Source organism: Mytilus galloprovincialis, chromosome 1 (assembly GCF_965363235.1).
Source record: "Mytilus galloprovincialis chromosome 1, xbMytGall1.hap1.1, whole genome shotgun sequence".
In the NCBI taxonomy this organism is placed as follows: domain Eukaryota; kingdom Metazoa; phylum Mollusca; class Bivalvia; order Mytilida; family Mytilidae; genus Mytilus; species Mytilus galloprovincialis.
Window position 1 is genome coordinate 46834501 of NC_134838.1, and position 288358 is coordinate 47122858.

Here is a 288358-nt window from a genome sequence, read left to right on the forward strand (position 1 = left end):
ATCAAAACAGGACAAGAGAGTGATCTAGACTTGATGTTTATCCTCCCGTATTTAAAAGATGGCTGTGAACCACTATCCTACGATTTGTTCTTGGCACCACCAGCAGCCAAGAGTCACTGGATAAATAAAGAAAGATTTTTCTTGGACGACAATGGTATTTTAAAGAGTCATCCCAAAACAGAGGGAGCCAATACAACGCTGGTTGTACCCACTTCTTTAAGACAGACAGTAATGGAGCTCTGTCATGAACTGCCTAGTGCAGGACACCAAGGTGTATCAAGGACCATGTCAAAGATCAAGGACAAACAGCACTGGTATAACATGACCAAAGACATTAACTTGTTTGTACTTAGTTGTGATACTTGCAACAAGAACAAGAAAGCAAGCAGACATAGTAAATGTCCTCTGAACAAGTACCATGCTGGGTACCCTATGGAGAGAGTCCACATAAACTTCATGGTACCTTTGCCGAAAACGAAACAAATCAACGAACATATATTGATGATGACAGACCAATTCACCAAGTGGACAGAATGTATACCACTACCGTCACAAACGGATGAAGTGACTGCTCAGGCTGCCATTAATGAGGTTTTTTTACAAGATGTGGCTATCCGTTCCAGCTATTCTCAGATCAGGGACGTAACTTTGAGAGCGCACTCTTTAAAGCAGTATGTGATTTGCTGCAAATTCATAAGGCTAGAACGACCCCATATCGTCCTCAGTCCAATGGACAAGTTGAGAGACAGAATCGCAGTCTCATGGATGCAGTGAGATGCTTTGTTGATTCACACCAAGAAAACTGGGATCAACACATTGCTCAACTAGGGAGAGTCATGAGATCTAGTGTCAACAGGAGTAAAGGGTACACACCAAACAAGCTCATGTTAGGCAGGGAGACCAATCAGCCAGCAGACTTTATGTTCGGCAGTCAAAGCGAAAAGAAGTATGAGGGTGCTGATAGCTATGTTATAGACCTAGAAAAAGCTATCAAAAGTGCACATACCATTGCTCGTGATAAGCTTAAGACCTCCCAAGAGAAAATGAAAAGAGACTATGACCTTAGGGTATTAGAAAAATCGTACCAGCCAGGGGATCTGGTCCATGTTTTGGACACTGCTTAGATTAAGGGTAAATGTAAGAAATTGGGGCCACCGTGGAAAGGGCCGGGTATCATAATAAGTAAGGTTACCGGGTATGTGTACAAGGTAAAACTCCAACGGGTAGTTTTCAATACTAACCATGACAGACTCAAGCCATGTGGGGATAGGAAGATTCCTGCTTGGTTAGAAACATGTAGAGACCAATTTAAAAAAAAAGGTGTTGATGTCTTGGCAGGCAATAAGACCAAGCCTACTTCGCCTCAGTATTGTGTGTGTCGAGGCCCAGACACGGGTGAGACAATGGTCCAATGCGATTACTGTAGGGAATTCTTCTGTCCTACTCCACCCTCAAAAGATAAAAAGGGGGAGATAACGAGTAGGTTTCACATTGTGTAAATAGTCAGTTTAATTATTGTGTATTAGATAAGTAGATTGTCAGGTTAACTAATGTTTGTTTATTTTTTTTTCATATTTTTCAGAATGTCTTGATTCTGAATCTTTCAAGTCGTGCTCCAGCGAGGGCAGGGATGTGGAGAAAGGTTATAATGGTGATTCCCAGCCGGGAGTGGGCATTCAGCCATTTGATATATCCTGATTGGACCAAGCCACCCACAGGAGAAGGTTAGGATGAGAGAACCTGGCCAGGAAGGACCTGTGGATCCTACAGTATTGCTGGAGGCACCAGCAATGCTAGAAGTAAGTGTGTCAGGGGACAGGAGGTACCTGTTCGAATACAGGGTACTCCAGAGGAGACACAGGAGGAGGTGCCACGGGAACTGGTGGTCGAGGCTGTGGAGCAGTCAGCTCCAGTAGCAGCCAAGGTAAGTGTCTCAGGAGAACAGGAGGTACCTGTTCTGGTTGATGGTATGGAGACACTTGCCATCTCAGAAGAGACACTGGTTATTCCAGAGGAGACAGAAGTGCCAGAGGCGCAGGGGGAAGTGCCTGCAGCTCACAGGGAGGAGCAGTCAGCTTCAGTGCCTGCAAGCACAGACTCCATGAGTTTTAAGAGGGAGATACCTGCCGCATGGAAGGGACGGGAGTCTCAGGTTTGGACAGGTCCATACAGTGGTTTTAAGGAGAGGACCTGGAGGATGAGCGTCAGGGACATAGCTTGTCCAGTTCCTGGATGTCTAGTCATCACTAGGCACCTACGGGAGCATGCATGTATCCCCAATGATTGAGTCAAACTTTAGCAGGGACGTGATGGCGAACCAAGGATTCCACCGGTTCCGGGACCACATGGTAATACTGTTGACCAGATGGCTCATCGGCCGGGAAGATATCACCTCTGCCGAGTTCGTCTCCTGGCTACAGCAGAGAGCAGCCATCCCAAAGGGATGTAAGATTCAGGGCCTGAACATGCCACCCCTGCAAGGAGTTTGCCAAGAGCTCAATTGAGAGAGGTTGAGCGTGTACTCGCTACACCCCACCACCAGCCCTGTAGTGATCCTGTACTGGAGGGTCATCCTTGGTGTACTACGTTTTCTGAGTCCGGCGCATAGAGCCTGCGTCGCTCTGGACGAGTACCAGGGAAACAATGGTCCTTCATATGACGTGCTATGTCAGACGAACTGGAGATTCTGCCAGATGGCAGAGCCCGTCGTGGCTCAGTCCACAACCAGTATTCCAGTCCAGGAGCCTACTGTTCAGGCAAGCTCTGTTGCTGTCCTACCAGTAACCCCAGAAGTACAGTCAGCACCACAGGAGAGGGAAGAGAGGGTAACCCCAGAAGTGCAGTCAGCACCCCAGGAGAAGGAAGAAAGGGTCACTACACCAGTGGAGGAGCCAGTGGCAGTGGCAACCAACTCCCGTGAATCCTTGGTGGTTCTAGTGTTCCAAAATACTAAAAAGCTAGTCGCAGTGACGTCTGTTACTAGCGCAGTGGCCCAGGTCAGAGAGCTGTTTGACTTGGAAGACCAGGAGGGCGTGCTGACGTACCTGGGGGCCAAACTCACAAGGTCTGTGAGGATGGAGTTGCTGCCAGCCATGGCAGAACTCACTGTCACATTCAAATGAGCCACCAGGAAAGTGACTGTCACGGATTTTGGGTTTGGGCTTTAGCCTCCGCTTCCTGTCTGGAAGCCGTACTCCCCAGGACTTGAAAACCAGGCCAGTGTATAAATTGTAGAATAGTAGATAAGTGTTGGACATTTTTACATATCGCCATATTGAAGAACGGTATTGGTGTATACTTTGTTTTTTATGGTCATGGTTTTCACTTTTTGTTCCATGCTGGAACAGGTGCTTCAATATTAGGAGGATTTAGTAGAATAGAATGTAGTTTACTGTGGATTCATTTATTTTCGTGGGTATCAATTTTCGTGGTTTGATGAAAACTTGCATATTCGTGGATATGTAAATTCGTTGTTTTGACAAATTCTGCATTCATTCCTTTAGAAAATCAGTATTTCGTTGAACATTTAAATTCGTGGTTCCCCTGTACCCACGAAATCCACGAAAATTGGTATCCAACGAATATTAATGAATCCACAGTAGATTAATTGGAAATTCGAGGGGAGATTAATGAACTGACAGAAATAGAGGTCTTTGTACATTTTGATTATTTGAAGTAGCTTTAGTTTATTGTGTTTTTAAGATATATGCAATCAAGAATTAGGACAATTTTGAGGTGTAAATCCCAGTACAGGAATTGAGAAAAAAAATATTTTTTAGTTGTCCAAGGCAAATAGTTTAGTGATTTATTTTTATATGCCCTGTTTTTAGGGATAGGATAAAATTTAATTAAGAGACCCCACAGCCAGGGAACAGGGGGTGGATTTTAAATATAACCCAATCGTTGGTTAGGTCAATTAACTTAGGAGTTTTAAATTAATAGAAAGGGGCATCTTCAGTTGTCAGGCCTTTGTCGGAACTTATAGTTCCTCCTTTTTAGGAAAGAGGGGGTGTTGTATCTTTACCCTAAGCCCCGGGTTCTCCCTGCTAGGTGTAGACAACTGACACCATTCTCCCTGCCAGGAGTACGCAACAGACACCAATGGGCCTCTGGATGGATACAGCGGATGTCGGAGCCTGCGCACGCCTGCAACGCCCTCTTCAGCTTATGGTCAAGACACCAGACGTGACTTACGAAGACACAGATTTACAACGCCCGTGTAATTCCTTTTAATATATAAAGTCCAGGTCATGTCCTTTTAGGGGAAATAGTCTTTCCCAAGACGAACACCACATTATTCATTGTTGTGAAAATCTATGGATGGTACCAGCGAGATTCGGACCCTCAATCTTGGGATCTTAAGGCAGCGCTCTAACCAATTGAGCCAAAGAAGATCTTCCCTTACTCAACTAGTTAGACTACCTTAATATCTCCAGGTCTACAACACTCTTCCCCCTTTTTTTCTTTTTTCGGGCTGCGTACCATCCATCCGAGCAACTCACAGGTCCACTACTGTACAACCCCGAGACTCCTACTCAGAAACCCTCTGGCCAGTTCCCCAGATGCCACCTAGAATTGCCATGGTATCCTATGACCGGCTGGTCAAACCTCAAAACCATTTCTAACATCTCACTGCCAGGCAATATTCTATATACATTTTTGTACCAGTAGCTGATGCTCACAGCGCCATTGTTGTGAAAAACTATGGATGGTACCAGCGAGATTCGAACCCTCAATCTCGGGACCGTAAGGCAGTGCTCTAACCAATTTAGCCAAAGAAGATCTTCCCTTACTCAACTAGTTAGACTACCTTTATATCTCCGGGTCTACAACAGATTTCAACTGGTAAGACAATGTTTGCTACTGGTGACTATTTTACATTCTGGACACCAAGATGATGGTAGTCCACATACAGAAGAAGTTGCCATGATAGATGATGTCAAAGGAGGCCAATAGGGCACTTATATCTTGGGAACCTATAAGTTCAAGAATAATGACAGCAACATTTCGAACAAAGCATAAGCGAATAAGAGCACACTTTATACAGTACTATGCACCAACAAATAATGCCAATGAAAATGACAAGAACAATTTTTATAACACCTTAAATGGAATTCTACACCAGCAAAAAGACGAAGATCTAACAGTACTGATGGGAGATTTCAATGCCAACATAGGAAACAGCAATATGGGATATGAACAATCAATGGACTTAGTCAAATGAATGAAAATGGAGAAAGATTTGCAGAATTAATTGCAAACAATAAAGAGCCAGAGCCATTTTCCCGTGAATTCTTTTCATTCGATAAGATAGGTAAATCATTGTTTTAAATAGCCCGATAGATGCTAATTATAGTACATGAAAATACGTCACATCATCTATTTTCATACCTTGGACAGGTATTCCTACAAAACCAAGGCCAAGACTATTGATTTTTTTATATTGATATTATTTAATTGCTAACACCCTAAATGCGCATAAGGTACCATACCACGTTACTTGTCAAGAAGCCAAATAATATCGAACAAATTCAAATGGGATGCTGTTTTTTTCTCATTCTGAATATATGTATATCTGTATTTGTCCTGGACTGTAACGGTTTTATCGTCTATAAGATAAGATAATATATATTTTAACCGGAGAACATTTTACATCAGTTGGCCATAGAACACCTTGTGTTACTAACACATTTTATATGGACTTTTCTGACATTTTAACATATCGGCCCTTTGTTGTGATACACATGCAACAGCTTCTTGATGTTTTACCTAAAATCACGATTGGTGGTGTAATTGATTTGTTCTGTGGTGTTGTTTTATTTTCTGATGTTTGTGTTGTTTTGAAACTTGTATACTATGGCCTTATTTCAAGTTATGTGTATATTACACTCGCAACATTTAGGCTTCATTACTATAGAATTAAGTCTCGTTTTATTAGTTATGTACAGGTACCTTCATCAGTTTGACGACAGGTGTTCCTTGCATATATGTAATAAATATAAACACATGAATAGAAAGTAAGTCAAGGGTATGGACAGTCATATGAATGCACACGATAAGCGATACATTATTTTGTTCTTTGATAAAATGATATACTAGTAAACTATATAGACAAAAAGAACCAGAATGATTCTATGAATTAAGCAAACATCCGAAAAAATATGATAGAACCATTAAAATTTAAAATATAACTACACAAAAAAAAAAATGCAAAAGATATGAGCGAGATTCGAACCCTATCTTCAAAACAATCTTTTATTTGTAGTTCTATGCTTTACTGATGTAGCCACGGCGATGCTTGGTTCTAGAATTCTTATTAAGGAAATGTATCGGTACAATTTAGCGATGAAACATTTTTTTCATTAAAAAGTTGTTTTTGTGTTACACACTAAACCAATTTCATTTTTGAGGGGAAAAGTAGTATAAATTACAACAGTCACTGTGGGGTGGGGGGTGGGGGGAATTCCCTGTTTTTCCCACCTAAACACACCCTAAATTCCCTGAAATTGGACTTTCAACCTTTTTGAGGTTTAAATTAACTATTTATCACATATATCATAATACATGTAAATCGAGATATTGATCAAAAAGCATTTTTATTTTTTGTGTTTATAGTAAATTTTATTCTGTCGGCACTTTTTGAAACTGTCCCTTCTGTGAAAAAAATTCAGGGCAAATTGGCCCTACCTCTTTGTCATTGGAGGGAGTATATTTCCATACAAACACATCCACAAGGCAACATGGGTATCACCAGACTATATCACAGAAAACCAAATTGACTATCAACAACCCTACATTTGGAACATCATGGCTCATTATGGAATACCACAATCATTCAGAAACATCATCAGAAACTCTTATAACAATATGAAATTCAGAGTTATACATGAAGGCAAGCTCATCGTGAGTTTTGATGTCAAAACTGGAGCAAACCAAGACTGTATGCTATCACCTTTTCTTTTCCTCTTTGCAATAGACTACATCATGAAAGAAGCAACCGAAGGGAAAAGAAATGGAATCAAATGGACAATGTTGCAACAACTAGAAGACCTGCATTTTGCGGATGATAAAGCCTTTATATCCAGTACACAACAACAAATGCAATGAAAAAACAAACCTTCTCTCTTCAACATCTATAAAGCTTGGACTCAAACCAAACGAAGAAAAGACAAAAGTAATGAAGATCAATACCAAAAGTAAACAATCAATAAATATGAACAACACCAACATAGAAGAACTAGAGGAGTTTACTTATCTAGGAAGCATTGTCAACATAGAAGGAGGTACAGACGCTGATGGAAAGGCAAGAATCAACAAAGCCAAGGTCATCTTTAACATTCTAGGGAAAGTATGGAGTGCCAAGAACATCTCAAGAAGCACAAAAATGAAAATTTTCAAATCCAACGTAAAATCAGTGCTCTTGTATGGATCAGAGACATGGAGAACAACCAAAACAATGTTGACTCTAGAAGTTCATCAACTACTGCCTAAGAAGAATCATGAACATTAGATGGTTCGACAAAGTAAGAAATAAAGACCTATGGAAAAGAGCTTAACAAGAACCTATTAAACATCCAAATCAAGAAAAGAAAATGGGTATGGATATGCCACAGTACTGCGAAAACCAACAAGCAGCATTAAAAGGCAGGCACTTAAGTGGAACCCTCAAGGAAAAAGAAACAGAGGATGACAATAAAGCAGCAAGGACACAACTAGAACACTTTAGAAAAGCTGGCGCTAAATCGAGTTAGATGGAGGGAGTTCATCAATGGCCTATGCTCCCAAAGGAGCCAAGGGCATAAGTGAGTTAGTAAGTCATCAGGGATGTTCAATTCAAAAAAGGATATTCAAAATTGCCAGACTCATCTAAGGTTAACTTTTCCCGAGGGAGTTCAGCTTCTTCACAACTAAACAAATATTTAGATGACTTTTAAATTCAGCCTTACTGTAAATGTACCGGGTGAAAAAAAATCTGCTTCTTTGAAATTTTTACCAAGTTGAAATGGGGGATCCATCTTATAAAAGAGGAAGACCGAGTCTGAATACGGGTGCCGTTAACGTTACTTTTTCATGCTGTCATACACTAGTACATCAGATTCTATTCATTTTAAATTCTATTTTGATCAGGTTTAATGTATGAGGCTGTCCCAAGTCCCGAGCCTGAAATTCAGCGGTTTTCGTTTGTTTATGTGAATTCAAAACAGTGTGGCTGTGGCCATTGATTGACACATTAAATTCATCCATTGACTGGGACAATTTACGTGATCGTTTGTCTGTAACGTTCATAACATTTGGATTTTTATGAGTCAATATCTAGATAAAAATATTAGAACAAATATAATTTTGTTAAATGGCTGTACTGTTGGACTACTTTTCAAGTCTCGATCAATATTACTAACAAAATGTATCAGAAAGAACCTACAAAACAAATCAATAATTTAAACCACATAACTCTACAATGAAGGTATCATAATACCACGGGTGTCATTCGGTTTGATGAGAGAGATGATTGTGAAAGAATATCTAACGGCGGTCAAGTATTGAGAGACGATCGTGAAAGCTCTGGTAACGGATCGTGAAAGACATTTAATGTAAATTCTAGTTCAGTATCTTTGAAAAAAATTGCTTAATTTTCAAAACGCGCAATAAATCCAAACAAAACATTATGTCTGTCAAAACGGTTTAACTTCCTCAACATAACTGTGAAATAAGATAAAAAAAATATGTAGTACTTTATGAAAAAAGACAAAAGGCGCAATGCATGTCTATGAAATTAATTACAAATAACACGCTTTATGTACATATAATGGTCATATTTCAGTTTATCATGATGACTTTGTATTTGAAATTTCATTATTGGTGTATCTAATTGTACAGTAAAATTAAAGTATGTTCTTCCCTTAAAAGCATTAATTTGTATATGAAAACCTTGAATTTGTTGAATTTCCATCAAACTTAATCGTGAAAGATCAGGCAACCTGCTACGCATTATTTTGATTGTGAAAGATAATGCGTGACCAGACTTAATACTAGTAATCAGAAATCAGTATTTTTTTGCCATTTGATAAACCTGCAAATGGTTGAAGCCTGTAACTATTTTGATAAGGATAAACATTAAAACTATTATTTTTTTCTATTCAACACTTTATTTCGAAAGTTAAAAAGCAACAACTAAAAACGTGTCTAAATAAATGTGAACGATTCATCTCTCAGAATCGGTCAAGTGCAATTCAGGCAGACCGATACTATTTAGCCAATAATATGGATATTCAACGTTTAAACCAAAATAATATCCATCAAACAAAAAAAAAATACAGCAAAACAGCATGCATCTTTCATAAGTAATTTGAGATTGAACAATAACCAACATTTTGTGCAATAGTACTTTCTTAAGTTCTTTATATACAACGCAGATGTGGATTGATTTAACTATATACTACAGACTATAGAATACCAGAGCGCAAATGCTGTAATGTCTCGTCTGCTTTACTTAAGCCTCGGTCACACCTTACCGGATAGCTCGAACGGACGCCTAACGGATAACTTTTTTTCAATCCGTTAGACGTCCGTCCATATCCGTTGCATGTCCGTTAAGCGTCCGTTTTATCCGTTGCATGTCCGTTAAGCGTCCGTTTTATCCGTCGACGTCCGTTCTGTCCGGTAGAAAATTTTGAGCATGTTCAAAACTTTGAACGGACGTCTAACGGATAAAATGTCCGTTGAACGTCCGTTAGACGTCCGTTAGGCGGCCGTTTTGTACGGTACTCGTCCGTTTCGTTTCCGTTTTGTATCCGTTACGTGTCCGTTATACATCCGTTGGAGGTCTGACAGATAAATTCACCAACGGACTTCTAACGGACGTCTAACGGATAAAACGGATGAGAAACGGACTTCTAACGGACGTATAACGGACATAACGGATGATGAACGGATCTGAAACGGATAAAATTGATGGCAATTGAAAATTTCTCGTCAGAAATGCCAAAAATATTTCTTAAGGTTCATGAATTCTTATTATTCATAATCGATCTTAGAGTAAGGGCACATCTTCACAATCAATCAGCTGTTAAACTTATTCAGGTCAGACACTACCCTTTAGCGGCATTTTGAAGAACAAACAAAAACCAGTTACACAGAACTTTGACAAATAGATTTGCTTTCATTATATTGCATGTTTTTTCAGTTTTGTTTGGTAGGATTTGCATGATTTTTTATGTGATAGTCGGTTAAAAAGTTCATCAGAGCTCATGTTTTGTCTGTTATTATGTATATATATGCCGACTCGAAATAAAATCAACTTACTTAATTACTTAACTAGAACATTTTCAATATTAATGCGATTGACATGTATTATTATTGTCGCCTTTAATTTTTTCGTATATCTTGTTTATCCGTTTTATCCGGTACGCTTTCGTTAGGTGTCCGTTTTATGCGGTACTCGTCCGTTGGATGTACGTTCGACATCCGTTCTGTCCGTTACGTCTCCGTTTCTCGTCCGTTGCATATCCGTTGCATGTCCGTTATGCATTCGTTAGGCGTCCGTTTTAGTTGGTCAGTACATCAACGGACGCCCAACGGATAACAATTTTGTCAACGGACAACTTTTATTTTCATCCGTTAGGCGTCCGTTCGTCTTATCCGGTAAGGTGTGACCGAGGCTTTATAATAGTATATTTGTTGAACGTCTATAATATCAAGGGTTTTACTAGAAGTGTAAAATGCGCTTAAGATTGTCAATGATTCATAAAAAGAGTTCAAGGTCAGAATACCATGCCATACAGATCTCTACATATATCACCAAATAAATGTGTTCCGATCCTTACAGTGCCTTAGAAACTGACAAATGTAAAAGTTATGATTGACCAATTAATTCGGAACGTAAGGTAAAAAGTATATAAACCCTGACCGACAGCCAGACATAGACATCTTACTATCATTCAATATATCAAATTCAATTGACGTCATCATGGTCATTTATGAAACATATATACTTCTTAATTTCTTTGTCATTTTGGTATGTTGTAAAGCGTTGTCTCACAAGCAATCAATCATACCACATCTTTTTCTTCTGTTCTAAATAAAGCAAACAATACTATGAAATCCACATTAACCCAGGTCACACAGTAAATTAAAACCGTTATCAGAAAAAAAAGACACATTTGAAGGACAATTTCTAAACATGTTGGCTCCAGAATTGTAAGGTGAACTGTTAAACATATGGTGTGAATAACATCTTTAATAAAATTCCTGTAGATGTAATCATACGTTCAAGATAAACCATATGTTTATGTTTCAGTAATCTGTAGACTTTTAAAATTAGAAATTTTATTTATGATATCAAAATCCCTGTCGTAAAAGATGTTTTAATAAAGGCAACATTTAGGATTTCATATCAGAACGAGTATATCGAACCACATGAAAAATGTTAACTCCTTCAGAGGTTTCCAATCCAAATCACCTTTAAGGAATAAAAATAAACAAAAGTAGAGAAAAAATCTGAACTGTTGGTAACTATGCAGATACCATTGAGAAAATCTTAAACCAAGGTCAAAAATAGGGCATAGGTCACTGTTGTGTTCAGTTGGTATATATGATTGCATCTGAAGTTTAAAATCTCTCTTACACAAATATAAGAAGATGTGGTATGATTGTCAATGACACAACTCTTCACCAGGAAACAAATGACGTAGTAGTGAAACCCATAACATACAACAAGCTGTAAGATGCCCCAAAATGACAGACCTGAAACAATTCAAACGAGAATACTAATTGATATATCATGTACAAAAAAAATAACGGAAAACAAATAGGAAATTGTGTTATTTAAGCCTTGGTGTCCAGAATTAAAAAAAAATGAATTTAAAAGTCTATACTTTCTAATAGTAAAGAAGATTCGAATTGCATTTACCTGTATCAAATAATGTATCCACCTTAGGTATTGTGACCTGGATTGTTTGCAGGTCCGAGTACACAGTTATCGTCCCTTGATTTTCGTTTTTTCGTTGTTCATTATCGTCCCTTGATTTTCGAATATAGTCCCTAGTGTGGACAGTGTGTTACTTGTCATTTTTTCTATACCCCTTCCAAGTTTATTTATTTATGCTTTATGCCTCAAGTAGCAAGAAGGGGGATAAAACTACACTGTAAAATAATTTGATTCATGAATTATAATGTAAAGTAGTGATTTGGTCAAGTTGAAAAAGGTCAAACATTAACATTTCGGAAGCTGTCAAAAGATTTCAAGACCCCTTCACATAAAATTGTCCATATTTTGAGTTAGAGGTGATGAAGTTTTCTATAATTTTGATATAATTTGTCCCAAAAGTAGTACAACACACTAAAAATATTATGGAGAAAGCGCAGATGGGATTTTTTTTATTTCCATTTATTGTCTAAAAGAAATGCACTACGAAATAACTGTGTACTCGGACCTGCAGGAAGCAATAAAGGAATAAATCTTCAAAACGAGGACATTAATGTCAATATTTTCATTTAAAAAAAAAACATAAATACAAACTAGTATGTAAAAGTGATGTTTTCGTAATGTTATTTGTACGACCTTTCGTTTGATATACGACAAGCATACCTTCTGAAACTTTTCGCTTTTAACACTTAATGATCTCATCCTCCTACATTTTTGAGATCGGAAGTATGATATATGTAACACAGGGTAGATGAGCTTTCATTTGATATGCGACAACGCCATGTTCTAAAAAGTTTGATTTTTGCACTTAATAAGCCCATCCAACCAATTTTTGGAGGTTGGCAATTTGATATTTCAAAAGTACACATCATGACCTTTCATTTGATATACAACAACCCTATCGTAAAAGATAATTTATTTTTTGCACTCAATGACCCCATCCAAACAATTTTTTGGGGACGTCAATTTGAAATTTGAAGTGTACGCTTTATGTTCTGTCATTTGATATGCGACAACCTTACCATCTGAGAAATTTGAATTTTTGCACTAAATGACCCCACCCTTCCACCTGGGATGAAAAAGGTTTTAAATTTTTATTTTTAAGTAGAGTTTATTGAGACCTTCAATATGATATATCAGTTGACCCCATTTGACAAAGTGCCAAAAATGATGCAATATCAACGATATAAATAGAAGTTATGAAACTTACAAAGTCAATGCAAAACATTCCATTTCAAAATGATTTTTTGGTGTTCTTTTAAATGGAATGTTTTTGGTATTTGGTCAAACATATAACTGTGTTTACCTCTTCAATTTCTTAAACATTTTAAGTGGTAAGCTGTTGTTGATTCAGAAATATATGCCGCCGCTCGCAAAATTTCAAACTGCATTATCTCTAAAACGACAATATATATCTCAAATTTGTTAAATGGTAAATGATCTACAGTTAAAGGACAACATTATAGAAAAAGAATTGAGACAATTTCATAGTTCACTAAGGTCACAATTAATCATCAAACATATGATGCAATACCAAACTTGAGAACCGGAAGTCGTGGAGACATGGGACTACCACCATTCAACTCAGGACCACTTGACCTTTCAAATATCCCAGGTCAAGGTCAAATTATACTGTGAAGGTCAAGGTGAAATTTCATCATGACCTCACATTGACCTCAAATTGAAGGTCCTGAATTACTGATTATCTTTGCAGTTTATAGTAGATTGATATCTGTTACCTTTAAAAAAAAATACACAAAATACTGTACTTTTAAGAATCATCCTGTTGTAACTTTTAAACAGACAGTCGAACATGTTTGGGCTTAATGTATAAAATTTAGTACTTGTCGAGAGGAAAAATTTACACGCTGTATGTATGCAGCAAAGTCTTATCGTTTTCCTAATATGTAAGCTTGAAATTTGCAGAGAATTTTTTTTTGCACTCAGTGACCTTTGACCTTGGGTGCATGTTAAAAGTCACATGAATTAAAGATTATTGGTGAAGGTTCCAAGTCTCTACGACTTCTGGTTCTGGAAATACAATTTTTCTGAAATTGTGTACAATTTTTCAATCGAAATAACTCCTTATAAGGGTTAGTAACAAAATGATTGTATATGTTCATAAACATTGCCATCTGTTCCTGTACATGTTGCCGTTTTCAAATCGATTCTATCTCTTATACTTTTTGAGAAAAAAGCAAAGAAAAGAAATTGTTTTAAGGGGATATAACTCTCATAGGGGACAATGACATCCTATTCAGCCTCATATGGTAATTCATCATGATGAGTTGTACCTATTGTCCAAATAAGGTCATGATATCTTTAAAAACAACGGGGGGGGGCCATGTTGAATAAAATTAATTAAAGGGAGATTACTTCTAAAGGGGATGATGAAATCCTACACAGCCTCATCTGGTAATACATCATGATGAGATCTATCGATGGTCCATATTTGGTCTTGATGACATCAATAGAAACGGGGGGGAAGGCATTTAGAAAAAATGTTGGAAAAAAAACATTAGAAAAACAGTAAGGTATTTCCTCACGTTGGGGAAAGACCTTAATAAAAGTAAAGAATCGGCTGTGCACAACTGATAAAGATACAGTACCCTAGACATATCAAGAGTGACGTATGGCAAATGTCAGTTGATCAGAGTAATATGGGTCTGTTGATATTTACTTTCTACTTCTTCAGCTTCGGAGATCACTTGCTATTGTGTACTTTATTTATATTTATACATTACATTTGAGGTGAGTAATACATTTGTAAGCACTCAAGGATGTTGAAAGAATAAAACGTAAACAAAGCCATCGTCCTTCATGTTTATGTTTTAAAACATTTATAAAGCTTATTCAAACCTCTACCCAAAGTAATAATAACATGAAGATATTAAATTTTTAACACGTGCTGTTTTCAAGAATTTGTAAATTAATTAGAAAATTGTCTGTTTTGTAACCTTGGTATGTTGATCGTACATAGTGTCAAGATTGCTTTCTTAAAGACTAACAACACTTATTGTTGTTGTGTTTTTTTTTTTATTTTATTTGAACACACCTATATTTTTTCAATTTTTTTCATCTGAACTTGTGTACGTTTTTGCACACCCAAAGGCCATACTTAAATAGACACAGACATGGGTAGTAAGATCGTCATATCGAGGAGCGTTTAAAACAGTGATTTGGTCATGATAGTTTTGATAAGTTTGACATGACGGTGTTAAGTGTTTTTGATGACAATCAATGCAAAAATGTAAACATTCGGATATTTTGTAAAAGGAACTTCTGATCAATAATTCAAGCTAGTAAGACCATATAAGTACCTTTGTATAAAGTAAATATGTTAGTACATCACACAAGTTGTATCATATAGTTAATGATTTCACAGAGAACAAAGCTTGCATGTCAAAATTTAAAAGGTGCTTATTGGTTTAACGTGCATAAAAAAAGTTTTTATCTTTCTGTCTGTTACATCACATATTTCTTCGTGATATAATACTGCTGTCAATTATTCTAAAACAAACCTACTTTTGCACTCAATTCAAAATTACTGAAATATATGCGTCATGGTTTGGTTCATTTGTGTCATGGTTTAGTTCATGTTCTACATGGTTCAGATATGTAATTCTTATCGTGTATAATGAAGAGTTACTATCAAAATTGACAACAATTGTTTCATTTGAAACACAAAAGGAACGCACATACAATGTAGTAATAATATGTTATAAGCAGATGCAATATGATTGCCAATGAGACAACTATTCACCTAAGATCAAATGACGTAGATGTTAGCAACTACATGACTTTGTATATGTCATCAAGAGGCCTTCAACATTCAACAATGACCAAAACCATACTTCTTAGCAAGTTATAAAAGACTGCGACAAAATTCAATGTATAGGAATTTCAATAATCACCAGCCTAATTTCTGTTCAAAATAAATAGCAAAATATGATATACAGTTACAAACGATACTCACGGCATTACAGATACTTAACTTGAGACAGTATATACAAAATATTGCGGAGTTAAACATGTTTGCGTGCTCCCCAAACTCTTCTTCGCCTTAACCAAGGCAGACATGTAAGATTTACCAGATCGGTTTTAAAAATAAAATCAAGTTGATTTAATAGAGCTTTCTTACAAATTGACCAAAGGTACGTATGCTTGACGAATCATACGTAAGACTCGTTTTAGGGATCCTTTATTTTGACATATTTTAAAAATAATATTCGTGGAACTTCGGACAATCATCGTGCATGCAACGACACTTGTTGAATTGGATTTTTTTGAGATATATTTAGGATTTCGGGACGAACGATAGGTTAGAATATGATTATTTATACCACCATGTCGGAGGAGATAACACTACAAAATGTTCTAAATATACTGTAGTCAGACGAAAAAAATGCCCCTAAACGACTAAAAACCGACCCCTCCCCCACTCTTCAATATTACAATGTTGCACTGTCTAACCTAAGAAAATGTTTAAGCAAATACATTGTCTTCTTCCCTAACAGAAACACAAATACTTCCTTGATTCAAAATTTGCAACGCTCAAAATAATAAAATGAAAATGAAATAAAAAAAAGATGATCTTCGTACTATGCCATATGCTGGTGCTCGTTTCATAACTTTTGAACCATCGCCTCTCCCCTGGTAATATTCATTGCCCCCTATCCTAAATGTGTATATATGATACACCGGAGCAATGGAACGGTTATTTTAGCGTATAACTGCGTTTTGCCTATAGTCCTGAACATTCATGAAATATTAGCCACTGGACGATAAGTGACAATTTGGCATCTATCTTCCAAACATGACTTGTGTACTGTTAAATCGTCATTATAAAATCCACAATTTATATGTTGCAAAATTGTAGATTTATTTTCTTTATATACAAAGTCTTTTTTTCTAGATTTTTTCAACATTACTTTTTAAAAACATTGTAGCATCATTTTTAGCTAATCTCGGTATTCCATTTTAACAATTTGCTGAAAGTGTACTGTAACAGATAAAAATAAATGTGAATCTTGTCGTTAAATTTAGACTAACGTACTCCAATAATGTCATTGAAATGTTAATCGTGAAACTCGTGATTAAAAAAATTCCTGCGGAAATGTGTGTACTCGATGTTTACGTAAGTAACGTATCGGATGTAAGTGTATTTGACACTATTTTTCACTGTTTGATTATATTAAAATCGTGTATTATTTGCGATACTGCTATTTTTTTAAATAAACTTGATTTAGAAAAGAATGCTGTTTTACTGGATAAAACAAAGACTCTTTTAACTGTTATTGTAGAAATGAAATACGTACTCCCTTTACGTTCGTTCGTACCTTTCGTCTATTTGTAAGAAAGCTCTAATAGGACCTAGTTTCAAACCAATAACAAATTATAAAAAGTCATGATTCCAAGATAACTTCCTTTTCAATTTCAGGAAGGAATTCTGCTGCCAATATTGTGAGCTGTACAATTTAGACATATTTTCAATTCTAGGACACACCATACTAAATCATTACATAAAAAGTTAAATATTTGAAAGAATTGAGTGATACTATACACGATGCATTTTTACAATATTACTGCCATTGTATATAAAGAATATAACTTTCTAATGTATAATCACAAGATTAAAGTCCACAAATGTGTATTTAACTATTATACAATGTAGTTGCGATGAGTTATCACTGAAAGTGAAATAATTTCTGATGTAGAATTTTTGCAGGTGCGATGAATTTTCATTCTTATATTATATGATAATTCGACATGCAGCAACTCAAAATAGTCTTATAAAAATACTTTAATACAGATGATATTTAAAAAGGAAGCTGGTCGTAGATGATCACTTGAATATACACGCATATAACCAACTTATGGTTGATTTCGGACATTGTGAACTGTTCATCGATATTTTTCTGTACTCATTTTTTTTTTCGTCATAGTTCGTAAGTAAAACATCGAGAGCATATATAGTTATGAGAAATTCAAACATATCAAGGTGACTCGATTGTTGCTCGAGCTTTCTTTACTGTATATTATAAGATGTATATGCAATGGCATTACAAATAAAATTATTCAGCCATCCAGACGTCAAATGTAAAGCAATTGTTTGTGCGAGACGAAAACGTTACCACTCATCAATCAAATGAAGATCTTTATGTGACTTCTCTTTGATTTTCATAGATGCATCCATTAGAGCTATTTCCATAATGCTAGTAGTTAAACGGTTTTGATGGCTTGTTTGCTTTTTTAGTATAAATGTGTGCTCTATTTCAATAACAATGCCTAGGCAAACATGAATACAAACCAAGAAAGCAAGTCTTAAGTATGTGCTGTATATTTAGACCGAAATCGCAAACTGCTTTTCCGGTATCAATCATTTTATTTTCGGGGGGAGGGGGGAGTTATTTGTAATGACACATTAGTTTATATAACAACAGATTTCTTTTTGGAAAAATATATATATTAATATGTTATTGACGAAAATGAGTATAGTCTAATTTCAAAATTTTCCTAGGGGCGGAGGGAGGACCCAAACCCTCCTAGCAGGTTCGGATCAATACGTGAAAAAAATATATTTGTTTTTGATTGGCCCTGGTAAAAATTACAAGTTACTTTGCCTAGAAAAAAATACAGTTTATTTTGCATGGACAAAAATTAGAAGTAACTTTGGCTCAATGTAAAAAAAATCAAAAGCCCCCGCCTCCCATCAGAAAATCAAATAGTTGCTACTTTAGCTGTCCAAGATATATGTATACACTGACGGCGTGTCATACGAAAGGATATATTTTATCTTACATATAGATCTGGATTTGAACAAATTATCAGAGAATACAGAATTGACAATATAAAAAAGAAGATGTGGTATGATTTCCAATATGACACATCTCCACAAGAGACCAAAATGACAAAGAAATTAACAACTATAGGTAACCGTACGGTATTCAACAATGAGCAATAAATGCAATTTTTACGGCATTTATTGAGATATTACATCAGACTTTCACTCACAATGTATGCAATTATAATCAATCCTTCTGACTTCATAAATTATGTTAGAGAGTCGGCTAAATTACCTACCGAACTAGACTATTTACCGGATTTATTATTACATAAGCAACACGACGGGTCCCACATGTGAAGCAGGATCTGCTTACCCTTCCGGAGCACCTGAGATCACCCCTAGTTTTTTGGTGGGGTTCGTGTTGTTTATTCTTTAGTTTTCTATGTGGTGTCATGTGTGCTGTTGTTTGTTTGTCTTTTTCATTTTTAGCCATGGCGTTGTCAGTTTGTTTTAGATTTATGAGTTTGACTGTCCCTTTGGTATCTTTCGTCCCTCTTTTTCGACTTTATATGATGCAAATTATTTATAATCCTTCTGTGAAAATGCATCGCATATATGAAAAAGCCATGTATTTTACTTATAACTGTTTTATATCATTTTTTAACGAAACCACGATCCTGGCAAATGGAACACAAAACTTATACATGTAGACATTTCTTTCAGTGTGACAACAGAATCAATATTGAAACGTATAACGTGTTTCAACATATACTTTTAATAAGTAAAATAAAAATATCGAACTCCAAGGCATACTCAAAAAGAAGAAGTAAAAATATATACTAAATCAAACGTCATCAAGTAATATTGTTTCTTTTTCACAAAAAAAGACGCCATTTGAATCTCTCTTGAAACCTGAACTAAAAATGAAATAACTCGGTTTATGTAAAGAATATGTCGAAGACGTCATTTGACAAACGGTAACGACCCTAATGGTTGTCTTGTAACTACCTAATTAAAAGTGGAAAGACCTTTTGTTTTTCTTCTGATTATTCTTTTTTCTTCTTCTGCCGTCTGAGATGCTTTTTTGTTTTACAACATATAGAATGGATGTTTGGCAAATGATGTTGTACAGTAATGGGGGTTTCAAAACTCACCCTGTGTGACCGAACACTTATTCTTATAGGAGTAATCTCCCAGCGTCCCTTTTGTCTTGCTATCGATACATCTCTAAAACGGCCAAAGATTTTAACAAATTGTTTTCATCAAATTGTTCGTCTACTCTTAAGAATGATTTGGTTTATTTTGACTGGAGTGATCTGAAGACATCTTATGGGAGTTATTTCCCTTTGAAAATTTAAGATAGGCGATATCTTGGATGAATTCACACATTATGAAGCGTAGAGGCCTAAAATCTTTTAATATGAAGTCCTTTGTTCATTTGAAGGAAATTGAGGTCAAGGTCAAAGGTCAAGGTCATGTTCACAATTTTGAAATTTTTTTGAAAAAGAAACTAACAGTTAATGATATAATGTGATTGCCAAATAACTGTTTTCAATAAGGCGGAACTTCAACCCATTTAAGCCAAAGTGTTTTGGCCAACCCTTATAGGAGTTGTCTCCCCTTTTGTATTTGAAATCAATATTTCTCCACAACCATACAAGTGATTGACCTGAGGTCTTTTGAATTGAGATCACTGACCTATGACCTTGAAATTGAGGTCAAGGTCAAATTGTATTCTAAATTTTGACCTTTGCTAAAAATCCTTTCTTGTTCATTATAAGACAATAAAGTATTCTGTATATACTTATTAATCTTATTTTTGAATATCAGTTTGAAGTACCAAATTACATCAACAAGGAGTGACATTTTCTAACATCGTTTTTTAAATTTCATTCTTATTATCGAGGTGGAAAGACCTTCAATTGTTTTCTGAAGAATTGGTTTTTAATTCATATATGACATCATTATCAATGATAAAGATAGGAACGCGGTTGTTTTTTTTTGTTTTTTGTTTTTTTTTTTGTTTTTTTGTTTTTTTTTCAATTTAAAAGTAATTTTCTTTTTCGAATCTTTCGTTTATTTATTAAACATTCATAGGAAGCACTAAATGACCCTGTTCGGTTTTTATTTCACCCTGGTTTGTAGAAAAAGAGCGACAACAAAGAGTCGGAAGAGCAGTATTGAATTTATATCATAATTTCATTTTTTCTTTCTTCGTGAATACAATTATTAATTATAATGTTAAAGTTTAAATTCCCATGGCTTGGCTTTCAGTTAAAAAAAAAAACCAATAATTCCCTTTTGAATCATTGTTATTTTAGTTTCTTGACAGTTGCAGATCCAGAAATTTTCGTAAGGGGGAGCCACTGACTGCTTAAGAGGGGCCAAGTCATGCTTCAGTGGTTCATGATATGTTATACCCCAGTTTCTAAAGCGGGAGGTTTATAGTACATGTATTTGCCTTTTCTTTTATTCTTCCTTCCGTAAACCTTATGTTAAATTTCGCAGAATCTTTTCATTATTTGATTGATTTTGTATGCTTTCCTTAGCAAGGGTCGGTGTTACTTAAGTGGGACCTTAAAGTTTGTTCAATTTACCCTAGTTTTAGTAAACAGGTAAACATGTTCTTTTTAATTAAAAATTTATAACAAATGTGTTTTTAGTTGTTTTTGTATTTATTTCATGGTCTAGGACCAGTTAAACACAACAGGTACTGTTTGACGATGGAAGTTTTCAACAACCTTGACTATAAACTCTGGTAGCCTTCCTTCATTTGTTTTTATGTTCCCAGTCTAGGATTTAAAAAGCTGCACCCGTCAACATGTTTGTCACATATTTCGGTTATACTTTCTTAATCAGGTACTGACTAAATTAATTTTTGGTCAGCTGCTTCACAGTGATTATATACTAGGCAAAAAAAGAAACGTTACATTGGTTTTCAGTTTGAAAATATCACATATATTATTTTTGAATATTTTTAATTAAACTAGTAACCTAAATGATTAATCTATTAATCTGACGTCATTTTCTGATTTCAAACAAATAACCATTTTTTTCAAAAATTTACCTGTATAGAGACAGAATCGAGTTGTCCTTTTGGTCATTAATTGTGTCGAACACGATTGTTAACAAAAGGTCGCATTACAAAATAGAAAAAGTTACTCGTAAGTCAATGCCCCGTCTACGTCAAAATGAGATAGAACGAGCTATTGGGATGTTAGCAGCAGGAATGACTCAAGTGCAGGTTGCAAATCGTTTTAATGTCTCAAAAATGACTATTGTCTTACTTAAGACTCGTCTTAGAGCTACATGCACAACACATGATCGCCCCCGTAGTGGCAGGCCACGTGAAACGACGTGACGTCAAGACAGGCACATCCGCATCATTCATCCCCGGAATCGATTTGTAAACGCGTCACAAACTGCACGACAAACACACGGAAGACATAACAACAGAATATCTGTTCAAACAGTTCGTAACCGATTTCGTCAAGTTGGTCTAAGAGTTCGTCGTCCATTGAAGGGACCTATCCTTACGCAGCGTCCGAGGAGGGTGCTACTTCAATGGACTCCGGTACGGATTCGATGGAACAGGCAAATATGGTGATAGCTAGGTTCCTTTTACTGATGAATCTAAATTCAACTTAAAATTTAGTGACGGCAGAGCCAGGGTCTACCAGAGGCGCAATGAAGGATTGTTTGATGCTTGCGTGCAGGAAATAGATCGCTTTGGTGATGGTGGAATCATGGTATGGGTCGGAATAACCTACCAGGAACGCATCGACGCCCAGCTCCGAACAGCACTTTTGAAGGAATGGAACAACATCCCTCAAGACTTTATTCGACGTCTTGTTGATTCCATGCGACGGAGGTGTCCGGCGGTCATAAATGCAAGCGGTGGTATTGACATGTTAACCTGAATTCTGAACTCGTCCTGTTAAAATTGTCCGAAAATGTGCAATATTGTTTTCAATAGAGAAAACTTGTTATTGTTCTCTTCAAAATTATGTTAGCTAACTATCCCATTAACGTATTGTTATCAATTTTTTGTTATAAAAAATTTCAATGATCTTACAAGCATGTAACGTTTTTTTTTGCCCAGTATATATAGATGTACATGTATAGTCTGTAACGTGTTATATATATATAGCCATTTTTTATTTTTTTTTTTTTTAGTTTTCAGACATCAACTTCTTGTCTGCTCTCGCTTTGTTTTTCTTTAGTATTTTGAATGAACTGAATGTTTCGTCACATTCTTCTTAAGTACTATAACAAGGTTCAAACATAATTACAAAAATTCCAATAAAGCGTACTCTAGCAATACGAACAAGAATGTATAAATGTTCATACTATACCCCATTCGTTATACATCTTATCGCTTTTTTGAAATCTGCGCCAGTTGACCCGAAAATCTGCGTCTCTTGAACTATGGACGTCTTACAACAATAACTTTTACAGTACTTTTAAAAGAAGAATGAGACGAAACATTCAGTTCATTCAAAATACTGAAGAAGAAAAAAACAGTTGAAAAGGGCTTAACTCATTAGATCGATACAAAACAGATTTTTTTTTTTTACGAAAAACAGACAGACTGGATGTAACGGGGTATTTAAACATCCCCATAACAAACAAAAACAAACTAACTACAGATCTAGAAGAACTTGTAGTCACTAACAGCTAGTTCAAGCCAATAACAAAGAATGCAAAATCATGTTTCTAAGACTAAAATGTACTTTTTGCCAATAAAAAAGGTATGCTTTTCTGCAATAACATTTATCAACAGGATCTACATGTAGTTATTACATTTGTGCCGCTTAAATAGGAGACCTGTTCCTGTTTTGTAAAGAATTCAAGTTTATGCATGGCTAGAATTAAAAAGATTCATTTAGCTTAATTTCCAATTAATTAATGAATTCAACAACACTTACCATTACCTTGATGAAATTTTATCGTTAAATAATCAAATATTTGATTAATTTACTGCCGAAAATTATACCCAAGGAATATCACTAACTGTCTTTTTCTAGATTAAGTTATCTCAATTCACACGGGAATATCTACAAACAAATTTACGACAAAAGATACGATTTTTTCTTTCCCAATAATTTATTTCCTATTTTTGGCACGGATGCTTCTAACTCGTTTGCTTTGCACGCGTCTGTAGCGTTGTAATAGATTTCAATGACCGCAATATATGCATCACTGGTTGTAAGTAAACAAACAAAAATACTGAACTCAAAAAGGGAATTCCATAATCAAATGTCAAAATCAAAAGTTCAAACACATCAAACGAAAGGATAACAATTGTCATATTCCTGACTTTGAACAGGCATTTTCTTTTGTAGGTGAGTTTTATAGCTAGCTGAAGTAGTAACAAACAAGGTAAACTGATCGATTCTATAGATAAACTTACCCCGAAAAGTTATAAAAAGAAAACTGTAATAACATAATTATTTGAATATTGTTTTATCGTTACTTACATTGAGTTTGACTCTTATTTAACAAGAATGTGTCCATAGTACACGGATGCCCCACTCGTACTATCATCTTACATTTGCAGTCAAAATTTGGGACAATACTTTAATTTTGGCATTAAAATTAGAAAGATCATATCATAGGGAACATGTGTACTAAGTTTCAAGTTGATTGGACTTCAACTTCATCAAAAACTATAACCTGAAGCGGGGCAGACGGACGGACGGACGAACGGTACAACGAATGGACGGACGAACGCACAGACCAGAAAACATAATACTATCGTAGGTGGGGCATTACATCTAATCATTACAAAATAAGTATTGATATACATGTATTAACTCGTACGATCCTTTTATATTTATATTTTGGAATATCTCATGCTTTACACTAAATCAATTGGGATTGTACTGATTGACATTTTGTTTTGGATTCACATTTTTTTGTTGTTAGTTGTAGTTGGCTTAAGTTGAACTAGATTTCTAAAACTGCAAGGTTGAACACTATCAAATCAGTTCTTTCTTTCTTTCTTTCTGTCTTCATTAATTAGATTTGTTCGAACTGATCATTACAGTTTGTTCTTATGTTGTGCTGTTATATTATTTCCCAGTTTAAGATAATAACAATCAAAACCATGGAGTAAATAAAGACTCAAAAAACCATAGGACATTTACATCAACAGTTATAAATAATGAATAAGAAACAACACGAACTCCACTTAAAACCGGGAGTGAAATCAGGTGCTCCGGAAGGGTAAGAATTTCCTGCACCGTATATGGCACCCGTCGTGTTATTTCTTTGTTCAGTTCGGTAATAATTGAAGGTTATCATGACTGAGGAAGAATATCAGATATGATTTCTGACACACTTTTGTCATAATGGCCAATCAGCTCATGATGGCGACCGTAAATTTCTTTAAATAGGCAGGGGATCAAACATGTGTATTACGTCACATATTATATGTGCTTGTCCTAGGTCAGGAGTTGAAGTCATTTGTTTTCCTTTTCCCTGTTTGTGGCTTTATATCAAACTTGTTTTATTGTTTATTGTGTTAAATTATATGGCCGTTTGTTGAATTGTTTTAATTTCTCATGTTGGTGCTTTTTATAGCTGTCTAACCTAGTAAGGATGTTCTCGTTGTTTAACTCTTACGATACCTATACATTGTAGTTGCTAACATAAGTTTCTATTATTTCACCACCATGTCTTCTATCTTCTACTTTTTTTGTTTAATTGCCCACTTTTTATTTTCATTCCTGCTCCTCTTATTAATAAAAATAAAATTGAGAATGGAAATGGGGAAAGTGTCAAAGAGACATTAACCCGACCAAAGAGTAGAAAACAGCAGAGGGCCATCGAGATGGACACAGCGATAAATACCGCTCCCGGAAGTGGTACCTAAACAAAAATGTTTACTGTTGCAGTGATAATGGACGTCACACTAAACTCCGAAATATATGAATGAACTAAAATTAAAATTATACAAGACTAACAAAGGCCAGAAGCTCATGATTTTGGGACAGTCGCAAACATGCAGCGTTATGTGAGATATTAACCCTCCCCGATATCTCTATTCAAGGAAAAGGAAAACAAACTCACAGCTGAACTCAGTTTAAAAGAAGTTCCAGTCCGATGTCAAAATATGACGTAACAAAAGAAACTAAGCATAATCACAAGGATACATAAATTAACGAAGTACTATACCAGCAGTTACTGACATACCAGCTCCAGACATTAAAATATAAATTAATACATTTAAGCTGACATTGGTATATTGATGTATTTTTGTCTTACATGTACATTTTGAAATTCCCTGCCATAGTAAAAATTTTGCAAATCACATGGGCACGTTGAGTACATTTTGCAAATTCTGAATATGTATAAACAGATGTACAAATTACAATATTACTGGATATCGTGTCAATGGTTACAACGCAAGATGTCGAAATCTATACACATTGTATTTTGATAATGTTTATTCGTAAATTTCATTTATAAAAGTTTATTAAAGTGAAGTGATGATTCGATATCATAAAAATATACAAATATATAAAATAGCATATGAAATTAAAGTCGACATCAAACTATGATAAGATTATAATTATCATTGTTGCCATCTATTATAGAAAATAGAGGTGAATGCCTGCCTTTTGTAAAAGATCAGTCTTTTTCGGAAATTGGTGCCCCTTTAAGTTGATCATCAAGAGTTTTACAGGACTCGCAATGATTGTTCTTAGATATTTGTTGGTACACCGCAGTTTTAGAGATAACAATTTCGCCCATTAGACACGTCCTTTTAGCTGAAACTTAAAAACAGATTTCTCTTATCTCCCCTACTCGAAAAAAAAAAAAAAAAAATAATGTTTCTCGGAAATAAACATATGTTGGTTAATGAAGGGATTGTGTTGATAAAATATAAAGGACCTTACTATAAAGGGTTCCCTTAAACGTTGGTGTAAATAAACAGTCAATATTTGATTCATGACCGAAACGTTCAACGATGATTATGAATGACATAGTCATTAAATTCATATCCCTTCAAAAATAAATTGATGGAAGTAAGTATGTATATAATAAAAATGGTTATTATAGTTATGTAGAATCAATATCAGAAATGAAATAATCTTTCAGATCACCAGCTAGAAGTCCTTCAGTTTTCTTATACACATTCCAACACCAGACCATTTCGCCAGTAATTATATCTGGCTTCATGTGAAGAACGGCATTAAAATGAGTTTTATTTGTATTTTCTGTCTCTCTAAAGTGTCCATGTTGTCTTCCCCTTTTGTCAAGACCGATCTTAAAGAGAGTTGTCTTTTTATGAACAAACTGACCTGAAATATAAACAAAATATAATAATTAAAAACAAAATCTTAAAATAGGCTTCACCGACACTGTTATCAGTGACAATTCTATTTACGAAAAGTTCAAAAGCGTTTCTGATTTCAAATTGTTAATATCGTCATATGACAGCAACTTTAAGGTTAAAATATCTTTAGCCATTCGGCTGTATAAAATTTTAAATATGATATTCATTTAGCTCTTCATATGTACAGGTACATGTACACCTAAGAACGTTTCTAAAACTTTTTGAGGTGGACTGTTAAAAGATATATCATTTGACCATTTTTCGACCATTGAATTCAAAAATAGGAACGAATTATTAATTCAATAAATGGTATTCTTTACATCCGCACAAGATAAACGTCCGTCAGATACATCAATAGTCTGTTTTCAAGTCAACAAAAACAGTGACAACCAAATTGACTTGATCGTAGATCTGCTTTTTTTGTGATTGCTATAGACCAGGACTGAGGTCATCTGCTTATGAACAGTCCTGATCACGAGTGTAACCAATATCTTATTTTTCTATCTTTTGAAAGTCACATTAGAATATACATATACATAATATATAGATATAGAAAGATGTGGTGTGAGTGCCAATGAGACAACTCTCTATCCAAATAACAATTTTAAAAAAGTGAACCATTATAGGTCTATGTGCGGCCTTCAACACGGAGCCTTGGCTCACACCGAACAACAAGCTATAAAGGGCTCCAATATTTATTTATATACTTATTCCAATTAAATTTGTATATATATATATCTTTATTTTCGTAAACCAAAGTACAATGGTACAGAGATATATACAAATAAATTAACATACACAGTTTGAATTTTAAATACAAATATAAAATAGAGACATAAAGTGGTTACCCAGGAGATTCTAGGCATTTAATTATAATTCTTATAAACCTGCACAGATTGTTTAGTTCAGACGGGTTGTTGCTATTCATTAGACCTTGAAATTTTAAAATATTCGGTATGTTGACTCGAGAAACAAGACATTTTTTTAAAATACCCGTACAAAGCGGTCCTGATCCCAAACAAAATTAAAAGCGAAGCAGACCAAAAATTTGCAATGGAATATTTCTGGATGATTTTAGGCGGTTTTGTCAAAGTTAATACTTTACAGAACTCGTTTCCATGTTAAGTTTGCGTTGAAAAACTTGAAAAACAATATATAGAAATAACAATAGCAAATAAGGCCACACCATTTCTTTCCCCTTACTTATATTCCCTATCAAAAAATGTTCGTTGTTAGAATAAAGTACAAGAAAAACTGGCGAAACAAAACTAACCATAGTCGCTGCGTGTTTATGCACTTGTCCTGATTGATTCAGGGGCCTGTCGTTCAGCAGTTATCGTTTGTTGACGTGGGTCATTGGTATTCTCCCGTTTGGATATATAAATTAGATAGTTGGTTTTCCTGTTCGAATTGTGAACACTAAACATTTTGGCGTCCCTTATAGCTTGCTGTTTGGTCTGGATCAAAGTCATGTGTAAAGGCCGTACTTTGACCTGTGTTTGTTATTATCAGGTTGGGAACAAACTCCGTCAGAAAAGGGGTCATTTTACTGTTGTAGAAAAGGAAATAGAAATACCAAGGATTTGTCTAGTGCTACTATACAAAAACTTTGAAAACTTAGAATTTTTTACTCAAAAAGAGGAAAAATACATCATATTTTAAACAACTTTTCTAAAAGAGGGGTCCACTTATTTTGAATAATATTAAACTGTTAAAGTAAATGTGTTAACATGGTTTAGGTGCAGGAATATTACAAAATTAAAAATTATTGATCATGTTTTGACCATTTAATACCAAATAGATATATAGTTCTTTGGGAAAATATGAGCCCTTTTGTACTAAAAAGTGTTTTTTTACAAAATAATATATTATAACTAATATATTGACTCCTCTTAAATAGGATATTTATATTATTAAGGGGTTGTTCCCAACCTGAGTATGCCACTTAGATGAAGAATTGTCTCATTGTCAGTCACACATACATAGACCAGATTTAATTATACAATTATATTTCTTGGTGAACACGAATAAAATACTTCATAAATTAAAGAAATGTCAAAGTACAAGTGATAAATCAAGTTTTAATTTTGTCAAAACCTACTATTTTATGTTTACAAAAAAAAAATTATAATCGCTCGCCCTTACTTTTCAAGCTTCGCCTCAAAAATTTGCAAATTAAATATTTTTTTATTAAAATTTTCAAATCGCTCGCTCGCCCGAATTTTTGGAGTCCAAAAATCCGTAGAACAAGAAATTAAATTGGTGTGGCTTAACAAAAAACCTAAAGAAATTTGGGCTTTACTCACAGATTTAAAACCCAAAGCACAAAATGAAATTCCATCTACAATGAATTTTGACCAAAAAAAAATATGATAATATGCGAGATATAGTAAATCTTTCAACACATACTAAATACAACAGTAGGTCATAAATATGTTACAAATAACACGCAATTTCATATGGAACGCCATGACTGTCTTATGTTGATGATTAGCATTATATGCAGTGGTCACAACATTATATGCAGTGGTCACACCATTATATGCAGTGCTCACAACATTATATGCAGTGCTCACAACATTATATGTAGTGCTCACAACATTATATGCAGTGCTCACAACATTATACGCAGTGGTCCCAACATTATATGCAGTGGTCACAACATAATACGTTTTTTGTTGATGAAGGTGATGATCAGTGATGGTGATGATCAGTGATGTATGTGATGGTGGTGGTTCAGATTCGGTAAACTTCGGAATTTTTTTTATCGGAAATTACCGAATACAGTAATAATTGACAAAGCCCCGCAAACAAATTGAAACAGTTGTTGAAGTCATGTTATCAAGGCAATTCGATTTAAAACTTTATCAAAAAAAAAAAAAAAAAAAAAAAACGCCTGCTATTGTCTGCAAATTGGACAGACATAATTTTATTAATTTATGGGAAGTTCATTCTTAGGAAGTGATGAAACTTAGAGTTGAATGAATGAACTAGTTCTGTTCGTCGTAAGAAATGCACATGACATAATGTAAGTTAAAAAATGAAAAATTAGTTAATGAAAAATCAAAGGAAATGTTATGATAGATATCTCGAGTTCATTTCCTACTGAAGAACTTTAGAAAGGTGCCACTTTATAGTCAGAACTCAGTTTAAAAAAGCTTAAATACATTTTTATTAAAATAGTCAGCTTTCTATAAAACCTAAGTCCCATATAACGCTAGCTTATATATGTCATGATAGTCATTATTTGACATCGATTTTCAGAATTTTGCATGTTTACATGATTAATTAGGTCCGAGACCACAATTATTTCATGGTTTATTTCTTTTAGAACATAAATGAAAATTAAAAAAATCCCACCTGCGCTTTCTCAATGAATTTTTACAGTGTGTTGTACTACTTTTGGGACAAATTATATCAAAATTATAGAAAACTTCATCGGCTCTAACTCAAAATATGGACAATTTTATGTTTCGGGCGTCTTGGAATCTTTTGACATCTTTCGATGTGCTAATTTTTAACCTTTTTTCAACTGGATCAAATCACTACTTTCCTTTGAAGTTCTGGACCCAAATTTTTTTACAGTGTAATTTCACCCCCTACTTCCAATTTGATGCATAAAACATGGAGAAATAAATTTGGAAGGGGTATAAAAAATATTGGCAAGTAACCCAGTTGTCAACACTAGGGACTATATTCGTCCAACAACGGGAAATCAAGGGACGACAATTGTGGTCTCGGATCAGTATCTTATAACGGGTATGAAAAATGCAGTTTAAAGCATTTCATTATAGGTGTTTAACATAACTTTACATCAATTGTTCCAAATTTTTTACAAGCATTTTAGCACGTCAAGCAGTTTGTCTTCCAAAAATACATGTATGAGCAGCATCCTAATATAAAGATATAAACTTCCATAACAAAAAAATTACCCAGTTTAACATTTTCATTTATAGTTATCATCTCTTCGGAAAACGGAGTTTGTGGGATGGGAGTGGATAAAACGTTTACTGCGTATGTTCGTCAGTCTGTCATGTACGGTTAATATATATATATATACACACACGAGTCTAAATTGAAAACTACGTTTATACCTATGATTGCGTTGGATAAAAACCGCAATTTTTATACGTGTGCATGTAAAACAAATTTCGTTGTAGAAGGGTCTAAAAACAACACATACAACATTTTTCAAAAGACCAAAAAAGTGAAAAAGTATATTTAAACAAAACGCATTGACTAACAGGTCGAACAACTGATGTTCTTTAACCCTGCTGACTGCCATCGGCGATTGCCAAATAAAATTGATCACAAGATGTAACAAAATGGATCTTAATATAAATTTAATACTAACAGAAAAAAAAATTAACTTGTGGCCACGATGTTATGCCACAAACAAACGGTGTCAATATTTTTTTTAGTACACCAGATCCGGATTTCGACAATAAATGTCTCTTCAGTGATGTTAGGGATCGAAACGGTATTTGGAAGGCCATATAAAAATTACCCTCATTTTTAGGTAGACTCTTGAATTTTAAGAGTCAATTTAGGATGAACGGATCATATTAACCGGAGGGGAAAATATGATACAAGCCCAAACGAAAAAATATAAACGAGTCTAAATTGAAAACTACGTTCAAACCTATGATTGCGTTGGATATATATATATATTAAAAAGTGGTGTGTTTGCCAATGACACAACTCTTTACAAGAGACCAAATGACACAGAAATTAACAACTATAGGTCACAGTACGGCCTTCAACAATGAGCAAAGCCCATACCGCATGGTCAGCTATAAAAGAAGGCCCCGAAATGACAACCGTAAAACATTTCAAACGAGTAAACTATCAGCCTTATCATGTATTAACAAATGAACGAAAACAAACATGTATCACATCAACAAACGATATCCACTGAAATACAGGCTCATGCATGGGACAGACACACATACAGAATGTGGCGGGTTTAAACATGTGAGCGGGATCCCAACCCTCCCTCTAACCTGGGACAGTGGTGTAAAAGAACAACATAAGAACGAACTATAAAAATCAGTTGAAAAGGGCTTAACTCATCAGATTGATACAAATATAAATACATCTTTCAAAAAACAGAGTGTACGTGGCCGGGTACTTGTATATCCCAACAACAAAAATACACTAAGAATACAGATCTGAAAGTACTCGCAGGTACTGACAACTAGTTCAAAGCCACTAACAACTAATACAAAAAATCATGCAACTACGTTTTGCATTTAGGTAAAGATTGAAACAAAATGTGAGGAAAAAGAGAATGATTTACTATTATTAGATATTAACGATTGTCCATGACCAAAATTAATTCTGGTAAAGTTTTGGATTAAGATACAAAATCAAATCAACTACAAGTCATAGAATAATGATACCTTTTAGATCGCACATCTTTGATAACAAAGAACCTTGAAAAAAAGTTCGTCGCCTCGACCTATATTTTACGCACGAATGATTCTGATTAAAATTTGTGTTAATAAGGTCCAGATGATTGCAACAACACATAAAACAGGAATGCTATTTGTTACTGAGCACTTCTTTGATTTTATTGAATGTCCGCCCAAAAATTTTGACACCATAACAGAAGCACATAAAAAAACGACACTCGTTATTATGGCCATATATGATTGTAATATAAATATGTTAATGGAGAACTACTAGTATTTTTTTTTAATGTGAATTCTTCTCGTTGTTGTTATTGGAGTTCTAATTGTTCTCATATACAAGCTTGTCTATAGTTTGGGGATTTCTATTATTTTTGCTAACAAATGTATGTTTTTCCATATCCCATGTTAGGATCAGTGTCAGAGGTTGAAAATTTAATATCTGAATATTTTTCGTTTTCTGGAAACATTACTTTTGACGGTGGATCTTGATTGTTTCTGTGGGACTCCTTTCTCCTGTATATGGATCACTAACGTGGTAAAAATTTGAAATTGTCGAAACTTATTGAATTTTTATGTCTAGCATAGTCCGAATTATAAAAAGGAATACAAGTGCGATAAGGATTATACTAGATGCACTAATACTAACACCTAGTACAAATTTATCTAAAGAGCTTAAATGGTTAAATTTCAAATCTAAAATTTCATATCATAAACTTATTCTTGTTCATAAAATTGTCGACGATAAAGCACCTGATTACTAGTACTTAAAGGAACTCTGTTGTCCAATTGTTAACCTGCATAGTAGAAATCTAAGATCATTTTGCAAATAATAATTCAGCTGTTGTACGACCGAATACAAATTCAATGAAGAAATCTTTCGCATATAGCTCATTAATACTTTCGAATAAACTACCAAATGAATCAAAAAGGTGTGAAAATCTGGACACTATTCAACAAAAATGTGCAGATTTCTTCACTGTAAATGACTTATAACAACTCACTCATATATTCTAATGATTTAGTATTTTATGTATATAAATATAAGAATTTATTTTTCTCTTGTTCTACAGACAATGTATAGTTAGCTAAGCATGAAAAATGTGCATACATCTATCGTTATTCTCGTAAACCAAAGAACAATGGCACAGAGACAAATACACATAAATTAATATAGTATAAATTTTAAATACAAATGTAAAGTAGAGACATAAAGTGGTTACCCAGGAGATTCTAGGCATTTAATAATAATTCTAATAAATTTTCACAGTTTGTTTAGTTCAGACGGGTTGCTACAATTCATTAGACCTTGAAATTTTAAAATATTTGGTCTGTTTACAAAATTATGCTTTAGTAGCAATTGTCTACTATAGTCTATTAACGAACATTCTAAAATATAATGGAACCAGTCGCCAATATCACCAGAATTACGATTTTCTCTCTTAATGTTTTGCCATGTACCAATTTCGACAGGATTTTTTTGTGTTCAAGTTCTAAATCTACAAAAAGAAGCAATATTTTTGTCATCTAAAATATCAAAGTAGGTTCCGAAATTTATACATGATGATATTGCATCTACATAATATGTTTAAAATTGTAAGCTTTGTAATACTTGTACTGTTTGTTCTTAGTGAGGGCCTTAAGGTAGATTAGTGAATGTTTATTGAGTCACCCTCTTTAAATAATGTCATTACTTACTTACTTACTTACTTACATACTTACTTACTTACTTATACATACTTACTTACTTACTTACTTATAGAATTGGACTAAGATCTGTTTTGACGGTTACAATTATGATTTGAAGAATCTTACCTAAGATACCACCAGCCATATTCGATACTCCTTTTTCGTTATCGATGTACATGTTGAGGTAGCTTACATCACGTTCAGTATCGTCTTTCAAAGGTCGGCGGATTTCAATACTAACGTTATTCTCAAAACCAATATATACTGATCTTTCATGAAGTGCATTTCCATAAATGTGGATTTTACTTCCTTCAATTTCAAAGAGGCCTTCATCATTCCAGGATTTTGCATCTCCATTAAATGTTATTTTGTCTGGTTTTATATGAATTCGTGAAGCAGGTGCCAGTATAACAATTTCTCCAATGAATGTTTTAAACTCTCCATCTTTCTTTTTCATTGTTGATCTTACAATGCCAGCGTTAATGGTAATACCTGTTTAAAAAACGAAGACAAAGAGAAATAACGGACTGGAAGCGAGGGAATATTTTTTTCCTGTAAATCAACGTGATGTGTCGACCAAAAAAATCTTAATGCCGTGACCATGAAACCAAATGATGTGTCGACCATTAAACCAAATAATCATTATGTGTCGACCAAGAAACCAAAGTATTTGTCAACTAAAACGCTAAATGGTGTCGACCAAAAAACCACATGATATGTCGACCAATAAACCTCATGATGTGTCGACCAAAACAGCAATTGGTGTGTCGACCAAGAAAGTAAAAGATCTGTCTATCTGCAAAGGCAGAGAAAAGATTAAATTTACATACATGTACATATACTTCACCCCTGCAAATTTCATTTCTCTTTTCCCTCACAGCCCAATTCGTCAATCCACTATCTAAAATGATTATAAATGTATTATAGATGTTCGTTAGCAATTAAAATGTATGTGCATTGAGAAAAAGTGTAATATGGTTGTTGATTTGTTTATCTGCACCTTATCAAAACACTTTAAGTAATTGCCGCCGATTGACAATGCATACCTGCGATTGGATCTTTCAACATCCGGATAACATCTCCGTCACGTGTATCGACATCAAAGCATACCGGGAATTTTATACCATTAATCCTCAGCATAAAATGTGGATCTCCACCACCTGAAAATTAGGTTTTATATCAATCAAAATTTAACCAGAATCTACAAATTTCAAAGTAAGGCACAGGTACGGTCTACTTCCCATCTTGCATTACACCTGGAAATTGATTATGAATGTCGCTAGAAAATCATAACTTTATGATAAAAAAAACCCCGAACTTTCCGTATTTATTGAGAAATATTTAAGAGGTACATTGTCTGATTCAATTCAATAATTGAAAGTTTCTGATTTATCAAAAGTTTGTTACCTACGTCGAAACTTGTTGTCTTCATGCATGCCAGACATATACTTTGGGCGACAGTAATACTGCATTTGTATTAATAATTGCTATCTGATTTATAAATGCTTGTTCAAAACATGTACTGCCTTTATCGGTTTGTATGTTGGTTCATATTTTCACTGTGAACCATTATTACATTTTCTGCTTCTGATTAAAATTCAATCAAGACATAAAACAAATGAACTTCATATAGAAAAAAACCATCCATGTTCCAAAAGGGGGAGTAAACTGTCTTATCCATATCTGTCTGTCCGCATTTTTGTCCGTCCAATTTGATTTTCGTTGCATTTTCTCTAAATGCTAAAAATTGTCATTTAATTGCTGTCTCTTTGAAGATAAGGTCAAATCTCCTTTAGGCCACATCAATTTAATTTCTTGTTCTTCGGATTTTTGGACTTCAAAAATTGGGGCGAGCGAGCGATTTGAAAATTTTAATAAAAAAATATTTAATTTGCAAATTTTTTAGGCGAAGCTAGAAAAGTAAAGGCGAGCGACTACAATTTTCTTTTTGTAAACATAAAATAGTAGGTTTTGACAATATTAAAACTTGATTTATCACTTGCACTTTGACATTTCTTTAGTTTATGAAGTATTTTATTCGTGTTCACCAAGAAATAATTGTATAATTAAGTCTGGTCTATGTATGTGTGACTGACAATGAGACAATTCTCCATCTAAGTGACATACTCAGGTTGGCATAATGATATAAATATCATATTTAAGAGGTGTCAATATAAGTTATATAATATTTCTTTGTAAAAAAAAAAACACTTTTTAGTACAAAAGGGCTCATATTTTCCCAAAGAACTATATATCTATTTGGTATTAAATGGTCAAAAGATGGTCAATGATTTTGTAATATTCCTGCACTTAAACCATGTTAACACATTTACTTTCACAGTTTAATATTATTCAAAATAAGTGGACCCCTCTTTTAGAAAAGTAGTTTAAAATATGATGTATTTTTCCTCTTTATTTAATTTTGAGTAAAAAAAAATAATGTTTTCAAAGTTTTTGTATAGTAGCACTATACAAATCCTTGGTATCTCTATTTCCTTTTCTACAACAGTAAAATGACCCCTTTTCTGAGGGGGTTTGTTCCCAACCTGATAATAACAAACACAGGTCAAAGTACGGTCTATACACATGACTTTGATCCAGACCAAACAACAAGCTATAAGGGACCTCAAAATTATTAGTGTTCACAATTCGAACTGTAAAACCAACTATCTAATTTATATAACCAAACGGGAGAATACCAATGACCCACATCAACAAACGATAACTGCTGAACGACAGGCCCCTGAATCAATCAAGACAGGTCCATAAACATGCAGGGGCTATGGATAGTTTTGTTTCGCCAACATACAATATAATTGCAGTTGAAGGCACATCCTTCAGAAGTTCTTTGTATTTAAGTCTAACAACGAATATTTTTTGATAGGGAATATAAGTAAGGAGAAAAAAACCAATGTTTTGTTCTGTATAGATATTTCCGCTGTTATATATTTATATCGGAGCACTCCCACGTGGGATAAATTGCTTTCATACTAAAAACAAATATTCTCACAGATATTTGCACAGTGTGATGGGGTGTTTATAGGTTTAAAACTGTTATATACAGGTTATACTGTGATTTTAACAAAACAAATGTTGATATCTTTTTCTAATATTCTAAAACTAGAGGCTCTCAAGAGCCTGTATCGCTCACCTGACTTTACTTGGGTTTTTAAAATCATATAAAAAAAGATAAAATTTGGCTACAAAGTAACAACACATGGCCAGCACCTCAAAACGAACATTCAAGCTATGTTTGGTTTCATTCCATTCAGTGGTTCTCTAAAACAAGTATTTGTATGCATTCCCATAGGGTCCTATGTTAAACTAAGTCCCCCGCTGACGTCCATCTTGGATGATGGATTGGCTACAAAGTAACAACTCTTGGTCAGCATCTCCTAAGGAACATTCATGCTATGTTAGGTTTCATTCCATTCAGTGGTTCTCTAAAAGAAGTCATTTGTATGCATTCCCATAGGGCCCTATGTTAAACTAAGTCCCCCGCTGGCGTCCATCTTGGATGATGGATCGGCTACAAAGTAACAACACTTGATCAGAACCTCAAAAGGAACATTCATGCTATGTTTGATTTCATTCCATTCAGTGGTTCTCTAAAAGAAGTCATTTGTATGCATTTCCCATAGGGTCCTATGTTAAACTAAGTCCCCTGTTGACGTCCATCTTGGATGATGGATTGACTACACAGTAACAACACTTGATCAGCTCCTCATAAGGAACATTCATGCTATATTTGGTTTCATTCAATTAAGTGGTTCTCTAGAAGAAATCATTTGTATGCATTTCCCTAAGGGTCCTATGTTAAACTAAGTCCCCTGCTGGCGGCGATCTTGGATTATTGATCGGCTTCAAAGTTACAACACTTGGTCAGCACCTCATAAGGAACATTCATGCTATGTTTGGTTTCATTCCATTCAGTGGTTCTCTAAAAGAAGTCATTTGTATGCATTTCCCATAGGGTCCTATGTTAAACTAAGTCTCCTGTTGACGTCCATCTTGAATGATGGATTGGCTACAAAGTAGCAAAACTTGGTCAGCACTTCATAAGGTACATTCATGCTATGTTTGGTTTCATTACATTCAGTGGTTCTCTAAAAGAATTCATTTGTATGCATTTCTCATAAGGGTCCTATGTTAAACTAAGTCTCCCACTGGCGGCCATCTTGGATTATGGATCGGCTACAAAGTTACAACACTTGGTGAGCACCTCATAAGGAACATTCATCCTATGTTTGATTTCATTCCATTCAGTGGTTCTCTAAAAGAAGTCATTTGTATGCATTTCCCATAGGGTCCTATGTTAAACTAAGTCTCCTGTTGACGTCCATCTTGAATGATGGATTGGCTACAAAGTAGCAAAACTTGGTCAGCACTTCATAAGGTACATTCATGCTATGTTTGGTTTCATTACATTCAGTGGTTCTCTAAAAGAATTCATTTGTATGCATTTCTCATAAGGGTCCTATGTTAAACTAAGTCTCCCACTGGCGGCCATCTTGGATTATGGATCGGCTACAAAGTTACAACACTTGGTGAGCACCTCATAAGGAACATTCATCCTATGTTTGATTTCATTCCATTCAGTGGTTCTCTAAAAGAAGTCATTTGTATGCATTTCCAATAGGCTCCTATGTTAAACTAAGTACCCCCGCTGGCGGCCATCTTTGATGATGGATCGGCTACGAAGTAACAACACCTGATCAGCTCCTCATAAGGAACATTCATGCTATGTTTGGTTTCATTCAATTAAGTGGTTCTTTAGAAGAAGTCATTTGTATGCATTTCCTGAGGGTCCTATGTTAAACTAAGTCCCCTGCTGGCGGCCATCTAGGATTATTGATCGGCTTCAAAGTTACAACACTTGGTCAGCACCTCATAAGGAACATTCATGCTATGTTTGGTTTCATTCCATTCAGTGGTTCTCTAAAATAAGTCATTTGTATGCATTTCCCATAGGGTCCTCTGTTAAACTAAGTCCTCTGTTGACGGCCATCTTGGATGATTGATTGGCTACAAAGAAACAACACTTGGTCAGCCTCTCATAAGGAACATTCATGCCATGTTCGGTTTTATTCCATTCAGTGGTTCTCTAGAAGGAGTTCAAAATGTTAACGACGACGACAGACGACGACGGACGACGGACGTCAAGTGATGGGAAAAGCTCACTTGGCCCTTCGGGCCAATTGAGCTAAAAACGGTGCGGGAAATAGACATGATTACATTTCCGGATGCGGGAAGCGAGAATATAAAAAAAATTAAAAAAAACTGTTTTGAAAAAAAATAGGTGCGCGTGGGTCCGTCGAACAAGGAGATAAATTGGTGTGGCCTTGTCTATATAATAAAAAAAACTTAGAACTGTCAATACAGTAAAATTTGGAACGTACTCCTTCGAATTAGATCAAATGTTTAAGTCTACCATAAAAAATTAGATGGATCATACTCCATCATTTTTTTAATGCACTTACTATATTTAAAACATAGGAAGTTATTGTTTGTGATGAAAAAAATAATGAAAAAAATACTTTAATTGCTAAAAGAAGAAGGCAATTCACATTACCCGTATATAGAAATTGTAACGACACTACATCCCCTCAACAGTAAATTTGTTTTCCGCCTCAAACCACTTTTTATTTCAGAACCATGCTACATGCAGCTTTACACAGTTCTTTCAACTTTTTCCATTTCAATTGTAAACATACAGAGAAATCATAAAACATTGGCAACATAATTTATCGATTCACGTGACAGTTAAATATTTAGTTTGTAAGCAATGGTAATAAACTTTCCACTTCACATCATACAAACCTCCTCCTCCAGAACTATAACCTCTGCCTCCACCTCCACCTCCACCTCCACCTCCACCTCCTTTTCGTATTGGAATGGTTCTGTTCTTATTTGTCGACGCAGAGCTCGTTTGCTTCGCACTAGATACCTTACTAAGAGCAACTATTAAAAAAAATGTTTATGTGTTAAAACTAACTTACGGTCGTTTCCATTCTATCGTGGAGACATCTTTTATGAATTTTGTTTTTAAACTGATTCAGAGTAATTTTGAAAATTCAGAGATCCCTTGTATCCTATGAATGGAATCAAATGTTGTTACCCCCAAAATATGAAATAGCTAACAACAAAAAACCTCAAAGAAAATGTAATACATCTATTTTCATTAAAATAGGTTCTGATTTTGCACAAACAGAATGTGGTGGGGTTAAACATTAAGCGGGATCCAAACCTCTCCTAACCTGTGACAGTGGTATAACAGTACAACAAAAGAACGAACTATAAAAATCAGTTTAAAAAGACAACTTGAAATAGGAGGTTTAACTGGCTATTAAACCAGGTTTAACCCACCATTTTTGGAAAATACATTTTTGGTAAAAATACGTTTTTGATTCTATACCCAGTCAATAAAGACTATAACAATGTATTCCTGTCGTTCGTTTGTTGATAAAATAAAATTTTAAAACCAGACAGATAATATCTAAATTTCGGGTAGATGACTATAACATAAACTGAAAAGAAACAAAAATATACACATAGACCAAATTTAAGTTCATGTAAATTTTCAAATAAACTTGATGATGATTTTTTTTCTTGATTGTTAACTTTACTCAACTTTAAGAGATGGTTATATTCAAAAATCAATAATATAAAACCTGGTTATGCAAATTCATAACCACTATACAAGCTAAGACATGTTTTGAAACCTGAAACGTTTGACAGCAGTTTATGACTGTATAAAGCAACTTTGAAGTTGTGAAAACGAGATCGATGTCTATCAAAAGTTAGGATTATCTTATCTATGTTTTATGTTTGAATTTGAATTTTTTGATTATTGTGATTAAAGGGGTTCTAGCTACGAGATATATATAAAAAAAATAAAATAAAAAATATCTTGTTCAATCATTAATGAAAGTGAAATAGTGAAATAATATATCGCTTTTAGCCAGTGGTTCAATTAAAAAAAAAGCTAGGAAACATTGACAATGAATTATTCACTTGCCAGTGAACAATTTGACATCATTGCATCCGTATTCATGTGAACTTTAATTTAACACCTAAGTAAGGGATAGATAATACATGTATGGTGCGTGCTCAGTTATTTAAAGGAAACGAATGTCAACATTGTAAGTGAAATATAGATTCCTACACTGCAACAAGTGTATTACGATATTTCTCCAATTGAGACAGTTTAATTTTATTATTTAAGGCGCGCAAGGCTTGCCGAGCTTTTTAAATATTTAAATCTTAACTGTCGAGAGTGGAGAAATATCGTAATACACGAGCTATAGTGTTGAAACCTGTTTCTCTGATGATTTATATCCTTCTTTTTCAAACATATTCAGAAACTTGTGTTCTTTATATGCGACGTCATCATGCATGGTCACCTTTTTCATGACGTCATAATAGGAAAATTCAGAAGAAAACAAAACAGTTTGACGTTATAATCAAATTTCGACTAATCATTTGCTGAGAACAGATATTTCAGTAGTGTATTTTCTCACACCGATCAAGAAATATGAAAATAACACAAAAATTAGAGAAATAAAGGTAATTCATTTGATTGCCTGATTTGATCCCCGAAAAAATCATTCTTATAAGGGGAAAACGATGCTTAACATATGTTTTTAATCTATAAAATGAAATTAAAAAGACCTATCAAAAATAAATTGCACCTGTTCTATTTCAATCTATATTTAAGTTTGTTCTCGGAGATCTTCGGAGGTGTACTCGATATTATTTGATTGCATCTTAACTAAAATACACACGAAATGAAGCTATAGATTATCGAGCCCATACCTTTTAAATGGTTTATTGTAGACTGTTTATGATTTGGATGAATGTTTTTCATTGTTATAAATCAAATATGAGAATTTGAGTCAAATAAGGGACTGTGCAATATTTATCTGAAGGTGGGGCCGGGGCAAATACTTTTTTCATGCAATTAATGAGCGGGACGCAAAGTTTTTTTTTAACAAATATTTGGCGGGACACACACATTTTAAAAACCTTCATGTGTGCATAAAAAATTAACAGATTAAAACTATCTGAATGCAACATGTTTAAAGGTCTAAATATTCTTATCAAAACATATATTTGTGATTTCTTTAGGAAAAAGTAACTTGATAGAAAAAAAGCACGATTGAATCTAAATCAAAATAACTTAATACAGTGCTTCAATATATTTTTATGTGTTTATGCTTTAAATAATCATTTAAAAAAAATGACATTCTGATCAACAGAATATATAAAATATATATGTACATTGTACGTACAAAGAATTGTGAAATTAAATGAAGAAAAATAAATGTTTAGCACTTTAAAAAAATATTAAATTGCTTATACAAATGTAGTACATTATTATTAAGCATTGTCTATATAAATAAAATATCTGGAAAACTAAACAATGCTTTGTAATTTAAACATATGACATAACATATGGTAAATAAATGCTTAAACATAAAACAACTTCAATTGTATTTTAAATAAATCTTCAACATAATAAAATTAAATTCTTAAACATTAAAGGTATTACAACTTAATCTATGAAAAAGCTGAAGTATGTCCCTTGGGAGTATTAATTTCAAACAAAAGTCCTTGCAAACAGTAGAAAATGAAAAATTATATATGCCTGATATAATAAAAGATAGAGACTACAAAATCAAGCAATATTGAAATATTGTATGCATGAATTGTCAAGAATGTGAATAATTCTTTACACAGGAGATATAAATTCTATCTAAATTTGGCCTCGAGTGGGCCTCTTTTTTTCTTAGATGGACAATTGTAACACTGAAAATGCTTCTAGTATGACTTAATATTGCCTTATTCCATAAACAGGTCAAACTTAACCAGAACATTTCCCATTTTAATAGATTATAGCTAGAGAAATACCCAAGTGATACATTTAGGGAATTACACAGCAAAGAAGTAAATATCTCAGTTAAAAACATTTGTCGCGACTTGAATTCTGGTGTTTCCAATTAAACTCTATATTGCGAAAGATGAAAAGAAATACAAAAGAACTATGGTTTGGTGTATTTTAAACAATATAGTTAATATTGAACTCCTAACATGAAGTTTTATATAAGTACCCATCAATTTGACTTAAAATGATGAATCAGCACTTTTCTCAACACAATATTGTTTTCAGTGAATATTTTTCATTCTTTGTGATAAAAATCAAACGTTTTAATTAACAGCTTCAAAATAGTAGTTTCAAACATAATTGAAGTCTGATGCCCACTATCATTTCACACCAAATTTATGAAATTTCGGAAGTCTTTTCAAATAATTCTCAAGAAAATATTTTTATAGGTTTGGTTTCAAAGTTTATATTGTACATATACACACTGCAGTTATTCATAGATAAATACACAAAAATATATTGTACCCTTACATTCAATCACAGCGCTCCTAAGTTGACTTCCTTCACAAAAATAAAATCTTAATAATATTGAATTATATGCATTTGAGTTGAAATGTCATTTATATTTCCATATATGTGTTTCATTTTTTCCAGCGGGACAAGGAATTTTTTTCATTAATTGAAGCGAGGCAAGAACTTTTTTATAATAAATATTGGCGGGGCGTAATTTTTTTTTAAATATATTTGCTGTACACCGGCCCCACCCTCAGATAAATATTGCACAATCCCTTAGTGAACTCAAATTTGACAGCTAGTGCCTCTTTAATACTGTGTTCTATTTTATGTTTTTTGCTTGACCCTTATGGTTATATTTTGCGAATTAAATTATATAACCGAATATACATCGGAGTTCTATATTTTTGTTCATTATTCTCGATTCTTCATTTTTTTTTTGTTGCTCATTTAATTTTTTCTCTCTAATTCTTTGGCCCTTTATTCTGTATTTTTACCCATTATTTTCTATTCTGTAAACCCCTTCAAGAGCTCATATATAAGATAAACATACGTCTTGCATCTTCATTCTCTTCCAAGTCACCAAGATCTCGTTCATCTGGCTTTATTACAACCATAGAGGTCAATGGTGTGACGAACTTGTACTGAAAAAGGTCGATAGTTGTCAAAAAATGTATGATTGAAATATTTGTCAACGTCGGTAATGCTTTATATTGTAGGATCTATAATATACAGACCAGTTGAACAATATTTTGTGATCGTCATCACGGAGATAATACGATAACATTAAATTCTCTGAATTTCAGGAATTGTATCTGTGAATTTTGCTTTTTTTATTACTTTCAACACATTTCATATTTCATTATAGTTCTTTTAAAAGTTGAGAAACTGTACTCTTAGATTAATGATCGACTCGTTTTGGCTAATAACAAAACTAAAACCCATAAAGAGCATGCCCGCTCACCTATGTATATGTGCATCTCCAACATTTTAAACTAAAATAGAATTCATGACAAAAATAACTTTTTTGTTGATCTTGTATAATTGCTTGTAACTTTTTTCTGTTAAAAATTGCTCTACATCTTTTTTTCGCCTCAACACAAAAAAAAGGTAAAAAAAAAATCGCAACTTCATGGCAATCACTCTTATAAAGAGTCTTCTAACTATTATGGCAAATTTTACTTATTTTAGAACTTGTCTTGTTTATTATTTTTGCTATCTAAAGAGCGTTTCTATTTTTTTAGTTTTCAAGATAGTAGATAAAGACGCAAAAATTAATAAATAGTTATCAAAGGTACCAGGATTATAATTTAGTACCCCAGACGCGTGTTCTGTCTACATAAGACGCTCAGATCAAAATAGTTGTAAAGCCAAACAAGTACAAAATTGAAGATCATTGAGGACCAAAAATTCGAAAAAGTTGTCCCAAATACGGCTGACATCGTCATTAAATGGTAAAAAGTCAAACAAGGAGTCGCCCGACGATTTCGGTCATGTTGACTCATTCGTAGATATTGTTATTTGAAGTGTCAATCTGGTATAACATTTATATGAAAAAACACTACCAGATGGATAAAAATCGTCATTAAAGAGCAATATCGAATAACGATATCTGTAATAAGCCTTGTTTGTAGATGTTGTCTTGCTTGTAATTTGTGCTATTTAAGTTTCTGTCTATGTATTATAGGTTTCAAGATAATAAACAAACATGAACAAAATAGATAAATCTCGTCATATAAGGGAAATAACTCTTTTCAGACAGTTTTTGATGTAAAAAGACACTAGGTGGATGGATATCAACATTTTGAACATTTCTGTAATTCCATATTTTCCGTATTTATATCGGTTTCAAAGATAATAGCAAAACTTGTATTTTACATTTTATATGTTTTTGGCATTTATTTAGCACTTATCTTCATTTTATTTCCCATGTTTTAGAGTCATTTAATAGACCAACTATTTACCAGTTACCTTCAAAGACATGGCCAGAGCCCTGTCATTTAAATTCTTCTTTTCTAATTCATTAGTTTCACCGATGGCTTCTTCTAGAAGTTGTTTGATTGTCAAATATGCCCATATTCTTTCCGTGATTTTCTCAAAATCACCAGCTTTAGTCAATTCCGGATCACGTCTCTGAATATCCGACTTAAGCTCCAGTTCCACATTTCCATTCACCCCATTACCAGTAACCAATAGATTCAGCACTTGTATGTTGTCGTCGGATAGTTTGCCAGCAATAACTAATTCTTTTCCGTTAAAAAACGTATCAAAGTTCCTTTTTGTTGCATTTTCAGTAACATCTGTGTTTTTGTCAAGATATTTAAAAGAAACATTTTGTAATGCTGACGATGAAATTTCATCGTAGAACCCCTTTATCTGTAGCGATGCATCAGAATCTTCAAATATCTTCCTAGCAACGCCTTTATTTTTTACTGCAACTTTTTTTACAAACTCATAATCTGCATTGCTTCCAAAGGCAAGACTATAAATTGGCAACCCTTTGGTATTTTCCCTGTCGATATTATTAAGGACCGTTTCTCCGTTAGAGCCTAGCCCATCAGTAAGAAATACCACAATTTTCTTTCGACTTTCCGTAGTTTCTTTACTTGGAATAGAATTCAAAAACCTAATTCCTGACAACATTGCACCGTTGATATTCGTCCCTTCAGGAAAAAAAGAAAACGAAAACATCAAGTACAGTGTACAAAAGATATCTATCATAATGACTCACGATTAAATCACGGAAGAAATAATTTACTTTTCTTGTTCTATATGCATTACCTTTAAAGCATCCAAACCATATACTATAGTCTAGAAAGGAAAACATATTATCAATCCGAAAATATATATATATGCCTTATCAAACATGTAAGCAAATTTATTATATAGTTTGAGTATCTGGGTTCACCTCGGATGTGGGTTCTTGCTGATCTTTCGTCAATTTACTTTTTGTATTGCCTATTTGATTGGACGTTTGGTATTTTCTCCGTATTGATCTATAACCCTTTGCACAGCTTTTTCAACTTATTTTTAATTTTAAACTGAAATAGTTTTTTTTTCAAGTTTTAGTATGTTACATCTATGCAAGAAAAAAGTATCCAGATATTGTGCTCGACAATTTGCCAAAGAACTACACTACAAAGTGTAATGAAATTCATCACCAAATCTCGTTACAATGACATAAGTTACCATATCTAAGGTCAATTTTATTCCATCTATCAGTTTCGATGGGTAACTTATGGTTACCCGTTCGAAATCTACAATATGTGATTCTATCACTTAAAATATTCAGATGTTCCTCAAATTCAAAATTTACTTTATACAATTTGTAGGCAAAACCTTTTGATGAACAGTCAATATTAGCTCTCCATTTCTGTTGAAACTGATCAAATAACTTTTGTTTTAAACTAATACCCAACTATTTAGAATTAAACTTTCCTTGTGACAACCATTTATTACTATATCCACATTTATCTAATGTATCTTGAACGTATTTCAACTAATCTGACCTAAATTGCTTGTCAGAATTCTTCAAGAACTGTTACATGTATTTGAATGTATAATATTTAAGCAATCCTGTTACATGTACCATCCCCATTTACCATTTTTGACCAGAAATTAACCATACGCAGCTGTATATATAAAGACATGGGATAAATACCAAGTTCACCATAAATCATAAAATTAGGTGTCGACTTCTTAAGGTTTTGTAAAAGCTAACACAATTTTAAGTGCACTTTTTCTATAATATCAGTATTACTGAAACCCCAGATCTCACACCCATACAGGAGGATTGGCTTCACGATTTTATCAAATATATGATATTGTGATTTCACTCACAAATTGTGCAACTTCCCCTTTTTCAATACTTTATACATTGCTTTATTTGCTTTTCTAACTAAAATTTTCTTAGCACTCATAAAACAACCCTTCTTAAAACATTTAACCCAAGGTATGTGAATTCGTTTACTACCTCCAATGGATTGCCATCATATATAAAGTTAATATTTTTGGGTAATCTACCACCAGAAAAAATTATAATCTTAGTTTTACTTGTGTTAACTTTTAATTTCCAGGTACTGCAATATTCAAAGAATATATCTAATTGCAACTGTAGATCGGATACATTATCCGAAAATAACACTGTATCATCTGCGAACAATAACACAAACAGATTTAAGTAGATATCAAACTCATTCTCTTTTTCCTCAGTGATACAATTTAAACCACATACATTTTTTTCTTCAATAAACTTCTGAAGATTGTTCAAATACAATGAAAATAAAAAAAGGAGACATATTTTTACCCTGTCTTACACCGATATTGCATGAAAAGTATTCTGACATTTCACCATTATACACAATACGAGATTTAATACCAGTGTACATATTAAAGTTTTTATACATTTTACCGTTAATATCATTTACAAGTAATTCATGCCAAAGACCCTTTCTCGAAACAGTACCAAAGACTTTAGCAAAATCTACGGATGCACAGAATAGTTTCTTTTTCTTATTTTTCATGATACTAATAAGCATGAAGATAACAAATAAATTATCTGTAGTAGAATAACCTTCTCTGAAACCAGCTTCATTCTGACATAGTAAACAAAAATCATCAGAAAATTTATTCAAACGTGAATTCAAAATAGAATTAAATAATTTCCCAAAGCAGCTTATAACTGTTGCAGGCCTAAAATTGCTAGGATCATGTTTGTTACCTTTATTCTGAATAAAGGTTATTATATTTCCAAAAACCCAAATATCAGGAATGATTCCACTGTCAAATATAATATTAAAAAGTTTCACAAACACCTGTGACATAACACTAAAAGAGTGTTTTAAATATTCATTTACAATCATATCATCACCCGAGGATTTATTATTATTTTTTTAACTTTCTCAAAGATTTTTCAATTTCCTTTTCTGTAACAGGTGAGTTTAATATAACATTTTAATTTTTTACATTGTTCTTATTTTCTTAAACAATCTCCTCATCTACAGAATTTCCTAATTTTAAATTCTTTAAACATTGTTAAATAATCAAACAAAATATTAATAGGTACACATGGGTTGTTTCCCCTTTTACCACCGTTCAAAATTTTTCAGTATTCTTTCTGGTTAATCGATTTTAAGTTTTCTATCTTGTGTCTAATTTTCTTTCTATGGTTACGAATGCTCTTATCCATTGCTCGCTTATAACTCTTTTCTAGTTTCTTTGTTTCATTGACTTTGTCGTCAGCATGGTTTCGCTTAAGTTTTCGTCTACTAGACCGAAACCATGGTTTGGATTTTTTTTTATGTTTTGTGTACGCTTACGTCTTTTAGTAAATGTGCCGAATGTAGAATTTGCCGCATTTGTAAGTAAATGACATACATCCTCAACAACTTTATTTATAATTGAGTTTTCACTTGTATTTTCAACCATTTCCGTTAATTGAGCTAGTATTTCATTTACTTTAAGTCTATCACTGTTACTAATAAAGGTGTCTAATTGTTCATTTTCCCATCTCTTAATCTTCTCCTCATGCATGTCATCATCATGACTGACGTCGTTTTGTTTTTCATAACAAGTAATCTTTAACGATAGCGGATTATGAATATCCGAAAATAAAACGCTAGAATTTAATACCCAGCTTTTTGATTTTTTGGGGAAAAAAGAAAATTTGGGGAAGCAATATTGTAATCAAACACACTGGTGTTTTTACATGTAAAACTACCCAGACCTTTGTCTTCACACATTCTTCCATTTAGGATAAACATATTGTTATTCTTACAAAATTCAAGAAGCAAGTTACCAAAATTATTTTTTTTGTGATCCATACTTTTCCTTAATAAATTTATATTTAATTCATCTAAAGTACAAATACCCTCGTTTTCAATGTCTAACATTCCTGAAAATTCTTCAAAATTAACGACGTCAAAGTATGACTCTTCTGCAGTTCGAGCATTGAAATCTCCAAAAAGACATATAAACGATAATTCGTTAGTTTGATTAGCTAAAAACAATCGCGCGTCATTAAAAAATTGACCTGCATATCAAAATGAAATTTTACATTCGTAAGCACACGTGCTTCCACAAAAATGCACAGGGTAAACAAAACGAAAACAATTGATAAAACTTTTTTTTGTGGTCTTACTAATAACATAAAAAATGTGATAATGAGAAATAAATTTTTCTTTTAGTAATTTGATAGGGTTGTAAAAGTATTGATCGTGCACCCATTTTTAGAATGAAGCGCTTCAGCGCTTCATACAAAATGTGCTTCGGTCAACACTTTTACACCTCAATAAAATCGAAAAAAGAAGCATTCATTTCTTTGAGGGGGTACCAAACACTATACCCCAAAAAATTCCTGTCGTTTAATTTTTCTTATTTTTTTTCATTGATAAACTAGGCCAACTTAAACATCTTGTGAAAATTTTAAAAGATTTGAACCATAGGTTTAAAAGATTTGGCTACTCAAATATGGCATCTTTTACATACTAATATCGGCCAAAATTGGAAGTTTGTGAAATATGGGTATAGGGTTGAATTTGCATTTTTTTTTTAAATTTAATCCTAAAATGACAATGGCATAGCTAATAATGATAGCTCAGGTGAATATTAGTTAACTGATACCCCTTTCTAGCAAGTTTTTTTTATTCCGGATTAAAAATTTTGCCAGAACTTTAAAAGTGGGTATTAGAATCAGCCCAGAAAAGTGAATGCTGTGCTTCTAGTATTTGAAGAAGATTTTTTTTTTGAGAAAAAAAATTTGTCGTTTAGTTTTTTTTATAGAACTAAGCATTTTGAGTGCTATACTAGTCGGCTGTTCTTGCAAAAAAAATTTAAAATTTAACCGTTAAATATTTTGGTATTTAAGTTTAAATTACGCCCCACCCTCAAATTGGTTCATTAAATTAGAACAAAAACTATAAAAAAAGAACATAACGGCCATATTTTTTGTTCGTCTTTTAAACTAGGCCTTAGCTATTTGTCATGCAGACTTGGGGTAATTGTAATTGTAATCGTTAATCAGCTGTAATTGATTACAATTTTTTCAAGTAATCATTGTTATCATTAATCAGCCAAAAATCTGATTACATGTAATTTAATTTAATCAATTACTTTTAAAAATACCCTGTAATCCTGATTACTTTATGATTACATTCTGATTACAATGAAAAAAATCTTAAACTGTGTTTATGGTCAATAAATGGACCTTTTTGTTATTCTTATTTAATTACTAATAATATTTAACATGTTAAAATAGTTTGGTTTATTTTTTTTATAAAGCATGATATTTGGTTTGTATACTTCAGTAAAAAATAAACTGTTACAGCATTGAAAAGTCATCAATGGCCTTAGTAAAAGATATTGTACATATATTTACAATTTAAAAATTGACATATATATATTTGATAATAACTGTTATATTCAAGTAATACTTTTCTTTAACCCTTAATTATAATCTTTTGTTAATGTTGGGATTTTTTCAACTTTGAATTGACAGGTAGGAAACTAATTAAGGTTTCTTTTTATTGCAATTACCAATTGAGTATAGCTGTAGGACAATATATATGGTAAAAGATAAATCAGACATGTGATCATTTATCTAATTAGCACAAAATTAATTAAAAGTTGGACAAATATCTTGTTTAAAATTAGCAATTTGTTTTTTTTTGTATGTCTTTGGACTGGACATGTAAAATGCAATGATTTTTAGTACTTGTATTTTGTTTACAATTTGATTAACTTTATTTCATCCATATTTTAACTTCCATGAACTGCACCTTGAAACAAATATAAATTCAAGTCTAGAATAGGTCAGAAGACAAACAGCAAACTCTTTTTATAAAGCTATATTCAATTGAAGTAAAAATAATTCAGAGATCAATGATGATAAAGTGCAATGGGTCATAACCAGTGACACAATGTTCATGTGTGTATGAAGTGAACTTTTGTGGTTTATTAAATAGATGAAGTTTGAAGTTATCATTTTATAATATAGCAAACAAAATACTTTCTAAAAAATGCAGTTATATTTAACGTTTATTCATTCACATCATACAAAATGTATTTTTTTAAATTCATTGTAATCAGATGTAATCATGATTACTTTGCCAATGTAATCATTAATTTAATCAGACACTTTCAGAAATGATGTAATCATTAATTTAATTTAATCGTACAAATCACAAAGTAATTGTAATTTAATCAATTACATTGAAAGTAATTGGACCCATCTCTGTTGTCATGTGGATGTATCATCACAGGGTTAAGTGTCTTGCATAATGATGACCTTTGTGTGACCTTCAAATGTGACCTCAAGGTCAACTTTATGTTGTTTTTTTTCGTGAAAAATACAACCATGTAGGCCATAAATGCTTCACCTTTTGACCTATGCCTTACATCTTTGGCATGTGGATGTATCATCATGAGGTGGTGTGTCTTCTTAATTGTTTTACTTTCATGTGACTTTGAACTTTGACCTAAAGGATGACGATTGTGTTTTTTGGTAAGAAACACTTGTACGGGCAATGACTTTTATGTAGTTATCATGGTTATGAATTCATATTTATTTTTAAAAAAATCATATTACACAAGCTTTAATCGACCATACAACAATATATACACATTTTATGAAATGTCAACCCATTCCATGCACACGGAATACATAATGGACATGTAGTCACATAAAATTGTTTACAAAGGAATCGTTTCTATTAAAGTGCAGTGTACGTACTTAACTACTCAACAGACAGCAAAGTGAAACAGTTTCAAACAGTAGGAGGAGTTATGTCAAATAACTATATACCAATAATGGGACGGACGGAAGGACAGACGGACAGGGGTAAAAAAATACCCCCACCCCGACTTTCAGTTGCAGGGGCAAAAAAAGGATGTAACTGATTTTTGATTTGAGATACGAGCTGTTGAAATTAAAAGAATGACACGCCAAAAATACACATGATACATAGGAAAAAGGCGGAAGCTTTAAAGTTGGCAGATGCTTTACATGATCTAGATTTTCAATTTATTGGTCTACAGATTAAAAAATATACAATTAAAAACTTAACTACAAAACCAGTGGTGCAAAGAACCACGGCTCATGAGAGATAAAATAGAGCTGACTGTGAAAAATCCTTATTCTGTGAAATCAAGTTCGTTTAACATAGAAATTTTTTTATTATTTCTGCAGAGCTTATGAAAACTAGACACAACTGGTTTTAGTTAAAAGCACGGCAGTTAGGGGACGACCATTTAATATTCTAGGGGGGGGGGGGCAGGAGGATTTGTTTTTGTTCATTTTCTGCACTATTGAAGCAAGATTTTTCATTTTCATCAAAGCAAGGGACTGATTATTCATTTTCACAAGTTTATTTATACAATTTGTAAATGTTTTGTTTATTTATAAATAATACATGTATAGTCAAGTCATTATGTACCATTTAATCAGAATTAATCATCACCCTCTGTAGAAATGAATCTTTTATATTCCCAACTGTATATACATGTATTGCATACATACATAATATTAAATTTGGTTGTAAAAATTTTTTGAAGGGTTTTGGAGCCACTGAAGGCCCAAGAAGCTATAGAACAAATGATGCAACATCATGCTTTCTGGATGTTCCGAAAACCCCATTCATAATCTGAAAATGCAAGTTTTGTTTTTACAATTTTTTGACAATATTTTGGTCCCAAAGCAAAATGTATAAATTCAGTACAAGACTTAAGTTTCTACGGACAACATCAAAAGAACAATGTGGATGATTAAGCAAAAATGGAATTCACATAGTTAAGTCTGTGGCTGCTGTTTTTTTAAACTCATAATCAAATTCATAACAAAATTACTAGATAACAAAAGAAGTGCAACTCTAACAGAATCCAGAAGGGCAATCAATGAACAAAAGACAAATAAATAAAAAAACATTGATCCCAAAAAATCAGGGCTACGTCTGAGGGAAAACAGAACTTGCGTCTTGCAAGACACTCGCCGTGAACACAATTTAATATGGAGACAAGCGTTTGGTTTTGAAATTTCCTACATGAGGCTGATGCATTTGCCGCAATGAAGTTACGGCCCTGTTAAAAGTGAGGTCAGGTTTCCTGAGACAATATATCTCAAGTTAAATTAAACTAATTTTCAGACATTTCAAGTATATTTAAATAATATTTATACTTTTATTATTAAAAAAATTGGGAAGTGTTTCCCGATTTTTTTGGGGAAAAAAGATGAGTTTATGAAGAATTTAGTGCCATCTCATACTTTCGATTAGACCTGCTGAGTTATTTATTTTCAATACATTGCAAGTCAGATAATTTATTTTCAAACTACCACAAAACAAACCATTTAATTTTGTGATTATCAAGGCTGAGTTATTTATTTTCAAAATCCTCTTCCCCCCAGAATGTCAAATGGTCGTCCCCTTACATGTTTCACATTATTTTTTGGGCCCCTTATTATTATAGGGAATGATTACTCTATTCAGTAATAATTTTGAATTGAGACTTGAGAAGAAATTTTTTCACTTGTCACTTGCAATAACACCACACTTTCTTTTTTATATTTATCATAAAATTGCATTTTATCAAAAATTCGGAAAGATACACAAACAGGACAAAAGCACAACAAAAGAAAAATAACAAATTTTGCTATCCCTTCGAAATTTAAATTTGATAAAGCGAAAATACCATGTTCTATTTATATCATACATGTGTAATTTTAGTTTTAACTATGATTCTAAATATAGACTTTACTTTCCCTAAAATTGCGGACGGAATAGAAGACACCCGTTAATGTTCTACACCTGTCAGGATAAAGGTTGGAAAGATACTAGAAAGATATAGTTTTTTCTTATTCAGATAAATTAAGAAAGCAAAAATATGTGTAGTGTTTTTTGGACGGTACAATCGGAAGTTTTTTTTTTCTTGTTTGTCATTTTTAAAATTGTGTTTTTGACTTTGTTCCGTATCATGTAAATGATGCACTGGTGGTTTATTACCCCCCTCGGTATCTTCTAACTTTTTACATGAATATAAATCATGCAATAACATATTCAATTGCTCTTTAAAAAATATGACAGCAATTATAAAATTATAAATTGTTCGTACCTTTTTTTACATTGCTACGTGTATTACTAAGGCCATAGTGTATTTCATTAAAAAAAAGTATTGTGGAGACAATTAAGTTTTGATTTAATCAATTTGATACGAAGATCTACGAAAAGAAGCATTGTGTTATTGACCATAGATTCTTGTTTATTTGGTTAAAACTTTATTGTCGGAGGGAGCTACCATTTGAGAGGGGGTAGGAGGGGTCCTGATCCCGAAATTCCAAGGTCCCGAATTTAAATAAATTTAAATCCCGAAGTCCCAGAATTCGAAAAAAGAATTCTCGGATCCTTAAAGGATCAATCCCTAAATCCCGACCTTAAAACACCCTATCCCGGAGTCCCGATAAAGGTCCTATCCACTCTCATTTGAGGAGGGGGGGCTTGGATGAAATTAAAAAAACGGCAAGACAAACAAAGGCAGGATGAGTAATTTGGCATAACAAGCAGGATGACAATTTAAGTAAACTATTTCAGTAAACTAATGAAAATTGCAGGTCCGTAAAGAATGAAAAATAAAAAAATGCAGGACAATAATGATGATTACAACCATAAAAAAAATGCAGGACAAAATTTTAAATCCTAGCCCCCCCCCCCCCCTCTAAAATCAAATGGAAGGTTCCTTAGACTTTTGAATTTTTGTAAAGTAGCAATAATGTAAACATTATGATCATGATCTTTTAAAAGCTTTCATATTGCACATCATTCTAAAACGTAGGAATGAATCAGACTATGAGTAAGAGCTATCTTTTCTTAGGTGTTCTGTACCCCTTAAACACATAAAGTTGAATAATATTCACCATATTGTTATTCTTTTATATCCATATTTTCTTTATTATGAATGCACTACTTTGTGTAAATCATATTTTGATTCTCCTTTTTATTTATCGTTTGTTTTTATTGAGGTAAAATAATTGCCTTTTGGTATCTATTTTTTTCGGAGGTTGGTTGTTTTTTTCCGGGAACCTTGGATTTTTCCACAAATAAAAACTGACCCGCCACGATATAGCACTATAGTGCTGAAAATGGCGTTAAACACAAATCAAATAACCAATCAAATCTATAACAAAAAAATGGAGAAAGATTTTTTTTAAACTTTGTTTGACATTTATTCTTTACAATATGCTTACCTCCGTCTGCTTTCATATTTTCAACATGTTGAAGTGCTTTCTGTTTATTTTTGTTGCTAGCAGACAGTAATGTTTGCTGCCACAAAGAATTGCCACTGCTGAACAGCATTATGTTGAAACGATCACCTTCGAAAAGATCTTTCAAAATGCTATTCATGGCACTCTTTTGTTGTGCTATTTTAGTGCCCGACATAGATCCACTAACATCTAAGATGAATAAGACGTCTTTTGGTAAAGGATCCATACCTTCTGGTGCAAAGAAGTGTACAAAGTATCCGTCAACAACCTGTTAAAAAACGATTATAAGACGTGCTTATTGTGATGCATGTACGATGTGTTTTTAAAAAACCCATTTATCTAAAATATATGAAAATAATTTTGCAGATGTAGAAAGAAAACAAACCCATAAGCAAAATCATCAAGTAAAATCAATAGATGAGACTTTACAAAGCTTCCTTAAAAATGATTTACCTAAATGGTACAACAGTTGTTTTTTTTTTTTGGAGCAATTTGCATATACCATGTTTATTGAATCAGATGCGAAGTATATAGCAGCATTTCATGCAAGTCAATGGGTTGTTTATCAATAATTCCTATACAATATGGTAGCCATATACAACCTTTAATCCTCCATTTCTTCAAATGTTGACAAAAAACTTTTTATATATACCGGTGGGTGCGGTTAGGCCTTTTAAAAGCTCCCTTGGATTTGTAACTAGATAGTTAGATATGTTAAATATGAATATGTTAAAAACGCACTTAAAGCTGATACGGTCACACTATTTCATGTTTGCTGAAAGCAACAGAGAACAAATTAGAATTATTTCATTTACCATGACTTCACCAGCGTCAAATTTTCTCTCGACATCATACTCGACAACAAACAACCCTGATATTCCCTGGTCAGACATCTGTTTCTGGTCATCGGCTGTAGGGGCATAATGAATAGTAGCAGACGTTTGTGTTGGTCGCTCGATGATAGCCAAAGCGTTTTTCTCTTCTGTTAGAAATAAAACAAAAACTATATTAAAAACCTCTCTGAACAATTGAAGGTCTTTCCACCTCGATAATAAGAATGAAATTTAAAAAACATATATCTGTTGGTGCATTCGAAAAAGACCAGGTTTGAGGTTGTACTATGTGAATGTTTGCCCATCAGTCGGAGCCGTATACTTAAATATGTAAAAACTTAAAAGCATCCGTTTTAATGCCTTGCAACCGTTAACATTTGAGCAGTATAAAAATATAAATATATATAAGAAGATGTGGTATGAGTGCCATACTCATTGTGTCAAATATGGCCAACAAAGAGCCTTGGCTCATACCGAACAGCAAGCGTTTAAGGACACTAAAACGACTAGTGTTAAACCACTCAAACGGGAAAACCAACAGTCTAATCTATTTAAAAAACGAAAAACACTTAAAAACCGACAAGCTTACTGACTTAGGACAGGTTAAAAAACAGATGCAGCGGGTTTAAACATTGAAATGTCGCCCTTATCCGTAACAATAGTGTAGCATCACAACATAATAAGACACACTATAAAACATAAATTGAAATGGCTTAACTTTATCAAACGATATACTCACACATTAATTGAACATACACTAAACGAACAAATTTGACTCCGAATTAAGTTTAGTAGAATTTCATCATTAAAATGTCAATTTCTACACTTACCACTGACATAAATAATAATGTCTCTAACCAATTTTTCTATCATTCAACTAGTTACCTATAGTCCCCAAAATAATATCATTTCGCAACGGTGGCACTGAGACCTTAGTAATGTCTCTTGACTCATGAATATACACGTCAATCGTGAAATCCTCCACAATCTGGCCTGGGTCCACGTATACTATATGCTCATATTGTTCATGGACTCGCTCTAATAATTCTTGGTAAGTAAGATTAAAGGTAACTTTACTCTCGGCTGCTACGTTTACATCAACACTGAACCGGTTGGTGTGTCTTGGTCTGCAATAAAACGGAATGTTATTTGTAATAAAGGCTGGCGCAATATGTCATTTACTGACATTTTTCAATGATTCTATGCCGTTGTTCTTCTCCAAATATTACGTAAATTTCTAACGTGAGGGTACACAAAGTTGCACCTATTTTGTCTATATTATTCAGGACAAAACTTTTCATTCTGTATTTAATTTGTAGATGTGTTCTTATTTAATTGATTGTTTCATCAATTGCTTGTGGACGTTTCGTCCCCGAGGGTATCACCAGCCCAGGAGTCAACATTTCGGTGTTGACATGAATATCAATAATGTGGTCATACTTATAAATTTCCTGTTTACAAAACTTATAAATTTTTCGAAAAACTAAGGATTTTCTTATTCCAGACATGATAGATTACCTAAGCCGTATTTGGCACAACTTTTTTGAATTTTGGATCCTCAATGCTTTTCAACTTTATAATTGTTTGACTTTATAAATATTTCGATATGAGCGTCACTGATGACTCTTATGTAAACGAAACGCGCGTCTGGCGTACTAAATTATAATCCTGGTACCTTTGATAACTAATTAATTCTAAATCCATATTGAATAAAAACATTGCCGATTCACAATTCTTTAACTTGATGAACGAAACCAAATTACGTCTATCCTTAAATTCTCATATCCTTAAATTAAATAACCGATACTTTGTTTTATTTCTTCAATTATCTAGAACAATTTGACAATTTATAGTCCATATTTTATTCTATTTTTTAAGAAATTGATGCCTGTTACATATTTTAATTGCTAATTTTCAAAACAAGGTTTGTTTTTAGACGTCGCATATAAAAGTTTCCTTAGATTTTACTTTTGATAGTGATTATTTCTTCGTCGATATATACTGTGAACATTTTGTGTATATTTGAATATATTTAGCTATGATGAAAGACGATCGACCACCCACACTCACACATACAAACACGACAAAAACTGGACTTGCTTAGTCTCTAAGAAAACTTGTAAGATTTCCGCTGATAGTTTTGCTAAATGGGTGCAATTTTGGGTACTCAGTGCAATTTTGAAACTTTGACGTAAATTCGGCCATGCAATGTTGTGATTACTTATGATGATTGTTTGGTATGAATTAAATGATTTGATTTTTCTGCATCAAAACTACCTGCTCTTTATTTCTTCCATTTTATTCATAAACTAGCTTTATAAGTTTTGCATTTAATCATTTAAAAATTAAGTATTTTCGCTTTTAAGAATATCTAAGCGACATAACAGCTAATTAGTAACTGTTTAAAGTTTAAAAATCAGAATACCATTCTTTAAATAAATTCAATTATACCATCTAACAGGCCTTGCGGTCATAAAAATCAACCAATCAAAAAACTGGATTTGTTGTTTCAAGCACTAATTTTGTACTCCAAGTTCTGAGTATAGTTTTATGACCGAGGACCCTGGTATCTTTTACTTGAAACATCTAATAACTTATTGTGATCGTGTACTTACTTTTGTGCCACATGTCCTGCACTTTGACCCTTCTTCTTTGCTGTATCATATTTCTCTTTCGCTTTCGCTTTCTCGTTGATTTCTCCGGGATATACCTGTCCATCAATTTCCCTGAAAAATTTACAGCACCATCTATTAATATTCTAAAATAATTATAGTTAATTTTAAGATGAGGAAAAAAAAAGCAGTGTGACATTTTTTTAAAATTAATTTGATTTTTCTATTTTATTAACTAATTGTAGTTTACAAGAATTAAATATGCGCTCTTATGGATCGCTTTTGCAACGTTCTCATGAAACAGTTAAGGTTTTTTGCAGGTTAAAATTTGTTTAGTTATACATATCAATATCTATTGACTGCACCATTATATGCATACTGTTTTGGTCTAAAATGCAATCGAACCTAAAACTTAATACTAAGTGAAAGAGCTGAAATGGGCCGAAAGTATATCAAAACTTTAAACTTTGTCTTTTGAATTTATGTCTTCGTTACTTTTTAGCAACATCAAACTTTAGAACTTACATAACAAATTCTGTAATAAATGCTGCATCTGGAAGAGTGACTTCAAAATGAGCTTCAACTGAAGCTTTTGCACTATTAGCAACTTTGCTGGTAACTAAAGTTGTTGCAAATCGGAATTTCACATCAGATTTTATGTGCATATAATATATTCTAGGATTCTAAAAAACAAAATAATATACCATATGCATGAATATTCATTTTCCGAAGCGGTCACTATGATTTTCGTCAACGAAACGGTCAAATGAATTAAAAGTACTGTCATACAAAACATTATACAAATAATAAGATATAGGAAGATGTGGTGTGAGTGCCAATGAGACAACTCTCCATCCAAATAACAATTTAAAAAAAGTAAACCATTATAGGTCAATGTACGGCCTTCAACACGGAGCCTTGGCTCACACCGAACAACAAGCTAAAAAGGGCCCAAAAAAATACTAATGTTAAACCATTCAAACCGGAAAACCAACGGTCTAATCTATATAAAATAAAAAAAACGAGAAACAAGAAACACGTATAAATTACATAAACAAACTACAACTACTGTACATCAGACATCAAATAAACACATAACTGAACGAAGAGAAATCCGCTTGAGGTGTTTACATTCCTCTTTTAGGAAGAGCAATTATAGTATTCATAACCTGAAGCGATCACTGTTGTCGAAGGCCAACAGCCATGTCGTTATGTGCGTCCCCCTCCACAAGTTATTATTACATAGTAGTATAAAAACCAAAATGCTCTAAAATTAAAAGTTTGTACGAGATTGAAATTTGTCGGTCTGCCAGGCGAATATATTGCTCATATAAAATGTCACAGCTGGTAAAGTAGTATCCGCTGAGTCCGAATATTTCATTTGATTTTATGGTTTAAAATATTGAAGAAGAAATTATCTTCGCATTCATGAAAAATGAATGTAATTGATAAAAAGAAAATAAACAAAAATTTGTATTTCCTACGTTGTTTTTTCAAGCATAAACTTTATTATCTATTATATCCTTAAAGACGTAACAGAAACTGCATTTCACGTTACATAAATTTAAACCCATAAATACAAATAACTTGGAGTTATTTTCCAATGATAAAATGTTGACGCCGAAACAGTAGCAAAAGCTTAAGGACGGACATTAGAAGATTTAAGGACGTTGAATTTAAGACATTTGTCACCCTTTTCGAGTTGTGTGTCGTACCAGTCATTGGTGATTTATTTGTAGTATCGGGGAGGAAACTATCTCTAAATGAAAAGTCACTTAATATGCCATACAGCTGAAACAGAAGATAGGGAGGCGTGTTTTTTATTGAAAGGAACGAAGATAGCTTGATAGGAAAATAACGTCACACGTAACCAAGGGTAAAATATTTGGACATTTTGTTTCCAAAATGAAAACATATGTATATGATACGTAGACTTTATTGCAATACTTTACTTCTCTAAAAAGTAAAATAACAAAAATACTGAACTCCGAGGGAAATTCAAAACGGAAAGTCTCTAATCGAATTGCGAAATGAAAAGCTCAAACACATCAAACGAATGGATAACAGCTATTATTATCCTGACTTGTAGCCGGCATTTCCTGAAGTTCAAAATATTGGATTAAAGCTGGTTTTGTAACAAGCAAACCCTCTCAGTAGTATGACAATCGCATAAAAATCCATTATATTGACAACAATGTGTGAACAAAACGAAAATACATAATAGGTAAACAATGTCATAAAAAGGGGTGAAATAGTTAACACTGTGTTATACTAAATCACAATGAATACAAACAAATGTGTCACAAAGGAAACCCATAAAAGAATATAATCAAAACATATTTTGTTTTTGCTTGACACATTTATTTTTTGAAGCATGACCTTTCACCCGGACAAATAAAGTTCTTACCTGTGTTTCTGAATGTACAGTTTGCGTATTCAAAAAAGAAATCACTAAAAGTGAGTGAATAATCATTGTCCCGTCCATGTTCAGTCACTGTTGCTTAACAAATTTATAAGCACCTATAATACACGATTTATGTATCTGCAGGAAGCCAATGCCGACAACGTAATCAAAAACCCAAAACACTTAATTCTCGGTTGAAATCTGAAGGACGTCTCAAAATAACATTAACCTGTAGTTTTTCCAAGTGTATTTTTATCCTACTTTAATCGTGTTAATAGCTCAAAGATAACTTTATCTATAGAACAACGGAATTTGTTTACTAGTTACAACAAACGACTGTCAGTATTTTTAGGATATAGTACGCTGTGCGACCAATTCGGAATTATATTATTGTCCAAGAAAAATACTCATTACTCAATTTTTATCATGAACATAATTTTCATATGTTCTTTTTCCTGTAAAAAAGTAACTAACTTTTTACTTCCTCTTTTATAGATACTTAGTGAGCAAAGAATTGTGAGAAAAGTTACGCAAAATATAGATTTCTAAATCAAGAAAGCATCAGCCACAATACGTATATATATATATTTTTTTTGCTTGACATTGATTTTTTGAAGCATGACCTTTCACCCGGACAAATAAACTTCTTACCTGTGTTTCTGAATGTACAATTTGCGTATTCAAAAAAGAAATCACTAAAAGTGAGTGAATAATCATTGTCCCGTCCATGTTCAGTCACTGTTGCTTAACAAATTTATAAGCACCTATAATACACGATTTATGTATCTGCAGGAAGCCAATGCCGACAACGTAATCAAAAACACAAAACACTTAATTCTCGGTTGAAATCTGAAGGACGTCTCAAAATAATATTTACCTGCAGTTTTTCCAAGTGTATTATTATCATACTTTAATCGTGTTAATAGCTCAAAGATAACCTTATATATCGAAAAACGGACTTTGTTTACAAGTTACAACAAACGACAGTCAGTATTTTTAGGGTATTATACGCTTTGCGGCCAATTCGGAATATTATTGCCCAATAAAAATATTAATTATTCAATTTTTATCATGAACATAATTTTCATATGTTCTTTTTCCTGTGAAAAGGTAACTAACTTTTTACTTCCTCTTTTATAGATACTAAATAAGCGAATAACTATGAGAAAAACAAATTTTAAGGTAAACATGTTTAAAATGACCAAAACGCAAAAACAAGTGTTTGTACTTCAATTCAGATAGAAACCTTTAATGTGCCATAACTTCTAAGTAAGAAGAGACAGAATGCCGCTTTGTTTAGTATATTTTATTGTCGTAGTTTGAACATTTTGTTTTATATCTTTTTGTTAAAGTATCATATACAACCCATCTCAATTTGGCCGCATGTGTTTATCGAAACGAATGTACAAGTTTCAATAAACATATGATTCGTGACTGATTATCAAATGTTTTCCCTAAGTTCATCCTTTGTTATTATACAACACTGAATTTGTTTGCAGTATTTACAGATTTATGTCTTTTGTTGAAGTTTATGCAGATAATAATCTACACAGGAATTAGCATTACTCTTTACGTAAATACATTTATTGCAATCAGGGGTGAATGCTATTTCAGCTTTTGTTGGTTTTCCCTGATACATTAAATGGAATTCCCACAACTGATTTGTAGACAAGTGCTACTTAATATTAAAGTGTACTTGTACCTACGCTGAAGGTTCACTTTTCTGTATACGTGATGACAGTGATGAGAAATTATTGTTATTAATAAAGATTTTCTTCTAATGTAGCAGAAATTAGTGTTCCCACATCTTTGAACAAAATAGTAAATGAAAATTATACACTTTGTGAGGAACCCTTGTTAATTATCTAACATTTATTGAAAGGTCATTTACTATGATTTGATTTTCAACGTCGTCTGACGAAAAGATAACACTGGTATTGGCCTTTTTGCATGCCCTTTACATCAAAACATATGCTGAGAAATTAGAAAAATTGGAGGCATTATAAATATAAAGACAGCATTTTCAACGAAAAATTAAAGGATCTGACAAGAAGATATATTGTAGATTATTGATTTCAATTCTTCTTTGATAAACGATGAGCTGAATAAATAGAAAGACTGAGTGTTGATTTGCCTGGTGACTTTCATATTTTGATATATGCCATATATATGTTCTTATTTCAGTGCATGATTAAAAACTATTGGTGCTGCTTCAGGATTATGAAATTGTACATGATATCCTTTAGCCAGTTTAGTTAATTACTTTTCCTGTTTAGTCTATCTTTGTAAGATCTATCCTGTACCAAGACAGGAATATGACAGTTGTTATCCATTTTTGTTTGATTTTGCAATTTGATTAGGGACTTTCCTTTTTGAATTTTCCTAGGAGTTCAGTATTTATTGTGATTCTACTTTTGACGTAGCTCCGTACCTATACATCCCGTCGTCGTGCTTTTGTGCTATGGTAAGTTTTTATATTCATGTCTTCCGGGTTTGCTTATGTGCTTTGTTTATTTAATTTTATTGCTTTTCTTTGTTAACCTATTTGTTTGATATTATAGTGATTAAAATTATAACACAATGTTGACTGCTGTACCCCTGTGGTTTACAGTTTTACCTATTATGTCTGTTAGTTTTGTTCACACATCGTTGTCAATATAACGGATATCTATGCGCCTATCTTGCAAGTGAGAGGTTTAGCTTGCTATGAAACCTGATTTAATCTACCATTTTCTACATGTTTGTAACAAGTCATGAATAAGATATAAACATGGAAAAAGGTGTTACAACACCTTGATTTTTTAAACCTTGAAAAATCAGCGTCTTATTTTGGATAGAATATGATAAAACAAAAAAAAGAACTCTTTGTAATAATATATTGTATGTGTCCAACTGATGTTATGGTAAACATAAACAATGTTCTCATTTTATGTTTTTTCATGACTTTTATTTATTATGTTAAAAAAAAAAATAAAAAAATACGATATAATTTAGATTATATGTGTTTGAATAATGATATCGAAAATGAAAACTACTTATCCTCTATACATATTGTATATTGTATTTGTGTTGATAAGAGTAGTACATGTATATTAACCAATCAAAAAGAGAAATATGACACAAAACTAGATCATATGTTCTCAATTGATGATCATGATGATGTAGAAATAGAAAACAGTGTAATATGTAATTTATCTTATATGTATGTTTATTCACAAAATACCAACAAAAACATATGTCTGAAAGAAACAGATAATTTTAAAACAAGCATTAAACCAACAAAAAGAAAAAAACTTTTATTCACTAGTTAACAAAATGAAACGATCACTAGTTCTACTATCCACGTCATTAGGCTGCATTTGTTCAATTCGGTTCATCACCAAAATGCTTTTATTACACGTAAGCACTGATTGTACAAACAAATCTTCTATTTTCTGCAATTCAAACAAGGATAATCGGAAAATATACCAACCACTTCATATTCCTACGAAATTGCAAATATGGTACGCAACTACATGTAGTATATCACCATATACCGCATCACACACAGGAAGTACGAAACGAATTGCACTCATATATTTTTGCACCATACTATCAAGACACACATATTCCACAACCAGCTATGCTAATCATTTTGACGCAGTATATTCACTTGAAGTACAGATCCATATCTTATTAAAACACATGATACACACATGTACAGCAGCGTTAAGTGAACATTTAAAAATCTCCAAAGAATTCTACACAAAAAGATATCATTTCCAGGTTCAAATGTATGGAAAATTTAAGACGTCATCAAAAACTGTTGAGAATATATTTCATTTGATCACAGTTATAATGTTGTTGAGCACTCGAACACTCCATATTGAACAATTCAAATATCTGAAAATAGAAAAAGTAATTTCTGAAAATCAAGCTCCTATATACATACAGGCACAAGTACAAAACTGTATTATTGTAAAAAACACATATTATAATGATACATATATATTATATATACTCATGCATTACTACTATTTTACGTTTAGTCATAGTTGTATTGTATACAACAACTTAAAACAGTTTGTTATGATGTATATCTCTGTAGTAATCTTTGCTAATACATGTATAGTTCATTATTTAGATGAGTAATAATTTAAATATTTGCTCCTTGAACTGCCAAGGGCTAGGAAAAAAAGAAAAGCGAGACAGACTATATATTTGGTGTGAAAATCAAAAATGTGACATCTTGTTTATTCAAGAGTCCCATTTCACCGATAAAAACATAAATGTAATAAATAGTGAAACTAAATGTAAGATATACCATAGTTTTGGCAATTCCCTATCCAGAGGTGTTTCAATTTTAATTAAAGAAAACATAAATCACAAAATAATAAATGAAATTAAAGATGAGGAGGGCAGGTTTATTCTAATTAATGTAGAACTTGATAATAACATCTTCACTTTAGTTAATGTTTATGCACCAAATATACAAAGAAATAGAAATTCTTTCTTCAAAAAAATAAACAACTTAATTGAAAATAATAGATTAGGCATTTTAATACTTGGAGGGGATATAAATGAAAGTCTGACTGAAAACGACAGAAAAAGTACAAGTACACAAAAATTTAATAAACCTGTAAATAGTTTGAAACAATTAATAAAAAAACATAAGTTAGTTGATATATGGAGAGAAATTAACCCAAACAAAAGACAGTTCACCTGGAGAAGGAAAAATAACTTTAACATAGCAAGCAGAATAGATTATTTTCTTATTAGCTCTGATATAAGACCACATATTACAGCAGCAGATATTAGACCCGCTGCTATTTCTTACACTGATCATCAGGCAATTTCATTAAAGCTAAGACACAAAGCACACAGTAGAGGCCGAGGTTTCTTTAAAATTAATAACAGTATATTGAATGACACAAAATATCAAAATCTCATTAATAACTTAATTCAAACTTATAAACAAAAAATACTTACTACGGCTGTAGATCCTCGAGTTAAGTGGGACGTTTTTAAAGCTGAAGTAAGAGACATAACCATTAAATACTGTAGGCAAAAACAAGCTGAAAATAAAAATGAAATAATTAAATTAGAACTGTCATTAAAAAAATTGAACGAAAATGCAGAAAACTTACAGGATAATAATGTTCAAAATAGAATAAACAATGCTGAGAAAAAACTAGAGAACCTTTACATAAATGAAGCAAAGGGAGCTCAGGTTAGATCACGTGTAAAATGGACAGAAGAAGGAGAAACAAACACAAATTTTTTTATAGGCCTTGAAAAATCCAGACAAACTCATAAAAATATTTCTGCACTTACGAATGAAAAAGGAGAAATTATAACAGATTCATCTGAAATTTTAAAGTTAGAAAAAAACTTCTATGAAAATTTATATAAAAGTACAAATCCTAATGAAAATGAAATAAAAAATATATATAACAGAAACAAAAGTAGATAAAACTCTTTCTCATGAGGGAACTGAAAATCTAGAAGGGGAGCTTACCATAAAAGAATGTACAGAAGCTATTAAATCTATGAAATTAAATAAATCACCGGGCATCGACGGGATCAGTGTAGAATTTTATCGAACCTTCTGGACAAATTTAAAAGAAATTGTTGTTAAAGTTTTTAACACATGCTATCAAAAGGAAGAAATGAGCACACTACAAAAAATAGGAGTAGTCTCTTTATTATAGAAAAAGGGAAACCCACTTCTTTTAGACAACTATAGACCAATTACTTTACTCAATGTTGATACAAAGCTTATGGCATATTCTTTAGCACAACGTCTTAAACCAATACTAACTAAAATCATCCATAGTGACCAAAATGGTTACATAAAAAATAGATATATAGGTTTCAACATTCGTCAAATTCAAGACATAATAGACCATGCAGAATACTTTAATATTGAAGGAGCATTGCTCTTCATAGATTTTTCCAAGGCCTTTGACTCATTGGAATGGCCATTTATGTATGAAGCACTCAAGAAATTCGGCCTTCCAAATCCTTTTATCAAATGGGTTAAAACTCTGTACAAAGACATAACGGGTTGTATGTTAAACAATGGGTGGGTCTCATCACCATATAACATTAAACGCGGTATTAGACAAGACTGCCCGTTAAGTTCCCTGATTTTTGTTACTGCTGTAGAAATTTTGTCCTGCAGAATAAGACAAGACAACAACATCAAAGGTTTTCAAATTAAGCTAGATACTAAAACACACAGTTTAAAGATTTCTCAATTAGCTGACGACACAACACTTTTTCTAAAATCAAAAGATGAAGTACGTCACACTCTTAATATTATTGAAATCTTTGGAACGCTATCAGGTTTAAAATTAAATAGATCAAAAACTGAGGGCATTTGGTTAGGAAAATTAAAACATTGTAAAGATAAGTTTGAAAATATAACATGGAATAAAGGACCAATAAAAAGTCTAGGAGTTTATTTTGGAACAGATCGAGCTGAATGTGATAAGCTGAATACTGAAAAAATAATACAGAAATGTGACAAATTAATAAGTAATTGGAAAAAAAGAAATCTTACAATGATAGGTAAAATAACAGTTGTAAAATCTCTTCTTATACCTAACCTTACATATTTAGCTTCAGTCACAAACCTACCACATGAATTTATTCAACAGTTTAAAACTATTATCTACAATTTTATATGGAATGGTAAACGAGAAAAGGTCAAACGAACCACCCTTAGCAAAAATACTACTGAGGGAGGGCTTAAAATGACAGATATAGACAATTATATAACTGCACTACAAATAGCATGGATAAAAAGACTTACTGCAGATGATTTTGCTAACTGGAAAGTAATTCCGACATTTTACTTTAATAAATTTGGTGCTAATTTCATGCTACTTTACATGAATCTAGACAACATTTACTCAATACAAAACCTACATAAAACTTTACCAAAATTCTACTTAGAAATTGTAAAGTCTTGGTTCAAAGTACAAAATTTAAATAATACCAAACTCAATATGAATTTTAAAAACATTAGACAACAAATCTTATGGGGATACAAACTGATAAAATTTCAAGGAAAGTGTTTAGTTTTTTATAAATTGAATAAAAGAAGGTATTATATACGTTAACGATATAATAGACCAAAATGGTAATATCTCTCAAGAAATAATATCTAATAAAATATCCTCAGAATCCAATTTAATGTTTGAAATTTCAAAACTTAATTATGCCTTACCAAATAAATGGCTCAAGGTACTTAAATCAGAAAAATCAATAAAATCAAAAGTAAAAAATAAACTTAACCTTTGCATCAATACAAAAGAAAAAAATAAGATAATAATTTTACAAGTAATGGAAACAAAACAGATATACACACACATTAATAGTGGAAATGAAGACACGCCTCCAGGTTTCTTTAAATGGAAACGTGTCCTAAATTTAGATTCGTTAATTCCAATTAAATCAATGCTTAACTTTATATTTACTTATTTAAAAGATAACAGATTAAAAATATTTAAATGGAAATTGCTGCATCATATCCTTCCTTGCAAACAATTGCTTTTTCAATGGAAGATAAAAGAAGACAGTAAATGCGACTTATGTAATGTAACAGAAGATTATAAACATTTTTTCCTAGAATGTCGTTACTTTAAAACTTTTTGGGAAAAGATCAAAATACAATTAAATAAAGTTAAAATAGGTCATCATAAATATTATCCTAAACTACAGAAATCTCATTATAGGATATAAAATCGGTGATATCAATTATTATGATATAAATCTGTTGGTGACACTCATTACATTTTCTATCCACAAGTGCACTCACAGTTCAAATTATAAAACTACAAATTTTGATGTGTTTGCCCTGTTCAAAAAAGATTTTTTGAACTACTTAAATATTTCGACACTTTCAGGTGGTAAACATGGTAAAATTTTGAAAGAAATAAGCTTATACATATAATTATTATTCTCGCATATATGCTATATGCTAATTTATTCAGCAATACGTGTGTCTCTATATTAGTTAATCTTAAAACCACGTGTTGTAGACTTCGTCATGATCATGATCAGTGATAAAGATTAAACCCCTACTATTCTGACGCATCCTTCATTTAATATATCACATACTCATAAATAAATATACTTATATAATGTACTTCAATTCGTAACCAAGTATGTTCACCTACATAATTAATATACAACAAACTGCTTCGACTGTTAATTTGCCTCCATCGTGTAATCCTTGATCAATAGGTCATGACCAGGTCAACTAGCATATATACAGAGTCAAAGCGGTTCACGAATGTATTTTTTTCCGGAAAATAATTTCTGTAGTAATCTGTATAATCTGTATACACAATATTGTAACATGTAAATCTAACCATTTATTATTATTATTGATAATTTACTGAACAATCTCCCTGTTTGTTCAGTAAAACTAACGCTTCAGGGATGCCCTGTCAAATGCTGTAGACATGGTATTAATTATAACAGCAATAGTGCAATAAATCAGATTTTAGATAAAAAAAAAAAAAAAAGAATATGATAAAATATTTGTAAAATAAAATTGAAACATAGTTAATGATACCATTGGCATTAAAACGTATAAAAAAAGATGTATGAAAAAATGTTTTATCTAACCACAATTTTGATAACAAAATGAAATGCCTTTTACAACTTTTACTGTATTCGAACTTTACAATGTCAGACATTTCAAAATTAAGCATAAGATGATTGTCGACCTCATGGTTGATCGTTAAACGCCAACGAATTAGTACTTGGTGCAGCATTAACGTCTTATCGCACGATAACCAGTAGTAATGAGTCGATCTCGAACAGTTTTTGTTTAAAGTATCCTGTATTATGGCAACCACTTTCTTTTTGTATTGTTTGCAATGGGTTTCCTTCTGACCAACCTTCATTATGCTTGATTTTCCGTAGCAAATGTTATAGGGGGTCTTCTTGATCTCAGAAGGTCTTGAACTTCGTTTGTTGCCTGATTTTTGTTCTCAAAACGACTTATAGTGGAATGGTGATAACCAATAATACGTACAATTACCACAGCGACATACCTGCTTCTCTCATGCTGATAATCTGCCATATCGCTGCAGTTAAGAGTTTTGGAGGACCCATTTCAAGGTGTCAATCACATAACTTTCTAAACTTTTTTGTTTTAAATGTTGAAAACAATGAGGATAAAAACATCTGTGTTATTGTTTATTGTTAGTAGCTGCATGTGCAGATAAGAACTTATCGAGTCGCTATTTATTGATTTAACTCATGTGAGATTTAAATAATGTCTAACTAATTCTATTTTTAAATTAACAAATTTTTCACAAAAAAGACTGTTTTTTTTTCAATTTGAATTTTAATTCGGTGTTGCCTATATGTGTTTTTTTATAGTGTAACTGGAGTATAAGTGATATTCCATGCTTGTCATTCTAAATGTATTTGTAAATAATACATAGTTTCCGTTAAATAAAAAAGCCTTTAACCATTCACCGAACTCTCCTAAAGACTTTTACAAGATTTTTGAAAATCACGATTAACGTTGCTTTTAAAATTAGAAGCGCACATCTATGGTATGTAAGACAAATACATAAAGTTATTGCGTTGATATCTATGTTGTGTTAGAAATTGAATCCGTGGAAGAACCATTTTTCGGTTTCTTTGCGATGTTTTCATTGTCTGTCAGGGTTGCTTGATATGTGAAATTTCTCGTTTATGTGGCCTTTTTAACTCTTTTGGATTCGAGCGTCACTGATGAGTATTTTTGTAGACGAAACGCGCGTCTGGTATAAATACAAAATGTAATCCTGGTACATGTATCTATGATGAGTTTATTTATTCACATGGGATTTTTTTTCAAAACACCATAAAGATATTTGTATATTTGTCTTATCTATTCACATTTTTTTCCCCAGCTTAACGATAGGGACCACAAAATGAAAAGATAAAAAAAAAGTTGATGAATGAGAAAAAAGTAAAACCATATAAAAGTTATTAGAAAATGGAGTGTAAGTACGTACATAAATGGAGTTAGCAATAAATTTTAAAAATAAACAGCCATGGAAAAGCAATATAAGAAAGAAATAATCCCTTGAAGGCAAACGTTTGCGACGTCAAATTGTGACATATCGCAAAAAGATGCCTTTTTCGTCTTAATTGTATCGTACGGACTAATTTAACTTAAAACAAAGAGTAAAATGACAAAAAATACCGAACTACTTGGATAATTCTAAACGGAAAGTCCTTTAGAAAATGACAAAATCAAAAGCTCAAACACATCGAACGAATGGATAACAACTGGTATTCCTGACTTGGTAACTATTTCCTCTATATGTCGATTTCGTCTTGCTAATATTTTTAGTCTATATGCGTTTCTATTATCTGTAATAACTTTTCGGATATAAAGCAAAAACGCCAAAACAAAAACAGTGAAAACTGTAAGTCATATGAAACTTTAAATTAAAAAAAATGATGCATATGTTTTTTTTTATAACTGAATGGCTAGTTGTTAGTATAAAACTCAATATGTACATATACTTTTTTCTCAATAAAATTCTATAATTTGTTCAAATTTAGATGAAATGTAAACTTTTTAATTGTTTGCTACTAGTAAACAATTCGCCGATATGTTTTCCTTCTGCAGGTGAACTCAGCGTGATCTTTCTCGTAAAAATCCGGTGATCGTAACAAGCATGGATCTGTCATTTAAATAAACTATTATCTTAGTGTACATGTTATACACGAGATAAATATCCATGACTCTTTGTCGATTGTTTACTATAAATGTGACAATCTGTTACCTACGGTTTCAAAACACGAAAATTAATTAGCTGTCATATTTTCACATCATAACAGACCGAGAGAAAAAAAAATACGATTTTACGGTATGGATGCGTAAAGGTGATAAATCGTGCACAGAAGACTAAGTTGATGATATAAACATGCATTTGTTCAATAATTTGATAAACATTATTTTTTCACCAGTAACTCGTTTCATATTACTTATCAATTATTTCATAAATACAAAGATTTGGTTTGCCAGTTTATTCGCAACTTTTACATTTATTGGTCAGCAAACAAAAATTACATATCAGACTCTAGTTTGAAACAAAGATCGTCGATCTTTTCGCAAAATTCTATGTTTAAACAAAAAATATCAATATATTTGAAGTTGTTTTACGATGAATTTTAACAAAATGTAATGTCTTACTTTAAACAAGCGTATTGTTACCTGGCCAGGCTTGTAGTAGGGTGCCCAGTATCGAAAAAAGACTTCTAGTTAACGAGTTTAAGTTAACGGATAACACACGGCTACATTTATATGCAAACTATTGGAATATCATTATATTTTCCAATCATGAATGTCGGCGTAAGCTCCCGTAGTCACGTTTTCAAAATTTTGTGGTTTCTTAGGGTACCCAACGATATCTGATCGTACAGGCCATCTTCCACGAAAAATAAAATTATTGCTTTCTGTGTTATTTCTTCAACTAATACTTATCATTTAGCTTAAAAATTAAATTTATCTGAGAAAATTTATATAATCTAAGTATAAGTATTTCATGATTTTAGTTAGACTATTTGTTAGATGAAATTTACCACAATCATGACAATTTGAACGAAAGAAAGTATATTGGGTGTTACTTTCACTGGATGTTTACTCTGATTACATCAATAAGACATGGTTCATATGTGTGCCAAATATCTTACGTGTATTGTTAATCGTTGAGAAGAAAATAGCAATTTAAAACACAAATTTATTGATAATTCTGCCTTGATTAAAACACGCATTTTCTCGTGCCGTTTTGTAGGCTACACTATCAGGTCATTTACTAGGACAATTGTCACTAACTTCATTTCTCATTTTTGCTTGTTGTATGCAGTCAGGATTCTACTTCGTCAAAATTATCTCCCCATTACGCAAGTTAGTTTTCACAATAGTAGAAATGGAAGCCATTGTAGGGATGACACGCTGCCAAACTTGCTCTTGAAAACCGATAAATTTATCCGCATAGCACCATAATGATCCTCATACTGAACTTATAGATTGATATGTTCTCCGTCCGTGGTATTTTTTTTTCAAAAAAATCGGAGGTTATGCATTTTCCACATCCAACTTGATAGATACCCATGTGGTCGACTTGATATATAATTGTTCTGCTTAACTATTTAATAGATAAATTGAAACCTTATGCAAATGGCGTTTTTAAAATAGAACACTTTGTAATTTAGAAGAAAATTGTCATTTTATTTGTTTTTCTTTACTTTTAATTTTTTTGTTACTATAGCACATATTGCAGTAAGCATTTATCGCCTTCTCTAACAAAGAGTTTCGATTCTTTTGTTCTATTTCAACCGGGTTTCCGCCTGTATGGTTTATTTGTATATTTTGAATAGTCCAGTTATTTTGAAGATTGTTGTTCTGTTTAGGGAAATATTTTTTTTGTTGGTTTTTATAATTAGGTCTTCCCACAGAACTGTGGAAGACCTATTGTATTTGTTCTGATTATTATTATTATCATTTTTTCCGCCAAATTTTGTTCTACCGATAAATGTTTGTCTTAGTTTTTAATGTTCCATTGGTTTCTAACGCCTTTTTTGTTTGCAATTGTTTGTAAAATACATCGGTGCTGCACATAACCCTCTCCCTTGTTATGTTTTTGGAATGCTTATAGCCAATTGTTGCTCATTGAGTCATTTGTATATGAAGGAAGGTGTTTTACCTGTTTCTAATAGACGTTTTGTTTTCATAACTTTAGCCCCCCTTTTTTTCTCCGTTTGCAGTATTTTTTCTTCTGTAATGAAAAGCTATACACAGAGCTTTATATTCACCCGAATTCGACCGTTAATTTCGAAACAAGTCATTTATAAGATTAATACTCTTTCACACCCAATAACAGAAATTTTATATTTACCTAGAACACCTTACTATCAAAAGACATGAAAAAAACACATTTTGTTTTAGACAAATGATTAAAGTTAAGATCTTAAAAACATCTTTATATCTTACTTGTAACGAATTGAATACACAAATTTCAAATTTTGAAATTAAATAGGTCAAGGTCACTGTTGCTTAACAGTTGTTTGAAAATTTCAAATTTGCACCCTATATGCAAAAAAGTCAATCAAAGTCATTTTTGGCGATAAAAATATAAAATAAGTTCTAAATGTAGATGCAAATGATATTTTTCTATAAACTAGTTGTTTTTATTATGCTCCAAAAGCATATATGCATGAGAAACAAGCTATCTATATGTGACTGCACTTTTCTTGAATTTTTGCATTGACCTTTGACCCTGATTAAAAAAAAGAAATCGTGACCGAGGCAGACAACGACGACAACGGTGTTTCGATGAGGCTTGTTTTCCTCTTTCTAATGATATAAAATATAGCCGTGTGTTATTCCGTTAAGGCAAATCGATCAAATTTGTTTATTGGGCACCCTACTATTGGTGCAACTGCCACATATTTCATGAATCGAACATAAACTGATGGTGTCGCAAGAAAATTATTTGACAATTATTCGATATGAGGAATAAAATATTGCAAAAAAAAAATGAAAAGTTAATAGATAATTATACTTCATGGAGTTATTTCATATTACTGGATATTTGTAGCTGGTCAGTTTCCATGACAACAAAAACTTTTTTCAGATGATTTATTGGTCGTCACAACTATTGTTATACAATTATTTTCTTTAATGACGTTTTCACTGAAATTTCGTTAAAATGTGTGTATTAATAGTAGCATTGAGTTTTTGAGATATATATTGAAATTTCTAGTTTCAGTTTACACAAAAAGTTAAAGTTGAACAGAGAAGAGGTAATTAAAATATAATATTATGAAGTGTAATTTAATACTCAGTTGTCATTTTCTGAAGAAAGCTTTTAAAACACATTGTTGTTATTATTTTAATTGAATATAGTGTAGACCCAAAATCAAATGTCCAACCGTTTTGTTTAACAGATAACCTTACATGTAAAGTATACTATACTATCATGGCTCTCAGTCTAAAATAAGGCATTTTAAACCGAATTTTCTTGATAGTTTATTTTTTTTTTTTTTTTTAGAGCAAGGATTTCGCAGGACTTTTCATGATCATACATCAAAAAAGAGGTTCCTGCAAGCATTGTTTCTTTGATACGATTTATGTTATGTTTGTAAATATATGTTTACTATAATGGTTTACTTTTTTAAAATTGTTATTTGGATGGAGAGTTGTCTCATTGGCACTCACACCACATCTTCCTTTATCTATTTACTGCATAAGCAGAAAGAATCCCGATTATTTTAATTAATAGCATATCTCCTTCAGGTTACAAAAGCGCAATTATTCGTAATGCATTTTCCATAGGGTACCACTAGTGTTCCGTATTTTTTTCTCGACGACTATACAAACTAGGGAAAAACGGGAAGCAGTTCCTGTTACTAGAAATGCCAGTGTTGCATTACAACAAAAAAAATGTTTAGGGTCATGCGGCTCAAATTGACTTAAAATTCAGTCGAAAAAGATCGTCTACTTTTTTCGTTTAATGAAAAAGGCATATTTTTAATGGCTCCGACGTGCAGAAATGGAAGATATTTTCTATACTTCGTAAAGTGTGAATATGATTTTCGGCAATTTTTAAACCTAATTGGATAATCTTTCGATTAAATGTTATTCCAATCCTGTATCAACCAATCAGAAGCTGTATAGGATTCTACTTACAAATATACCTGTGTTTCTGAATATGCAATTTGCAGAAAAAAAAGGAACTCTAAAAGTATATAAAGAATTCCTGTCCCGTCCATGTTTGTTAGCAAGTTATAAACAAATAGAATGCACGAATGTATCTACAGCATCTGTACTGTCGCCTACGTACAAAAAATCCCAAACTAATATAACACTTGTTTCTCGGTTAAAATCTCTCAAGGACGTCGGTTTATAAATAGATCACTTATGAATATTGCACCTGCAGGTTTTCTTACTTGGTATTGTATCGGATATTTATATTAGAAATAAATAGGTATATCAGTTTATATCTCTAACAAAGGGACATGATTCATTTTACATTGTCCTAGTAAATCATACAACAGATGAATGTATTAGTGTTTAGTCAGAGCCAAATAATATGTCACAGTTTAAGATGAATAGCCTAACAAAGCATGTAGCTTCTACAGGACAGAACTGTAGCAGGTGTTGCCATTATTTAATTTAATTTTTTAGCTCACATGGTCGAATTGACATCTTTATACGTCCGTCGTTTGTTGTGGTCATGAACAATTGCAAAAAATCTTACTTTTTCAGAAAGTTTGGGGTTAATAATTTTAAATGGTTATAATGTTTTCTAATTTAATGAAGCTCGAAGGTACAAAAAAATCAGCAAAAATGGAAATTTTTTTTCATTACAAATTTTATTTATTACATTATTAGTTGTTCCTTTATGATATTGTACAAAAATCAACCAAAAAATTTGTTTTGGCCCAATATGACTTTTTAAATTGTTTATATCATTGAGAAAGCTCTACATTATCTCCCTTTGATAAAAACTTTTTTTTTTTGCATTAAAATTGAAATAACTTTTTTAACTTATCGATGACTCTATATATATATTTTTTTTATTATTTTCTTTCAAATAAACTGTACTTAAACAAACTTTTGTAAAATTTAAGCGATTTCTGTAATTTAGTTCTGTTTTTTATTTTGATATTACCTTTTTTTCTCCTATTAGAAACTAGAGGCTCTCAAGAGCCTGTGTCGCTCACCTTGGTCTATGTGCATATTAAACAATGGACACAGATAAATTCATGACATAATTGTGTTTTGGTGATGGTGATGTGTTTGTAGATCTTATTTTACTGAACATTCTTGTTGCTACAATTATCTCTATCTATAATGACTTGGCCCAGTAATTACAGTGGAAAATATTTTCTAAAAATTTACAAAATTTATGAAAATGCTAATAATTAACTATAAAGGGCAATGACTCCTTAAGGGGTCAATTGACTATTTTGGTCATGAAAACTTATTTGTAGATCTTGTTTTGCTGAACATTATTGCTGTTTACAGTTTATCTCTTTCTATAATAATATTCAAGATAATAACAAAAAAACGGCAAAATTTCCTTAAAATTACCAACTCAGGGCAGTAACCTAACAACGGGTTGTCCGATCCATGTGAAAATATTAGGGCAGATAGATCTTACCTGATAGACAATTTAACCCTGTCAGATTTTCTCTAAATGCTTCCGTTTTTGAGTTATAAGCCAAAAACTGCATTTTACCCCTATGTTCTATTTTTAGCCGTGGCAGCCATTTTGGTTTGATGGCCAGGTCACCGGACACATTTTTTTCAATTAGATACCCCAAAGATGATTGTGGCCAAGTTTGGATTAATTTGGCCTAGTAATTTCAGAGGAGAAGATTTTTGTAAAAGATTTCTAAGATTTACGAAAAATGGTTAAAAATTGACTATAAAGGGCAATAACTCCTAAAGGGGTCAACTGACCATTTCGGTCATGTTGACTTATTTGGAAATCTTACTTTGCTGAACATTATTGCTGTTTACAGTTTATCTCTATGTACAATAATATTCAAGATATTAACCAAAAACAGCAAAAATTCCTTAAAATTACCAACTCAGGGCAGTAACCTAACAACGGGTTGTCCGATCCATGTGAAAATATCAGGGCAGATAGATCTTGAGCTGATAGACAATTTAACCTTGTCAGATTTTCTTTAAATGTTTCCGTTTTTGAGTTATAAGCCAAAAACTGCATTTTACCCTATGTTCTATTTTTAGCCGTGGCAGCCATTTTGGTTGGATGGCCGGGTCACCAGACACATTTTTTTCAATTAGATACCCCCAAAGAAGATTGTGGCCAAGTTTGGATTAATTTGGCCTAGTAATTTCAGAGGAGAAGATTTTTGTAAAAGATTTCTAAGATTTACGAAAAATGGTTAAAAATTGACTATAAAGGGCAATCACTCCTAAAGATGTCAACTGACCATTTCGGTCATGTTCACTTATTTGTAAATCTTACTTTGCTGAACATTATTGATGTTTACAGTTTATCTCTATCTATAATAATATTCAAGATATTAACCAAAAACAGCAAAAATTCCCTAAAATTACCAATTCAGGGGCAGCAACCCAACAACAGGTTGTCGGATTCATCTGAAAATTCGAGGGCAGAAAGATTTTGACCTGATAAACAAATTTACTCCGTCAGATTTTCTCTAAATGCTTTGGTTTTTGAGTTATAAGCCAAAAACTGCATTTTACCCCTATATTCTATTTTCAGACATGGCAGCCATCTTGGTTGGTTGGCCGGGTACGCCACACATTTTTTTAAATTAGATACCCCAATGATGATTGTGGCCAAGTTTGGTTTAATTTGGCCTAGTAGTTTCAGAGGAGAAGATTTTTGTAAAAGATTACTAAGATTTATGAAAAAATGGTTAAAATTTGACTATAAAGTGCAAGAACTCCTAAAGGGGTCAACTGACCATTTTTGTTTGTGTTGACGTATTTGTAAATCTTACTTTGCTGAACATTATTGCTGTAAACAGTTTGTATCTATCTATAATAATATTCAAGATAATAACCAAAAACAGCAAAATTTCCTTAAAAATACTAATTTAGGGGCAGCAACCCAACAACAGGTTGTTCGATTCATCTGAAAATTTCAGGACAGATAGATCTTGACCTGATAAACACTTTTAACCCATGTCAGATTTGCTCTCAATGCTTTGGTTTTTGAGTTATAAGCCAAAAACTGCATTTTACCACTATGTTCTATTTTTAGCCATGGCGCCATCTTGGTTGGTTGGCCGGGTCACGCCACACATTTTTAAAAGTAGATACCCCAAAGATGATTGTGGCCAAGTTTGGATTAATTTTGCCCAGTAGTTTCAGAGGAGAAGATTTTTGTAAAAGATTTCTAAGATTTACGAAAAATGGTTAAAAATTGACTATAAATGTCAATAACTCCTAAAGAAAAAAAAATTAATTGACAAAGCAATTGCAAACAAGAATGTGTCCAAAGTACACGGATGCCCCACTCGCACTATCCTTTTCCATGTTCCATGGACCGTGAAATTGGGTAATTATCTAATTTGGCATTAAAATTAGAAAGATCATATCAGAAGCAACAAGTGTACTAAGTTTCAAGTTGATTGGACTTCAGCTTCATCAAAAACTACCTTGACCAAAAACTTTAACCTGAAACTCCCACTTTCATTTTCTATGTTCAGTGGACCGTGAAATTGGGGTCAAAAGTCTAATTTGGCTTCAAAATTAGAAAGATCATCTCATAAGCAACAAGTGTACTAAGTTTCAAGTTGATTGGACTTCAGCTTCATCAAAAACTACCTTGACCAAAAACTTTAACCTGAACGGACGAACGGAACCACAGACGGACGGACGAACGGAGCCACAGACCAGAAAACATAATGCCCCTCTACTATCGTAGGTGGGGCATAAAATTAAAAACACATGACATTGGTATGCTCAAACGGATTCGGAAACGATTTAAGAAAGAAAACCTACCGAATTTTTATATTGAAAGGTTTAAGTACGTTATTGACAAACTGGTTTTCTGAATTAAGTTTAGCGAAAAACAAAGATTGTCCCGACAAATAAAAATAAATGACCCACATCAGATGATTAGTCGGTGCATTACAAAATATTTTTGAATGACAGTTTAGAGCCAATTTATGTACATTGCCTATATGAATTGATACAGCAATTGGAAATTCCTTAAAATAGAACAATAATATTAACTCGTGCAGTCTCATGGAATATGTTTAGCTAACATTATGTGCCTTTTTCAGCGTACAGGTTTAAAGTCATTAACCTATTTATATAATATGTAAGATGCAAGCAATTATAACACTAGTTGGATTTCCCTTAAAACAGTAAATATCATGGAAATCCCACAATCACAACTGCATTGCAGACAAGTGCTACTTCAAATTAAAGTTACATGAAGGTCAGGAAGTATCTTCTCTGTATACGTTACGTACTACTAACCTCAGAGTTCACTTTCATTGATAGTTAAGACATTGAAATGATATTGAGTGACATAATACCAGACAGCTTCAGCCTCATTTGCTTTATTGGATGAAGACGGTTTTCTAGTTTGATTGAACTGAAATGATGGTACCGCTAGAATCTCCGACAAGTCCAATGATTTTTTAAAGATATATTCAAAAGTAGTATGTTGTTTTTCCGGTATTTCAAAACAGTATATCCGCACGCATTTTGAATATTTACAGAGTTGTCCAAATTATTTTCAAAAAAACCATGTGTTTAATATGTACAGTTATTATGGTTATCTGAAGTCGTTATTTACGCAGTGGCTGTTTACTCTTCATCCTAACATATGTGTCGGATACAGTATGGATATTTTCATATAAAAATTGGAAAATGTTTACCTAACACACTTATCAGTGACAACAAAGATATATAGACAAACATACAGCTATTTGATGGAATAAAAACTAACATGAATAAACAAATTTGCAAAAGATAAAAAAAAAATTAAAAAAAAAAGAACAAAACAGCACACAAAACGAAGCAAAATAAAATCTGAAAACTTCAACATCAGATGAGTTGCATTCATCTTTTAAGTTATCATGTATTTATATGAAAAATATGTGTCTTCAAAAAGACAAAACAAAATTTAGTGCATAATTGAGTAATCAACATATTTCCTATAATTTATATAGTGCTATATTTTCGAATCGGTGTGCCAAAAATAGTAGATTTTAAGGAGACATAACACTTTACAATATATGTTTGATAATAAATGTATTTCAGATAAATTGTGGGTATTACATCCAACGTTGTACAAAAGAAGAAAGACTCGCAAGTGGTCACTGAAGAGACAGACGTGCTACTTAAATAATAACTATAGGAGAACCCAATTTGTACACTTTAAATATGATAATCGGGTTTATCACATGAATGACACGGAAAGTAGTGTCATCTTAAAATTAAGAAGTTTAAGAGTTAGGCGATTATCACAAGATGACCAATATAACACACAGTGATATTCACGACGAGAATAATATTATAGACATTACAAAAATGTGCAAGTCGTCGAAATAATTTACTGGGAGACATCACAGAAATTTGTAGTGCTAGCTCATTTATTCATTTCTTCACAATTGAGATACAATGAATACATACAATTAATTAAATATCAGACAACAAACAGAATAAACGAAATAGGAACAGAACAAAAACAGTTTTTTACATATACAGACAAATATACAGTGGAGATCACTTCTAACCTCTTATTAGAACTGTCAGAATAATCTGTCATAGAACTGTTCTAACCTGTCCTAGAACAGTTCTACCTAGAACTGTTCTAAGTAGAACTGACTAAATCAGTTCTAGGTAGAACTGTCAGGATCGGTTCTAGGGTAGAACTGTCTAAAACTGTTCTAGTAGAACTGTCCAAATCAGTTCTAACAGTAGAACAGTCAGTCAGAAATAACTAAATCAGTCAGGACTGTAGAACAGTTCAAAATGACGTCACTTCAGAAAGGACACTTTATAATTTAGAAGAAAAAAATCAGTTCCAATTACTTTACTATATGATAGCAGATTTTCTATATTTTTTACTGATCAAACGTTATAGCATGTACAAATATCGAGGTGGATAGAATGGTTATCCAACTCATCGGCGAAATATTTTTATAAGATTGCATAATTATAAACATCGTGGTTTACATTACTTCGTTCTCCGTTTTTAACAGTCTCTTCCTAAAAATAACTAGACTGACGTTATGCACGGTATTCGGTCTATCTTTCATTTGACCATTTCTTGATGCATAAGTAGGACAAAAACAAAGCAATTCTACGTATTATCAAATACATGTAATTACTTGTCTTGGTTCGTCATTTTAATCGATATTAGATAAAACTTAATTTTAATATATTCAATTTTATGTATTATTACATAGTTAAACAATAAGTCCATTGTTCATAATGCCATTTTTGCCGTGTAAAACGTTACAACATTAACTAACCATACAAATATAAACGAAAAAAAAAATCAAAAACTACTAAATAGATTACGATGAAATTCAAAAAGGTGGAATATAATATGATCATATGCATGGTGTGCAACGGTTACGCATAGTTCTAGTGGCCATATTCAAAATTCCATACAGCTGTAAGATTTGTAAATTCGAGTATACAAAAATGAAAGCAAGCACTTCGATATTACAATATTTTCACATAAGTTATAGAAAAGGTTCACCACCTCTACATGCAAATGTAATTTTATTGAATTCTACGAACACATATTTATTTCTAACATAGCTTCTCTCATTTTTTTTCAGTATTTTCCGTGTCTCCCTTAAATGTTACCATAGAGCCATCGTTTAAATTTTTTCAGTACCATGCTAATTTAGGGTATTTCAAATTTGTGACGGACAAATGAATTATGAAAACAAATGTTACTCCTGAAATGCATTTTCTTTTGAAGATTTTTTTAAGCCTTCAATGTTAAGGAAACGATAAATTTTTCATCAATTTCCATTAAGTTGTCCATGTCTCTCCAAAATGTTACCACGTCCAAATTGAATGTTTTTTGCAAGGAACGTCAATGTAACGTATTATATATATTTAATTTTCCATAGACTAAAAGTTTATCATTTTTGTGTCTTAAGCATTTGACACGTTCTGTTTAATGATATATTTTTTGGAGAGAGTTTTCAAAAATGTATTCTAAAATGTAATAAATCAACAAGAAATTTGACTTCCATCAACGTTTTGTAAACCATGTGCTGATCTTAAAGGTGTCCAAGTTTTTGATAAATGATAAGTTTTCTATAATACCAAACCTTTCGACTTTGGGACCTATAGTAACAGATATTTTTCTGCTAGCACGAACGTTTGTTGCATACGCTAACAGTTATTTCCACGCATCCGAAAAACGGACGCATGTGAAAAATACTCATCCTATTTTAAGAACTGTAGATCACTTTTTAATCTTAATAAAATGAGCAATTTCAAACTGTCGTTTTCTTTCAAAAGCTGAGGATAAAATTGAAATTATTGATCAAGCAAAAAGAGGATAAATATAGTAGCTGTTGCTGCCATTGACCCGAACGAGAATTATTTTTCATTATAATCTTCTCGAAAGAAACATATTTGGGATGTTGGTAGAACGGATAGAAAGACCCGAAAATTATTTCAATAAGTTAAGAATATGAGGAAATAAATAAAATCGAGAATGGAAAGATTATTTGTCAAAAATATATAATCAGTTAGCAAATTAACCTGACGATATCGAGATATGGGTATTTAGTCGGATCTTAACACGTACTTGTGATTTGTTTAAAACCGGTTTTAACGAAGAAATGTCGAAATGTTAAGAACTTAATTAAATCTGTTTTGGGTAAGATGGTGCAAGCATACGATTTTTATTGCGTCTTACACTTTGAGAAGCGAATAATCTTTAGCTACTTTATTTAAATATTGTGTAAAAACGTTAATTATGAGCTATGAAAGTCAAGTGGCTCAAGCATTTTACTGAGGAAGTTTTAAAAAAAATGCAAAGAAATATTTTAACAGTGGGTTAGATTTCATTAGTCTTTACTATCTATAGATTAACAACTTTTGGTTATATTTATAATTTAGAATCATCATTGAAGGTGGAGCGCGATTGCACAGTTAATTAATTATATTGATGTGCCATTTGTATGCAAGAGTGACATTCCGTTGTATTATGTGCCAATTCGAAAAAGTTATGCGAGTATTGTCTCCCTTTAACAGGTTCATTATTTTATAATTAAGTTTAGGTTTCTGATACAAATTTGAATAGTTACAAAATGTATCAATTCAATATATTTCAGTTTTTGTTATTGGTGTATCAAAAACATTGATGTACGAATATAATTTCATAAATTTGAAACGTTTAAAATGATTACTTACCAATATAAAGAACCGTTCATCATTTTGGAAAAAGACTATGATTGAAAATCGTATTAATTATCTTCCCTTCACGATAGATTGATTGGGAAATGAACCAAAGTTCTCTACAGGTCATCACAGAGAGGGACTAGAAAGCAATTTTTAATTGTAGCTTATTTAACGTTAAAACAACTTTCCACTATAAACAAATGTTATTTTATACAAATATAAGGACATTGTTAGCTAAATCTACAAATTTTATTAGATATTATGAATTTTTATTACAATAGATTAATATGCTAAATCAGTCATGTTCACAGTCTATATTTTTTTTAAAATAAGTAGTCAAACATCAAAAAGCCATATGTATTAAAAATAGTGCACAGCTTTAACGTTTTGTACAGAAAACGGTTGAAATAAATGAAAATTACGTTGATTAACGTTACCATTACTAACCTAACACTGTGTGTAACGTCTCTGCATTTAATTCATGGAAATTTTATCGTAATTTACGTTGTTTGCCTTGGATTTGGACACAGGACGTTTACGCTTTTTTACCTGTAAAACGATAGGACATTTGCGCTTTAAATTTTGAATCACTTGTATTAAATTCACCGGACATTTGCGCTTTTTACCTATAGTTGTCCACCTGTAATTGTAATGAGAAGTAAATTACGTTAGATGAATTTAACTTATATTTGTCATTATTACGACACATGGTGCAAAATCCTTCAGTGCCCACTTTAATGAACAGTTCTACTTACTCATTCTGCTAAAAAAATCTTTTTGAAGAGTATCATTTAACAACAGTCAGCGAATTACATTACGATTTGTTATATTGATGAATAGGCACCCCAGAATTGAGAAACATGATTATTTATTTGAAATATGGTCGAAATACCAGTCAGAACAGATAACAAGACATTTTTTTCAGTCCTTGGGCTTCAGATATCTAACAAAAAATTACCTGTGATGAATGTACGTGTTTTCATGTCTTTAGAATGTTTACTTTTAGCTGTATACATTTTTTTTTAAATAAATCAATGCGCTAAGAAATGTGCTTTGCAATGATTTTTAAATTTTTACCTCTGCCAAGTCAAACGCGCCGTTGGATTTACATGAATTTCATGATTTAAGAATCTGTTTTGGCAAATGTTCAAACGAAACTTGTACGGTGGATGAATTATAGAATATTAATGAAAAAAGTGTTGTATAACGTAAAAAAAAACTACGTATGTACATTTGCATTATCACGTCAATTTAGCCAGACTTATCCATAACGATTATAAATGATATCTGGGAGTCGGGAACGTCAGAAAAATATATTCGATCTGAACATGAATGAAACATTTGCCCCTTGACGTTAGGCTACAAACAAAATCATTCATTTTTCTTTGCCTTCTTCAAATGATATTAACAGTATAGACCTACTATTCCAAGAAGAGAACTTCTGATACATGTACTTTTCATTTAAAAGTCTTAAATAACTTGTCTTTTTTTTTGTAAAAAAAACTTATGAAATATCTATGATTCTAATATAGTATTCATTTACATGTATTGGACTGGCGATCTCAGATCCCATTGTTATAGCTTTGAATGATTATCACGTGTTATGTATGTGTATACTTGTGTACAGAGAATTAGGTATAATGAACTATGTATATTTACTTCTTTCTATCTTGTTCACCATTGTAAATTATTATTTGTATCATTTATCTGCCTCTGGTTACAGTGTAAACTGTCTAGAGTGTTAATAAAGTTCATTTTAAAATAAAGTATATGAATCAGTCATGTGAGTGTTGGATGATGCCGTTAAATAGTTTTGTTTTAAAAAACAAACCGACTTAAAAAGTCACTTTAGTGACGGTTCATTATTATGGATACAGAGAGGGAATAATGGCACGCTAAATTGATGTGGACAAAATTTTTAGGTATGGTATACATTGTGTCCAAAGTTGGTGTCATCTTTATCATACGATCCGTCCTGACATAGAAATATTATTGGTTTACAATGAGGCCATATATATTTACATGATAAAGTGTCAATATGTTCAGATTTTGGTTGATGCGGTCAAATAATTTTGTTAAAACGACTCAGTCTGATATATCGAAACTACTGAAATTTGTTTACAATTCAATATTTTGAATAAAACGAGGACATGCTGGTACTGTAAATTGATGTTGAAATTTTTGTGTAGTCAATGTGTTCATTGGTGTTCCAATTTTGCTGTCATTTGAATTATATAAGCCATCGTGATATGTAACTATAGGTGATTTACTATGCGGCTAACTATATATGTTTATTGAGATTTACATAATAAAGTGCAAATATGGTCAGTTTTGGTTGATGCTGTCACATATGGTCAGTTTTGGTTGATGCTGTCACATATGGTCAGTTTTGGTTGATGCTGTCACATATGGTCAGTTTAGGTTGATGCTGTCAAATATAGTGAGTTTTGGTTGATGTGGACAAATAATTTTGTTGTATGAATCAGTCTGAGATATCAAAACTACTGAAATTAGTTTACAATTCAAAATTTTGAATAAAAAGAGGACATGCTGCCACTATAAACTGATGCGAGCATACTTTTGTAGTCATTGTTTTCCAATGTTGCTTTCATCTATATCAAACAATCCATCCTTATATAAAAATATAAGTGATTTACTTTGCGGCAATTAAGATTTACATCATGTGCATAATAAAGTCCAATATGGTCAGTTTTGGTTGATGCGGACAAATAATTTTGTAATAACTGGGCATGCGCTTGACAGCTATGGACGTGTAAAACATCTCTAACCACAAATGGGATATTATGCTGGATATCATAAAAGTTAGATGACGAAACTTGTTACATAGCTAACAGTCGGTATATGTAATGTAAAAACTTTGTAATACTTCACAAAATAATTTTAATAGAGAACTTTTTGAAGCGTCTAAAAATCAAAACAAAAGTAATAACAATGGCGACCTCCATGACCAGAGAAAGTGAACACAGTTCTGACCATTTGTTAACGAATACACAATCACAATCTTATATTAGTTCACCATCTCTGAATATCAACAAAAGGTCTAATCCTGCTAGTCCAGATAATCTCCCTGCAACCCAAAAACAAAATACACGACAGATTAGGCGTCGCAACTCGCAAGGTGACCTTCGAGATATTGAAAAAAAGACTCCAGCGACACGTGAAAACATTACAGATAAGGTCATTGAAGCACTCACTAGTCCAGATGTTCTTAATACTATCATTCCAGTATTGGCTGAAAAAATAAGCAAAACATTAACTCCTCTGATTGAAGAGCAGGTGAAAAAATGTATCGCAGCACACGTTGAACCTATTCAAAAGTCTATAGATGAACACGATTTTTCCATAAGGGACCACACAGTAAAAATATGCAAGCTAAGCATACGAATGGAACAAGTAGATAAACGGTTAAAAGATAATAATAAAATGTTGGACGTTTGGGATTCTGAACTGGATGCACTTCACAAAAAAACAAAGGATATGGAAAGTAGGTTAGAAAGCCAAGAGCAGTATTCTCGTAGGACCAGTCTCCGTTTTCACAACATCCAAGTACCAGTTGATGGACACGGAAAAATTCTTCACCCGGATACAGATGACAAAATCCTTAGTATTTGCAACGGCCAACTTGGCCTCAACTTGTCTATTGACGATATCAGTAGGAGTCACGTCATTGGTAAAGCTAAATATGGCAAGTGTCAAGTCATTGTTAGATTTATGTCAAACCGTACTAGAGACATGGGATATACAAACAAAAAATATTTGAAACACAATGAAGATGGTGTTTTCATCATTGAGAATCTTACCAAATTTCGAACAGACCTGACAAAAAAACTATCCCAGATGAAATATAAAAACCAAATACACGCGTACTGGACCGCAGACGGTCGCATATTTGTAAAATGGGCTGAAAATAGTCGAAGGGAACAGATAAATAGCTTTGAAGACATCTCTGACATTGAACGAGACATTACTTCACCAACCAACCAACAACAATCAGATGCTGAGAAATAAAATTAATAACTCACAATAATTTAAAAAATGGAGAGTAAACTTTTAGAACAAAACTAATAAATTGTGTTTCTGGTTTTCTTTTCTGGTTCCAGCTGTTGAAATAATTGAAATACAATGCATATTGACATTATTTTTTTTACTATTACATATCACAATCACTTGTTTCATAATATTATAATAGTAAAAAGATTGTATAATCCAACGAAAAATGTATGTATGTATGTTTTTTTCTTTTTTTTTAAACTTTTTAGGGTTTTTTTTTTTTTTTATTTCTTTTCGTATATGTTTCTGATTAATTTATCTAAATAATTGTATTCACCTACATATTACACCATTTATCTAAAACACTCTTTGTTTTTCTTTGTTAAATTGACTTCCGTTGTATCTTATTTCGTATATCAAAACATATAAAAAAAAAGCCAGGGCTTAAAAGTTCAAGTATTATGAAAAGCCTTTTCCCGTTTTTTAAACTAAACCATACAATGTAACAGTAAATATGTTGACTCCATGTTTTAAATGCCTTTTTCACACCTAAATGAAATCAATATTAATATAAATTATATTAATGAACCACAAAATAATCTAAAGTTAACTAATCAATTGTTTGTAAACTAGTTTTTCCGTGTTTATAAATGTACTAAGACTTCCTTTTCTTGTAAACCTTTAGATGCCTCCAGCTTTAAAGATCTATGTAAACAAACTGTTATATACCACACAAAAACATACAGTTTACTAATATATACTTGGGGTCTATTTCTTATTTATGATTATAAATACCTAATCATTAACAACTATATAATATTAAACATAATCGAAACATATTGATATATACATTTTTTTTAAACATAATCATCAAATTAAAAACTGCTTTAATACAAAAATATTAAGCAGTTATTAACTAAGTTATCGTTATGTAAATTAGGGTGCGTTCGAATAGAAAGTCCTAAACATTGGACACTTATTGAGAAGTCTAGAAATTTGAATAAAAAAGAATGTCAAAGAGGTAGTAAGTAAATAATGTATATAATATATATATAAATGTATTTTCGAATTTAGATATCTCGCTGCTATTGTATATTTATTCTTATTTTTACACTTTAAATTTTTTTTTTATTGGCTATTCTAAATGCTTCATAAAATATCTGTGATGTTTTCTGTTGTATTGATGTATTATTGATGTCACCCGTAGTATTTGTTATCCGTTGTGCATTGCTAAATTCAAAAATTTCCGCTTGATTTCCTAGCATTTCTAAAATATGAAAGCCTAGAGATAATAGCTATTTACTTAACTTTTTTTTTAAGTTTGTAAAGTTCTTTTATCATATTAATATACATGCAACAACATGTGAGTAGAACAATTTTTTTTTTTATTTTTTTTTTTTGCTATTCTAAAGTTTCAAGTATCAAAATATTCAATCATTTCCCATTTCAATTACAAATGATTTCTCTCATATTTCAAACCTTGTTTGTTTTGTTTTATATATTTTTATTTTTTTCGTCTTTTTTGGACTTTTCATCAGTAAAGTGTGATGATGTGTGTGGTGTATATATCTCGTTTTGCTGCCTGATTTTATGTAGTATGATTTCCATGTTAAAACCCAATGGGTAATTGTATAGAACAGTATAGGGCAGCTATCGGGTTATTTAACTTATGTAGTTGCACATTTGGACTCGGTAGTTTAAACTCACAAACAAGTGATAGCTCTATAATAGAAATATTACTTACCAAATTTCAGATGTTCGTTTCTCGTCGTCTCTTTGTCACTACTCCAGAGCTTAAATCCGAATATAAATATTGTTTTCCTGCTATTTGTTTTAAATTTCATCCTAATTATTGGAAATATTGAAACTAATCCAGGTCCTAGTTCAGATATTATTAATGAGTCTACCTCAAGTAAAAAAGAAACTGCCTCACTATTCATATGTAACATAAACATACGCAGTCTAAGACATAAGCTAAATTTTCTCCAAAACTTTGCTGATGAATTTGATATAGTAACTATAACTGAAACTCATTTAGATCCAAGTGTTAACTTTGACGATTTGCAACTTTGCTCATTTTCGAAGAATATAATCCGAAAGGATCGAAACAGTGCAGGCGGAGGTATTATAATCTAGCATATTAATCTATTGCAATAAAAAATCATAATATCTAATAAAATTTGTAGATATAGCTAACAAAGTCCTTATATTTGTATAAAGTAACATTCGTTTATAGTGGAAAATTGTTTTAACGTTGAATAAGCTACAATTAAAAATTGCTTGCTGGTCCCTCTCTGTGATTACCATTATATTACGCTGGTTCATTTCCCAATCAATCTGTCACCAAGGGAAGATAAATAAATCGATTTTCGTTCATAGTCTTTTTCAAAAATGATGAACGGTTCTTTATATTGGTATGTAATTATTTTAAACGTTTCAAATTTATGAAATTATATTCGTACATCAATATTTTTGATACACCAATAACAAAAACTGAAATATATTGAATTGATACATTTTGTAATTATTCAAAATTATATCAGAAACCTAAACTTAATTATAAAATATTGAACCTGTTAAGGGGAGAGAATACTCGCATAACTTTTTCGAATTGGCACATAATACAACGAAATGTCACTCTTGCATACAAATGGCACATCAATATAATTAATTATCTGCGAAATCGTCCCCCACCTTCAATGATGATTCTAAATTATAAATATAACCAAAAGTTGTTAATCTATAGATAGTTAAGACTAATGAAAGCTAAGCCAATGTAAAAATATTTCTTTGCAATTTTTTAAAACTTCCTCAGAAAAATACTCGAGCCACTTGACTTTCATAGCTCAAAATTAACGTTTTTACACAATATTTGAATAAAGTAGTTGAAGATTATTCGCTTCTCAAAGTGTAAGACCCAATAAAAATCGTATGCTTGCACCATCCTACCGAAATACGGATTTAATTAAGTCCTGAACATTTCGACATTTCTTCGTATATTTTGAACAAAACCGGTTTTAACCAAATCACAAGTACGTGTTAAGATCCGACTAAATACCTATTTTCCTATATGGTCAGGTAAAGTTGCTATATAATCTATGTAAAAGATGATATATCCATTGCACGAAAAGGTGAACTCGAAAACCATATTGATGAGACAATATGGGTCGAGATTAAAGGTAAAGGTCAATCATTTCTTCTTTGTTGTACATATAGACCTGAGTGGACGGACAATGACTATTGGACAAGACTTAATTATTCACTGGGATTAAGTTACCAGCTAAGCGAGAATATTGTTATAACAGGAGATTTGAACTCTGATTTATTTTCCATTCATAATAATAAATTATATGATACAATGAATCTTTTTAATCTAGAAAATGTAATAAATAAACCAACAAGGGTGACTGGACATAGTAGCACATTACTAGACCCGATTATAATCAGCGATACAATTAAATATTCTATTGCCGACGTTCTTAAATTACCGTCTGAAATAAGTGATCACGATGCTTCTGTAATATTTTTAGAATGTCCGATATTTGCAAAAAAATCATACAAAAGAGAAATTTGGTTGTACGATAAAGCAGATCTAAATAAATTTTCTTTAGACCTTGATTCTGTCAGTTGGGATGAACTTTTTTCTGATGTTGAGGATGTTGACGAGATGTGCAATACATTTACTCAAAAACTACTAGACATAGCCAGGCAAAACATCCCAACTCGACATGTTTATATACGAAACAATGACCGACCGTGGTTTGACAATGAATTAAGGAGAGAAATTCGTAAAAGAGACCGATCTCGTAAAAAAAGCCTTAAAAACTAAAAAAGATTGTGATATCAATAAATACAAAAAGCAGAGGAACAGAGTAAATAATATGAAAAAAGCTGCAAAAGAAAAATTTGAAAGAAGTTTGGATAATCTTATCTTAAAAAACGTGGCTAACCCTAAAACTTATTGGAAAATAATGAAAATGCTTATAAAATCAAATAAAGGTTCTGGTGATTTACCCCCACTTAATAATATTATTTACGATGAAAGCATGGAAGATGTAGCGTACGGAGACGACGAGAAATGTAATCTGCTAAATAAATATTTTAGTCTAGAGGAGGAAGGTGTTCCCATACCCGAAATTAAGCCAAGAACAAATATTTTTTTAAAAGCTTTGGTAATTAAAATAGATGAAATAGTCGATATAATTAAAACTTTAGATCCTAATAAGGCATCTGGTCCAGATGTCATAAGCCATAAAATGCTGAAAATGTGTCCTGAAAAAATAGAAATTCCCTTAAAAATAATATTTAATAAATCCCTACAACAATGCAAATTTCCCACCAGCTGGAAGATTGCTAATGTAATAGCATTGTTTAAAAAGGGAGATAGTTCGTTACCATCTAACTATAGGCCAATATCGCTTATAAGTTGTGTAGGGAAAATAATGGAGCGAGTTGTTTATAAACATGTCTTCAATCACCTACATAGAAATAAGTTAATATATGAATACCAGTCTGGTTTTCTGCCAAAATATTCGACAGTTCATCAGCTTTTAGAAATTTATAATTCTATATTAAATTCATTAGAAAATAAAGAAATTAGCTGTTTTGTTTTTTGTGACTTTTCTAGAGCATTCGATAAAGATTGGCACAAAGGATTGCTACATAAAATGAAGTCATACGGTGTTGACGGAAATTTATTAAATTGGTTTCAAAGTTACCTAAACAACAGACAACAGCGAGTTGTTATTAAACAATCTTCCTCTGAACTTTGCAGTATTTCAGCTGGTGTCCCACAGGGTTCTGTTTTGGGACCGCTGTTATTTATTATCTATATTAATGATATTGCTGAACACTTGATTTCTTTATGTAGATTATTTGCAGATGATACATCTCTGGGCTACTCTAGTCGTGACACGACACAAATACAATCAGTGATCAGTCACGACCTGAGTGAGCTCAGCGATTGGTCTAAGAAATGGCTGATGTCCTTTAACCCAGCAAAAACAGAAATAATGTTGTTTTCATACATTGAAACTCCAGAAATGAATTTCACTTTCAATGGTAAGAGGATTGAAGTTACAGACTTCCACAAACACTTGGGTGTTACATTTAGTAAAGATGCTAAATGGAACACCCATGTGGAAAATATCATAAAAAATGTATCTAAACATTTAAATGTACTTAGAAAATTAAAGTACAGGATAAGTAGGAGAAACTTCGAAAAGCTTTACTTGACTTTCATTAGACCGCTTCTCGAATATGCATGTGAAGTTTGGGATAATATGGGTGTGGGTTATTGTAAAAAATTAGAACAGCTGCAGCTTGAGGCAGCCAGAATTGTAACAGGTCTTCCTATTTTTACAAGTAATAGAATTATTTATGATGAGATTGGTTGGGAAACTCTAGCTGAACGAAGAGAAAGAAGGAAGTTACAATTATTTTATAATATTCAACATAATAATGCACCAGCCTATCTTTGCAATTCAATTCCACCAACAATCCAAAGTACAGCTGTTTATCCATTACGTAATGGGAATGATATAATATACCCTTTTTGTAGACTTTCATTCACCCAAGAGTCCTTCATACCTTCAACAATACGACTGTGGAATAACCTTAATGTGGTGACACGCAACATTGACTCTTTAGGTAAATTTAAAACTGAACTTAAAAATCTTAAATTGAATTCAAAAGCCCAAGTACCAAAACATTATGACTTTGGCAATCGTACTAAACTCAATATTATATTGACACAACTTAGGTGTTCAGCTTCTTTTTTGAACTATTGTCTTAACAGAGTCAACATTATTTCAGATCCGTCTTGTAGTTGTGGTGCTAAGTTCGAAGATTCACGTCACTTCTTTTTTTTATTGTCCTAATTATTCGAATATAAGAACCAAATTATTTAATAATCTACATTGGTTACCAGATAACTCTCTACTAAATTTGAACACCTTAACCTCCGGCGATAAGTCTTTAAGTAATGTTGAAAATGAAAGAATTGTAAAGAATGTATATGAATTTATTAAAGAGTCTAAGAGGTTTCTAATTGTGTAATGTAGAACATGATAAGTGCAAATACATGCATATAGTGTATAACGACTCACTTCATCACACACCATCTTTTCAGAGTTCAAATATTTTATATATATATATACATAATGTATTGTTTGTATGCATGCTTTGTAAATATTCTACTGTTATAAATTGTTATGGGAGAAGACTTTATAAGTTTGATTAACTTGTGTCTCATCTCTTTTGCACATTTACGCAAACAAAATATGTTTAAACTAAACTAAAAATTTTGTTTTACCAGTCAGTCTGAGGTATGAAAACTACTGATATTTGTTCATGATGCAATTTTTTGAACAACATGAGGCATGCTGTCACTATAAATTGGTGCAAACGAAATAAGGTAGCATTGTGTTCTAATATTTCTATCATTTGTATAATACAATCCATCCTTACATAAAAAATATTACAGATTTACTATGCGACTATAAGAGTTACATAAAAAAAGAGCAAATATGGTCAGTTTTGGTTGATGCAGTCAAATATGGTCAGTTTTGGTTGATGATGTCAAATACATACATGGTCAGTTTTGATTGATGCAGACAAATAATTTTGTTTCATGAGTCAGTCCGAGGTATGAAAACTACTGATATTTGGTTCTGATGCAATATTTTAAATAAAAATGGGAAATGCTGGCAATCCCAATTGATGTGGTCATTGATTTCCAATATTAGTCATTTGTATACTACAGTCCCTCTTGACCTAAAATTATAACTGAATTACTGAGCAGCTATATAGGATTTACATGAAAAAAAGCAAATATGGTCAGTTTTGGTTGATGCGGTCAAAAGATTTTATAACACAACTCAGTCTGAAGTATGAAAACTACTGATATTTGTTTACGATTTAATATTTTGAATAAAAAGAGGACATGCTGGCACTATAAATTGATGAGAACAACATTTTGTGGTCATTGTTTTCCAATATTGCTGTAACTTGTATATTACAGTCCCTCTTGACCTAAAATTATAACTGAATTACTGTGCAGTTATAAAGATTTGCAGAAAAAAGAGCAAACAATGTCAGTTTAGATGCGGTCAAAAGATTTTTGTTAAACAGGCCCGTCCGAGGTATGAAAAATACTCGTAAACAAATATCACATTTGTTTACGATTCAATATTTTGAATAAAAAGAGGACATGTTAGTACTATAAATTGAGTGCAAACAAAATTTTGAAGTCATTGTTTTCCAATATGATTGCTGTCATTTGTACAATACGTCCTTGCCTAAAAAATATAACTGGATTACTGCAGTGTGCGGCTAAATGTATATATATTTACATGATGAAGAGCAAATATGGTCAGTTTAAGTTTATTAATTTGAAAACATATTTATTTATATTAAAAATATAATAGTGGATTGGGAAACAAGTAATTACATTTGTTTAATGAGGTCAGATAATTTTGTTATACTAGCCATTCTAACTCCCGGAATGACAAATGTAAAACAATTCAAACAACAACCCCCCCCCCCCCCCCCCACCTAAATACTAACGGCCTAATTTATGTACAAAATTGAACGAAAAACAAATAATCTATGTGACACATCAACAAACAAAAAACCCCACTGATTTACAGACTTCTGACTTGGAACAGGCAGAATATGGCGGGGTTAAACATGTTATCTTTATTAAAATTCTGAAATAAAACCGGCAAAATAGCAAACTCTATATAATATTAATCGCTATTTTGCCGAAGCCTCATATTTAGACAAATAGTTCTTACTCAATAAATCTTATAAATCAATTATAGCCGTCGAATTTATAAATCAATTCTGCCGTAAAATTTATCAATCAATTCTGCCGTAAAATTTATTAATCAATTCTAGCCGTAGTTTAGTTTAGTTTAAACATATTTTATTGTTCCAAAAAGAGACAAATGGATTAGACACAAGTTTTTCAACTTAGTAACGTCTTCTCTAATATATATACATAAATATACACATGAATGAACATTACATAAATCTGACTTTAACCAATTATTATTTTAGCATTAAGATATAAAAATAAAATTACATATAAATTTTAAGAATCGAATCAATGGATATTTACCGCTTAGTATAACCAATCGAATGCGCCTATTTTCAGTAGAAATAAATGCAAACACACCGAACTGTGTAAATTAAATATGTTAGTGTACATGACAAGTGACTTTACTCATGTGCGTGTGAATTTGTTTAAATGTAAATTACACATTGAATTTCATAGTTTATAGTTGCGGATTAACAGAAAAACGGAAAAAATCTACACGCAATTGTAAGTATCAATTTTGTTTTATGCTTAAGGTTTATGAGCCCTTCTGTAGCAATTTTTGTACAAATTTTTCAAACTTCAATTGTATCAAAACTACAGATATAATGAATAATAGAGATAGGCCATTTAGTACATGTACCAAGGGGAAACTTGATTTAAAGCATAATTATTTACTGTTTCATTGCATTTACTAGAAAAAGAGTACTTTGTGGCAAATAAATCAAGATTCTTATAGAAAATCCACAGCCTTTAATACAGAGAATTTCGTTATAAAATTTGAAACATAGATTACTCACTTGCTTTTCTATGATGTGCTAGTGTTCATTTTCTACAAAATGTTCTAACAAATCTGTAAATTTCAAAATACCTCGTGATGAGTCACTAAAGTCGAGCGCACCCTAAAAGGTGTACTTGATTTGGTCAATATTTTTATTTGTTTTAACCAATAACTACATTAATAAACTTGTTTTTAGGAAATCAATGCTAGCACTGCATGCAATAATCCTATATCTATCAGTAATCAAATTGCCAAATGTGAGAGTACAAGGATAAAGGATGTGGATTTTCTATAAAATTTCCATATGTTTAACATTGAATAAACAGAAGGGTACATAATCCTTAAGGTTCATGTGGACCCTATGGCTAAAATGGCCGTATTTTCACCTCAAAATTTAATCTGAGTTCAGGCAAACCTGTGCATTTTGAGAAGTTTTAAGGCATAGCATGCCCTAGATAAATAGAATTCAAATGCATTGTATGATTTAGAAAATTCATAACTTAACTGAATTTTACCGTACACTTTTTTCGTCCCTGCAGAAGATGATAAAATTAACAAACAGTTGAGTTTACCTTGATATGGTCCACTCAGGTACACAGTTTAAATAACCAATTATTGTCAGGTATCTATTGTCCATCTCATGTCCATGTCAAACAAAACAGCTCACTTCAATAATTACCTGTGGGGAAGTTCTCAAACCTGTTTCCCAACTTAGTTTATTTTGGCACCTTCTGGAGGAATGAAAAAAAGTGAACGGCAAAATCCTGGTAATTTTTTAATTTTCTAAAACACAAAACATATTTGAAATTTATTTATCTAGGGCATGCTATGCCTGAAAATTTTTACAGATGCACAGGTTTGTCTGTACTCAGAGTAAATTTTGAGGTGAAAATACGGCCATTTTAGCCATAGGGTCCACATGAACCTTAAATCCATTGAAACGTTTCAGAATACAAAAGTCAATCATAAAGATCATTCGATTATCGTACCCAAAAGAGCATACATACATTGATCATGTTCTAGTAAGATCTGTTACAGAATAAGGTTGTCAAAGTTGAGAAAAACGCTTGGTACTTTTTATATACTTTTGTACAGATAGAAAAACACTATCATTTTCTTCAGAACTCAAAGACTCATCACCAGAGAGCAATAACTCAATTGTAATATTGACAGCAAAAGTATTTATTTCATTTATCATTAAAAGCCTTTGTGATGAAAAATTGTTACAATATAATAAATAATGTTTAGCATCTTCATTGATGAAGCCACATAAACAATTGACATCAACCATTTGATTTTCTTAGTACAAGATGTATTCCAAACGCTCATCATTTAGGAGTAACAGTGAAAACTTATCAACTTGCATTAAGCCTAAAAGTATGTTAGGGCTGAGTATTAATATTTTTTTACTGTACGTTAAGGCATAAAATTATTAAAAGCACGTGTATTCCCTCATATTTTTTTTATCTGCAATCATGTCGGCAGGTCAAAATATTAAACGTACAATTCTGAACAATCATTTTTAACTTTTAATCAGCTATTGCAGTTCTTATAAACTATAGGCCTTCAAATATTCGGCTGTTGGTGGTTCATGCGGAAATTCAAACCACAAATACACTTCGGAGTCCTGGGTTGAGATCAATATCGTAGCTGCTACGTAGATTTTGACTATTGAACGTGTAGCTATAGACTAGTTGCTACAAAGATATTGATAGCAGCTACGTAGCCGCTACGATATTGAACTCAACTCAGGATTTTTTAACGTGCTGTCTTGATTTTTTATCGATTACATAACAATTATATATTGCGGTATATCATTGATATTAGTTCTAAGTATTGGTACGAAATGAAAACTGAATCCATTGTGTCGCAATGAAAATTGTATTAACCTCGAAAGTAGGAATATTGTTGATATATATTTTACACTGCTACACGCGCTGAATTTAAGAGTAAAATAAAATACTAGTTTGTAGCCAGACTTAAGCTTGTAACCAGGATAATATGTCAGAGACTTAGGTAGAACTAAAGGTACTGTGTCAACTATCACACACAAACCCCACGGTATGCAGGTTGAACATTATGTGTATGTTATATGTTTATATTGTTTGAATGGCTACACGCTAATCATGGACTTCGTAGTGGACATAACTGTCCACCTTATTATCAGCTTGATTTCACCCAATAACAATATGACTTCTAAAAATCCAGGCTAAAAATAAAGCGTATGTTCTCAGGTACGGACCTGCGAATTCGCGGGAATAGTCTAGTCTAGATAACGACCTTCATAACCTATCAATATTAACTTTTAGATTATTTTGATTCCTTACTAATGCTCTTTCGACTTAATGTATCAATCTTAAATTGTAGATTTCAAAAAATCAGCTAGTAGGTACATCCTCAAAAAGTATTTACAATGTTTATCTTTTCAAAAGATGCAAAATCTAAAGAAGAAAAAAAACATCTATTTCATGTGATGTCCAATTTATTAAAAATGCCTTTCCTTAAAATCATTTATTTTGTAATTAAAAATGATTTGATACATTTCGTGCTTTTTATTTTCAACTGAGAATTATCATAACCAAGGCTGTGTTTCTTGTTTTAAAATGAAATCTCCACTTTTGAGAAATTTACATTGTTAATGAATTTAATCGCTTACATTAATTCAACTATTTGCCTCTGGTTAGTTTTATACATAATATTTTCAGTATATACTAGAACACACCCGCGAAATCGCGGGCATTCAGAGCGTAGTTTAAAATATCCGTATGTAAAGTGTTGTTGGAAGAATTTTGTTAAATACAGAATGACTGGAGAAGCAAAAGTATCATAAGTCATAGGTTATTGGGGACAGGAAAATGTTTATTTTTACCCTCCACCTTTATTTCCAAAGTTCCCAATTTTTGGTTTTCTATCAATTTCAATATGAACATACATTTAGTATGTTATCTTGAACATTTATTTAAGTAAGGAGCCTGTAATTCAGTGGTTGTCGTTTGTTTATGTGTTACATATTTGTTTTTCGTTCATTTTTTGTACATAAATAAGGCCGCTAGTTTTCTCGTTTTCATTGTTTTACATTGTCATTTCGGGGCCTTTTGAAGCTGAGTATGCAGTATGGGCTTTGCTCTTTGTTGAAGGCCGTACGGTAACCTATAATTGTTAATTTCTGTGTCATTTTGGTCTCTTGTGGAGAGTTGTCTCAACATGGCAATCATACCACATCCTCTTTTTTTTTGTAATCAATGAATTTTGTAAAAGATTTAATGACTGGAGAATTTCAGAAAAAGTATCAAAAGTTCACATGAATAATTTTAGGGCTTATCTGTATATTATGAACAGTCATTACTATATAAATAAAGCGTATTTACTTTCAGGGGCGGATGCAGGAATTTTCGAAAAGGGGGGTGCTAACCCAGGGCACCCAGGGCAAAGGGGGGGTGCAAAACATATGTCCCGATACAAATGCATTGATCGGCAAAAATAAAGGGGGGTGCGCACCCCCGGAACCCCCCCCCCCTGGATCCGCCACTGACTTTCAATTCTTAGTTTACTAATCGATCCATGGTGGTCATTGATATAGTATACAGACCCTCTCTATTTAATAAACTCTGTGACTGCCGTGGATAGTAAACTTGAAAAAGATAGCAGATAAAATTCTGAAAATACACTTTATTCGTAGTATATGTATGTTCAAAGTATACAGAAAAACGCAAACCGGAAGTCTAATCTGACTTAAAATTTCGTACAATGACGGGACAATACCCGGATGCCTTTTTTCTCGTTTTTCTCCTAAAATAACTCAATCTGAATAATCATATGAATGGATGACAAATGCGACTATGCACTGTACCTATAGGACACAGAGGCGTGTTGATTAATTTATTGTGGAAAGAAGAGAAGCGACACCAAAAATGAGGTCTTCTCGTTTAATTGTATAGATGACTGTCATTTCATTTTGTATTGTTTCGTTCGATTCGTTCCAATTTTCTTCCGTTTTGCACTCTACAGGTACCCCTCGCTTCACCCCTTTTAGTTTTTATCATTGGTGAAAACAACGTACTTCACAATTATATAATATAATATATTCATATAATAAAAGACACGTTTAAAACTCTTGACTTGCCTTGTTCGGTCCAAAAAGTTTTACCAATTTGAAACTTTAATCAAAATTCCCCCAAACTAATATCTGAAAACGTTTTTAAAATTTTGAGTTGATAAGTGTTACACGGATTGAAATTGCTTTATTTTACGCTGTATGTAAAAATTTTAAAAATTCTTCAGAAATACGTCATATAATATATGCATACAATAAAAGACACATTTAAAACTCTTGACTTGCCTTATTCTGTCTTATTTAAAACAGAGTTACGACCATCACAAATTTTCGTTACGACCATCCTCAACATTTTTGTTTTTTTAGTAACGACCATCATGCTCGAATTTTTGAATGACTATTTTACGAAAATTGGAATGTTTTAATGCATCAAATTTGGTTTCAATATCACCGAACCTCCGAATAGTATGTATGAGACAGGCGGTTTGACTCAAATGAACATTTTAATATCTCTTATATTTGACGGTAGATCTGACATAAAGTTTTTATTCAGGTCACCTAAGCAAATTATGTTATTATTTTCATCCAGGGCATTTTTCAACATTTGATCAAAATACTGCCAGAAATAAACTGAAGATTGCCGTTCCGACCTATAATTGATGTTTATCAATATTGATCGCAATTTAGTTTTTAACTCAAAGCACATACTCTCAAGTTGGCAATTCTCCAAATCATGTCGACGAGTTATGCGAACATAACTTTTATAATACATAATAATGCCACCCCATGAGAATTTCTATCTTTTCGAACTGGTATTTCAAAACCGGATATATATAAATCAGAATCTGTAATATTTGAGTCTAAATGGGTTTCTGTCAAGAAAACGACATCGTAATCTTCAATAATATCGACAATATAATTCAGTTTATTTCTAAGGCTTCTTATTTTACCATGGAAAATTGACAATGTTTTCTCAGATATTTCTGGTGTGCGCTCAGGGCCCGGGTTCGGTTCGATGTCACCACATATTAGCTACAACCATAAGAACAGTATGTACAATGCTCTACAATGAAAACATATTAGCAGAAGATCTGTATAAATTAAAAATACATAGTTTGAGTCTTGAAATATTCGTAAATAAAACGGCAAGTAATTCATACACTGAGAAAGATACAAATGCTTTTCTCAAACAGCCCAGACTTATCTTGTGATAACACAGTCCTATTGTCATTCTGTATGCTACGATGTCATTACCCATTGTCAAATACAAGAGAATACATGTAAATGACAATTAGAACTTGAAATAGGACTGCTTTGTAAAACATGATGCAAGATATAAACACATATAAATCGAATGATCATTCATGAAATTCAGGCAAATAAAAAATAAGGGAAAACAAAAATTTATGTACAAAAGGCAAAATTGGAACATCTTAAGAATGTTCGATGCAGTTGTAATGAAATCAGAGAGATCAATTTAGTTAAGATGAATTTAGTCTCGATGTCATTTGAGGTGGGGAAACAATTATAATTAAATAAATCAGAAAACAAAATGTGATTTTTTTAAAAACGGAAGCTCTTTTGTGAAGTGTTAGTAGACATGTTACGAAAAGGTATATTCACGACGCTGAGGTTGACAAATAACATTTTAAATGTGGGGACTGTATCAAAACACAAAATATATTACCTGTATACATTGAATAATAATAATTCAAAAACTGTATTAATCCTTTTGGAGGCAATTCGTATGGAACGAATATTCAATGACATTTGTACCATAAGAAATGTAGGAAATTGATATTAATAAATTCCATAATATTTTTTAATAAACTATAATGCAAAAAAATGGTGGGGGGAGGGACACGGTCATGTAAATGCAGCAGTAGATGTGGGGGGGGGGGGACGGAGTGTGTGAATTCTTCGGCTAGTCCTTAAAAGACCTTACAAATAATCAAAGTATTATAATCTGTTTTATACCTTCTCGTGAATATATATGTAACGGTTATTAGCTCACCTTTCCAAAAGGAAATGTGAGCTTTTGCCATCACTTGGCGTCCGTCGTCGTCCGTCCGTCGTCGTCCGTCCGTCGTCGTCCGTCCGTCGTAAACTATTTCAAACTATTTATACATGTTTTGTGTATTCATCAAAAGAGAACTGAAGCTTAAAAAATCTTATTACAACATTCCATAATGTCCATTTTTAGACATAACTGTATTAGTATGAAATAGAAAATTGAAACTTAAAAATAAGTGCTGAAATATATAAATAGTAGACGGTATTTATACAAATGAAGGCATCATTCGATTAGTATGTCGTTTTAGTAGAACTTATAAACACGGAAATGTTTACATTCAAACTTGAAAAATATTTATGTCATAATTCAATTATAGGAAACACTGCAAGCGTGATATACTCACTATAAACATAATAAATTGTGGTATAAACAACTACAACAGATGTTAGCAGCAGCAGGTGACCAAACGACCTTCAACAAGAAGCAAAACCCGTACCTTTTAGTCAGTAATTAAAAAACCATTACATGAACCGAAGTAATCAGTTCAATCAAAAAACCAACGGCCTGATTTATGTACTACACAATAAACGAAAAATATATGTACAACAAAACAAACATAAACAAAACAAAGTGATATACAGCGACGAATGACAACCACTGAATCGTAGGCTCTCGACTAGGGACAGACAGCCACAGAATGAGCATGTATTCGAGCGCTCTGCTCTCCAACTTACCTGAGCCATGTCCAGCGGTGTATCAGCAAAACATGGGAAAAATCAGTTGAATGACACAAAGCAAAAACAAAACTATATTATTAAAGACTACGAACTCAGAGTCACAATGAAACAGTACTCACAGTTACTAAGTGTAATGCTAATTCAAAGCTGATTACAATTAATAAATAATTCATGTTTACAAGAATAAATTTTATCGGTATACATTTGATGAAACTAAGGTAAGACAGATATAATTCATAAGAATAAAACATGAATTTGTACAGGACATAATACAGGTATCGACAAGATGTAGAACCGTAAGTGTCCATAATTTGATAGAACTTAGTATTCTATTCTCTCCATTTAATACTCAATCAATGTGAGTACCGATTAAACCTTATTAAATTGCTCAATTAAAAACCTTTCAGAAAAAGAGTGTTTCCAATGGATCGATAAGTTCACATGGATCGTATATAAGTTAACGGGCTTTATATACACCATCTCTTAAAGTAGCATATACTATTGTTTGTGTAGCCAAAACTTCTCAACCAAATCTTTGTACCTTTAAAATAATGTGTTTATAATGTTTCAAATTGGAAAATAGTAAAAAAGGTTTTCTTTTTCCAAAGATGAAAGGATTTGAAAAAGTAACTTGTCTTGAACATTTACGCAGATTAATAGAATTTATCATGGGACTACATGCAACCTGTTTGGAGTGCTGTTTATTATATGTCTTGTCTTGAGCGGCATTCCTGTAATAGCGGGCACATTTTGACTCTGGTATGCAAAATTTGTGCAGTTTTTATTTCCTTGTTCAAGTGAGCGATCATTATATAGACTTATATGTCCGCCTCCGGGTGCGGGATTTTATCGCTGTGTTGAAGACCCATTAGTGGCCTTAGGCTGTTTTCTTACTCTTTGGTCGGATTGTTGTCTCTTTGACACATTCGCCATTTCCATTTTCTATTTAATAATATATATTACATAGTTTAAACTTAGTTAATTCTTTTTATAGCAACAAGTGATTTATTTTTCTTATTTGGTCTAGATAATGAAGGGAGTATGTGCGTGCTAACAACTGGTTTATCTCCATTTCATTGTTTGTCTGTACCGATTCAGACTATCTTGACTGTTTATTTATAGCTTGTTTGTATATCTGCTATTACTCGGGTGAGTAAAACATTAGTGGTTGGTGTGTCTGATGTATAGTAACTGCCAAGTGTAATTTGGTGATATCTATTATCTGTTCATGTACATGTATGATATGTTTAACTTTGATTTCAAGGTTAATTCAGGCCAATATTGACAATTGTCCTTCAATTTATAAATTTTCTTTTCAGATGTTTGAAATACTCTTTTATATCTTCATTTACAGACAAGAACATCTTTCTGACTTCGTTATAAATATGTTCAAGAAATGTGCTGAACAATACTTAGTCTATTTTATTTTTTATTTAAAAAAAAATAAATCGGGTCAAAAAAAAAAGATAACTTCAAGGTTATTTTCTTTTTTTTTTTTTAGCTAACAAATGTGAAATGGCAGGCTTTATCTGGGTCAATGATCTGCTGTTTTGCTTTCAAATATACACAAATTCATATAGAAGCCATAATGAATCAAATCTAGCGTGTAGCAAAACAGAGGGAGGTAGACTAGCACGGATCAATACTATTGACAAACAGAATCATGTGAACATAACGATTTTATCATTAAACGGCGGTAAGTGCAATTTAAGCTCAACAAATGATTTGGCTTTAGTAAAAATAAAAAGGGTTTTAATTTCTATCACCAATTCGTAAGAGAGAGATTGGGTGTATGTGACCATCACAAAAAGTCAAGACATCTAAAAGTCAAAATACGGTCTCAAACTCTATACACGTCAATGATACATGCTTCATCTTTCCTCTATATAGTGGGAAAACACATTTTCAATAGATATTTTGTTCACGATTCACCGACAGAACAAGCATCACTTTTTAGTCGAAAAACTGGAACACTTTCTTTTTAATGAGGACCAAAGAACTTGAAAAGTGACAATATCGGCATACTGAAAACATACTCTAGCCTTTATGTAACCGTGTCAAAGGAAATTTAAAGTTTAGAACGGAATCGATTATATGTTGCTAAAGTATTTAAAAGGGAAAGATTTAAAAAGATAACTGAAGTCATGATATTAGATAACTCTCCATAAATGTGATGCATCCTCAACGCGTTTGCTCGATCTGTCTTCACGTGTTCCACGTACATGTTAAAAAAGTCGTTCATCAGTATTCATTTGAAAAAAATAACAGTAACAGAATGGACAGACAAACGGGTATGCCAATACATAATGATTCATTATAAAAGGACGCTCTTCGACACATGTTGACAATGAACAAATACTTCTAAAAAAAAGTATAAAAAAATACCAACCTCCAAGAAAATTCAAAAAGTCCATAAAAACTCACAAAATCAAATGTTTGACTTTTTCATCCAACAGAATGCATTAAAAGCAACTGTCATATTCATGATCTGTTACAGTACATGCATTTACGAAGAACATGGTAAATTAATTTATTTTCTATTACAGTATTTGACGGTTTTTGGATTGACGGGGATGATCTGGCACAAGAAGGTGTTTGGAAATATTCGGATGGATCTCCCATGACAACAACATTTTGGAATACAGCGCGCTCAGAACCAAGTAATAAGTTTGGCATTGAAAACTGCGCCTCTATGAGGAGCAGTTACGGGTACTTATGGAACGACAGATATTGCGAAGACGATATTAATTATATATGTGAAATCGTATAACATCATTTTATTTATAATATTGTAACAAACCTAGGGTTACTATAAATTGTTTAACCATCATTCAGGAGGAGTGGAATCGACGGCAGTGTGAAGAAACAGATTTGTAATAAACATAACAATAATATTTATTTCAACAGTATTTTGACTTCTTCTTTCAATATAATAAACATCAAATACACATTCATCATTCAACAGGTAAAGCAATAAATCGGGTGGTCAATATTAAAGGTAGTTGACGGTTCAAGAGATTGATTCAGAATGACATGTTTGTCTACAGGCTCCTATTTATGTCTTTTGGCACTTACTATGACGTTAGAGTAAACATCAAATCGTCCAATCAAAAGCAACGTTTCTTACGTCTTTTGGCTAGTAACGTTTTAGAAAGACGCACATATTTCGTTATTCTTAAATAAAGAAACAATATTAAGTTGTCCTCACTTTGTCCTTCTTGTCCGAATTATGTTTAAAAGCAAATGAAACTAAAAGGACATTTCTACATAATGCTATTTTTAAACGGACAGTAAATTCCTTTCTCGATACGGCGTATGAACTTGGGTGTAATTTACATAACCTTACGCATTAGATATAATGCTTAAATGAGATCAATGAAAACCCTGTTCTATCATAAATAAACACAATGTTAATGAAAAGGGAAGCACAAACATAATAAATACGCAATTTACCTGCATTGATAAAGTGTTAACTGATTAAACAAATAATAATATGAGATCGCAAAGTGAAAGTATAGAACGGTGTCATGGCATATGTAAACAAGTTGAATCTCAGGACGATATTTGTCAAAATAAATCACTATATGACGGGATAATCAAAGTATTTCATAGGTAAACATTACCAAAATATACATATAAAACTGACCCTTATCGCTTGCAAAGTACAAATAGTTTAAATCATGAGTATGAAAGTCAATGCATTTCAGTGTTTGTGCACTCCAAAGAAGTTGACCACCCGGCAATGTTCAAATAGATATATGTAATATACAATAAATAATAGGTTAAATAATAACAATTATCAGTCCAGATTTGTCACAATATACTAAAAATGTTAACCACTCAGAAATGTGTTATCAAAGAATTAAAAAGATTTAATAAAATCTTACCAAATATTTTATTAGTGTTATAAAATGATCATGAGAATGTATTATGGTACAACTTTTTACATTTGAGTCTTCCGTGATCACACACATTTATGTCCATGTAAATGTATACGAAAAACTCTACCGTTTGGTATATATATATATACATGTATATGTATATTTTAGCTCCAAGTTGAAGAACCTCTATACCACCCGAGATAACCCCAGGTTTTTAGTCAAGTTTGCGTCTTGTTCCGTCTTTAGTCTTTGTTGTGTTTGTGCATTGTTGTTTTTATTGGAGTCTTTTTTTTACCATGACGTTGTCAGTTTTGTGCTGACTTATAAGTTTGAACGTTCCATTAGTATATCCCGCAACCGTTTACATCTCTAGGCTGAAAGCCCCCCCCCCCCCCTCCCCCCAACATATAATTACGAAGCGAGTGAAATTTTTGGGTACAGCGAAATAAATGTGTTGTGGGTCATAACTACAGAGTAATCTTTGAAATTATAACAAGCCTCCTGCTGAAGTAATTTATCAAAACATTAAGTTATCACAAACGATTGCACGGTGTATATATGTGGCTACTCGTAATGTCGTCAATATCTGAAAATTTCGGTCTGTCACACATTATAAAGTAATATATTTTTTATTTATTTTTTCGAAAAGCTGCCTTGATACTGTATTAGAAGATTGTGACAGTATCATGATGAACAATATTGAATATCATTTAATAAGATAGAGGAATTTGTCTTTCTAAATACAACTTTCAATGAGAAAAAGGAATCTTACATTGAGACAACATTGAGCTAGAGAGACAGTGCATTGTATTTGAGAGAGGAAATCAAAAGTCTTAATATGGTGGATTGTAACTGGGTCAGATATCAATGCATTATCAACTCAAATTCAAAATGGATTGTACAAGGTTTTACATTGTATTACTAACATCATAATATTCCAAAATGACTTATTTTTTCGTAGTCTTGAGTTGCCTTTTACTTGTGAAATACTGATCTGACACACAATGTTTTTCTTTAATTGTGTATCTGTATTGTAGTTATTGCCGCTTCCAAGAGTTTGGAACTATATATGTCAAAGTATATAATTTATACTTGCATCAGTTTACTATTTTGATGCACCTTGTTTATTTTTGTTTGGAGTACACGTGATGCCAATTCATTCGAATCCAACGTTTAATTTGTTTGTAAATTTTTTAACGTAACCACCTGCCTTTGATATACTGTATTCATTTTTCATTGTTATCTTTTTTAACATATGATTGGATAATTTGTAACAATTATTCAAGCTTTTTACGCGAACAATATGTCTTAATCCCTGTCGAAAACAAGTGCAATGAAATGACTAATATTCTTATATTTATAAGAGTACTATTTATATGATATATCAGATATACATTGTAATTGATATATTTTAAAGTTTCATATGGATTTCGTTTTAGTTATAACCATGTAACGACATCTTTTTGCTGAAATAAGCTTTCCCATTGTGGAATTTCCTTTTCTGGGTTGATTATGTACCAGCACGTGTCTGTTAGATATGAAGATACAGACGTAGACTTCAATAACTTAAATTTTTTGACGGTAAACTGTTTTCCTTCATTCGGCTTCACAATCAACTCTAACCCAAAGCTTTTAATTTCCATTCCAACAAACCAACCTATAAAAATATATAAAAGAAGCATATTAAACTGAACAAACATTTTGGGGCGTAGTGAACACACTAGTAAAACTATTAACACTGAAACTACTGAACCTATTCAAACCAAACTTCATCTGATTGATTCCTAGGGTATCTAGAATAAAGTTTGTGTTTTAATTCCCATTTCATCAAAAAACATGGCTGCCATGGCTAAAAATAGAACATAGGGGTAAAATGCAGTTTTTAGCTTATAACTCAAAAACCAAAGCATTTAGAGCAAATCTGACAGTAGTAAAATTGTTTATCAGGTCAAGATCTATCTGCCCTGAAATTTTCAGATGAATCGGACAACCCGTTGTTAGGTTGTTGCCCCTGAATTGGTAATTTTAAGGAAATGTTGCTGTTTTTGGTTATTATCATGAATATTATTATAGATAGAGATAAACTGTAAACAGCAAAAATGTTCAGCAAAGTAAGATTTACAAATAAGTCAACATGACCGAAATGGTCAGTTGACCCCTTTAGGAGTTATGGACCTTTATAGTCAATTTTTAACCATTTTCTGTAAATCTTAGTTATCTTTTACAAAAATCTTCTCCTCTGAATCTACTGGGCCAAATTGAACCAAACTTGGCAACAATCATCATTAGGGTATCTAGTTTAAAAAGTGTGTCTTGTGACCCGGTTAATCAACCAAGATGGCCGCAATGGCTAAAAATAGAACATAGGGGTAAAATGCAGTTTTTAGCTTATAAATCAAAAACCAAAGCATTTAGAGCAAATCTGACAGAGTAAAATTGTTTATCAGGTCAAGATCTATCTGCCCTGAAATTTTCAGATGAATCGGACAACCCGTTGTTGGGTTGCCGCCCCTGAATTGGTAATTTTAAGGAAATTTTGCTGTTTTTGGTTATTATCTTGAATATTATTATAGATGTAGATAAACTGTAAACAGCAATAATGTAATGCTTGGGGTATACAATGTTTTTTTTTACACTTTCATCATAAATTATATTATGAACACGAGACAAACGAGACATTTCAGTGTGTCCACTCTTGTTTTTGCTTTTGAAGAAGATATGACAGAATCGAAGAACCATTTATATAAATTGAAAATTTGAAAAATTGATGGAAGATTTAAGCAAAAAATTTAAGGTGAGCGATTCAGGCTCTTGAGAGTCTCTTGTTTTTATATAGTTATGAAAAGCAAACAAAGGAGTGTATGTATTTTGATCCAGTTGTTTGCCACCTAAATTTTTATCTAACGGGGTATGTTTTAAAACACCTAAAATACGATTTTTATGCAATTTCAACTTGAAACTTGTTGCATAATAGTTTTAAAAAATTTACTCCAGGTCATATAGCGGCGAAGGCATGTATTTTCTTCCTTTATTTCCTTCCAACTTTGTCTTAATTTAAACAGTTTCAGCTCAATTTGTATTTTCTTTATAAGGGGTTTGTGATTGATTGATTGTTGGTTGCTTAACGTCCAGTGGCAAATAGTTCATGCATGTTTAGAACGATAAGGGGTTTGTGTAAAATATGACTCACTACTCACCGGTTGAACATCCCTGCAGAGTTTCAAAAGCATTGCATAATGACTTTGCATTTAAACCTTAACTCCACATTTTGCGGACATTGCATTCATACATAGGTGATTGTGGACAACAGAAATCATATAAGATTTATTCGAAGTGGTTCCATATATAGGACACCAAAATAATCCCCAACAGTATAATCTATTGCCTTTAATTGGACCATGTTTGGAGTTCGATTTCCCCCAGAATTTTGTCATCTTAGCGGGAAAAAAATTATCCATGTCGATCGCCCCTCTTTATCTGCTACAGGCGCCATCAACTTAGAGCTAAACCACGAGCAGAAAGAAGAAAATATTAAAAAAAATGAATATGCGTATATCAGAGTATCAGGTATATGTCGAACACGCTACAAGGCGCTTAAAAACTTTCAGAGTCATTGGAAGCTTATGGAGACACCAGACTGACGAATCAATCAGACTGTAGAGCTTTGTGCGGGATTAGTGGAGCGACAGGTTGAACTTAGTCAGGAACTGTAATACAACAAATAAAACTGACTAATATCTAACCAGCTTACTATGTTTATGTTATCAATCTGGAATCGAATGAACTTGTATAACTCTCAGCCCTCCCTTTTCTAGCCCGCCCATTCCTGCACGCGTACACCTTTCATGTCACGATAGGCTGGAGAGTGGCGGATCAAAGGGGAGGGGATCCGGGGGTTGGAACCCCTTTTTTTGGACGATCAATGCATTTCAATGGGTAATTATGGTTTGAGTCCCCCTTTTTTAAATGGCTGGATCCGCCCCTGCCAGCAATGATAACACAAAAGAAATTGTCATACAGGATGTTAAATAATGACACTCTAGATAAATGTGATTTGAAGTAACCAAGACGTGCAGAATTTAAATTTTACCTGTTTAAATCTATAATCAATGTTTTGAAACCGTCCCCAAATTTAAAGTCCAATTTGTCAACCTCAGCGTCGAGAATATACCTTTTCGTAACATGTCTAGTATAAGATAAATAGATGAATCTATCTTTTCATTTAATCAGTACAGGTAACCTATAAAAACGTTTGAAGAACGATCATTATTAAAGTTGTAGGAGCGTAACAAGTTCACGTGTATGTAAGTTATTTTAAATCACTCAAGTGTAAAGATTTGAGTTATAATTTCATGTCACATGTTTTAAATTGCAAATAAATGAAATCTAAATAAACAAACACAGACAGGTGATGCTTAACACGTGTAGCGAGAAAAGAAATATTCAGTACAGCAATACATAGAAAACGAGTATAATTATCTATACCAGACTAGTGTATATAATTAAATTGATAAAACAATTTAAGAATTGTGATATTTATACAAATGCAAGTCAACGGACATAAGACTATGATGTAAAGGGAATGTCTAATCCTCTTTCTGGTCATCACTTTCAAGGACTTCCCCACCAAGTGTATATATGTCCTGCCTAGAAATTACCACTTTTGGACGAGAATTCTCAGATTGTTTAGTCATTATGGACCCGTCATGTGTCCAAAACGAATTTATTTGACCTTTCTCACGCAATGTGTTAAGTCTGTACAGAAGATTGTATCTGTGTTTTGTAAGTTTTTCAGTAATGAAAGTTTTGTTTGTGTTGCATTTCAATTTGCGTTTATTGCTGAAAACCAACTGCCTTTGACGATACGACAGGAACCGTACATTGATGGAAATTTTCCCGTCTTTAATCTCACCTATGGGATGGGATCTGCCAATATCTCTCGTGTCTAACTTCAATTTCAATTGATTATGGCAAATACCAAGGATAAGGGAATCTGTGTCTATAGGCTTGATAATATCGCCTTTGTCGTCAGTTGGTGCAGGAACATTATGAAATCGTAAACTGGTTCTTCGAGAATACTGTTCCTGTTCCTCGACTCTGGCTTCGATCTTGTCTAATTTGCCGTAGAATTTATAAATCAATTCTAGCCGTAGAATTTGTAATCAATTCTAACCGTATAACTGTTCTAGAAGTAGAACTGACCAAATATTTGAAATATTTGGTCTATTCTAGGTAGAACTGTTTAAGTCTAGGTAGACCTGTCCAAATCAGTTCTAGTTAGAACTGACAAAATCAGTTCTACTGAATCTACTGGTCTACAAAATCAGTTCTACGTTAGAACTGACAAAATCAGTTCTAGGTTAGAACTGTTCTAGCTAGAACTGACTAAAAGGTGTCAGGCTGACAGTTCTACGTACTGTTCTAGAACAGTTCTCCTGACAGATTCTGACAGATATAATGAGAGGTTAGAAGTGATCTCCACTGTATACACTTTAATCTCTCAGCATTAAGGCCTTATGTAATTTCGAATGATGACATATCATGTATTGTCTAACCTGACACAACGTCCATATGTTGCTATGCACTGAACCACATGGGCGTGACATAGCCTCTCAAACTCCGAATGTTCGGCACTTAGATTTACTGGAATTCTTCCTAGTAAAATTTGATATATATCCTCATCACCATATTTACTAAGTTCGCAATAAAGTTGTAGCAAAAAAATCTCGATAATCATATTCCACCACAAATCCGCAGCTCCGTAGTGCAAATGCAGGAACAACATGCATGTATATATACATAGACATCATTAAAGTCATTTTTGCATGCGACGCACTTATTTCCTGATGAATTTGGTATATCAGCTAACAGTTTTGTAATAAAATATAAACTTCGTATTTCTGCAAACGATTGTGCTTTTTTCCAGAAGTTGGTCATAGAAACTGCTTTGCGAATATTTCTAAAACGTATAAAATTGTCATCTAATGCAATACGGTTTAACCAGTTGACTGACTGTTGTTCGTTAACTGTTTTGTGAACAATCGATTTCCATTGATTTTTTGATGGGAACCTACCAGTATCGATATATTCAGTAAGATATTGAATAAGTCCATATGTTCTTAGCATGTCAATAACATCAGGAATGTATCCATAGTGACGGCGGTGAGGGTCTATGAGGAATAAAAATAGTCGAACTAAAAATATTCTTTTTGAAAGACAATTATTGTTATCTAACATACACAGTTTTTGAAAAAAAAAAAAAAAACAGTTTTCTTTTGTGAATAAAACTCATAGTCGGTTGAATTCCAATAATGCTCTCACACATATCAGATTTGGTAGAAGTTTTTAAAGCTAACATGATTGTGTTTGACTATGAAGTGCTGAAAACAAGTTAGCGTCGTTATATCACGTGATTTGAGGTTACTCCATGTTTTGCAGCCATAAAGAACGCTTTGTAAGACTACAGTTTTGTATAATTTAATTAATACAGATGGATTGGTTGCTCTTGCCATTACTCCTTTCAATGCGAAGTAAGCGTTTTTGCCTTTCCTACACGCATTTATAGTTCTGTTTTTAAGTTTTGAATCGTAAATTAAGTTCAAAAGCTAAATGTGTATAGTTGTCAGATAATGGAATATTCTTATTTCCAATACACCAGTGGAATTAACATTGTTTTCTCTTGTATTTATGGAGAATTGCATAATACTTGATTTGTTTGCGTTAAAACAGAACCGCCAGTTTCTAGAGTACTCGGAACACACATCAAGCATGCGTTGAAGAGACAGTGGGGACGTGGCAATACATTATATGTCATCAGCAAGAGCAGGTGCACCACAATTAATACTGTATATACCTGTGTTTTGATTGCATTTTTCAATTTCACATATTAAATCATTAATAAAAATTAAATACAGTAACCCAGACAGCACGCTGTCTTGTCTTACACCTTCTAACACTGGAAAAACATTTGACTGGTGCTGGTTAACAACTATAGCACTTTTTGTGTTTGTATGAAAGTCATTGACTATTACCTATAATGCATTGTTCACACCTAGTTGAAACAACTTGTACATAAAACCAAGTCTCCAGACTGTGTCGAATGCCTTCCTACTATCAAGAAAAGCTACAAAAATCTTACTACAAAATTCAAGATTATGGAAAATTGTCTCGTGTAGATTAAAAGAGGCTGTTAGGCAACCGAGGTTCTTCTAAAATCCTTGTTGTTGATAGTTAAGGAAGTTTATATTGACCAATATAATTAGCAAACGGTTTTTTATAACATGCTCAAAGACCTTTGAAACACACGACAAAAGTGTAATCGGACTATAGCTGTCTGGAGATGTTTTATTGTTTCCTTTAAAAAGTGGTACTAGCAAACCGAACTTCCAGTCATAAGGTACACGACCTTTCTTCACTATGAGGTTAACAAATGAAGTAAGGCAACGGATAAGAACTTCTCTGCCGTATATCAAATGTTCATTTTGAATTTTGTCGTGTCCGCTGGCTTTTTTACGCATCAAGGATTTGACAATATTACGTACTTCACATTCGTTGATGACTCCACAAGGCATGTGTTTAAAATATCTGAATACGCACTGTCAATAAATTGTTTCTTTGACGTATCAAAAGTGTCAGTATTGTCCTTTGCGTAAAGGTTTGGAAAATAGTCCATAAAGGCATTAGCAATGCTTTCTGGATCATTACATTTTGTACATGTATCACCATTATGGATAATTTCCGGATAAATTCTTGATGTTAATGGTTTACATCTTTTTCTTCAATTCTTCGTCAATTTATCCCTTTCTGCACCCATTGTATAAAAAAATTTAATCAACGTGTGGTTCGTTTGATCTCAGTTCTTCATTGGTTAAAATCCAATTATGACGTCGAATTTTCTTGCTTTCCTCTGAATTTTCTATTGTGACGGCATGAAAAAAGGCGACCATGCCTGATGACGTCACATAGAAAGAACACATTTTATTCCGATCTTTTGAAAAGAAGGAATACGTTTGCCTGCACATTGTTTAAAAATCATAACAGAAAAAGATTCTACCACCAAATCTCGTGAAATACGATATGTATCCACTCTCGACAGTTAAATTTTAAATCGCTCGGCAAGTTTCGTGTTTAAAATTTGAAAATTTAACTGTCTCGAGTGGATAAATATCGTATCACACTCGATGCAGTGGTAGAAACCATGGGCGTAGCTAGGTATTCATTCGACTGTATGCACAAATCGGCAGGGATCTGGGGCCCGCATGAGGCCCCGGACAGGGCAAGGGCAGAGCCCTAGTAGGGGGTTCAGGGGGGCGAAGCCCCCCGACGGAAAACGGTTTTCAGCGTTTTTGCTGCAAAATTTTATGCACAAAAATATTAAACTTGCTGGTTGTTTAATCATGATAATTATGATATACATGATGAAAAGTTCGAAGAATTGTGAATAATTTACCATATTAAACATCTGACTGGCGAATTAAAGCAGTACAATCGGAAATATAAAAAAAAATTAGAATGCATTGCCCAGCGTAGATCAGCGTATCCCTTTAATTAAGCAGTACACCCTGTTTTGTATTTTATATTTATTCCGTTCTGATTGATATATACGTTTAACTTAATTAATAGAACATATTGACGATCCTTCATTAAAAAAATAGTCACGTAAACACTTATATTACTATATAATAAAACTATCCTTTTGGCTAGACATCAACCGTCAATCTTTTGAATCTTAAACCTTGAGCTCACCCTAGCCACACAAACACATACACACATAGTCGATGACTAATGCAAAAGTTCTGTTTTGTTCATACTATCGTGACAAAATTCAAGAAGTTCGTATTTCTTTATATCCTCTACTGTAAAAATCCCTATCTGCTTGTGAATTTTTGAATAATTGTGGTCATTTCACGTAGATCTGACTGAGAGAACTCAAAATTACTGGAAGCTTGTTAATTGATTGATTTTTAAATATCCAGTGTCAAATATTTATGCAAGTTCAGGACAAAAAAAACGTTTGTCAGTTAACTGCTAGAAGTCTGTTGTTATTTATGTATTATTGTCATTTTATTTATTTTCTTTTGTTACATCTTCTGACATCGGACTCGGACTTCTCTTGAGCTGAATTTTAATGTGCGTATTGTTATGCGTTTACTTTTCTGCATTGGCTAGAGGTATAGAGGGAGGGTTGAGATCTCATAAACATGTTTAACCCCGCCGCAATTTTGCGCCTGTCCAAAGTCAGGAGCCTCTGGCCTTTGTTAGTCTTGTATGATTTTTAATTTTATTTTCTTGTGTATAATTCGGAGCTAAGTATGACGTCCATTATCACTGTACTAGTATACATATTTATTAAGGGCCAGCTGAAGGACGCCTGCGGGTGCGGGAGTTTCTCGCTACAATGATAGAAGACCCGTTGGTGGCCTTCAGCTGTTGTCTGCTCTATGGTTGGGCTGTTGTCGCTTCGACACATTCCCCATTTCCTTTCTTAATTTTATTACAATAAATACAACAGGGAGCTAGGTCCCTCAAAGAGTGCCATTCTCTCTACAACTAGGCATCAGATTCAATGTCCCCATTCTGACCAGACGTGACTGCGTATTTATATATCCTGCACAGCCGAACAGACGACAAACATTGGCAAGTCGTGTGAAGACAACTTCACTGGTGTTTATCTATAAATAACGTTGTTTATTATTTTTTTTTATAAAAAACAATATTGTGAAAAAAAAATATATGTAGGCACGTGCCTAACGGCAACTATGCCCCTGGAATCTATATTTATTAGTTTCCAGAATAAACGGATATCGCACTTAATATTATATATATTAAAAAGAAAGATATTTTATAACTGACGAATTGAAAGGCATCTAAATATTTTTAGCATATTATTGTCTGCTTACTAGTATATGTATTCAAAATCTTATTTTACCCTATAAAAATGCAAGGTATATTTATCCTTTTTTAACAGTATTGCTGCACAAATATTTGTAATAGCGTACATGAATTGTTTCTCGTTTTTTTTTTATTTTTTATTTTGCAACAAAACCAGGTTCAACCCACCATTTTTTTCTTTAAAAATGTCCTGTACCAAGTCAGGAAAATGGCCATTGTTATATCATAGTTCGTTTCTGTGTGTGTAACATTTTTACGTTGTGTTTCCGCTGTATCGTTTGTTTTCTCCTATATTTGAGTGTCAATTTACATTACTATCAGACGTGGCACGGTACTTTTCTATCCCAAATTCATGTATTTGGTTTTGGTCATTCTCATCGGATTTTGTCTAATGCTTAGTCCGATGCTGTGTGTGTTACATTTTAATGTTGTGTCGTTGTTCTCCTCTTATATTTAATGTGTTTCCCTCAGTTTTAGTTTGTTACCCCGATTTTGTTTTTTGTCCATAGATTAACGATTTTTGAACAGCGGTATACTACTGTTGCCTTTGTTTTTAGTGTCATTGGTCATTCCAAGATGATCCGATACAGTTAAGTTGTTATGAAGATCAGCTGATAACGAAATTGTTTTTTTTCTCCTTCATTTTTTTTTTTCAAGAACACCTTAACTTAAAACGAACTGCATCTGTGTATTTCCGAATGTATAAATCATTCGAGTATAACTGGAACATTTACCACTGGGAGCGAATTTGACATATTTTTTTTTTTATTTCAGTCATATGTAAGAGCTGGATTTTTTTTACGCCTATTGGTACCAATAGGACTTTTGCAACTAATAGGAAATAAAAAAAAGTTCAGGTCAATACTGACCATAAAATTATTTCATATGGTACTAAATGGTCCTGAATTGTTAATCATATGAGTTACAAATCCTTAAAAATTATGTAGTTTGTCCCAAATGTTGAGTAATTGCTGTTGCTTCTGCGCGGTTATTACAGAGAGTAGCTATCTGTATATACATTTTGAAAGAAGGCCGAAAGATACCAGAGGGACAGTCAAACTCATAAATAGAAAATAAATTGACAATGTCATGGCTAAAAAAGAAAAAGACAGACAAAAAATAGTACACAAAATACTACTTAGAAATTTAAAGACTAAGCAACACGAATCCCACAAAATAACTGGTGCACTAACCATGCACTAACCATGATTACATTAATATCGCGAGGAATCATGAAAAACAGGTATTTCTATTACTCAACAAGTTTGAATACACTGTCTTAACAGCTATAATCATGAATGATATTGTTCTTGATACAAACGTGAATAACCAAATTCTATGACATTGGAAAACCTGTTTGTAAGAACATTTATAGGAAAAACCCTAACTGCGATTTCTTTGATGTTGTTAACCTGCTGAGTAATTAAAACCACAATTCTGAAGATGTAAAAAGAAGTTAAAGAAGTTTGTGTGTACCTACAACATTTGTCACTGCATGCATGTAATGGATGATGTCATGAATACATCAAACTTCCTACATGTATATGTATACTTTTTGTAAGAATGAGAAAATGCAGGTTTGGACCTATATGTAACATTTTCATTTCGTTTTTAATTCAGACACGATTTGTTTTGTTCCTCTATAAATACACATCAAACTTGATAATTAACAATTAAAATTTCAAATTTAATAACACATTATACAATGCTGAATATCGTAAATGGGCTTTTTGACCTCCTCCCCCTTTATGTGTGAGAAAGTTTAAAACAATTCAAATGAGAATAAATATCAGATGTCTGCATTCATAACAAGAATTTTTCTTCTTCACATGGTATATTTACAAAATTATCTTACCAATTTTTCGGCGAATACTTTAGAATGTAGAATGATACAACTCGTAACTGTCCAAAACACTACGGTCCCGATCATCGCAAAGATTTGTAAAAATATCACTAATGATGAAAACTTTGAAATTGAATAACTTTATGGTTTTTATATATTTCACAAGATATACACGGCCGACACTCGGCTAACCGAGAGATTGGTCGGTTAATCTATATTGAGTATGCGGCTATATGGGCGGTTGGTCTGTTAATCGGGTTGGTTATACGTCTGTTAAGAGTAAAACGCAATTTAATGTCAAACTCTGTTATATATACAGATTTTTAGAATATTAAAAGAACCAAATGAAAAAAAGAAAAGTGTGACAAAATGATATCTATCATAGAACATTTTCCACCTGTAAAAACAGTTTATAGTCTGCGTAGTTTTCAGCAAAACTAAAAGGCGTCGCGCAGGTATGTAGTATTTATGCTTATACGCACAGCAATTTTTTTAATAAAAGGCGAAACAAACAATTTTAGATATCATTTAAAGGACACAAAAAAGTACTCTGGTTGTAAAAAATAGATTGAAATTAGTAAATATTTCATAAATATAATATAACGTGAATAATACCACGTTTTAGTGAAAATTATGGGAATAAAGTCTGTTAATGGGTTTGACAATTAAAATTGTGTCAGTTTAGAGTTATTTAGCCACGACAATAGTTTTGCTACTTTTATATTTTTCCATTGAAAAAGTTAAAGGGGCACTATCTACGAGAGAGATTTTTTTTGTTCAATCAATAATGAAGGTGAAATAGTGAAGTAACAATTCGCTTTTTTTTTCAGCCAAAAAGGTTTAATTTTGTCAAATTACGCTAAGAAACATTGATAATTAGTTGTACGACTTTGCCCCCCGCAGAGCTATAGAAAAACAGTACATTAACGGGTGTTACACGGACTCTTTTTAGATGATACACGGACTCTTTTTAGTTGTTACACGGACACTTTTTATGAATAGAATCACTCGTGCATGAACAATGAGTTCATGGGCACTTTAACTTTCAATTAGATTTGAACCTTCTGGTTCACCGACATATTTCCTTTCTATTTTTTAATAAATAAATTTAGTGTTTTTACTGTCTTCTGATTGGTTAAAATCATTAGTTTTATTTTCAATGTTATCAATTTTGATGGCGACACGCCCACTCTGACGTTGTGTATTCATACGCCAACATGTGTGTACGTTGTTATTGGTAATTTAAATAATATAAAAAGTTCTTTGAGCCTTATTTTTGATAGAAATTTATTTATAATGAATGGCAATAATTTATTTTGATTTTATTGAACCATAAAACTAATTTTTGACTCTTCACATTTTACATAATCCGCTTCGCGGATTATTCAATGTGAAGAGTCAAAAATTAGTTTTATGGTTCAATAAATTCAAAATAGATAACAGCCATTCATTAAATAAAATATTTTCGTTATCATCAATATTTTTTTTAAAAACATTTCCAGTAAAATACTATTCATATCAGTATACTAATAGGCTCGTACATTTAACTTCTAAAAGGGGGGGTATGTTTTTCTCCTAATAAAAAAGATATTTTGATTCCAAATTTTATGAGAAAAAAATTACTATGGTCAAGCAGATAACAAATTAATAATCTGCATGATTCCTGATTTTTCGTATATATATATATATAGTGCTTATTTAAAATATATATATATATATATATTGGGTGATGGTGTTGTAAATGTAAATAGTTGATATATTTATAAAAGTACATACCCCTCCCCCTTTTTATGGAGCATGGATATGAATAGAAATTTTAGATAATGCTGAAAGTGAAGAAATGATGATACCGACGCTTATATTTCAATTAAAAAAGATAGAAAATATGTAAATAAGAATCAAATCTCCTCAAAAGATAAAATCCCTATCAACTCACCAATGCACGATTGATCCTATAAATAAAGAAGTGTTCGTGTAATACATGTCCAAATAAGCAGCAACTCTTGAAGAAAATCATTTAACTTATGTCAGGCCTCAATTTTGGACGGTTGGCTGCGATTGGTCATATAGTAACACGTGTTTAATTAATCGCGATCAACACTTGCAGAGACCGAGCATGCATGATTTTATTTTTTAAAGTATTTGTCTTAATATATACAATAACAGAACAAAAATCCTTTTTTTTTATAACATTTCACTCAATAACAAAGTAGAAAATTCATTCTTTTGATACATTTATATTGTTATTGAATTTAATTATAAGTTGAATTCTAATCTATAAGGGGCGGATCCAGTCATTTTAGGAAAGGAGTTCCCAACCCAGGAAAAAAGTGGGTTTCCACTATTTGTCCACATTCAAATGCATTGATGGTCCAAAAAAAAAGGGATTCCAACCCCCGGCACCCCTCCCCCACTGAATATTAAATTCATGTATTTGACAGCAAACGTGCGATTTTCACGAAATGTTTAAAGGGGGAATGGGGAAAAGAAATGGCACATCCTGCATTTTTTCATCAAAGTAAAGATCACAGCCTGTTTATTTCAAATCAATTAAGGCCCCCTCCCGCTTTTCGTTTCACCCATAAAATTAAACGTTAGCTTTCTTACCACTAAAATATTTCTTAAATATATAACATTTCAACGAAGTTGCATTTTAAAAAAGTCTCAAACTTGATAACATAAATCTTATACTCGAAATGGTTCTTTTGTTTTTATCAAATTATTAGATTCCTGATTTTTTTTTTCTGAAAAAAACTCCGTTGAAGGAAAATGAAAAAAATGTGTTTATTCTATAACTTACATTTACTGATTTGAGGCCCTTGAAGTTTCTCAAATATTCAGCTTCAAAATGTAATACTTCTTCCTTGAAACGTCGTACAAGTCAGATACAAAACAAAAATAACAATAAAACAGGCCGGAAACAACCTGCCGTATAGTTTTTCTGCACTTGTAGTCAGGTTGTTACCGGACTGTTTCTTTGTTACCTTTGTATTGTATCTAATACTTATTCACTTACAAGTGAATGAGTCGACCTCTTTAAATCCGTATTCATGTGAACTTCAATTTAACCCCTCGTTAGAGATTGACAACGCATGCATTGTACGTGTACTGGTTATTCAAAGGAAAAGAATGTCAACAATGAAAGTGAAACTACGGTAAATCATTTGATTACTAATTCGATGCACATAAAATCATTCTTATACGGTTAAAAGCAATGAGAAACATCTATCTTTAATCTATAAAATAAAATAAAACAGACCTATACACACGAAACGAACCTATATATTATCTACCCTCTGTAAACTGTTTAGTTTAGACTTTTGATAGTTTGGATAAATGTTTTACATTGTTATCAATCAAATATGAGAATTTGAGTCAAATCGGTGAACATAAAGTTGACAGCTAGTGTCCCTTTAAGAATGAGATGTTCTTGAGTAAGTAAAATGGCAATACGGTGCAACAGTATCCTTCTAGTAAGAGCATTTTTATTTTGACTTTCTTTGCATTTTATTGAAGGGTGTGTCACTTCAATATAGCGTGATATGGATTGGCCGCTGGAATATGCATACATTTATTATTAACGTTTTCAATCAGCCTTAATATTTGTGTCTGTTCAAATTAAAGTAGCACGTTCTAAAATCCGACTGAAGGTGTCTTTCTGATACAGCACTGGGTACAGAAGATATTTTTTTATTTCCTGTTATGGGCCCTAAAGAGCATAAACATTACAACATCAATAATTTTCATAATACAATACAAACAATAATATAAAAAAAGATTAATGAGAACCATTTAAGTTCTCAAAGAATATGTAGATAAAAAATCTATGATATGTGGTTTTTTTTTAAATACTAATGCATTTTAATGTAAGTGTGGTTGAAATAGGTAATAAACAAGCAACCCAAAAAGAAAAAAAGAAAAAAGTATACAAATATATATAAAAGAAGATGTGGTATGATAGTCAATGACACAACTGTCCACAAGAGACCAAAATGACACAGAAATAACAACTATAGGTCACCGTACGGCCTTCAACAATGAGCAAAGCTCATACCGCAAAGTCAGCTATAAAAGGCCCCGATATGACAATGAAAAACAATTCATACGAGAAAACTAATGGCCTTATTTATATAAAAAAAAATGAACGAAAAACAAATTGGTAACACATAAACAAACGACAACCACTGAATTACAGGCACCTGACTTGGGACAGGCACATACATAAATAATGTGGCTCGGGTTAAACATGTTAGCGGGATCCAAACCCTCCCTTAACCTGGGACAGTGGTATAGCAATACAACATAAGAATATATTTATAGTACACAATAAGTTGGAGTAATTGTTCAATATATACATATAACGTGTTGTCGTTCTCATATGCACATGATATTTGTCACTGGACGTTAAACCCTTATTCGTCAGCATCATCCAATTGTTTCTTTTCTTTTATTACTTGATCATATGTTGTTTACAAATCATTCTAAAGAAGTAAATGGAAAGGAGCGAATGTAGCTACATTTGGTTATTTTAAGTTTTAATTCATTTTATTCCGTTTAGTGTCTTTCTTCATAAGTGCAGAGGAGAACTGCAGTTGTCCGCATGAAAACTTCTAGCATTTGTCACCAATTTGAGTACATCGCAATCCGATACTGTTTCAACACCCAGGGGTGTTTCATGTCTGTATTCTTTTAAAACAATTGTTATTTTTCTCTCTTTTTTAGCAATGCACCACTCTCTACTGTCCTTATATATTATTTTATATTCTGCGTCTCCATCCAGATTCTCGTGTATACCATAAGGGTCCGGATTGGGGGTGTTGTTTATTTCTGTATTCTTTAATTTATTATGCCACTTTTCTCTACATTTTATTTATCTTACTCATTATTCTTTCTCTATTCTTTATATTCTAGCTTCCCAATATACTTTACTTACTGATGTTTAGTTACATTACGACGTTTATCTCTGATTTATATACTTGTTACTAATGTAGATGACTTGAACAAGATAGATGCGACCATTCTTGGGTGAAATTAATATTACTTTAATATTACACTTTTTGAAACCATTTTCATCAATTTTCATTTTCTATTGTCTAAATTGTTCATTGTTCATGTGTTGTTTCCGTATATTTTATGTTTCATTGTTCATGTGATGTTTCCGTATATTTTATGTTTCATTGTTCATGTGTTGTTTCCGTATATTTTATGTTTCATTGTTCATGTGTTGTTTCCGAATTTTGTAGCCGCTCGTCCTGAGCCTACCCATGATCCGACAACACCCCATATAATAGCAATAAAATTATATTTTTATTGCCATTCATAACTCTGAACAGACCAATTAACAGACCGAGTTTTATACATCCGACCCATTAACAGACCAGGTTTTAAATAAAAATTGATTAATGTCACCAAAATACAGATTTTCGTGAAGATTTTTCACACAATGATATGTTTATGTCTTTTTTCGATGTTCAAACTATTGCATGCAAGTAAATTCGACCAATTTGCCATTTTTTGTACATTTTGTGTGTGTAAAATGTGTATACATTTATTGATGAGTATCCCGCCTTTTCATTTTATAGAACGTTTATCGAAGCTAGAAAAAAAATTATTACACCACTGGATTCAGTACATTAAATTGTTTTGTCAGACATGAATATTTTTTATGATAAAAATATTTTTAAAAAGTTATACAATGAAACATACTGAACTTGCAATGATTTTCTCGATAACACCTGATTAACAGACTTTAGCCAACCCGATTAACAGACCAACCGCCGATATAGCCGCATACTCAATATAGATTAACCGACCAATCTCTCGGTTAGCCGAGTGTCGGCCGTGCTCTATACTTTTAGCCAATGTAGAGAAAAAAGAACTATCTTTAAAAAAGATATCCGACGTATTTAAATTTGAGTATATGTTTAAAGCTATCATTTTGATAACCGTTACAAATTGTTTTGTGAATATTCCGATTATGTTTAAATAAGTGATGTACAATTTAAATAACATTTTCTCTGTTTGTGTTCAGTACTCTCGGTCCTCGTATCGTTCTGTTTACATTAACCAAAACCCCGCAGAAATCTCACATGCGTAGGTGCGTTCTAAAAGTCATGTACGTTCGTACAACAAAGTTTACATTAAAAATTATATAATTGTCCCGAATAAACAGCTGCCATGGTTGCAAAGAGCTATTGGAGAAACAATTATTTAATAAAAATATAAATCTTTGTAAGTTCTAGTTCAAATATTTATAGTTTTTCACTTGCTTTCCATCACGATATAATTAATGAGACGTTTTTTCAAACACAACCAAATCACCCACCATGACAGCATTTTGTCCAATCACAGAAAGGATTTTCGAGCATGCATATTCTGTTGCCATAGTTAAGCGTCCTTAAGTTCAAAGGGCACAAACCGAAACTATACCGACTACGTCGGAAAAACGCACAGCAATACGCACTTTAAAACTCAGTATAAAAGACGTCCGAGTGAACATTAAAATGAAATTAACTTAATAGAGGACCGACTTTCACATATGATTTTTTTCTAATATTGCAATATTTGAGGAGTTAAAAGATTAACCAGGTTATTTCAGGGTTTTATCAACAGTTACGTGGTAAAAACTTGACGTCTTCCTCTCTAAATCAAATTTTTTACATAATTTTAAAGGTCTCGTCATCAATGTCGTTTGAATCACACAGACGGCAGACAATGTCTTCTTTCGGTAAACCCTGCAACCTTCTGGACTCAATCAGCAGATAATGACTACCACATATATATATTAGCACAATGTATAAATGAAATTATAAGGTAAAAATTCAAAATATTTATCAAATTGTAAATATTTTTAAAAAATTACGATAGCATACTTTTCTTCTTTATTTCTAGTTTTAGGCGATTCTGAATCAAAAGCAAAGCATATCTGTTGAAACTTGTCTTTGAGTTTTTACTTGAGTTCAATACTTTTTGACACCCGTTTATCAGCAAACAGTGCATTCCATGTATTAATTATTTGACATAAATCTCACTTATCAAAAATATTTATTCATGTATGGTATCCGTTTGATTTCTGTTACTTTATCGTTATGATATAAAATAAAAAGTGTGTATAAGACAACACAAATTTTACCTTCTTTTCAATTACGAAGTCTTTTCCAGAAATTTATAATTCGCAACTTTACATACACAGTTATAGTATGTCAACAAAGCACTGCATTCACTATGAAATTTGGAGTAGACTGTTTCAAATGTAATGTGTTGACACAGTTGTAAGGTGTATGACCTTTCTGCACTAACATCTTTAATTGAAACAAATTATTACCGACTGTTATCCAAATTTTCTAAAAGAAAAAAAAATAGAACAACAAATTGTATGTTATGTAAAGGAAATAAACCCGATAATTAACAGTCCATTCTGTCAAATATTGGTCACTGGTATATCATTTAGATCTAGTAATTATATATCAGTGACCTCTGTGGATAGTAAACTAGGAATTGATAGCAAATGGCAAATATAAGTTATTTCTTGTATATTTATGATCAAAACAAAAACGCCAAAATAGATTGAAATAAATAGGAAAAAACCAAATGACGGATTTTGGCAAAAAGGGGGAGGGTTAAAAACTATTGTCCTATCCCCAAGAGCCTATGAAGATAGAAGCGTGCAATCAATTTAAATTTATTTGACAGTTGTTCACCGGAATTTCTGCATGTTATATTTATATGTTTTCTGTCTATGAAGGTGTGTTTTCGAATGGCAATACCGCTCCTCTTCTTTTTATTTCGATTGCACCCTGATATCTTTTTTTTTTAGTTTGTCGGTTAAAATAAAATATTGATAAAATTTCGGATTCATATATTATAATATTAACTAGTTGTAAAGTTTCCATTTTCAGCTTTAAGAAGGTAAAGCCAATTTACCGTGTATTTAGTTCCCACAGGAAGCAATGAAGTTAATAACTCAAACTAATAGAATTTGAATATTTTAGAGTTAATGATATACCTTAAGATTTAACCACTATCTTTAAATGTTAATCGACTTAGTAGATCACTGTAAAAAGTTTAATACATTTTTGCAGTGTTTTACTTTGTATATTTGTTTGTAAATTTCAACTGCACAGGTTTCTTTGTGTATAAAAACAAAGAGTTAGTTGAATATTTAATCGGAGACATATAATACACAGATATAGATAGGCAACATCAGCTGTCGTAAGCGAACGACGCGGCCCGTGTGACTTTAACGAGAAGTCGCCGTATCGCCATTTTGTAAATGCTAACAGAGAATATTAATTGCAACTGACTTAAGATTTTTATTCTTGACTACATCATTTATTTCTAAACAGCCTTATGTAAATTTATATTTTGAATTCTTATATTATTTACTTTCTCTTATTCAAATTATAGCATGTCTTATGGTGGAAAATAGTGTGACAATTAACATTCGAATTCAATGTTTTAAAAGGGAAAGCTGGCTCACATACATTATGAAATAGAACACGGTCTTATTTCTAAGTTGACATTTTATCATTAGAAAAAGAACAATATTTGGCAGATGAAATAGCTTCCTAGGTCATACAGGATCATTCTACATAGAGGTTAATTTTTTTTTAAAGTTTCACATACTTTGATTAAATTTGCATTTCATTTTTTTTTAATAGCTGTCGGTCGTTTTGATTTTGGATATTTATAAATACAGATCTCTGTACTTAAGTTCCTGGGTAAAAGTGGTTCATCTTCGGAGAATGACTTATCACATGAATTACTTTTAAAGTCACACATGCTTAGTTCATAGAGTTTGAATGTTTATATAACAATATATTTCACCCACTTTGATATAATTTACAATAAAAATAGCCGTATTATTAACACTGTGCGGGACAAATTTGCCATTCCAGGATTGGCAAATCTGACTTTGTCGGTTTACAAGATATTAAAAATATTTTTTGCCCAAGTGATAGATAATCAAAAATATTAAATTTTCCCATATGTCCCAACATGTCACCGTTGTCACTGTTGTCACCACAGCTGATTAAAAGTACATTTCCCATGGGAAATTTAAAAATTCCCATGGGAAAAGTTAAAGTTTCCATGGGAAAAGTAAAAGTTCCCATGGGAAAAAGTACTTTTCCCATGGGAATTTAAAAGTTCCCATCGGAACTACAATTTCCCATGGGAACATTGGTAGATAGTTTCTTCCCAATTTCCCAAGGGAATTTTTCTTCCCATGGGAACTAATTTTTCTTCCCATGGGAACACCTTTTTCCCTTGGGAACATTTATTCTTCCCATGGGAACTAATAAAAATTCTTCCCATGGGAAGATACATTTTTCCCATGGGAACATTGTTTTTTTTTTGGTTTTTTTTTCAGAATTTGTAAAAAAGCTGTGAAATATCGCAATGGACTGACAGTCACTAGTAACAATGACTGGAACAGTTTAACCAGCATTCCACTTGATAAAAAGGTGTTATTTCAACAAATTAAAAGTATTTATATCATACTTTTACACTCAAAAGTCTTTTATTATCGTCGAATGATTGATAGAAATTCTACCGTTCAGCGGCTGATTTTACAATTTGAATCTCTCACCTTTGTGTTATGTCAATAGCATCGTGTATTTCATGTAATAGTGTTTGCTGAACTGTCAATTAATAGAGCCATGCTTTTGTATTTCAGAATTTAATCTAAGAATAAAAATTATAATTCTGTTTTAATCTATATGTATACATGGAGAATCACGAATCGTGTTTAAGATTGTTTCTAATTAAAACCCTATAATTTCATGAAATTGACATCATAATTATTATTAATGTACTTATTCTCTTTCGTCGACGTAACTCGATATGCGTGGTTTTCGCCACTAGAAAGATGTGCACTTATTTTTTTAAAGTTTATTTCATTCATTTTGTCAAATTTCCTAATCATGCTAATGCAATGTTGTTACTCGTCTACACAAAAATCTTTTATTTCTTTTCATTTTTGACAAACTTTTGAAAGTCTCGTTAGATTTTTCTTTTATGATCTCTCAGGTAAATATCAAAGAGAATCCAGAGTTTTCCATTTCCAAGGACGAATCAGGATTAAATATAATCTTTATGATATATTCACTTGTACTTTACTCGTATGCATTCTTCGTGTAATTTATAGTTTAAAGGAATTATTTGATGAGTTTAACTGTTGATCAACTTTAAAGATATTAGGGTTTGACTAACAGTAGTTCCGTAAAAATTTCCTTCTTTCTATAGTTAAAATGTTCTACAATTCATAATGTAATGGTACTCGTCACCAATGTTGTTTGTGTCACAGAGACGGCAGATTATGTTTTCTCTCTTTAAATCCTGTCACCTTCCAGATTCAATTGGCAAGTGATGACTGACTACCACATCTATATTTGCATAATATGAATTTAGTAAGGTAAATATGTCATTATGAAAATTAGTTTTCAAATTATTAATTCTTTTTAAAAATACGACAATTCTGTAATAACAGCAAAGCATTCTTGTTGAAACTGGTCTTTTGGGTTTTTGTTTAACACAATGACACCCGTTTATCTCAAACTGTGCATTATAATATTGAACATAATCATACCACAGATCAGACCGTAATATTATCAAAAACATTGTTCATATATGATATCCACTTAGTTTCTATTCCGTTATTAGCATAATCAGAATTTCGAAATATTTGTAATTTGCAAATTTGCAAATTTGTATTTTTTCCTCACTAGGTACGTGAAATAATGTATAAAATGTATTGAAAATTGTATTACGGGCATATTCTATACTCCTCTACTTCTAAGTTTGAATTAAGAGTCTAAACTTTTTCAAATATTGAAGACGCAACAAAATCTCTGTAAAGGCATTTGATTGGGTGTCAGTTAAAGGTAGGCGTGGTTTTCTGTTACTTTCCTCCAATCAACTGGCCACAAGTCGACAAACCTGTGTGAGCTGATGCGTGTAAACTGGCTATTGTAACGGCACGTCTCTTACATCGGAATCTGTCGTGCGTGACCAATGTTTATTGTATAATTTCTTGTCATGTGGTCAATTGATCGGACATACACGTTTTAAAGGTTGAAACTTAAACTTGCTTTTTGAAAGATTATCGACAGTGCCGATATACGGTGTAAAGTTTTTAAGTAAAAAACAAGACTTTTAATAATAAAAGAAGTATGCATATTAACAGAGAATATAATCAGGAACTATTATACTAGTAAAGTATTATAGTCCCAGATATAATACATGTTTTATATGGCTCAGATATAAACTATAACGTGTTCTGGAAAAAAAATAAGTGTCCGAGACTTTGAATTACCTAATAAGGGCATCTCGATCACATTCGACACAATATTATTGCATGAATGGTAAATCGCTGATTTATAATCGTAGAAGTGATTGCATGCATGGTGGCTGTCATAAGAAGAGACATCTATACGACTTCTGGTTTACGTTTACAATGTACACACTATACAAGTTTCTTTGACTGAATATCAATCATTTTTGGGCAGACTTGCTTTTTCTTTGTATTCGTAAAAATTATCATACGTTTCATTATATTTGAATGCTTCAAAAAAGCTTCAAAATACTATAAGCCTGTATTGTTACCCCCCCCCCCCCCCCTCAAAAGTTAAATGATTGTATATTTAATTTAAATAATTGTTTTATAACGTAATATCAATAAAGGTCAGCAAAACACAAATCTACCAAGGAGTGTCATTCACCGGGTTTAATTTCTTTTAGCGGTTTTGATCTTTTTATTTTGTTCAATAAATAATAGTAAAATTTACTTTCAGTATACATGTTTGACTTCATAAATAACACTTGAAAATAAATTTTGAACAACGAATTTATCACAATTTTGCTTTTGTCGTCTGCCCAACTAAGTTTGGTCTTTCAATATGCATGAGATACTTGTCACTGAACGTTGAAAAAACAGTAGCTATCCACCAATCCATCAGCAATTGCGATACCTTTGTTACATACCCGTCTTTTAGTCACATGCTTGGTATCGTATTCTTTGAACAAATTTCGTCCGATTTTGTCCTACATTTATATTGTTCTTGTCAAGTAATACATCCCCCCTAAACAAACAGGTTTAAAATGTTAAACTAAATCCTATAAAATCAATTTAAAACATTGGTTCTTTGAAACACATTTTTTTTAATTTAGGCGTGTCAACCTCTCGTCTAGTAGTGATTTCTGTTTGTATATTAAACATACAACAAAAGTTTATATTGGTATGGTAAGTTATTGTTTCATTTTACATGTTTACCATTGGTGACATCAAATAAAATGTTTTGCAGGTTGTACGTTAGCCATACGAAATTTAAATATCATATTCATATGCAAACTGAAGGATCTAAATTTTAAATTATGTATGTTTAAATCGTATAATGAATACGGAGCGCGGGTATTGCACAAAGTCATTAAGACTAGCCGAATTATAAATACTAGCATCCGTACTTGTATGATCACTTGATCCAAAATTAAGCCTGTCAGATGGAGAAAAAAAACGCTTTTGCTTAAGGACTACAGTTGAAAAAGTAACATTTACTACCAATCCATGCAAAATAGTAAGATGTATGTTCCTGAGCGTATAATGCACAAAGAAAGGGTTGTTATGTACTTTTAAACTAAGTAAGGTAGTATAGTTACCATACGCCTTCCTGTTACAGATACGATCGACGTGCACTACAGCAGAATTACGGTTTCAGTTACACACATATTAATTGGGCTAATTTGAAATCTCCTGCATAGTTTATTTCATTGGCAATGATATTCAAGAAAAGCTGTAAATCTTGAATATTCTGTTATATCTTTATGAAGCTTGATTGAGACGTAGATTCAATCAGATATATACCGATCATTGTTATCTTTTCTTCATTTTCACAAATGAATGTCGGGGATTCGGAATATGACCGTTTTACATGTATTCTCAGTTTATATTTAGTTTGAAGCATTACCGAACTAATACGACTTTCATCTTTAAAATTTACTTTGCATTAAATATCTAAATGAGATTACATAGGAATAACTTGTGGTGTATTCATGTATAACTAGTATGTAATAAGAAAAAGAGAAACGAACAGCTAGCAATATTTGATAAAGACGAAATTAATGATGGATTTTTAACGTCCAGTGACACATATTACAATGCATGTCGAAACAGAACTAGACATTGACAATAGGTATTAATAGAACCGTCGCTTTTCAAAAGAATTCACGCTTAGTTGCGATTTCACGTGCTATTTTACAAGGTTCGCATTTAAGTTATACATGTACAAAATAACTAACTATAAACAAAATTGTGATGATTTCTTTAACTGTTCTAGAATGTTCTGCATGCTGTTGAAACATAAATCTGTGATTTTTCTATATTCGTACTTTCGACGAAGCAAAGCAAGTTCGATCTATAGGTCATATACATACATACTGTATATGCATTTAACAATATTCAATCGTTGTACAAATTTATTATAGAACATGTAGAAAATCTGTCCGTTCCGATCAAATCTTAACTGAAGTACCATTGTGCACATATACGGAGGCTGGATTTAAATCAGATCTGTTCTGGCGGTTTTTGCCTTTTTTTCAAAATAAATACTTTAAATGTGACTATCTTTAGTTCCGAATCTTTCTATCTTTCTAAAACAACGATCGACCAATGCGTTCATTTTTGTGAATCAATATTTAGATGTTTTGAAATATCCATTATTATTGACAAGTAGTTCACACTTACATTTTTCAAATTTTACTGATGGAAAATATCTAAATAAATTGTTTATTTCTCAAATCTTTTGTTGGAATTAAATATCATTCATTGCACGAGAAATGTACTTCATAAACAACTGGTAGTATATAAAATTGACTACACGTATGAGTTTAGTAAATTATATAGTATATCAATGTACACATGATGTATATCATAAAAGAATTTTTTTCTTCAATAAAGTTCCAAATTACCGTCCGCGCGTACACTGCTCAGCAGGCGGTGCGGTGTGTAAATTTGCATTACGTGTAATAATAAGAGTTTGAAGCCCGACAGGAAATCGCTTGAATACCTGGAAGTGTCACCTCACAGTGCCCCTGGCAATAATTTCTTTAACCATGCTAATGGTCAAGTAAAGGAATCAAATACAGGTATTATATAAATGGTGTCTTCCTCGAATGCCAACATTTTATATGTTACCTATTCCTGGAACGCCAACAAAAATATTTCAATAGATGTTTATATAAGAACAATAGGTGTTTTCATAACTATTTAAATCATTTTATAAGTATTTAAATGTAAAAAATAATTAGAGAAATTGATAAAATTGCAACATTTTATCACTTTAGAAGAAAGTAGATTTTGAGGTTAAATTATCATGAATTTTCAAAAAATAATAAAGAAAATAAAAACATTTTTTAATACTTTTTATTAAAAAAAAATAATTTAGGAATGGAAAGGTTTATTAACATAAGACATGTTTAAAAAAAAATATTGGAAAAAAGTATCCAAGTCCAAAGACTTTGTGATGCAATAAATTTCGTTTTATTTTTAGAGAAGAGCATACTGGTTTAAGCAGTTACAGCAAAAAATGATTTCAAACAACTATACAAACATGAATGTGATTTAGCTACCTGGAATTTACCTTTCTGTTTAATTAGTATAATTGTTTTGATAAGCATGCACTTTTGTTGTGATAACTATTTGCACCTATTCCTCAAACGCCAACATAATTTTACGGGCGTATTGCATTTCCGCTAATTTTTCAAAGTCCCAATGCTACGTTTCCGCAAATTTAAAGTATACGTTTCCGCAATTTGCATTTATTACTTTTCCGGAAATTTACCTGGTAAATTATAAATAATTGAATATATTTTGACTTGAAAAATGTTGCTATGTCCTTATACAGAGACAGGCGAAAGCAGTTTCCAAAATTACCTAAATGTAGATTAGAAATTCACGAGACATTAAGACAAATAGATTTGAACACTAACAAAATTGAAACTTATTTTAACTTTTAACTAGTCAATGATTTTGATTCGGGAATCGTTATACTTTCATGTTTCACCAACTTGGTATGTCTATGTAATGAAATGACTGATATTTTCATAGATGGCACATTTAAATCCTGTCCGAAATTCCTCTACCAACTCAGTTGATGTAAAAATGGTAACTACATTCGTCTTGTATTTGCGTTACTTCCACTTAAATCCGAGGAATGTTACACGAAACTGTTGGATCGGCTTATTGATGTGTGCACTACCCGAAGAATAACTTCCCGAGGTAGTTTATAATGACTTTGAATGTGTAATGCATACTGCTGTTACGAAAACACGAATAGTGCCGAGTCTTTTCATGCCCACTTGAACGAGCAGTTTTACGCTAGCCATCCTAACATTTTTTGTTTGTTTTTATCGATGTGTTATTGAAACTGCAAACAACATCTTACATAAAGATGAGAACTCTAACTGTAAAAGCACCCGTTTGGAAATGTGAAAAGGAGAAGATGGACTTCTTTAAGTTCTTGAACAAAATACAAAACTTGTAAACGGTGAATGTACTACTGTGGACTTTGTGCGGCGTGTTGGCTACAAATATTCTGCTAGAACTGACTTATGAACTCATATCAAGATACTTCTGATTAGTGCTGACTTTTGAACATACGTTTTCATAGATTTAAATGATAAAATTTACTTGCATGTTATGATGACCTTTGACTTACTTAATATTTATTTTATATTATGGCTTTGCTTTCGATCAACAGGTATTCCTCAATTATTTGCGGAAAAGCAATAATTTATTTTTTCCGGAATAGTTACTTTTTTTCCGGAAAAGTAAGATATTTATTTGCGGAAACGTAAACTTTTTTTTCCGGAAACGTCATATTTTTTTTCCGGAAAAGTAATGCCAATTTGCGGAAACGTAAAACGCCGAATTTTACAGGTAAATTGACGGTAGATCAAAGGATGTTGGCATTCAAGGAATAAACCATATAAATACTCGGGCACAGGACGTTTGCGCTTTTTTACCTGTAAATCGATAGGACATTTGCGCTTCAAACACTATGGACATTTGCGCTTTAAATTTTGATTCACCTATATTAAATTGACCGGACATTTGCGCTTTTTACATATAGTCGTTTACCTGTAATTTTAGTGAGAAGTAAGCATTACGTAAATAAAATCAACTTATATTTGGCATTAGTTAGTTCACATTAACAAAGTCTTAGACAGAGTTTTAAGTTTTAGAGACTTTTAATTTATTTAAGCAAGGATTTGTATATCTAACTATACAAATCCTTGATTTAAGGTAAAAAATGCATATTCCTATATCTATATATGTCATGATGGATTTTCATATCGTTTTGATCAAACTCTCAAAAGTGAAGACCTTTCATGGAATTGTAACGTGACAAAGGGTAATGCTAGAATTAAAACGGACAATGGGAATACTAATATTTTAAGTCAGTAAAATGAACAAATTCACTCACAACCGGACGGAACATTTAATTGTTGCCGAAATTTTTTATACCAGCTTTATACCAGACCGAGTCATGCTGCCAGACCTAACCCCGGAAAAGAGGAGGGAAGTCATAAAAAAACAAATATTGCAAAAGCGCAAATGTCATATGTAAAAAGCGCAAATGTCCCTTAAAAAAAGCGCAAATGTCCTATGTTTTGAAGCGCAAGTGTTCAAATAAAAAAGCGCAAATGTCTTATGAAAAAGCGCAAATGTCCCGTGCCGAAATATTCGACATAAAAAGTTTTGTAAATGTATATTAGCCCCACATAAAAAAAAATTTAAGAACAAATTAGAAAATTGGAAACAATTTTCCGTGAAACACCACTAGTAAATTAGGGTTTCTAACTATATGTGAGATAACCCATAAAAGAAATTGCTCTCAATTATTCCCCAATATTTACTTGAAAACTTGAAATATGTATATAGAGAAATAAACTTGATCGTATAAACTTCGTTTTTATTATACTAATTATGGAATATGTATACATATGTCAGTCGTTAAGCTACATATTTCGAAATAGGCGGGGAATTGCTAGTATACAGAAGTAAGTCAAGAAAGTTAATTGTGTTATATATTTTACATAAAGAGACTGCCCTTGATTATCTCTGCGATTTAATGCTTACAATTATTGGTCATTACGAATTAGTAACAACTATGTAGTACCCCGCGTCATAGCCTAGATATAACCAATTTTTCCCCATCTACTTCTATTGAATGGAATTTTAAACCCCGACATATGGACTTCCTGAAATATGAAAACAGCCACCTTTCTTCTTTAGTTGAGGTGTTAAAAAAACTTAATATCATTCATGGTTCAGAAGTATGCAAATCTGTGTTAATATTAAACTAAATCCCGCATGCATGCTGTTGAGGATTGTATTTACAATTTTTTCGAGTGCCCATTTCAAAATGAAGCAAGATAAATATTGTTTTTGATTTCAAATATATAATATGCTATACCATTTGAGCTTATATTGGCTGCTCACAGACCAGGCTCAAGCTAGCAGCCACTCGCTAGCAGCCACTTCGCTAGCAGCCAGTTTTCAGATATGTCTAAAAACCCAAAAGTTGCATAAGATTCAAACGTACTAAAAATGTTTTTATTAAATATATAATCACAAAATAATTTGTTTTAATATATGATTGAGCAGCCAAAGACACTATTCAATGTTTTTTTTTAATTTTCATGTTATTTCCTGTTCATTAATTCAGAGATAATCCGTATACCAAACAGCGTGCTGCACGAATTACATTTTTAACAGTGCTTGTAGAATCGTAAATAGCTATGAAATTATTTAAATGCATGCAAAATTGTTGTTACATGGTATCGAATTTTCCCTAAGAAATTAATTTGTGATATTGTAAGAAATAGCTTTCCATAGTCTCGGCATCCTGTCAAGTAGTTCCTTAAATGTATCAATAGTTTTGCATCACAAGAATAGAAAATTGCACTCGTGCTTTGCTATTTTCTTTATCAGACAAATTTGTTTTTACAAAAGATTCTACTTTTGAACAAGCGGAATTCGCTCACATTTGATTATACAAAAGGTTTATTTGTTGTCCTTAATGTATGGTGTGCACGGAAAATAAAATTAGCAAGTTATAAAAGAAACCTACCTTTAGACCTATGGTGAAGTTGTCCCACCTGGGCCATTTGGCCCATTGGACCTTAGACCATTACCTATCATTTGCACCTAGTGGGTAAAAAAGTATTGCCGTAGGGAATTTTTGACAGACTTTTGAAAATTTGGGGTAGGCATGTTAGACCCTTTAGACCTAAGTTCGGACCTATGGTGAAGACAAACTATGAGTTGTCCCACCTGGACCTTTTGGCCCATTGGACCCTAGTCCATTACCTACCATTTCCACCTAGTGGCTAAAAAAGTATTGCCGTAGGGAATTTTTTACACTCTATAAAAAATGCGGGTAAGGCATTTTTTTCAAATCTAACTTTGGACCCATGGTCAGGACAAACCATGAGTTGTCCCACCTAAGCCTTTTGGCCCATTGGACCTTAGACTATTACCTATCATTTGCACCTAGTGGGTAAAAAAGTATTGCCGTAGGGAATTTTTGACAGACTTTTGAAAATTTGGGGTAGGCATGTTAGACCCTTTAGACCTAAGTTCGGACCTATGGTGAAGACAAACTATGAGTTGTCCCACCTGGACCTTTTGGCCCATTGGACCCTAGTCCATTACCTACCATTTCCACCTAGTGGCTAAAAAAGTATTGCCGTAGGGAATGTTTTACACTCTATAAAAAATGCGGGTAAGGCATTTTTTTCAAATCTAACTTTGGACCCATGGTCAGGACAAACCATGAGTTGTCCCACCTAAGCCTTTTGGCCCATTGGACCTTAGACCATTACCTATCATTTGCACCTAGTGGGTAAAAAAGTATTGCCGTAGGGAATTTTTGACAGACTTTTGAAAATTTGGGGTAGGCATGTTAGACCCTTTAGACCTAAGTTCGGACCTATGGTGAAGACAAACTATGAGTTGTCCCACCTGGACCTTTTGGCCCATTGGACCCTAGTCCATTACCTACCATTTCCACCTAGTGGCTAAAAAAGTATTGCCGTAGGGAATTTTTTACACTCTATAAAAAATGCGGGTAAGGCATTTTTTTCAAATCTAACTTTGGACCCATGGTCAGGACAAACCATGAGTTGTCCCACCTAAGCCTTTTGGCCCATTGGACCTTAGACCATTACCTATCATTTGCACCTAGTGGGTAAAAAAGTATTGCCGTAGGGAATTTTTGACAGACTTTTGAAAATTTGGGGTAGGCATGTTAGACCCTTTAGACCTAAGTTCGGACCTATGGTGAAGACAAACTATGAGTTGTCCCACCTGGACCTTTTGGCCCATTGGACCCTAGTCCATTACCTACCATTTCCACCTAGTGGCTAAAAAAGTATTGCCGTAGGGAATTTTTTACACTCTATAAAAAATGCGGGTAAGGCATTTTTTTCAAATCTAACTTTGGACCCATGGTCAGGACAAACCATGAGTTGTCCCACCTAAGTCTTTTGGCCCATTGGACCTTAGACCATTACCTATCATTTGCACCTAGTGGGTAAAAAAGTATTGCCGTAGGGAATTTTTGACAGACTTTTGAAAATTTGGGGTAGGCATGTTAGACCCTTTAGACCTAAGTTCGGACCTATGGTGAAGACAAACTATGAGTTGTCCCACCTGGACCTTTTGGCCCATTGGACCCTAGTCCATTACCTACCATTTCCACCTAGTGGCTAAAAAAGTATTGCCGTAGGGAATTTTTTACACTCTATAAAAAATGCGGGTAAGGCATTTTTTTCAAATCTAACTTTGGACCCATGGTCAGGACAAACCATGAGTTGTCCCACCTAAGCCTTTTGGCCCATTGGACCTTAGACCATTACCTATCATTTGCACCTAGTGGGTAAAAAAGTATTGCCGTAGGGAATTTTTGACAGACTTTTGAAAATTTGGGGTAGGCATGTTAGACCCTTTAGACCTAAGTTCGGACCTATGGTGAAGACAAACTATGAGTTGTCCCACCTGGACCTTTTGGCCCATTGGACCCTAGTCCATTACCTACCATTTCCACCTAGTGGCTAAAAAAGTATTGCCGTAGGGAATTTTTTACACTCTATAAAAAATGCGGGTAAGGCATTTTTTTCAAATCTAACTTTGGACCCATGGTCAGGACAAACCATGAGTTGTCCCACCTAAGCCTTTTGGCCCATTGGACCTTAGACTATTACCTATCATTTGCACCTAGTGGGTAAAAAAGTATTGCCGTAGGGAATTTTTGACAGACTTTTGAAAATTTGGGGTAGGCATGTTAGACCCTTTAGACCTAAGTTCGGACCTATGGTGAAGACAAACTATGAGTTGTCCCACCTGGACCTTTTGGCCCATTGGACCCTAGTCCATTACCTACCATTTCCACCTAGTGGCTAAAAAAGTATTGCCGTAGGGAATGTTTTACACTCTATAAAAAATGCGGGTAAGGCATTTTTTTCAAATCTAACTTTGGACCCATGGTCAGGACAAACCATGAGTTGTCCCACCTAAGCCTTTTGGCCCATTGGACCTTAGACCATTACCTATCATTTGCACCTAGTGGGTAAAAAAGTATTGCCGTAGGGAATTTTTGACAGACTTTTGAAAATTTGGGGTAGGCATGTTAGACCCTTTAGACCTAAGTTCGGACCTATGGTGAAGACAAACTATGAGTTGTCCCACCTGGACCTTTTGGCCCATTGGACCCTAGTCCATTACCTACCATTTCCACCTAGTGGCTAAAAAAGTATTGCCGTAGGGAATTTTTTACACTCTATAAAAAATGCGGGTAAGGCATTTTTTTCAAATCTAACTTTGGACCCATGGTCAGGACAAACCATGAGTTGTCCCACCTAAGCCTTTTGGCCCATTGGACCTTAGACCATTACCTATCATTTGCACCTAGTGGGTAAAAAAGTATTGCCGTAGGGAATTTTTGACAGACTTTTGAAAATTTGGGGTAGGCATGTTAGACCCTTTAGACCTAAGTTCGGACCTATGGTGAAGACAAACTATGAGTTGTCCCACCTGGACCTTTTGGCCCATTGGACCCTAGTCCATTACCTACCATTTCCACCTAGTGGCTAAAAAAGTATTGCCGTAGGGAATTTTTTACACTCTATAAAAAATGCGGGTAAGGCATTTTTTTCAAATCTAACTTTGGACCCATGGTCAGGACAAACCATGAGTTGTCCCACCTAAGTCTTTTGGCCCATTGGACCTTAGACCATTACCTATCATTTGCACCTAGTGGGTAAAAAAGTATTGCCGTAGGGAATTTTTGACAGACTTTTGAAAATTTGGGGTAGGCATGTTAGACCCTTTAGACCTAAGTTCGGACCTATGGTGAAGACAAACTATGAGTTGTCCCACCTGGACCTTTTGGCCCATTGGACCCTAGTCCATTACCTACCATTTCCACCTAGTGGCTAAAAAAGTATTGCCGTAGGGAATTTTTTACACTCTATAAAAAATGCGGGTAAGGCATTTTTTTCAAATCTAACTTTGGACCCATGGTCAGGACAAACCATGAGTTGTCCCACCTAAGCCTTTTGGCCCATTGGACCTTAGACCATTACCTATCATTTGCACCTAGTGGGTAAAAAAGTATTGCCGTAGGGAATTTTTGACAGACTTTTGAAAATTTGGGGTAGGCATGTTAGACCCTTTAGACCTAAGTTCGGACCTATGGTGAAGACAAACTATGAGTTGTCCCACCTGGACCTTTTGGCCCATTGGACCCTAGTCCATTACCTACCATTTCCACCTAGTGGCTAAAAAAGTATTGCCGTAGGGAATTTTTTACACTCTATAAAAAATGCGGGTAAGGCATTTTTTTCAAATCTAACTTTGGACCCATGGTCAGGACAAACCATGAGTTGTCCCACCTAAGTCTTTTGGCCCATTGGACCTTAGACCATTACCTATCATTTGCACCTAGTGGGTAAAAAAGTATTGCCGTAGGGAATTTTTGACAGACTTTTGAAAATTTGGGGTAGGCATGTTAGACCCTTTAGACCTAAGTTCGGACCTATGGTGAAGACAAACTATGAGTTGTCCCACCTGGACCTTTTGGCCCATTGGACCCTAGTCCATTACCTACCATTTCCACCTAGTGGCTAAAAAAGTATTGCCGTAGGGAATTTTTTACACTCTATAAAAAATGCAGGTAAGGCATTTTTTTCAAATCTAACTTTGGACCCATGGTCAGGACAAACCATGAGTTGTCCCACCTAAGCCTTTTGGCCCATTGGACCTTAGACCATTACCTATCATTTGCACCTAGTGGGTAAAAAAGTATTGCCGTAGGGAATTTTTGACAGACTTTTGAAAATTTGGGGTAGGCATGTTAGACCCTTTAGACCTAAGTTCGGACCTATGGTGAAGACAAACTATGAGTTGTCCCACCTGGACCTTTTGGCCCATTGGACCCTAGTCCATTACCTACCATTTCCACCTAGTGGCTAAAAAAGTATTGCCGTAGGGAATTTTTTACACTCTATAAAAAATGCGGGTAAGGCATTTTTTTCAAATCTAACTTTGGACCCATGGTCATGACAAACCATGAGTTGTCCCACCTAAGCCTTTTGGCCCATTGGACCTTAGACCATTACCTATCATTTGCACCTAGTGGGTAAAAAAGTATTGCCGTAGGGAATTTTTGACAGACTTTTGAAAATTTGGGGTAGGCATGTTAGACCCTTTAGACCTAAGTTCGGACCTATGGTGAAGACAAACTATGAGTTGTCCCACCTGGACCTTTTGGCCCATTGGACCCTAGTCCATTACCTACCATTTCCACCTAGTGGCTAAAAAAGTATTGCCGTAGGGAATTTTTTACACTCTATAAAAAATGCGGGTAAGGCATTTTTTTCAAATCTAACTTTGGACCCATGGTCAGGACAAACCATGAGTTGTCCCACCTAAGTCTTTTGGCCCATTGGACCTTAGACCATTACCTATCATTTGCACCTAGTGGGTAAAAAAGTATTGCCGTAGGGAATTTTTGACAGACTTTTGAAAATTTGGGGTAGGCATGTTAGACCCTTTAGACCTAAGTTCGGACCTATGGTGAAGACAAACTATGAGTTGTCCCACCTGGACCTTTTGGCCCATTGGACCCTAGTCCATTACCTACCATTTCCACCTAGTGGCTAAAAAAGTATTGCCGTAGGGAATTTTTTACACTCTATAAAAAATGCGGGTAAGGCATTTTTTTCAAATCTAACTTTGGACCCATGGTCAGGACAAACCATGAGTTGTCCCACCTAAGCCTTTTGGCCCATTGGACCTTAGACCATTACCTATCATTTGCACCTAGTGGGTAAAAAAGTATTGCCGTAGGGAATTTTTGACAGACTTTTGAAAATTTGGGGTAGGCATGTTAGACCCTTTAGACCTAAGTTCGGACCTATGGTGAAGACAAACTATGAGTTGTCCCACCTGGACCTTTTGGCCCATTGGACCCTAGTCCATTACCTACCATTTCCACCTAGTGGCTAAAAAAGTATTGCCGTAGGGAATTTTTTACACTCTATAAAAAATGCGGGTAAGGCATTTTTTTCAAATCTAACTTTGGACCCATGGTCAGGACAAACCATGAGTTGTCCCACCTAAGCCTTTTGGCCCATTGGACCTTAGACCATTACCTATCATTTGCACCTAGTGGGTAAAAAAGTATTGCCGTAGGGAATTTTTGACAGACTTTTGAAAATTTGGGGTAGGCATGTTAGACCCTTTAGACCTAAGTTCGGACCTATGGTGAAGACAAACTATGAGTTGTCCCACCTGGACCTTTTGGCCCATTGGACCCTAGTCCATTACCTACCATTTCCACCTAGTGGCTAAAAAAGTATTGCCGTAGGGAATTTTTTACACTCTATAAAAAATGCGGGTAAGGCATTTTTTTCAAATCTAACTTTGGACCCATGGTCAGGACAAACCATGAGTTGTCCCACCTAAGTCTTTTGGCCCATTGGACCTTAGACCATTACCTATCATTTGCACCTAGTGGGTAAAAAAGTATTGCCGTAGGGAATTTTTGACAGACTTTTGAAAATTTGGGGTAGGCATGTTAGACCCTTTAGACCTAAGTTCGGACCTATGGTGAAGACAAACTATGAGTTGTCCCACCTGGACCTTTTGGCCCATTGGACCCTAGTCCATTACCTACCATTTCCACCTAGTGGCTAAAAAAGTATTGCCGTAGGGAATTTTTTACACTCTATAAAAAATGCGGGTAAGGCATTTTTTTCAAATCTAACTTTGGACCCATGGTCAGGACAAACCATGAGTTGTCCCACCTAAGCCTTTTGGCCCATTGGACCTTAGACCATTACCTATCATTTGCACCTAGTGGGTAAAAAAGTATTGCCGTAGGGAATTTTTGACAGACTTTTGAAAATTTGGGGTAGGCATGTTAGACCCTTTAGACCTAAGTTCGGACCTATGGTGAAGACAAACTATGAGTTGTCCCACCTGGACCTTTTGGCCCATTGGACCCTAGTCCATTACCTACCATTTCCACCTAGTGGCTAAAAAAGTATTGCCGTAGGGAATTTTTTACACTCTATAAAAAATGCGGGTAAGGCATTTTTTTCAAATCTAACTTTGGACCCATGGTCAGGACAAACCATGAGTTGTCCCACCTAAGTCTTTTGGCCCATTGGACCTTAGACCATTACCTATCATTTGCACCTAGTGGGTAAAAAAGTATTGCCGTAGGGAATTTTTGACAGACTTTTGAAAATTTGGGGTAGGCATGTTAGACCCTTTAGACCTAAGTTCGGACCTATGGTGAAGACAAACTATGAGTTGTCCCACCTGGACCTTTTGGCCCATTGGACCCTAGTCCATTACCTACCATTTCCACCTAGTGGCTAAAAAAGTATTGCCGTAGGGAATTTTTTACACTCTATAAAAAATGCGGGTAAGGCATTTTTTTCAAATCTAACTTTGGACCCATGGTCAGGACAAACCATGAGTTGTCCCACCTAAGCCTTTTGGCCCATTGGACCTTAGACCATTACCTATCATTTGCACCTAGTGGGTAAAAAAGTATTGCCGTAGGGAATTTTTGACAGACTTTTGAAAATTTGGGGTAGGCATGTTAGACCCTTTAGACCTAAGTTCGGACCTATGGTGAAGACAAACTATGAGTTGTCCCACCTGGACCTTTTGGCCCATTGGACCCTAGTCCATTACCTACCATTTCCACCTAGTGGCTAAAAAAGTATTGCCGTAGGGAATTTTTTACACTCTATAAAAAATGCGGGTAAGGCATTTTTTTCAAATCTAACTTTGGACCCATGGTCAGGACAAACCATGAGTTGTCCCACCTAAGTCTTTTGGCCCATTGGACCTTAGACCATTACCTATCATTTGCACCTAGTGGGTAAAAAAGTATTGCCGTAGGGAATTTTTGACAGACTTTTGAAAATTTGGGGTAGGCATGTTAGACCCTTTAGACCTAAGTTCGGACCTATGGTGAAGACAAACTATGAGTTGTCCCACCTGGACCTTTTGGCCCATTGGACCCTAGTCCATTACCTACCATTTCCACCTAGTGGCTAAAAAAGTATTGCCGTAGGGAATTTTTTACACTCTTTAAAAAATGCGGGTAAGGCATTTTTTTCAAATCTAACTTTGGACCCATGGTCAGGACAAACCATGAGTTGTCCCACCTAAGCCTTTTGGCCCATTGGACCTTAGACCATTACCTATCATTTGCACCTAGTGGGTAAAAAAGTATTGCCGTAGGGAATTTTTGACAGACTTTTGAAAATTTGGGGTAGGCATGTTAGACCCTTTAGACCTAAGTTCGGACCTATGGTGAAGACAAACTATGAGTTGTCCCACCTGGACCTTTTGGCCCATTGGACCCTAGTCCATTACCTACCATTTCCACCTAGTGGCTAAAAAAGTATTGCCGTAGGGAATTTTTTACACTCTTTTAAAAATGCGGGTAAGGCATTTTTTTCAAATCTAACTTTGGACCCATGGTCAGGACAAACCATGAGTTGTCCCACCTAAGCCTTTTGGCCCATTGGACCTTAGACCATTACCTATCATTTGCACCTAGTGGGTAAAAAAGTATTGCCGTAGGGAATTTTTGACAGACTTTTGAAAATTTGGGGTAGGCATGTTAGACCCTTTAGACCTAAGTTCGGACCTATGGTGAAGACAAACTATGAGTTGTCCCACCTGGACCTTTTGGCCCATTGGACCCTAGTCCATTACCTACCATTTCCACCTAGTGGCTAAAAAAGTATTGCCGTAGGGAATTTTTTACACTCTTTTAAAAATGCGGGTAAGGCATTTTTTTCAAATCTAACTTTGGACCCATGGTCAGGACAAACCATGAGTTGTCCCACCTAAGCCTTTTGGCCCATTGGACCTTAGACCATTACCTATCATTTGCTTCTAGTGGGTAAAAAAGTATTGCCGTAGGGAATTTTTGACAGACTTTTGAAAATTTGGGGTAGGCATGTTAGACCCTTTAGACCTAAGTTCGGACCTATGGTGAAGACAAACTATGAGTTGTCCCACCTGGACCTTTTGGCCCATTGGACCCTAGTCCATTACCTACCATTTCCACCTAGTGGCTAAAAAAGTATTGCCGTAGGGAATTTTTTACACTCTTTTAAAAATGCGGGTAAGGCATTTTTTTCAAATCTAACTTTGGACCCATGGTCAGGACAAACCATGAGTTGTCCCACCTAAGCCTTTTGGCCCATTGGACCTTAGACCATTACCTATCATTTGCACCTAGTGGGTAAAAAAGTATTGCCGTAGGGAATTTTTGACAGACTTTTGAAAATTTGGGGTAGGCATGTTAAACCCTTTAGACCTAAGTTCGGACCTATGGTGAAGACAAACTATGAGTTGTCCCACCTGGACCTTTTGGCCCATTGGACCCTAGTCCATTACCTACCATTTCCACCTAGTGGCTAAAAAAGCATTGCCGTAGGGAATTTTTTACACTCTTTTAAAAATGCGGGTAAGGCATTTTTTTCAAATCTAACTTTGGACCCATGGTCAGGACAAACCATGAGTTGTCCCACCTAAGCCTTTTGGCCCATTGGACCTTAGACCATTACCTATCATTTGCACCTAGTGGGTAAAAAAGTATTGCCGTAGGGAATTTTTGACAGACTTTTGAAAATTTGGGGTAGGCATGTTAGACCCTTTAGACCTAAGTTCGGACCTATGGTGAAGACAAACTATGAGTTGTCCCACCTGGACCTTTTGGCCCATTGGACCCTAGTCCATTACCTACCATTTCCACCTAGTGGCTAAAAAAGTATTGCCGTAGGGAATTTTTTACACTCTTTTAAAAATGCGGGTAAGGCATTTTTTTCAAATCTAACTTTGGACCCATGGTCAGGACAAACCATGAGTTGTCCCATCTAAGCCTTTTGGCCCATTGGACCTTAGACCATTACCTATCATTTGCACCTATTGGCTAAAAAAAGCATTGCCGTAGGGATTTTTTAATACTCTTTTAAAAATTGGGGTAAGGGATTTTTTTTAAATCTAACTTTGGACCCATGGTGAGGACAAACCATGAATTGTCCCACCTTAACCTTTTGGCCCATTTAACCTTAGACCATTACCTATCATTTGCACCTTGTGGGTAAAAAAGTGTTGCCAAAGGAAATTTTTGACAGACTTTTGAAAATTTGGGGTAGGCATGTTTGACACTTAAGACCTAAGTTCGGACCTATGGTGAAGACAAACTATGAGTTGTCTCACCTGGACCTTTTGGCCCATTGGACCCTAGCCCATTACCTCGATTTCCACCGAATGGCTAAAAAAGTATTGCCGTAGGGATTATTTTACCCTCTTTTAAAAATTGGGGTAGGCATTTTTTTTAAATCTAACTTTTGTCCCATAGTGAAAACACACCATGAGGTGTCCCACCTGGGCCTTTTGGCCCATTGTACCTGAGAAAATTACCTATCATTTGCTTCTAGTGAGTAAAAAAAAAGTATTGCCGTAGGGAATTTTGACAGCTTTTAAAAGATACGGGTAGGCATTTTAGTCCACCGTCTGGGCAAAGATACCAATGGAACTATGCAAATTCAAAGCTATGGTATGAAAAAATCCAGGCGCACTGGGTATGATTAACACGACTTTCACTGACGGTAGGATTGACAGTGTTAAGATATGATTTTCAGGACCGAAAAAATTGTGTCTAAAAAATTGAATTGGGGATGGTGGTTGGGGTAACCTAAATTGATCTTTTTTATTGTTGGGATGAAGATATGGATCCAATATCGGACATGGAGTAAGTTGTTGAAAATGTCAAAGCCCTGAGACGTATTGCCAAAATGAACCATCTTTGATGATACTCCCGGTTTGGGAAAGATAAGTTGGATGAGTTGATTGAAACAGAAGAAACCAACTTTAAATATCAGCGTCAAGTCTTCAAGTCAATATTAACAAACACCGGCCGCTGGGAGGGTCACAGTACATTGACTTGCCGGAGCCAAGAAGGCTGTAAAACAATATGGAAAATAAAAGGATGAGGATTGTTTTAAGTGGGCCATACTTTCGGCCTTGCACCATGACGAGGTAGACCCAAAACATGCAGACATGGTAACACAGTACCACCGTGGCAGGAAGAGCTCAATCTGGAAAAAGATGTAGTTCTCGGTCAGCCTTAAGGGTATTGGTAAGTTTGAGAAGGTCAATTCAACCATGACAGTCAATGTATATAAATTAACGACAATGAAGTATACCCGCTGCGCATATCAGACGTTAGCGAAAAGCGGAAGAGAGACATCAACTTACTGTGATAAAAAAAGTCTTGGCTGTGCTACAGGTGCATGAACCAGTTCCCTTTAAAGAAGTCCTGGAGACCCACAAAGAGTGTTGCTTCAAGCACAAGGCGGTTAAGATCGAGATGCCCAAGCTAATTAAGGAAGGGACCTACCAGACCTTTGACAACACTCACTCGATAGGAGTCCCTTTCGTGGTGTTCGCGGAATTTTAGTGTTTAACCGAAAAGGTTGAAACCAGGAATGATAAACCACATACGAAAGCCTACCAAAAGCACATGCCTTCGTGATTCTGCTACCACATTAAGTGCTTTGATGACAGCGTGTATACTAAGGCACCGGTTCTGTATATCATGCAAAAGCCGGGAGAAGATGTGGCACAAGTCTTTGTTGAATGCCTTGAGAAAGAAATCAAGGCCATTTACACCTAAAACTATCTTATGAACCACTTTACCGGAAAATACAGGGGCGCAGCACATAACCAGTGTAACCTGAAGTACAAAATGCCAAAGTTTATACCTGTGTTTTTTAACAATCTGGCCGGGTATGATAGTCATCTGTTCATTAAGAACCTGGAATCGACAACGGGGCAGCTCACATGCATTCCCAATTCGGAGGAAAAGTAAATCTCGTTTAGGAAGACATTCCAGGTGATCGAGTACAAGATCAACGGCTGGGAAATGAAACCCCTCCACCAGAGTTTGAGGTTTGGACAGTCTCAAATTTATGAGTGCGAGCCTGAATAGCTTGGTAAACTCAAGTCTAACAGCAGTCTTCAAGAATACTCGGAAGGTATTTGGTAGAGGAACGTTTGATCCCGATTTGGGAGGCAGGCCAAGGTTACACCGAAGGATCCGAAATGGTATCAGGAGTGAAACATATCACAGACTCTATTGTTAAATTGCAGCCGTACCTTTATGAGCAGGCGAAAAATTCAAAGGAATGTAGGGGCACCGACTACAACATCGATGGAATGACGGTGAACTATGTAATTTGCAGTTTGAAGAACAAGGCACTTATGGTGGCGTTTGATTACTACACAGAAGAGGACATTGAAGTTGAATCACTTGTAATTGGCGGTATCGTGATTTACAAGGACAATGTGCCACCAGAACGAATTTCCCGGGTGCTCGCCGTTTGTTCACAGAGAATCAAGGAGGTCAAGTGATGTGAAATCACCTTCACCAGACACGGATGAAGGCTATGCTATACCAGTTGAAGTGCCGGTCATGGACAAAAGTTTACTCTTGCGACAGAGGGTGTACCCTGTTGATTATATGGATGGGTTCAAGCAACTGGAGAAAACCGAGCAAGACGAAAAAGCATTGATGGCAGCGTTCGATTCCGTGACAAGACAAGGTATTGAATTTGGATCGCTGGAGGTCAATGGCCGCACGATCAACAAGTACAATGAGCTCACCGGGTGCTCATAGAGAGTCAAGGAAGTCATGGATGAAGGTAATGATAAACCTATTGACGCGCCGGGAAGTCTCTTGATGAATGTTTACTCTTGCGAAAGGGTGTGTACCCTTATGACTATGTGGATGGGTTTGAAAAACTCCAGGAGACCGAGTTGCCAACCAGTGAAACATTCTACAATACCATCACCGGTGAGGGAGTAGGCCATGCAGACTATGAATTAATACGCGCAGCAAATGTGTGAAAAGAATGGATATCACAAGCATGAAAGAGTATCATGACTTGTATCTTAAAACGGATGTACTCTTACTGTGCGATGTGTTTGAGAACTTCAGAGATGTATATTTGAAGCATTAGGAACTTGATTCCGCGTGGTACCTTACCGTACCAATATTTGCCTATGATGCGACATAAAAAACTACCGTAACAGTTGTGAAACCTAAACTTATCTCGTACCTTGACATGCTTCTGATGATTGAAAAAGGGAATAACAGTCGCGACGCAGCGGTTTGTCAAAGTCAACAACCATTATGTCGAAGGATTCAATGCCGACAAGCCCACCAACCGATTGATGTATGCGGATGCCGATAACCTGTATGGATGAGATATGAGCACCTATCAACCGATCGGTGGCTTTGAATGGATTAACACCGACGAAATGCCACAATGACTACTCGCTGGCCCCGGAAACTGTACAGCTGAACAAAGTAAAGAAACTGTTGCCAAACCTCGGAGACAAACTGAGGTATTTTGTACACTACGTCAACCTAAAACAGTACATTGCGCTCAGACTCAAGCTCAGAAAACCACACGGTTATAAGTTTTAACCAGATCTTATGGCTGAGGATTTATATTGATCTAACCACCGCGCTCAGAGCCGCTGCCACCACTGACTTTGAAAAAGACTTTTTCAAGGTCATGAACAATGCGGTGTCGGAAAGACAATAGAAAATATCCGCAAGAGGGTTGACGTCCGAATGGTTACCAACGAGGAAAAAGTGATGAAGCTCGTCACCAAGCCCAATTTTGATCGCCGGGATAACTTCAGTGAGTATCTTGCAGCCATGCACATGCGTAAGACCAAATAGAATTTGACAAGCCAATTTACCTAGACATATCTAAGACCTTAATGGCGGACTATGTTTACAAGTACCTAAAGCCAACCTACCGTGACAAGACAACCATCTGTTACACCGACAGTATCGTTTACAATGTCGAACCTCCAGATGTCTACAAAGACATTAGGCAGCACTCCACAGTTAGAAAATAAAATTAAAAAAGAGCCACAAAATGTTTTATCATCTCCTATTCCTGGATTTCTAATACATTAACCTTACTGTTTGTGTTGTACATGTGCATATGTATGTAATCAGTATCTTCCATAGATTTGATTTTCAAAAGTTAAAAGGGTGAAAAATAATTCCTTTGATGTGTATCCATGGCAACATTCTGCATTTATTTACCATAAAATATTGCAAAAAGGGGGGTGAACATGTGACATATCCCCCCAAAATTTGGATCAAACTAGAATTTCAATGCCTTTGAGTGATACCTTTTTAGAAACTGTTGACATTCATCTTCCTAATATGATCAAATAAAAAATGGGTGTCTTTCGCCTCATTTTTTCGTAAAATCTAATCACAAAGTTCGTGCGAAAAAAAGTTGTAAAAAAAACATTACAATAATTGCCGGACCAATGTATGGTATGGATGGACATGCAAATACGGACTGTCACACAGAAAACAGCCTATATTACACACATTACATAATCTTGATAATCATATAAACCCTATACGAAGGCTATTTTACTACTCAGCTATCCAAAAATGAATTTTATTGCACATTAGCTCTCATATTTGAAAAATCCATAGGGGCCAAAATGAAAAACTACACACCTAACTGTGGAGTGCTATCTTAACGAACACAGGCTGCAGAATTCGGCACATCCAACTACCCAAGTGACCACACTTCCGGTATCAAATCAGGTCTGAACAGGAAAATTCTTGAAATGTTCAAGGATGAATGAGCCGGAGTCCCCATGACTGAGTCTTGGATTGCGGTCAAAGATATACTCGTTCAAGGTTGGCATGCGCGAAGCGAAGAGGGCTAAAGGGGTGAAGAAGTGCATCGTCAAAAACAACCTTTGAAGACTACAAGAGATGCCTTGATAAGCACACAGTGAGCAGTGACTATGAATAAACAATCAAAAGTCATAAGCATCAGATATATACACTTGAGTGTCACAAGAAAGCCCTATCAGCCAACGATGACAAGCGTCATATCATGCATGATGGAATTAGCACCCTTGCCCGTGGCCACTATTAAATCGTCAACCGTAAATAAATGAGCGGCATATGGGTGCATAATTTAGTTCTCCCCTACAAACCCCTTTCAAACACTCAGCTCGAGCAGGCTGTAACCACCACGCAGATTCAACACTGTCGGGGTGCGGTCATGTCTGATACACTACTACCCAAGGTCTGACACACCAAATGTGGAACCTTAACCACGACAGCTGGAAGGATCGTGCAACGCACTTGGCGTGTTGGTAAAAGCGCAGACCGACAAAGTATTACTTTGACTCTTATGGATTGCCAACGCCCGACGAGATGGTAGACTATTTGTAGCCTGAGATCCGTTTCAAAACGGATGAACTTGAGACGCGAGGGGATGTGGTATGTGGTCACTTTTGTCTGTATGTGTTGAAGATGCTGACAATGGGAAAATCGTGGAAAATGCAATCTTTTCGCTCTATAAATAAATGGATAAGTTCGGATCCCAATGCTGTGACAAAACGGTGGATGACCAAGCAGTTGAAAGATGGTATAAAAGACAACAATGAGCTAGAGGCTGAGCTAGAAGCAATCGTGAAATAGCTCTCGAGGACATGAAAAACACCTTGCCGGTATCGTGAAAAAAGTGGCAAAGTGTCTACCTTGCGGCACATGAACTAGTGATTAAAGGATGGTATATGCAAAGAACTATGTGGATCTAAGCATGGCGGTTCTAGAGAAAATCAATACCATCGAATTGAAGGTGAAGTCTTATCACACGAGGGACAGGAGACGGCGCGAATCGAATCCCTTATCTGAGGAGGACCTGCGCAACTATATGATAACACAGCAGTTTTTTTCCAGTCCTATGAACTAGCCTATTGCACATCCGCAGCTTTGACCCAGGAGTTGAACTCCGTGGGGTACCCCTCTACTTGACGTTAAGCTCTTTCATCCCTCCCCAGGTTCTTCTACGCAAGACATTTTCGATGCGGTAGATGTTTTGATCAGTCTTCTGAAGAACGGGCTCATAGATGGATACCTGAATGTCCTCACCGCTAAAATCCTCGAGGCGATAGACGGGCAGATTAGTGATCAACACTAGGGAAATGTTGAATACTTCCTCTGTCCAGCTGGGCGTGTATCCCTTCTCGAATATACATTTTTTTTGGTCGCCAGTAAGAAATCGCGGTGGTTTTATTGGAGGTATGCTGCCGTAAAGGTTCCAATACACCTTGTTTGCATGCTCCTTGTGACTTGCGGCGACGGGGGTCATCTTGATGGAGCGGTGCTTGATGGTATTGTACTGGCGAACATGATCGTCCAGGACATCGATATAGGTGCGCATGGATTTGGTTGAAAAGTATTTGAACATGTTGCAGTTCCAACGGTCGGTGGAGTTAGGCTCGATACGCTCTATACCATGCTTTTGAAGCAGCTGCTTTACATCCTTGTTGTCAAACTCAGTACCATTGTCTGTCCATAGTTTCTTTGGCACACGTAATTTTAATACCGTTTGGAAGGCATTCCGAACCGTCAACCCCTTCTTGTTCTTGAGTGGTGTCAGTCAGCCATTTTTGGAGAAGACATCGATAATACCCTGGTTGAATTTATTTTCCTTGTTGTCCCTGCAAAAAAACACTCATATCAACAAGGTCGGCCGCCCAGGTCTCATCCAAACCACACTACTACACCGCGTTTTTTAAACGTGCATCGAACTGGTTTGTGCACCTCCTCCGCTAAATCATCGGTCCAGCGAACTTTTATTTTCTAAATACTCAGACCAAATCGAGTTTTGGTATCGATGATTGGTCCGATGATACTGTGGTCCATGCGTTCGCGTGTGGGAGGGTTGGCAATGGTGTTAAGCGAGGCTAGCATAGCTTTGCCACAGATGGAGTAACGGGCGGTTTTATCCTTGTGCTGGACATAACAGAGATCGTGGTGATATGCAGCCTAGTAAACTCGATTAATGTGGTTTGACCAAGCTTTTCTGGGTGCACCAGGGAGCAGGCGCTGGCCCGGTAAAGTTGTGGCCGAGTAGATGCATTTCCATGGGTGATCGGTTGATTAGATTGTCTATGAACCCTGCACCAGTTGCAACAACACACTGAGACTTCATGGCACCGCATACCTTACAATTTCCAACTTTTCTCCGTCGCCCGTTCCTGGTCATTACCTCACTGGGGTTAACTATGTCCGTCTTCCTATGACATTTGAAGCAAAAGTTCATCGCTATTTTTTTAAAATAAATGAACGTCGAAGACATTTCCTACAGTGCCAACGCCCCCAACAGGAGCAATCGCTACCTCCTGCCGCAATCGGAAGGTATATCATTGGGAAGTCGGACTGTGGTAAGACAACGCTGTTGAACAACATAATCCTGTGCGATGGATGACTCGAGTACGATCAATTGTACGTCTTCGGGAAATCGCTTCACCAGCCCATCTACCGGCTGTTACAGCAAGCGCTGGGAACAGGCTTCACTAAGGAAGATATCCTAGACCTCGTACAGTGCAAAGGCAAGTCACCCTACTCGTTGATCGATGTGGTCAACGCCTTACCACCACCACGACACCCGAGTGGTATCGAAACTTTTTCTTTGAGCAAAGGAGCGATGACCTAAGCCCCGGAAACTCGACCAAAACTCACTGTGTTCGACGACTTGATGCTTAGCAAATGAAGACTACTACGTGAGTGGTCGCTACACAATGATTGTTTTTAATTGTGACAGAACTACTACTTCAAGTGCCCCGCCAGTCGATCCGGGAGAATGCCAACGTCCTATGCTTCTTCTAGCAGGATGCTAAGAATTTCGAACAAATCCGACGAGATCACTGCAACAATCTCACCAAGGAATAGTTTGACATTCAGTGTAAGCATTGCTGGTCAAAAACCTATGAATTTGTAACCATCGATATTAAAAGCACCAAGGCATATGGAAAATATTAGTGTTGTCAACGGTTAACCGGTTAACCGGTTAACCGGTCGAACGACCGAATACCGAATACCAAAATCGCTAACCGGTTAACCGGACTTTTTTTCAATTTTGGTAGATTTGATATAAATTTGTATTGAAATCATTAAATAGTTATGTTTTATTGTCGTGGTAATTAATTAGACAGATCATTATCAATTGTTCAGTATATTGATTGCTATTGTTAATCCTAAAAACATTAAATTAATTAGAACTTGTCTCTCAGCTCGGGGCAGGATCTTAAAGAAACATAATTAGTATACATGTTTTTTTAACAGTAACTTTAAATCAGTAATGCGATTAAATGTTAAGATTTACTTCATTGGTTCGTTTTTGATCTAATTTTGTGTAGACCTACATCTAAATGTGCAACCTCCGTCGTGCAATACTTAGACTTACTTTAAACGAAATGCTAAGTGAATGTACTCAATGTATACTCGATAGTAGTAACATGCTCAAAGAAACAAGCAAACAAAGCAAAGAAACAGGTCGTACGGTAACCTATAGTTATAAATTTCTGTGTCATTTTGGTCTCTGGTGGAGAATTGTCTCATTGACAATCATACCTCATCTTCTTTTTTATAATTAATCATTTCAAATTGAAACACTCCATATTATTTTCGGAGACAACAAGAGAAAAGGAAAGAATAATAGGTTTCAGACATATTCAATTCTACGAGATCAAGAAGTTTTTTTTTTTATTTTTCAATCTGAAGTTGGTACAGACGCTATTGTTGATACGATGTATTTCATTATTAAAAGTCAAACTTCGCCAGGAATCCTCAAAGACAACCTTATAATGCCAAAGGACAATATTCAATTCTAAAAGCGTAAATTTATGATTTGGATGAAAGGTTGTCAAATTGACACTCATACCACATCTTATATCTATGTGTAGGGTACTATTGATAAGGCTTTCAAACCCCAATTTAAACTATACCGGTTAACCGGTTAATCGGTCGAACGATTATCCGAGTAACCGGTTAGGCAAAAGTGTACGATTTGACAACACTAGAAAATATCGATGCAATTTGATGAGTTTTATAGGTATAGTATACGTATCGATAATGAATTGTTACAAAGATAACCCCTCGAAGTACAAGGATTCAGAGTTCCTAGAGTATTCATTGTCAGTGATTGAAAAGGAACTGGAGCTAGAGTTCGATCCCCAGCCTAAGAAATACGAATGGCCCTGCAAATGTAAATTTGAGTCAGCCCCGCGCAAGGTAGAAAGACTGTTTTACAAGTGTGGTTGGATTGTGTTTCATTATTTATGTCCCGATATGGATGAAAGTCTGTTGAATTGGCTATATACATAATGAAAGATCCCAACGCCGACAACAACCCAAATCCCCGCCAAGACTATTTTCGGTCATCAGTGCAATCACCGATACAAACCGCGAAAAGACGTAAAAAACTATATCTCAGACACTGGAATCTTCAGACGATGGGCATTCGACCCACGCTTGAATCATCGCATATAATCGATCGACCTGGGTAGACTTGGTATTCACACCAACACTATGGGGGCGTTCGAGGCAATCGGAAGCGTTCACACCTCCAGTTGTGCCAGCCCTTCCTCCTCCAACGCCCGAGTTTGCCGACCCTCTACCCATTGCACCATCTACAGACACCGTCCTCGGACCTCGAACTTAGCAGTATTTGCAGCTCAGTATGACTTCTTCCGCCGACCACACCCTTGGATTGCGATCTGAAAACGATGGTTTCTTCATCTGAAGTTCATCAGTTACTTTTGACGGCGCTGATATTTCCGTGGATGGTGTGAGGTACAAAGAAACCCTTGGCCTCTGGGAACTCATGGTGAAAAAGAAATCAGCTTCGTTCGACGCTGACGACCTTGACGACTTTGCAGAGATCCTGAAAAGTTCCGGTGCCATGTATTAAGGCAATTCCACCCTCTTGAAAACCGCGTAGGCGAACAAGAGTTACAAGGAAGGAAATCGTATCCCATATCTACCAGAGGGATAAGTATGGCAGTGGGCTGCCAGCCGTGTTTCGTCCTGCCAACTTCAAGCAGCTTCTCGATCGCTTGGAACTGTGTGCTGCAGCTTACCGAGCAGGAAATAATGGTGTGCGCAACGAAATTGTGTCGATTATTGATGCTATGAAAAAGGGTAGACATATCAGCATTGAGGAATATAAGGCGCTTCATCGTAGCATCCTATAAATAAATGTTGCAAATAAAAAAAGGTTACGCACGAAAGTGCGACTACGGTGGTGGAGGACTGTTTGACACAGTAGCCTTGAAAGGTGTTGAAAAAGGGGCCTCCTAAACCGTCGACCATGTGGTTGGTAAAGTGGTATAAACCATCTACGACTTCGTCAACGCTAACAATACATACATTATGTCTGACATCCTTACAATCACCGAAGGATTGACTTTCGATGAAAGTCTCCAGCGATTTATCAGGTTCATGAATACGAACCTCAAGCTGGTGCCAACCTGAATAATCAAGGTGAACTGATATCCTAATCAATATCGAAACCCAAGACTTATTACTCCATCCCGCTGAAAGTTATCTTTTGGTAGACGGGCAACTGCAAAAGAACGACGGTAGTGCATATGCTGATGCAGATCTAGTGTCTCTAATTCATAATTGAATCATGTATCTCTTCTCTCAGGCCAGCTAATCGAACATATCAATAACCCAGGCGTTGCCACTACCATGTTGGGAATTTTTATTTATCAGGACGATTTCTCCAAATCCCAAGGTCTCAACCAGCTGTGGTGCAAGGATTCATCTACCGAAGCCGAGAACGAAAACACAGGGTTCGCAGCACGTCATGGTAATATTATCCCCAAACCTGCCAACAAAGGAGCTTTTTCATTCACCATACCCCTGAGACATATTTTCGGCTTTTCAGACAACTACACCAAGATCGTATACGTATTAAAGCATGCATTGTCACCAGTGCGCGTGATTCAGACGCCGATGTCAACGATGTGGCAAAAAATATTCTGAGTCAGATCTCTTGGTTCGTTCTTCACATCACTCCATCAGACGAAAACAAGATGCGGCTGTATAAAACCATACAAAGTAAAAGTAAAATCGACTGTGGATTTCGCATGAGGCAGTGTGATTCTATCACCGTTCCCAAAAACACATAATTCAACTGGCGCCTATCTGCCACAAGTGGTACTTAAAAGCCTAGATATACCATCGTTGCCATCCAAACCGACAAAAGTGTGGATAAGACCCATGACGCCGCGTGTGCGATCACTGTCTATTGCGGAACATCCGTATTACTGTCAACCCTGAACTCTACCCAGACGTCGTATTTAATGCCGGTTTCACCCAAAATAGGGTTGCCAGAGTGTTCAAGGAGGCTGCAGACTTCAGAAAGAAATTCTACAACATGGTCGCCTTCCTCAGTAACGGCGGCGTCAACACCGATACCTATGATTTCACAGGCTTATAGCCGCTGTTTGTCAGTCCGAGCGGCTGAAAGAATCCACGGTGGACATCCAGATACGAGCCGAATTCGAGCGCTATGTTTCCGCCAACACCAAAGCATTTGCACTTGTAATATCCGACAGAGTTCTTTACTTCGAATCTGACGGACAGAAGATGAACGTCGTGTTTGAAGCCTGAAAATAATTGAACAACATTATTTTGCAGCAATTCGTAAGTAAAACCGATCCAAAGCAGGAGGTCTCGTTCATAGTATCCGAGAACCATAGCCAAATTCATACCCGCTTCAATCCACTAAAAATTTGAAAGGATTATAAGATGTCATTGGTAAATCATGAGACCTACTACGTATACTACATCCCCAACATTCACACAAGTGAGTAAATGGCATCAACGATGAAATACAGCGACAGCTGCGGCTCAACAAACACAAAGCCAAAATCATTATCGATGCAAATCGGAAAACCCTAAGAGCAACACTAACTCTCGCCAGGCACTACGAAGTAGATTTCAACTTTACAAATAGCCACAACAGCGTCTTGGGATTAGAACGGCAATTTTACACCCACGATAGGGCTATACAGAAGGGGAACACATTGTTAGTAGCATCAACATCATCAGCATAATAGCGGTATTATCTATTGGAGCTATGTTAATGGAAAGCAGTAATCCACCATCTACAGTTTCGTTCCCGGTGTCGATCCTGGTATGACGAACCCCCCCAAAAAAAACTGTTGTACTTACCAGTGACCCTGAAAACCATCAACCGCATGTGGACTTATCTCACCGATCAGGATAGTGACCCCATCAAACTCCGCGGCGAACACCTCACTATCCATTTTCATCTTCTAAGGGAATAAATAAATGACTTATCACGATAATGGTTTGAAATGTCAGGTAAATAAACTACACTATGCTGCCAAGAAAGGTTGTCAATTCTCCATTTGTTTGTCCCATGCAAACCTGTAATGCGAACACAAGATGTGGCTCACTTCTCGGCAGGTTCAAAAGATTACCAAGCTTCTCCAAAAAGGAACTGGTGTTATGAATCTGGAGCTGAGAACCACGCAGATAAAGGAAAACATGCAAAAAGTAGGTGGATACCTACCCATGTTCGTAGGGTTGGCAATGAGGGCATTTCACATGGTATCTAAAACCATTCTATCTGCCTTGGGTATTGGAGACTTGATTGCTTTGGGTGGTGTACCCGTCAACAAGGTATTGGGATCATGATTTTACCTGAAACGTGGTGGATGCATTTGAAATTTTAAGATATTTTAATTCTGGTATCTATGGTGAGTTTATTTGCACAGTGAATCCCAGTGGTAACGATATCTACCTCAAACCCCCTAACGCCCGGATCACCTATGGTGATGGACTTTACTTGAGGCGTGCACGTGGTCGGCAATTCAACGACGAAGCCGGTCTGATCTTAGGTGCTACCAGCACCTTCAAAGACACCCACTCCTCGGTATACTCATATAAATAAATGAATGATTTATATTCTGGGTACCGGCAACTAAAGATTTCTACCTCCTGAGCCTTATTCTCTCTCTGATCAGACATACCTTGGGATTATTATGTGGCTTTTTTTTTTTTTTCTTTCACAAAGGCACATTGATATGTAATAATTTAAGGTCAAATTAGCCAAATGCCCAGGTGTAAATGATACGTAATGGTCTAAGGTACAATGGGCCAAAAGGTTTGGGTAGGACAACTCATGGTTTGTCTTCACCATGGGTCCAAAGTTAGATTTAAAAATATGCCTTACCCCAATTTTTAAAAGAGTGTAAAAAATTCCCTACGGCAATACTTTTTTAGCCACTAGGTGGAAATCGTAGGTAATGGGCTAGGGTCCAATGGGAAAAAGGTCCAGGTGGGACAACTCATAGTTTGTCTTCACCATAGGTCCGAACTTAGGTCTTAAGGGTCAAATTTGCCTAACCCAAATTTTCAAAAGTCTGTCAAAAATTCCCTACGGCAATACTGTTTTACCCACTAGGTGCAAATGATAGGTAATGGTCTAAGGTCCAATGGGCCAAAAGGTTTGGGTGGGACAACTCATGGTTTGTCTTCACCATGGGTCCAAAGTTAGATTTAAAAAAAAATGGTTTACGCCAATTTTTAAAAGAGTGTAAAAAATTCCCTACGGCAATACTTTTTTAGCCACTAGGTGGAAATCGTAGGTAATGGGCTAGGGTCCAATGGGTCAAAAGGTCCAGGTGGGACAACTCATAGTTTGTCTTCACCATAGGTCCGAACTTAGGTCTTAAGGGTCAAATATGCCTACCCCAAATTTTCAAAAGTCTGTCAAAAATTCCCTACGGCAATACTTTTTTACCCACTTGGTGCAAATGATAGGTAATGGTCTAAGGTCCAATGGGCCAAAAGGTTTAGGTGGGACAACTCATGGTTTGTTCACACCATGGGTCCAAAGTTAGATTTAAAAAAAATGCTTTACGCCAATTTTTAAAAGAGTGTAAAGAGGGTCAAATGGCTCAGGTGGGAAAATTTCACCATAGGTCCAAAGGTAGGTTTCTTTTATAAATTACTAATTTATATTTTCCGTGCACACCATACATTAAGTACAACAAATAAACCTTTCGTATGATCAAATGTGATCGCATTCCGCTTGTTCAGAAGTAGAATCTTTTGTCAAAACAAATATATCTGACAAAAAAATATCAAAGCACGAGTGCAATTTTCTATTCTTGTAATGCAAAACTATTGATACTTTTTAGGAACTACTTGACAGGATGCCGAGACTATGGAAAGCTATTTCTTACAATATCACAAAATTGTTTTCTTTAGGAAAAGTCGATGTCATGTAACAACAATTTTGTCAGCATTTAAATAATTGCATAGCTATTTACTATTCTTCATACACTATTAAAAATTGCGCGCAGCACGCTGTTTGGTATATGAAAAGCGAATAAAGTAATGAACAGGAAATTACATGTAAATTAAAAAAAAAACATTAAATAGTGTCTTCGGCTGCTCACTCATATATAAAAACAGATTATTTTGTGATTACATGATTGATAAAAACATTTAAAGTACGTTTGAATCTTATGCAACTTTTGGGTTTATAGACATATCTGAAAACTGGCTGCTAGCAAAGTGGCTGCTAGCGAGTGGCTGCTAGCTTGAGCCTGGTTGCTCACAGTGACCTTTCAATGATTCATTGGGCGCACTACGTTTGCGCGCATTTGGGGATTAAAATGTTTTACGTTTGCGCGCAGCTTTTGATTACATTTGCGCGCATTTATCTTACAGGTAAACTCAGGTAAAAAAGGGTATATAATCATGATAATGAAATATGAATAATATAAAATTTTATTAACTTTGAAAATATATTTTAATCATATATTGTTCATATTGTATTCTAAGACAAAATATAAAGTGTGCATGATAAATTCTGTTATAACTTAAGGCATACATGTAACTTCATTGCGAATTTTTCAGGGTGCTCAAGTACCCCGAATAGTGATCTCTTTAAAATTCGTAAATAATTTATTGTAAGTTAGATTGTAAAGTTTTGTTAAGTAACGAACATTTGAAGTTTTTTTATAGCAAATCGGGGGAGAAATTCATTAGTATGTGATGAGTATAAAAATTTCCGGATTGATAGAATATAATGCAACCGACCTATCCTGCTTGTATCCAACTTCTACATCCTCGTGGGTGAGTAGGTGATTTAGTCTAACGGAAAGGGTACTTTTAATTAAAATAATTGAATAAATTCATAGATAAATAAGAGTTATTGCCTAAGCTTGCCTGAGTTTACCTGTCAAATAAATGCGCGCAATAGTAATGAAAAGCTGCGCGCAAACGTAATGATTTTTGCGCGCAAATGTAATGGTAATGCGCGCAAACGTAATGCACCGGATTCATTTTAGCAAAGTCAAACAATTTTTGAAACGTGCAATCTTATATCAGAATTACTTACACAAAGATTTAGAACTTCACGTACAAATAAATTTCTGAATGCCTACTTTTCACGCCAATTCAAATTACAAAAATATTGTATTGCATTTTCGTTTTTGTTTATAGTTTGTATTACATGTATTTCTATTTTGATTTTCGTTATTATCTTATGTATTTTGCGTTCAATCTCATATGCTACTTTTGAAAGTAAAATGTGTCTAAACAAAAAACAAAACAAAATCGAAGATAAGTCACACAACAAAATACTCAAAGTAACAAACTTGTACATTTGATACTTGTACATGTATGTCACAGAAATCACTAATTCATAACAATGTTAAGTTTTTTTTAAACAATACAACGGAGACTAATAATATGACCTCACTTTACTTTTTTCTGTTCTTGTAATTCATCTACACAAACTGTCTATAAATAATATAATACGAAAGGAATCAAAATATTGAAATAAAGACGTCCGTAGAAATACCACAAATGACCACCTCAATAATACGCACTATGGACTTAATGTGATGATACAGGTGCCACATGAAGCTATGTTATTTTTAAATTAAAAAAATAATTCCAAATTATAAAATCACATCTTTGGTATTTATGGAAAGCCACAGTGAACCCCCCGATTATTATTATTATTTTTTTTCCCCTTAGAAATACATAGATACAAATAAATCTTCGGCTTTGACAATCCCGCCGATTATTATAAATTCTACAATCTTCGGCTTTTCAAAATCTTCGGCTTTTCAAAATCGTCGGCTTTTCAAAATCATCGGCTTTTTCAAAATCTTCGGCTTTTCAAAATTTAGTACGGCTTTTCAAAATCTTCGGCTCTTTAAAAATCTACGGCTTTTTATAATCTTCGGCTTTTAAAAATCTTCGGCTTTTCAAAATCTTCCAAAATCTTCGGCTTTTCAAAATCTCCGGCTTTTTCAAAATCTCCGGCTTTTCAAAATCTACGGCTTTTCAAAATCTTCGGCTCTTTAAAAATCTACGGTTTTTTATAATCTTCGGCTTTTCAAAATCTTCGGCTTTTCAAAATCTTCGGCTTTTCAATATCTTCGGCTTTTCAAAATCTTCGGCTTTTCAAAATCTTCGGCTTTTCAAAATCTTCGGCTTTTCAATATCTTCGGCTTTTCAAAATCTTCGGCTTTTCAATATATTCGGCTTTTCAAAATCTTTGCCTTTTCAATATCTACGGCTTTAAATTTCAAAATCTACGGCTTTTCAAAATCTTCGGCTCTTTAAAAATCTACGGCTTTTTATAATCTTCGGCTTTTAAAATTTCACAGACGATTATTATCATAAAATGCAGACACGGAACGTGCGCGGAACAGAGAAATACATTCATTCGAAGCTCTCTAGATTTGCATATTTTGGCTCATTATATCAATAAACTTTGAGATATGTAGGTGTTTTTTTGACAAATTACTGGAAAACTTACACACGCAAGCACGTGCAGACTATATATAGTAAGTATGCATGTACATATTTTGTAAGTGTGTGCGTAAGCGAATTGATATTTTTTAAGCCCCCGTAACAAAATAGAGGTTGGGTGTATATATACTGTCCGTTCGTCTGTTCGTCCGTAATGAAATCCTTTCGATATTTACCATGTAGATGTTTTAACGACACGTGCCACACTCTATTGATCGTCATCTGTGTGTGATTTAACGAAATTCATGGTCATTCAACCAAAACCCGTTAATTAGGCACGTGTATACAGATTATAAATGAATATATTATCTCCTCATGTTATCGTGGTAAAAGTCATAGTGTTTTGTTTTATTGGAACTTGTATTTTGTACAAAAAAATAAAAAATAAAAAAAAATTGTGTCATTTCTAAGCACCGGGTAAAAAGTTAGTCAGCATTTAGTATCTATTTTCCAATAAGTTCAATAATACAAAAAAGAATATTTTGTATTCACAACACACACGCACAACTTATTTAAAACTTACTTGCCATTGCTTCATATTTAACTGGATACTCAGAGTTTTTATTGACATTTTGTAGAAAACCTGCATACTGTAATAACTTAATATAAATCCTGCATTTTCAACAAATTTTTATTTTTCTAGGAGCGGAAAACATGTTCCATACATAAGATATCTGTTTCATTGAGAAGAAAATTGTTCCCATAGGTAGACAAATTTTCCCATGAGAAGAAAAGTTGTTCCAATGGGAAGAAAAGTTGTTCCGATGGGAAGAAAAATTGTTCCCATGGGAAGAAAAATTGTTCCCATCGGAAGAAAAATTGTTCCCATCGGAAAAGTTAAATTCCCATGGGAACACTCTGTATTCTTCTTTTCCCATGGGAACTGTAAAGTTCTGATGGGAATTTTAAAATTCCCATGGGAAAAGTACTTTTTCCCATGGGAACTTTAACTTTTCCCATGGGAAGTTCGAGTATTCCCATGGGAATTTTTAAATTTCCCATGGGAAATGTACTTTTAACCAGCTGTGGTGACAACAGTGACAGAGGTGACATGTTGGGACATATGGGGAAATTTAATATTTTTGATTATCTATCAATTGGGCAAAAAATATTTTTGATATCTTGTAAACCGACAAAGTCAGATTTGCCAATCCTGGAATGGCAAATTTGTCCCGCACAGTGTTTATAGCTATCAGCGATGTCCCATTGCTTATTTATATTGACAGATCCCTGTACTTAAGTTCCTGATAAATAAATGTTCTTCATCAGAGAATAATTGTACTAAACACATGAATTTCTAAAGTAAGTCACATAGGCCTAGCCTATACAATATGAATTTTTAAATATTTCACCCACTTTGACGTAATTTATAATACTAAAAACAAGTTAGAATTAAGGCTTGCCTTATTGATTTGGTCATACAATTAAACGGAACCCTGTTCTGAACAAAGCACGTGTCAGTAGCGGTGTTATAGATTTCAATGACCGCAATATTTGTATCACTGGTAAAAAGTAAACAAACAAAATTACTGAATTCCGAGGAAAATTCAAAAAAGGAAGTCCATAATCAGATGGCAAAATCAAAAGCTCAAATTCATCAAACGAATTCGAATGGATAACAAGTGTCATATTCCTGTCTTTGAAAAGGCATTTCCTTATGTAGATAATGGGTTTTATAGCTAGCTAAAATATTGAGTTATATATTTTGAAATATCACATGCTTTACACTAAATCAATTAGAATTGTACTGATTGATATATTGTGTTGGATTCATGTTTTTCCCGTTAGTTGTAATAGGCTTTTAGCTAGATTTCTAAAGCTGCGAATACTCTAAATCAGTCCTTTCTGTCTTTAATATTTTGTTTCGATCAAACTGATCTTGACAGTCTGTTTTTATGTTGTACTGTTATACCATTTTCCCAGTTTAGACTGGAGTAGGGATCAAACATGTTTATTCCCGTCATATGCTGTGGTGTGCGCTTGTCCTAAGTCAGGAACTCGAAGTCATTGGTTTTTCCTTTCCCTGTTTGTCGCTTTATATCAAACATGTTTTATTGTTTATACTGCAACTGGTTGTGTTTATTTCCTAAATATAGTAACACAGCTATATTTTGTACAATGTCAATTTCATCATGAATAACCTTTTCTACAATCAGACGAGGTTCATCAAAGGATGATAATACGTTTGAAATTAAAGTTACAAGTTAAATAGCTACCAATGTATTGATTTAAGTTGCAGTATAAAATCAATATTAGGTCAATGTCAGAAAAATATAAACTTTTTTGTACTCGGCACAAAACTGGAGAAGGTATCGGTAGAACCTCGTCCTTCCCCAGTTTCTCAGCCTCATACAACAAAGTTTATATTTTTCTGACATTGACCATACACTGATATTTATTGTGTTTAAATATATGCGCGTTCGTCTTTTTTTTGTTGTTGAATTGTTTTAATTTAATGTTAGTGCTTTATATAGCTTTCTAAGCCGGTTTGAATATTCTCGTTGTTTATAAAACTCTTAGACTTTTAGTATGGAATACGGACAGCTTGTTTTGGTCTTGTTCTGTCATCCTCCAACATTCTGAACCATACAAAAGTACAGGCAAGACACAGCTGCTGTAAAGTTTGAGTTTGGTACGGATGGTATATTGACCAGATCTCCATACAGCCTGCAGATTGTAAAGAGCTGACCTTGCCTTTGATAGTCTTCTTTTGATGTCACATTCTGCGCCACCATTGGTAGTAACAGTGCTGCCAAGGTATGTGAAGGTATCAACATGTGGTAATGTTTTTCCATCCAGCAATACTGACCCTGGGTTGTCTAAGAAGTCTAGGAAGGATTCTGCGAATCTTTTGGCCACATAAAATTTCAAACGAGGACCTCTTCATCAGATGCCAACAACAAGATATAGCCACAACAATAATGAGAAGACGCTGGAGGTGGATTGGGCATGTCCTACGGAAAGACCAGGAGGATATCACAAAGACAGCACTCCATTGGACCCCAGAAGGTAAAAGAAAGAGAGGAAGACCCAAAATGACATGGAGAAGAACTGTAGAGGCAGAGGCTAGTAAATACCAACAGACATGGGGCACACTACAGAAAACTGCCAACGACAGACAAAAGTGGAAAATCTTCGTTACTGCCCTACACGCCAATGGCGTACAAGGGCAGTAAGTAAGTAAGTAAGTTATAAAACTCTTACGGTACCTATACATTGTAGTTGCTAACATTAGTTGCTGATATATTTTTCGATTATTTACCTCCGTGTCTTCTATCTTCGACTTTTTTCTTTTGATTGCCCACTCTTCATTTTCATTCCTGCTTTTCTTATTAATAAAAATTAAATTGAGAATGAAAATGACCATTGGGGAATGTGTCAAAGAGTCAAAAACAAAACAAAAGAGCAGAAAACAGCCGAATGCCACCAATGGGTGTTCAGCACAGCGAGAAAATCCCGCACACGGAGATGGTTCTCCGCTGGCCCCTAAACAAAAATGTGTACTGGTCCGAGAACACAATTAATTCGTAGTGCATTTCTTTTAGAACATAAATGAAAATTAAAAAAATCCCACCTGCGCTTTCTCAATGAAATTTTTACAGTGTGTTCTACTACTTTTGGGACAAATTTTATCAAAATTATAGAGAACTTCATCGGCTCTAACTAAAAATATGGACACTTTTATGTTTAGGGTGTCTTGAAATCTTTTGACAGCTTCCGAAGTGCTAATTTTTAACCTTTTCCAGCTGGATCAAATCACTACTTTCCTTTAAAATTCTGGACCCCAATTTTTTTACAGTGTAATTTCACCCCCCCCCCCCCCTACTTCCAATTTGAGGCATAAAACATGGAGAAATAAATTTGGAAGGGGTATGAAAAATATTGGCAGAAAACCCACTGTCAACACTAGGGACTATATTCGTGAACGACAATTGTGGTCCCGGACCTACTGTTCCAGTGATAATGGACATCATACTTTACTCCGAAGTATATAAATGAACTAAAATTAAAAACATACAAGACTAACAAAGGCCAAAGGCTCCTGACTTGGGACAGTCACAAACATGCGGCAGAGTTTAATATGTTTTGTGGGATATCAGCCCTCCCCGATACCACTAGCCAATGTAGAAGAAAACAAACTCACAGCAATTCGCACAGTAAAACCCATTCTAAAATAAGTTCCACTGAGTCCGATGTCAAAATAGACAAACAAAAGAAACTAAGCAAAATGACAATGATACATAAATTACAACGGACTACTAGCAGTTACTGACATGCCAGCTCCAGACATTAAAAACTAAATTAATAAAAGATTACATTCGTATATCGATGTATTTTTGTCTTAAATTTTGAAATTCCCTGCCATAGTAAAAATTATGCAAATCACAAAGGCACAATGATGTTTAAACAGATGTAAAAATTACATAATTACTGGAGATCGTGTCAGTGGTTACAACGCAACATGTCGAAATCTATACACTTGTATTTTGATAATGTTTATTCGTTAATGTCATTTATATATAAAAATGTATTAAAGTGAAGTGATGGATCGATATCATTAAAATATACAAATATATAAAATAGCATATGAAATTATAGTCGACATCAAACCATGATATAATAAGATAATTATTGTCAATGTTACTAATTATTATATAAAAATGCATATGGGCATATGTTACAGTTACAGGGGAGGTAATGACGTTGCTAACGTAAAATGTTATTTTTCGCGACGTCATAGTTATCAAAAGTACCAGGATTATAATTTCAAAATACGTCATACGCGCGTTTTGTCTACATAAGACTCATCAGTGACGCTCAGATCGAAATAGTTATAAAGCCAAACAAGTACAAAGTTGAAGAGGACCCGAAATTCCAAAAAGTTGTGCCAAATAAGGCTAAGGTGATCTATTCCTGGGATAAGAAAATCCTTAGTTTTTCGAAAAAATTTAAAGTTTTGTCAACAGGAAATTTATTTAAATGACCATATAATTGATATTCATGTCAACACCGAAGTGCTGACTACTGGACTGGTGCTACCCTGGGGGACGAAACGTCCACCAGCAGTGGCAACTGTCACATATCGGGAAAAGATACATTTTCGACTGATTTTTATCATTCAAACGGATTTAACTTTTAAACGAGTTCATGTTTAAAATAACATTCGGTTTTATTACGTATGAAGATTATTTGTACCAAATTTCATGAAAAAGTCAATGATGCAATTTTTTTTAATTTGATAATATACAGCAAAAAATGACATTTTTTTCTACATTCATGAACATTTTATAAACTTTAGTTATTTCTAAACAAAATATTTTATAAGTTTATAGAATACTTATATAAGGAGAACTTGTAAATAATTTAACAAAAAACAGCTTGTGTTTATCTTTTAAAACAAAAAAGTTGTGCATATCTGTCGAGAGGAATAATACTTCCACAAATCCGAATTTTAAGCAAAACCTGTTGGATATGCCCTTAAGTTGATCACCAAGAGTTTTACAGGACTCACAAGTGATTATTCTTAGATATTTGTTGGTACACCGCAGTTTTAGAGATAACAAATTTCGCCCATTAGACAGTCATTATTAACACGTCCTTTTAGCTTAAGAACAAATTGCCGATGAAACTTCTCTTATCTCCCCTACTCGAAGAAAATCCAAAATGTGAAGTTTCTCGGAAATAAACAAAAGCCAAGGAAAAGTTGGTTATTAAAGGAATTGTTGATAAATCTATATAAAACCTTACTAAAATGGGTTCCTTTAAACGCTTGTTGACAAACATAAAACGGCCAATATTTGGTTCATTACTGAAACGTTGTTCAGTGAATATGAATGACATTGTCATCAAAATCCTTCCCATCAAAAATGAATTGATGGAAGTTAGCATATTTGTATTTACAAAGATATAATATTGGTTATTATACAAATGTAATTATGTAGAAGCAATATCAGAAATAAAATAATGTTTCAGGTCACTAGCTAGAAGTCCTTCCGTTTTCTTGTAGACATTCCAACACAAGACCATTTCGCCAGTAATTATATCTGGCTTCTTGTGAAGAATGGCATTAAAATGAGTTTTATTCGTATTTTCTGTTTCTCTAAAGTGCCCATGTTGTCTTCCTCTTTTGTCCAGACTGATCTTAAAGAGAGTTGTCTTTTTATGAACAAACTCACCTGAAATGTAAACAAAATGTAATAATTAAAAACAAAACCTTAAAATATGCTTCAACGACACTGTTATCAGTGACAATTATTTTCACGAAAAGTTCAAAAGCGTCTATGACTTTAAATTGTTAATATTGTCATATTACACCAACTAAAAGGTTAAGTATCTTTAGCCATTCGGCAGTATAGAACTTTAAATATGATATTCATTTAGCTCTACATATGTAAAGAATGTATAAATACACTGCCACATCCAGTAAGAATATTGATATTACATCCGATGGCATTTTAAAGGTACACCTGAGAACGTTTCGAAAACTTTTTGAAACTTTTTGAGGTGGACTGTTAAAAGATAAAAAAATCTATCATCTGACAATTTTTCGACCTTTGATTTCGAAAATAAGAACGAATTATGAATTCAAAAATGGTATCCTTTACATCCTTATAAGATAAAAGTCCGTCAGACATCAATAGTTTTCAAGTCATTAAAAAGCAGTTGACAACCAAATTAACTTGATCCTAGATCTGCCCTTTTTGTGACTGCTATATACCAGGACTGCGGTCGTCTGTTTTTGAACAGTCCTGCTCATGATTTTAACCAAAATCTTATTTTTTTTCTATGTTATACATATACATTTATATTTATATGATATTATTATTCCAATTAAATTTGTATGTCGGTATGTTGAATCAAGAAACAAGACATTTTTTGAAATTTGCCATTAATCTGTACACAGCGGTCCAGATCTCAAAACAAAATTAAAAGTGAAGCAGACCAGACCAAAAATTAACAATAGAATATAACTTGATGATTATAGGCGGTCTTGTCAAAGTTAATACAGAACTCGTTTTCATGTTAACATTTGGTTGAAAATCTTGAACAACATAATATGTAGAATCGGACCAAGATCTTCTTTGACGGTTAAAATGATGATTTTAGGAATCTTACCTAAGATACCACCAGCCATATTCGATACTCCTTTTTCGTTATCGATGTACATGTTCAGGTAGCTTACATCACGTTCAGTACCGTCTTTCAAAGGTCGGCGGATTTCAATACTAACGTTATTCTCAAAACCTATATATACTGATCTTTCATGAAGTGCATTTCCATAAATGTGGATTTTACTTCCTTCCATTTCAAAGATGCCTTCATCAATCTAGGATTTTTCATCTCCGTTAAATGTTATTTTGTCTGGTTTTATATGAATTCGTGAAGCAGGTGCCAGTATAACAATTTCTCCAATGAATGTTTTAAACTCTCCATCTTTCTTTTTCATTGTTGATCTTACAATGCCAGCGTTTATGGTTATACCTGTTTAAAAAACGAAGAGAAATAAAGGACAGGAAGCGAAGGAATATTTGTGTCATGTAAATGTAAAAAGTGATGTATCGACCAAAAATAATCTTAATGCTGTGTCGACCATGAAACCACATGATGTGTCCACCAATAAACCACATGATGCGTCGACCAATATACCACATGATGTGTCGACCAAAACAGCAATTGGTTTGTCGACCAAGAAAGTAAATTAGATTATTTGTCGATCTGTAAAGAGAGAGAGAAGATAAAAGATACATACTCCACCCCTGCAAATTTCATTTCTCTTTTTTTCACACCCCAATTCGTCAATCCACGAATCTAAAACAGTTTATAAATGTATTATAGATGTTCGTTAGCAATTAAAATGTGTGTGCATTGAGAAAAAGTGTGATATGGTTGTTGGTTTGTTCATCCTGCACCTTATCAAAACACTTTAAGCAGTTGCTGCCAATTGACAATGCGTACCTGCGATTGGATCTTTTAACATCCGGATAACATCTCCGTCACGTGTATCGACATCAAAGCATATCGGGAATTCTATACCATTAATCTTCAACATAAAATGTGGATCTCCACCACCTGAAAATAATGTTTTATATCATTCAAAATTGAACTAGAATCTACAAGTTACATGTACAAAGTAAGACAAAGGTTTGTCTACTTCACAGCTTGGATGTCGCTAAATAATCTTAATTTTATGATAAATTATAATTGCACCTTTCCCTTAACGAACTTCCCATATTTATTGAGAAATATTTAAGAGGTACTGTATACATCTCCGATTCAATTCAATAATCGAAAGTTTCTGATTTGTCAAAAGTTTCACGAAAAAGGTGTCTTTCCTACCTAAAAACTTGTTGTCTTCAGACTTTGGGCGACAGTAATACTGCGTTTGTATTAATACTTGTTATCTGATTCACATATGCCTGGTCAAAACATGTACTGCCTTGATCTGTTGTTTTTTTTTTTTTTGGTTCATATTTTCACCGTGAACCATGTATTACATTTCCTGCTCCTGATTAAAATTCAGTCAATACCTAAGACAATGTCATATTGAAAAAAAAACCAACTGTTTTATCAATGTCTGTCTGTCCGTATTGATTTTCGTTGCATTTTCTTTAAAAACTAGAAATTGTCATTGAATTGTTGTCTCTTTGTAGAAAACCTCAAATCTCCTTTATTTTATATAATTTATCAATTTAATCTAGAATAGTAAAAATTGGAACGAACTCCTTCGAATCAGATCAAATGCTCAAGTCTACCATCAAATATAAGATGGATCATATTCCATTTTTTTTAATGCATTTACTATATTTAAATCATTGGTAATTATTGTTTGTGATGACAAAAATAACGAAACAAAAATACCTCAATTGTTAAAAGGAAAAAGAGAATTCACACTACCCGTTTATAAAAATTGTAAAGAATACACTACATTCTCTTAACAGTAAATTTGTTTTGCCGACTCAAACCAAAACTACACTTTTATTTCATAAACATGACAGATGCAGCTTTACACAGTTCTGTCAACTTTCCCATTTCAATTGTAAACATACAGACCATATAACATTGGCAACATCATTTATCGATTCACGTGACAGCTAGAAATGTTCGGAGTGACATACAATATTTAGATATAGGAAGATGAGGTGTGAGTGCCAATGAGACAACTCTCCATCCAAATAACAATTTATAAAAGTAAACCATTATAAGTCAATGTAAACAATGGTAATAAATTATCCACTTCAAATTATACAAACCTCCTCCTCCCGAACTATAACCTCCACCTCCACCTCCACCTCCACCTCCGCCCCCTCCTGGTTTTGGACTATTCCCTTTTCGTTTCATATTACCCGACGTAGAGCTGGTTTGTTTCGTACTAGATACCTTACTAAGAGCAACTATTTAAAAAAAAACATTACTTTCAATGTTTATGTGATAACTTAAAGTCGTTTCCATTCTAAACTGTAGATATCTCTTATGAATTTTGTTTTAAAACTGATTCAGAGTAATTTGGAGAATTCTGAGATCCCTTGTATCTTATGAATGGAATCAAATTTTGTTACCCTCAAAATATCAAATAGCTACATGTAACAACATCAAACTTACAGTTACATATGTTTTCCTTAAAATGTTTTCTAATTTAGCACAGTTATACCGCAATGAATAAAAAAAATGTTTACGTAAAGAAATCAGAAGACAAAATCTGCTTGTATCAATTACTAGAAAGTATTATTTTACAGCTAGTTATCATATCACACTGCAATTTAATTACCACTTCTTTGTTTTCCCTTTATAAAATTCTCTGCCAACTATTCAAATATAAAGGTGTACAAGCATATTGACAATCAAGATGTAATATATATTTATCGCGATTGATTAATTATATAAAAAAAATGTGGTATGATTGCCAATGAGACAACTATCCACAAGAGACCAAAATGACACAGACATTAACAACTATAGGTCACCGTACGGTCTTCAACAACGAGCAAAGCCCATACCGTATAGTCAGCTATAACAGGCCCCGATATGACAATGTAAAACAATTCAAATGAGAAATCACACGGCCTTATTTTTATATATATAAAAAAGAATTATGTTTGTTTTGTTATTTTTGTTGCTCAAACAATTTTGTAAAAGAAATGGACTACACACAACTGGCATATAAGTGGGAAGTTAAACTGGCTAAATAACCGTTAAACGAGGTTTAACCCGCCATTTTTGGAAAATATGTTTTTGTTATTATAACCAGCCAATAAAGACTATACCAATGTATTCCAGTCGTTTAAATAGTTTGTTGATATAATAAAATTTTAAAACAAGATAGATAATTTATATCTTAATGTGGTGTAGATGACTGACTATAACATCTATAATACTAAAATTACGAGGTCCAATTTGTCAGCCGTCATCACGTAAAAACGACGAATCAAAGAATTCAGCCTTATATATAACTAATATAGTACAAAGGTGTAGATTAAAAATTACACCACTCCAGGCCCTTTTGTTTTCCACGTAATTAATATTGCCAATAATTAAGAAGTTCCGGGTCGAGTCCGATACCGATACCAATAGTATATTCACCTGTTATCTATTACCTTATCTGTACGTTCCGCATCTAACAGGTGCACCACCAAACGGTGTATTTAGGATTATGCTATATACACGGATCATAATCACAGGGTTGACACTACTGAATTCAATCATTGTCAAATTGTTACCTATTGTAGTATTTTAATCAGTAAGACTTTCTAAGATAACAATACGAATACTAAAAATCTGAACTAAAAATAAGGTGTATATATATAGGAACCGGTTTCAATTTGTTAGCGGGCATGACATAAAACAGTGAATCAAATAATTCAACTTTATTTATAACTAATATAGGACAATGCTGTCGATTAAAAATTACTCCATTCCAAGACCTTTTGTTATCCAAATAATTAATATTACCAATAATTGATACGTTCCAGTTCGACGGGTTCAAACAGAAAGATTTGAAAACAGAGAAAACTGTCAGTGTATCTTATTATCGGCATGACTTTATCAGATAAAAAAATAATACTAAAATAAGGCTTGCGAATAGTTATATACTTTAATTCAGTCACGGACCCGCGATATCACGGGTGTGTTCTAGTAGACGTTAAAATGATAAAACAAAAACAAAATATACACATAGACTAAATTAAAGGTTATGAAAATTTTTAAATAAACTTGAGGATGATATTTTTTCTAGATTGTAAACTATATTCAACTTTAAGAGATCAGTTATATTCACAAATCAATAATATATAACCTGGTTATACATGTACAAATTCATAAAAACTAAACAAGCTAAGATAGTTTTTGAAACCTGAAACGTTTGACAGCAGTTTGCGACTGTATAAAGTTATCTTAAGAGTTGTGAAAACAAGGTCCATGTCTATCAAAAGTTACCTTTATCAAATCTATGTTTTATGTTTGAACTTGTACTTCTTGATTATTGTGTTTAAAGGGGACTAGCTACGAGATATATAAAAAATTTAATAATATGATATTTTTTTTGCTCAATCATTAATGAAAGTGAAATTATAGTGAAATAATATATCGCTTTTAGCAGCCAGTATGGTTCTATTTTGTCAAAATAAGCTAAGAAGCATTGACGACGAATTATTCACTTGCAAGTATTTATGTGAACTTCAACTAAACATCTAAGTTAGAGATAGATAATGCATGAATGGTGCGTGCTCAGTTATTTAAAGGAAAAGAATGTCAACATTGAAAGTGAAACAAAAAGTAAAATCACAAAAATTTAGAAAAAATCCCTTAATTGCACGATTCGATCCCCAAAATATCATTCTTATAAGGTAAAAACGTTGATCCACATATATCTTTAATCTTTAAAATGAAATTAAACAGACCTATGCAAATTTAATTGCACGTGTTTATATCTATCTAAATCTATATTTATCTATAATACTAAAATTACGAGGTCCAATTTGTCAGCCGTCATCACGTTTTTACGATGAATCAAAGAATTCAAGTTTATACATAACTAATATAGTACAATGGTGTTGATTAAAAATTACACCACTCCAGGCCCATTTTTTTCCCACGTAATTAATATTGCCAATAATTAAGAAGTTCCGGGTCGAGTCCGATACCGATACCAATAGTATATTCACCTGTTACCTTTTACCTTATCTGTACGTTCCGCATCTGACAGGCGCACCACCAAACCGGGTGTATTTAGGATTTTGCTATAATACATGGGTCATAATCACAGAGTTGACACTACTAAATTCAATCATTGTCACATTCTTTCCTATTGTAGTATTTTAATCAGTATGACTTTCTAAGATGTCAATACGAATACTAAAAATCTGGACTTAAAATAAGGCGTATAGGCACAGTTTTCAATTTTTTAACCGGCATGACGTAAAACAGCGGTTATTTATAACTTATATGGGACAATGCTGTCGATAAAAAAATACTCCATTCCAGGCCCTTTTGTTTTCCAAATAATTAATATTACCAAAAATTTCCAGGTCGACGGGTGCAAACAAAAAGTGTTTAAAAGCAGAGAAAACTGTGCATCTTATATCTTATATCTGTCAGAAATATTAAAGAATTGAATAACTTAGGTTTATTTTTAAAATCTGCAGAAAAACTTAGAATTTAATTGCAGTAAATAATATTTTTGTTCTCACTTTATTTAAGTGTTATATCATTATATCATTCTCCGCTCGTATTTCGTATTTTGTATTATGTATTATGTATTATATGTTCTTTCATGCACACCTTATATTTATATATATTATATATCTCTTGTAAAATTCTTATATTGGTGTAAAATTGTGTATATGTATCCTATAAGCTGTATTGCTTTCGGAATAAAGTATTATTATTATTATAATCGGCATGACTTTATCAGATGACAATATCAATACTAAAATAAGGCTTACGCATAGTTATATACTTTAATTCAGTCACGGACCCGCGATATCACGGGTGTGTTCTAGTGTTATATATAATCGGAAGTCTACTCGATATTATTCGATTGCGTCTAGACTAAAATACACACGAAACGAAGCTATACATTATCGCCCATGCCTTTTGAATGGTTTATTGTAGACTTTGCACTTTGTAATCGAGTGTTTGGTTTTGTCAGGTATTATGGACTCCCCTTTTTAATTTACATCGGAGTTCGGTATTTTTGTTCATTATTCTCGATTCTTCATTTTTTTAAGGCTCATTTAATTTTTTTTTCTCTAATTCTTTGGACCTTTATTCTGTATGTTTTACCCATTATTCTCTATACTGTAAACCCCATCAAGACCTCATATATAAAATCAACATACGTCTTGCATCTTCATTCTCTTCCAAGTCACCGAGATCTCGTTCATCTGGCTTTATTACAACCATAGAGGTCAATGGTGTAACGAACTTGTACTGAAAAAGGTCGATAGTTGTCAAAAAATTGTATGATTGAAACATTTGTCAACGTCGGTAATGCTTTTTGTTGTAGGATCTATTACATACAGACCAGTTGAACACTATTTTGTGATCGTCATCACGGATATAATACGAGAACATTAAATTCTCTGAATTTCAGGAATTGTATCTGTGAATTTTGCTTTTTTTTATTACTTTCAACACATTTCAGATTTCATTATAGTTCTTTTAAAAGTTGAGAAACTGTACTCTTAGATAAATGATCGACTCGTTTTGGCTAAAAACAAAACTAAAATCCAGAAAGAGCATGCGCGTTCATCTAGTATGTATATGTGCATCTCCAACATTTTGAACTAAAATAGAATTCATGACAAAAATAACTTTTTTTTGTTGATCTTGTATAATTGCTTGTAATTTTTTTCTGTTAAAATTTGCTCTACATCTTTTTTTCGCCTCAACACAAAAAAGGTAAAAAAAAAAATCGCAACTTCACGGCAATCACTCTTATAAAGAAAGAGTCTTCTAACGAGTATGGCAAAATTTTACTTATTTTAGAACTTTTCTTATAAAAAAGAAGATGTGGTATGATTGCCAATGAGACAACTATTCCACAAAAGACAAAAATGACACACACATTAACTTATTTATTATTTTTGCTATCTAAGGAACGTTTCTATTTTTTTAGTTTTCAAGATAATAGATAAAGACGCAACAATTAATAAATAGTTATCAAAGGTACTAGGATTATAATTTAGTACCCCAGACGCGCGTTCTGTCTACATAAGACACTCAGATCAAAATAGTTGTAAAGCCAAACAAGTACAAAGTTGTAGAGCATTGAGGACCAAATATTCCAAAAAGTTGTCCCAAATACGGCTAACATCGTCATTAAAAGGTTAGAACTCAAACAAGGAGTCGCCTGCCGATTTCGGTCATGTTGACTCATTCGTAGATTTTGTTATTTGAATTGTCAATCTAGTATAACAATTATATGAAAAAAAAAACACTACCAGATGAATAAAAATCGTCATTAAAGAGCAATATCGAATAACGATATATGTTATAAGCCTTGTTTGTAGATGTTGTCTTGTTTGTAATTTGTGCTACTAGTATTTAAGTTTCTGTCTATGTATTATAGTTTTCAAGATAATAGACAAACATGAACAAAATAGATAAATCTCGTCATGTAAGGGAAATAACTCTTTCAGTAGTCATCTGACAGTTTTTGATGTAAAAAGACACTAGGTGGATATCAACATTTTGAACATTTCTGTTATTCCATATTTTCCTTATTTATATCGGTTTCAAAGATAATAGCATAACGTGTATTTTACATTTTATATGTTTTTGGCATTTATTTAGCACTTATCTTCATTTTATTTCCCATGTTTTAGAGTCATTTAATAGACCAACTATTTACCAGTTACCTTCAAAGACATTGCCAGAGCCCTGTCATTTAAATTCTTCTTTTCTAATTCATTAGTTTCACCGATGGCTTCTTCTAGAAGTTGTTTGATTGTCAAATATGCCCATATTCTTTCCGTGATTTTCTCAAAGTCACCAGCTTTTGTCAATTCCGGATCACGACTCTGAATATCCGACTTAAGCTCCAGTTCCACATTTCCATTCACCCCATTACCAGTAACCAATAGATTCAGCACTTGTATGTTGTCGTCGGATAGTTTGCCAGCAATAACTAATTCTTTTCCGTTAAAAAACGAGTCAAAGTTCCTTTTTGTTGCATTTTCAGTAACATCTGTGTTTTCGTCAAGATATTTAAAAGACACATTTTGTAATGCTGACGATGAAATTTCATCGTAGAAGCCCTTTATCTGTAGCGATGCATCAGAATCTTCAAATATCTTCCTAGCAACGCCTTTATTTTTTACTGCAACTTTTTTTACAAATTCATAATCTGCATTGCTTCCAAAGGCAAGACTATAAATAGGCAACCCTTTGATATTTGTCCTGTCAATGTTATTAAGAACCACATCAACGCCGATTCTGCCTAGCCCATCAGTAAGAAATACCACAATTTTCTTTCGATTTCCCGTAGTTCCTTTACTTGGGATAGAATTCAAAAACTTTATTCCTGACAAAATAGCATGGTTGATATTCGTCCCTTCAAAAAAAAGGAAAAGAAAAACATCAAGTACAGTGTACAAATATATCTATCATAATGACTCACGATTAAGCTACGGAAAACAATTTACTTTTCTTGTTCTATATGCATTACCTTTAAAGCAATCAAAACATATAGTCTAGAAAGGAAAACACATTATCAATCCGAATATATATATCAAAAATGTAAGCAAAATTATTTTATAGTTTGAGTACCTTGGTTCACCCCGGTTGTGGACTGTTGTTGGCCTTTTCGCCGTTTTACTTTTTGTATTGCCTGATTGATTGGACGTTTTGTATCTTCTCCGTATTGATTGGTTAATAATTTCATTATATGTATGTTTTACGAGCATCCGTTAGTTTGATTGGCTAAAAACCAATCGCGCGTCATTAAAAAATTAACCTTAATATCAAAATGGAATGATACATTCGTAAACACACGTGCTTCCACAAAGAGTGCACATGTAAATAAAAGAAAACAACTGGATAGAAACTTTTTTTTCGTGGTCATAAAAAATGTGATAATAAGAAATATATTTTTAAATATTTCTTATACTAATATGATAGGTTTGTAAAAGTGTTGATCGTGCACATTTTTTTAGAATAACTCAAGCGCTTCATACAAAATATGCTTCTGTCAACTATTTAACACCTCAATAAGATTGAAAAAAAAGCATTTGTTTCTTAAAACAAAAAAAGTAAAATAACATCCACCATATCCTCATTCTTTTATATCCAGATTTTCTTTATATTTGCACTACTTTGTGTATATCATGTTTTGATTCGCCTTTTTTTTTTATTTGTTTACCTACATATTTTTATTTACCGTTTGTTTTTATTGAAGTAAAATAATTGTCTTTTGGTATCCTTTTTTCAAAATAAGATAATCACAGAATATTGTCGAGAACACAGAATTTCAGTTTTTACAAATGCTCGGTCTTTAAATATTTTCTGATTGATTGATTGTGTCGACAATATTTGACATTTATTAATATTAAAGAAGGAGAAACTACTACGCCTTTGATTATCCCACTATTTTCTTTCAATATGCCGTAAGGGTTATTCCCATATTAAATTTGTTGTACTTTATAATGACATTTTCATATATAGTAAGGGGCCTCGGTGCCAGATAAGTCAGCTGAGTAGTCGAATAGCCTTGAACACTGATATTGTGAGTTTGAATCCCGAACGTGGTTGGTGCATTCGACTCCAATCTTAATTGACTAGGATTGTCAGTTTTCCTACCTGAGGTCGATTACTTTCTCCAGGCATTGCGACTTTTGCCACGACTTAAAACTTACCGTTACGATATAACACTATAATGCTAAAAATCGCGTTTAATAAAATCTAATAACCAATAATATATAAAATCTATAAAAAAATGGAGAAATATGTTTTTTAAACTTTGTTTGGCATTAATTCTTTACAATATACTTACCTCCGCCTGTTCTCATATTTTCAACATATTGAAGTGCATTCTGTTTATTTTTGTTGTTAGCAGACATCAATATTTGCTGCCACAAATTAATGTCATCGTCGAAAAGCATTATGTTGAAACGATCACCTTCGAAAAGATCTTTCAAAATGCTATTCATTGCACTCTTTTGTTGTGCTACTTTAGTGCCGAACATAGATCCACTAACATCTAAGATGAATAAGACGTCTTTTGGTAATGGATCCAAACCTTCTGGTGCAAAGAAGTGTACAAAGTATCCGTCAACAACCTGTTAAAATACGATTATAAGACGTGCTTATTGTGATGAATGTACGATGTGTTTTTAAAAACTCATTTATCTAAAATATATGAAAATAGTTTTGCATATTTAGAAAGAAAACAAACACATAAGCAAAATCATTAAGTAAAATCAAAAGATGAGACTTTACAAAACTTCCTTAAAAATTATTTACCTAAATGGTTCAACAGTTTGTTTGGCAAGTCGATGGGTTGTTTATCAATAATTATTATACATTATGGTAGTCATATATAACCTTTAATCTTCATTTTCTTCAAATATTGACAAAAAAAAAATGATACAAAGCGGTGGGTGCGGTTAGGTTTTTTCAAAATAGCTCCTTTGGATTTGATGACTAGATAGTTGAAATGTTTTAAAAATATGAATATGTTAAAAACACATTGAAAGCTGATACGGTCACACTATTTCATGTTTTGTTGAAAGCAACCGAGAACAAATTAGATTTATCTTATTTACCATGACTTCACCAGCGTCAAATTTTCTCTGGACATCATACTGAACAACAAATAACCCCGATATTCCCTGGTCAGACATCTGTTTCTGGTCATCGGTGGTCGGAGCATAATGAATGGTGGCTGACTTTAATGTTGGTCGGTCAATAACAGCGAAAGCGTTTTTCTCTTCTGTTAGAAATAAAACAAAACAATATTATAATTTGAATTTGATTTATTGTTAGGGATTGACTATGAGGGAGACAAAGTGCGACCAGAAACATTTTAAATCAATTCATGATAGGTTTTTCAATGTTTGCGATAACGCTGCACGAACTTTTGTTTCCCTTTCATGTTAATTTTTTCAAACATTTGAAGCAACCATTAAAAAGACATACTGAGAAAACATAATTAACTGCTTATAATACTATGATGTCATTTGCTATTTCTAACATAATTATGTACATAATATTCTTATAAACCATTTATCTAAAAAACACCATTATCTTGAGGGAACGGGATATCTTTTTGTTGTGGGAACGACATATATCTTGAGGGACTACACAGTATGTTAAGGGAACAAAATATTGTTTTTTTTTTCTTCCATGGCCGCATTCTGCTATCCTATTAAGGTGTAATTAATAGATATAGCACTTATACTTTATAGCACACAAATACCGTCATTAATTTTCGATTTTTGTGTTTTTGTGTCTGAATAATCATGCACATCAGGTAAAAACTAAGGAGCCCTCAGGTATCTGTTGATGCATTCGCGACAAGCCAGATGAGAGGTTGTACTGTGTGAACGTTTGCCCATCAAAGGGGGCCGTATTCTTAATTCTGTAAACACTTAAAAATCGTTTATAATACCAAGCAATCGTCAACATGGGATCAGTATCAAAAACATAAAGACTCCAACTAACTCTAGTACACTTATCTTTAAATTGTCTTTTTTAATGTGTAAATTATAACCTTGTAATTCCTTTCTACACTTACTACTGACGTAAATAGTAATGTTGCTAACCATTTTTTTCTATCAATGAAATAGTTACCTATAGTCCCCGAAATAATATCATTTCGCAACGGTGGCACTGAGACTTTAGTTATGTCTCTTGACTCCTGAAGATACACGTCAATTTGGAAATCCTCCACAATCTGGCCTGGATCTACATATATTATATGCTCATATTGTTCATATACTCGCTCTAATAATTCTTGGTAAGTAAGGTTAAAGGTCACTATACTCTCAGCTGCTACGTTTACATCAACACTAAAACGATTGGTATGTCTTGGTCTGCAATGGAATGAAATGTTATTTGTAATATATGGCTTGCGCAATATGTTATTTACAGGAATTGTCTCCGAATATTACATAAATATCTATCGTGAAAGTTCATAAATTGCAGCTATTTTTGCAGGTTTTGTTTACCTACATTTATTTAAGTTCAAGACAAAAGTTTCCATTAAATAAATTAAATAAAAATAACCTGCTCTAAATTTCTTCTGTTTCATTCATAAACTAGATTTTTTAGTATTTTCGCTTTAAAGAAAATCTAACCGACGGAGAGTTGTCTCATTGGCAATCATACGACATCTTCCTTTTATATATATATATATATATATATATATACAACTCGTCTAAACATCAACCCAACAATGTTAGATCTGTAAATTTGCTTTCGCAAATTTTTGGTTCTTCCCTCGCCGGGATTCGAACCCATGCTACTGTGATATCGTGACACCAAATCGCCTGCACTGCAGCCGTCCCGCTAGACCACACGACCACCTGGGCTCTCAAAAAAAGAGCTTTCGCTGGCCATGTGTTACCTTTCCACGTCAGTTTTAATCTAGCGGCGTACTACAGTACAAGATATATAAGGCATGAAGAGGTTATTGTTACAGATCAGCTAAATTATCTATAGTAAAGGATCCTACATATATATATATATATATATATATATATATATATATATATATATATATATATATATATATATATATATATATATAAAAGCTAATTATTAACTGTTTAAAGTTTAAAAATCAGGATAAAATTCTTTAAATAAAATTGGTTTCTTTTAACAGGTCGGGACCACTACCTTATATGGAAATGCATGATTTATCATACTTATTACGCAATTTATTTTTACCTGGGTTTTTGACCAATCCACTAAATGAGTAACAATGCATGATGGACTACTGATGTGTTTACTATCAACCAAACACGCATGTTATTTACTGAAGTACAACACATTTTTTCGTGCAATGCGGGATTCCCAATTTCGCTTAGTTTTTCATTGTTTGTATCCACATTTATAGTTCGTAATATAAAGTAATCGTTCCATGCTCAGATTAACGAAGAAATGTTTCTATACGAAGAAATATTTAAAGTGTTTGAATTACCCGATATACAGCCATTAATATGTTTGATGATGACACGGAGATTTCAGGTATTCGTCCACCAGACAGTAGCGAAACAACAGTGAAAAACACAATTACTCATCAAACAAATAGTTTAGAGTTAGTCGTCGATAATAGCCGGTGCTAATATTCATGAGAGCATCAACTTTTGCATACTGGTAGAAAGTTAAAGAAAAACATATGATCCTTGAATTTTGTGTTCGTAAAAAGCCGAAGACTTAGAGTTAGTCAAATATCTGATGATATCTCTAAACTTTCTAAAACATTGACTGAAAACAACACATTTAGTAATTTCTTGCGTCCGAAGCGCTTTTCTGGATTTACCTTCATCTATGTTTTCACAAAATTCATTTTATGATAGTGTACCTTCTTTTATGATTAAAAAGTAATTTAAATCAAGGAAAAGAATGTGTTTATTCCCTTGTCTTTAAGAAACGAATGTTCATCAATCGGGGCCAAATATAGCCGAGTATACGGGATGTTTCTCATCGTTGAAGGCATTACAGATGCCTATCACTAATTAAATCCAATTCATTTGAGCTTAAATGGATAGTTGTCCCATTGGCAATCATACCGATTCTCATCTCATACCACATCTCCTTATTTTTGTATACAAACATCTTTCAGAAAGTTCGGTTTTTCAGTATAAAATATTTACTGACGTCTGTAGAACACAAAGTAATATTTTCATATTGAGTATTTGAAAGGTACAGAACATGGACAAAACCTATATCATCCATCATATTTCAACAAAACTGAACAAGACCTTTTTAGATTCTTATCTGACAATGTAAACAAAATAGGTATAATTGATTTTAGACATATTTCAGTATTTGGGACTTTCAAACTGTTCCTTTTGTTTTGCAGGCATTTTTGGTCTCTTCAAGTGGGTTTTTTTTAATAAATAAGGCCGTTAGTTTTCTAGTTTGAATTGTTTTCCTTTGTCATTTCGGGGCTTTTTATAGCTGACTATGCGGAATGGGAATGGGATATGCTCATTGTTGAAGACAGTACGCTGACCTATAGTTGTTAATGTCTGTGTCAGGCATTTTGGTTTCTTTTGGAGAGTTTCTCTTTGGCAATCAAACCACATCTTCTTTTTTTATAAGCTATTTACCGTCCCCGTTTTAAAAACACTGATTTTTAGCATACTGAATATTATGATGCTCTTACTTTTAGTTCAGGTCCTGATAAAAAATAGTTTACACATCCAGTATAGATAGATATGTTTTAATCAGTGCCAGTTTTCATGTTTTTCGAGGCAGAAATGTTGTTGGAATGACAATATACAGGTTTAAAAATGCTCAAAAATTGTTCATACTAGACAGTGGTCAATTTATCTAAAATTTCACTGTTTCACGCCATGAAATTATTGCACAAGTACAATGCATAACAATGAAAAAAACCTGTTCAACTACTTTTACAAGGCGAAAAAGATAGTCGAATCGTAAAGCCCGTAAACAATATTTTTTCAATCTGAGCATGCAAATTGAAGAGTATGTTATACATTTTACAATAAACATATTCGCAGATCAAAAACATTTATTTTGAGAGTCCCAGACACTACATTAGTGGACAGTTTTTCCAATAATTCCACGTGTTTTCAAGTTGTAGTCAACTCGTAGTATCCAACAATGCATTGTAGTTCATTGAGTCGATTGGTCAGTTTTTCAAGGCCGTATTGGCCTTGTGTTTGGGAAATTACTATGCAAATATATACTGACGTCAGGAAATCTAGAGTTCTCGACCTGTTTAATTTAAACATTTAATAACTTATTGTGTGCGTGTACTTACTTTTGTGCCACATGTCCGGCACTTTGACCCTTCTCCTTTGCTGTATCATATTTCTCTTTCGCTTTCGCTTTCTCGTTGATTTCTCCGGGATACACCTGTCCATCAATTTCCCTGAAAAAGTTACAGCACGATCTATTAATATTTAAAAATGATTATAGCTAATTTTCAGATGGTAAAAAAAGGTAGTGTGACATTTTTTCAATTTTATTGATTTTTCAATTTTATTTATTAATTAATTGTAATTGCAGTCTACACGAATTAAATTTGCGCTCTTATGAATCAGTTTTGCAACGTTCCCATGAAACATTTTAGGTTTTGTAGAAGATTCTTTTGTTAAGTTAACAGACAATTGAATATGTGATTCAAATATTTTGTTTCTGAAGCTGAAAGGTTACACACGTGACGGACAGATACATTAATGTCCTCGTTACTTTTTGTCAACATCAAAATTTTAAACTTACATAACAAATTCTGTAATAAATGCTGCATTTGGAAGAGTGACTTCAAAATGAGCTTCAACTGAAGCGTTTGCACTGTTGGCAACTTTGCTGATTACTAAAGTTGTTGCAAATCGGAATTTCACATCAGATTTTATGTGCATATAATATATTCTAGGATTCTGAAAAACAAAATAATATACCATATGCATGAATATTCATTTTTCTATGTAAAGCGGTCTTTACGATTTTCGTCAACGAAACGGTCAAATGAATTAAAGATACTGTCATACAAGACATTCTGCAAATAACTACATAACAGAACGAAGAGAAATTGACTTCTGTTGTTTTAATTTTAGTTTTAGGAAGAACAATTACAGTATTATTAACCCCAAGCGATAACTTATGTCGAAGGCTTACAGACATGTCGTTATGTGCGTCCCCTCCCCAAGTTTTTGTTACACAGTAGTAAAAACAAAAATACAAAATTAAAAACAAACTCTTCAAAATTAAAAGTTTGTTCGAGATTGAATTTTGTCGGTCTGCCAGACGAATATATAATAATTGCTCATTTGGTAGATGCAACATGTGTGTTTTCATTTAGATGTACATAAATTAATATCCGTTGAGTTCGAATATTTCATTTGATTTTATGATTCTAAATATTGAAGAAGAAATTATTTTCGCATTCACGTAATTAAATGTAATTGTTAAAACATGTAAAAAAAATGTTATTCCTACTTTGTTTACTTCAAGCATAGGCTGTATTATTTATTATATCGTTAGAGTCGTAACAGAAACTGCATTTCACATGACATATATTCTAGAACATATAACAAATATCATGGAATTATATTCCCGTGATAGAATGTTGACGCCGAATCATTAACAAAAGTTTTAAGACCGTTGAATTTAAGACAGGAAACCTGTTTTGAGTTGTATATCGTACCAGTCATTAACTATTGTGCCGGTGGTTGGGAATTTAATATATACCACTCCATAGAAGCTGTACAAAACTGTGATGTTATAATCTTGTTTGGAGACACAGATTTGCACCAGTTGTTTTTCATGAACACAAAACAATGATGGTTACAGCCGACTTTTTAAAACGATATAACTTTTACGTACACGATGGAAACGCCTTGTCGAAATGGACAATGATAGACTAACGAAAAGGAATAATAAAACATCCGGTAAAGTAAAACTTTCATCAGAAGAACATTTTTCACAAAGTGAACATGGACTTTTGCAACGCAAATTTGAATGTAATACTATGCAACATACAAGTATTCAAAACAAAAATTACGAAATACTGTGTAAACGATTGAACTTTTAAAAACTTTGCTCTTCCAAAGTTAAGGAATTACATTACGATTAAAAAAAAGTAAGAGACTGAACTTTATGTAAAAATGATTATCCAGAAATAAGAACGATCAGTTTTGGCACAATTTCGATGTGGTATACAACCTATGTGCATTAAATCCGGGCGATTTAGACATTAGGTTCCTGATTAACGTTTAAACGCTGCTTTGTTGAACAATTTTGCCTTTTTAAATTTTTTGGATTCCAGCGTCACTGGTGAGTCTTTGTAAACAATTTTTCCAGACCCGGTACATGCATTTTGTTAAGGTCAAAATGTTGGATCAAACCTGGTTTTGTAGCTAGCAAAACCTCTCACTAGTATGACAATCGCATACAAATTCATTATATTGACAACAATGTGTGAACAAAATAATCAGACATAATAGGTAGATAATGTCAAAAATAAGGGTAAAACAGTCAACATTATGTTATAATCTTAATTTCGATAAAAATTAACAAATATGTCACCAAGGAAACACAAAAAAAATATGAACAAAACACATTAGCAAAAATTAATGTCAAGAATATAAATTTACAGTATCACAATAACACCGAAACATTGACTTCTATAATAATTTGTTCTTGTCCTCAGCTTAAATACACATTTCCCTAAGACAATTCAGACCAAGTCGTGTATATGAAAGTATTTAGTTACGCATAATATGAATTTTATATCGAGAAAGCATCAGTCACAATACGTACCGCTTGACACATTAATTTTTTGAAGCATGACCTTTCACCCGTACAAATAAACTTCTTACCTGTGTTTCTGAATTTACAATCTGCATAATCAAAAAAGAAATCACTATAAGTGAATGAAGAAACATCGTCCCGTCCATGTTCAGTCACTGTTGGTTAACAAATTAATAAGCATCTATAAAACATGAATTATGTAGCTGCAGCATGCTAATGCCGACAACGTATTCAAAAACCCAAAACACTTAGTTCGCGGTAAGAATCTGAAAATACTGTGTTATACATGTTATACTAAAGCACAATAAAAACAAACAAATGTGTCACGAAGGAAACCCATAAAAGAATATAATCAAAAATTTTTTTTTAGCAAAAATTAATGTCAAGGATTTAAAAATTTACCGTAGCACAATAACACTGAAACAATGACTTCTATAATATTTTTTTCTTGTCCTCAGATAAAATACGCATATTCCTAAGACAATTCAGACCAAGTAATGTATATTCAAGTATTAAGTTACGCATACTATAGATTTTCAAATCAAGAAAGCATCAGCCACAATACGTAAATATTTGTTTTTGCTTAACACATTGATTTTTTGAAGCATGACCTTTCACCCGGACAAATAAACTTCTTACCTGTGTTTCTGAATGTACAATTTGCGTATTCAAAAAAGAAATCACTATAAGTGAATGAATAATCATTGTCCCGTCTATGTTCAGTCACTGTTGCTTAACAAATTAATTTTATAAGCACCTATAATACACGATTTATGTATCTGCAGGAAGCCAATGCCGACAACGTAATCAAAAACCCAAAACACTTAATTCTCGGTTGAAATCTGAAGGTCGTCTCAAAATAATATTAACCTGTAGTTTTTCCAAGTGTAGTATTATCATACTTTAATCGTGTTAATAGCTCAAAGGTAACTTTATAAATCGAACAACGGAATTTGTTTACTAGTTACAACACACGACAGTCAGTATTTTTAGGATATAGTACGCTGTGCGGCCAATTCGGAATATTATTGCCCAATTAAAATACTAATTACTCAATATTATCATGAACAAAATTTTCATATGTTCTTTTTCCTGTGAAAAGGTAACTCACGTTTTACTTCCTCTTTTATAGATACTAAGTAAGCGAAGAACTATGAGACAATCCTTCAAATTTTAAGGTAAACATGTTTAAAATGACCAAAACGCAAAAACAAGTGATTGTACTTTAATTCAGATAGAAACCTTTTATGTGCCATAACTTCTAAGTAAGAAGAGACAGAAGGCCACTTGGTTTAGTACATTTTATTTTCGTAGTTTGAACATTTTGTTTTATATCTTTTTGTTAAAGTATCATATACAACCCATCTCAATTTGTCCGCATGTGTTTATCGAAACGAATGTACAAGTTTCAATAATATATGATTCGTGACTGATTATCAAATGTTTTCCCTAAGTTCATCCTTTATTATTATACAACACTTAATTTGTTTGAAGTATTTACAGATTTATGTCTTTTGTTGAAGTTTATGTCGATAATAATCTATACAGGAATTAGCATTACTCTTTACGTACATACATTTATTGCTATCAGGGGTGAATTCTATTTCAGCTTTTGTTGGTTTTCCCCTGATACATTAAATGGAATTCCCACAACTGATTTGTAGACAAGTGCTACTTAATATTAAAGTGTACTTGTACCTACGCTGAAGGTCAAACATTTCACTTTTCTGTATACGTGATGACAGTGATGGGAAATTAGTATTATTAATAAAGCTTTTCTTCTAATGTAGCAGAAATGAGTGTTCCCACATCTTTGAACAAAATAGTGAATGAAAATTATACACTTTGTGAGGAAACTTTCTTAATTATCTAACATTTATTGGAAAGTTATTTATTATGATCTCAACGTCGTCTGACGAAAAGATAACACTGTTATTGGCCTTCATTTTGCATGCCCTTTCCATCAAAACATATGCTGTGAAATTAAAAAAAAATGGAGGCATTATAAATATAAAGACAGCATTTTCAACGAAAATTAAAGGATCTGACCAGAAGATATATTGTTGGTTATTGATTTCAATTCCGTTATGTGAAACGATGAGCTGAATAAATAGAAAGACTGGGTGCTGATTCGCATGGTGATTTTCATATTTTGGTATATGCCATATATATGTTATTATTTCAGTGCATGATTTAAAACTATGGGTGCTGCTTCAGGATTATTAAATTGCACATTATATCCTGTAGCCAATTTAGTTAATTTCTTTTCCTGATTAGTCTATTTTTGTAATATTTATCCTGTACCAAGTCAGGAATAGGACAGTTGTTATCCATTTTCGTTTGATTTTGCCATTTGATTAGGGACTTTCGTTTTTGAATTTTCCTCGGAGTTCAGTATTTTTTGGTTATTTTACTTTTGACGTAGCTCCGTACCTATACATCCCGTCGTCGTGCTTTTGTGCTATGGTAAGTTTTTGTATTCTTTCGGGTTTGCTTATGTGGTTTGTTTAATTTTATTGCTTTTCTTTGTTAACCTATTTGTTTGATTTTATAGCTATTAAAATTATAACACAATGTTGACTGATGTACCCCTGTGGTTTACAGTTTTACCTATTATATCTGTTAGTTTTGTTCACACATCGTTGTCAATGTAATGGATATGTATGCGACTGTCATACAAGTGAGAGTTCAGCTTGCTATAAAACCTGATTTAATCTACCATTTTCTACATAAGGAAATGTCTGTAACAAGTCATGAATAAGATAGATGTTAATCATTCGTTTGATGTGTTTGAGCTTTCGATTTTTACATTTGATAAAAGACATTCCGAATTTAATTTTCCTCAGAGGTCGGTATTTTTGTTATTGTACTTTTTTCAAGAATGATCTTTCAAAGTCAAAAAGGAATTTTTTGATGAAGGTACTTTATTACAAGATTACGCCTATGTGGTTTTTTTTTGTAGTGTAACTGGAGTATACGTGATATTGCATGCTTGTCATTCAAAATGTATTTGTAAATAGTATATAGTTTCCGTTAAATAAAACAGCCTTTTACCATATACCGTACTCCCCCTTAAGACTTTACAAGATTTTTGAAAATCACGATTAACTTTGCTTTAAAAATAAGAAGCGCACATCTATGACATGTAAGACAAATACATAAAGTTATTTGGTTGATATCTATGTTGTGTTGGAAATTGAATCCGAGGAAGAATCATTTTTCGGTTTCTTTGCGATGTTTTCATTGTCTCTTAAGGTTGCCAATATGTTGGTAAAAACGACATTTCTCGTTTATGTGGCCTTTTTAACTTTTTTGGATTCGAGCGTCACTGATGAGCGTCACTGATGAAGAAACGCGCGTCTGGCGTAAATGCAAAATTTAATCCTGGTATCTATGATGAGTTTATTTATTCACATGTTTTTTTTAAACACCATAAACATATTTGTATATTTATCTTATCTATTCACAATTTTTCCAGCTTAACTATAGGGACCACAAAAATGAGAAGAAAAAAAAGTTGATGAATGAGAATATTAAATAGTAAAACCATATCAAAGTCCATAGAAAATGGTGTGTAAGTACGTTCATTAATGGAGTTAGCAATAAATTTTAAAAAAATAAACAGCCATGGAAAAGCAATATAGGAAAGAAATAATCTCTTGAAGGCAAACTTTGCAACGTCAAAAGAAGATGCCCTTTTCGACATAATTTTATCGTACGGACTAATTTAACTTAAAACAAAGAGTAAAATGACAAAAATACCGAACTACTTGGATAATTTTAAACGGAAAATGACAAAATCAAAAGCTCAAACACATTGAACGAATGGATAACAACTGGTATTCCTGACTTGGTAACGGCATCTTCTAATGTAGAAAATGGTGGATTAAACCAGTTTTTTTTAACTAGCAAACCTCTCATTTGTATGAGTCTCATAAAGTTCCATCGTATTGACAATGATGCGTGAACAAAACGCAAAATAAATGGTGAAAATCGCTACTAAATGGTATTAACCCTATCAAGAAGTCGCCGGACTATTTCCTCCATATGTAGATTTTGTCTTGCTGATATTTTAAGTCTATATAAGTTTATATTTATCTGTAATAACTTTTCGGATATAAAGCAAAAACGCAAAAAACAAATGATGCATATGTTTTGTTTATAACTGGATGTCTAGTTGTTAGTATAAAACTTAATATGTACATATACTTCCCAATACAATTCTATAATTTGTCCACATTTAAATGAAATGTAAACTTTTTAATTGTTTGTTTCCAGTAAACAATCCGCAGATATGTTTTCCGTATGCAGGTGAACTCAGCGTGATCTTTCTCGTAAAAATCCGGTGATCGCAACACGCATGGATCTGTCATTTAAATAAACTATTATCTTATTGTACATTTTATACACGAGATGAATATCCATGACTCTTTGTTGATTGTTTACTATAAATGTGACAATCTGTAACCTACGGCTTCAAAACACGAAAATTAATTAGCTGTCATATTTTCACATCATAACAGACCGAGAGAAAAAAAAATACGATTATACGGTATGGATGCGTAAAAATTATAAATCGTGCACAGAAGACTAAGTTGATGATATATACATGCATTTGTTCAATAATTTGATAAACATTATATTTTCACCAGTAACTCGTTTCATATTACTTGAATTATTTCATAAATACAAAGATTTGGTTTGCCAGTTTATTTGTAACTATTACATTTATTGACCAGCAAACAAAAATTACATATTAGACTCTAGTTTGAAACAAAGATCGTCGATCTTTTAGCAAAATTCTATGTTTCAACCAAAAATATCAATATATTTGAAGTTGTTTTACGTTAAATGTCAACAAAATGTAATGTCTTTCTTTAAACGAACGTATTGTTTACCTTGTCAGACTTGTAGTAGGGTGCCCAGTATCGAAAATGACGTCTAGTTAACGAGTTTAAGTTAACAGATAACACACGGCTACATTTATATGCAAACTAATGGAAAATCATTATATTTTCCAATCATGAAAGTCGTCGTAAACTCCCGTGGTCACGTTTTTCAAAATTTTGTGGTTTCTTATGGTACACAAAGATACCTCATCGTACAGGCCATCTTCCACGAAAAATAAAATTATTGCTTTCTGTGTTACTTCTTCAATTGATACTTATCATTTAGCTTAAAAATTAAATTTATCATATAACAAAAACTGAGAAAATTTATATAATCTAAGTATAAGTATTTCATGATTTTAAAAGACTATTTTTTAGATGAAATTTACCACAATTTGAACGAAAGAAAGTATATTGGGTGTTACTTTCACGGGATGTCTACTCTGATTACACCAATAAGACATTGTTCATATGTGTGCCAAATATCTTACGTGTATTGTTAATCGTTGAGAAGAAAATAGCAATGTAAAACAAAAATTTAGTGATAATTCTGCCTTGATTAAAACACGCCTTTTCTTGTGCCGTTTTGTAGCCTACACTCTCAGGTTATTTACTAGGACAATTGTCACTAACTTCATTTCTCTGTTTTGCTTGTTGTATGGTCGATTTGTATGTTTTGAATAGTTCAGTTATTTTAAAGATCGTTGTATTGTTTTAGGAAATATTTTTTTTGTTGGTTTTTATAGTTAGGTCTTTCCACTTTTCTGTGAAAAGACCTATTGTATTTGTTCTGATTATTATATTTATTTTTTTCCGCCAAATTTTGTCCATTGATTTACGATTTTTGAACAGCGGTATACTACTGTTGCCTTTATTTGTTCTAGCGATAAATGTTTGTCTTAATTTTATAAGTTTTTAATGTTCCATTGGTTTCTAACGCCTTTTTTGTTTGCAATTGATTGTAAAATACATCGGTGCTGTACATAACCCTCTCCCTTGTTATATTTTTGGAATGCTTATAGCCAATTGTTGCTCATTGAGTCATTTGTATATGTAGGAGGGGTGTTTTACATGTTTTAAATAGACGTTTCGTTTTCAATACTTTAGCCCCCCCTTTTTTTCTCCGTTTGCAGTATTTTTTTCTTCTGTAAAGCAAAGCTAAACACAGAGCTTTATATTCACCCAAATTCGACCGTTAATTTCGAAACAAATCATTTATAAAATAATACTCTTTTAAACCCAATAACAGAAATTTTATATTTACCTAGAACACCTTACTATCAAAAGACATGAAAAACACATTTTGTTTTCGACAAATGATTAAAGTTAAGATCTTAAAAACATATTTAGATCTTACTTGTAACGAATTGAATACATACATTTCAAATTTAGAAATTGAAATACGTCAAGGGTACTGTTGCTTAACAGCTGTTTGAAAATTTCAAATTTGCACCCTATATGCAAAAAAGTCAATTTAAAGTCATTTTTGGCGATCAAAATATAAAATAAGTTCTAAATGTAGATGCAAATGATATTTTTCTATAAACTAGTTGTTTTTATTTTGCTCCAAAAGCATATATGTATGAGATACAGGCTATCTTAATGTAACTGTGCACTTTTCTTGAATTTATGCTTTACCTTTGACCCCGATTTACAAAAAAATCGTGACCACGGCAGACAACGACGACAACAGTATTTCGATGAGGCTTGTTTTTCTCTTTCTAATGATATAAAACATAGCCGTGTTTTATTCCGTGAAGGCAAATCGATCAAATTTGTTTATTGGGCACCCTACTATTGGTGCAACTGCCACATTTTTCATGAATCGAACATAAACTGAGGGTGTCGCAAGAAAATTATCTGACAATATTTCGATATGAGGAATAAAATATTTCAAAAAAATACCATTAAAAATTCAATTTGTAACATTACTTAAAAATGTAAGAGAATGTCATGTAGTGCTAGTTTAACAAAATTTCCAATAACATGACTTATTTATACAAATAAACATTGTTTCCATTGGGGTATATGCCCATGCTTTTCTAGCATGAAAGAAATAAACACCATTTTTCAAAACTAGATTTAATATCTTACATATACAATACTGTGCTGTAATTTTATAATTTGTACATACCAAATTTAAAGAAGATACATGTAAATCATATATATAAATATTATAAATTCAATATGAATTCCTGTCTTTCACGGAATGTAAATCTTGTCACCTAAGCTTCCAGATATCACCACTCTATTGAAAGAATATATGCTGTGGATCTTGATATTGGAGTAAAGCTAATTAATTATAAATCAATATTCGTTAAGACAAGACTTATACTTCGCGACGATCATTGTCACATTTATGGTTCTTGGAATTTTAACCATACTTTAAGCAACAAGATTTCACCTATTTGAAAATATTTCACCAATTTTGATTGTTTGAATATATACAATGTATTCGCATTATTTAAAACTACCATGGTTTCAAAAATTTAACAAGTTTTCCTTTACATCTCGACAAACAGTAACATAAAAAAAAATGGAGATTGATTGTTGTAGGGTAATAAGAAGCACACATTGATGTGTTATGAAAAAAAACTTTCTATTGATTGTTCTATGGTGTATGAGGTGATAATGTAAAATATGTATATTCATATCATATTTAAGATTGCTGTCTCGGTGATGTTGACTAAATCTCTCTCTGTATTCTTCTGTGTGCTTTTGAATAAAAACAAATGCTTCTCCAAACATGAGAACTTGCATTAGTAATGGCTACAAAAAGAAGTCAATACGTTGATAATAGGAACTGATGACGTAGTTCTAGCAGTCTTAACGCCATATTACATAGCATATTAATGACATTGCCATTGAACATACAATTCCAATACAATGAACTCATTTAACTCACTGAGATAAGGGTATTTCGAATAATAAACAATTTGATACTACATCCCTTGGATGGTGTAAACATCCCAAATAACGTGTATGGTGTAATGTTGTATGGCATATGGTGTAATGGTAGAAGGTGTGCGTTGCTATGGTGTGTGGTGTAAGGGGAATGGTGTAATGGTGTAATGGTGTAACGTGCGATCGGGAATGTGTGAATGAATGGCGTACGACGTTTGAAACTATGCAAAATATTGATAAGAACTGATTTTAATTTTATACATTAATTTACATATTGTGTTCAAAATTTCTTTTTCAAAAGAAAATAAATAATTTTGTAGTCGCACGCTTTTTTTTTAAATTAAATTGCGTTATGGTGTAATGTGTAAGGTTTATAGTGCAAAGGTATAACGTGTATTGTGTAATGGCATATGGTGTATTACGTAATGGTGTATGATGAATGGTGTAATGGTGTATGGTGTTAATGGGAAGTTCACTCCATCCAAGGACTTATGCATAACCAATATCAGAAATGAAATAATCTTTCAAATCACCATCTAAAAGTCCTTCAGTTTTCTTGTAGACATTCCAACACCAGACCATTTTGCCAGTAATTATATCTGGCTTCTTGTGTAGAATGGCATTAAAATGAGTTTTAGTCATATTTTCAGTCTCTCTAAAGTGGCCATGCTCTCTTCCTTTTTTGTCCTGACCAATCTTAAATAGTGTTGTCTTTTTATGAACAAACTGACCTGAAATATATAATACAAATGTTGATAAGCATGTCATCAACTATATTTACAATATAAAAACTAGGATGTGTCTTAGAGGAGAAGATACCTGAGTTCCAACTCAAAGATCAAAAATAACTTGACAACGCCATGACTAAAAAAGAAAAAGACAAACAGACAAACAATAGTACACGTGACACAACATAGACAACTAAAGAATAAACAACACGAACCCCATCAAAAACTAGGGGTGATCTCAGGTGCTCCGGAAAAGTAAGCAGATACCGCTCCACATGCGGTACCCATTGTGTTTTACTGTGGTTATTTTAAATGAACATGTAATAAACAAAAGTGTAATACAGTTACTGAATACATCCAGCATGTCCAGGCAAGTCAATATTTCTATATGAATACAAACCAGAAGTAACAAAAATATGGTCACTCATGCCCGTTCGACACAATATCAGTAAAATTTTGGCATGAAATCCTTACTCCATGCACGATCTATAAACTGGTATCTACTCGTTCATGAATTCGTAGGTTATCTTTTGCGTTACAGTAGAAGGTATAATGTTTTTCCACTTTGCATTCCAAATACAGTCATTTAAATCCAAAATAGACTGACTTGATTTTTAAATTCTTATGCTTATACAAATGCAACATTATATAAATAATTATATAGTTATTTTTTTTTCTTGCAATTCTGATATGGCATTCTTTAAATAGTCAATTGCAAAAGAGAAAAAAATGAATCCATGTGATTAAGTTTTAGCGATTAAATATACGACATGTTTGTTTCCATTGCAAATACTTTTAAATTCACGTTACCGATTTTATGACGTTGTTGATTTTATTTGCAACCGCGGATTTGACATAGTGGTTGTAACAAAGTCATTATCAAAGATACCAGGTTTATATATGTGTACGCCAGAAGCGCTTCGTCTACAAAAGACACCATCCTAGTGATGCTCAAATAAAATAATTCAAGGGCCAAGTAAAGTACATAGTTGAAGATCAGTGAGGGTATTAAGAGATTTTTTTTTAAATTATTAATATTTGCATAATAATGCCTGTTTAGCAATGGCTTTAATTATGTCATCCTGTTTGTAGAATTGTCTTCAACAGAAAGGAAAATTCAAATCGGAAAGACTTGTATCAAATGGCAAATTCAAAATATCAAACACATCCAACAAATGGAAAATAACTGTCATATTCCTGACTAGTTACATGCATTTCCTTATGTAGAAAATTGTGACTTAAATCTTTCACTTGTTTGACAGTCGCATAAAATTCCATTATATTGAAAACTGTGTGTGAACAAAACTAACGCACATAAAAGGTAAACAAAAAATTCAAAAATAGGGGAGTAACAGTCAACATTGTGTTATAGTCTTAATCATTATACAAACTTACAAATATGTCAACAAAGAAAAACAAAATGACATATAGACAAAGCACATAAGCAAAAACGAAAGACACGAATACAAAGAATGACCACAGCAGAACAACACATTGGCGGGGTGCATAGTTACCGAGCCGTGCAAAACGGATATTACACTAAACATGCTAAAGGTTAATAATTTTCAAAAACAAATAAAAGAACACTATAACACGTTTTTTAGATGATATACAAGGTCAGTACCTTGAATCTTTACTTAAAGACCATCATGTATTATTTTTGAAGTTATATGACATTTTTATGAACACGGTCTGGAAACCTTCACATGAACTTTTTTTAGAAAAAGGACGAGCGTACGTTCTTTTAATCCTAGTTCATCAACTTTCTGCTCAGACACTGGTGACGTTTTATAAATTCTAAGTAGCAGCTCTTAGCAAGAGTAGCTAAGTAGCAAGATCTTAAAGACCGAATGACTTAATAAACTGCCAGTCTATAAAAGGTTTGATAGACAATCAGGAAATTATCTATGTCTTCCTATGCCAATGATTTAAAATGCAATTGAATTATAGATATATGAATAGGTAACTTCTGCTTATCTGTAATTAAAATCTGATAAAATGTAACCTTACCTAAGATACCTCCGGCTATATTTGATATTCCCGTTTCTTTGTCAATGTACATGTTAAGGTGGTTAACAGCACGATCAGTCCCTTTCTTCATAAGTCGACGGATTTCAATAATGATGTCATTTCCAAAATCAATGTATACTGTTCTATCATGAAGTTCATTTCTGTTCACGTGTATTTTTATTCCTTCCATTTCAAAGACGCTTTCGTCATTCCAAGATAATGCAGCTCCATTAAATATAATGTCATCTGGTTTTATGTAAATGCGTGCTGCAGGGGCCAAGATGACAAGTTCTCCAACAAATGTTTTAAACTCTCCATTATGTTTTTTAGCTGTTGATCCAATAATTCCAGCATTAATAGTTATACCTGTTTTAAGAAATGAATATAAAGATTATTAAAGAAACTGAAAAATATTACCTGGAAATGTCAAATTGGTATTCACGATAATTGTCAGGCTAAACTGTTATCCTTTGTTTCGGGTTCATTGCGATTGCTGCAACGTATTTTATCAACAAACGTTGATCTTTTCAGGGAAAGGACCTCATCTTTATAGCGGTATGTTAAATTAAAGGAGTCTGCTAGATTTATTTACTTGAGAAGTTTCTGTATGAAGTCTGCCTTATATAGATATAGGCAAACATTAGCATGAAAAGAGGAACACAGAAATGCCGACTGTCAGTGGAGAATACATGAATCAAGGTATTTTATGGATCAGATATATATTACAGAACAGTAAAAAAGTTATCTGATTGACACTCTCCAAAAATAGATAGATTTTCAGTTAATTTACAGCTTGATTTACACTGTTGATACAATAGCTATAGATACTTTAGAAAAATGTTTAATCTTTTATAAGTAATGTTGGGCTTTTGGGTACTTTCAAGATACTTGTAGTACAAGGTTTTTATTTCAGAATCAAATCAACAACATTTCAGTTTACGAATCTAAATATTTATGCAGATAAAAGATGCATACGTTGAAATAATTACACTGAAGAACTAGGAACACTAGAAACCCTTTTTCATGATCTAATGCGTTTCATTGCACATGTTCTAGCATCCATGTATCTTTTAAATTAGCAAATGACAATGCGTACCTGCGATTGGATCTTTCAACATCCGGATGACATCTCCGTCACGTGCGTCGACATCAAAGCATATCGGGAATTCTATACCATTTATCCTCAGCATAAAATGTGGATCTCCTCCACCTGAAATGAAGAGTAAGATTAAAGAATAAAACACCAAGAATACATGGAAAATAAAAGATAAAGATTAATTTCAACATATGTTCTCAGATAAAATGTGATAGTTATCTACCAAACATATCCTACCGTAGTCTAAAATCGTTCATCTTGTCAGTTCGTTAGGTATTTGTGTTTGAACTTGACACAGGGGGAAACTCCGCATTGACGTCACTACGCTACTTCCGGCGTAGAAAAACAATGTTTTTTCTGCACTTTTGAATAAAAAAACATTTCTGAAGGTAAGTTTTCATTGTTGTTCTCAATTATTGCTAAAAAATGCCAAATTTCTAATGCCCGTTTCAATCCCGACTTCCGAATGTCTAAAAACATTCTAGAACTTCACAAAATCCCACTTCCGGCCTCCATTGCTTTGTGTACATTCCATTCAGCGTCATCAATCTTGTGGCAGGCAATACAGGTCAAGCAAATCGTATTTTTAGGAATTTTAAAATGACATGCTCCTTACGTCTTTCGCGATTTTCCCGCGAAAAAAGCCCAACCTAAATGAAAGGAAAACTAATTGAAAAAACGATGCCCATGCCATAATTTTGTACAGGAATATAGAGTAGGTTAATGAAAAATAATTTACATTTATTTTTCATAGAATTTTCTTTTTATTCCTTATAAAAAGATCGATATTCTGACCATCATGACTGTAGATAAATATTCATACAGAATTCCACTGATGTCAAAAGGGATGGCAAAAAAAGAGTTTTCCTGTTGAATAAAACCCAAAATTATTGCAAACTATTTTGAAGCAATATCCCACAAAGAAATAACGTAATTGCCGTAGACTGGAAAATCCCCTAATTGACAGTAGAGCAATTTGATTGGGTAGAACGAATTGACATCACGTGATTTTGACGCCATTGAAATTTAAATGTAAACAAACAAGGTCAGAAGGTTCAGTATGGGACAGCATCGTACATTTAGTTACTGACAAATAATTATGAGTTACCAAGCTTGACAATGCATGGTAATAAAAAATGAAAGCTAAGTGTACAGAAAAAATAAGAAAAAAATAGCCTTAGGATAACGACTTATCATTACACCTGGATATAGTTTAGAACGCCTGAAACTAGAGAATCATTGAGCCTGAACCGCAAATTTTATCACATTTTTAGCGTATATATCATCCAAATTCAAACCAAATTATGATATCATAATCAATTAAATTAAGTTGAGCCAGTTAGGATTGGACCTGGATGCACTCTGCTAAGGAACGGCAATAAAATCTGAAACTTTTGTGGAAATATATAATATTTATAGATAGTTTGTTTTGTTCACGTACACGTTCCAAATACACCGTTAGATTGCGCAAATGAAAGAATTCCATATAATATTAAATTTTTGAGAAAATCAAACAAAGATTAATTTGGGAACCCCATTTTTGTCAACTTGAAAACTGTGCCTAAAATCGAAATTCTAAATACACGTTTAGAATATCAAGAATCCATAAAAATTTGATTGTTGTAAAAAATCCAAATCAGTTAAATTTTGTACCCTCTAAATCGCAATGTGAATAAAATTGAAAACCGGGTCCAAAAATAAAAAAAAAGGTACACGGTTATAATCAGATTAAGAACGAACCAATTCAGTTTTTGTTGAAATCCAACAAAGTTTAATTTGGACCCTTTACACCTGAGTGAGGACAAATTTGAATCAGACCATTAAAATAAAAATCCAACTATACATGGTTATATTTGGCATATCAAAGAATCACCAATGTTGTTGAAATTAAACAATTTTTTTTTTACAAATTGGATCTCAACGAGGATCAATTTAAAAACGGTACTCAATATCCAAAATCTAAATACACGGTTAAATTCAGCATCGAAGTACTAAAGATCACCTACAATTCCAAAATTTGAACCAAGTCTCATTATCACTGTTAAAGAAATATGACGTTACGCACGGTATTGGTGTCACTTAGCGTTACACGACGTTCCTAATAAAACGACGATTTTGACGTTGTTCCACGGAAAGTTTCAAACGTTGAGCAAAGCGCATACCACATAATCTGCTATAAAAGGTCCCGAAATGACAATATAAAACAATTCAGATGAGAAACTAACTGCCTAATTTATGTCACAAAATGAATGAAAAAGTCTGTTTTGTATATTTTTTGGCATTTTTTATCTTCGAAATGTTTTAAAACTTTAAAACTTAGTTAGATACTATGAGTGAAACAAATGCAGGACAAATCTGAGGCTAACCTCTTTACTCTCAGACGAGCGTGCTTACAACATATCACATTGGCTGTCTTTGCTTATAACCTTCGATGTCTTATTTTCTTCTCTTTTTTACTATTTGTGTATTACCAGTTTCTTCTATTTCTTAAAATTATGCAATGTTCTCTCTGCCAGAAGAAGTCTCCTATCTTTGCTAGTAAAATTGTAAATATTTCGTTTCTTGTTTCTGTCTCTTATCCCCAATTTCACGTTTATATATGTTTGTTGTAATTTGGTAAATTCGCTCCCTCAATTTACGTTAAAGTTCAAATGCTTCTTGAGTTGTCTTTGATTATGTGAAAGATGAAGGTAGTATATCGACAGCTATTTTCCTTTTCATTATCTTATTTTATCAACACTTTAATCCTGGGACTATTATACTAACGTTAATATAATAGTCCAAGAATTTTTTATTTTTTTTTTAATTTTTCTTAAACAGTGACTTATACTTACATTATAATTCATATTATTTATTTTAACGTATAAGTAAGTCAACAATCTTAACATCAATCCCGATTTTATGGAAAATGTTAAAAATAGCATATTTTCAAAAAGCAATTTATACATAGTATTACAAAGTATTGTGAAGGTCCTTTTTACCATACGTCTAGTGGCATCAACCCCAAAATCAATCCCACCATTCTATTTTTGGTATGAAACCTTGTGGTACAATTTCATAGATATTCATTGATTTATATTCAAGTTATAATTGTCAGTAAACGAGAAAAAATTGTTTTCAACACCCATTTCTAAACAGTTTGGGCCACAACTCCAAAAATAAATCCTCACCTTTTGTATGAGATATGGAACCTTTTGGTACAGTGTCATATAGATCCGTACACTTATACGAAGGTTATTAAAACAAGAAAAAAATGATGTGTTGACCACTTTTTGGTCCCAAATTTCTATTTACAGTTCAGACAAAAACACCCAAAAGCAATTCAAACCTATTTTTGTGGTATGGAACCTTGTGTTTCAATTTTATAGTGATCCATACCCTAATAATCAAGTTACTGCCTGCACACCAATTTCTTTGGACAAGACGACTTCACTACGCTGACAATTTTATAGCATTAAAGGACCGCTCATTTTTGTTGTAAAAAAAGTATCCTCCTCTCAAAATCAAATTCTGGACTGCATAGTAGACATACGTACTTAGTATTTTTTTCAAAGCAAAATTTGTCCCCCTTAATTTAAAAGCATTTTTTTAAAAGAGGGACAAAAGATACAAGAGTGACAAAAAATACCAGAGGGACAATCAAACTCATAGATTGAAAATAAACGGACAACGCCATGGCAAAGAATTAAACATAAAAAAAGACAAACAGACAAATAATAGTACAGAAGACACAACAAAGAACACTAATGACTAAGCAACACGAACCCCACCAAAATTGGGGTTTTTGAACGTTTTTTAAAACTGATGGAAAATGATTGACCCCTTAGTAAAAAGGGCGCAATACAAGCTGTTTTTTGTTTTATTAAACTGTTCATGTGCAATTCGGTCAACATTTTAAGAATTATAATATATAACTCAGTTAACATTTTAGAACAACGTCAGATTAGCAACTTTATATAAAATTAAGAAGATGTGATACGATTGCCAAGGAGATCTCTCTCTACCAGAAACCAATTGACATGGAAGTTAACAACTATCGATCACCGTACAGTCTGCAACAAGGAGCAAAACCAATACCGCATAGTAAGCTATCAATTGCATATATACGTTTTACTGAACAGATTGTTATGTTATGAAATCAAACTCAACTTGCTCGTTCTGTCTCAAAACCAATGCAAAAGTATGACAATAAACAAACAAAGGAAAGTAATTTTATATGTACTAAATGTAAAAGGATTTTTTTATTACACCCCTTTTTACAATAATTTTTTTTCTATAAAATGTGTATAAAGGCTTTCAAATATTTCTTCTTGTTTTAAATGTACACACCTCCTCCTCCTCGACTGCCACCACCACCACCGCCACCACCTCCACCGCTTCCTCTTCTTTTACTATAAGCTATCCTACTCGTTGACGAAGAACCACCGGATGGTGTCCGACTAGATGTGCTACCTCCTGATGAATAACCTGCTGTTTTCGTATCAGTTCTAGTATCAGCAAGGGCAACTGTGCAAAACAAAAATAATTTCAAAATGTAAATGTTAAGAATAAGATATAGACGTTTTCAAGTTATCTTTGATCGAAATGATTCAGAATAAATTGAGTTACCCATTCTTTGCAAATTATGCTCAGTATTAATGTCGTAACAGTAAAACATGTATCTAAAACGACCAATGTTTCCCATTTCAACGGTTCTTGTTAGTTTGTATCATGTATGCGTTGTTTAGTGGTTCAGTTTGGCGTTTTTATACTTTATCTCACCGTTCTTGAAATATCATTGGCTAAAAGCAACCACGTAGAAAACGTGTATAACAAATATTATGTCATTTTGCATATTTTATTAATATGCAATCAGTGGGAGTGGTATATTTTAATACACAGCTAATTAGAAGTAGAGTTACATCACTTATTAAATAAATCGGTGTTATTCTCAAATTAACATACTTTTATTTTCAACATATCTACAGGGCAATTTGGAGTTTGGCATAATGATGATGAAAAACACTCGTCCAAATGTTGAAGACAGCATGTTGACCACTGGATGTGTCTTTAATTTGTTGTCGGGGTCTCAATTGCGTATGATTCTTAATTCCTTTGTATGTAATCAAAGTTCATGAAAAATGTATTGTTTTTTTCTCAACATCGATTTTCTTTTTCACCATTCTTTTTTTTTATGAATTTTGATTCGCAACAACCACTTGTTTGGGGTCACGTCGTACAAATAAAATGTCTTTTCGACAAAAGATTTTTTTTTTCATTTGATATAGAGGTAAGAAGATGTGGTATAATTGCCAATGAGAAAACTCACCACCTGAGACCAGAGTATAGATATATAATCTTAATTTAAAGTAAACCAAATTGTTTAATGGTTGAATATAAAAATAAGGTTCAACATACGTCCTGCGTCTTCGTTTTCTTCATAAGCTCCGAGATCTCGTTCGTCTGGTTTTGTAACAACCATAGAGGTCAAAGGTGTAACAAACTTGTACTGAAAATGTAAACAGTTCATATGCAAATCAGAATAACAGAGAGTCTAAAGACACCAACGGGGTATTTAAGCTTATAAAGTGAAAAGAAATAATGACAATGCTACATGTAGGCAAAAAAAAGGACAAATTAAAGTTTAAAAAAAACACAACTATTTTCTCTTAATATAAAAGTGGCTATGACTGAGCTCCATAAAACAGGTTAGATTATCAGACAAGGGCAATAACTCCTTTTAGGTGTCAATTGCCAAATCCGTCATCTTGTTTTATTTTTAGATGTTATTTTGTTTAAAAATATTGCCTTTTCTATCTACTATAAAAAAAAAGTTATGAACTCAAAAGTAAGATATAACCTATAAGAAGTCGTCTGAAGATTCTGTGTAAAGTGGTGCTCCTAGATTAGTATGTTCAGTGTATTTGTGTCTACTCCCAGGTCAGGAGCTTAAAATTCAGTAGTTGTCGATGGTTGCTGGCTGTCATTTGTGCTTTTAGTTTCAAGTTCGTGAACATATTTTAAGCTTATTGTTTTTCGTTTGAATTGTTTTCATGTTTTGTCATGTAGAGGTTTTTTATAGCTAACTTAAGGGTGTGGGTTTTGGTCCTTGTTGAAGTCCTATAGTTTTTAAAATTCAAGTCATTTGGAGTTCATTGGTGGATAGTTGTTTCATTGGCAATCATACAAAGTATCCTTTATATTTTATACAAAATGGTTGAATATCTAATAGAATAAAATTGTCTTTTAAGGGATGCTGCTATAATTTCTTTCATAAAAAATGTGAATTTCAGCATTATTGATTTATTTTGAGATATTGTCTTGATGGTCACCTTAGGTGACTACATTTGGTCTTAATCTATAATGGTTTTTATGACACTATCAAAATACCTGGAAATGGGAATTTAGAAGCATCAACAGCAAGGTATGCTAGCAAAACAATTTACTAAGAAGTGATGTTGTCTAAAACAAAGAAAGACCGCATGACTTTTTTGCTTTTTTTTTTTACTTCATTCAAATACTGAATTTAAATGTTCAGATACGTGTTACAGCTTTTCTGTAAAAGCATGCAAAATAAAACTTTGATCAACTTGCTTGATATGTTTGCAAACAATAGTTAGCGGAGTTTCGGTCTGTTTTATATATACTGGGATTTGATTGGACAATAAAAATTGACATGAAATAAAGTTTATGTTTTTTATCTGATCAAAGTCCAGTATATAGTAAACTGACTGAAACAGACTACCTATCTGTTGTATACAAACATCCAAACAAACATACAAAGCAAGTTGATCAAAGGTTTGCTTTGCATGCTTTTATAGAAGAGCTGTAATAAGAAGAAAAAAATTAAGTAGGAGGGAAATTCGAGATACCTTTTTTATATTATGTTTCCTAGTTTTCCACGAGTTATTAAATTAAATGCACTAAATTAATTACCTTCAATGACATCTCTAAAGCCTTGTCATTTAACTTTTTCTTTTCTGCTTCATTGTTTACACCGATCGCTTTTTCTAGAAGTTGTTTGATTGTTAAATATGCCCATATTCTTTCAGTGATTTTTTCAAGGTCACCAACTTTTGTCAATTCCGGTACTCGACTCTTAATATCCGATTCGAGTTCTAGTTCCACGTGACCATCTACCCCATTACCAGTAACTATTAGATTCAACACTTGCACGTTGTCGTCTGATAATTTTCCAGCAATGACAATTTCTTTTCCGTTGAAAAACGTATCAAAGTTCATTTTAGTTGCATTTACAGTGACATCTGTATTTTTGTCAAGATATTTAAAAGAAACATTTTGTAAAGCTGATGATGAAATTTCATTGTAAAAGCCTTTTATCTGCAAAGATGCGTCAGAGTCTTCAAAAATCTTGCGAGCAACACCTTTGTTTTTTACTGCAACCTTTTTCACAAATTCATAATCTGCGTCGTTCCCAAAGGCAAGACTGAAAACAGGCAATCCTTTGATATTTTTCTTGTCGATATTGTTAAGAATATTATCTCTATTTTGTTCACCTTTTGATGCTTGACCGTCAGTTAAAAAAACAAGTAATTTCATACGATTTCCTGAAGTTCCTTCGCTTGTTATGGAATTCAGAAACTCGATTCCTCTTAACATGGCAGTGTTAATGTCCGTCCCTAAAAAAAAAAGTCATCGGTTGGAGTATATTTGTTTTTTGTGCATACACGATTCAAGAATGTGTACTGTTTCAAAAATAAAAAGGTAGACCAGGTTTTTTTTCGGTAGATGAGTTCTTCGATGTACAATTAAAACCCCATCCCGTATAAGAGAAACATTGCAAAAAATAAAGACTATCCCATACAAATCATTATACTGAATAAACCAAAACGAAGAGGTACATACAATCTTCAAATATGTGTTCAAACTGTACTGAAAACACGATTATTTTTAAAGATGGGACTGACTTGAGTTAACTGAAGTTTGAAATATCAAAGAGACATAAGACTGCAAATCTGATAATTAGTGCATACATCATTTTAGTATAAGAAATTTTAAAAAGAACGATTTTTAGATACTTGTAACGAAGTTCAAGTCTTTTTTTTCACCAATGAGATAATTTCGGGGCTTTTTTAAGGTTGTTCAGCTTATTAGTTACGTTTGTTGTACCAGAAAAATCAAGTCAAATTTAAACGATAAGAGTGTCTTTTCTTTCAAATTATGTTGATGAAGCTTCAGGGTGACATTTTATCTCACTTGTTTTATTGTGTATTTAAAATATTTGCGGTTACTTTGATTCATCTCCTTATTTGGTATTAAAAAAAGGATTCGCTCTTTTATAAATGTTATACCATTTATACTATTTATTCTTTACATTAAACTTACATCCAGTCGCTTTCATTTTTCTTGCATAATCACGTGCTTTTTGTTTGTTCTCTGTGTTAGCTGACAATAATGTCTTCTGCCACAATTTTGCACGTGTACTGAACTCCATGATGTTGAATTGATCACCTTCGTGTAGGTCCTGCAATATGCTATCCATGGCATCTCTTTGTTGTTGGATTTTAGTGCCAGACATAGATGAACTTACATCTAAGATAAATAACACGTCTTTTGGTATAGGATCCATACCTTCTGGCGCAAAGAAATGTACAAAATACCCATCTACAACCTGTGAAAATATGATTTTCAATTGTGCGTTTTGTAAAACTTGTTGTAATAATTTAGAATTATTCATTTATTTTGATAACATTCTGTCAAATTAACTTCATGAATATCCCTATTAAATCTCAAAGATGCAATTGAAATTAAAAAAAATTAAAATTAAAAAAGGTGAAAAGACTGAAAAAGTTTCAACAACAAAAAAAATCATCATAAATCAAGGTTTCATTCAAATAGCAACAACAAGAAGTAATAAGATAAGCCTACAACACGGACACGAAAAAAAAACCAGAATATTACTAAATCTGCAACAGTGAAACGCAAATTCAACAGAATTTTAATGAAATTGCAATTCAAATAGTTATTCTTTTGATCGTTTGCGTATCCAATTAATCGAAAATCATATAGAGCATTACTATATATAATAATCATGGGGTCATAAATAAAACAAGCATGTGTCCTAAGTACACGGATGCCCCACTCGCACTATCATTTTCTATGTTCAGTGGACCATGAAATTGGGGTGAAAACTCTAATTTGGCATTTGAATTATAAAGATCATATCAGAGGGAACATGTGTACTAAGTTTCAAGTTGATTGGACTTCAACTTCAAAAACTACCTCGACCAAAAACTTTAACCAAATTTTTAACCTGAAGCGGGACGAACGGACGGACGGACGGACCAGAAAACATAATGCTCCTTTACTATTATAGGTGGGGAATAAAAACTATAACTGGAGTCTTATATAACGACAATTCAAGTATTTACAGAACGCAATTGAATTGATTATAGTTTTACCATGACTTCACCAGCGTCAAATTTTCTCTGGACATCATACTCGACAACAAACAAGCCTGATATTCCCTGGTCAGACATCTGTTTCTGGTCATCGGCTGAAGGGGCATAATGAATAGTGGCAGACTTCGATGTTGGTCGGTCAATGACAGCCAAAGCGTTTTTCCCTTCTGTGTAAGTAAGAAAATGGATTGATTCGGTTAAAAAAGTAAAGACACATTTATAGTATTTAACTAGAACACACCCGTGATATCGCGGGTCCGTGACTGAATTAAAGTATAGAATTGTGCAAGCCTTATTTTAGTATTAGTACTGTCATCTGATAAAGTCAGGCCGAATATAAGATACACAATTTTCTCTGCTTCCAAATCTTTCTGTTTGAACCCGTCGGACTGGAACTTATCAATTATTGGTAATATTAATTATTTGGAAAACAAAAGGTCCTTGAATGGAGTATTTTTTAATCAACAGCATTGTCCTATATTAGTTATAAATAAAGTTGAATTCTTTGATTCGCTATTTTACGTCATGCCCGCTTACAAATTGAAACTTATTTTAGTCCAGATTTTTAGTATTCGTATTGTTATCTTAGAAAGTCTTACGGATTAAAATACTACAATAGGTAACAATTTGACAATTTAGTAGTGTCAACCCTATGATTATGACCCGTGTATATAGCATATTATTCCTGAATACACCGTTTGGTGGTGCGCCTGTCAGATGCGGAACGTACAGATAAGGTAATAGGTAACAGGTGATAATACTATTGGTATCGGTATCGGACTCGACCGGAACTTCCTAATTATTGGCAATATTAATTACGTGGAAAACTAAAGGGCCTGGAGTGGTGTAATTTTTAATCTACACCTTTGTACTATATTAGTTGTATATAAAGTTGAATTCTTTGATTCGTCGTTTTTACGTGATGACGGCTGACAAATTGGACCTCGTAATTTTAGTATTATAGATATAGTTATTATATCCATCAAATTTATTTGCAATTTTGAATATTGCCTTAGAACAAATGTTAGAAACATTGGATGGTTGAAAGATAAAGGCCTATTTTCATGGTAATCCTGCTAGTTTCGTTAGGCTTTTAATCGCTAGGGAAACAGAAAGATCTGACAAATCTACTTTTAACGTACAAACGAAATACATATAAATATACCAAATAACTATGGTACTTCAAAAATGATATTGCTTTAGAGGTATAAATATGGCTGTATAGGTGACTATGTCATATCTTAAGCTTTAAAATGTCCTTTGTCTATTTCAAAAAACACGTTCAAAGCATTCTCTAAGAAATAAATATCATGATAGATCATTAAATTACTTTGGCACTCTTACTATTTTATATAGTACATGTCAGTACTATGCAAATGTACGAAAAAGGGATATTTTGGGTATACGACAACAAAAAACCAAATGATTGACACAAAAACCAAACTAAGTCTAATATTTTTCCTGTCAAAGCCTTAGAATCCGACTATACATTATGTCTTTTTCTCAATGTTGATGGCCGTGTGATTGTCTATAACTGTTTACATCCCCTTCATTTAAACGGAAATGGATATATACTTGTCTCATTGGAAATCATACCACATCTCTTTGTTTGTATTTCCACTGGAAATCCAACATATTATCATGAGCGTAACAAATGTAATCTTAATATATATGTATGTAATTATATACTTCACGACTGATATCTTATGCTTTATAATTCTTTACTATCTAAACCGTTGCGAAATATAATCTACCGACTTCAACCTTTAAAAAAACTGTTTACCATTGACATCGGAAATAATATCATTTCGGAGTGGAGGCACTGAGACCTTAGTAATGTCTCTTGACTCCTGAAGATACACGTCAATTCGGAAATCCTCCACAATCTGGCCTGGGTCTACATATATGATATGCTCATATTCCTCATATACACGCTCTAATAATTCTTGGTAAGTAAGGTTAAATGTCACTTTACTCTCGGCTGCTATGTTTACATCAACACTAAAACGATTGGTATGTCTAGGTCTGCAATGGAATGAAATGCAAATAAATTAATAAACAAATGATATTTTAATACCAATTACACAAAAATCTAATTCAAGCAGACTTTTTGGTCTTTTGTTTGGTTCCTGGTATTTGGCTATGGTTTTACATGTAAGTATGAAAATTGTCACAAAACATGCTCCGACAATTAATTCTATTACAAAACTCGTGGAAATACCTTTCATGCAATGTAACAATCAAATTAATGAAACTAGGTGGACATGTGTTATGACAAAAATGAATAATAATTGACAGAAAATATCTTGGTCATTCATTAAAAACTATCTAGTATACAAAAGTGTCCTATTCAATTCTACCATGTGTTTACTCTTGGCACCGTAATCCTAAATTTAGATAATTGAAATGAATATAATTTGTTAAATAGTACAGACACTCAATTAAAATTGAGAATGGAAAAGTGGAATGTGTCAAAGAGACAACAACCCGACCAAAGAGCAGAAAACAGCCGAAGGCCACCAATGGGTCTTCAATACATCCCCACCGGAGATAAAGGCAGAGGCTCCTGACTTAATTATGACAGGCGCAAAAACGGGGCGGGATTAAAAATGTCTTTTGATATCTCAATCTGCCTCCTATACCTCTTGTCAATTTAGAAAAAAAAAACACACACAATAAAACCCACAGTAAAACTCAGTTTAAGAGAATGTGCGAGTCAGATGTCAGAATTGGTAACAAAAGCAGCTAATCAAAATGACAATGATACATAAATTAACAAACTAAAGGACTATTAGAAGTCGAACGCAAGTGTTTTTGGATCCAATGCCTTAAAAAAATTTATACTGATTTTTTTTAAAAAGAACTTTTCAAAATTAGATACTTTATTCAAGGCATAATATAATGATATCTACACACAAGTAATATAAATAGTCATTTTAAGTGTGTACTTACTTCTGTGACACATGTCCAGCACTTTGACCCCTTTTCTTTGCTGTATCATATTTCTCTTTTGCTTTCGCTTTCTCGTTGATTTCTCCAGGATATGTCCGTCCATCGATTTCCCTGAAAATTAAGAGCAGTTTGTCATAGGAGAAAATACTAGTAAAAATAAAATATAATTGTTGATAATTATGTTTTCCTTCAGACTTAGTAAAAAGCCAATCTTAATTCATGATTATAAACCTGTCAAGTTATTCTATATTGCAACATATTTTCGTTTTTTTTTCAAAAATTAAAATTTTGGCTATACGTTAAGATTTTATATTTTGACGAGTAGGAGGAATTGCTTTAACGCCGAGTCGCACTTATTACATACTGGTCAATATGATATATATGTGGATTTTGTATTGCTAAGTATGTTTTCTTCTTTATTGTTTTTGTATATTGCTGTTATCCTTTTCTTTTGAGCCATAGCCTTGCCAGATTATTTTCGACATGAGTTTGAATGTTCCTTAAGTATCTTTCGCCTCTTCTCTCTAATCATTATAGAAGTTATAATTGCCTTTTATTTCTTGTCTCTAACTTTAGATATAATCTATTGTTCAAAAGGAAAACTTACATGATGAATTCTGTAATAAAAGCTGCATCGGGAAGGGTGACTTCAAAATGTGCTTCAATTGGAGTCTTCGCACTGTTAGCTACTTTGCTTGTTACTAAGGTTGTTGCAAATCGGAATTTTACATCAGATTCTATGTGCATATAATATATTCTAGGATTCTGAAGAAAAATTTTAATTACATAAATTCAAAAGCCATGCTTATCTGTTGTCAAAACGCTTGATTCTATCAACATATAATTAAAAAAAAAGAAGAGCAAAAACAAAAAAAAGTATGAAAATTGAAGACAAAACCTATCAAGATCAGCTTAACTGATTGGTTCCATTTTTTTTTTAAATGTTAATTAGTATAAATACAATCTAAATGTAGATACACATACAAGTCAAGTTATCACGAACCCGAAACTATTAATAAAAATTGGTCACCATTTTTTAGCCAAAAAAAACAACAACAACATGTACAATCGAATAAATATTAGAAAATGTGAAATGACAATGAAAGTTTTTTTCCGTAACTTAATAGGTATCAACATATAATTCGATTGTACTCTTTTTATTTTATTCTTTGGCTATAACTCAGATTTCTTTACTTTTCTCAAAGCGTCAAGTTCGGGTATCAGTTCTGTCACTTATTTAAATGTCTAATGTCTAATGTCTATTTAAATAACGTGAGCAAATTGAGGAAGCTTTGCACAATAAGTAGGTTTAAAAATGCATTTACCTTTTATTGGTATTATTTGAATATTTTAGCATATACAAAGATACTGACAGTAACATATTACAGGGTACTGAAAACAAAATCTGCTCTAAGACTTCCTTAAACCAGGGACTTTCTACACTAGACTGTCCCTGCTCAAACTTTGCATGTGCCTGTAATATGTCCATGTAGTATGTACAAATGTAACCATATATTCTTCTATATGTACAAATACATGATTCAGTGCTTTTAAAATTACGTAGCTTCAATCCTATATGTTGGGGGAGGGGGTCAAATGTGACATCTCCAAATGTATTTTTTGGACATGTTCCTTTATTCGTGATTGAAGAACTACTTACATGGTGTTTATCATATTACTAGAGCTGTGTACTGGTACACGCATGTGGTATGAATGACGATAAACATATTTGAAGTGCAGTACGTATTGACATTTTATAACAGTTATTATAGTCATTTTACCCAATGTCGTAAATCATAAACATGAAATTGTATTTATAATGAAAAGTTCATAGATAATTATACTTCATGGAGTTGTTTCATATTACTAAATATTTGTAGATGGTCAGTTTCCATGACAACGAAAACTTTTTTCAAATAATTTATTCGTCATCACAACTATATTGTTATTCATATTTTCTTTAAATGTGTTTTTCACTCAAATGTTATAAAAACTTGTTAAAATGTGTGTATTAATTATAGTTGAATTGAGTTTTTGAGATATATATTGCAAGTTCCAGTTTCAGGTTGCACAAAAAGTTAAATTTGAACAGAGAAGAGGTAATGAAAATATGATATTATGAAATGTAATTTAATACTCAGTTGTCATTTTCTGAAGAAAGCTTTTAAAACACATTGTTGTTATTCTTTAAATTTAATTTTTAAAATAGTGTAGACCCAAAATCAAATGTCCAACTGTTTTGTTTAACAGATAATCTTACATGTAAAGTATACTTATACTATCATGGCTCGGAGTCTAAAATAAGGCATTTTAAACCGAATTTTCTTGATAGTTTATTTTGCGTTTTTTTTTCGAGCTAGGATTTCGCAGGACTTTTCATGATCATACATCAAAAAAGAGGTTCCTGCAAGCATTTTTTCCTTTATACGATTTATGTTATGTTTGTAAATATATGTTTACTGCATAAGCAGAAAGCAATCCCGATTATTTTAACTAATAGAATATCTCCTTCAAATAATATCTAAATATTTAAAAAAAAAAAAAAAAAAACAAAAACATATTGAAATAAATGCGTTCATGTACAACTTTACAATCATGATAAACATGAAAACGAAAACTTTGTTTACATATTTTTCTTATCTGAAAAAGTCTAAAGGTTACCTTTCTCTTCTCAATGAGATGCGTCGTTTTGAATTACTATATTTACCTGCAGTGTTTCTGAATACCCAATTTGCATTATAAAGAAAGGAATCACTAAAAGTAAATTAAGAATTCCTGTCCCGTCCATGTTTGTTAGCAAGTTATAAACAAATAGAATCACTACAGCATCTGAACTGTCGCCTACGTACAAATAAATCCCAAACAAATAACACTTGTTGTAGGTTAAAATCTCTCAAGGACGTCGCTTTATAAATAGATCACTTATGAATATCGCACCTGCAGATTTTGTTACTGAGTGTATCGGATATTTATATCTGCATTTAATAGTTTATATCAGTTTATATCTCTAACAAAGGAACATAATTTATTTTACTTTAATTTGTCCTAGTTAAATCATACGACAGATGAATCTATTATTGTTAGCCAGAGCCGAGTAATAGGCCACAATTTAATAACTACGCATATTATAGCTTCTGCAGCACATAATTCAGTGTAACATGTATTATTTTTTTAAGAATGTTCTTTTAACCCTAACTCAAAAGTTGCAAAAATCTGTTAATATTTGGGGTTTCAACTGTAAAGTAGAAGGGGCTAGAACGGACTAAAATGGCCCCAGATTTACAAAATAATAAAAATTCTAACATAGCAGATTTTTCTCCATAATTTATTAGAATATGAGTCCATGATTAAAAAAATGTTTAATGATGTCACAACGGTAGGTGCTAATGACGTTATAATCGGGAAAGTAAGCAAAATATAGAAATTGGGATCTTTTACTCTATGTTTTGACCAACGCAACACGCTTGCACAGATAAGAAATTTTAACATGTTAACAAGCTCAGATAAAACAAATAATTTCGTATATTTGTACGTTATTTAACAATTTCGCAATTTTAGTTGTTGCGAAAAACAATGTGTCCCGACAAATAAAAATACACATCAGATGAATGGTCAGTGCTTTGATAAATATCTTCCCAAAACATAAGTATACAAATTATATTTCTGAGCCGTTTTATAAATTGTCCATTGCTTATATGGTACAGCAATTAGAAATTCTTTAAAATAGAACAATATTATTTAACATTAACTCGTGCAGTTTTATGTAATATGTGTAGATTACAGTATGTGCCTTTTTCAGCGTACAGGGTAAAGGTCATTAACCTATTTATATAATGTAAGATGCAAGCAATTATAACACTATTTGGATTTCCCCTTGAAACAGTAAATAACATAGAATTCCCACAATCACAACTGCATTGCAGACAAGTGCTACTTTAAACAAATAGTATACTGAAGGTCACGAAGTATCTTTTCTGTTTACGTTATGCATGCAATAACTTCAAAGTTCACCTTCTCAATCTGTTCTGGTACAATTTAAGTGTAACTAGGACATTAAAATGTAATAGATTTGATGTGACAGGCTATATACTAGACATGCTACATGTCGTTTCCTAATTATGTTTTTTTTTTCAACCTTGCCCCTTTAACAATTTTACTGCTATAACTAGAAAAATACCATATTATACTGACATCTGCAGGAGGAAGGGCAATCAGTAGACTTGCACTTATCAGTAAACATATAAATTAATAAGAAAGAAATAAAAGAAAGGGAATTGTAGCAAGTTTAGCTATATACTTGTATAACACCGGGTGGCTTCAGCTACTTGTAATTCCTCTTATAATAACAACATAAGGTTCTGTATATAGAAAAACACACAGCTCTGACAATATCAATCGGTAATTAAAAATTATAATTGGGAAAAAATATGTATTAACTGAAAAACAAATAACTGAATTTCGCATCTTTTATTTCTTATTTGCTAAAAAAATTAAAAAAATAATCAAACCAACAATACATGACGCACAACGAAAACAACATCAAATCTTAAAGTTCAACATCATATGAGCAACATCCGTTATTTTAAAAGAGAGATACCAGAGTGATATTCTAACTCATAGTTCGAAAATAAAGTGACAACACCATGGCTAAAAAAAAAAAAAACTTACAAACAATATAACACAAAACACAACATAGAAAAATAATCACTAAGCAACACGAACCCCACCAGATCCGGGGGTTATCTCAGGTGCTCCGGAAGGGTAAGCAGATCCTGCTCAACATATGGCAGCCGTCGTGTTGTTCATGTTATCACAAACCTAGCAAATAGTCTAATTCGGTAGGTCACACTAGGAAAGGGAACGAGACTGTAGTAACGACATTAGGAACATATCCGATATCATCTTTGGAACGGATATTATGTAACAGTCAACCAAATCGTGATGGTGTTCGAAAATTTACGAAGGGATGATTTCAACTGCACCATTTGGAACAGGTGGTTAAAAAGCTTCCTTGTGAACAGCAAGCGTCTATCAAGAAAATCATGATAGGAAATAAAATCACGGGAATGTCGTATTAATTTGGAGATATATTCTCCGTGTGCAAGCGCTGTTGGAATGTTGTTACATGGAAATGGAAAGTTCACAAGATATGGGACAGACTTAACTAATCTGTTTATCCTTTATAGAAAGATCGATGGGATAGATGCGTTCGACATAGTCACCAAATTTTGAATTATTTACTGAAAGAACAGCATCTATATAATAGCAGAAAGTAAAGTTAAAGGATATTGCTCACTTCTTTTCTTTCTTCCTAAGGAGTTTTTATATGAAGTTACTAGCCTCATAAGAATATAAGAACAAGTCGGCAAGAAGAGGGAAACAGTTAGTTCCCACGGGAATACCGATTGTTTGTTGAAAAACATGTTTTAAGTTGTGTATCATGAAAAAATATTTGTCTTCAAAATTGACAAAAAAACATTTTCTGCACACCCTTGAGTATGCAACATATTTAATATTATATAGAACTATATTTTCGAATTGGTGTGCAACATATAGTAAGAAACATACCGGTAGGATAATTAATGTATTTCAGGGTAATTATGGGAACACATCCCGAAGTTGTATACCAAAGAAGAAAGACTCGGAAGTGGTCATTGAAGACTTGCTACTTAAATAATTACTATAGAAGAAACCACTTTGTACACTTTAAAGATGATAATCGGGTTATCACATGAATGACACGGAAGGCTATTATCATCTTGAATTAAGAAGTTTATGAGTTAGGTGCTTATCACCGGACGACCAATATAACACACATATTTACGACGAGAATAATACAATCATTAAGTAATTGTGCAAGTCATCGAAATAATTTACTTTTTACTAATAGGAAATAAAACAGTTCAGGTCAATACTGGCAATAAATAATTCAGGTCAATACTGCATGCCAATAAAATTATTTCTTATGGACTTGACAAATAAATAGTCTTAAAAAAAGGAGATCGTATGAGATATCTGCGGTTTGAACCAACTGTTTCGTAATTGCTGTTGCCTCCAGCTGCTAATTACAGAGAACAGCTATCGGTAGATACATTAGAACTTTCACTTACCATGAGTACATTGATATCGCGAGGAATCATGAAAAGCAGGTATTTCTATTACGCAACAAGATTGATTACACTGTCTTAACAACTATGATGATGGTTGATGTATTTCTTGATAAAAATGTGAATAACCGAATTCTATGACATTGGAAAACCTGTTTGTAAGAAAATTTATAGGAAAAACCCTAACTGCAATTTCTTTGATGTAGTTAACCTGCTGAGTAAATAATCTATTTCTGAAGATGTAAAAATAAATTAAAGACGTTTTTGTGTACCATGGCATGTGTACCGATAACATTTGTCGCGGCATGGCTGCATGAAAGTGATGCTGTCATAAATAAACCAAACTTCCTATGTGTATTCATTTTGTAAGAATGAAAAAATGCTGGGATAAACTTAATAAAATTAAAATCCTGTTTTTATGATACTAAATAAAATGTAATTATAAGTGTTGAATGCTTCTTATATTTGTAACTTCATAGGGGTGTAAAAGCGTTGACCGTGCGCACATTTTTAGAATGAGGCGCTTCTGCGCTTCATACAAAATGTACTTCGGTTAACACTTTTACACCCCAATGAAGTTATAAAAAGAAGCATTCAATTCTTAAATAAATATACTCCAAACTTAATATTTCTAACAATTATTAAACAAGAAAAAATACAAATTAATTACACATTATACAAAGCTGAAGATCGTATGAGGGCTTCTAGGGTCCCCCTTTAATGAATGACAAAGTGTAAAACAATTCAAATGAGAAAAACATCAGCTGTCTTCTTTTATTACTTCAGAATTTTATTCCAAAGATAAACAAAATTATCTTACCAATTGTTCGGCGAATACTTTAGAGTGTACAATGATACAACTCGTAACTGTCCAAAACACTAAACTCCCGATCATCGCAAAGATTTGTGAAAATATCCCTAATGATGATAAATTCGAAGTTGGATAATTTTGATGGTGTTTATATATTTCACAATTTATAGTCTATTATTCGTGATAAATTGTTACCACGATCAGCCTTTATGTGTCATGGTAATTAGTAGATGTGATTTATCCATTGTCATGATTTTAAATGTTAAGATTATTATCATGCGTTTTAATCAATTACAATACATATTTAAATGACACCTTTAAAATTTATTAGTTTTGAACCGAGTGCCCTGTGCACCCAGCAAATATTATTTGTCAATTATTCGACGAGGAATCTAAATAAACATTCAATTTAATGTTTTCCCCATCGAATAATTTTCAACGAATGTATCTTTTACACGGCCGACACTCGGCTAACCGAGAGATTAGTCGGTTAATCTATATTGAGTATGCGGCTATATCGACGATTGGTCTGTTAATCGGGTTGGCTAAAGTCTGTTAATCAGGTGTTATCGAGAAAATCATTGAAACAGCATGTTTCATTGTATAAATTTTTAAATATATTTTTATAATAAAACTGATTCATGTCTAACAAAACAGTTCAATGTACTGAATCCAGTGGTGTAATTATTTTTGTTCGGGAGAGATCCGTTTAAGCCACAATTTTTTCTCCAATGCTACGTTCGCGCCAACTGTTTTAAAATTACATGGTATCATTTGCGCCAAAAATAAAACATACGATTGCGCCAATTAGAAGAAAAAATGACTTTTCTCCTCCAGTTCATAATAATTCCTGTTGAATGCTTCTGTTCCATTACTGGTACGTGTTCTACTCTATTCTACCATATAGTGACCGCCTTCAACAAATTAAAGATCACAGGAGGAAAATCACAACAAAACATAGATTGAAAAATGTACATTTAAAAAAAAAAATACGAAAAATTAAAAAATAAAATGTCTTGTATAATAAGATGTATTAATTGAGTTAATATTGATGCTTTGAAATTTGAGATTTGAAAGAGTCTACTGAAGTGCAATTTACAATGTTATTCGGTAGTTTGTTCCAGTCGGTAATAGTTCTTGAAAAATAGGATTCTTTTCTGTGCTGTGTTTTGAAGGATTGAATTTGGAAGCTGTTCGAATTAGAATGTCTATCTATGTCTTGTTGTAAGTATGGATCCCAAACAGAGCGGAAGATAGTTTCAGCCTATACGGATGGTGGGAACAAAGCACTGTGTCATCAACATATGTGGCTAAAACATAATCACCAAAGCTTCTATTTTCTTCTCTTTTGGCATATCCTGTAATACATATTCAGCAAAGCAATAAGTTTTCTTCTCTCTCTGTACATGGACTGTCTAATGCATTACAAGTCATTTCTCTCCAGATGCTCATTTTCATGGTGAACTATCTCCAACATAGTGATACTTTTTAAGCCAAAAATAAGAACAGGTAAATCGGCGCAAATGAGTTTCGAATATTGGCGCAATTGATACATTTGGAAAACAAAATTTGGCGCTAATGATACCCCTGAAAACAGTAATTGGCGCTAAAGGACTATTGCCTTTTGTTCTAGGTTTGATGTACGATCTATAAAATGAAAAGGCGGGTTACTCATCAATAAATTTATTCACATTTTATACACACAAAATGTACAGAAAATGACATGTTGGTTGAATTTACTTGTATGCAATATTTTGAACATCGAAAAAAGACAGGCAATATGTTTGTTAATCATATTGATATCATTGTGTAAAAAATCTACACGAAAATCTGTATTTTGGTGACATTAATCAATCTTTATTAAAAACTGGTCTGTTAATTGGTCGGTTGTATAAAACCCGGTTTGTTAACTGATCTGTTAAGAGTTATGAATAGCAATAAAAGTATAATTTGATTGCTATATGGGGTGTTATCGGATCAAATGGTAAGCTCAAGACGAGCGGCTACAATATACGGAAACAACACAAGAACAATGAAACATAAAATATACGGAAACAACACATGAACAATGAACAATTTAGGTAGCACTCCACAGTTGGAAAAAAAAATTAAAAATGAGCTACAAAATGTTTTATCATCTCCTATTCCTGGATTTCTAAAACATTAACCTAACTATTTGTGTTGTACATATGCATATATTTGTAATCAGTATCTTCCATAGATTTGTTTTTCAAAAGTTTAAAGGGTGAAAAATAATTTATTTTATGTGTATCCATGGCAACATTCTGCATTTATTTACCATAAAATATTGCAAAAAGAGGGGTGAACATGTCACATATACCCCCAAAATTTGGATCAAACTAGAATTTCAATGCCTTTGAGTGATACCTTTTTAGAAACTGTTTACATTAATCTTCCTAATGATCAAATACAAAATGGACGTCTTTCGCCTCATTTTGTCGTAAAATCTAATCACAAAGTTCGTGCGACAAAAAGTTGGAAAAAACATTACAATAATTGCCGGACCAATGTATAGTATGGACATACAAATACGGACTGTCATACAGAAAACAGCCTATATTACATACATTACATAATTTTGATGTTCATATAAACCCAATACAAAGGCTATTTTAATACTCAGCTATCCAAAAATTAATTTTATTGCACACTAGCTCTCATATTTGAAAAATCCACAGGGGCCAAAATGCGAAACTACACACCTAACTGTGGGATGCTACCTAAATTGATAAAAATGGTTTCAAAAAGTGTAATATTAATAAAAGTAATATTAATTTCATCCAAGAATGAGGGTCGCATATATCATATGGATTCTGGTTAATTGTCATGAATGACACCAATTTGTCATCTACATTGGTAACCAGTATAAAAATCAGAGATAAACGTCGTAATGTAACTAAACATCAGTAAGTAAAATATATTGGAAGCCAAAATATAAAGAATAGAGAAAGAATAATGAGTAAGAGAAATAAAATGTAGAAAAAAGTGATACAACAATTTAAAGAATACAAAAATAAACAACACCCCAAATCCGGCCCCTAATGGTATATACGAGAATCTGGATGGAGACGCAGAATATAGAATAATAGATAAGGACAGTAGAGATTGATGCATTGCTAAAAAAAAAAAAAGAGAAAAAAATAATCATTGTTTAAGAATACAGACATGAAACACCCCTGAATGTTGCAACAGTAACGGATTGCGATGTACTCATATTGGTGACCAATGCTAGAAGTTATCATGCGAACCAATGCTGTTCTCCTCTGCACTTATGTAGAAAGAAACTTAACGGAATAAAATGAATTAAAACTTAACATAACCATGATGTAGCTGGATTCGCTCCTTTCCATTTTGTAAACAACATATGATTAAGTAATAGAAGAAAAGAACCAATTGGATGATGCTAACGAATAAGGGTTTAACGTCTAGTAACAAATATCATGTGAATATGAGAACTACAACACGTTATTTGTACCCAGTGTTGTATTAGAAAGACACTTTCAGTCGGATTTGAGAACGTGCTCCTTTGAACAGACACAAAAATTAAGGCTGATTGAAAACGTTAATAATAAATTCATGCATTTTCCAGCGGCCAATCTATATCACGCTATATTGAAGTGACACACCCTTCAATAAAATGCAAAGAAAGTAAAAATAAGGAAAGAAGGATAATGTTGCACCGTATTGTCATTTTTTATTTACTCAAGAACATCTCATTCTTAACTATTTCAATGGGAAAATATAAAGGTAGCACAACTATTGTCGTGGCTCAATAACTCTTTACTGACACAATTTCAATTTTCCAACCCATTAACAGACTAAAACGTGGTATTATTCACGTTATATTACAATTATGAAATATTTACTTATGTCAATTTATGTTTTAGAACCAAAGTACTATTTTGTGTCCTTTAATTGATATCTAAATTTGTTTGTTTCACCTTTTATTAAAAAAAACAATGCTATGCGTTTAAGCATAAATACTACATACTTGCGCGACGCCTTTTAGTTAAACTGAAAAATGCGCAGACTATGAAATGTTTTTACAGATGGAAAATGTTCTATGATAGATATTATTTTGTCAGACACTTTTCCTTTTTGGATCTGGTTCTTATAATATGCCAAAATTCTGTATTTTAATAAAATTTAACATTAAATTGTGCGTTTTATTCTTAACAGACGTATAACCAACCCTAATAATAGACCAATCGCCCATATAGCCGCATACTAAAAATAGATTAACCGACCAATCTCTCGGTAAGCCGAGTGTCCGCTGTGTTTTAGTCTAAGTAAATAGTACATTGTCCACGCCATTTTACGATTGTATCTATAAATGTGTTGGAACAGTGATATGATTCTTTTGCTTACCGAAAAGAAATGTTGGTTTTTATTTTCGTTGTCAGACGGACAATTTGTTTTCATAGATATAAGAAGATGTGGTATGCGTGCCAATTAGACAAATCTCAATCCTAGTTCATCCATACAAATTTGTTGCCTTCATTTTGTCTTTCTGAACACCCATTTTCACCTTGTCTTGTGCAAAATAAAGACAACAGTAGTATACCGGTGTTTAAAAGTCATCAATCGATTGAGAGAAAACAAATCCGGCTTACAAACCAAAACTGAGAGAAACACATCAAATATAAGAGGGAAACAAAGATCAACAGGAACACTGAAGTGCAAAAAAACAAAACCGCCAAAACACACATTTATTTTAATAGTCTATGTTCTTACCAGGCAGAATAGTATTATTTTCAACAGTTTCCTAAATGTATCATTGTTCTGCTTCTCTCGTACTTTCCCGTTTACTTTAGTCCTCGGGATTATTCTAATGAGGGTTTTTTTAACATATTAATCATTGTTGGTTGCTTCACGTCCAATTAGGAAATCATTGATGGAAGCTATACTTTACTGTAGTTTTGAAATGGGTAGGCATTATATTCGTGGTTATTTTTGCCCGAGTGATAGTGAGGGCTAAAATAACACAAATGTAATGCCTACCCATGTTAAAAGTACAATAAACTTTAATACCTTGCATCAATTATTTCGATTCAGATTAGGACAATTAAGGTAATTTCTATGTCCGATGTGTATAAGTGTGAAGCGATTGTGTAGGCTTGGAAGTATTTAAAATTTAATTTATTCAAATAAATTAAACGCATGCCAATTTGATAAAATTCATTATTCTGCAGAAGTCAATATACGCATGTGTAAACAATTTTTATTGAATTTAGGGCATGGGTATATACATGTGACAATAAATACAATAGTTGGGTCCTATAATCAAGACTGTCTGCTACTGGAAATGAAGGTAAACTATATTGAATATTGACAGACATTTCCCTTGATACAGGCTACCTACGAGCCCCTCAAACAGTTGATACAAGGGTTCTTTACGTGTAAACAGTGTAGCACTTTTTAAACACGTGGCATTAGATGTAACGTTTTAATTTTGTCCGGAATTGGTTGACATTTACTTGAACATAGTGCACAGACAAACGGACGCCCATCTTCGGCAAGGGGTTTACTGCAGATCGGAAGAAGACCTTATTAATCATTTTTTTTTTATTCCCAAGACAGTTTTTTATGTTATGAAAAGAGACCGTTTCGTTTAAATTCTTGCTGATTACAATAGATTAATGGGATCCCAAACGTTTTGCCTATTAGTACAGCGGCTACAAGCATATTTCAGACGAGTTGTTCACATTCTGCTTCAAGCATGAAATTTGGCACAGACCTTCTTCAACTATTACTCTTTTAATTCAGTAGGGGAGGCATTTCAAAACAAATGGTCACTTCCGGTTAAATCCAAAATGGCGGACACATCTTAAATCAGCCCAATATCGAAGGTTAGTTTGTGAAAATGTGTTATTATCATGCTACTATCACAATATTTGGTGCAAACCTTTGTTATGTACTACTTTTTGATATATTATATAGAATAGATATCTTCAAAAACCCTACTTCCAGTAAAATCCATATAGTGGACATTGTACTAAAATAAGCGTATTTTTAGGTAAGGTAATTGAAATGTGTTTTAACGTATTGCTACTATCATTATATTGTGCAGGGACTTTACTCTTTGATGCTTCTTGTGGATACAATATATAGGAAATATGTCTTAAAAAAAACCCTTCTTCTCGTAATCTTCAATATGGCGGACATAGAAATATCATTTTTTTTTTTATTCTAATATTCAACTTATTTTTACAAAATGTAAAAAAAATGTTTTATGTGTTGATCATTAAACTTTTGGCTTTAAATTATCCTCAAAACCACTACTTCTCCGATATATTTTAATATTTTTGATACAAAGTTAAGCCTGACTTCCGGAGAAAAAAAATGGCGTAAATTATAGAGATGAGTCCTCAATCTGTATCCTCGATGTAGAGATTTGGATAGATTGATTAAAACAAAATAAAGTCACTAAAGTACTAAAACGTCTTTCGAATTACTAATATATGGCCAAATAATGTTTGTTCACAAGCACATAAAAAAGTGCACGATCAATCCAATTATCCACATTTACAACGACCTCGACATCATTTCTTATATCCACAATGTACAAGCTCCTGACAAGATGATGAGGCCTCAGAAAGAGTTTTTTAGAAGGGTTCGAACTTCCCATCGATCCTCTTTGTCCCTCCACAATCAATTAGCGTTTGAACTGTGTATCATATGAGCCAATTCCATGCTCGTCCCCCTAAACAACCGCCTTAGTATGTTGGTCGTTTTTCATGCTGGAAAAGACTTATATCAAATTGAGGGAATTACCTCAATTAGCCTTCCTTTTTACGCAAATACTTATTTTCTTCCTCCGTTAACCTTGATGAGATTGTGCATTCTTACAGTAACACCACGGTGATTAAGGCTTATCAATCCTCATTCTTAATGTAAAAGTCACATCTTCAAATGCCTTCAATGTCTCCAACTTTTCAAGCAAACATAGAACCGTATCACAACCCGTAAAGACGTGTGTTTGATCACTGATTGCCTCGTGCATTGCTTTTTCGCTATTATGTGACATAGGGACTAACTATCTATACCTTGCGTTTAGGAGTGGAAAAGTTCTAGATATATATATATCTTTCCATGACCTTTCAAATGCACTAGTAGACATTGAGCGATTACACGTTTGCTAGAAAAGGAAAAAAAGACTGCGTGGGAGACATGGATGGCGTCTGAAGATGTGACTTTAGCACATAGATATGGATTTGATACAGTACTGTCATTGATAGAACGATACATGGTTTTACTGTAAGATCGAACAAACTTATCAGATAAGAGGAAACAAAGCAAGAAAATCTGTTTTTGAAGAGGAAAGACTAATTGAGGCTCCATGTTTTATTCTTTCCAGCATGTAAAACGTGCAATATAACATGGCGTGTGTGAATGAGTAACACATTTTGAATTGGATCCTATTCTCACTAGTCCAGACACTTATGAATATCGAAGGGACAAACATGATCCATGGGAACTCTTTTGGACAACTCTTTGTTAGGCCTCTTCATTTGGTCAGGAGCTTGTACATTATTATGTAAGAAAGGTTGTCACCAGCTTTGTTAATGTGGAAAATCAGGTCTCCCGGTCACTGTTTTATGTGCTTGTGGTGGTGATTGTGAATAAACATTATTTGCGGCCATATATTAGTAACTATAAAGATGTTTTAGTATTTAAGTTACTTTATATTGCTTTAATAATCAATCTATCTAAAAATCTTCATAGAGGATACAGACTGAGAACTCATCCCTGAAATTTACACCATATGTTTATTTTTACCGGAAGTGTTAACTTTGTATCAAAACATTTTAAACACAATTGTGAATGAGTTGTTTGAAGATAAATTCAAGCAAAAAAAAAAACCCACTATTTTTACATTTTTAAAACAGTTGAATATTAAAATTAATATTTAATATTTATTTGTCTGCCATATTGGATATTACCGGAAGTCGGGTTTTTTAAGACATATATCCTATAGGTTGCATTTCTGTAAATATTGACAATGCAATTTCCCATAGGAACTCCTTTTACGGCTAAAACTGTACCACTTTTACTATGAAGTTTTGAAAAAAATCTCATCCTAGAATTGAAAGTTCATATGTACCACAATTTTGTTCAAAGGTCAAAATATAGGGCTGTGCGGCATATTTTCAACGTTTATATGCCCAGAACTTCTCAGTGTTTAAACTTACACTAATTTTCTTAACTACCCCTACCTCGAATGAAAGGTTACCACAGATTTCAATGTAAACAATATGCACGTGTTTATTTACTGGTAACATTCCCAAGTTCTGTCTCTGCGATATGGAACACAGAGAGCATAACTGGGAACCAGTATGTAAACAAAATGATTTTCTATGAATATTCAATTACTCCCCAAAAGAGGCGTATTTTGATAAACAGATGTATTTACAAAGTGCAACCTATATATTGTATTCATAAGAAGCATCAAAGAAATATTCCTGCACAATATAATGATAGAAGCAATACGTTAAAACACATTCCAAGTACCCTACCTAAAACGTACGCTTATTTAAGTACAATGTCCGCCATATTGGATTTTACCTGGATTTTGAAGATTTATAATTTATATAATATATCAAAAAGTGGTAAATAACATAGGTTTGTACCAAATATTATGATAGTAGCATGATAATAAAACCTTTTCACATACTAGCCTTTGATATTGGGCTGATTAAGTATGATGTCCGCCATTTTGGATTTAACCGGAAGTGAGACATTTTTTTTTCAAATACCTCGTTATCTGAATTAAAAGAGTTATAGTTGAGGAAGGTCTATGCCAAATTTCATGCTTGTAGCAGGATGTGCACATTTTTTCACAAAGCCGCCGTACTATGTAACTTAGACAGACATATCGCATTATTTTTTGTATTTTGCAAATATTCTATATTTTTGTACACTACAATTTATTTATAAGGCCACACCAATTTAATTTCTTGTTCTACGGATTGTTGGACTCAAAAATTTGGGGCGACCGAGCGATTTGAAAATTTTAATAAAAAAAATATTTAATTTGAAAATTTTTGAGGCGAAGCTTGAAAAGTAAAGGCGAGCGATTATATTTTTTTTTTTTTATTTTTTTTGTAAACATAAAATAGTAGGTTTTGACAATAATAAAACTTGATTTATAACTTGTACTTTGACATTTTTTTAATTTCTGAAGTATTTTTTCCCTGTTCACCAAGAAATAATTAAATCTGCCAGGACTGGTCTATGTATGTGTGACTGGCAATGAGACAATTCGCCATCTAAGTCATAATCAGTTTGGGGGCAACCCCTTAATGTTATAAATATCCCTTTTACATGTTTTATGAGGGATCAATGTAAGTTATAATATATTTGTTTGTACAAAAGGGCTCATATTTTCTCAAAGATCTATATATCTATCTAGTATTAAATGGTCAAAACATGTCCAAGAATTTTGTAATATTCCTGGACTTTAACCATGTTAAATTAACACATTTACTTTAACAGTTAAATATTATTCAAAATAAGTGGACCCCTCTTTTAGAAAAAGTTGTTTAAAATATGATGTAACTATCCTCTTTTTGAGTACAAAATTCTAAGTTTTCAAAGGTTTTGTATAGAAGAACTATACAAATCCTTGGTATTTCTATTTTCTTTTCTACATCAGTAAAATGACCCCTTCAGGCCCTTGTCTGAGTGAGGGTTGTTCTCAACCTGACAATAACAAAAACAGGTCAAAGTACGGCCTTTTACACAGGGCTTTGATACAGACCAAACAGCAAGCTGTAAAGGATCCCAAAATTATTAGCGTACACAATTCGAACAGGAAAACCAACGATCTAATTTATATATCCAAACGGGAAAATACCAATGAACAACATCAACAAACGATAACTGCTGAACGACAGACCCCTGAATCAATCAGGACAGGTGCATTAATATGCAGCGGCTATAGATAGTTTTGTTTTGCCAGCATACAATATAATTGCAGTTGAAGGCAAATCCTTCAGAAGTTCTTTGTACTTTATTCTAACAACGAACATTTTTGATAGGGAATATAAGTCAGGGGGAAAGAAACCAATGTTGATATATTTTTATAATATTTACAAAAAAAAACGGTGCGGGAAATAGACATGATTACATTTCCGGATGCGGGAAGCTGGAATATAAAAAAAATAAAAAAAATCTGTTTTGAAAAAATAGGTGCGGGCGGGTCCGTCGAACAAGGAATCAAATTGGTGTGGCCTAAGTATACAAGTAATCATTACATGAGGCAAAAAAATACATTGAAATATTGTATTTTATAAGTTTGAATTTGTTATTTTATTCTTTGGGTTGCTGTCTTACTGACATATACTCCAACTTTGATGTTGAATTGTAAAGATCTGATGAGCATAATTTATTCATATTCATTTAGATCTATAATTATTTCAAATTTTCTTGTTTCTAATTAGAATACTTATTATTATTTTACACCAAATTTTCATTTGTTTTGCAGGTTTTAGATAATATACATTTAACTGAGAAATGTAGCCAAGTATCACGAGAAGCCTATTATTGCTCACTTAGATATGATAAGATCACTTAAAATATTGTGAAGTTAACAGGTCGAGATACATAAATCATATTGAATTGAAGGAGGTCATTCATATATGAAACACATCAATTGTTTTAATTGTTTGATTGATTATAATCTAATTTAATCTTATCCGGATTAATCTTAAACCAATATATGTATACTTGTCTATCTCTGAAGTCCTTAAATCACTGGTTTTGAATGCATTAAACAATGTATAAACATAGTTTGATTTGTATTAAATTCTGACAGGCAGAAACCATTTATTTACTAAAAAGGTTTGGACAAATTCTTAAACTATTTCATCTACGGGATAAAAATCTTTCGTTAATGAAACCCAGTTAGTTTGCATAGGAAAGTCTTGTTTTACTAATTATCTGTAAAATCTTAATGTTACCAATGTATGCCTAACTATATATTGCAGTTGAACATAACAAATTGGTGACTTTTAGTGGTTTTTGTAATATGTCACATCAAATGATACTCATAATCCATTGGTTGTAATTGAAAGTGTGTTCGTTTGTTTTGTTAAGACTATCGTTGTATGTTAAATGTACGAAAAAGATATTATTATACTTCCTGTAAGAATGTCCTTCTATAGTTAAATTACTCTATTTTTGCATAGTTTTTAAAAGAAATATATAGCGTTAACTGCACTATGCGAAAATAGTATGTCTTGCTGTTGTAAATGACTATTGATTTTAACGTCAATCATTGTTTGATTTCACGAGAGAAGGTGGAGCTTAGTCGCATTGACAGACAAGTGGGCTGGACTTATTAGCCTGATCATATGTGCGCTTAAAATAACGATGTTATAAACCACTAATTAAAGTCGCTTAATGACTATACTGTCGTCTGCAAAAAAACAAAACAAGCAAGATGTCGCGGTTTGGTCAAGACGACCCTACAACATTTAGAAAAGAGAACTTTAAGTCCAAGAAAACTGGTCAACAAACACATTTTGCTGTTAAAGTTTTGTCAGATTTCATTGTTGAAAGAGGTATGGAAATTGACATTTTGGAAGCCACAAAAGATGAAATCGCAAACTTATTGCAAGATTTTTATGCCAACATCCGAAATAAAAGTCAAGAATATTACAAGAAAAATACTCTTCTAGCCATACGACAGAGCATAAATAGATATCTGAAGGAGAACGACAGGTTTTTTGACATCATAACCGACCCCGAATTTACCCGAGCGAACGACAACTTTACTTCCCTACTCAGGAAAACGAGAGAAGAGGGAAAAGGAACTGTTACCCACCATGAGGCTATCTCCCTAGAGGATTTGAGAATGCTTTATGAACACCCACTAGTTTTTAACACGTCAACTCCCCAGGGCCTTCTAAATAAAACTATATTCGAGACAATCTTATATTTCTGCAGAAGGGGTCAAGAAAATCTCTCACAATTGAAGGTTGATGAATTTAAAGTTGACTCGGATCAAAAAGGGCAGATGTATGTCCGTAAACTTACAACAGAACTAACAAAAAACCACCAAGGTACTACAAATGAGCCAGAGGGTTCAGGGGGAATGATGTATGCTACTGGCACAGATAGATGTCCTGTTAAGTCTTTTGTAAAATATCTAAAGAAACACAATAATGCAAGCAATAGATTATTCTTGCATCCAAAGAATTCATTCAGTGAACAAGATGATATGTGGTTCAGAAATGAACCAATTGGACAGAACACCATAAAAGTGTTTATGAAGAATTTGTCAAAGTCAGCAAAATTATCTAGAGAATACACCAACCACTGTATCCGGTCAACATGCATAACCTTGCTGGACTATAGTGGCTTCCAATCCCGTCACATCAAGACTATCAGTGGACACAGAAATGAGGCATCTTTATCAAGCTATTGTTATGATACTTCAGGTAAATGCTATACACAAATATTTAATATTCATTGTGCAATTGCTAAAATTTTATTACAGTTATTTAAGGAATGACTAATATTTTTTCTGTCTATGAAGAAATAACATAAAAAATGTGGTATATTACAGTCATTTCTTATAATTTAATTCTAAATTTCATTTCAAACCGTAGAAAACCATGAAAAAAGGTTGACGTCACGGTCACATGACTAAATTATGTCTATGGGCTGATAACAAAATAACGTAAGCCAATCAGAAGATGCGTTAACATCCAAAATTAAATTATATCTATATATATCTTATGCAGTACATCATTTGTACATATAATAACAAAAATATACATTGAATTACAACAATATTGTAAGAATATTTCTGCTTTTAATATCACAATTGAGTTTATCCAAAATTTGTATGTAAAATCTCAAAAAGGTATTGGGTTTAATGTGTGAAATGACTGAGTACAATATTTATATATTCTTTATTCTAATGACTATTCTTGTACATTTCTTTATTTTATTGTGCATGTTTATAAATTAATTTTACTGTCTGTCAATCATTTTCTGAACTCATATAAATGCTTTCATTGTTTTTTTATAAATACATTTCAGATAAACAGAAAAAGAGTATGTCTGATGCATTAAGTAAATGTACCTATGGCACATTACAACAGACAGAAAGTAGGAGTGTAACTAGTAAGTATAATCATGTAAACTATAAAATTAAACAAAATAATCAAAGAAATGCAAAGAAAAAATAACCTAGGAGAAATGCACGTATTTATCGTCTTGTTGGTACCATGAAATATAGCACACTACATTGTTGCATTGACTCCCCTCAAATATTATAGCACAATAAAATCACATCGAAAATTGTATTCTAATATTTGCCACTAAACTTGGGTTGTACTGTTTAAAGATACTGATAAGACAACTTTTCATATGGCTCCTAAGTCCTTTTGTACATATAGTCTATATAATATATAAATAGTTCTCCTTACATGCAAGATAGTGTAAAAACAAACTGAATTCTTTTTATTACAGTTAGCTTGTCCCAGGAAAAGACTGTTTCTACCTTCACGTCAGATGAGAATGAACAGCCAATACCTCTACCAGTAATAGAGACTGTTTCTGCTGTTAGAAATAGTAAGAGACAAGGTATTTTTTTTTGTATTCAGGTACTATTGAAATAGTATTAACTATTCAACATATATTTTGGGTCAACAACATGAAATAAATGACAAAAGGTTTGTCACATAGTCTTCAACAATGAGATCTTCCTTAAAGTCACTCTCCTACATGTCCCGTTACATATAATGGAGTTCATGAACAAAATGGCATTCAGGTGAATTAATTGCATATTTAACACATGTAAATACATTTATGTCTCAACATTCTTCAGTACATTTTAAAAATGAAAGTACGCTTTTACTTGTTTTTGATAGTACAAATGATGGTACCGCTGGATGTGTAAATATGGCCAAGAACTATTTGTGCAACTTTTTTTTATGTTCAACTAGAACAATTTGTTACCTAATAGTATTGGTACTTTGTTCACACTCAAAAGCTGACTTTATTTAAATTATTTCAGTTGAAACTGCACCATATGATCCAGATATCATTGACTTTTTGGGACTACCTGATGATGTTTTGGTGGACTATTGCCAATCAGTCGAGAATTCTGACCACCAAATAAGTGCCCCAAAGCAAATGAAGATGATGCCATTGATGGATATTTCAAATTGTACTGTTAATATCAACTATTACAATAATTGAATTTGAACAATAATGGAAAATACATTGTAGTAGATATTACTTGAATTATAAGGACATTTAAGAGACTTTAAGATACCGTAGTTTCTGTTAAAACTTTATTTTATATTTGTTAACATATGTTTACTGCTATTGAAACCAAAATAGTCATTTGTTACAGATAAATTGTAATAAATGACATTAACTGTTACTATTACTTGGTTTTTTTTTAAGTTATAGAGTACTGTGAAGAAGGTTAATAAATGAAATGGAAGAGGTTTGGAGTACACCTTCTTGAGAAAAATCCAAAATAATACAGAGACAAATCTAGGACATAATGCTTTAATTGTACTTCTTCATCTTGAAGTGAACATGAGTTTAAGCTTTCAACAATGAGCAAACCGCTGGAACCTGTTTTTCTGTTTGTCTTTTTCATTTTTAGCCATGGCGTTGTCAGTTTGTTTTAGATTTATGAGTTTGACTATCCCTTTGGTATCTTCCGTCCCTCTTTTATAGCAAGTTTAACACAACTTCTAGCACCAGGCCAACCAGTATTCTATTGTATGTCAGTAATGATTTATATTCAGATACAGAGTTAAAATCAATCATTTCACCTCAAAACATACTATTGAATCAATCCCTCAAAGTCTTTTTAACAGAGCAAATATATGTTGATAAGATTACATAAAAGGCATATTTTTTATATTGAAATACACTATTGTCACTATTCAAAATAGTACACAGTCAGTATAATAATGATATTAATGTTGTGTTTAACATTGACTATGGAAAATAGTAGCCAGGGTTTGAGACAATAGTGCACTCCCCTTCGGGTCGTGCACTATTGTCTCTCACCCTGGCTACTATTTTCGCATAGTCAATGTTAAACACAACATTATTATATAAATACTATTAGGTAACAAATTGTTCTAGTTGAACATAAAAAAAGGTTGCACAAATAGTTCTTGGCCATATTTACACATCCAGCGGTACCATCATTTGTACTATCAAAAACAAGTAAAAGCGTACTTTCATTTTTAAAATGTACTGAAGAATGTTGAGACATAAATGTATTTACATGTGTTAAATATGCAATTAATTCACCTGAATGCCATTTTGTTCATGAACTCCATTATATGTAACGGGACATGTAGGAGAGTGACTTTAAGGAAGATCTCATTGTTGAAGACTATGTGACAAACCTTTTGTCATTTATTTCATGTTGTTGACCCAAAATATATGTTGAATAGTTAATACTATTTCAATAGTACCTGAATACAAAAAAAAATACCTTGTCTCTTACTATTTCTAACAGCAGAAACAGTCTCTATTACTGGTAGAGGTATTGGCTGTTCATTCTCATCTGACCTGAAGGTAGAAACAGTCTTTTCCTGGGACAAGCTAACTGTAATAAAAAGAATTCAGTTTGTTTTTACACTATCTTGCATGTAAGGAGAACTATTTATATATTATATAGACTATATGTACAAAAGGACTTAGGAGCCATATGAAAAGTTGTCTTATCAGTATCTTTAAACAGTACAACCCAAGTTTAGTGGCAAATATTAGAATACAATTTTCGATGTGATTTTATTGTGCTATAATATTTGAGGGGAGTCAATGCAACAATGTAGTGTGCTATATTTCATGGTACCAACAAGACGATAAATACATGCATTTCTCCTAGGTTATTTTTTCTTTGCATTTCTTTGATTATTTTGTTTAATTTTATAGTTTACATGATTATACTTACTAGTTACACTCCTACTTTCTGTCTGTTGTAATGTGCCATAGGTACATTTACTTAATGCATCAGACATACTCTTTTTCTGTTTATCTGAAATGTATTTATAAAAAAACAATGAAAGCATTTATATGAGTTCAGAAAATGATTGACAGACAGTAAAATTAATTTATAAACATGCACAATAAAATAAAGAAATGTACAAGAATAGTCATTAGAATAAAGAATATATAAATATTGTACTCAGTCATTTCACACATTAAACCCAATACCTTTTTGAGATTTTACATACAAATTTTGGATAAACTCAATTGTGATATTAAAAGCAGAAATATTCTTACAATATTGTTGTAATTCAATGTATATTTTTGTTATTATATGTACAAATGATGTACTGCATAAGATATATATAGATATAATTTAATTTTGGATGTTAACGCATCTTCTGATTGGCTTACGTTATTTTGTTATCAGCCCATAGACATAATTTAGTCATGTGACCGTGACGTCAACCTTTTTTCATGGTTTTCTACGGTTTGAAATGAAATTTAGAATTAAATTATAAGAAATGACTGTAATATACCACATTTTTTATGTTATTTCTTCATAGACAGAAAAAATATTAGTCATTCCTTAAATAACTGTAATAAAATTTTAGCAATTGCACAATGAATATTAAATATTTGTGTATAGCATTTACCTGAAGTATCATAACAATAGCTTGATAAAGATGCCTCATTTCTGTGTCCACTGATAGTCTTGATGTGACGGGATTGGAAGCCACTATAGTCCAGCAAGGTTATGCATGTTGACCGGATACAGTGGTTGGTGTATTCTCTAGATAATTTTGCTGACTTCGATAAATTCTTCATAAACACTTTTATGGTGTTCTGTCCAATTGGTTCATTTCTGAACCACATATCATCTTGTTCACTGAATGAATTCTTTGGATGCAAGAATAATCTATTGCTTGCATTATTGTGTTTCTTTAGATATTTTACAAAAGACTTAACAGGACATCTATCTGTGCCAGTAGCATACATCATTCCCCCTGAACCCTCTGGCTCATTTGTAGTACCTTGGTGTTTTTTTGTTAGTTCTGTTGTAAGTTTACGGACATACATCTGCCCTTTTTGATCCGAGTCAACTTTAAATTCATCAACCTTCAATTGTGAGAGATTTTCTTGACCCCTTCTGCAGAAATATAAGATTGTCTCGAATATAGTTTTATTTAGAAGGCCCTGGGGAGTTGACGTGTTAAAAACTAGTGGGTGTTCATAAAGCATTCTCAAATCCTCTAGGGAGATAGCCTCATGGTGGGTAACAGTTCCTTTTCCCTCTTCTCTCGTTTTCCTGAGTAGGGAAGTAAAGTTGTCGTTCGCTCGGGTAAATTCGGGGTCGGTTATGATGTCAAAAAACCTGTCGTTCTCCTTCAGATATCTATTTATGCTCTGTCGTATGGCTAGAAGAGTATTTTTCTTGTAATATTCTTGACTTTTATTTCGGATGTTGGCATAAAAATCTTGCAATAAGTTTGCGATTTCATCTTTTGTGGCTTCCAAAATGTCAATTTCCATACCTCTTTCAACAATGAAATCTGACAAAACTTTAACAGCAAAATGTGTTTGTTGACCAGTTTTCTTGGACTTAAAGTTCTCTTTTCTAAATGTTGTAGGGTCGTCTTGACCAAACCGCGACATCTTGCTTGTTTTGTTTTTTTGCAGACGACAGTATAGTCATTAAGCGACTTTAATTAGTGGTTTATAACATCGTTATTTTAAGCGCACATATGATCAGGCTAATAAGTCCAGCCCACTTGTCTGTCAATGCGACTAAGCTCCACCTTCTCTCGTGAAATCAAACAATGATTGACGTTAAAATCAATAGTCATTTACAACAGCAAGACATACTATTTTCGCATAGTGCAGTTAACGCTATATATTTCTTTTAAAAACTATGCAAAAATAGAGTAATTTAACTATAGAAGGACATTCTTACAGGAAGTATAATAATGGTACTTTGTTCACACTCAAAAGCTGACTTATTTAAATTATTTCAGTTGAAACTTCACCATATGATCCAGATATCATTGACTTTTTGGGACTACCTGATGATGTTTTGGTGGACTATTGCCAATCAGTCGAGAATTCTGACCACCAAATAAGTGCCCCAAAGCAAATGAAGATGATGCCATTGATGAATATTTCAAATTGTACTGTTAATATCAACTATTACAATAATTGAATTTGAACAATAATGGAAAATACATTGTAGTAGATATTACTTGAATTATAAGGACATTTAAGAGACTTTAAGATACCGTAGTTTCTGTTCAAACTTTATTTTATATTTGTTAACATATGTTTACTGCTATTGAAACCAAAATAGTCATTTGTTACAGATAAATTGTAATAAATGACATTAACTGTTACTATTACTTGGTTTTTTTTTAAGTTATAGAGTACTGTGAAGAAGGTTAATAAATGAAATGGAAGAGGTTTGGAGTACACCTTCTTGAGAAAAATCCAAAATAATACAGAGACAAATCTAGGACATAATGCTTTAATTGTACTTCTTCATCTTGAAGTGAACATGAGTTTAAGCTTTCAACAATGAGCAAACCGCTGGAACCTGTTTTTCTGTTTGTCTTTTTCATTTTTAGCCATGGCGTTGTCAGTTTGTTTTAGATTTATGAGTTTGACTATCCCTTTGGTATCTTCCGTCCCTCTTTTATAGCAAGTTTAACACAACTTCTAGCACCAGGCCAACCAGTATTCTATTGTATGTCAGTAATGATTTATATTCAGATACAGAGTTGAAATCAATCATTTCACCTCAAAACATACTATTGAATCAATCCCTTTGATAATCTTTCTTGCAGCTATAAAGACAAAGTCAAAGTCTTTTTAAGAGAGCAAATATATGTTGATAAGATTACATAAAAGGCATATTTTTTATATTGAAATACACTATTGTCACTATTCAAAATAGTACACAGTCAGTATAATAATGATATTAATGTTGTGTTTAACATTGACTATGGAAAATAGTAGCCAGGGTTTGAGACAATAGTGCACTCCCCTTCGGGTCGTGCACTATTGTCTCTCACCCTGGCTACTATTTTCGCATAGTCAATGTTAAACACAACATTATTATATAAATAGAATCTTGACAAATTTCTTAAAATTGCAGTTATGCCAAATCTAAATGCATAAAGATTTTTAATTTGTTATAGATTTCATTTAAAGATGTAGAATTGTAACAGCTATTAAGAAACAATTTTGAAAACGGTTAAGATGTCCTGAACATATTTTTGTCGGCAATTCCTATTACAGGCGATATTAAATTACATTTGTCCTGTAATCGACTGTTCTCCTATACAAATATCTTGGAGCGATACAGACTGAGTACACGTGTATAGTATTGAATCTTCTGTTACATTATATCCAGCCTCTATTGTGAGCCCCCGGTTATATTCAAATAACTGTTTACTTCACAGTTCAATTTGAAGTCCTCGTTGCTTTTAACCTCAAGTCTTTTGAAAGTTTTGTTCCTCAATATTCTTCAACTTCGTAATTTATTTGGCCTGAACATTTTTAAATCGAGCGTGGGTCTCCAGTTGACGAAACGCTCGTATGGCGTACACAGTTTTAAACCTGGTATTTATTATAAGTGAATTTTAATATGAAATTATATAAAATGCGATTCCTCAGTTTTCCCTCTGTTTCTAAAGCTCATAGAAATTAATTTTATACTTTCCTACAATGTACGAATATTGTCTTTATACGTATAAAAATGCAATTTCGATTTCAACCCAAATTACGGAGCCGACGCTTCCAGTACAAAAGCGAGTATGTTGGTATGGACACCTTGATCAAAACACATGAAATAATGTATAACAAACAATTACATAATGATTCTATTTTAGCACATTCTAACATGAAACATTTAACACCACCATCTACATTATGTTATCATCGAATAGAAGCCCATTGAAGCCCTCTTATGGAGATATCACATTTGTAAAATTGTAGATTGCCGATGAAAGCAGTAGCAAAATGTTCTTTTGTAGTGTACACCAAGGAAACAAATGATTTATAGCAGACCAGTCAATCAAAGTAGTAGCAGAATGGTCTATTGAAGTGTAAGCCAACATTACAAGATAAAAAGACACCTTGAAATATCGATTGAAATAGCTTAACTGGAATAAAAAAAAACAACATTTAGAACAAAAACAAATTATAGCGGACGAATCACGTTCACGTATTTATATCATATGCAAATCATAAAAGAAAAGGAATGCATGGGTTTTCGTGCTCGGCATATTATACACCAATCGCGAAACAAGAATAAAGTATCGACAAAAAAAGTGTTTAGACGTTAGAGCTGGTCACTGTTGAGTTGTGACCATAAATAGATAACCATATATTTGACCTTTTTCACTCCTTTGATTCGAGCGTTACTGATGAGTTTCTGTAGACAAAACTCTTGCCTGGCGTACAAAATAATTTAAATATAAATAGGAAGATGTGGTATGAGTGACTTCTCAATTCAAGTCGCAATGTATAAAAAATTAACAATTATAGGTCAGAGTACATCCTTAATTCAACACGCAGCCTTAGGACACACCGAACAGCACTATTTAAAACACAAACAAGTAGCCATACAGTGCACGAATAAGTTGAAACAATATAAATACGATATTTATGAATAACAGATTTAGGGAAAGTGTCAAATAGACATCTTTAACCTGGAACAAAATGGCGTAAAATAAAACAGCGTACACAGGTTATTTTAAATATAATAATTTTGTTTTTAGGAGTACGAAAGTTTTTTACAAAATTAATAAATTTGTTGTCAATAGTTATCAAAGGTACCAGGCTTATAATTTGATACGACAGAAGCGCGTTTCGTGTACGTAAGACTGGTCAGTGAAGCTAAGATTTAAACTAAAGGCTCTAAAGAGTCTGTGTCGCTCACCTTGGTCTATGTGCATATTAAAACAAGGACACAGATTAACAATATATGTATCTAATACAATGCACTTTGCCCAGTAGTTAGAGAGAAAAACATTTTTTTAAATTTTACGGTGCGGAGCTATGATTTTCAGTCGACATACACGCCATCTTGAAATATTTACTTATCACATATAGATTCTGATTGGTTGCTTTATGAAGCGGCAGATATGTACAGCAACAGCTATTCAGTCCAATATGCGGTTTAAATATAACAAAATAATTCGAACTTTTGTGTTTAGAAGGTACAAACGTGAAATGAACTTTGTATACGGTTGTCAAGATGTCACAAAAGTTACTTTCCGTAAAGTCATTATAAATATTTGCATTCACGTTGTTTAATTTTCATATTGTACAATTGTTAACAATGCAACTTGCAAACAATCGTTTTTAAAACGACCATAAGTCAAGCTGTTACGTCATTAAGGGGGTCTCCCTATAAACTGCTACTTTTTTTTGCACGACAAAGACAAAATCTGGGAAAAATTACAAAAATAGAGAAATGAATTGTCAATCGTTTAAGACCATTCCCAAAGTGGCACACCTAATTTTGACATTTGGACGCAATTTCAAAGTTGATGCTATATGATCATGACGGGGTTTGTTAATTAATTTACGCATCGAACACACCCGTCCTTTATATATATATACATATAATATATGTAACATCACATGACTTTTAAGTGATTCAAACTATTTTTTTTAAATAACATTTGCATGTTTGACATGTTTTTTTCTTAAACAATTACAATTACACCGACAGTCATAATTTCTGTATTATTTAAAAAAAAGTTTTGTTACACCTTAGTTATACAGTAACCCGGATTGTTTGATCGTTGTGGAGTTGAGTTTTTGGGGTAGCATAGATTTATATCGTTGTATTCCCTTTGTTTGTGTTAACCAACTGTCGTTCGGAATTATTTTTTATACATCATCTAGTGATCTTGCAATTTCTTGTAATTTAGTTTATACGTCTTATTTCTTTGGAGTCATATTTTGGCTATGTTTGAGTCGATCATACAGTATAATAAGTCGGTAGTTGCCCGCGCATGGATTTTTTTTTTATTTCTTGCGACTCTTTGCGTCTTATTTGTTGATGTTGGTTTTTGTTTTGTGTCACGTGGAGATATGGTGTGATTTTGTTTTTCTTTTGATGTAAATTGGGATTGCACTGAGTTATTTCATGATTTCCTTTCTGCTATATTTTCGATACATTTTTAGTCTATCTGATAGCATCTTACAATCGTCCGACGACATAATGTTATACTTTTTTTGTTCGCATCTATTATTCATACGATTCATACGATCTGAATTTACTATTTATATCCTTTTTTTCTTTTCTTAATAGTTTACCTACAGTCGAAAATTTGCAAGACATTAAGAGTCTTTACTTATTTAACAGTTTTATATTAGACTCAATTTTATTGAATAACCGTCCCACTGTTTGTTGTATGTTAGTTCTTCACAAATAAGAAACAGATTCAAGAATATCAAAGTTCCCTTATATTAATTTTTACCGTACACGGTGGCTCACTCTATTTTTCTCATACATGTCACTATTACAAGACAAGTACTATATTAGTACACCAGTGTACTCATATAAAAATAATTTTGAATTAGAAAAATATCTTCTACTGGACCTTAACAAAAGTGTTATTTCTAAAATGGTAAAAATCAGAATTAGTAATAGTAAATTACTAATAGAAGTTGGTAGATATACTAGAACACCTTTAGAACAGAGAATTTGTCCAATTTGTAAGGATAGAATTGAAGATGAGTTCCATTTTCTCATTCAATGTAAAGCGTTAGAACTTAATAGAAATGTACTTTTTAGTAATTTAAGTGATATAGTTCCATCTTTTGTTAATATGTGTGAACAAGACAAGTTTAGTTTCATTTTGAAAAGTAATGATATGGACATTAGTACTGTAAGTGTAGCTGGAATAAGCGATATGTATGATTTGAACATTCATTTAAAGCAAACATAATGTTGTTAAGATTGTAATAGCTTGGATTAATAATATTGTATGAATAACACCTCCACGCAATGTAAATATAAAATATGTATCTCTTATCATGATCATTGAGAAAATGTGTTTGGTTGGTTTTTTTTCTTTTTTATTTGTTTGTTTGTTTGTTTATTTTTGTATTTGTATTTTGTAAATGTCGGCTGGTATCATTTTTGTATAGGAATTTACACCAATAAAATTATTTGATTTGATTTGATTTGATTTGTACTAACAATGCGTGTATATATTACTCGAGTTTGAAACATGCAACAATACTCTACCAAAGCAAACCAGAAAACAATCCATCAACAAGGAAGAAAGTTAATCATATAACTTCAAAGGGGGTATGGTTTTCTTGTCTGAGCGCGAACCTTTCTTGTCCGCCTTCATCAATCAATTTATTTTTCTTTTAAAACTTAACACTATACGGTTTTAGAAGATCAAAAGTCATAATATTTTTTTTGGTTTAAAATTTTGCCTGACAACAATATTTTTTCAAAGATTGGATCAGACGATATCTTTTTTGAATGAATATTACACCTCACTCTTTTTCACAATTTGAAGTAAAATTTTCGTTCCCGTATGTAAATAACCAGCACAAAGACTTTCATTATCTTTTTTTTTTTATACATTTGAAGACATCGCACAGTTCAAACCAATATTCAGTGGCGGATCCAGAATTTCACATTGGGGTAGGGGGAGCGGCGCTGACTGAACTAAGGGGAGCCCGCTCCAGTCATGCTTCAGTGATTCCCTATGTTTAATCAAACATGTTTTTCCGATCCTCTTTGTTCCATGCCTCTGGTCGACATGTGTACTTCATAATAATTTTTGACTGTCAGATGTATATATAGCAGAACTTTCACATGACTTCTTTCTTGATAAAACCACTGTCTTTTTCCCTTTTCGACACTGCAAACAAAAAATCGAACAGGCAATTAAAGAGGGGGTTGCAACCACATGTTCCCCGCACAAACGGATCAGAACTAAGAGCTCTTTCCCGGAATCTGCCACTGGATTTATACATCAGATGCATTACAAAATATAAACATGCTATTAAATATGTTACTAAAATATGACACAAAGAAAAATATAAATCGAAAATGTCGAATTATCATTTATGTCTACGAAACCACATGAGCCTACTTAATTGGCCATGTTTTCAAATCATATCAAATGTTTTCATTGGTCTTCACTTGTTAGAAAAATGTACTGAATTTGTTGTTAGCTAAATTATCAAATGAATGTTAGGTTTTTAACTTATTGCATATTTTTCAGAGCTGTATTTTGAACTAATGAATTGAAAAAGAGGGGATGGATATACGTACTAAACATGTGTCTGTATTTTCAACATATCTAAAAAAACATGTGAGAAAAAATAGTTTTAGAATACGAAATATCTCTCTCATTTTGTAAACAGATATTGTAGGATTTTTAAGGTATTTTGGTGTTTTTAACCCAACCCTCCTTTTTTTTGTAATAAACACCACAAAAAACATTTAGTTAGGATAGATAACTAAAAAACGATAGTCCTATAATGTAAGGCTTCAGAATTTCATATCATTTACATTCAACGTGTTTATCGGATTTTTTTTTTTTTTTTTTACTATCAATGTTGAACTGTTATTTTTTTATCGAATTTTTAGTAACTACCAATGTTGAACCGTTGAACATTTCAACATTGATAATAAACAAAAATTCGATAAAAAATGTTCAATGTAAATGATATGAACCTCCAGTCTTATATTAAAGGACAATATATAAGACTTCTGAGGTTCATATCATTTACATTCAACGGTTTTATCGGATTTTTTTTTTTTTAACTATGAACCGTTCAACATCATTTAGTAAAAACAATCCGATATAAAAACGTTGAATATATTAAGTGATATGAACCTCCGAAGTCTTATATAATAGCACTGTCTACGGTAAAAAGAATAATTGAAATTCGTTTAATTGAGTGTGGGAAGCTATTTTAATCCACTTCATGAGTGTACTTATATAATGTTACAATGAAACAAACTTATCAAGCACACCGTGAAAATAACATTAACTCCCCTGGAAATGCTTAACAACAAGACATAAAAAACTGCTACCTTTTTTTGCCCTATATCACATAATTATGAAAACACATTACATAGATAGGAAATACTGTGCTTGTGTACACGTTTGAATGTGTAGGTGGGTCAAGATCTTTAATTGTTTTTCCATAGGCGGTAATGGTAACGTTTTTTCCTGTAGCTCAGTCCATATCGTAAACTTGGATATGTATGATAGCTCGTTTCGAAGCTGTGACATTTTCACATATGTGGTTAAATTTTCGGGGTACGAAGTGAGATTACTTTTTCCGTAAATTAGCATACCCCGAACATACTTTTGTGATGCGGCTCCTTGTGGTAAAATATCCCCTTTTTAACACAATAAGTTCTTTGAAAATTTAATACTTTGAACACATTTAATAGCTCCATAGTTTTTACACATTTATTCTATGTTCCTCTACTTTCCTAATCACTACAAATGGTTAAGTTCAGTCATTTGTAAAAAATAGAAACATGTCCAATATCACTACACAGAGATTTTTTCTTTACACGTGACTTTTGAGGCGCATTAGGGATGTTGTCCCAGGTGGCACACTCAGAACGATCGTCTCTAGATTTTTTTTTAAAAATTCGTCCCGGCCTTTCCGGGTTCACGTAGCAACACGTTTCTTTCCTTTCCAGCTATTCCTGATTATGAATTAATCCAAAACAAGCATTTATCCCAAAGCAACAACTATTAAACAACTAACCTATACCAATGGTGATCGTCTAATTCCTAGCTGATTCCTTTAATCGTACCTTTAAAATAAAGCTAGGGTAAGTGAGTGAGAGGGGGAAATGTTAACATTATCGGCAATGCAAATAATTACTTCATTTTAACTTTATACTGATAACACCTGTTCTTTTAATAAGAATGAAGAGCTATTTCATAACACTAATTGTTAGCTGTGTCATAGACGTATACTTAACATAGCTTATAATTCAAACTTGTTTAATACATATAATAATAGTCTTTACATATTTTATGTGTTGAAAGACACTGAATAATCCAATTGGCTTTTTTCCCGTTGGTAGATCACTTAGATAGTAACTCGTACTTTCATACTCAGTCAGGATTCTACTTCGTCAAAATTATCTCCCAATTACGCCAGTTAATTTTTACAATCGTAGAAATAGGAGCCATTGTAGGGATGACGCACTGGCAATTTAGCTCTTGCAAACCGATAAAGTTATCCATATAGCACTATTACGATCCTTATTTGTCAGTTGTCTTTTAAAAGACAAATGTATCTATTAGCTAATGAGCATCAGTTAATGTTCTTGTCTGTATTGAGTCAACTTAAAACTATTGTCTGATTGGTTGTCAGGTGGATTCATTAGAAAGGTATTTCACTTGACCCATATAATTCTTCCTTAACTTCTGTGAATTTCTTATGTTATAATGTCAACATAGCCTTGATATATAAAAATGATAGAATCTGAAAGCGAGATGATGTATCAAATACTCTTGCTTAATACGTTTTCAAGACGAAATATTCAACTCAAACACGCCTTAACATAAAAAAGGTACACTCGATTTTTTCTTTTCGATACAATTGTTATCTATTTTTTTGGTATTTTTTCTTTGAAAGGGCAGACACGAAAATAACTGTACTAATAGATTGATATGTTCTCCGTCGGTGGTAAAAAAAAATAAAAAATCATCCAACTTGATACCCATGTCGTCGACCTGATATCTAATTGTTCTGCTTAACTTTGTAATAGATAAATTGAAACTTATGCAAATGGTGTTTTTGAAATAAAGTACTTCGTAATTGAGCAGAAAATTTTTATTTTATTTGTTTCTATGAACTTTTAAAAATTGTGTTACTATAGTAAACAATACAGTAAGCATTTATCGCCTTCTCTAACACAGAGCTTCGATTCTTTTGTTCTATTTCAACCGGGTTGCCGCCTGTATTGTATTTGTGTTGCTTGCAATTACGTTATCGTTTGAATTAGTTCCAAGTCCCTGTGCTGATTCCGATCCCATTTCACACACACTAGGCATTGATAGAGTCAGCTTTTTTTGTTATTTCAACACCGTCTGCATGAAATATAAACGATTGGTAACTATCCATATGATTCCTAGAGGGTGAAGGGTCAACATTTTGATAGACAAAAATTTAAATCGATATCTATTAGAACCGTTCCAGTTTTTTAATTCTCCTGGGAAAGGATGTTCGTACTCTGTTTCAAAATAACAAGCTTTTCAAAAGATTTGTATAAATTGATAGTATATACATACAGGAAATAAATGAGCGGGAAAAAATTAAAGGGTCGGTGTGCATGTTTTCGAGATATAAGCCATTTATAATTTGGCGGGAAATAATTATCTCTAGATTTTCCATACATTTACCATTGGCACCTATTTTCCTTAAAAAAAAACTTCGAGAAAAAAAGAATTTGATAAGCTTTTGAAAAATGACGTTTGAGACTTTATCTAAAAAATTATAAAAGGAAAAGCAGGGGTTACCATACACACTTTTTTCATGGCACTACATAAATAAAACCAGAGGATTCCGAATATCTGGCAAAAGTTCAAAACTTTGAGCGAACTTCTTTAAACAGCATGCAAGCGCATATTTAGTATTTATTCTATTTCACCATGAACCTTCTCTGTTGGCCTAATATACTAGTACTTAATTGAGCTTTTATCCAAACCTATTCGGCAAAGAAACGCATCATATAGTGTAGTATATTGAGGTAACAGCAAAATGTCCTAGTAGGCATTGAGAAATAAAATTTACACTAAAGTGACAAACGATCTAAAAACTAAAGTTATCGACAATCATATTATAATTGCGTGTGACCAAGTGTATTTAGTCAATTTTCGAAATGATACCTACGGTAACATTCGGCAATCCTCGGTAAATTCCGCTACTCTCCTTCTACTTTAGATAAGGGTACGGAATCGGCCGAGTTGAGACGAATGCTACGGTAAGTTTTCTGATGATAACGATCCTAGCCATTTGGATTTATGAGAAGATCTATGATGAGAGGTGTCCAATTTGGGTATATTACAAATAATTATGGTAAACAACTATCCAACATGAAATGTAGACACTTGTGTGTTACAAGTGTAAAAGCATTAACACTAATTCATGACCATCCATTAACCATTAGGGACATATGCATTTCTCGATAAAATCAAAGTTTAAAAATATAGCATAATACAACAAAAGTAAAAAAACTATGTAGACAAAATGAAGATTTTAGAATATGTATTTTATTAATGATTCAACATATGAACGATTAACCAATTCATGATGGCGTTCATTCAACTTTCTAATTGATTACTTTTCTTTTGCCATTTTAAACTCTTGTTTCAATAGCATACACAAAAAACACCAGCGTTCAATCAAGAAATCATGGTAGGTTAAGCAAGTCATAGAATATCGTAACAGAATCTGTGAGATATATACTTTATAATATTAGTTTTTGTATTAATATAATGAATAAGCTTTATGAGGATTATGATGTAGATATACTTGTCAATGTTAAGTGCAGGAATGCTGTCACATTAAAAAGCAAATTCATAATGGTAATTAAACCGAATTAATCTCTCAGCCTGTGTACTCCATCTGTAATGTTCTAGATTGTTTATTATCTGATTACACAGAATTAATGAAAAGTAAAATCACAAAAATACTGAACTCAGAGGAAAATTTCTCTTAATAGCCTGAATCGCTTACCTGTTACTTTTTTTTTTTTTTTTTTTTTTTGCTTAAATCTTTTATCAATGATTATTCTTGCTTTTCATATTATAATGAGTGGCTTAAAAATGCCATTTAGATGCTTTTTGTATCGGTAATATATTCTTCAAAAGCAAATTAATTCATTTTACCCATCTGTTCCATTTTAGCCATAGTGTCAATGTTTCTGTGTTTATGTTTATCTGTTTGTCCTTTTCATTTTTAGCCTTGTCGTTGTCAGTTTATTTTCGATTTATGAGATTGACTGTCTCTCTGGTATCTTTCGTCCCTCTTTTCTTGACGTACAAGGAAATTGAATACAAAATTTATACTAGATTCATTTGAGAAGATTTTTAAAGTTAAAAAAAACATAAACAACTTGTGTAAAATTATCCTTAAAGGGCAATAACTTATAAAGGGGTCAATTGACAATTTTGGTCATTACACTTTATCTTTATTTTCAATATTCAAGATATTAACCAAAAACTGCAAAATTTCCTTAAAATGACCAATTTAGTCTCAGCAACCCAACAATGGGTTGTTCGGTTTGTCTCATATTTCAGGGCTGATAGATTGTGATCTTTTGAACATTTTACCCCATGTCAGATTTGCTGTAAATGCTTTAGTTTCTGAGATATAAGCAGGATCTGCATTTGACCCCTATGTTCTATATTTAGACATGGCGGACATGTTGTTGATGGATACAAAAATCGGATAGAATTCATAAACAAGATTCCTAAAGGAACATTCATTTAAGATTAAAAAGTATAAGGCACAATAGTGTCAGAGGAGAAGAGTTTTAAATGTTAGCAAACTGGATGAACAAATTGTGTAAAATTGTCTTTAAAGGGCAATAACTCCTTAAGGGGTCAATTGACAATTTTGTTCATATTAACTTTTTTGTAAATCTTACTTTGCTGAACATTATTGCTGTTTACAGTTTATATTTATCTATAATAATATTCAAGATAATAAGAACTAAATGCAAAACTTTCTTAAAACTACCAATTTAGTGGCAGCAATCCAACAATGGGTTGTACGATTCTTCTAAAAATTTCAGAGCTGATAGATCTTGACCAATTGAACAATTTTACCCATGTCAGATTTGCTCTAAAAGCTTTAGTTTTTTTAGAAATAAGCCAAAACCTGCATTTGACCCCTCATATCCTATTTACAGTCATGGCGGCCATGTTTGTCTATGGATCAAAACTTTGGATACAATTTATAAACTAGATACCCTAAGGAATATGTAGTTGCAGTTTGAAGGTTTTTGGTACAGCAATTTCAGAGGAGAAGATTTTTGAATCAGTTTACGACGACAGACGACGATAGACGACGACAGACAATGGACGACAGACGACAACGGACGATGACGGACGCCAAATGATGACATAAGCTCACATGGGGCCCTTTGGGCCCCGGTTAGCAAAAAAAGAAAGTCCCTAATTAAATGGTAAAATCAAAAGCTCAAACACATCAAACGAAGTAATAACAACTGTCATATTCCATTTTTTTGTACATAAATTAGGCAGTTAGTTTTCTCGTTTGAATAGTTTTACATTTGTCATTTCGGGGCCTTTTATAGCTGACTATGCAGTATGGGCTTCGCTCATTGTTGAAGTTCATACGGTGACCTGTAGTTGTTAATATCTGTGTCATTTGGTCTCTTGTGGAGAGTTTTCTCGTAGGCAATCATACCACATCTTCTTTTTTGTACATAACAGGTAATGATGTCAAAAAGGGGTACAGCATAAAATTATGAATGGAAATGGTGATATGTCAAAGAAACAACAACCCGATCAAAGAGCAGACAAAAGCCAAAGTCCACCAATGAGAAAATAATCCTGCACCCGGAAAAGGTCCTCAGTTTGCCCCTCAATAAAATTATGTAATAGTTCAATGAAAATGGACGTCACACTATATTCAAAAATATATAAATGAACTATAGTTAAAAAAAAAACATACAACACTAACAAAGGGTAGAGGCTCCTGACTTAGAACAGGCACAAAAATGCGGTGGGTTTAAACCTGTTTTGTGAGATCTCAAACCCCCCCTTTTATACCTTTAGCCAATGTAGAATAAAGAAACACAGAGTAATACTCACAGTAAAACTAATTTAAAAGTAGTTCGAGTCTTATGCCAGAATAGGTAACAAAGAAAAAATGATGAAGATACATAAATTAACAAAGATCTACTAGCAGTTATTGATATGCAAGCTCCAGATCTCAATTAAACTGATTGAAAGATTATGCCTTTATCATATTAAATGCAAGTACAATTCCTCCTGTTAGGGGTTTAGTATCATACCATCATCAAATATATGAGAGGGGTTTGGTATCATACCATCATAAAATATATGAGAAGAACATAAACGTATCATGCAAACAACAGGTTTTAGAATAAATGTGTTTATTGCGATGCAAAGACCCTATGAGTGTATCAATATTAATACCAAAATATGCAATCCTCAATGACCTGACAACAGTATCGTAACTATATCCTTTCCGAGTAAGTCTGTTTAAAGGTTTGGTTAAATCTTGAGGTGAATGAGACATTTTTTAGCTTTGTAAGAATATAACCACAAAATATTGGATGTGAAATACCTGTACGTATAAAATGTCTGCATGTTGATTTATATTTACGAATGATGTCCTTATACCGATAATAAAATTTAGTAAATGTTTGGACTAGTTTGTGATATCAAAAACCCTGGTGTAATAATTTTTCAGTAATACAGAGATTTTTTTCGTTGAAATCATATACGTTGTTACCCACACGAGCGACGAAAGCCGTCAACATTGTGTTATAATCTTAATCACTATAAAAACAAAACAAATCTGTAACAAAGAAGCATTTATTCGTTTACTACGGATCTTCCCCTCAAGGAATATATAACCTTACATGAAGCTGTCATTTGCAAAATCTTGAGGGATTTCGTCGTACAACATTTTAATTATGTCTACGCTGAGTTTATGTGTAAAATAAACATATTATATTAAATTCAAATTAACTTTTATTTGCCACAGATGGACAAAATATATGTATCAAAACTCCAATCTAAGTATACTGGAGTTTTTTTATAATTACTGGGTGCGTGTTTTACAGTGTATTAGATCGCGAACCATTTTCTATAATTAGAATCGTTGGCTCAAATAATAAAATCCTTCACCTTTTAAAAAAAATATTGTATCAAATAAGTTTTATAACAAACTCGCACAATAAATGTGATACATTTTTAGCTAAGAATACAGTAACAAGTTAAAAAGCACATAATAATGACACAAGTCAAAAGTTATTTAAAACAGTAGTCTTTCAGGCATGCATATCAGGTACAATATACTTTGAAATATTGTCATCTAACAGGCCTTCCATAGGCTGGGGTACATTCCAGCATGTCGTGTCCTCTCCAGTAATCACGTTTTGTTTCTGGTCCAAATTCGTGTAGAAACGATACATATGGCCGTCTCCAACTTCCAAGAAATGGCCATGTTCATTACCTTGCTTATCCAATGTAATCTGGAACAGCTTAGTAGATTTGTGTACAAGTTCTCCTAAAACAACATAATTTACAATACAATTATGTGACAACCAAAGCTGGGGTACTTTTCTTAAAATCTTAGTTATACTAGTAATTACAATATATATAACCTTTGTCTATGTGCATATCCAACAAAGGACACTCTCTAGCATTGTAGATCAGAATAGACTTCATGACAGAACTCTTTATTTTAGTGATCTCGTATTTCTTATATTTTAGTATGTTTGGTTTCTCTATTTCTTCTTTAGTTTTTGCTCAAACACGAGAGAGGATAACACATCCTCAAGTAAGGGTAATCATACCGATGAAGAGTGACAATCATCTACTAACTATATCGGCAAAATTTGACTTTTTAACATATCTTGCCTTTTGACCTTTTTTTATTTAAAGTGTTCATCAATCTATTATAATTTAAATCTTATAAGGCATAACGGGAACAAAATATTTCTCCCTAAATATCATAGTTTTCATGATAATAGCCAAAAATGTAAAACAAATGGATTTTTTTTTTTATTTCTGGGCATAAACTCCTATGAAAATTTGTCTAACAGTTTTAATGACGATGGACATTTGGTGGAGCTTATTAATCTGAACCTTTTTGCTCCTTTCAGATTTTCTCTATTTATAATGGTTCAAGAAATAATAGACAAAAGTAATTATTGTTACCCTTATATATGTAGGACTCAAATCTATGGTGGATTCCAAATCTATGGCATATTCCCTATCTATGGCAAATATGACGTCATGCCACACCAAATTTATGGCGGATTTTCGGTGTTTTCAAAATCTATGACAGATTTCGTGTGAATGTAGAACAAGGCGGTATATATACGATCAATTACTTGACTTAAACAAGTGGAAATGAACGACAAAAGAGTCGTGTCTTTAACCATCCATATTGGTCAACCAAATCTTGATGGCAAACAAAACATTTCGTAAATGATAAATTCATATGCCTTAATACATACCATAAGATAGAAACGACATTAAAGATAAGCATTTTATAAACTTTGCATGGTACCTGAACATACATTACAAGAAGGAAGTTTTTTTTTTTTTAAATATTATCAATAACTAGAAGCTCTCAAGAGCCTGAATCGCTCACCTTAAATTTTTTGCTTAAATCTTTCATCAATGATTATTTTGGGTTTTCAATTTATATAAATGGTTTTTCGATCTGTCATATCTTCTTCAAAAGCAAAAACAAGAGTGGACACACAGAAATGTCTCGTTTGTCTCATGTTCATAATATAATTTATGATGAAAGTATAAAAAAAACATTGTATACCCCAAGCATTACATTATTGCTGTTTACAGTTTATCTACATCTATAATAATATTCAAGATAATAACCAAAAACAGCAAAATTTCCTTAAAATTACCAATTCAGGGGCGGCAACCCAACAACGGGTTGTCCGATTCATCTGAAAATTTCAGGGCAGATAGATCTTGACCTGATAAACAATTTTACCCATGTCAGATTTGCTCTAAATGCTTTGGTTTTTGAGTTATAAGCTAAAAACTGCATTTTACCCCTATGTTCTATTTTTAGCCATGGCGGCCATCTTGGTAGGTTAGCCGGGTCACCGGACACAATTTTTAAACTAGATACCGTAATAATGATTTTGGCCATGTTTGGTTAAATTTGGCCTAGTAGTTTCAGAGGAGAAGATTTTTGTAAAAGATAACTAAGATTTACGGAAAATGGTTAAAAATTGACTATAAAGGGCCATAACTCCTAAAGGGGTCAACTGACCATTTCCGTCATGTTGATTTATTTGTAAATCTTACTTTGCTGAACATTTTTGCTGTTTACAGTTTATCTCTATCTATAATAATATTCATGATAATAACCAAAAACACCAAAATTTTCTTAAAATTACCAATTCAGGGGCAGCAACCTAACAACGGGTTGTCCGATTCATCTGAAAATTTCAGGGCAGATAGATCTTGACCTGATAAACAATTTTATTCCTGTCAGATTCGCTCTAAATGCTTCGGTTTTTGAGTTATAAACTAAAAACTGCATTTTACCCCTATGTTCTATTTTTAGCTATTGCGGCCATGTTTTTTGATGAAATGGGAATTAAAACACAAACTTTATTCTAGATACCCTAGGAATCAATCAGATGAAGTTTGGTTTGAATTGGTTCAGTAGTTTCAGAGGAGAAGATCTTTGAAATAGTTTACGACGACGACGACGACGACGACGACGACGACGACGGACGGACGACGACGACGGACGGACGACGACGGACGCCAAGTGATGGCAAAAGCCCACCTTTCCTTTTAGGAAAGGTGAGCTAAAAATGAAAAGTTTGAATTTTCAAATGATATTTATTTCATCGAAAATACATTTTTTTTTTATTCGATGACAATTTCAATTAAATCCGGATAATTGGTCACATCTTCCTTTAAACCATCCGCAAATTATTGTCGAGGGAAATACCTTGATCTGAAATGGTGTTAAAATCTATCGATTCCGTCATCGATAGCGGGGGCAACGATGTAATATGGCGTTATTCAATTGTCACGTTATATGTTACTCTTTTCCCCGGAAAATTTTTCATATTAAAGATCTGCCATAGATTGGAGAAAACAAAAATCTGCCATAGATTTGATTTGATTGACGTTTGTAACTTGACATTTGCCATATATAAGGAATCTGCCATAGATTAAGAACCCGCCATAAATATGAGTCCTACACATATAAAGAAGATGTGGTATGATTGCCAATGAGACAACTCTCCACTGTTCTATTTTAGCCATGTCGTCCATGTTGATTTGTAGGCCGGGTCATATAGGACACATTTTAAAAACTAGATACCTAAAAGTTGTCTTAGCAGTTTCAGCGGGGATATTTTTGCAAAAGTTTACAAAAATTAACAAAAAACTCCTAAAAATTGATTATTAAGGGCAATAACTTCTAAAGGGATCAATTGTTCATTTTTGTCATATGTTGACTTATTTGTAGATCTTACTTTGCAGAACATTATTGTTGTTTACAGTTTATCCCTACCTTTATTAGTATTCAAGATAATTATAAAAATCTGCAAAGTTTCCCAATTTAGGGATAGAATCAACAGATGGTCTGATGCGACTGAAAATTTAAACACAGATAGATATTCTCGTGATGATCAATGATGTATCTAACCTCCATGTTCTTTTTTAACCATGGTTAAGAGGAGAAGATTCTTGTAAAAGTTACGGCGACGTCGGACGCCAAGTGATGAGCAAAGCTCACTTGGCCCTTTTGTGCAAGGTGAGCAAAAAATGAAACTACCTAAGACGTTTGACACCTAGCAGAACAAACGATTTATAAAAATAAAATATGTAAAATATCTGTCTTATCGAAATATGAAACAAAAATATCTGCATTTGTGAGAGAGAAAAAAAAATACTGCCACATACAGGATTCCTACATGATAATACAATTTTGTTATAACAATTCTATAAAGTTCCTCACCAAGTACCCCTGATGCAAACTGTGATATCCCTGTCTCTTTCTCTATATAGATGTTCAAGTAACTCATTGCCATGTTTGTATCCTGTTTCATATGTCGTCTGATGGAAACGATGACGTCATTTCCAAAGTCAATCATCATAGTTCTGTCATGGCGACCAACATACTTCACGATGATTGCAACATTTTCCATTCGAAAAACGGCTTTGTCATCCCAAGATAGGGACGCACCATTGAAATAAATGCTACTAGGTTTCACCACTATTTCCACAGTTGGTTTGCGTAAAACAAGTACCCCGAAGAATGTTTTTAAGTCTCCGTGTTCATTTCTAGCAGTCGATTCCACAACTGCAGCATTGATAGTGACACCTTTAGAAATATTAAAAAGAGAAAAAAAACATAATTTGTGCTGTTATAGTTACAGCTTTAAAACTGGAGTGAGAAATGAAAACAAATATGAAACTATATCTGTTTTAAAATAAAAAGTGTTTCTTGATACAGAAATTTAGAATTTTGATAGAATACATTTCATAATTATTAGTATTGTACCGAGTGATCAAAATTAATTGCAATAGTGATACCAATAATGCTGTGTATCAAAAGCACTGTTTAAAATATCAGGTGTATGTCATGTCAAAATAAAAGTTATAAATTTCTTCATCTAGTTGCACAAAATAATTTGAGTATATGAGTAACGTTTTTACGGGAACTTTCATACAAGAAGAAAGTATGATTAGGTTTCCCTTTTTTGCCCTTGATTTTGGAAATCCTGGAGTACTTAAAATCTTTCAAATAACAGTCTTCTTCGTACTTAGTCTTTTGTTATGTGTTTTTTTGTTTTTTTTTTTTGTTTGTTTTTTTTTTTTTTTTATTTAGTTCCTTTAGTTTTGGAGTTTAGTGTAACTTCCCTGAAATAGTACACATCTTTGTTTAGGGCAGCTGAAGCCTGTAACCAAGTGTGGGAACTTCTCGCTGTATGGAAGATCACTTGGTGGCATTATGCTATTTTATGAATTTTGTTCGAACTGTCTAAACACATTTCCCATTTCCAGCCTCAATTTTATTTAGATGTTTATAAGACGCAAGTATGTACGATAGCATTCAATTTTGTAGACTTTATAACATATTAACAGTAAAGTATTTAGTGCAAATTGCACACAGACTGCTAAAATAACCTAGTTGTGAGATCTTGTAGATGATATTTAGATATAAACCAAGGATTTACCAACAAATATATTTATTCACATTTGTTTTGAAATTTAAATAATGCTCCTTTTATATTTCAAGTATGTGATCACATCACTTATTTCTATGTAAATTGGTCAAAAAAAATGTTAAAAACTTGACAATTGGAATGCTTGATGGTAAAACATAATAAAACAAGAATGTGTCCATAGTACACGGATGCCCCACTCGCACTATCATTTTCTATGTTCAGTGGACCGTGAAATACGGGTCAAAACTTTAATTTGGAATTAAAATTAGAAAGATCATATCATAGGGAACATGTGTACTAAGTTTCAAGTTGATGTAACTTTAACTTCATCATAAACTACCTTGACCAAAAACTTTAACCTGAACTTCGCACTATCATTTTCTATGTTCAGTGGACCATGAAATTGGGGTCAAAACTATAATTTGGCATTAAAATTAGAAAGATCATATCATGGGGAACATGTGTACTAAGTTTCAAGTTGATTGGACTTCAACTTCATCAAAAACTACCTTGACCAAAAGCTTTAACCTGAAGCGAACGGACGCACGGAAGGACGGACGGACGAACGGACGAACAACGGAGGCACAGACCAGAAAACATAATGCACCTCTACTATCGTAGGTGGGGCATAATATACTAGACTGTGTGTATATTCTCAGATTAGAATTTCATAAATCTATTTGTTACAAACTTTAAAAAAAAATCTATTATTCAATATGATACTTCAATTAAGCCGGTTTTTGACTCATCTTGTCTCCTTCATTGATGTTGTTGATCAATTTGTTGGTATATAAACGTCAAGTAGCAGACATTTTATATATGCTAAGGACACATACCTAATATATTTGAATTAATTATCAAATAAGTGTAATTTGAAACATTCAAAAATCGCATGCGCGTCTGTAAAAACTGGTTGATTTAACTTTAAAAAAAATTCATAAATGTTAGTTATACTTCTATTTTCGAGCAACAATGTTTCTTTTTTTCCTTTTTTTACATCGTATTAGTTGCATTTCATACTATATCTCAATGTTATAGCCTGTGATCGTTGCTCACTGCTCGACAGTAGACCTATCGACGAAGTTTTAGATTGGGCCAGGAAGCCAGGCTATCAATGTTAAATCTAACGTTGATTTGGATCTACATTATCGATGAAATAAATATGTCTTCACATAAAAAATTCAATAAGTTAACTCCCCGAGGGTATCACCACCCCAGTAGCCAGTACTTCGGTACTGGCATGAAAATACGGATTTTTGTGTTATTAAAATTTACTGTTACAAAATGATAGAAATTATTATAAATTAAGGAATGTATCTCCCTCAAGCAAAGCTCTGATTCCTTTCACGGATTTGGCTATACTTTTTGGACCTTTTGGATTACAGCTTTTCATCTTTTATATAAGCTTTGGATTTCAAATATTTTGGCCACGAGCATCACTGAAGAGACATGTATTGTCGAAATGCACATCTGGTGCAAGAAAATTGGTACCGTTAATTTTATTACTACCACTGGGTCGATGCCTCTGCTGGTGGACTATTAGTCCCCGAGGGTATCACCACCCCAGTAGCCAGTACTTCGGTACAGGCATGAAAATACGGATTTTTTTGTGTTATTAAAATTTACTGTACAAAATGATAGAAATTATTATAAATTAAGGAATGTATCTCCCTCATGCAAAGCTCTGATTCCTTTCACGGATTTGGCTATACTTTTTGGACCTTTTGGATTATAGCTCTTCATCTTTTATATAAGCATTAGATTTCAAATATTTTGGCCACGAGCATCACTGAAGAAACATGTATTGTCGAAATGCGCATCTGGTGCAAGAAAATTGGTACCGTTAATTTTATTACTACCACTGGGTCGATGCCTCTGCTGGTGGACTATTAGTCCCCGAGGGTATCACCACCCCAGTAGCCAGTACTTCGGTACTGGCATGAAAATACGGATTTTTTTGTGTTATTAAAATTTACTGTTACAAAATGATAGAAATTATTATAAATTAAGGAATGTATCTCCCTCATGCAAAGCTCTGATTCCTTTCACGGATTTGGCTATACTTTTTGGACCTTTTGGATTATAGCTCTTCATCTTTTATATAAGCTTTGGATTTCAAATATTTTGGCCACGAGCATCACTGAAGAGACATGTATTGTCGAAATGCGCATCTGGTGCAAGAAAATTGGTACCGTTAATTTTATTACTACATTTTTTGTACCACTGGGTCGATGCCTCTGCTGGTGGACTATTAGTCCCCGAGGGTATCACCACCCCAGTAGCCAGTACTTCGATACTGGCATGAAAATACGGATTTTTTGTGTTATTAAAATTTACTGTTACAAAATGATAGAAATTATTATAAATTAAGGAATGTATCTCCCTCATGCAAAGCTCTGATTCCTTTCACGGATTTGGCTATACTTTTTGGACCTTTTGGATTACAGCCTTTCATCTTTTATATAAGCTTTGGATTTCAAATATTTTGGCCACGAGCATCACTGAAGAGACATGTATTGTCGAAATGTGCATCTGGTGCAAGAAAATTGGTACCGTTAATTTTATTAACTGACTTTCAGGGGAAAACGAATTCTTAGGAATTGACAAACTATTCATTAACTGTTTTATTGAAGTGATGTATGAATTCAAGAGTATTATAAAACAAGGATACTTTCAAGATACAGTACTTGACACTGGGTCTTTCACCAACTGGAGGATTTCACCATTCTTTGCTTTGATATTAAAACAAACGGGTAACTCTAGACCTTTCATGCGAACCATAAAGTGTGGATCTCCGCCAGCTAAAACAGGTAACACATTTCAAAGTTAAATAGTATTGCTAAATAACATATTTTAGTACGTGCATTTGAAGTTTTTTAGACGGAAACCTTTAAAATGTCATTATAGCATAACGTTTGTCTAAGAACAAAATATTTTAATTGCAACACAGTTGTAAGACATTTTAACTCCTTTTTTTTTTTAGAGTTTTAGCAAAATATATGATTAAAAAGAGCAACATTTGTATTAGCATCAAAAAGTCAAAGCTCGTTATTAAACGGATGTATGTTTTTGATTGACTAAGATTATATGAATATCATATACATGCTTCCTCTATTTCATCATTGTTCCATTTTTTCTGTGTTCCCTTGAACCTAGAGAACAACAATCGTTGCAGAAAAAATACTGTTTTTATCATTTAATGTCATGAAACACAGTCAAGAAACCGTACAGTTAAAATTAGGTTTATGGAATATATACTCCCTGAATAGATTTAGCTGCCTAATTCATGTTTACCTTATTGACTTAACTCTATGATTTTTATCACACTAAAATATTAATCAGAGATTGCAATGAAACTTTAAACAATTATGCATGGAATTGTAATAAAGTATCAACATTCTCGTGTTTTTAGACGAACTATATGAATAAGTACGAAGACTGCAATACAATATGTCTTATATTATTTTGCCAAGAACTTAAATTTAAAATATGTGGAAACAAAAAATGTCACAGAATTTATAATCTTTATCAGGAAAAAATGTTGTCTGAAAGTACGTTGCATTTTTAACAAATGGTTGATACAGTCAATACTTTATATATATTGTATTGTGTAATGAAATACGTAAGAATAGATAGTTGATGCAAGCACTTAAGTGTCGTTCGAATGAATCAGCAAATCAAATGTCAACTTGAAGGTGAGATATTATCTCACGAAACCAAAGGATCGCTAAAGGTCGTTATAACAGAAAGTAGAATGGAGTGTTTTAAAATATCTCAAAGCTTGCACACAGGATCTATATTTTAATCATATTGTATAAACATCAAACTAACAATAGCAGTGTAGACTATATTACTGTATGTTAAAGTACCTCCCCCACTGAAACTTCCTCCCGACGGGCCTCTCGAATAAACCGGCAAAGGCGCGCTATACATGGAAGCACTCCCAGGTTGCCCATGATGTTGTACTGGTGAATTAAATGACTGCCCAGACACCGCAACTAAAACAAGTAAAACAAGGAATTAACATACTCATTAACAGAACGTTTAATCTTAGATCGACGTTTCTGATATATTTTTGCCTACATATCATTTTCATGTCATTTTTTCAATTGTTAAGGGTAAACTTGACAAACTAGCCGATTTTTGTTTTTGCTCTAGAATGGAACAGTTTTCGTAGATTATGTAACTCATTCTTTTAGATTTAGTACATTTTATAAAATATGAATTTGTTTTAAAAATTATGGTCACATCAGCTTGTCGATATTAAAATCAATACTTTGAAAAAAAGGCTTGTTTATAATTCATATTTGAAAAATAATTACTCATGTACCAATACGAAATTAGAAGCTGTACCATTTGATGACTAATATTAAATCTTGTACATTATTTTCAGTGCATAGCCTTTTTTGTGTCTTCAAATTCTTCCATAAAGTGCAATGAACCAGTTTGAAAAAAGGGAAAAAAGACATTGTTTACTATATTTTCTGTCTTTATTATCGGTTCACATGTGTTGTATTACTACATAAGTTAAACTTGGCTTCTATATTTCTGTGAAAATAATCTATTGACAAAAAATAAAAATTACATTTACAGGAAACCAAACTTTAAATTTGTTCAATCTTATGTTCATTTACAGAGAGACAAAATTATTTTTTATCTAAATTTAGAAATAAATCTGTTTTGAATAACAATTTGTATTGTAATACCGTATAGCGGGTTATTTTCGCGGGTGTAAAAGTTCGCGATTTTCATTGAATAAGGTATACGAAATATGTTGGCGGTTATTATTTTGGCGGATTCAAAACTTTTATCAATACCTTTGTGTGTACACATTTAATTTGGCGGAATTTATTTTGGCGATTTTGTTCTTTCCGCGAAAGTAAGCGAAAATTTGCACCCCGCGAAAACAACCCGCTATACGGTATTTTCGTTAGAAATATTTCAATTTACACTTCATTTTTATAGTAAATAACGTGAATGTGTTCCCAACCTTTTGTAGTAGGAGTAACCAGATTTGTCAATTGTTTTCTTGTAAACAGAAACTGAGATGTATATGCACTAGTGACGCAAGTGCTTGTGTGAATTTATTTTTATTGAACATTACGAGGAAAAACGATCGGGCATAGACACTGTTTTCCCGTCCGGACCACGTGCACTCCACAATCCGAATTGGGTTGCATTCAATTTTATGTGCTTCTATGCAATATTTGTGTTACATTTCTTGTCTTTGAGTATTTTTATGTAAGTAATGGTGCTTCTGGGTTTTTTTTCCACACATAGTTTTTGATGACAGCATCGGTATCTATACTATTAAACGAGAAGACCTCATTTTGTGTGTCGCTTCTATTCCACGATTTTTAATCACCATGCCTCTGTGTTCTATAGGTAATATGCATAGTCGCATTTGTCATCCATTCTTATGATTATTCAGATTGACTTATTTTTGGAGAAAAACGACAAAAAAGGAGTCCGGATATTGATTCCGTCATCAGACTGACTTTTAGTCATAGATAAAACTTCCGGTTTAAAACAACCAATCGTATGATAGATAACAAAAATCGAAAAATAAATAAGCAAATCAGAGCGTTCTCCATATCATGGTGTTTAGATCGCAAGAACCAAAACTATTATACCTCCTTAGAGAGGACAATTATTTTACACGTTTTATCTACATGTAAACTACGATTATGCTACTTTAATATATAGATCCTCTCTGTATTCAGTCTACTGTTTTCTTTGAAATGTTTACTATTTAAGGGGTCATACCAGTTGCATATATATTAAAATAAGTAAAACATGTGGAAACAAGAATGTGTACATAGTACACTTATGCCACCTCGGCACTATATTTTTACTAACTTTCGAGTTGATTGGACTTCAACTTTATCAAAAACTACCTCGACCAAAAACTTTAACCTGAAGCGGCAAACTCCGGACAGTGATCGTTTCCGTTCCGGAACTATTTTCCTTTACTCCATCAAGTGTAGAGTAGTATGCGGACCCGTATTCGAATCGGAACTGGAACTGCCGGGAAGTTTGCTGAAGCATACAGACGGACGGACGTCACAAACGAACGAACGAAAGCACGGATGTACAGACTAGAAAACATAATGTACATAAATGGGGCATAAAAATTTATTGTTGAAAGTGAAAGTAGTGATTTGGCAAAAATGAAAGTAGGATAGAGACTAGAGGGAGGCAAGACCTTTTTCGGGACTTCGGGATCGGTTGTTTTTAAGCTCGGGATCTGGGGATTGATCAATACGGGATCCGGGAATATATTTTTCTATTTCGGTATTTCGGGATATGAATTTCTTTAAATTCTGCATCTCAGGATTCATGTTTTTAAAAACCGGATTTCGGGATCAGGACCCCTCCGACCATCCCTCAAATTAGCCTTAGTCGGCCTTAATCATTTATATATAAGATTCGTATCCTACCTTTGGCATGCAAGTTAATAAGGCTCTCAAAAGAAAAAGCGCTGATGGATCCGATTGTCCTAGAAGCATATTTTATTAATTAGACTAATAATGGTCTATATATAAGTAGTTACATTTATTTCATGTTTGAAGCGGTGCAAATTTTTAATTTAATTTGACTTTTACCAAAAGATGCATTGTAGCAAAGGAGAAGAATAATTGTTGTCTGAGGCCAGAAACACGAAAATAGTTGAATTTAACAGAAAGGAAACAAATATCGAACTTTGGAAAAAGGGAGAGGGCTTTTGATACCTTTTCTGAATATCTCCAGGATACATAATTATCTTTTACAAACATCATACTACAACAGTTCAAAAGCTGTATATGCCCGCGATTTCGCGGGTGTGTTCTAGTCTTCTTTGAAAAGAGGGAAGAAAGAAAACCAGAGGGACAGTCAAACTTATAAATCGAAAATAAACTAACAACGCCATGGCTAAAAATGAAAAGGACAAACAGACAAACAATAAGTCTGTAATTGTATATTATGGTGTGTTTTATGAAATCATAAAAAAAAGAATCTTACGTTGTGCGTCTTCGTTTTCTTCGAATGATCCGACATCTTTTTCATCTGGTTTTGTAACGATCATTGATGTCAAGGGTGTAACAAACTTGTACTGTAAATAAAAATGTAGTGGTAATGTAAATAAACTCATCATAGATAGCAGGATTAAAATTTTATATTTACGCCAGACGCGTGTTTTGTCTACATAAGACTCATCAGTGACGCTCGATTAAAAAAAATGTTTAAAATTACGGCCAAATAAAGTACGAAGTTGAAGAACCGACTTTTCTATTACTTTCCTACTTTTTTATTACATTCCTACTTTTCTATTTATTTTTAAGTCTTTTGAAATACATTTAAATAGTACTGTAAATGTGGAATATCAATTTCAAGTATGATATGCTCAATTATCACATAAGACCATGCTGTTAATAGTAATTAAATCCAGATAGCCAATGTATTGCAAACAATTGTTTATTCTACATCCTAAAAATAGTTGAAGAGTAAAATTAATGTATTTCACGTCAGTAGTCAGCACTTCGGTGTTGACATGAATATCAATAATATGGTCATTTTTATAAATTTCCATAGATTACCTTAGACGTATTTGGCATAACTTTTTGGAATTTTGGGTCCTCAATGCTCTTCAACTTTGTACTTCTTTGGCTTTATAACTATTTTGATCTGAGCGTCACTGATGAGTCTTATGTAGACGAAACGCACGTCTTGCGTATTAAATTATAAGCCTGGCACCTGATAACTATATATACCTTAAGAGACAGATCTAAAGCTTTTTGGTTCAATTGAGTTTTTTCTTCAGCATTGTCAACTTCTATAGCAGACTCCAACAGTTGTTTTATCGTTAAATATGCCCATATTCTTTCTGTAATTTTGTGGAAATCTTCAGGTTTTGTCAGTTCTGGAACACCTTTGTTTACATCTGAATCAAGAGACAGTTCTATATGTCCATCAGAACCGTCCCCAGTTACAACCAAATCCACTTCATTGACATCATCATCAGACATTTTACCAGCAATGATTAATTCTTTTCCATCGAAAAACGTATCAAAATTCAGCCGTGTAACATTTTCAACAACTTTATCGTCTTTTCCAAGATATTTAAATGTTAAATTTTGTAACGTCGCAGACGATATTTCATCATAAAATCCTTTTATTTGCAAAGAAGAATCCGAATCTTCAAAAATTCTTCTGGCAATTCCTTTGTTCTGAACAGCAAGCTTTTTGATGAAGGTATAATCAGCATTATTCCCAAATGCAAGACTGAACATTGTTATCCCCTTTGTGTTATATGTTTTCACGTTTTTTAGAATTTTGTTGCTGGGTGTTTCTGCTCTTCCATCAGTCAGAAATACAATCAATTTGATACGTTGTGTGTCGAGTTTTACGTTATTTAGAAACTGTATTCCTTTCTCCAAGGCATCATTAGCTTTTGTTCCTATTCCAAAAGTAATTATATTTATTAAAATAATTATCGATTAATAATCTTTCTCGCATCGTAATTATAGACGTGGACCAAAATATGTTTATTCTGATTTAAGCTTTTCTGCTTCATAATCACCGATTTTTATTAAAACAAAATAGCAGAAAACCGACTTCTGGTTGTGTTATGATTATTTTGTTGGGATTTTCGGTTGTCATCTTTTAAACCCGAAAAAAAGAACAACGGGGGCTGTATTTTCTTTCTTTTTCTTTGAGTGAAGCGGGTTTTCTTTCGTTCGTTTTATGTAACTCACATAAAGGTATGTAAACTTTTTGAACGTAAAACTCTTATAGGGAGGGGATCGGATGTGAGCAATCATCATCACAATTACTCCCGTAGAATTATGGAGTGATGGGTTAAATCCCCGGTGGGATAAAACTAAAGACTGGATAATTAATAGTGCGTGCTTCTCCACTAGGCACGCAGCATAATGTAAAAAAAATCGACTCGGGTTAGAATAATGTGTTTCGGGAAGGTGATATGTCTATCTCCACATTATTTACTTATCCTGATCATCATCATCCAGACAGTTATTGAAAATTTCAGCAAATAAAATTATGGTGTATTGGTATAGGGACTTTCAACACATTTTATTTTATCTATTCCTAGAAATTCAGGTGACCATATGTCTTCAGTGTTTTTTAAATTCATCTCATTATTTACATGTTTTCTGAAGGTATATACAATAATAAAATCTAGTACAGTGTCTATTATATAGTATACAAATAATCAAGGTTACCTCCATTGGCCGCCATGTTTTTACTAAACTCTCTGGCATTATGTGTTGTATTGCTATTTACAGAAACTAGAGACTTCTGCCAAAGTTTAGATTTTGAACTGAATTCCATAATATTTAATCTGTCTTCTTCGTTTAAGTCTTGCAAAATCTTATCCATGGCATCACGTTGTTGTTGGATTTTCACTCCCGACATTGAGCCGCTTACGTCTAGAATGAACAGAATGTCTTTCGGAATCGGTTTCATACCGGACGGTGCAAAGAAGTGGACAAAGTATCCATCAACAACCTATAATAACAAAATAAATAATGATATTTATTAAGAGTTATAATATAATTATATAATACAAATGATATCTGACGAAAAGTTTAATTATGGCCGTTACTTCGCTAGTACGCCCACATCTTCTGTACGCATCTGCAGTATGGAACTATATCGAAAACATCACATTGACTCCCTAGACTTGGTCCAAAGAAAATGTGCTAGATTTGCGACATCAATATACAGTCGAGAACCAGGGACAATTACAAACATCATGAAAACCCTAGAATGGCAAACGCTTGAATCTATACGGAAATCCAGTAGATTGAACATGTTCTACAAAACAACAACATCTGGAAAGGATGCAGTCAACATACCATCATGCGTGAGAAGACCATCTACCTCAACACGGCAATAACATTCAGAAAATTTCACTCAGATCAGTACCTCCACAGATTCCTACAAATACAGCTATATACCTCGCACTATTACCGACTGGAACAGCCTGCCTCTTGAAACCTTCCAAGCTATGTACTTCTCTAGAATTCTTCAAGGAGCAACTTCGGAGACTGCAGCTGTTTTTTTTTTGTTTTTTTTTTTTTTTTGCACTTGTAAATACTGAGCAAGTTCGTTGACGTTTGCACAAAAGTATCTGCGCTATGGATACATGTAATAAAGATTGATAGTGCATTTATAAATAGGTTGTGCAATTTGAACTTATTCCCATGCACATACTTGCTCTTGCGGCCAAACTTCATATGTTTTTTCTGACATTGTTCAAAAACAAAACACATGACATTAAAATACTTAAGTTTACAATAGTGATGTTTAAAATGGATATGGTTTAATTTAAATATACTGTTGTTAAATGTTCTTCAGACAGAAATCATTTTAATTGAAGGAAGGAATTTCCTTCGTGTTTGGCTCTGATTGTTTTCCGAGTTTGGCTTTCCAGTTTTATTTTATTAAGTCTCCCAAACAAAGTTTGGAGACTTATTGTTTTTGGTCAGTTCTTATTATTTTTATTATTATTCTTCTTCTTCCTTTTCCGCCACTTTAAAAAATGAACTTGTCTGCAGCGTTTCTCCAAAACCGCTTGTCAGATTGACTTAGGATTTCATAAAATGGTAGACTAATATGTCTAGGTGAGCCATCAATCTTTCGTTTGTGCATTGGGGTCTATTAAGGGGTAATTTGGGGGGTAGAAAGAAGGGAGGGGTTTACTATAGACTTTTATTTTCTAAAATTTTGAAATGAATATAACTTGAAAACTGTAAGTGATAGATACATGCAGTCTTCAGAAATGATTATAGGACAATAAAACAAATCACATGAAATATAGGGGGAGTCCCTGGGAGTTCATCCCCACCCCTTCAATTTGAGAATATGCTTATATCTTGTAACCGATCCAGATCCTTACCCCTAAACCATATATATTCCTGATTGGGACAATAAAACAAATCAAATGCAATTAAAGGGAGGTCCCCGGGGGTCATCCCCACCCCGTTCCATTTCATAATGTGCTATTATCTTGTAAATGGTCCAGATCCTCACCTTTAAACCATATATATTCTTGTAGGGGACAATAAAACAAATGAAATGAAATTAAAGGGAAGTCCCTAGGGGGTCACCCCCCCTCTTCTTTAAAAACTTGTAAACGGTCAACATCCCCACCCCTAAACCATATATATTCTTGTATGGACAATAAAACAAATCACATGAAATTAAATGGAAGTTCCTGGGGGTCACCCCCACCCCGTTCAATTTGAGAATGTACTATTATCTTTTAAGCGGTCCAGATCCCCACCCCTAAACCATATATATTTTTGTAGGGGACAATAAAACAAATGAAATGAAATAAAAGGGAAGTCTGGAGGGGGTTACCCCACCCCCTCTTGTTTGAAAACTTGTGAAAGGTCAACATCCCCACCCCTAAACCATATATATTCTTGTAGGGGACAATAAAACAAATGAAATGAAATAAGAGGGAAGTCCCTAGGGGGTCACCCCACCCCCTCTTGTTTGAAAACTTGTAAACGGTCAACATCCCCACCCCTAAACCATACATATTCTTGTATGGGACAATACAACAAATCACTTGAAATTAAATGGAAGTTCCTGGGGGTCACCCCCACCCCGTTCAATTTGAGAATGTACTATTATCTTTTAAGCGGTCCAGATCCCCACCCCTAAACCATATATATTCTTGTAGGGGACAATAAAACAAATGAAATGAAATAAAAGGGAAGTCTGGAGGGGGTTACCCCACCCCCTCTTGTTTGAAAACTTGTGAACGGTCAACATCCCCACCCCTAAACCATATATATTCTTGTAGGGGACAATAAAACAAATGAAATGAAATTAAAGGGAAGTTCCTGGGGGTCGCCCCACCCTGTTCAATTTGAATACTTGTAAATGGTGGAGATCCCTACTCGTAAGCCATATATATTCTTGTATGGGACAAAAAATCAAATCAAATGAACATATGAATGGCGAGTTATGGGAGCTTTGTTTGGGAGACTTCGTAACAGCATTCTGTTACAATTACTTCTTGTTTTTTTTACAGCTCTTCAACGTTTATTTTAGGTTTTTGCCTTTAACATCACCGAAAAGACATGATTGATTGTCAAAATGAACAGCTGGTGTAGTATAATTGGTACTGTTAATGTTGTTACTTTCACTGTATGGATGCCTCTGTTAGTAACTTGGTATAATTCAGGTCGTTAGCTTTCTCACAGACAGTTGAATTGTTTCTTATTTTTCATGCCGGAGCCTTTTATAGCCAACCATTAGGTAAGGGTTTGTTTCCTCTTGCTTACATCCACTTCGTCACGTGAACTTGGATAGTTGTTGCATAAGCAATCATACCACATCTACTTATTGTTCTATAGTTGTCAGCACTTCCAAATTAACAGGAATTATCCTAGTCATGTCATATTACATTTTATTACTTAACTGTTCTCAAAACTTTAAAATGGTCGAAATACATTTATTTAAAAAAACAGTTGTTGGCATGACACGGGTTATGTTCTTCTCATATATTTTATGATAGTATGATACTAAACCCCTTACGGGAGGGATTGTGCCTGATATTCATATGATGAAGATATAATCTTTCAATCAATTTATCTGAGATCTGGAGCTGGCATGTTAGTTATACTGCTAGTAGTCTGTTGTTATTTAGGTATTATTGTCATTTTATTTATTTTCTTTTGTTACATCTTCTGACATCGGACTCGGACTTCTCTTATACTTAATTTTAATGTGCGTATTGTAATGCGGTTTACTTTTCTACATAGGCTATAGGTATAGGGGAGGGTTGAGATCTCATAAACATGTTTAACTCCGCCGCAATTTTGCGCCTATCCCAATTCAGGAGCCTCTGGCCTTTGTTAGTCTTGTATGATTTTTTATTTTAGTTTCTTGTGTATAATTCGGAGTTTAGTATGACGTCCATTATCACTGAATTAGTATACATATTTTTAAGGGGCCAGCTGAAGGACACCTACGGGTGCGGGAGTTTCTCGCTACATTGAAGACCCATTGGTAGCCTTCGGCTGTTGTCTGCTCTATGGTAGGGTTGTTTTCGCTTTGACACATTCCCTATTTCCTTTCTCAATTTTATTAGTACTAAGAGTTTCTAGCCCAGGAAAATTACTACCTTAGCTGTTTCTGACAAATTTCTTTCGGAATTTCAGGTCCTAAATGCTCCTTAACTTTGTACTTTATTTTGCCTTTAACTTGTGTTGCAATAACTGCAAAATATATCTGGCTAATAGCATTTCCCTTGATAAGGAAAATCACATTTTTAGTTTTATAAATAGGTCTATAAAATCAGTAAAATATTAGATCTGGTTTTATTTTTCCTACCGTTTCTCTAACTTCATAGGCTTTTTTTCAAAATCACAACATTCAAGTTAAACCAGAATGTAATAATTTCTGAAACATGGCATTATATCAACTTTATATTAATCTTACCAAAACCTCTCCGCCATCAAATTTTCTTTCAACTTCATATTCAATCACAAAGAGCCCGGATATTCCTTGGTCGGATTGCTGTTTTTGATCATCTGTAGTAGGTGCATAATGAATCATCGCTGATTTTGTTGTTGGCCTATTAATCGTCACCAAAGCATTCTTGCCTTCTAAAACATTAAATACACAATGACTTACCATGTCCAATCATAACTATTTAAATATAGAAAACTGAAAAATGATTTATAGTATATCTGTATATGAACAAAAATGTATACGCAACCATAACAAATGTTAAATAAACGCTACACTTACGATTTTTTTTTTTTTTTTTTTTTTTTTTTTTGTAAAATGATGTACCAAAAATTCTTTTGATGACACATATTTGATAAGAAATGCAGGAAAATGTTTCAATGATAAGGCTTCACAAAACCCAAAAATGAATAAAGTTTTGGAATTAATTTTGAACTTGGGTACTAACATTTTTTTTCTTTACAGAAAACAGACACATTAAAGTACCATTAACGCTTTTTTCGGTGCAAATTAAACATGCAAACTTTGATTTCAGGACCAAAACAGGAAAGTGAAACTTTATGATGCCGTTTTAAAATCTTATATTGAGGGCCTTGTAATAACATTTTGATTTTTAAGAATGTCTACATTTTTGAAGTATAGATCTCGTATTGTTTTTCAAGGATTTCCATTTAATAGGGCTCGTTCTTACAAGGAAGGTTTTGGCTCCTATTGGTTAAATTAAAATCACGAACACCATCATCAGTTGGTTGACAATAATAATGATCACCGGATGTATACTTCTGTTAGCAACACATCAAGTGCCATATGTGGAACAGGATCTGCTTTCTTTTTGACGCGGTTTATTTTGTAAAATGATTTTTTTGTTATGTATTGCAAAGGTCTTATTTAGTCGGTCTTTTATCGACTGATGAGTTTTGATTTGTTTCTTTTTGGTACCTTATTATAATTTTTTTGTCATTTCATGCATCATGTGTTTTTGCGGATGATTAAGCACAAGGAATATCTTATAATGCTTACGTCATGCATGTATGTGAATACTGTTTTCTTACCATCAATACTACTATCAGAAAGTATGTCATTTCTAATCGGTGGCACAGAGACTTTAGTGATATCCCTCGACTCGTGTATAGCTACGTCTATCTTGAAATCTTCTACTATCTGACCGGGGTCAATATATATGATATGCTCATATTCCCCGTAAACTCGCTCCAATAATTCTTGGTAGGTCAGATTGAACGTTACTGAACTCTCGGCTGCAACGTTAACCTCAACACTGAACCGGTTGGTATGCCTAGGTCTGTAACGAGATAGCTTAATGTTTGTAAAACCATGGAAGTATACTTCCATCATACTCCCATGGTAAAACAGAATCAAAGTCTGTTAACAATGATGAAGGACTGTTAATACAATTTAGAGTTGATACTTGAGGCTATCGTTAAGACTAAGTCTTATTCAAATTAGACAACTTCTCCTTAAAACAAAAGTGTTTTGCGTTCTATACGCTTCAGAACAATTACAACAACTCTTTAAATGGTCTGTTAATTTTGGGAAAGAAATCCAGCATATTTTACGCTTTTAAGCCCGTCTACTTTTGTGGACAACACAATTAAAGATAGACACGATTTCAAAAGGAAACGGTTATGTGTCTTTAAGAAACCATAAGTATTTGTAATAATGCATTTATGTGTTACTGGTAAATTATTGAGTCAGGTATCTTCATTTGTTACACAAGTTACTTACTAAAATCTTTACTAAATTCTTTCAAGGATACACAGATGTGGTTTGCAAGTTTGAATGTTCCTGTAGAAAACTTAGTTCTAAGGTAAGGAAGCTCAAAAGTCATCTTAATCTTTACACTGGTGTGGTTTACCAAATCTGGAAATTTATTTGAGCTTTGGTGACTAGTTTTCTCATTGGCAATCATACCAGATCTCCTTATTCTCTTATAGTTGTGTACATACTTTTGTGAAACGATTCCAGCTGTTTGTCCCTTTTTCTTTGCTGTTTCGTACTTTTTCTTTGCTTTCTCCTTCTCATTGATTTCTCCTGGATATAGTTTGCCATCAATCTCCCTGTTTATTTAATGATAATATTATTTAATAAAAAGGACAAAAGGGATATTATATGAAATGTAAGATAAATATAAATTGAGTATACCTGATCATGAATAGACAACATTTCTTATGACGAAACATTAAAACGCATATTACAGGAACAGTGTAGATTGATCATATAGGGCATTAAGTCGCAAAACAACTTAGACGAACCCAGAAGCAACTAATCCGAGTTTGTATTACATTTTTGTCTGCATAGTATATTGATTCATAGAAAACGAAGTCAAAGACGGTCCATAGTAGAACTGTGATCTACTGTTTTCGTTTCATTCAAAATTTTGAAAAAAGTTTTGTTCAAAACGAGACGTATGGAAAATTATTGTTTTTCAAATTTTATATTTCTTTGTTGTTTTAGTAACTCACATGACAAACTCGGTGATGAATGCGGCATCTGGAAGAGTAACGTCGAATTTAGCTTCTACAGACTTGTTATCGCTATTAGCTACAGTACTTGTAACAAGTGTTGTGGCAAACCTATATCTGATATCAGATTGAACATGAAAAGAGGTGATTTCTAGGTTCTGAAATGAAAAAAAAGTTTAAGCTGAAAAGCTGCATACCAAAAAGCAAGCATCACTAAATTCATAAGTTTCTTCTGAAAGAAGTATAGTTTGAACATGGGAATAAAAAATAAGTTATAATACATCACAAGTATTTAAAGATTTGCCTGTGTTTCCTTTTGTGTCAATGGCAAAAATAGTGCATGCATATTTAGAATGAAACATAAGAAAACTATGTATGTGATAGTTGTAAAAAACGGAGAAAAACCCTTTTGTAGTGACATTGTTTTGCTTGGTTGCTGTCCAATTTCACTGGCAAAATAGTTATAGTGTGTTTGACTTAAAATTGTATCCGAAAAAAAACTTAAGTAAGTTCGATCCTTAAGGCATAACCCTTGAGCAGTTAGAGTTGCTCCGCAGAGAATAGTATCATTGCAAACTAATACATGTTACATCATGAACATTTTTTTATTTTGTGGATTTTAATATCCTAAGTTTTGGTATGAAAATGTCTTAGTAAAGGTTTGATACTATATAATGGTATCTGTTGTTTCGATGTAATAAAATATTAAAGCTGACTCGAGAAAAGTGTTGATGAAACGATAAGGAATGATACAAAATTGTGCATAACAAATACCAAAAGCGAAGAAAGACAGTTTATATAGCTATTTTCATTTCCAATTCACAACGAGGCTTTGCACATTAAACAATATATCACACAAGCGCCTCACTGTAAATGTAAGACAATTTAGCAATATTTCTTTTCTAAAAATTATAAATTCATAAATTATATAAGACATGATTATCTAACAAGAACTATTATAAAGTGCCCGAAAATCCCTCAACACAATAAAAAAAAAACAGTTGTTGTTCTTCTTCTTTTGGTCAACAAGGCTTCAATACTACATGCTGTTGATGTACAATGATGTAAGCATTTACAAAATCAACGGACATAACAAATATAAAAGTAATGTATGCATAAGGGAGATGACTTGTCGAAGTGCACAAAAAAATCAATAAAAATAACGTGTCTGGTCCAAGCTAGGTTCACACTGCCGATATGATCAACTCGATCAATCCCAATCAAGACAAATTACGTGATCAGGAGACGGGTCGAAGAGACTTGTCAATCGACAAGGATGTTCGGGATAGTCTACCCTACTCGTCATCGATCTGACCATCTACCCGAGAGTTTTTGACATGTCAAAAACAATCGAGTAAGGACCGAGAAATTAGTCACTCGAGAAGAGATCGGGAATACGTCGAGTAGCGGTCGAATTGATCAGGAAAGGATCATGTAGAGATCGGGATTGGTCGGAAAAAAACAAAATTTCCGATCAGTACTCGATCATTTCGACCTTTGATCGACTAATGTCTGACCATTTCGGAGTGGTCGAATGTTGTCGCAAAGGGATAGGGTATTGGTCGAGTTGGTCTGGGGTAAAATAAATATAGAAGTCGCAGTGATCTGGAAGTGATCGCACATTGGTCGAGTTAATCTGGAAATGATCAGACATTAGTCGAGCAAAGGTCGAAATGATCGAGTACTGATCGGATTTTGTTGTATTCCGACCAATTCTGATCTCTACACGATCCTTTTCTGATCAATTCGACCGCTACTCGACGTATTCCCGATCTCTTCTCGAGTGTCTTGCTTCTCGGTCCTTACTTGATTGTTTTTGACATGTCAAAAACTCTCGGGTAGATGGTCGGATCGATGACGAGTAGGGTAGACTATCAAGAACATCCTTGTCGATTGAGTCAGAACAGTCTCCCGATCACGTAATTTGTCTTGATCGGGCTTGGTCGAGTTGATCTGATCGGCAGTGTGAACCTAGCTTTAAGCTTTGCGTTAACAGTCTTATTGTCAATGGGGTCCTTTACATAGCGTGAAGTTGAGTATGGTTGAACTCTAAGTCGATCGCGATCTCGCTAAATCAACCCATTGAGATACAGCTGTGTGGTGATATCATCAAATTAACGAAATTAAAATAAATGTATAAATCTAAATTGCGGTGAAATAATAATACTTTCAACGGGATTAAATTGAAGTAGGTTTAGTGGATACTTGAACAACTCTGGACCAGGGATATTATCGGCTTGTATATCAGAAAGACATAATTATTCCTTGCCACTTGATTGCAACCTATTCAATATATGTACTGTTAATAAAAATGTCAAGTGCATAGTGCTTATTCATAATTGAGAAACATATAAATAATTGAAAAATGAGTCATCCAACTTTTCAAACTAAAAAAGGAAAAAAGTACTCATATTTTATGTGAATGAAATAATGTTCGTAGTGGTAAAGAGTACTGCAGATTGCTTCCTTTCAATATATTTGTTTAAAACATACCAAAAGAAGGCAGGACTATTCGTTTAGTAATATTCTGCGTGGAAATAATGAAAATGCTAGTTTTTTTTTCGATTTAGGTTTTCAAATACATTATCGTTATTAATCTGTGAGGTAGAGGGCGCAATTGTCGCCTGAAATAATTTCACACCAATGTCATTTTAATAAGTTTTTCAAAATAAATCTTACTTCACTTCACATTATCACAGCTTCTTTTATAAGTGCACTTTAAAATTCTTTAAAAACTTGGCTGATTTTAGTATATTTAATATACTCAAGCTAAAAAAAGTGCATCATATAGAATAAGGATCTAAATAGAAATCTCAAAACTATCACAACTTCCATCAATTAAACATGAATAAAGGCGTCAGTTCGAAAAGGATAAGGACGATTTCAGTTAAATAGACATTAGAAAAATAATGGAAAAGAAAATATAAAAATAGAGTAATGAAGTCTTTTGTGCAAAATATACAAGAGTACTCAGAACTAGGTCCATTTGAAAATTATAGTTTAGTTTTGTAACCAATGTCTGTTCATTTCAATTAATATCTTAACGAATGTAGTAACAAATGAAGCACTGACCAAATGTAATCATATTCATGGTACCTATTTATCTGCAATAGATGCGCATTTCGATAACAAATATCTCTGTCCAGAGTGATGCTCGAGTCCACAAAATATTTGGACATCCAAAACTTATTAAAATAGTGAAAGGATTGTAAACCAAGAACGAATGGAAGTTTAGTCAAAGACGCGTATGGAATCTGATCTTTACATGTACATTTAGGAGATGTATAATTCCTTGATTTAAACAAATTCAACAGCAAATTTTAAAAACACCAATGTCCGCATTTTCATGCCTGTACCGAATTCTACTTAGATAAAACTCATATATTTATTTAATAATTTACCATCTGCTTGTTAATTGAAAAAAAGGAACGTTTGCATTGTGAACATCATTGATAAAATTCAGAATGGAAAAGGGGAATATGTCAAAGAGACAACAACCCGACCAAAGAGCAGACAACAGCAGAATGATATACTTGATATTCTTTAGATGTGTTTCTTATCTTAATGTTTTACTTTGGAACGTTTCCATCGGTGGATCATAGAGAGGGGGCCCGCGGATATTCCCCCCTTTTTTCCCGATTTTTTCCCCTTCATAATGTGAACGTTTCAAAATGACTGGATCCACACCTGGTATCAGAAATTCAAAAATATTGTTACCCCTCTTTTTTGTGAAAAAACATGCTTATTCTGCATTTGTACATATTTCTGCATATATAAATGTCTGACAATAGCATACTATACAAATCAACAGGCAATAATAAATTACTAACATTATTATATTATTAAATGAAAACAACAACATTAAAAACTTACATTACTTTTGGAATATACAACTGTAAACAACAGAAAAACTAAACATGTAAATCTTGCATCCATGTTGTTGCCTTGAGAAATTACGATTCACATAAACATCTATTTGTATCTCAAGTCTTTAAGATTGAATGACAATGATGTAAGAAGTAAGTAGGGTTTTCCCTTACTTCTGACTACGCAGCCGTGTGTACTTAGACAAAGTACATCTTTAAGTGTTGATACGAATGAAGATCTAGGCATAATATCTATCATATTTGTTTGTAGTTTAAGTATTTTAATAAATCGGATTATAAGCTAAAATTACATAACAAGTCATTTCTATTTCTGAAGTATATTGAATAATACGAGATAATATTCAGTCTCGTAAAAGTTGAACGTTACGTAAATTTAATTTTAATATAATTGATTACATTATAATTGTTGAGTTAGCAAATAAAACGTTTGATTAACTTTGGGGAACACAATTACGCTAACAGCGGGAAGTATTTAAGATGTTGCCATCTAGATATTGGAGAATAATTAGAATATTCTAAATATAAACTGACCGGATTTGTAACAAAAAATAGATAACTCAGAGATTCATAATGGGGAAAAACCTCATTATGCATCATGAATACAAAATAATTTGATTTCTATGAGTATTGGCTCCCCTGTTTAGGAATGTGGTTTTTGCTCTTTAAAACGATTACCATTATTATCATTATAAACTTTTGTGTCCATAACCACGCCTTTTACAAACAAGCAAAAGATTTTGTTCTTACTACTCTAATTCAAGTTCTAGCATATGAAAAACAAGAATGTGTCCATAGAACACGGATGCCCCACTCGCACTAGCATATAGATCATGTAGCTATATATAGACCGTGAAATGGGAATCAAAACTCTAATTTGGCATTAAAAATAAAAAGATCATATCATATGGAACATGTGTACTAAGTTTCAAGGTGAATGGCTATCAACTTCATATAAAAACTACCTTGACCAAAAACTTTAACCTGAAACGGGAAAGACGGACGGACGAACGAACAAACGGACACACAGACAAGAAAACATAATGCCCCTCTACTATCAAATGTGGAGCATAAAAATTATTTTTGATGAATATGCACGCAAGTATTGGCACATGACGTTAAACAACAAAAGACCAATCAAGCTTTTTAAATAAATAAATTAATTATATCTACATGTACATCTATTTCAGGGTCATCTTATTCTTGTTGACAAACTATTCAAGGTGTTCTTATATTCTTAATATATATTAAATGTCTCCGTATATTTTTAACATTTCAGTCTTTTCCATAGACGATGCATAAGCATATTTTTGCCACTCAACATAAAAAAAACATCAAATAGGTATATCAGGTATACTACCTTCCTTTCGAAATAGTCCAGTCTTATATATATATTAAATATATTAGTTATCTGTCGGACTAGTCTACTATTAAATGAAGGTAATTTACCTAACCTAATCATGACTTCACTTTTCAGCTAACAAGCAAGCTAACCAATGCTTCTACCTTTCCCTACACACTCAACGAAATCGGCTGTAATAACATTTGAATTTTCATTTAGGTTCATGTGTTTAACAGATACTGACATATCCCGGATTTTTTTTTATTATTTTGATACACTATTATATATATTCCATATTTCTCTATTAAGAAAAAATGTCCATATTTATGATTGGCTGTTTGAAATGTTCGGCTTTTATCCCATTTGACTCACTTTGCAAAACTTTTAATTGAGAATGGAAACAGGAATGTGTCAAAGACCAGTAAACCGCACAAGGCAACATATGGGTATTCATACAGCGAGAAAATCCCGCACCCGTAGGCGGACTTCAGCTGTTCTTTTTTAGCCATGTCGGCCATGTTGGTTGACAGGCGGGGTCATCCGACAAATTTTTAAGTTAGATGCGGCAAAGATTTTTCGGAGGAAAAGATTTACAAAAATATACGAAAAGTTGTTAAAATATGATTTTAAACTCCTTAAAGGGTCAGTTGACAATTTTGGCCTTGTTTGACTTATTTGTAGATCTTACTTTGCTGAACATTGTTGCTGTTTACAGTTGATTTCTATCCATGAAAATATTCAAGATAAAATCCAAAAACTGCAAAATTTTCTGAAAATTACTCGGAAAATCAATGGGTTGTCTGATTCATCAGAAAATTTCAGAACAGATAGATCTTAACTTAATGAACATTTTTACCCCAGTCAGATTAACTCTTAATGCTTAAGTTTCAGAGATAAGCCAAACACTGCATTTTACCCCTTTGGACTGTGCACTATTTATCTGAGGGTTGGGCCGTTGCAAACATGGACGGGGCAAATACTTTTTTCATGCAATTAATAGACGGGGAGCAAAGTTTTTTTAACAAATATTTGGCGGAACACACACATTTTTAAAAACCTTCATGTGTGCATAAAAAAAAAATAACATATTAAAACTATCTGAATGCAACATGTTTAAAGGTCTAAATATTCTTATCAAAACATATATTTGTGATTTCTTTAGGAAAAAGTAACTTAATAGGAACAAAAGCACAATTGAATCTAAAACAAAATAACCTAATACGTATACAGTGCTTCAATATATTTTTATGTGTTTATGCTTTAAATAATCATTTATTACAAAAAAAGAAATTCTGATCAACAGAATGTATAAAATATACATGTACATTGTACGTACAAAGAACTTTGAAACTAGAATAAGAAAAATAAATAAATGTTTAGCACTTTAAAAAAAAATATTAGATTGCTTATAGTACATTATTATTAAGCATTGTCTATATAAATAAAATATCTGGAAAACTTTAAAAAATGTTTTGTAATTTAAACATATGACATAACATATGGTAAATAAATGCTTAAACATAAAACAACTTCAATTGTATTTTAAATAAATCTTCAACATAATAAAATTAAATTGTTAAACATTAAAAGTTTAACTTAATCTATGAAAAAGCTGAAATATGTCCCTTGGGAGTATTAATTTCCAACAAAAGTCCTTGCAAACAGTAGAAAATGAAAAATTATCTATGCCTGATATAATAAAAGATAGAAACTACAAAATCGAACACTACTGAAATATTTTCTGCATGAATTGCCAAGAATCTGAACAATTCTTTACATAGGAGATATAAATTTTATCTAAATTTGGCCTCAAGTGGGCCTCTTTTTTCTTAGATGGACAATTTTAACACTGAAAATGCTTCTAGTATGACTTAATATTGCCTTATTCTATAAACAGTACAAACTTAACCAGAACCTTTCCCATTTTAATAGATTATATATAGCTAGAGAAATACCCAAGTGATACATTTAGGGAATTACACAGCAAAGAAGGCAAATATCTCAGTTAAAAACTTTTGTCTCGACTTGAATTTTGGTGTTTCCAATTAAACTCTATATTGCGAAATATAGGTGAAAAGAAATACAAAAAAAACTATAGTTTGGTGTATTTTATACAATATAGTTAATATTGAACTCCTACCATAAAGTTTTATATAAGTACCCATCAATTTGACATAAAATGACGAATCCGCACTTTTCTCAACACAGCATTGTTTTCAGTGAATCTTTTTCATTCTTTGTGATAAAAATCAAATGTACTGATCAAAAGCTACAAAATAGTATAACATAACTGAAGTCTGATGCCCACTATCATTTCACACCAAATTTATGAAATTTTGGAAGTCTTTTCAAATAATTTTCTAGAAAATATTTCAATAGGTTTGGTTTCAAAATTTATATTGTAAATATACACTCTGCAGATATTCATAGATAAATACACAGAAATATATTGTACCCTTACATTCAATCACACAGCGCTCCTAAGTTGACTTCCTTCACAAAAATAAAATTTTAATAATATTGAATTATATGCATTTGAGTTGAAATATCAACTCTGATATACATGTCTTATTCAATGTTGTGCATTTTATTTAAACAATATCATGTTTCAATATATGTGTTTCATTTTTTCCAGCGTGACAAGGACTTTTTTTCATTAATTGAAGCTGGGCAAGAACTTTTTATAATAAATATTGGCGGGGCGTAAAGTTGTTTTTTTATATTTGCTGTACACCGGCCCCACCCTCAGATAAATATTGCACAGTCCCGTAGTGAACTTAAATTTGACAGCTAGTGCCCCTTTAATACTGTGTAAGATTTAGTGTTTTTTTGCTTGACCCTTATGGTTATATTTCACGAATTCAATTATATAACCGAGTGTTTGGTTTGGTCAGGTTTTATGGACTCACCTTTTTAATTTACATCGGAGTTCGGTATGTTTGTTCATTATTCTCGATTCTTCATTTTATTGTGGTTCATTTAATTTTTTCTCTAATTCTTAGGCCCGTTATTCTGTATGTTTACCCATTATTTTCTATTCTGTAAAACCCCATCAAGACATCATATATAAAATCAACATACGTCTTGCATCTTCATTCTCTTCCAAGTCACCGAGATCTCGTTCATCTGGCTTTATTACAACCATAGAGGTCAATGGTGTGACGAACTTGTACTGAAAAAGGTCGAAAGTTGTCACAAAATGTATGATTGAAATATTTGTCAACGTCGGTAATGCTTTATGTTGTAGGATCTATAAAATACAGACCAGTTGAACAATATTTTGTGATCGTCATCACGGAGATAATACGATAACATTAAATTCTCTTAATTTCTGGAATTGTATCTGTGAATTTTGCTTTTTTTTTATTACTTTCAACACATTTCAGATTTCATCATAGTTCTTTTTAAAGTTGAAAAACTGTACTCTTAGATTAATGATCGACTCGTTTTGGCTAACAACAAAACTAAAACCCATAAAGAGCATGCCCGCTCACCTATGCATATGTGCATCCAACATTTTGAACTAAAATAGAATTCATGAAAAAAATAACCTTTTTGTTGATCTTGTATAATTGCTTGCAATTTTTTTCTTTTTAAAATTGCTCTTCATCTTTTTTTTCGCCTCAACACAAAACAGGTAAAACAAAATAGCAACTTCACGACAATCACTCTTATAAAGAGTCTTCTAACTATAATGGCAAATTTTACTAATTTTAGAACTTATCTTGTTTATTATTTTTGCTATCTAAAGAGCGTTTCTATTTTTTTAGTTTTCAAGATAATAGATAAAGACGCAAAAATAAATAAACAGTTATCAAAGGTGCCAGGATTATAATTTAGTACCCCAGACGCGCGTTCTGTCTACATAAGACGCTCAGATCAAAATAGTTGTAAAGCCAAACAAGTACAAAGTTGAAGATCATTGAGAACCAAAAATTCCAAAAAGTTGTCCCAAATACGGCTAACATCGTCACTAAAAGGTAAGAACTCAAACAAGGAGTCGCCTGACGATTTCAGTCATGTTGACTCATTCGTAGATTTGGTTATTTGAAGTGTCAATCTAGTATAACAATTATATGAAAAAGCACTACCAGATGGATAAAAATCGTCATTAAAGAGCAATATCGAATAACGATATCTGTAATAAGCCTTGTTTGTAGATGTTGTCTTGATTGTAATTTGTGCTATTTAAGTTTCTGTCTATGTATCAAGATAATAAACAAACATGAACAAAATAGATAAATCTCGTCATGTAAGGGAAATAACTCTTTTCGGTAGTCATCTGACAGTTTTTTATGTAAAAAGACACTAGGTGGATATCCACATTTTGAACATTTCTGTAATTCCATATTTTCCGTATTTATATCGGTTTCAAAGATAATAGCAAAACTTGTATTTTACATTTTATATGTTTTTGGCATTTATTTAGCACTTATCTTCATTTTATTTCCCACGTTTTAGAGTCATTTAATAGACCAACTATTTACCAGTTACCTTCAAAGACAATGTCAGAGCCCTGTCATTTAAATTCTTCTTTTCTAATTCATTAGTTTCACCGATGGCTTCTTCTAGAAGTTGTTTGATTGTCAAATATGCCCATATTCTTTCCGTGATTTTCTCAAAATCACCAGCTTTTGTCAATTCCGGATCACGTCTCTGAATATCCGACTTAAGCTCCAGTTCCACATTTCCATTCACCCCATTACCAGTAACCAATAGATTCAGCACTTGTATGTTGTCGTCGGATATTTTGCCAGCAATAACTAATTCTTTTCCGTTAAAAAACGTATCAAAGCTCCTTTTTGTTGCATTTTCAGTAACATCTGTGTTTTTGTCATGATATTTAAAAGAAACATTTTGTAATGCTGACGATGAAATTTCATCGTAGAACCCCTTTATCTGTAGCGATGCATCAGAATCTTCAAATATCTTCCTAGCAACACCTTAATTTTTTACTGCAACTTTTTTTACAAATTCATAATCTGCATGGCTTCCAAAGGCAAGACTATAAATAGGTAACCCTTTGATATTTTCCCTGTCGATGTTATTAAGGACCGTTTCAACTCTGTTATTACCTAGCCCATCAGTAAGAAATACCACAATTTTCTTTCGATTTCCCATAGTTTCTTTACTTGGAATAGAATTCAAAAAGCTAATTCCTGACAAAATTGCACCGTTGATATTCGTCCCTTCAGGAAAAAAAAATGAAAACATCAAGTACAGTGTACAAAAGATATCTATCATAATGACTCACGATTAAATCATAGAAGAAATAATATACTTTTCTTGTTCTATATGCATTACCTTTAAAGCAATCAAACCATATAGTATAGTCTAGAAAGGAAAACATATTATCAATATCCGAATATATATATATATGCCTTATCAAACATGTAAGCAAATTTATTATATAGTTTGAGTGTCTGGGTTTACCCCGGATGTGGACTCTTGCTGGGGTTTCGTCGATTTATTATTTGTATTGCCTGTTTGATTGGACGTTTTGTATTTTCTCCGTATTGGTCTAATAGTAATTAGATTACATGTACATGGACTAGTATATATTTGTTTAGGGGCCAGTTGAAGGACGCCTCCGGGTGCGGGAATTTCTCGCTACATTGAAGATCTGTTGGTGACCCTCTGCTGTTATTTTTTATTTGGTCGGGTTGTTGTCTCTTTGACACATTCCCCATTTCCATTCTTAATTTTTATTCAAGTTTCTTTATTTTTTCAAACACCATAAAGTTACAATGGTCAAGGATTTGTATAGTAAGAAGGATTGGAATCTCGCGGTTTATCGTAATCTCTTCCGCGGCGAGACTTCGGTACTCGCCACTATTACTACTATTACTACTCGTCACTTACGATATCGGAACGTGATTTTTTGTACACATGCATCGAGTTGTGTTCTTATATTTTTGTCACGTATAGACAATGTTGTAATGGTTAAGGACTTTATTCATTCTTAAACGTAATAATTATTGATTTTCACTCAAGTTTCAATTGACGAAAAAGCATAATTTAACTGTTTTATTTGATGGACATTGTAATGCAATGTGTATAACGGCAGTTGACAATGTGTTTGTATGTTAACTTCTGTAATTTTTTATTTTCAGTCAATTGTCAAAGAAATTTAAAAAAATCTTATTCTTGTAAATTACGTCATTATAGTTATATGCGAATTTGCATCTTCGGAAACTCTTTCAATCTCGGGAAACAGGTGCAAAACATTTTTTGTAGCAAAAAAGAACTGACAACACATTTCAGGACGAATTACTGCATTGCGTTTTATATACATAGTGGCTAGTCATTATCATAAGTTTGGAACAAGTACTGTTAAAGAGGGAGCCCACTGGTAAACCCTATAAAACTGCCTCTGCATGTTACTGTAGCCGGTTTCAATCATCATAAAAATATATAGGCATAAAAGAAACGTTAGCCAGTGTGTTATAAATTATCAATGCAAGCAAAAATTTTTAATTGTACTAATAACATTACATCTTTAAATGCACTTTTGTTTCTTATCAGAGCACTTTCATCAATTTGTGCATGAATTTGATAGGGCAATTTTATAGTGTCAGCTCTCTGTCATACATGTCATACATGTATAACGGCCTCTCAAGTAGTCGGTCATGGAATTATTTCTAGTTATGTATTATTCACGTTTAATACAGAAATTAACTTGAAAAGAGCGACTTGTCATATATCAAAGAAGACTATCTTTTTCTGATTGTACATTGGTACACTTTCAGGGGCGTAGCTAGGTATTCATTCAACTGTAGGCACAAATCGGCAGGGCGGTAGGGGTTCAGGGGGAGCGAAGCCCCCGCCGGAAAACGGATTTCAGCGTTTCAGCTGCAAAATTTTATGCACAAAAATATTAAATTTTCTGGTTATTTAATCATGATAATTATAATATACATGATGAAAAGTTTGAAGAATTAAGAATAATTTACCATAGCATCTGAATGGTGAATTAAATAACGCAGTACAATTGGAAAATCAAATATTAAAAAAAAAATATTTACAATATGTACTGCCCAGCATAGAACCCCGTATCCCTTTAATTAAGAAGTACACCCTGTTTGGCATTTTCAAATCTATTCCGTTATGATCGATATATACGTTTAACTTAATAGATAGTACATATTGACGATCATTCATTAAAAAGATGGCACGTGCACGTAAACACTGATATTACTATATAATAACACTATCCTTTTGGCTAGAAAGACATCAACCATCAATCTTTTGATTCTTAAACCTTCACCTTAGCCACACAAACACATGCACACATAGTCAATGCCTAATGCAAAATTTCTGTTCTTTTCATACTAACGTAACAAAATTCAAGAAATTCGTATTTCTTTATATCCCGCTCTACTGTAAAATCCCTACCGGCTTAGGAATTGGAATAATTGTGGTCATTACACGTAGATCTGAGAGTACTCAAGACTACTGGAAGCTATTTGATAGATTGATTTTTAAACATCCAGTGTAAAATATTTATGCAAGTTTAGAACAAAAAAAACCAAATTGATTATTTACAATAAACACAACAGGGAGCTTAGTCCTGTAATAGGTGTTGTACAGGACGAAGGTCTGGAAATTTGAAAATGCCATGCATTGGCAAATGAGGGATTATTGGAAAGGAGCAGAAACTTTGCCTTTCAGTAGACCAACTACGAACTCCTCAAATAGTGGTATTCTCTCTACAAGTAGGCATAATATTAAATTTTCCAAACAAAAAAAAAATATTTGTAAAAAATTATGTGTAGGCACGTGCCTAAAGTGCCTAACGGCAGCTACGCCCCTGACTTTCATATGAGGTAAGCAACAGCAGTTTACATCAAGTATTAAAACAAAAGTAATACTTTTCTGTTTGTAACTTTCATGCTTGGTAGGTCTAAACTGTAGTGTCTATAGATATTTATCAATAAATGTCTTTGTAAACATAACTAAAATGTTTCTTGTCTAACAGAAGATACTTTTTGTACAATTTTGCCTTGTATTGACTTTATAGCGCACAGTTACAAATATGCATGTACAAAACTGACTTTTGTCTATCAAGGAAAGATTGAATAATTGCTTACCAGTACTTCAACATCATTTGAACTTTGGTGAACTGAGCTGTCTCATTCGATTGACAATCATACCACATCTCTTTACTCTTAGGTCTTAACTTCAAATTTGGTATAAAAACTATTTTTACAATAAATGTCTTTGTTAAGACGTACATGATAACTATAAAATGGTTATTGTCTAACAGAAGATACTTTTTGTACAATTTTGCCTTGTACATGTCTTGATTTTATAGCTCATAATTACGAATATACTGTATAATACATGTAAAACAATTTTTGCCTATCAAGATAAGAAATAACAATAGATTGAATAATTGCTTACATCAACATCATTTGTTTCTTTGGTGAACTTAGCGGTCTCATTCCATTGGCAATCATACCACATTCCGCATCTCTTAACTCTTATGTCTTAACTTCAAATTTGGTATAAAAACAATTTTTTGTGCATGTATTATGTATGGGCTGTTGGTTTCATGTGATAATATTTATCGTCCTGCTATGCTGCATGGGTTTTGTTGATGGTGATTGACATACATTCATTGATTCAATCATTGTACATGTAGACTACTAGTTTTTAAAATCTTCATTTGATATTGAATGGATAGTTGTCTCATTTCAATCATATACCATGTCTCCTTGCTTATTTTACTACACATACATGTACATCGTCAATATACACTCAACACCAAGCAGATTTGAAGTATTAAATGAATCTGGCATGTAATGGAATTTAAAAGAAGATGTTCAATGATTTATTTTTATATTAAAATATAGAAATAATCCAATTTAACCCAGGTATCACATGATCATCTATCAAGTCACTATCAAAGTTCCCTACACACAAAGCGTAGCTTTCAAGTTTAGGTAGAAGAGATTAAATGTTAATGATCCAATGAAACATTGTTGGTATATCCTCCATAAATGATATTCAGAGGAACGTTCTGGTCAAAAGTGGCATTCAGTTGTACACTAGTATTTCTATTTCTATTTGAAGGCATGCCATATATATCATGTATATATGTTAGTCCACATGATAAGTGTATGAATGGCCAACTGCTGTTTGCACACAACTGCTTAGACTTTTTTGGGGACTTGAATCCTTGTGCCTTGACTTTTCTTCTTAACATTCACCAGTTTGAGCATTTTGGAAAATACTGAAAAAAGGTGTAATATAGTTACATGTGGCAATAATAATACAATATCATATGGCTTAAACAATTCCAATATCAAATATGTCGTTAACAATAGCAATACTACCTCAAGATCTCTGCTCGAATAATTATATTTGCAAAATCTATGTTAGATTTCTATGGGTTTATGCAAATTCAGGAATAATTTATATTTGTAGCAATGTTTCTATTGTTTTAAAATAAAATATTTTGCAATATTGTAGGATCAAAAGATGTCGCAAACAAAAAAAAATCAAAAATAACAATAAAAGGAATAAATGTTAGATAACAGAATATCCTTTATATATTATATATATAAAACTCTAACTGGACTTGACCGAAGTATAGTTTAGAGCAGTTCGGTTTAGAAAAGATAAAGCTCGGGTACATTTGTAATGCACAGGTTTAAAATAATTATGACTTCTTGCTATTTTAATTATTTGCTTTGACGCCGTTGCAGGAAAAAATCTTTCATTGCATTGTTGGATTTGAAGTTGTTGCAGGAAAACATTATTTAGCCTAGCAAAATGCCATAATTAACAGGCATAATAATTAATTGGACTTAAATTTGTAATGCATGTGATATGTGGTATAAACAGATAGAGAAGAAGGGAGTCCATAATAATAACATGCATAATAAAAGGGGGGCAGTGATTTATAATGAAGACCAAAACAGCACTACCCATACATCATTAAAGGCATTAACGTAGATAAGCTGTGTTGGTGTATTATTATTTTGATGTCAGTAAAAATGTATTTATTTGTACACATGTACGTTCACAATACCATGATGCTGGTAAACACTGGGTTGAACATTTGAAAATATTACCATCCATGCATTGTCCCTTTCCACATCGGCAAAGGCAAATCTATGGAGTTTTCTATGGAACATGGCTAGTTAAAATTGATGTAAAACTATTTCAAAACACATGGTTTAACGATTTCATTTCGGTATAAACAGGAAGGAAGTATCAGATTATTATGACAACTGGATCCCCTCCTAATTTAGGCCTGGTAAATTGCGATACATCTGAGAACCACATTGATGTTTAAAGACAGAAAAGTATCACAATTCCCTTATTTAGAGGTTTGAGCTTTCTTCAATACACTTTATCACCAATGTTTCACGTTTGTAAACATGTTTGAACATTAATCTAGGCCAATTGAAGAACTTTATTCATTTTTCCCAAGCCACCCCCATTTTCGCTCCAGAACGCCATTTTTGTTGTAATCAACTCAAAGAAACGTAAAAAAATAGGAAAACTAATGCATCAATCACTACGAAATTTACTCAATACACAAAGAAATCATATATCTATCAGAAAATATAAATTTTATCACTCATCTCCGTTTTATGAGGAAGGAGTATAAAAATAGAAAATGATGATAGGACCGCCCAATAGGCGGGATAGGGTGAGGTCACTTCGGTCAATATGCAAATTAAATCTATGGAGCCGTGTATTCTTACTGTGATCGTAAAAGTTATTCATAACACCAGAACCATTTTAAACTTCTTATTTCAAGCATAATAATTGATAAATATAGATTGTAGATACTTACATATCGATGTCTATTTGTTTAGGTGATGCAAATGTCAGCCATTAATCAGAGCTAGTTTAGCATTTTCCAGATGCATCACGGGTAATCTCACAAAATCTCGCGCCGCAGAAGATATTATACTACAGTCTATGCAAAAG

General features: G+C 33.1%; 6 protein-coding genes and 4 long non-coding RNA genes across 16 annotated transcripts in view; 2 read left to right on the forward strand and 8 right to left on the reverse strand.

Annotated features, from left to right (window-relative positions):
* Positions 1–26143: 26143 nt before the first annotated feature.
* On the reverse strand, positions 26144–188459 carry LOC143076071 (inter-alpha-trypsin inhibitor heavy chain H3-like). 3 transcript variants are annotated; one of them, XM_076251708.1, is made up of 12 exons: positions 188418–188459; positions 186319–186476; positions 185858–185968; positions 182695–182936; positions 181668–181834; positions 180896–181181; positions 178764–179458; positions 44105–44195; positions 39975–40115; positions 35201–35314; positions 34281–34646; positions 26144–27019 (listed from the first exon to the last, which is right to left on the reverse strand). In XM_076251708.1, the coding sequence occupies exons 1-12, from the start codon at positions 188442–188444 to the stop codon at positions 26778–26780; spliced, it is 2640 nt and encodes an 879-aa protein (XP_076107823.1). In that variant the 5' UTR covers positions 188445–188459; the 3' UTR covers positions 26144–26777. The 3 variants fall into 3 exon arrangements, with proteins under 3 accessions (XP_076107823.1, XP_076107830.1, XP_076107836.1); XM_076251715.1 differs by lacking the exons at positions 178764–179458; positions 180896–181181; positions 181668–181834; ... (2 more) ...; positions 186319–186476; positions 188418–188459 and adding exons at positions 45523–46214; positions 55781–56066; positions 56614–56780; ... (2 more) ...; positions 59769–59926; positions 62299–62494; XM_076251721.1 differs by lacking the exons at positions 178764–179458; positions 180896–181181; positions 181668–181834; ... (2 more) ...; positions 186319–186476; positions 188418–188459 and adding exons at positions 45523–46214; positions 55781–56066; positions 56614–56780; ... (2 more) ...; positions 59769–59926; positions 61651–61858.
* Positions 96783–107772, forward strand: LOC143076109 (uncharacterized). Its single transcript, XR_012978529.1, has 3 exons — positions 96783–96890; positions 105471–105665; positions 106516–107772. It is a non-coding gene; the product is annotated as an uncharacterized LOC143076109 (long non-coding RNA).
* On the reverse strand, positions 109190–112094 carry LOC143076120 (uncharacterized). The gene is made up of 2 exons (XR_012978537.1): positions 111941–112094; positions 109190–109507 (listed from the first exon to the last, which is right to left on the reverse strand). It is a non-coding gene; the product is annotated as an uncharacterized LOC143076120 (long non-coding RNA).
* Positions 168389–171980, reverse strand: LOC143076106 (uncharacterized). The gene is made up of 3 exons (XR_012978528.1): positions 171865–171980; positions 171025–171390; positions 168389–170084 (listed from the first exon to the last, which is right to left on the reverse strand). It is a non-coding gene; the product is annotated as an uncharacterized LOC143076106 (long non-coding RNA).
* A 6845-nt stretch (positions 188460–195304) lies between the features above and the next one.
* On the reverse strand, positions 195305–219411 carry LOC143076127 (inter-alpha-trypsin inhibitor heavy chain H3-like). 2 transcript variants are annotated; one of them, XM_076251791.1, is made up of 12 exons: positions 219257–219411; positions 212937–213094; positions 212330–212440; positions 211161–211402; positions 209378–209544; positions 208302–208587; positions 206892–207595; positions 205374–205464; positions 204306–204482; positions 199977–200090; positions 198881–199246; positions 195305–196873 (listed from the first exon to the last, which is right to left on the reverse strand). In XM_076251791.1, the coding sequence occupies exons 1-12, from the start codon at positions 219329–219331 to the stop codon at positions 196632–196634; spliced, it is 2733 nt and encodes a 910-aa protein (XP_076107906.1). In that variant the 5' UTR covers positions 219332–219411; the 3' UTR covers positions 195305–196631. The 2 variants fall into 2 exon arrangements, with proteins under 2 accessions (XP_076107906.1, XP_076107898.1); XM_076251783.1 differs by lacking the exon at positions 219257–219411 and adding an exon at positions 215037–215255.
* A 10985-nt stretch (positions 219412–230396) lies between these two features.
* On the forward strand, positions 230397–233669 carry LOC143076136 (uncharacterized protein KIAA1958-like). 4 transcript variants are annotated; one of them, XM_076251805.1, is made up of 4 exons: positions 230397–231711; positions 232319–232402; positions 232751–232864; positions 233298–233669. In XM_076251805.1, exons 1-4 carry the CDS (start codon positions 230712–230714, stop codon positions 233480–233482), a joined length of 1383 nt encoding a protein of 460 aa, XP_076107920.1. In that variant the 5' UTR covers positions 230397–230711; the 3' UTR covers positions 233483–233669. The 4 variants fall into 4 exon arrangements, with proteins under 4 accessions (XP_076107920.1, XP_076107928.1, XP_076107943.1 ...); XM_076251813.1 differs by having other exon boundaries at positions 232751–232852; XM_076251828.1 differs by lacking the exon at positions 232751–232864.
* Positions 233670–234370: 701 nt separating this feature from the next.
* LOC143061155 (uncharacterized protein KIAA1958-like) lies at positions 234371–237212 on the reverse strand. The gene is made up of 4 exons (XM_076233688.1): positions 235903–237212; positions 235212–235295; positions 234750–234863; positions 234371–234387 (listed from the first exon to the last, which is right to left on the reverse strand). The coding sequence occupies exons 1-4, from the start codon at positions 236900–236902 to the stop codon at positions 234371–234373; spliced, it is 1215 nt and encodes a 404-aa protein (XP_076089803.1). The 5' UTR covers positions 236903–237212.
* A 13628-nt stretch (positions 237213–250840) lies between these two features.
* LOC143076164 (inter-alpha-trypsin inhibitor heavy chain H3-like) lies at positions 250841–276222 on the reverse strand. The gene is made up of 12 exons (XM_076251853.1): positions 276059–276222; positions 272186–272343; positions 271670–271780; positions 270758–271005; positions 269676–269842; positions 265439–265724; positions 263969–264654; positions 263220–263310; positions 260087–260215; positions 258905–259018; positions 255005–255370; positions 250841–251551 (listed from the first exon to the last, which is right to left on the reverse strand). Exons 1-12 carry the CDS (start codon positions 276119–276121, stop codon positions 251313–251315), a joined length of 2658 nt encoding a protein of 885 aa, XP_076107968.1. The 5' UTR covers positions 276122–276222; the 3' UTR covers positions 250841–251312.
* Positions 276223–280448: 4226 nt separating this feature from the next.
* LOC143076170 (inter-alpha-trypsin inhibitor heavy chain H3-like) overlaps positions 280449–288358 on the reverse strand; it is a 22383-nt gene continuing 14473 nt past the window's right edge. Inside the window, 2 exon segments of the mRNA XM_076251865.1 lie at positions 280449–280583; positions 281906–282600. Coding sequence (XP_076107980.1) covers positions 280464–280583; positions 281906–282600 — 815 coding nt within the window. The 3' untranslated portion in view covers positions 280449–280463.
* Positions 286232–287962, reverse strand: LOC143076180 (uncharacterized). The gene is made up of 2 exons (XR_012978553.1): positions 287491–287962; positions 286232–286646 (listed from the first exon to the last, which is right to left on the reverse strand). It is a non-coding gene; the product is annotated as an uncharacterized LOC143076180 (long non-coding RNA).

What these genes read in the sequence shown, in the direction of transcription:
- LOC143076127 (XM_076251783.1), bottom strand. Translation starts at nt 215,117, where the DNA reads ATGGACGGGACAGGAATTCTTAATTTACTTTTAGTGATTCCTTTCTTT. An exon ending in GGTATTCAGAAACACTGCAG is followed by an intron (nt 213,095 to 215,036) that starts GTAAATATAGTA and finishes ATTTTTCTTCAG; the next exon opens with AATCCTAGAATATATTATAT. An exon ending in TATTATTTCCGATGTCAATG is followed by an intron (nt 209,545 to 211,160) that starts GTAAACAGTTTT and finishes TTACTTACACAG; the next exon opens with AAGGGAAAAACGCTTTGGCT.
- LOC143076071 (XM_076251715.1), bottom strand. Translation starts at nt 62,376, where the DNA reads ATGGACGGGACAATGATTATTCACTCACTTTTAGTGATTTCTTTTTTG. An exon ending in TTTATTACAGAATTTGTTAT is followed by an intron (nt 59,358 to 59,768) that starts GTAAGTTCTAAA and finishes TAAATTTTTCAG; the next exon opens with GGAAATTGATGGACAGGTAT. An exon ending in TTATAGTTCTGGAGGAGGAG is followed by an intron (nt 35,315 to 39,974) that starts GTTTGTATGATG and finishes CCTAATTTTCAG; the next exon opens with GTGGTGGAGATCCACATTTT.
- LOC143061155 (XM_076233688.1), bottom strand. Translation starts at nt 236,902, where the DNA reads ATGTCGCGGTTTGGTCAAGACGACCCTACAACATTTAGAAAAGAGAAC. An exon ending in CTATTGTTATGATACTTCAG is followed by an intron (nt 235,296 to 235,902) that starts GTAAATGCTATA and finishes AATACATTTCAG; the next exon opens with ATAAACAGAAAAAGAGTATG. An exon ending in AGAAAGTAGGAGTGTAACTA is followed by an intron (nt 234,864 to 235,211) that starts GTAAGTATAATC and finishes TTTTTATTACAG; the next exon opens with TTAGCTTGTCCCAGGAAAAG.
- LOC143076164 (XM_076251853.1), bottom strand. Translation starts at nt 276,121, where the DNA reads ATGGATGCAAGATTTACATGTTTAGTTTTTCTGTTGTTTACAGTTGTA. An exon ending in TTCTGATAGTAGTATTGATG is followed by an intron (nt 269,843 to 270,757) that starts GTAAGAAAACAG and finishes TTAATGTTTTAG; the next exon opens with AAGGCAAGAATGCTTTGGTG. An exon ending in AGGAAGTTTCAGTGGGGGAG is followed by an intron (nt 259,019 to 260,086) that starts GTACTTTAACAT and finishes TACCTGTTTTAG; the next exon opens with CTGGCGGAGATCCACACTTT.
- LOC143076136 (XM_076251805.1), top strand. Translation starts at nt 230,712, where the DNA reads ATGTCGCGGTTTGGTCAAGACGACCCTACAACATTTAGAAAAGAGAAC. An exon ending in AGAAAGTAGGAGTGTAACTA is followed by an intron (nt 232,403 to 232,750) that starts GTAAGTATAATC and finishes TTTTTATTACAG; the next exon opens with TTAGCTTGTCCCAGGAAAAG. An exon ending in TAGAAATAGTAAGAGACAAG is followed by an intron (nt 232,865 to 233,297) that starts GTATTTTTTTTT and finishes AAATTATTTCAG; the next exon opens with TTGAAACTGCACCATATGAT.